The following is a 288358-nucleotide window of genomic DNA, read 5'->3' as shown; positions in this document are numbered from 1 at the left end:
AATAAACTATAGAAACAATAAACTAAATTTATGTAGCACCTTTCAAAACACAGTTACACGGTGCTTTACAAGTTCAAAATGAAAAATTTAAAGCAAACAATAGGAAACAGTTATAGGAATAAAGGAAAAGTACATTATCTCCCATTTGAAATTATTGTTTTTAAGTATTTTTGTAGATCAAACTGACCTTTACATTTTTTGAAATTAAAACCATAATCATTTCCATCAGGGAGTCGCGCACTTAAATGTGAGGGGAAAAACTGTTCAACCTAAATCTTAACATCCAACATCTCACTTTTTTCTAGATTAACATACAGAAAGGAGCACTTCTCATCCGATATCTCGGGAGCGTTTTTATATTTGGAGATGACACGCTGACTTATCTTATTACCCCAGATTCCAGCTGTTTAAGTATTGAGCCAATTCAAACAGAGGCAGCTGTTAATGACCATCTAACCCCATGTCATCTGCTGGCTGCAAACTCACTGAAGTGCACAGCGGACACAGATTAAATTGTCCACCACCTGTAATTTTCCCCGGAGTGAGGCACATGTTTCGTATCTCGTCTGGTTTTGTAGCGGTGAACCACAAATATGTTTAGCGGAGGTGGCACAGTGGTTCTCTGTTGAAATTCCCTGTGTAACGTAGAGCACGGTTCTCTTTCTAACTTTTTCCTGACTTCTGTATTTTCCTTTCTGTCCGTTGTTTTTTTTTTCTAAATAGCAGTGGCGAACAAAAGGCCCATGCACGCTCCAAGTTTAGCACCACTCGGTAGCTTTGGTTAGCGACTCACTGATTCGCTTTGAAATGCTCCAATTAAAAAAAGGGGCTAATTGTTAGTTTAGCTTCACAGCTTTTCCGTATTTGTGCCGTCGCCTTTCCCATCAGAAGAAAAAAAACAATCCTCTCTTCTTCATCCATAGGCCGTCGCTGCTAAAATTACACGTGTGACTGAATGCATGGGCTACGTATGTTTATCCTCTCACTAGAGTTGTCATTAGGAAGTATGCAGTGCATGTGAGGTCTTGCATGATAACAGGGTTAGTTGTTGTGCTGTCTGCGTAGCGCACTCTATATAGATCATGTCTCTGTGTGTGTGTGTGTGTGTGTATGTGTGTGCATTCTCCTGTGATTGTGCCTGAGCGCTGCAGCGAAGCGGGCGCACGTCTCCAGCAGCCGCCGCCAAACGGCTCCTGAAGGGGCCGGTCAGGCAGCAGCTGTTTGTTTATTTAGATCTAACTTGTAATTACGTCTGCGAGAGTCTGCACCACGTAGAAGAGACGTATTTGGCTCCGTTCAGCAGCCAATCGTCAAAGGCCGCTCGCTGTCCCCCTTGATTACAGCTGTGCACTGCGGCCGTGCCATCCCAATGAAGTGAGCCACCAGGATCTCACTTTAGAGGCAATTGTAAGTGACTCAACTGTTTGTGTATTTCTACATGACAGAGGAGCACTTTTATATTTCTGACCGTTGAATAACGAGGCTGTTTGTTAGCCGAAACGAAGCAGCAGGAAGAAACTGGAGCGAGTCGGCACACGGCGCTAAGACTTGTCCCCAAAATGGCAGAAGAGTCCGGTGATGTAACAACTCTTTGTCCAGGTCGAGGAGGATTTTTTTGCTTGTGATACAAACTGTATGTAAATGTCCCTTTTCTTGCTGCGGATGCTCGCTGTGTTCCCTCATTTGGCATTCATAAGCAGTTGTGACGACCTCATCAGTTAGATAGAGCTGACTCCAAGACAGACACGACAAAACCACAGACCTCAAAATGAGAGGAGCGGGAAGACAGAGACTCCACTTCACAGGAAGCATGAAAAACTCAACCAAATTCTGCCTCTCTCTCTCTCCCTCTCTTCACCCCGTCTCGCTTTTCTTCCCTCGCTAGTTTAAAGTTGTCCTGGCTTTTATTTTGAGAAATATTAATTTGGTAGAAGAGTGGTGTCGTATCTGAAACACAACACAAAGGAAGAAAAAAGAGAGAGGGAGAGTGAGAAAAGGGGGGGGGAGAGCGAGCAGAGGGGGGGAAAAAAGAGGCGCAATGCGTGCACATTTCTCTCGCTTGACGTTTTGCTGAAGTTTGTACGCCACTTGAGCCCGCCGTTTCCCTCGCTAATGATACCAGCGGAGCCTCTCTGGGGAATGGCGTCCGTCGTGCGCCTGGCTTTCACATTTCCAGCACCAGGTATTTTGGGATACGCAAGCGGGGACTATGAGGCACATCATTCCAAGAGCTCATCTGGTTCTTTCTCTCTCTCCCTCTCTCTTGCTTCCCCTCTCCTCTCCAATCGGCTTCACTCCTCTCCTCTTTCTTGTTGTTGTTGTACTTCTGCATACGCAGACATTCTCTGTCTCACTCTAGTTCTTTCTCTTTCTTTCTTCCTCCCTCCCTTCTTTTTTTTTCTCTCTCTCTCTTACTTTTTGATTTGGTGAGGATGAGTTCAAGTGTGGAGGGGAAAAAAAAACGCGTGCACAGGAGAGGGGAAAAATCTTTTTATTAACTTATTCATTGTATGTGAAATCAAGAGGTTTTTTCCTTTCTAGCCTCCGCTCCCTCTCCCCCCCCTTCCTCTTGGTTAAGGCAAATGAATGTTTAAAGAGGTAATTTACTGGGCCCTGGCAGGATCCACATTGTGTATTACACAAACAGGCGGCAACAAAAGGAAATTCTAATCTAGACAGTAACACGACTGCACAGAGGATTCTCAGCGGGGGGTCCAGATGAATTATACAACAATCTGTGTTCTCCCTCGTTTAATTTAAAGGTCTGTTTTCAAGGCTATTGCCAGCTCCCACTTCAGAGGAGAGACTTGGCCTGCTTAGGTCAAGCCCATATTGACAAATATCAAGAGGCAAGAAAGGAGCGCCCAAAACGCAGATATGAATAAGTAAAGGCAAACTGATAAGCAAACATAAAGCAATAAGGGAGAGGGGAGGCAGGCAGACCCAAGCGTACACACAACATCTCATCGGCCATGGAACGTCGGGGCCCAGACGAGGTTTTTAAAGGAAAACATGAAAACTAAGCATGTGGAGGCGCTTGTTTAAAAAAATAAAAAAGAAGGGAAATAAGCGTTTGTTTGATGGTGCCTGCGTTGGCTGTCAGGGTCTCGCTTTTCACACAGATATCACAGCGGAGAAGTCGTCGTCACTGACACTCCACCGTGCTCCTTGCACTTTGCCCCCGAGGTTTCGTCAGCAGAGGTGGAAACAGCGCTCGTGCATAAATTTGGTGAGACGGCGCTTCCAGAAACGGTCCGAGGCGTTTAATGATTTATTTTCTGTGTGTGTGTGTGTGTGTTACATAACGGATACGTGATTGTGCCAGGTACCTCACTGGGCTTTTATTTTTAACTTCCACTGATGTGTTTTCAAATAGCTCTGAATGATGTCTGACTAAGTCTTTGAACTGAAATATTCCTGGAAGAACGGCCCCCTGCTGGACACATTTCCCCCCTCCTCTCCGCTTTTCAACCTTCTAGTTTCAGAGAGAAACGTCAGGTGGCGATGGAAGCGCGCCGCCCCGAGTCACCTCGTGTCGCCACTGATTTCCTTTATAGTTCATGTTAGCCACACACTGCAGCCTCCCAGCCCCCTCCCCCTCCTCACAGTTCATAATACTTTGGTCAATCAACAGGTCACAGCCCCCTAACCCCTCCCTGCGGCTCAGCACCAGGCTGCTTCTGACAGGATGGGTTTGACCTCTGACCCCTCGAGCAGACAGCTCAATCAGCTTTTTACGGAGGAGTCATAGCGGAGAAAGAGCGAGCGCGGCCGCATCGCGCGGCTCTGAGGGAAAAGGACACCGGCTGCCTCTTTGGAGTTTCCTTTTCTCATCTCAAGTCTCTGCACTCAGTCACGCAGCGGCTGTTACTGTGACACGGCAAATCACTTTGGGCATTTACACCGTTCCTCGCCTGTTACTCACTTCCTTTATTTTCCCGATTTCGTAATCAGTGTTCTTTAATAATCTGAGGCCGCTGCAGCTTTTATTACCCCTGCTCACGCCTCAAAAGTCATAGCACGGTGTCGAAGAATAACAATTTGATTGAGTGCGTGTTTTTTTATTAAATCACAAAAAGGGAGAACTCTGACGCAAATCTGGCCCCTCGTTCACAGCGGAACCTGCCAGTGATGTTTTGCTCCCTTACGTCCTCTTGAGCTCCACCACTGATTTAACCTCCAGAGATGAGCAGCCAGTGATCACAACGCTCAGAGGAAGTTAGCGGCCTCCACTCTCCAGAGGCCAGCACTTCCTCTTGATTTCGCCTGTTCTGTCAAGAAAGAAAAGGAAGGTAAAGATAAAAAAAAACACCCCTGCTATGCTGTGTGTGTGGGCTTCACACAACTGTAAAACTGCGTCATCAGCACAAAGATGAAACTCTGAGTGTGTGTGTGTGCGTGTGCGCGCGTGTGTGTGTGAGCGTGTGTGTATTTTAGGCAAGGTGCCTGCCCTGGAGCTAGATAATGTGAACAGAAGCAGATGGGGAAACTTAAACGCACACCCACTAGGGTATAGCAGAGCTGGCACAAAGTAAGAAGAGGTCTTAGAACATCTCCCAGCCGGAGTGGATGCCAGCACTCTTGCTAGCACTGAGACTGGATGACAAAGAGAGTGAAAAAGAGAGAGCGAGAAAGAGAAAATCTGTGTCGATGCTACTGTGTGTGTGTGTGTGTCTGTCTCTGCGTGTGTGTGTGTGTTTTGTACAGTACCTCCACTGTTTTGTTCTTTTTTGCATATTTATTCTTTCACGGAACTGTCGGCCTTCTGTTTTGTATCTCATCTGTTGTGCGCCGGTACCGAGCTTGTCTGAGTTTGAGAAACACCATTCCAGTCAACATAAAAACACTCGGTGGGTATTTGTTTAAAACCGTAAAGAATGTTGGATGAAATGAAAACATGATGAAGTTCGATTCAGATTTTCACCCAAATATAACAAAGTATTTATCTAAAGGCCATTTTCCATTATACCGCGCAGTTCATTATGACAAAACCAAAGAGAGACATGACTTTCCTGCACTGTACATGTTTGTCCCACGAAAGTCTGGATCAAATGCATTTCCACTTTTAATACTCACTTGCAGAAAACTAACAACATTTCAAATCGTCTCCAACATGCAAACAAAAAATAAAGGACAACACATTTAAGCCTCACTGTCTTGTCATTTTTCACAATTAATATGCTTTAAAAATATTTCCTTACACACCAAATGAGGGAAGAAAATGAAGATTTTATAAGGGAATTCACAGGTCTGGTTATATTTTTTGCACATTGCAACTTTCCAAAAGCTTAAACTTTTACTACTCCAGGGTTCACTGAAAATGTCTTGTTCCTGCAGAAAATGGCAAGAGTAATATTTTTATACACTGTTTAGTTAAACTATGTCAAATGATTTGTGTGTCCAATAAAGGTGATGATGTCTGAGGGTCTTTTTTTTTATTTAAGAATTTCAGCTGCTGCTTCACTTGGGACATAAAACACGACTCAACATTGAATTTTTCACATTTTCTAGAATGGTGACATCCCCGGTCTGAATAAAAACACAGGAGGCGTAAATCACTCCGACTCTGCCTCCTCAGCAAATCATGCAAAAAGCACTTGTGCCAGCCCTTGTTCATGTGTCACATTTTGCAAAGCATCCGGAGCCACTGGGGACCCATCTGTTAGGCCCATAAATCAGCACTGGATCTCCACGCGAGCCAGCCGAGGCAGGCCGGGGGTAAGAGGGGGCCAATGAGTCCTCCCACAATGAGATGCACATGTTGCTGCCTGGTGGGTGGGTGCTGGAGAGGTCAGAGGGGGTGTGTAGGTTAATAATGAGGTGAACTTGATCTTCTCCAGTCCCGGAGAAGACGGGTCGCTCTTCTCTCGCTCCCCCAGAGGGGATGAGACCATTATCTGAACAATGTAAGCAGAGGAAAGTGATGAGGGAGAGATTGGTGGTTGTTCTGGGCTATTGGGTCAGATAATGGCCGTGAGATTCTAGACAAATGGATTATTAGTGACGGTAGAAATAACAACAGTAGTGAAAACAGTCGTTGAACTAATAATAATCAGAAGGAGAAAACAGGCTGTGAGTTATTGCAAATGTTTTGATACTGAAAATATTTAATTTTGTGACACAAGCATAATAATTAAATTCAACTTGAACAATAAAGCTGCTCCAAACTGCACAAACTCAGATATCAGTCCTTTGAATTTGCCTGATTTTACTCATCAAGATCCATTAAATGTTCCCTGGGAAATCTCAGTACCTCACAGTGTTAAAGAAAGTGACAAAGAAAATATTGTACCCACCCCCTGATCCAGATCTGCACCCAAATTGAATGGGTTCCTCCCTGATCCATATCGTGTTCTTCCACCAAGTTCTGTTGTAATCCGTCCAATAGTTTTTCTGGTACTATGACATGCACGTTTTTGTATGTAATCATAAGAAAAAGTTATTTACAGTAAAAGTCCATTGTCAGTGATTGTACTTGGCAAATCAAACTGAAGCAATTCTAATTCAAATATCAAGTAAAAGTTAAGTAAACGTTTTCCTCTGTGATTTCATTCCACCTGCCGCTCTTTCTGTTGTCTGCTGAGATTCCCAGCGGCGTCTCTCTGCCGTGATCAGCGTGGTTCCGTTGTGAGCCACCGGGCAAAGGTTGATCCCGGTGCCGGGGATGCTTTTGGGGAGAGCTCACCCCCGATCTCCTCAGGCACATTGTTCCAAAGCTTAAGGGTCCTGACAGAAGTGACTCCTGACACCCCTGACCTCCAAGTCTAGACTCCGGAATGACCAAAAGGGTCTTAGACTGAGGTTTGTATTCACGCATAGGAAAAAGTCTTCCTGCATTTCTCAGATCAAATATGTAATCTGTGATCTAGGGAGAAAAAAACACAGTTGCTGTAAACCACATGTCTGGCTTAATACATAAAATATTAAATGTTCAAATTATTATCAAACACTTCATATCTTCGGGAATTTCCATTTGGCAGAAGTTCCGTTTTTCCAATATCTGCTTCCTCCGATAAGACTGAAAATGTGCTGAGAATTATACTGAATCCAACAGAGAAATATTGTTAATCAGCAATTTCCGCGATCAGACAGGGAGAAATCCTCCAGCACCGTTTATGAAGTGATTACTTATCACCTGTTTTTTCTTTCTCCAGAATGTTTCCACTGAAGTTACTGAAGTTAGTTTCATGATAAGCAATCCCTCTAAAATCTTATATTTCAAAATTGAAGCTTGTACTTACTGAGACTAACAGGATTCAGTCCAAATACTGCGTTTTTTGAACGGGAATGCAAATGTGCCAGCCGCTAAATAGCTGTTGATAATTGATTTTTAAAAGTTGGGATTAAAAGTATTTAAGGAAGTCTTAGCAGGCATAATATGTAGTGGTCAGTTACAGGATGTTATATGAGATATAAGTATTTTAAAAGAGCTGAAGGCACATTGAATCTAAAGCAGCTCTGGAGTTACTGAGAGAGAGGAGGCTCCATGTAGGAAGTTTTGAAAAAAGATAAAAAACCAAAAGTATTAGGGACACAAAATAGAAAGAAAAAATCTGAGTTTACGAGAATAAAATTGGAATTTAAGCTACGTGTCATTTGGCTCATCAGTACCACACTATCATACATATCAGGACTTTGAAAAGAAAGTACAAAAACTGTGACTATTCTGTAGAAAGATCCACAGTTGCCTCTTGAAGGAAATGTTTAGTACACTCTTAGAAATAAAAGTGATCAGTAGAACCATAATATAAATACAATAATAATAAAATAATAATAATAAAAAGGTTCTTAGTGACACCCTTAGTTTTAAAAAGGAACCCTTGCAAAATGATTCTTTGCAAAAAAGGTTTCTTCAGAAGCAAATGGTTCTGGATAGAACCCATGTCCTCCAGGAACCCTTTTGTGACCCTTATTTCTAAGAGTGTTGTGGTTGACTCTGGTTACATCTGAGTGACATTTAAAGGGGTTTCGTAAGTTCCTGAAGAAACAGTGGGATTGGTTCAAGATGTTTAATGCAGGGGTCCTCTTGCTGGTTATTCCTTAAAAAAAAAAAATGTTCTTCTTTATTCTTGTAATGACTTTTTTCTAGTTAAATTACAACTTTATTCTCGAATATTATGACTTTCTTCTCTATAAGTTTACAGCTTTATTCTTGTAATATTACAAAACTATCCTCAATCTCAGAATTTTTTCTAACGTCTGGCCCCAATACTCAATTGTATCTTCTGACTTCTTCAGGAAGGTTTAAATTTAAGTACAGTGTTTAGTATATCAGGGGGAAAAAACTCAGCATTATATACATAAAAAGTAATTCAAAAGTAACACATAGTGAATCTCTCTCATGGATAAAGGAGTAAGTCGGGTGAAGCCACTTAATGCTCTGCAGGTAAGAGCCAAACGTCGCTGTCTCCAGAAGACACACATACATAAACATGTCCCACCCCCTTGTACGAATGCTCAAGTTTGATTGATGAGGAAATAGATGGCAAATTGCAGTGTCCGTCCTGATGGATGACATCATTTGGCCCGATGTGCTGATGGTGTATGCCAAACCGAACCCCCCCCCCTTCTCCTTCATTTACAATTGATCAGTGGTAGTTTTTGTACACCAGCCTCGTTTGAATTTAATGCATGAGGAGGGAGAGCAGTTGACGCGGCTCTTTGCTGCCTGTCCCGGTCTATCTGCCCCCCCCCCCTTTTCTGCCGACCCATCCGTCTTTATCTCGAGGGGTCAGAGCCCTGACAGATCCGGTGGAGCTCCTGTTTGTTTACCCTCATGCGCAGACAATCACTCTGTGTTAAACGGCCCTTCTGCTCCTAAATGGATTATTGTTTACACAAGCTCAATTATAGAGGCTGTCTGAGTGGAGAGTTATCGAAGGGGAGACTAAGAAAGATGGGCAGTGATTGTCAGGCCTTGATATTTTCTGTCAGTGTTTGTTCTCATCATCAAAACCAGAGCAAACATCGTGGAGGCTTTCATCCTGAGCCACCGTGTTTGCCAAGGAATTTTGTAAAAGCCCTTTCAAACGAACGGAGTCAACAATAGAGACTGAAATTCATATTCAACCTTGACTTTTTGCCACAGGTTGACGCGCGGTACCTATAATTTGTAAATAAGACTGAAGAGGCTGGGGCGAGAGGGGTCGTCCCATCCACTGGCACAGGAGAGCTCCTCGGATTCCTCAATCAAATCTCCTACATGTGTAAACAGCTTTGCCAGGCCTTGTTCTCCCAGAGGCGGATTTTTTTCACGGAAGCCATCCAAGCGCCACCTCGTATTCAAATGGGGTGACAGGTGAAGAAGAGTCGGAGGGGACGGGGGAGGGGGTGGAGATGTCTTGATTGATGGGCCGACGGCACGGTGGCAGCCGGGTTTATGAGCCAGAGCAAATCTGAATATTGAGAATGCGGCCATCGTGTCACACTCGCCATATTAAGAATTATTTGACAATGCGTTATGTTGGAGATCTGTCAGGCAAAAAAGATGAGCCTGCCCTCCCCCGGGGCTGAAATTACAACCTGTGGTGGCGAGAGGAGTCGCTCCCGGCTCCATTTGGTGAATTCTCTGTGGACCCACTGACAGAGGCCCTGCTTTACTTACTCAAGAGTTACTGGCTGACAAAATAAATCATAAAAAGCATCAGCATGCATGGATGCAACTGTTGTTTTGGGTCTTATTCTTGACCATCTACCCACTAATTCCACAAATCTGTGTGTATGTGGAACGCATATCTATCTTCACACTAAACTGGCAATAATATCTGACCCGTCTAATCATTTAAAACATTTTATTATTTTTATTTCATCGTATCAGACATTCACCAGAGTCCTGATCTCCGTCATGGCAGCAACATTCATAGATTCACTTCCTCTTTAGCAATTTATCTTTAAAGTAAAATCTCAATGTTTGTTTTGTTGCTGCACTGCTTTTTATTGGGCTGAATCACAGAGCGTTTATTTTGAAAAGCTCTTGTGAACTTTGTCCTGAAGATTGTGCCGACTGTGTGACTTCTGCGATGTATTAAAAAACAGGTAATTAAATCTTTCAAGAATAGTATCAAGAATACATAAAGAATAAATAAATAAAGTATAAAGAATAAAGCCAATTCCATTTTATTTTATGAAATCTGGTTGTTCGTGGACTGCAAAAAAAAACAGGTAGGATGAATGCAAAGTGTTCAAGTCTTCACTTTGCCCCATAGACGTTATGTTAAAAGCTCTGCACACAACGTCCAGCACAAAACCAATAAAAAGTGACAGTATATTGTAGAACATCCCATGATTGTTCGCCGAGTGGCCGCAGAAAAACTGTTGTGAACTCTGAATCTGAGAGGAAACTCTCGTCTTGTGCCTGCTGATCTTTTAAAGAGTTCACAGCTCTGTCCCATGCTGCGGTTTACTATTCCATGGAAATGATTTGGCCTGTAAACATGCCACCACGGGTCCATCACCAGGCTATTTTACGCTGTAAACGACATGGTGCTAACAAATGGCTTCCACCTGGGCCTGCTGCGTCAGACTCGTCCTCCTTGGCTTTCCGCTGCGGCTAATCTTAGCTTCTCGAAGCAGCATGTGACCGTTTTTGTGACCATTAAAAGAAGCTTCATCTGGTTACAAGAGGCCCGGCTACACTGCTGAAATGTGACTGATGCCCAGGCTGGTGTGTGTGTCTGTGTGTGTTTATCAAATTACAAGGTGTCAACCTGTTTTGTATTTGGACATTTTAACGAGGGAATCGAACCCCGGGGCTGTTTGTCCTCGGTCCAACAGACACACACATGAAAGAAACATCTTCTGTTTTTTTATGAGTAACTCACCTCGCGGTGCGTGAACTGAACATGACAAAATCAAGAGGGCGCGCCGTAATGACTTCAAGGTGTTAATCTGATATTCATTCAGATGTGAGCCGCGTTCCTCCAAACGGTGGAGGAAACAAATCATTGGCCCTTTAATGATAATCAATGCCTGATCCCCCACCACCAGCTCCACCAGCACCACCCTCCTGCTTTCCCCGCGCATCATCTGGTGTGCTGTCTGTGTGCGTACGTGTATGCGGTGCGGTGTGTGGTGTTTGTAGGTGTACTCTGTGAGCCGTGTTTTTTCCTCTGGGGGTCTCTTTGGCTGACCCCCCGACCCCGCTTTCTCTGAGGACAGCCAGCTAAGAACCAAGCAACATATCAAAGAGTGGGGGGGCACAGCCAGGCCACTGGGTTTCTGGCAAAATCATCTCAATAAATAAATATCACAAGACACCGCTGGAGGGGAGAGCTTTGATGTGGGGGGGTTGAGCCCCATTCTCTCTTTTCTCGCTCACTCTTTCTCAACCTCAACGCAGGCGCTGCTCCTCTAGTGTCTTCGCTCAGCACCAAACCTTCACCGCTTGCTCTGACAAAATGGCTCATGTGTGCGCCGCGATGCACATCTCAGCAGCACCAAACGTTCAGGGGCTCGTAGTTTTCCTCTCTGAGGAGGTGAGTCGGAGAAGCACAGGAGCTGTTATCAATAGATCCAGGGCGCTGGATTGGTTGGTGAGCAGTTGGTGCTAAAAGAGTTGGAGTGAAGCTTTTTCTTTTCTTCCCCAACGCAGAGAAGCTCGGGTGAAAAAACAAGTGTTTTCACTTTGAAGGGATATTTACCGATGTCTGCTTCAATTCAGTTTTAATCGTTTCCACAAAGCAAAACTAGAATAGCACTCGTATCCTCCGCCAATGCCCGACAGTCCCCTTGAATTAAAACAAATCTTCTAGCTGAGGCCACATTATGTTTCTCAGCTATACTTTGGTGGTTACAGGTTTTTAGCTCTATCTGTTATACAGCGGCTGAAAAAAAAATCCACTACGTATTTGGAGCTGCAGGAAAGTGCGCACACTCGTCAAAATGAATCTTTAAATGAAAAGTAGCGAGAAACGGTAAAGCCACGTCCTTATATCGACAAACATCCTCCACAATATAATAATCTTCATTATGTTATGATCCATATGAATTAAGTGTAATCTGCTTTTACATTTGACACACGCCTTTGTCACCGGGATCATTTCAGTCTTGGGGAAGATAATAGCTGAAGAAAATGTCCTGATGTAAGCGTCCCAAATTTGTTCAAGGGGATTGCAACACTTTAACTGGCGGTTGCCTCAGTCTGTCACTAGACGGAGATGTGTGTGTTTTTTAGGGTGACCCTTAGGGGTGAATCACAATGTCTACTTCATGGAGGAGTAAATACACACACTGGACAGCATATATACGCTATTGTGTTCTTCCTCGGCAGAATTGCCTCATCCCCGTGTCTGCAAACACTGAACTTGAGCACTGAAAATAGCTGACTACCACTAAAACATCTCTGGGTGCACTTTCCAAAAAGAGATGTAGGGGGGGGAATTCTGTAATGTCAAACGCTGTCTGCAGTGAACGGTGGAATACAAAGCTGACAGCAGCATTGTCAGGTACATTGTGTGATGTAAAATGAACATACAGCAGTATAACAAGTGGTCGTCAGGACTTTGGGTCAGTGCACTGTTACTTTTCTCTACTTTTTATTTCTGTAAGGATGAATCCTCCTCAACAAAACTACTACCAATTACACGCATCATTTAAAAGACAATAAATGAAATGATGATAATAATATCTCACGTTGAAGACATTTAAAAAGGTTAAGAACAACACTTTAAGACAAAAATTCATTGTAATGATTTATCTACTTTAAGTGGATTTAAATTATGATGGTTTGGTCACAATGTGCAATTATTCACAAAAATCCTGTTGTTTAAATCCATGTTTGTGAGTTTGTTAGAATGAAACAAAAACCGAATAACTATTGTACGCAACAGAGATTTATCTGATGTTAGACTGTGGCACACGGCATCAAACATTAATGTTACTGTACAACACTGAACCCTGCTCTGAAGGAACTCGAATGATAGGGTCAGAAATTATATCAAGTTAAAAAGAATTACAAATTTCACATCGGTCAATATTAATATTTACACTGAAAAATATAAAAATGTGTCAACTTTAAACAAAAAATTACATTGATTTGTTCAGATTAAAGTTAAATTGTATTAAGATAATTGCTAACTTTCATTTCACAAAAATGTTATCCATTTCTATGCCACCAATTGAAGTATTTTCTATGTCGGTGAACTGTTTTATTTTTTCAGTGTGTCTCATTATTATTTATTTTACTATTTAAAGAGAAAAGTTTACAAATCTGAGATAGATTAATAATGTGTTATACCATTCATATGTTTACACAAGCATTATATACATATATATTTAAATTTTGTTATATTGCTAATAATGAAAATGATATTGTGATAATCATTGATTTTCTCTCTCAGCCCTACGTGATATAAACCCATTATTCACATGTTAGTATCTCACTCTCCCATCATGTCGGTCTCATAACTTTCCTGCCACCGTCCTCATCATTGTCTCGTGTAAAAACGGGACGTGAATAAAAGACGTCATTTCAACCCGATGAAAGCCGAGTGGAGGAGGTGAGAGCCGATCGCCTGAAGGGTGAAACCAAGCAACATTAACCCCAGAAATTGGTCAATAATAATTTCCTTTTAGTATTGAGAGGCGGCTGAGTGGAATGTGTGTGTGTGTGTGTGTGTGTGTGTGTGTGTGTGTGTGTGGGCTCTGATACACTGAGCTGTATGGGGGTTAAACTGTGTCTCTCTGGGGAACATGTTATTGACTGTTGACCAGCCCAAATTAATTTTCAACAAGCCTCTTCAGGGGAAGAATGGAGATGGATTATCATTGCAAAAGGACGGCCTCACGTGCTTTATACTCCAAGGTCCTCTGAGTGGGTGACTGGCCTCTTAATAAGCCTCCATCTTAACTGAACCCCACTGCCTCTGTTACCAACATCCACTTTATATTTTAGCATTGGCGGCGTGTTGACAGAAAGATGCTTTTGTCACCTCCGTTTCCTTCCAAACGCTTTTTTTCCCCCGATGACACTGAGTGCAGTCATTATTTCCAAAGTCTGGTCCTCGCACGGATTTAAATGTGCCTGTGTAGTCGCTGTGCCTCTGCTGAGGAAGTCAAGCAGCCGAGTTAAACAAGAGGCCTCATTGTTAATTTGAGCATCCTGGCTTATTAGTTTGGTTTTGATCTGTCGGAGGCGTCTGGGTGTCATCCCATCGCTTGTTTTCCCTCTCCCACTTTGAATGGTACAAGTGACAAAAGGCCTCCCACACACAGTAGCTGGCGCAGTGTGATCACTGCACGCTGAGACACAGGGAGGTGTCAGCACTAATCTCCTTTAAAATGGCTCTCTTGTCTTACATCCGATGCTCGCAGCGTATCCTCTGCACTGTAATTGCGTCTCCTCGATGAGACTTTGCCGTCCCACTTTTACACCACTTTTCTTTCATACGGTGAGTGCGCGCCACTGAAGTTATATATGATACATTGCACTTGACTGAGGAGCTGAAAATCTTTTTTTTTTTTTTTTACCTGCTATTCTCAGCCACATCTTTTTAATCTCCCATCACTAACAGAGGTAATAAGAAGTAATCTGCAGTACAAACACACAGCCTGCTCCCATTGTCAGCCCTACCATGAAACCAACTTGTTAAGTGTATACTCAGGCAAAGTGATTGAGACTTGAGTTCCACGCAGGAATACTAGCTGACGACTGTTTGTCTCCAGGGTTTATATATTCGGCACCTTAGAGGGAAATTGGAGCAGGATCTGTGGCTTTATCTAAAGGGCAAGTTCCGCAAGTGATTAAAGTGATATTTTAAATCCAGGTCTCTACTCTGTTCCAATACAAGCATCAGAAATACTTCGAGCCTGCCGAAAATGACGGGTTGAGCATCGCCAAGTACGTGGATCTATGTAACGATCCGATACCGTGTGTAAAGTGAAGTATATCATAACTCTTTTACTGCAAACTTAGCATGTGGACGCCGTTTTAAAAAATGTGGATAAACCTGCTAAAAAAGACAGATTTTGTGTTTCTCTTTTTTTTTCTTTTTTCTGATGCGCCATGTTCAACATCACAAATGCCAAATGACTGCAGTTACCCAGGGAAACAAATCGGTGTCTACTGCGGAGTCAGTGGGTGTTGGTGGGTTTTTTTGACCAGAGGAATTGGGGCTTTAGTTTCACCCCGGATAAAACCGCAATTTTCTTTTTCTATAAAATCTTCTTCTTTTCTTCGTTGTCTCCAAAAACAGCAGTTTCGCTGAACCGCCACTGGTAAGTTCTGCTTTTAGAGCAGCGAGGGAGAAGGGATCTCTGGTAACTGCAGCTTTAGCCTGAAATGGCTTCAGTTTTTGCACTTTGGCAAAATGTCACACTGAAAAGTCTCACAAGTACGAGTGAATGGACAAAAGGACGAAAACACTGTAAACCACATTCAAACTAAGCAACAAGTTCGACAAAGAAGGATAAATAACAAACTGTTGAATTCATTGTTGATCCTAGATATATTCACGTGTGATCTTTGTCAGTTATGACTATAAAACTAGATAATAAAAGAACTTCTATGACATTAGTCCTCTGTAGGTATTTGTTTTTCTAAGGGTTTAACCTGAGCCAGACTATTTAACAATGATATCACTCATCACTTCCATACAGGGTTAGTAACACACAGCTGTTCAAATATGTTATATAAGTTGTTATTGAACTGCAACGGTGTTGGATCGGTACTCGGAATCGTTCAGTAAGTCCAGGTATCAGAGTCGTTATGGGAAAAATGGCTTCAGCATATTTCTAGTCCTCGTATCACTGTTTTATCTGCTGTGGTCTCTTTCCTTCCTCCAGTTCAATGGCAAGTGGTTTTGTGTGAGGCCATTGGTTCCACTCAGCATGTTTGGAATCAGTGTTCATAATATAATCTCATTTCTATTTAATGTTGAATCGTGGTCCTGCTCTGTCTCAGTGGAGCTGTCTGGTTAAATACAGGTGATTAGAAAAGATACATTTTTTTGTCCCCTCGCAACCGAGCGCACACAAAGTGGATCTTTGTGTGTCGCCTTCCTGGTGTGTTGTTACACAAGACGGTTCAGGGCCGGCTCGACAGCGGCGCGTCTCATGCAGGAAGGAGACTGTTAGAGAGAGGAGGACAGACGCCACGCCATTAATTCAACAGTGGACAGAGCTGCAGCCATTTGACGTTTGGAGAAGACCTTTCTCTGGAATTTGTCTGCTCCTAATCCCCTGGCTGTGAGCTTTGGGTTGCTGTGTCTCTGCACTAATATGAGAAAGAGGCTCATGCACAGCTGAGGTATAGTTTTCCCAAGGTCACAGCCAGTGATGATGAGGAGCAGAGCTGACTTTCTGCATCTGGACTTCATTACAGGAGGCTGGAACGCACCTCGCTATCATTCCTGCTATCTGCTGAGGGAGATGGAAGACAGGATCCAACTTAGCAGGGGTTGTCTTCCATCTTTCCTCGTGTTCGGGGGGGTTTTTCGCCTTCCACCCTCCTCTCGTTTCCCCCCCTTTTGTTATTTCGAATAACTTCATCTTCATCTCCACGTCTGCCTCTTGAAGTGCTTGTGTGCTTATGCAAAAACCCATGTTTGGCGCACTTGTCGAGACTGAAGTGAATATTGAAGTGCTTGTCAGTGCTTTCACTTCAAGTCTGCCTCGCTTGGATGATCCCCCTCCCCCCCCCTGCCTTTCACTTTGCCGAGAAAGTTTCCTCTTCCTCTCCCGTGCCTCGGTGGTGCCCCGGAAAAGTCAGAGCGAAGTCAGAGCTCTCCCTGTCTCGCCCCCAGGACAGAGAGCACCTAGCCACATGCCTCGTAGGCTCGCCAGGAGCTCAGCGCCTCTGAACTGACTGATTGCCTCTCAGAAAAAAAAGAAAGAAAAACCTCCCACACTGTTGCCGATCTGCCATTTGCTGCCATGTGAGCAAAACATGAAGCGCATCAAACGAGCATATTCACTTACCCTCATCAAGACACAATACACCCCGATCCCTGGATTTCCCCCATCGCACGCCACCGTCTCCTCCTGACTTCCTACCCACAATGCCTCTGTCTTTGCCTGTTTTAAATTTTGCAGAAATCAAATCAAACTGACTAATCTTCATTTGGGTTTCGGCGGCGGTGAACTGGACGATGTGGCTGAGAGGGAAAATCAATGCGGCCATAAGTGGGAGATCAAACTCAATATGTGGGTTTGGATTGAGCCGTGTTGTGTCGTCATTACACCAAATAAATCTATCATTGTGTGTGTGTGTGTGTGCGTCCACGTGTTATTTACGTCCATTAGTTTGTGTTTCGTACAGAATGAAATGTCCTCGTCCTGAAATGGCGAGACTTTTATTTACTCTTGAGCCACTTCCTCTGGACACCTTGCCAGAAAGGTGAAGGCTCTGGTTATTGTGTTATTGTGGGGACATAAATAATAGATAAATATATGCAGCCATGACAGCAAACTCATAAACACACCTTGCTTTTTAAAATGTTTGTGATTTAATTAATGTGAAGACGCGTAATCGAGCCGACGCTTCGTCCCCCGTCCTTGTCACATTGTCTCCCCCGTCGGCCGTAATGTACCGAAACGGTGAAAGCAGCGATTTCTCCAATGAGAGTGACACAAGTAACCGCGTCTCTGTCATTTCATTTGATATGTCATTGCTGGACCTTGTTCCACATCAAGAAACAACAGGGATCCATTATTGATATCTGGCAGCTAAAGTTGCGTCACCTTGAGAGTTCCGAAGGTGAAAAGCAACACAGCACAACTGGGTGTTCTTTTTTTTATTTCTTTATTTCTTTCTGTTTCCCTCTAGTGAGATGTCACATCAAAAAGAGCCCCGACCAAGGAATGTTATTATGCTGAGAGAATGTCAGCCGGTTACAATAGGCTGCTTAATGAGGTAGTGTGGCAAACTTTCAGGCCGGCCATAATATGAATTATTTGTCATTGACTCCGTGTGTGTGTGTGTGTGTGTGTGTGTGTGTCTTTGGAAGGGGCCAGTGTAAAGCAGGATGAAGGCAGGCCTTGATGGAGAGATGTGGCACTAGCCTGGGGGCTCGCTCCACTGTGAGGGTAGTTAGCTCGCTGCACACCGCCATCATTAGGGACTAGGGCACTTGTGCTGGGAAGGTGACACACAAGCCCACATACCAGACAGTGGCACACACACATAACACCTGTATATGTGCAGCACTTCTTCTCTCTCTCTCTCTGTGTGTGTCTGTGTGTGTCTGTGTGTGTGTGTTGGCCTCACACCGGGTCTCAAGGTAGTTTGGTTTTATTGTGACTGAGTCGCCACATGACTATTTAGCTGACGTGCAAATCTTAACGACACATTTGACGAGAATCGGGCTGTAAGTGAACTTTAAAAGTGAAATGACTGATATGATGAACGTCCGAGCAAAGAAGAGCAGCACAGTTCTAAATACCAGAGACCTAATGGCAGGGGCGGATACAGGGGCGAGGCCAAGGGGGGCACTGGCCCCTTTGCTGAAATGCGATTGGGCCCTGAATTGCCCCCGTCCTGTCAGGAATCATTTCTTTTAAATAAACCAATCAAATACTAACAATAAATATGACAAAGACCCCTGGTTTATACAAATCCTCGCTCCGCCACTGGCCACTGATGGTGCCTTTAAGAGCTTTCTGGATTTTCAAACACATTTCTCAGGCTCACACTTTGCAGGCTGATTGTTTCATGCTGAGTCGTCAGTATTGATTGTTGGGAGGAGGTCGACTGAATCGGCAACAGGGGTGAGCTGAGACAAGCTGGAAACACCAACATGAACATATGATTACAGAGTTCAGTTGATCTGATGAAGTCCAGTATTTACTTTGTCTCTTCAGCTGCTGAAAGCTTCATGGTGTTCAGCAGCTAAACTTTTTTCTCTCCGTTGTTTGGCTCAGTGACTTCAAGGTGATGATTACTATTTAAATAAGAGACCATGATCTTATTCGGGGTTTCAACTTATGAATATTTTCATTATTGATTCATCTTGATTATTTCATTCTGTTTTTTCACCCCTGTCCATTTGTTTGTTGCTCTGTTTGTTTGTAAGCAAGATTACACAAAAAAACTACTACACTGATTATCAAGAAACTTGGTGGAACAATGCGGTTTGGGTCAGGGAAGACCACATGAAATGTTGGTATGGATCCAAATCAGGGGGTGGATCCAGGAATCATTTTTGGGGAGGGGGTGGGGGGGGTTTTGGACATTTTCGCTGATTTCCCAGAGAATAATTCACGGATCTATATTTTTCAAAAAATCGGACCTATTTATGTCACTAATATCTATAAGTGTGTGAAATTCCTTGTGTTGTCCAAATCCATATTTAAAATGACTTAAAACACACTGTTTACCTCAGCAGTCGTGCGAGCTGATTGGATGGCTGCTGTTTGAGTAGATGCGGCTGAACTAACACTTTAGAGTCTTTTGTACTTTATTCTAGTTATTGGTGTCGTTGTCCCGTTGGCTCACGAAGATCCGTCTCTTCTCTCAGTTCTCGGCGTCGTGGCCCAGCTGTTGCCTTTCCTCGTCCGTTTGGTTTCATCCATCAGACGCGGTGACGTTCATTCCGAAGGCGGAGCGCAGGTTGATGACTCTGTTCTGGATGTTCTCTCTCTCTGATGGAGCATCCCCGCGCTCCCTGTCGCTCGTCCCTCCCGTCTGTGCACTTGATCGCTGCTTTCATTGTCCCTCTCATCAGAATCTATTGTAGTGCAATACACACAATATGGCCTCAATGGGTCCAAAATCGTTCTGATTAAAGATGGCCTTGTTACTGGCACACCGTGGGATCGTCCTTTAGGGAACGCATTGTGGAACCAAATTGTACCAAATATTTTTTCCTTGTGTTGTCGCCCCTATTATTTATTTCTCAGATAAAAGAGGCACTTTCATGTCACCAGGAAGAGAAGAATCTCCTGAAATACCCACCTTTCATGTGCATCATTCTGTTCTTCAAGGTTAGAGGACAATTGTTACTGAATAAAGAGAGGGAGGGTTCTTTTAAAATTAGTTTAGAGAAGAAGCGGATATTTACAAGTTACTCAGTATTATGTATTGAAATGAATGAAAACGGGGGTCGGGAGCATTAACAAGCTGCTGACCTATGAGAAGAAATTTACAATTCTAAAAGGAAAAACACTCTCCTGGCTCCTGCCTCACTGTTTTATCATCAAGTGAATTTGATTTGCAGAGCAACATATGGCAAACATATAGCAACAGATAATCCTGCATGTAATTTCCCTGACAAAGAAAATTGGATTTGCAAAATTCATTTAAATGAGAATCTCAATCTTTAAAATGTTCTCATGTTTATTTGAACTGAACTGATGAAAGCCAAACAAGAGGTTCTTATCAAAGTGAAGTGGCACTGTACATTCTTCATTTGGGTTAATGGAGAATTTGGCGAGATCCTGGACTCTCTCTCTCTGTCAGATGTTTCCTGATAAGTTTCTCCCAAAAGCACTTTTTAAAATATTTCCAAAAGGCCTTTTTACCTGAACTCTGGATTATGTTTTTTAACGATGTTGGAACCTCTCTGTTCTGTCTGTTTTTTACAATCTCCTTCTTTCTCACCCTCTTCACCTACGCTGCTGTGTAACAAGTGTTGATGTGACCTCACAATCCTTTACCTCTGTGGTTTCTTTCTCCTGCAACCCTGTAAAAAAAATTCCATTTGACTCCAGTTCATACTTACGACACGTGACTCAAATTTTGAGCCGATGAGATACGGCCAACAACGGCACACACGGGGCAGTGGCTCGCTTTTCCAACTTCTTAAACAATTACTGAAGTGCTTTCTGAGCTTATGGATTTTGTCGGCCGAGCAGATCTCGTGTTCAGGGGAGAAACGTGCCAAAGTGCACGAGGAGTGACGACATCGGGGCTGAACAGCATTGGAGTTAGTTTCAACATGTTCTTTTCAGCTCTCTACGTTTTTTAGGCTTCAAAAGCTCCGTCCATCCGCTCTACTTTTAACTTTGTATTAAACCTAACTGGGGTGAAATGGTGAGTATCAAACTAGAAGATGAAGTAAATCTGTAAATATGAAGCTGTACGTGGCATTGAAGATGTTTATGTTGGACTATCCTTCAGCTTTTCAATCCGCTGTGATCAGGACGTTACACGTGGTTACACGTGGTTACACGTCTCTTTTTTATTTAACAACGTCCAAAACAATATATTTTTGTGTTTTGTTTGTTGCAACCTAGGGGACATATTTAACGTTTGGCATTGTTTTCGGATTTGTATGCTCGCCTGCAGCTATGGCCTTCAACATTGTTCCTCCATGCCACAGCGACATAAAAAACGTAATTTCTTTACTCAGGTATACAAAGACTTTCCTCCTTCTTGAAATGTAATAGAACCGTCACGGACGCTTCCGCGCTATACGTCGCCAGTCGGTTTATAGTTCAAGGGTATAGCCCACACAAATGCATTAAGTCTGCACACTGTACACATTCAAAGGGAACAAAAAAAAAAGAGGCCCGCATTTGCTTGATCACAACTGAACCCATCCCCCCCGTTTCAGTTCTTCTTCACTCGGCATTCATTGAAGGACGATCTGTACATTACGACCGTGTTCAAATGCACCTTGATACTTTTTTTCTTTTTCCTTGTTTGCTCGGCTATTTTGTAGATTTTAAAGCAGGATAAGAAATCAATGCTGCTGTCCTCAGAGCACAGAGCCAATCCATAAAAATGTCACTTGCGAGCGCGTCCACGCACCGAGAATGTTTTTTTTCTTCTTTTTTAAGCAAAGCTGTTGTTGATCCATTGAGAACATCACGCGAGTGGAGACCGAAACAACACAGCCGGCTTTGACTGCAGTGTAACGTCTCCGATGCAGAACATTTGTGCACAAAACACCTCAACTGCTGATGGAGCAAAACACCTTTACAACCTCCACGCAAAATTAAATCATGGCTATGAAAAGACATTTTTTCAACAGTGCTGAGGTGCTCCGTGTGCTGAAGGCCGCTTTATGTTAAAATACTCGGGCATGAGGACAAACACATAGTAACGCACAATGCCCCAGTGACCTTTTTATCTTAACTTCAGCTCGTCTCTGAGCGTCTAACGGATCCAGAACTCAACTCTGTCCTGCACGTAGACAGAAGCAGGGGGATGGAGACTTTCCTCATGAGGATTGTTAAAGTTACACATTATTATTGTCTCAGCATGAAGGGTCCATCGGCAGGAGACATGGCCCAGTGTGAGGATTTGTCTGATTAGGTGTTAGAAATCTGCACATGAAGAACTTTGTCCTCCAGTTTCCATCATGTCTCTTGTATTCTTCTCTACACAGTTTGTATTGTTTCGTATTTTCCACTTTTTCAAAAAAAAAAAAAAAATGTAAATTTAGTCTTTCTTGGAACTTGACACTTAAAATAAATTTTGGAGATTCATCCGAGTGAAAATATATTAAGACGAGGTGAAACTATGATTAGGGATGAGTGTATATACGTCATGTTCTGCAGCGTGAACAGAGCTGAATCCTGGAAAACACAGACAAAGTACAGTAAAGCTCCCAAATACAGTTGAGTTGCCTTCCAGCAGGTTTAACACATACATGACCGAACACTGACCACGATCCTTCGTTCTGTTTATGGTGCTGGTGTTTTTTTTCTCATTTTAATTATCTCCGCCAACGAGGTTATGTTTTCATCACTGATTGTCTGTGCCTTCGTTTGTCTGTCTGTCTGTCTGTCTGTCTGTCAAATAGCAGGATTAAGCCAAAGAAACCCAACTGAACTGATTTTATTGAAACTCGGTGGAGCGGTGGGGGGGTATAGGCCAAGGAAGAACTTTTGGAGCAGTTTCCAGTAAGGGGGCGGATTGCAGATTGTTTTTTTTAGATTTGTTTTATTTCACATTGTGAGAAAGGACATTTTTGAGAATTTCTCGAGAAATAAGGACGAGCTCGTGATGGAATAAACTAGTCGTACTGAGGGGACTGATTTGTATGAGCGTGTTGCAGTCTGGGGCACTTAGAGTGTAACGCTAGGCCTTGGTGGACGTCTGTGCTCCTCTGAGTGAAATTCTAGTTATTAAATAAAATCCTAACTGAGCAGAGATTTTAATCACAAGTGGCCTCTCATGATGCTCCTTGATACCTGGTGTGAGGACGTGTGTGTCTGATTACACACATTCTGCTCAGTGTTAATATCTGGACACACAACAGGTCCCTTCTAAACACAGTTTTCTAACATAAAGCTTAAAACAATGTGACAAAACCACTTTTCTCCTTTTTTTTTTTTTATGATGGCCGAGCATTATAAGGACGTCAATAAAATGTGATACTTCGAGGGGTCTAAATACTCACAGGTTTACTCTTATGGTGATAAAATATTGCACTACTACGACACTATAGATAAATATCTTGACTATGTATATAATTAGATATTTATGGTATGTTCTCTGTCTCTCTAAAACAAAGCCCCTCACTCTGTTTGAGCGGATGAACTGTTTTACACGATTTCTGACTTTTAACTGCTGTAAATGCAGATCCAATGATAAACTAAATATCAGTAAATCCCAATTTGGTGAACATTAAAAACAACATCCACCTACACAACTGCTGTTTTGAGGTGATTTACTCAATGTTATTTATTCCTAATGGGATAATTTGAAAAATAATCTGTAAATATATGATGTTTCAAAGGCAGATAACTGTATATTATGTAACTGACCTCATTGTATTTAAGCATTGTGTTAGTCTGAGTTTCTCAAAGTGAACTAAAGGGTTGGGAAACTTCATTTTCTCAAAACAAACCGTGTGTATTGGAATTTACAAGGTGAGGATAAATTTAATCTCAGATAAGATATGTTGTTTTATGCTACAATTTACAATTTTACCGTAATTTGCACTTAACGAAACTTTAAACTATATTTAATTTTTTTTCAATTACATTACTGTGATCATAGACAACTGCTTTTCTTAAAACCGGTTCCTAGAAATCTAAATTACATGTGTTTATGAACCGTGCTCAAGAGGAGCCACTTGCCGAGACGCTGGTTCGACATGTTTCTGAAGCCGCTGCACCTGCCAGCGGAATAAAGGGAAGACGCAGATGTGCACATACTAAGTTGCTTTTATTAATACAGAACTGCATGCTACAGAGACTGTACAGCATAAACATTTATTCATTACAAAAAAACATGGTTTTGGAACCATTTAAAATAACAGGAAAAAAACAAACAAACAAAAAGATAAGAGCATAAAATAGAACAGGAACATCACAGCCGTTAAGGAAACATTCAAACTATTTATCATTAGCATCTTAATAAACCAGAGAAGAAATCGACAGATTACAGTCGCGTCATGTCAACTACAATGGCACCGAGTGGATGATTCTCTTGTAGCTTTTTTTACAGCCTCTTGCAACATCAACATGCCTATTTTTTCTATCTACCTATATGTAGTAGTGTACTTAAAAGTGGCAGTTTGTGTATTTTTTTGTATTTAATAGTTTTTTTATGAACCTCCTAATATACATAATTTGGCCCTTGTGGGTTTATACAGTATGATGTCCGTCTTTTTAAGTTTAAATTTTAATATTTGACAGTTTGCTACCAAACACATTTGTTATAGCAACATTTATACTACATACATAGCAATCTATGTAACGTCACAGCAAAGAATGGTATCGAAATAAAAAAAAAACAAACAACAACAAAACAAAAACGAAAAAAAAACGAAAAAAAGAGAGATCCCTACAGCATGGTTGGAGGGGCAGAGAAAATTATCACAAAAATTTGGCACGGAAAAATCTGTACACGAATCTACAGTCGGAGAGATGTGACTGTGCAATAAAAAAGAAGGGCATCGGACACGTTTCCAACTACTGAAGACATGGTACCCACCGTCTCCTGGTTCAAGTTTTCTATTCTTCTTTTTTGTAAAATGGCTTATAGACGCATTTCTTGAAATGAAGTTGTGCATACTTCTGTTCATGAGATCTACACAGTACACTGAGTGGAATCCAGGTTTTCAGCAAGGAAAGAAATCAAAGAAATCAAAGAAAACAAAAACAAAAAAAAGAAAAGATTTTTGCCTTTTTAAAACCTCCTTGTAAAAATGGATCATTCATATATAAGTCGCTTACCTTAAGAAAAAATATTTGTACAATGTATTAAGAAAAAAAAAAAAGTCCAAAAGAGACACGTACAAGATACAACAAGCAATCTCTAAAGCAATAAATACTACTGGTCCTAGCGTTGTGACATTTTGACTTTAATAACCCTCGACCCCCGCCCCACCCCCACCGCCCCTCAAGCCCACCCAACTTGCCTGACTCTGCCCCAAAGGTAAACAACAACAAAAAAAAAAAATAGACAACGCAGTGGAAGAATGCATATTTAACACAGTAATCCCATCCCCCCCATTATTCTGTACATTTAAACAAGAACAAGTAACATCACAATTAAAGTTGTTCCTCAGAGAGGTGTCGCCGCTAGCCTCATGCCCTCCTAGATTTTGAACAGATGTCAAATGATTGGTTCGCAAGCTCGTATTTAATACAAATAAAGAAGTAGAACCAACTCTTTCAAGAAAAGGGCTCATTGAACAATCTACCTACCTTTTTATATCCGTCTTTTTAAACATATCGAAGTGGAACTAGATAATTTTTTCTGTTTGCACTGTTTAACGTTACAAAAAAGACAAAAACGAAAATCCATAAAAATTTTGGCAGATTCACAAAGCTATACTACAGCTCATTGTATCATTTCTTTATAATAATTAGATTTTTTTTGTTGATAATGACGGGTCAAATATTGACCAATGAACCTCGATAAAACCAAAACTAAAAATTTCAACGCCTTATGGCACAGGAACAGAAAAAAGAAAAGAACCGACGGCAAGTGAGATATAGCAGAGAGAGGGCCTAGAAAGGTTTTGTCTGTTTGTGTGAGTGTGTGTGTGCGGAGCTAGAAAAGAGGAGAAGAAGAATAGGATAGACTATTCTATAGACTTGGTCACTAGCGACAGAGGCTGGGGGTTCGTGGAGGAGAGGAGCGAGTGGGAATGACACAGCGATGCCGAGGGCCGGGCCATTGAGGACGCCACAGAGGAGCCCGGCTGCCGCGAGGACGAGACGTCGCCGTGCTCCAGGGCTCCGTTGTGGGAGGAGGCGCCGGGCCTTTTGCGAGATGCAGCAGAGTTTTCCAGCGGAACCAAAGATGGCGGTGGAGGCCCAGCCAGGAGGTGCGGGTGGTGGAGTGGCTGGTGGGCCGGTTTCATAGTCAGTGAGAGAGGTTGCATTTGTTCAGTCTGAGGTTTGGACTCTTTTGAGGAGGGGGAGGGGACCACCGAGGAGGGGGAGGATGGGGGGGAGTCTAGTAAGCTTCCGTCCGTAGAGGGAGGACTGGCACAGCTGCCTTCACCTTGGATGTAGCGAATGCACTTTTTTTTTCTCCTGGGGGACAAGGCGAGAGACAGAGAAGGAGTTTTAGTGTCACATCTTCGAGCTGCATCGTCCTCTTAGCACTGCCGCTGACTTAAATGCACCTTTTGCCTTCCGAATTGAGGAGATCCACTATATCACAGTGGTCTTCACGCGACAGATTAAAATTCTGCAGGTGCATTTAAGTAGCTTCATAAACCTCGTGCTCAGAGGAAAGGTTGTAGAAGGGACAGATTCCAAAGACTAAACCATCAGACAGGACAGACATGGAGGAAAGATCACAGGTGAAGCACCTGGAGAGGAAGCAGCGGGGAAATGAGAAGCACACACATAGAGATGATGAAGATGATGATGATGAGGAGAGGATTAGATGTGGTGGTGGTTGCTCTCTGGATGTAAACTCAGCCTTTCTTACAGGCAGAGCTACAGCTGGGGGATCAGCCTGTTACTGGACCGGCCTCTGCCTCTATCTGGCTCTACTCTCTCTTCTCCTGAGGGGACAAAGTTTGGATACGAGGCGCAAAAGTCAACAAGACCCACACTACGCTGCTTCTGCCCCACAGACACAAGTGAGTGTATGCGTGTGTGTGTGCGAGGGGTCAAGGCATCATGTTTGCATTCCTGCCTGGGGTCAAGACCCTCCCCCTGCCTGCCCGAGTCCCGGGGCCAGGCCCGTTGCGCTCAGTGGAACCCAATGTGCGCACACAGGAGGGGAGGGAGAGGGGGGGAGTTAGGGAGTGCAGGGGGATTGTTGCATTTATCTGTGGTGACTCTTCAGCGAAGCCTACGTTCAGATTTGGTTAAGGGGGAATCTCTGCCCACCTCATCTTTACTCTGACCCTGGCAGTGACCCCTCTCTCTCAGCTCTCCATTCTATCACAAGGATGCCTGAAGGCCACGGAGCATCAGTATTAAAGACTCACAGGGACAGGGAGTAGGTAAAAAAAAAAGTAGCTTTTTAAAAAATATATAAAAGATGGAGGCTCTTGGAACATGTGAGGCTGATCCAATGTTTTAAGTTAAGCTGTCAAATCAATCACTTCCCTGTAAATCTGAGGGGGAAAAAATTCTACATAAACACAAATGGAGAGAGCAGATTACTGAGGATGAAAAAAAAAAAAAGAGGGACAGCAACAAATCATATAGACAGGCTCATGAAGTCATGATCGCATGCTGGGCTGAGAGACAGGCATGCATTTCCAATAAGCTCAACAGAACAAGCACACAACACCAGACGGAATAGAAGACTAGAAAAGTCTAGGAGAGAGAGTGGGGGTGGGGGGGGGGAATACGGCTTTTAAAGTGTACGCTGCACCGATAGTGTGGCTTTGGGTGGTGCGTGGAGCATCGACCGGCCGTAAAAAGGTTCCATTTTGCCGCGACGTGCACATCTCGCTCTCGATAACTGTCTGTCAAACCGCAACAAATGAGCTAATATCCATTTTTTTAACAGACATATCGATTCATAGAATGTGCCTGTGTACGTTATTGATTTCTCCGTCTCGGGGGAAATTACGACCAGATGCATCTTTTAGGAAGCGGAGCCCAGAGAGAACTTTTAACCTCTCGGCTCCTGAAACAAAGGCTGAGTTATCGTCCTTTCCTGTCTCCTGATGTCACCATGTGTTTTTTTTTTTATTGTTTAAGGAAAAAACACATTATTTTTGATAACGTGTTTGGCAGGAAGGGCGATAAAAGAGCCAAGTGGAAACAATGGCAGACTGTGTGGAGCTCGGTGAGTGTGATGTCCGACAAGTTTCAGTGAAGATAATATAATAAAACTATTTGTAATTGGTTAAATTGTCGCGGTAAATTCAATTAATTTGAGATTGTGACATTGATTTTTAATTGTCATCCTAAAATCATTTGACTAAACATTGATTTCCAGCCCGTCTGTAAAAACGGTATAAAAACAATGCAAATGAGACGTGTGGCGGCGGCGGCAGCGATGTGTTGTGATGGTTGGCGCCAAAGAGTTGTGTGGGGGTGGTGGGGGGGGGCAGGGTGTGGGTGCAAGCCAGACACAGAGAAGGGTATTACTTAGCAGAAACAAATACCTACCATGAAAATATTCCCAATTCAAAGACTGCTTGTGTCAGAACAGAAAGACAACAGGTAGGGACTAAGTAAGGGTTATTGAAGAGGAGTTTGGAGGAAGAAGAGGTGGAGAAAGAGGAGGAAGAGGGCACAGAAAAGAGTGTCACTGAGCAGGCCCTCAGAGAAAGCAGGGCTAAATTTGTAAGCATTACATTGTTATTCAAAGGGCGCCAATTAGAACATACACGACAGTTAAGATGGGAGGGAATTATCCAGTGCCCCGGAGAGAAAATGGATTTCAGCCATGACAAGTCCAGATTGTAAGATTTTTTTTTTTTCCAAATTGCATTAGGAAGCCATGATCTTGCTGCGAGATATTTCTTCCAGATAAATTTCGCTAATCTTATTTAGAAATCCATTTTCTGCCACTGGGCTTGAACCAAGTTGAATGAAGAAAAAGAACTGTGAGGGAATTTATAGCAGGAAGCTCCTCGAAGTGAGGAGGGGAGGAGACAAGAGAAGTTTTCCATTTTTTAGCGCACCGATGGAAAAATGTTTTTAGAGGGATATCTGAGCAAATCATCAAGGAGAAGAAGCTGCTCATTGTGGATGTCTTCCTCCCATTGCTACTACAGCAGTTATACCTGCATGGTTTGCACCATAAACTCAGCTGGTCAAGCCCGAACAAGGCACGACACTTCTTTGGGGTATTTGCATCTGTTAGCCAAAGAGGTAGACACAAACATACACACAGAGACAAAAAAAGGAAAAAAGAAAGAAACAAAAGAAAAATGGACACGTCATTGCACGGACAACAACATATAGCCAGGGCTTAGGTTCAGGCTGGCAACACTGGGATGTCCTCCATATTGACCAAACCATCAGGCTCCAGATCCTTCAAGCCCCGACCTGCCAGTTCTCTGACCAATCTCAGTGAGGCTTTTTTTGTACTGTACATCCTGCAATGAAACCCCTGTAGCCCCCAGAAATGAGTCTTTATCAACACATACGCACAGACGCCATTCATACAAACACTCTGGCATATGCTGTTAAAAAACCTTTCTTCCCAAACAGGAGGTAAAAAATCAAATAGTGGGACCCTACAGATAGACCGGCAGGGCGTGGGCTGGAGGGAGCTGAGAGGTCACGATAGCTTGGCGGGAGAGACTACGTGAGGGGAAGGGAAGAGAAGAGGAAGAAAAGGCAGCAGCACAGAGCGGAGGAGGAAGTCCCAGCGTACGGTTACCCAGCCTTCACCTGGCCCCGGCCAGTGCAAGCACACACCATACACACCTGCACGGGCCACACCAGTTATTCTGTTGATCAAGCCCAAAGCGCGCTCGACACTTCTTAGGAGCGCTCAGGTCTGATGCCGCAACAGGGAAGGGAAGCCAGCAGAGAGGAGGAATAGTACCCAAAATAAAATAAATCAAAAAACAAGGAAATCAAAAAAGGAGGAGAGAAACGAGGAGAAAAAACAGATTACAGTGAATCTATGAAGCTTGGCAGTGGCTCATTGTGCAAGAAACCCCCTAAAACCCCCTTAAAGCCATTCCCAAGTGTGCCTTTAAAGACAGGCCTGAACACAATTAGTGCGTTTCAGATATTAGTCAAAATCAAAATGCATGCAATGATTAAAATTATGGTATTAATATGGAAAGAAATGCTTTCAGTCGTGTGATCTGAATTCTGATTATTTAGATATAAGTGGAGCAAATGCAGATTGGGTTAATTTGCCGCTAGATGTTATCAGTGCACTACGATAAAAAAAAAAAAAGACAAGGTCAAGGTGGTGGAGCTCTGAGGCAGCGGCAGCAGATTGCTAAAACAGCACGGTGGTGAGTTAGGCCGAGCCAGGGGAAGCATTAAAAAAAAAAAGAGGCTGGAACCCGGAGAGGGGAACTACTCCTGAGACCTGGCTTCAAACAGCTGACTGTTCTCCGTCAGTGGCAGAAAAGCTGCCAGTCAACTCGCTCGCTCCACACAATAATCATGTCGTCATTAGAGGTGGAGCGGCGTGACCGCGGCGCAGCGTTTGAGTCCAGGCCTGGAGTGAATAGAGAGATTTTAAAAGGAGGAGGAGGCCTAACTCATGCTGGCCTGTAGGAAAGGCACAGGCGCGGCTACTGAGGCGTATAGATTAAGGAGGTTTACCCTGACATCATCTTTCAGGTCATACTCCACAGTGATAATCTACCTTTAAATAATCACTTCCTCAAGTATAATAACTTTACCAAAATACGGGGAAAAATGCTCCAAACTAAAGCAGCAAGATGAGATGGAGGTAAATTAAATGAAATATAATCTAGGCTTGAAGTCAAATAAACAATAGCAACAGTTTAAAGAAAGAAAGCAGCAAACAAAGCAAAAAAAAAAAAGAGCATATTTCAATAAATTTAACTTTAAAACCTGCCTAATATTGCACATTCATGGATGAATAAAATATACATTAATTTAAAAAATAAAGAAGAAGGAAACAAGTTAGTAATTTAATATACTCAAAATGACATTAGCACCTGTAATCGGAGGGAGTGAAAGGCAAGGGTTTGGAAAATATTCTCTGTGTTCTGAAAAAAAAGAACAGATAGAGAGGCCTTCAAGAAGAGATCCGTCACCAAACGAGCGCAAAATACACAAGTCACAAGTCGGCATTGCTGCTCACAATATGATCAGAAGAATATGAATCATGGGAATAAAAAAAAAAAAAGAAAATCATAGAATTAGCAAACCTCCTTAATTTTAAGATATAAGTGATTTTTTTTTGGGGGTTTATGTTGGTATAAAAGCATGCACGGAAGCAAGCAAAGGGGCAGCCCAACGAGCACGCACACACACACATGCACAGTCACCCGCACACGGTACAGTAGTGCAAGTCTATCTGCAGGGCACAGGCATTATAAAACAGGGCCACATACACAATACTGGCAAAGTTAATGGCTCTCACAATGCTTCAACTTCACATTCTCAAAAAAAACACACACACACACATATCACAATACGAGAACGCTAAGGGGCAAAGTGGGGAGGGGAGGGTGGGTGTCAAGAGGGGAGGTGAGGAGGAGTGTGGGGGGGTCATGCATATTCAGTTGTTATTAGCTGGGGAAAATGGGAAAAGGGGGCATTACAAGCAACTCTACTATTTAAATATTGCATCGGGTAGCAAACTATACCAAAAAAAAAATAGCCAGGCACAATAACACACACACACACACACACACACACACACACACACACACACACACACACACACACACACACACACACAAATAAAACACAAACAAACTAGCTTGACTTTTATCTTGCAACATGTCACATCTGCCTGACACATGATGGGGCTCTTCTAATATGGGAGATAATTGCAGCTCACTTACCATTGCTCTCTGCTTGCTGCTTTTCCCTTTTTCTCTTCTTCCTTTTCCCCTGTTGGTTAGCCGCCAAAAAAATAGAAAGAAAAAAATAGACACAGACAGGAACCTTAGTTATTATATAGCAAAATGCCCAAAACATGAAACGGAGAATAGGACTCATCTTTGTGTTTACTTATTTATTCATTCATTCTTTCTCTGCCTTTTTTTTTTTCTGCCTCTCTCTCTCTTCTCTACTGTCTCTGCCCTCCGGTTTGTAACAGCCACTGCAGGCCAGACCCGAATTCTCCCTCCTTCTGCTCGTTTCTTCTTGTTTCTGTAATCTTTTGTCTTATTTTCCTCTTTACTGTGAGAACATCTAGACGTCTTGACATGGGGCTTCTTGCTTTGGAAGGCAGATTTCTCTGAGGCGGCTGCTCGTGGTCAACTTGATCCCAAAAACTGGATCAGATTGATGAGAATGCGGCGCGCGCTTGTGTGTCAGAACAAAGCGTCGACAGGGCGCAGAACATTCACAGAGGATTCCTCTAATCAACATCATGTTCTGGCCTTTGTTGCAAATATTCCTTCATGTCATTACACGATGTAGCTTGGGTCAAGGCAATTTGTCCAGTCTCAAATATACATCAAAAGAGCATTACAGGAAAAGAGAGAGATCCCTCAGGCTAGGTAAGGAAAGAAAAGAACTCATCCTGGTCATGTAACCTAGTGAAGGGGTGGGGGGGAAGATCAGTCCGTTACGACTTGTAAACTTAAAAACTTACATAGTTGTCACGTGCTGACCAGCCGGGGTACAGCTGCATGTGGAGCTGTCGTTCTTTCCTGGCCAGCTCGTAGTACTTGGCCTGCTCCTCCCGCGATAGGGCGTGCCACTGTGCAAGAGAGACAGAACCAAGGCTTTTACCATGAACACAGAAAACAAGGCCATACAGGTTGTGAAATGGACGTCAATCTGTAATACTGGGCTATTATCAGGTCGTCTTTATGTCTCAGTCCAAATCGTGGTCCTAATTTCAGACTGTTAAATGCTTTCACCTTGAATCCCAGGTACCACAAAACAATGAAATCTGGTACAAGCAGGCGACTGATATCTACAATTGTGTTCATTTAGGTTCAGATCCACAGAGATGGAGGTATGTGCTCACTGAGTGTGGTACCTGAGCACTGGGATTCAGAACCACAGTGACAAGCCCTTGAATCTGAGTGTGTATCTGGGACTTACCCTCCGCCCCAGGATCTGGTTTATGGCGGCACTTTCCTTCAGTGTGCACTCAGCCACCACCTTAGCCCGCATCTCCTTCATGTAGAGCATGAAGGCATTCAGAGGCTTCTTTATGTGGACCTGTTTCTTTTTCTCCTCTTCCTTTTTAGCTTCTGACTGTTTCCTGTGGGGTGGGGGGGGGGCACAAGACAGGAAGGTGAGCACTATCAGACAAAAGTTGCTTCTCTGGTAGAAATGATTACAGGCCATGGAAAGTCTACTCACGAGTTGAGGGAGCTGATGTCACTGTGGGAGGATTCCTGCTTGACGTTGGTTGTGACGATGGCCGGGTGTGGGATGCCCGTGGTGTGCAAACTGTGGTGGGGGGGCACCATGTGTGGGGGGAACCTAGAGGACAGAAGACTGTGTAAATCGTCAGAATGGACACGGGTGAAATGAGAAGATGGAAAACATTTATACACAAGACTGTACAGCTGTGGCTGAATCCCATTCCCTTCTTTCAATGACATGTCAAAGTGCTTTCTCAATTTTCTCTAAGGGGGGAACGGAATAAAGCCACAAGAAATAAATGCATATACGCAAACATCCACATACAAAATATCCAGGGTTGATTCTACTTTATCATTATTATTATTAGCAACCAATTAAACTCAATGTAACACAAGTAAATCTGCACACAGAACCAAGCCTGGACAACAAAACACTTCACAGATATGTTACACATCAAATCATGACAAACCATCAGTAAAACATTTAAAAATCTATATTGTGTGGGAATAGGAATGTACCAAGTGCCTTTTTTTATATTTCTATTTAATCACAGCCTCATTGAGTGTCCTCTAATATGGGCAACAATCTGGATTTAAGGGTTTTTTGCACCTTGAACTTTTCTACACATTGTGATGGAGCCCTAAATAAGAGGTTGGAAAAATTGAGAAGATCCACATTTTACTGACCATTTAATTTTCTGTGCTTCAGCTGTAGATCTCAAATGTGAAATAAAAATGTCAGGTTTTGATCGGTAAAGCTTGAGCCATTATCTCCAAATAAGGACCATTGAAACTAGATCAAAAATGTTCCATCAAAGTCCAGAGTCACTTCAGGTTCTTGGTCTCTTATTTGCTTCCTCTTGTTCTTTTCTGCCAATTCAGCAGTGTCAGCAGCTCTGACAGTTTTATCTCCATCCCTCCACAGTGCTCTCATCATTTCATCATCACAGCTCCACAGAAACCCAGAAAGAACCTTATTTATGAAATTTGTTCCACTGGCAGAAGACACCGCTGCTCCGTATGTATGACACTGATTATTTAGTTTGAGATTATTCGAACATCCGTGTGTGTTTACAGCGCGGTGCCTCGGCTCCACGTGACCACACAAATTTAAGAGAAGAGAGGAGGATGAAGGAGAAGGGGAAAAAAGAGGAATAATGCTCCTTCTTTTTTTTATTTTTTTAAAGCAGCTCATTATCCGGCTGTGTCTGGCTGCATGGCTCCGAGCCAGAATATAATGATGAGGATAAACTTGCCAGGAACAACTAGTTTCTGTTGGAGGCCATCTCAGGGGAGTGCCAGTGCGCTCCCCCCTCAAACTCTTTCCCTCTTTTTCTCCTTTCCCCTCTTCTCCCTTCATCACTGACACATTGGTGTTTGTGCCATGTCATCCGTTGATGGGGAGCTCGGCAGCAGTGGCTGCATATCGCCCATCATTAGGGCTGCCGCATTTTCTTCACTCACTCCGTTTCCTCTCTCCCTGTTCACCTTCCCTCCTCTCTCTGTGCACTTGTTAAAATTTCCTCTGTTCTGAGATCTATTTTTTTTTCTTCTCCTCTCCTCCTTCTTCTTCTCTACTCCTCCTTGTCCCCTCGCCACCTCTGCGCTCCTCCGCTTCCTCTCTCTCTCTCTCTCTCCCCCTCCCTCTCCTCTTCCCGCTGCCACTGCATGGCCCAGGTTATGGTTTAAACATGACGGCCATCCCTTTGAAGCGCAGGGGCATCATCATCATCATCCGCGCTCATCAGTAGCGAGCGGCGCCTTGGACCAATTTAACCAACACAGAGACTGAGACGTGGAGGAGACCCCCAACCCCGGGGCTCCTACGTCTCAATCTGAAAGGTAAGAATAGCTGGCGGTGTTGGGGTAGGCGTGCGGGGGGGGTCACTGGCGCAGCAAGCCCAGTGTCAGCCAGTGCCATTTAATTGCCAGTGCGAAGCAGTAGCCCCCGTGCCTGTTTAATGTATAATGATCCGGCCAGTGCACTTCTCCTGTTCCCCAGGAAAAGAGAGGGAGCAGGATGATGGGGGAACATATCAAAGGGCAGGCTTAAGCATGAGGGGCAAAGGGGGCCTTCAAATCCTCCCACCTGTCACACATACATGCACACACACACACACACACACACACACACAATATAAGGGGACCTGCACTGGCTCCAACCCCATTATCAAAATAATGTCTTTCATTTGCTCCGATCACTGTCTCTCTTCTCTCCTTGGCTCTTCTTCCCTCCCGTCCTAAAACAATGTATTTTAAACAGGACCTGGGTGTAAGGTGTTCATCGCAGGACGACGAGCTACCAGACTCACTCCCTGCATCCTAATTCAGCTCAGGCTTCGGCACAGGGGACTGATACCGAGGCGGCGCTCGCCTGCAAAGACCTGGCTGCCGACAAGAGTACAAGGCCAGGATGTCTTACTCTCTCCGGTTTCTTCCAGGCAGCGCGGCACTTGACAAATGGTTTGAGCCATCACAACACTCTGGTCCTTTCTTTTGAACAAAACCAGCTAGCTGAAGGCTATGTGTGAAGGGACTCTGCCGTTCTGCTGACACAATTAGACAAATTAGGACTGGATTACATTTTTTTTCCTCTGCCCTGTCAAAGTCAGAATTTTGCTGTTTTTTTTGGTGAGGAGGTGGGAGTGGGGGGGGATAAACCCTCCCGTTCTCCAGAGAGCTCCCAGAGCCCTCCATCTATTCAGTTATACTAATTCAATTAGGGGCCTCATCACAGGGCATTAGCTCTTCCCCATGGCCAGTCCCCCCCTACACACACACACACCCCCGCCTGTATATTCAATTAGCAGCACTGGAAATAAGATGATCACAATGTAGAGGCTGCCATTAAGGGACCAAATTAGCAGTCACTTGAAGTCCAGGTCTGCCGGGTTACTGCTGCCAGATGCCGATGTCTGGACAGACCCAGCGTCTGACCCTTTGCACCTGAGACTTCCTCTGGGTTTTGGGGGCGTCTGGCTCTTATCCAGACACCACTTTCCAGAATAACTTTGAAAGAAGATGCAGGACGGTATTTAAAACCTAAACTAAACTGTCTGGGTGAGTTTACAAACTCTTTTCTCTTATTCTCTAAGCTTTAAAAAAACAAGAAACGCCACTACCCCCCTTGTGACTCCTGCCTGCCTCAACATGATCCATCAATGTCACAGAGGTGTAAGCACGCAGCCCTCAGGAGCTGCTTTTCCAATCAGGCTGTATTTAAACTGAAGCTCGGCCTCCTCCCAAGACTCTAAACCCGGCCACGTCCAAAAATCCCCTGCTGCAAGTGCACATGGGGGGGGGGGGGGCGGGCGGTGGAGGAGGTAGGAGGTGGAGTGGGGAGAGTGGGAGGGTTGGTTTTTGTTTTGTTGTCAGCCATCTAAAATGAATTATTTTCACTTCCCACACAATATAGAGGACATTACTCCCTCAAGGGAGAATCAAATAGTTTAACACCGACTGACAAACACACAGACATGTATACAAGATGGCAACGAACACACATACCCCCCATGGGTGCATTAATGTCCACAGCAGCACTTGAGCTGGACCCTAATGGGCTGGACCAAAGAGGCAGACAAGTGCCAGGGCCCCCCCGACTTCTATCTAGTCCCCTTCAAAGTGTTGCTGTGTTTGTTTATCTGTCTGGCAACTGAAACTCACAGCAAGGACATGCCCCAGCTCATTTCAGATCTGCCTGACATGCAGTGGGGGTAAATGTTCTTCAGGGGCCTCATTAGAAAATGATAAATATAATTAATATTTGAGTACGCTAGCTAGAGCCCCCACGCTGGAGAATTGGCCTTTTGAACACGGGGATGGGGAGTGAGAGCTCTCCTTAAGGGAGAAGTTGCTGCTCCCTGTCTCTGCATGCGAGTGTGCGTGTGTGTTGCTTGCGAATTGCCCTCACAGCCAACACAAACACACACAACTGAATGAATGAGTGAGTGTGTGTGTGTGTGTGTGTTTTAAGCTCCTAGGGCTCAACTCACCTTGACATGGATGCGTTGACAGTGAGCGCAGTTGGGTAGGGGTGTCTGAAACCCCCTGTTGTGATTGGATAAACAGGTTGACCTTGCCTGGGAAGGGGGAAGAAAAGAAGAAAGAGGAGAAGGTAAAGGAACCGGGTTGATGGAGGAGGAGAAGGTAAAGCCCTCTGTCTCTCTCTCTCTCCCTCCCCACCGTGGGCCTCTTTATTCTCATTTGATCAGGACAAAAATCTGGGGGATTGCAGAGCGCGGATCAAAGGGAGGAAAACTCTGAACAATTTGAATGCCACAAATCTTGATAGCAATGGCTAATTAAATTTCATAACCCTTCGCTCTGTGTCGACAGAGTGGGGCCCTGTTCCTCCCCAAGCTGGAACTAGGTGTTTTGTTGTGATAATTAAAGACGAAGCGCGGGTCTCTTTAATGGAGCCATCACGCTAATTGAGGTCTACACATCCAAAGACAAACAATAATGAATGTAAATTTATACCAAAATAAAGTGCAGCAAATCAAAGGGCGCCATGGCTGCGCTTGGGGCCTCTCTCGCTATTTAGATCGCGGTGAGAAAACATTAAATTAACAGAGCTTAATTTGTAGCCTTTTGTCATATTAACAAGTGTTGACAAGAGTTACCAGGGGAGAGCCCCCGTGTGGAATTGTGGGTAAAATACAGGCAATCACGGTTCATTACTCTAATTGGACCATACAGACACATGCAAAATAGGATTTGCCACAAAGTAGCGAGTTGAGGTTGGTGAGGGCCCGAGGACGCTGCGATGAGCGGCTGTGGTCCAGGAGTGAGTGTGTTGGAGAGTTCAGGGATCAAGTTTAAGTTTGTGAGAGGCACCTAACTCAGAGAGAGGGGCCCACGCCGGGGACCAACAGGAGACAATGACAGCTTCTGTAATTGACTGTGTCTACATAAAGACCAACATCCTGCTGCTACAGTGTTACACAGCAGTAAGGTAATATCTGCTACAGTTGTATATTGTTTTATTCAATAACAATTTGCATTCATATACAATTTCTGCTAATTAGTCATTACAATATGTGGGTGTTGCTAAGCTTTTCACACAACTCACATGACAATATAGAAAGAGTAATAAAAAAGGTTTCACTTACTGTGGTACTAACCATCCTAGCGGATGGGGGATCTGGCCGACAGCGCCGGGGGACAGTGGGTAATAAGGAGATATATCTGGAGGATGTGGAGGCCTTGGGATTCCTGCGGAAGAAAGAGGAAGACGGGAGCAGAGAGGAGGTGGTCAGACGAGGAGATGATGACAACGAGAGAACCAAATCTTTGTCGGTGATGAATTCACTCTTTGTTGAGAGTTTCACATCTGAACAGGGCAGACATCACAGGAGTGCAGATGGGAGGAAGAAGGGCTCGTTGCTCGCATGTACACAGTGCTAAATCACACTCCCTGATCAAAGGCCTTTGAGGCAGCGGCGGCGGCGGTGGCGGCACAATGTGTTGGAAGAGGCAGAGGGGAGAGAGGTGAGGAGAAAACACCAACACGATTCTTGTCACATTTGTCTACTGAATCAGAAGATTAATGATATAAAATGACTGAGGTTTAGAAGTTAACGGAACACAACAATATAATTAAAAGGCGTCTCTGTGATCACAGAGCTTTCAATACCAGGCTACAGTTTGAGGCTGCCGGCTAATTTACACTGGCAAACCGGCTGGATGCATATGCATTTCACCTCAAGCTATTTTAGAAATAAGAGCTGCAAGTTGGGACCAATTAAACTATGAGGTCTTTGTGCTTTTGACTGAGATAAATAAGAAACAAGGAGTAAATCTCCATTTGTCCAAGTGATCTTCATGTTAAACATAAAAACAGCAGCGAATTCAGTTTGTTATCCGCTTCAGACAAACGGCGACTAAGACGTCCAATTTAAGGACAGCTCTCGTCGGGGGCAGCGCCGAGCAATTGCGGCGTCTGCGGTGTTGCCTTTACAATCTGTGGCAGCTGACAGGCGATTGCATCAACAAGCTGCCCTGAATGAACGCCTTGAAAAGGTCTCGCACGCAGCCGGGTGTAAAAATAACTTTCTCTCTCATGATAAACTTGAAACAGGGAACACTAGACGTGTGTAAAAGCGCAGCAGGGAGGTGTGTGTGTGTGTGTGCATGCTCCGTAGATGAGGAACTGAGGGACTTTTAATTTTGGCTGTTGTGTGTTTCTTCCACACAGCTGGCTCACACAGCGCAGCTGTCATCGCAGATACATTATCTAAGTCGGTGCCAGCACATGTATGAGCCAGTTCAATCTCCACAGATCAGAACTTGGCCCATGGTTGTGGTTACACCCCGAGTTCACGGCTGATCCAGGTTATCCAGGAACGGACCCTTGAGACGGATCCTGTTACTGATGGACAATGTGCTGTGCAGCAGTTTGTCTCGAAACCGAAAAACATAAATTTTCTTGGAAACACAGCAAGTTCTATTAAAAAGGGAAAACATTATCCAATCGCCACCCAGTGCTCAAGACCTAATATAGCTCATTAATTAATACATTAATTTAACACTGAGCCCAATTAAGCAGCCCCATTAAGCACTACATTAAACAGCAGCTGGCATATTATTTCCCCCTTTGTACGGACCATCATAATAAGGGAACATTATTACCTAAAACATTGACTGAAGCCTCCGGAGAGCCTTGAAAAGCCTGAAATAATTCGCTGCGCCGAGAATGCATTAACCTGAAAGGACGGCGCTGAATGACAGTTAAACAGAATGAAGCGTTCGGTCAAAGATGCTCACGGAAAATGAATAGAATCGTCTTAAAATGTCTGCTGAGCGGTTGCGGGAGTGGGAACGCGTGGGCAGACTCTGACTGCTAAACCTGGACACCCTGAGTCTGCAGGATCAACAGGCTGTGAAGACATAACTGCAGATCTGATAGATGATTGAAAGAATCACAACAAAAAACCCAACCGCAGAGCCAACCTGGCAGATTCAGATCCAACTGCTCCACAAACAGGATGCACAAATCCAACTACAGTGGTCTTGTCTGGCTTTCAAGATAATCATCTGAACATCCATGTCTTACAGGGACCATCAACTAAGTTTCCAGTTCTCTAACGCCACCAAGAACCAGAACAAACAATAAGTAACAGATGATATTCACTCACTACACGTTAACACACATCAAACACAAGCGTTATATATTTAAACAATCAGTCACAGTTTACAAGAGTTAACAATAACCAACTGTAAACATGATGTCGGAGTTAAACATATGGATTATTTCACAAGAATGTACACATTAACTTCACAGAACAATAAATCAAACACTGCAAATACAATCAATCAAAGTGCCTTAACTGAGAGACTGCTATTTGCAGTTCCACTAATTGTTTTGTCCTCTGCAGAAGATAAACGTTTGCACATCAACCAATGCAGGGGGTGGTTTTCTATTCACCTTCTTCAACATTGTGAGATCCAACTATTTATTGAATTCTCCCATTTTACCATGTAATCATTCATGGATTCTGATAAAATAGTGAAGTTGAGTGTGTGAAGGTGCAGATGGGAGGGGACCTTCCTTCGTGTATCCCACCTACATGAAGGATATTTATAATGTCCACAGGCCTTTCAAAGATGTAAAAGAAACTTATTTTTTACCTGTTTTGGGATCCACGTCTGTCTGTAGGTGAGGTGGGGGGTTCCCCGGTGTGAAGTGCTCATTGCTGTAGGTGATCAGAGGTGTGAGAGGGTGCACATGATGAGGGTGCTGTACCACTGGAACCTTATTAGACTGTGGAAAAGAAGAAGGATACAGATGGACAGGGAGAAAGAGAGAGAGAGGGGGAGAGGAAAAAAAAGGAGGTCAGGGTGTTAATATTTGGGTTAGGGTTTGGAGAATGCAGGCGTCTGCCACAGAATTATAACTTGGGTTTTTCGAAAGCCCTCGAAAGAAGAGCTCGAATGCTGGATACTCCCGAGGCGCCAAACCACCAAGCCACAGTGAAAATAGTGTGGTTTGTAATTAAAAACACTTCTGCGGTGTCACCCTTGAATTCGGTAACACAATCTGCGAGGCTTGGGGGGTTGCCAGTTCGCATTTGGGCCTGACGTGTGATGAGGCACTTTTAACCACGGTTGCAGTGAAGTAATCGATCATCTGTAAACCACGAAATCAAGGCAGCGCGTGTAAATCCACAGTCATTAGCAGCTCCAGTCAGCACTGCGCTCAACTCTCCTCCTCCTGGTCTCCCCTCTTCCTCGCTCCCCTTCCCTCCTCTATTCCCCAGGGGCCCGGTTCATAGAGGGTCGGGATGTATTGTAATAAAAGGGTTAGGAGAGAGGAGGTGGGGCTGAAAATCCATTTCTGCATTTTTGCCAAATTAGTTTTAGCTATGTAATCTTCTCTTTGTGCTCCTAAGTGGCGCAGGCCCCCTTTTTTCAATTACCCAAAGATTACAGTGGAGCTTTAGGGGTGTGCTGCCGTGGGCCCCTGTGTTAACCGGCGCTCAGCCCCTCTCATCAGGCCAAGCAGGGACAGACACTAATACACACAGTCCCAGACCACGAGATAACCAGATTAGAGCTCTGCTGTAGATTAGGCTGGTGGCAGAGGCTGCTCCTCGCCTCTTTAACCACACAATCTTATCCTGCCCTCAGCAGTCAAAGAAGCAGCACTAATCAGGCTTATCATAACATGGATGATATGTTCAGGGGGAGAGGAGTGAGAGACCAAGCCGCTTGTGTGTGTGTGTGTGTGTGTGTGTGTGTGTGTGTGTGTGTGTGTGTGTGTGTGTGTGTGTGTGTGTGTGTGTGTGTGTGTGTGTGTGTGTGTGTGTGTGTGTGTGTGTGTGTGTGTGTGTGTGTGTGTGTGTGTGTGTGTGTGTGTGTTCAGTCTCCTCTCTCATAGGCCACACACCCTCATTAGTGACTTTAGCCCATGCAAGAAAGAAAAAAAAAAACAGCTCCACTGTGGCACATTTCCAACAGACTTTGAAAAACATTAATAGGACAAGATGTTGGCAGGAGGGGGCATACATACATAAGATGCTCGGCTGCCCGATGCTCATTGACAATACAAATGCAAAGCTGTGGGCCCAGGGCGAGACTGACGTGAGAGGAGCTTAATGCTGCAAACTAATCATCTGTGTGAGTCTGAAGTTAATATCAGGCCCGTGTGAGAGTCAAATACAGCAACAGCTCATTCAGGAGCCCGGCGCTAAAATTTCCAGTACGTAGTTGTCCATGTGTACGGCCCGTGCAGATCTCTATTTTACAGTGACGGTGGTAAGGGAGCGGGATTGGGGGCTGGGAGATGGGAGCGGAGTGGGGGCATTCCCTATTGCCATGGTCCCAATGAAAGATTAATGAACCCCAGCAGAACTCCAGGGAGGCAGAGAGACTCCTGGGACTCATTCACAGCCCTGAGCTGAAAAGGCTGGGGAGGGGAGGAGAGGAGGAGAGAGGGGCTGGGGGTTTGTGTGTCGGAGGTGGAGGGGGGTAGGTGGAATGGGATTCGTTAAAAAGAAACACAAACCAAGACACTTCTTGTTGCATAGGGGCTCCCGATCTGATCTGCACATCGAGAATAGAGGGATGAAAAAGAAACTGGTAGAAACACTACCAGGGTGGGGGGGGTGGGGGGGTTATGACAGCTGCCAAACGCAGCCTGATGAGTCGGCAGCTGAACGCGAGAAGATGGCCTCTGCTTTCCCTCCCTCTTTTTCTCTCTCTCGCCACCCCTCCTATCTCTCACCTCCTAACCTCTCCCCGCTCCTCCCTCGGGTAATGATGTGAAAGAATGTTGTCAATTCTTCATCTCTCTGTGCTGAAAAGCTTTAGTGGCCATTTAAATGAGTTCTTTTGTGAAGGGGCCCCGGCCATTGAGAAGACAGTTCAAAATGCCCATCCACTGAGTCCACATTTAGACGAAGGGTGTTAGAGAGGGTGTGTATGGGACTGAGAGAGAGAGGGAGAGAGAGGGAGAGGGAGAGAGAGGGAGAGGGAACTAGAAGCCAGCCGATTTACATCATAGTCACTTGTGGTCTTAGAGGGTTTGCTTTTTTCCCCTGAAAAGCCCCAAAGTGAGGCAAATAGCAACAGGCCGGCCTGAGAGACTGCTGCCGCCACAGTCCACTCTGTCCTCTTCAGTCTATGAAGGCCAGAAAGGAACGCAATAACAGAAAGTTGAGTTTTGGTTCATATGTTGCAGTAGATTTCTTAACCCTCTTTTATATTTCTTGCCAAAAACTCAAGGAATCCACTTTGCCATCAGTCAAATCGCTGAATGCATATATATGGTCAGTCAGCTGCTGTGGACTTCCTGTGGTCTGATGTCTTCAATCAGCACACACGCTCGCTCTACATGCCGTGTGATCATCGCACACGCTCTAGCCTCGACTTGGCCTCGCCGCTGACGTCAATGGCGGCAGCGCTCGGTGGTCCCAGGGGAAAGGAGGCCCCGCACCTGCCCTGTGGCCACTGCGGGACAATGCGTGCCCGGGAATCGTCTGGCAGGCTGCTGGGTGCTCCAGCCGCACAGAGAACCGCAGAGCGCAGCGAAAACAAAAGCAGTCGACGTGGGAGGCTTCGCTCTCCCCGCTCCACAAAAGCCAGGGGAAAAGAAAGAACATTTCCTGCCCCTACACCCCCGCTGACTTGCATCCTTCCCACCACCTCCACCATTACAACAAACAAATATAGCAGGAGAGAATCAGGCACACAGCTCTCTAGTCATGATCACCAGATTTCCAAGCCTTTAGAAAAGAAAGAGAGATTTCGCATTCAAAAGACCCTGAAGAAGAATTTAAGAGCGCACTCTTGTACGAACATCAATGAACACATTGACTCCTTCCACATCCAGGACACATACGGCGCCTGCTGCTGAGGAAGGGCCAGTGCTGTGAAGTGCAGGCAGCACACTTTAACACAGCAGACACAAACAGAGGCAGTAGCTGCTGCCTCTGGTTATGTTATTGATATTGCCTCTATTCTATTCTATTCTTTTCTATTCTCAGTTTCCAGCTGTGAGGCTCATGTGCTCAAAGAAGAGAAGGTCCATGTGACTGATTGTATTTCATTTTTTATTTCTTTATGATAACCATCTTCTCACAATGGGGCAAATCTACAATACCTGTTAAGTACTAACCACCATCACTGTTTTTGGTCTCAAATCTTCCAACAATTCAACTCTGCAGGTGTTAAACTGCTGCCACCTGCTGCGATGCTGCCATGACCAGAAAATGATCTCAAGTGCAAATATATTTCCTGTTCTAGCTGGTGACTAACGCTGTTCTGCCACTGTCTGAAAAGAGCCTTGTGGAAGAAGACAAGTCAGACCTCTGGGGAGGGAGGGGGCACAGGAGAAGGCAGAAGGGGGTGAGAAAGTGACAGCAGGACGGAGTGAGACAAAGAGAGGGAGACAGAGAGGTGGAAGCCGGACAGGAAAAAGCTGTTGGCCTTGCATTTCCGCCTGGTGGCACCTCGCTGGGGCAATTTGAGCCCTAAATGTGAATGTGGTGACCTTGCTGGCCGGGGGCCGGTGGGGGGAGAGGGTGTAGCCTCTGTCTTTCTGCTTTATGTCATGATATGATGAGTTGTCACAACAGCTTGCTGGGCGCTAATGAGCTGTACTGAGGCCGGGGCAGGGAAGGGAGGCCAGGCAGGAGAGGAGAGGGATGCAGTGGCGTGATGGATGGGGGTCCTCTCAGGCCTCCACATTCCAAAGCAAGCAGAAAAAAGCTGCCAGAGCCTCTCCCAGAACGTGCAAGTGGCCCACGTCCAGAGGCACATGGAGTGACACCACACGACAGTGATGCAGAGGGGGAAAGGTAATTTGTTTAAGTGTGTGTGTTGTGAGAGAAAGTGCGCGCGAAAAACAAAAAGTTTCAAACTGCGTTGCCACCGATGGAATTAATCGTTGAGTATCGGTGTCGTCCCGCTGCAATTTGTTTACGTACAGGACGGCTGCTGTTTTCCTCTGGGAGGAATAGAGTGCCCCCTCCAGGCTAAAGATCTTCATCTCCAAGCAAACCTCATATCATACCAACGCACACACACACAAGCCCTGTTAGCAGCCAGTCAAATCAATCCTCAAGATTCAAGCAGACAATCTAAGGGAATACTTAGAGATTAACGGGAATGGAATATGAAATGTTCGACAAATTAAAGGCTTATCAGAGCCACGATCCTCCACAGCACAGCACACTGATTAAAAAAAATATTTCTTGGTTAATCATTGGAGAGAGAGAAAACCCTCACAATATTAAGAACCTGGGAATTGTAAGGGGGGGAAATGGAGAGGGGGTGTTAAAAAGCAGATATGGAGGTGTTGATCAGTTTTCTCTTGCAGAGAAGATGCGTCTCTGAGGGCAGGAGGCTCCTGAGACCACAGTATATTTAAAAGTTAATCTATTCACTTTGCTGCAGTGACATGCCGACTGCTTGATCAGAGCGCTGAACAAAAATATTATGTGGGCCAGAGCCTTTGCTCCCCTTCCTCCTGCTCTCTTCGCTAGCGCTCAAGTCGTTCGTCACCATTTATTTTTGCTTCCCATCTTTGATAGTCGGCACATCAAATGGAATCGCAGAAAGGACGTGTTCTGATATGTCACGGATAAATAAAACTGTGCACAAATAGCTTAAATATGAAGTGGTATTTGGCAGAACTGTTGTATTCTGTGAAGACAAATCGCCTCTTAGACACACACGTGCGTTTAAAGCTTTTCCCTTTCAATGTAAACAGCCTCTTGAGCTCTCGTACCTGAGTTAAAGGGGCTTCGCTGAGAGGTGATATTGTGTCGCAGTGTTAAGAGCCAGAGTGAATTCTGCCTTTTGAAATGCAATCAGCCCCTCAGAATTTCGTTTGAAAGCCGGGCAATTAAGAATTTGAATTGGATGGCAACATTAACAAAGGGATATGTTAATCGTGAAATCTTATTTTACATTTCACGGTTAAGAGTTTGCTATATCAACTAATGTTTTGTCAAATAAATAATATTCCTCTTGACACAATAATGTATTTTTTTCTAAGTTGAATTAAGTTGTTTTAAATTAATTTAGATTTGTTTAATATTTATTATATAGGCCAATTCAAAAGTATTTAAAACAACACATTTTAAAGTGTGTGACAATAAGGAGTCTATAGATATAGCATGTGTGTATAATACATTTAGCATGAATGTACATGAACACACACAAGAAAGTTTCTAAAGTGGCCGATTACAGACTTCAGAAATCCGATGACCACGACTCCCTCAGCCCAAATGCCAGCCCGCCCCTCCCTCCCCGTCACCAACCTACGACCAACCTGCACCACAACGCCATCAACAACCTGTCAGAGTGAAGCTACGAGGCCGTCGGGGGTAAGAAACAAAGCGAGAGAAAGAGAGAGAGAGAGAGAGAAAGAGAAGAAGCAGGGGAGCAGTGCTGCGTTACTCACCCAGCTGCTTAGATTGAGGGGCCAGCAGCCCACCTGCTGGAGGAGCGAGAGCCCGGGGCCCAGGACTCCTGCCTTGGCTCCCGTCTCCTCCGGCCCGGCTGGAGCTCCATCCCGCGGGTACATGACCCCCTCCGTCCCACCCCCACCCTTGTCTTCTCCTCCTCGCTCCACCTGGCCCCCCCAGCTCCTCCTTCCTGCTCTATGCCGGGGAGAAGCTCCCTCGCTTGTCTTGGCCGCTTGTCTCCTTCACTTCTCCTCCTTCTTTGTCTGTTTCTGCCTTGGCTCCTTCCTCCACTGTGCACGGGTGTGTTGCTGGGCATGTGTGGTGTGGCTGCATGTGTGTTTATCGTCCCCCCTCTCTTTGCACTTGGCGCGGTGGCCGGCTGACCGTCGCTCCCTTAGGTTTTGTCATGAGAGTGTGTGTATCTCTTGAGGCGTCTAGAACAGGCTCAGGGTCTGAGGCCTAGTTTCACACACACACAAACTCACCACAATCCCCTCCACCCACCCACATGCATCCCTAAAAGTAAAATCCCCCAAATCTTTCACTCTAACCACAGACGCGCTCGCTCTTAGCCAGTTGCAGTCTCCTCTTCTCTGCTCAGTGAAAGTTTTGATGCTGGTGACAAGATGTAGAAGAAGTGAGAGCCAGAATATGGACAGAGAGAAGGAAAAATTACTGTGAGCAGCTTTTCAGCACTGCAGCTTCCCACTAGCAATACTGGAGAAAAAAAATATATACTCGCAAACACACACACACACACACACACAAAACAGTTATTACCCAAATCCCTGCTGTACTTTGGGCCTGTGTGTGTGTTTCTTAAGAGTATGTGTGTGTATGTGTGTGGGCTCTGCTGTGCCTCCAGGATGCCCAGAGACGAACTGGCAGCTTGAAAAGCTTTGGCTACAAGGTAAAGCGAGCAAGGCAAGAGATGGAGACAAAGAGGAGAGAGCAGGAGAGGGAGAGAGCGAGCGAGAGAGAAAGGGAGAATAAAAAAAAAGGAACAAGACAACAACATCCACAAAGGGAGGGCAGGCTCAGCAAAGTGTGGCCAACAGTCACTTTATCTGTGTGATGCTGACAGTCCCCTCTTCATGCCCACTTTCCGGAGGGGGGCAAACCGAGGAGAGGGAGAGAAAGTCTTCACTCTGACGTGGATGTGCCACCTTTCTTCGCGATCCTTTTTAAAATATTTTTATTTTTCCTCCTCTCTCGCACCCTTTTTTCCAAACAATACCTTAGAGTGCAGAACAATTCCTTTCTTAACCCCCTCCTCCTCAGGTCTCTCAGGTCTGTCTCCATTCAAGGTTCATGTGAACAAGGCCTCGACGAGCCCCTCCTCTTCCTCGCCGCCTCTTCTCTCCATTCTCTTTTTCTCCGCAACTATTTCACCTTCAAATCCATTATACTGCTGAATACTGAAGTCAAATGATAAGCTTCACGTGGTCAAGACTTTTTTTTTTTTTTTTTACAACAGGCACAAAGAAATTCAATAGATCTGTTGTGAATACGCAATAAGGAGGAATTCCGTCAAACACAACTTCTAATTTGTTATTTTGTATCACTTAACATTTTAAAATTAAATAATATGCAATAATTAAATCATTAAAAAATAAAAGATGTTTATCATTTTTCCGGAAATTGCTTAGAGAATTTATTTTTTCCCACATTAAATAATTAATATTAGGGGATAGTTATACATAAAAAAAAAAAAGGAGCAAGAAGAAAATATTAAACTGAGAAAATCATCTCAGATTAAAAAAAACACCAAATTTTTATTTTTGTATCTATTTTATTTTATTTTTCATTGCAAAAAAATAATCAGCTTCCAAATCTAAGGATATTTTTCATTTTTACATTCTATAATTAACTGGACTTGTCATCCTTTAATTACCTTTTATAACCTCTAACAACCTGAACCTGACTAATGACCATGACAAATTAAATATTTATAGAATAAATTACCTCCATCCAAGCGCAGTAATATTTAATATATTTTTTATATAATCTGGTGTAGGTTATTGAGGAAGAAAATTATCTTTAAAAAAAGCAAAGGAATTTAGAAATGTTGGATATAAATCAGAGGAAAATATCTATATATTCTTTTTTCTCTCAGCTGTATTAAGGCATTTTCAAACTTGGCAACAGAAACAACTAGAAAAAAAAAACTGAACATCGGCTTTTCTCTTAATGCGCTGTTCCTTTCTTTTTTCTCCTGTTGTCGTTCAGCCTCTCCGTCACTGTTAGGACCCTGCTCTTCCCCTGGCCTGCAGCAGGCAGTCCTGAGGCCCTTAAAGCCAAAACAAAGCCCTGGGAATGTCCTTTACACAGCGTGGACAATAGCGCCGGGGCTCCAGCTTGACAAGTAAAAGAGCCCCGACAAGGCGGTGGCTAATTGCCTGCCCTCCCTCCATTCAGCCGGCCTGCCACACTCCTGCCATCTCCCTTTGTCCCACGTGCACTTTCTTAAGTAAACTGCCAGTTCGCCAGCGAGTGATGGACAGCTCCCAATCACCCGGCCACAATGGCATCAACGCCACAACACAAGAGAGCAGAGGGGGAAGAAGAGAATACTCTATTCCACTCCACTGTCCGAGATGTTCGCACGAGACCCAATAGTGTGCGTGAAAAGAAAAAAAAAGAATGAAAAGAAAACAGAAAAGTTTGACAAAACAACGTAGAGAAAGAAAACAACCTATGACCTTTATACAGTCATTGTTTTGTCAGATAACTTTTAACAGTGTCAAATAAAAAGGCAAATAGAAAATACTATCAACATGGGAGTCTTACTTCAAAGTCCTGGATGCCTTCTTTCAGCATTTACTGTGATAATTACAGTATAGTGAAATTATCTACAATATTATAATTGATTGGAAATAAGAGATACTTAAATATTTTAGACATTAATAAAAAAATACTAACCCCGCTTTATTAAAGGTAACAGAATCACAGTCATAGCAGACGTGACGTATGATAAAAATTACTTAAATGCTAAAACAATATATAAAATTTAAATTCCACCAGTGTGAAAAATGGCATTTGTCAATTTGATTTTATATAACTGTGCTTTACAATACAATAAACAATAATCGTATTTAGTTTGATGTCGTAGAATAATACACCCCTGTCAGGCTGTCAAGACAAAGCAATCAAACACTGCCTTTCATTATCCAAATTGTCAATCTGTCACTTAGCAACATAAGTGTTATAAATTGCCAAACAGAAACCAGAAAAAATATCTATGAATAAATTCAATCAAAACATTATATACAAAGCCAAACAAGCAGTAGAAAATAAAGCACAGCTGTAATTAAAATGTTGAAAAGTCTTACCATTTAAAAGAGCTGTATTTGTGATGCTGCTCGGTTCCTGGTTAAAACAAGCATGCTGGCACTCGTGGTAGTGCACAGACTCCAAGCAGACTCCCACCACCATGTCAGCCACTAATCCACTGGGGGGCAGCACCTCATCTACGGCAGCCCCTCACTAACGCCCGATGGGTTAAGCCGATAAGATAGCGGCCGGAGGACCGGGCGAGAGCCAAGGTACGCTGGAGCGACTTAGGACGGTAGCCCCCCAGGTCCCTGAGCGGGGAGGACCGCGAGCCGGCGGCCGGAGCTGGCTGCTCACTCTCAGCCCCCTCATGCATTCATACGCACTCTCAGGCTGCGCTGCTCTCCTTCGAATCTGACCGAGACTCCCTCTTTCCCCCGTGCCCATCTTCATATCCCCCCTAATAAGCCCTTTTGTGTCCATCTCTCTTTCTTTGATAAGTTGAAAGAACAACAAAAAGAGGCAGAGAAAGAGAGAGGCTTTCATTCAGCGGCTTGGCAGACATAAAGGTAGTGGAGTGCCGTCTATAGGAGTTGCCCTAACTTGGCTAAACTCAAGCAGCGGGGTGTCTCTCGTCATGTCATTAATCCCCAAAACTAGCCACGCTCCATTCACCACTAGTCACACTAAATTAAATACAAAATCAAAAAACACAAACGACAGGCAGAAAAAGTGTCAGGAGAAAAAAGCCCATAGAAAAGCATTCCGATCCGGGGCGAAGGGTGTGTGGCGCTGCAACCGCGCCGCACCGCAGTCCTGCCCGTCGGTAGCCCCAATTTTTAACGTAGCGAGCCCCGGAAAAAACAGCCACACAAAAGACCAAAAAAAAAAGCCCCAGACATTTATCACCGAAAGAGCCTGTCATTGTAGAGCAGCTTTTTGCACCTCCAGCTCTCCCGCCTGAACTCTACTTCAGACTACTGCGGGGGGGAAAAGGAGCACCCCAACTCCAAAGTCAAACCTGCCACAACAAGCCAACAACAGCAGTTAAAACAATACCAAAAATACCAATAAATGGATACAAGCCTCCGCACGGTTTTCAGGAGCGCTGGCAATAGAAAATTCAACCCGGCCAAGTGGTGGCTTGACGAGAGGAAGCCCACTCTTAAAGCCGTGATCCGACCATCCACCATACCACCGCTGTGAGCCTTTTAACCACAGCGGAAAAAAATGACTATTGATCTTCAAATGGCGATAATTGAAAAGATCAAAACGATTAAACAAAAAATTGAGAAAGTGCTGACTTACCATGTTGTGATCCTTTTTTGTTGCGAGTTTTTGTTTAAGTAGAAAAAAAAGAAATCGGCTCAAAGATGCAGCACTGGAGGTGTCAAATTTTTGTAGCCGTCTCTTGATCGTATTACTTCCACAGTCCTGGTTTCCAATGCGTCTGAACTTTTTCCCTTTCTCTTTTATTTTGTTTGTGGTACCTAGCCTTTTTTTCCCCTGCTTAAGACTTTAAAAGCCTTCAGCTCAGTAAAGCAGCACAAATTATCTTGCCACCTTGCTCAGCTCTGATGCTTTGGCCGCTAACTTTGGAAGGCCCTTTACTACTGCATCAAAATTAGCATTGTCAAAGCAGTTAATGAATATTAATATTGTATTTGTCATTGGAGCTGGCCCATTGCTGAACTCCAAGTCATCCATCAGGGACAAGATTAAGCACACAATTATTTCTGACTGACAGGGACCAAATCTGGAAGATTTTTTTTTTTTTCTTCCAACAATTTAAAGAAAAAGACACAACATCATCTTAAGGTACCTCCCATGAGACGAGGCGAGATTAATACACTTTTAATGAAGCAAGATTTCATGGTGCACGAACAGCAGGAACCTCGAGAAAAAAAGGAGAGGAATAGAGAAATATTTCGAATCTTAATTTTAATCTTTTTTTAAGGATTGGGAATCATAAATTAGAAATCATTTTGATCACGGCAGACAAAATTTAAATCCAAAGAACATCCCTTTTTCCCCCTTTCTGACGACTTACAACAGATTTATTCTCCTTGATTTGACATTTTTACAAGATCTTGCATTTTTCTTTTTCACCTTTCTTGGAACATTAGGAGAAATAAGATGTGTATGAGCGCAGCACCGCGAACAATGCCGCTGCTAAATTTAACATGAAACATTCATTAAAACGCGTGGACCTCCGGCGCTCGCGGCAGAGCCTGGCGGAGCACCGACCGCTGAGGACCACACAGGCAGCCTCCATCAGCACCACCCGCTGCAGCGTTTCAGCTCCATCCAGGAGCTCTCGCCTCGTCTCCTCCGCCACCCGCTTCACACAGTAACAACTTCACACCAAGACGCACAGCGATGTCAAACGCGGCTCTCTGCACAATTTCCAGCCATCATCGGATATGTCACAATGCACAATATCCGCTATTTTCTAAATTATAACGCCATTCCAAAATAATTTCTGGTTTTGATAAATATTACGGTATCACTTGTCTGAAATATTTGCCTGATCCAAAAGCATCCCACCCGGCACCTGTCTTGAAAAATTAAGCCGACGACGCAACACATTCTTCAGACTCCTCTGCGCCCAAAGCTTCATAATATCGTTTGCAAACACTTTTCTCTCATATTCTAAATTCCAAGCAACACAACGTCAAGGCTTTCCCAGGCAGCATCCATCCTTTTTTAAAAACATTTTTATAACATTGATCTGATTCATTATCTCACTTCAATTATTTTCGGGCGGACTAACGGCCGAATGCGAGATCTTATTCGGGTCGAATTAAAACTTATTTTATGCTTGCGGACCCCTCGAAGAATACACTATCAAATAAAGTGAAAGGCTTTGAGGGGGTTGCACAAAAAAAAATGGCAGATGTGGGGCACTAATGCCAGCAGCCCAGTGAATTGGTGTGAGTGCGGGGGTCAAGCTGCGGGCTCACCTTGGAGCGCCGGGCCCCTGCTGACCACCCTGCCGGCTTCCTAATACCATTAGCAACCCTTAGATGAACATACTAAATTGCCCTTTTGTTCTCCAGGTGCCGATCCGACCTCACCAACTCGCTCTTATCCCGGCACCAAATACAGATGGTGCTGCTTTTTTCTTTTACTGAAATGAATAGCGCGCATAAGAAAGTGCTCCGATTTCCTGATTTTCCCGATCTCAGAAAGCCGTCGGCTTTGCCGTATTTATTTTTTCCTTGAGCCGCATTCACATTTAAATCTAAAACTCCATCAATTTGATTACTTATATTAAAATGTTACCTAGATGTTCATTAATATACACATTATTTATTATTATATTTTAGAAGATCTCACAACGAGACGTCTAATGAATGAGATTTTATCCAATTCAGTAGAAATAATAAATATTGATAAATATCATGTTAATAAAATTTGAAAGACAAACTGGAATAAATCCAAATTACATCTTATATTAATTTAAGTCTTTCAGTAATTGTTTTTGAGCCAGATCAAATAATTTATTGCACAGAATAAAATATCTACATTGCAGCTCAGGCAGCATTATTTCACATAATAGATATTTTTTCTATATCATAAAAAATGTAATATTATGGATGTAAAATATAGATCTCAGATTTCTAATGGCGTGCATAAGAATGCTGTAAATACAATTCTAATGAAACAAATGATCTTTTAATTGTTGTGACACAAGCACAGACACTGATTAAGTGTTCACGCAAGGCTTCCGATGAAAACAGGCACCAAACACAGAATCCCATCGTGGCTTAATTCAAGTTGAGAGCCTAATACAGGTCCAATCTAGGTGAGGGGGAGAGAAGGGAAGGGAGAGACGAGAGGGAGCAGAGCAGGCGGCTCTGTGGCCCAGCGTGATCACATCAGCGCTACTATCAAATTAACTCTCCGACTTTGAAACTTATTGATCTGCTATTAAGACACTAGTGAACTTGATGAAGTGAGTGCTGTAGGTGACTCTGGGACTTCAAAGTCTCGCGCCAGCCACATAAAACAAGCCACTTTGATCCCCGCTCCGTTCCTCGGATCTGGAGAGGGGGCTTCAGAGGAACCCCCCAATTCTGCTCTCCTCTCTTCTCCCACTCACCCCAGGCCCGGGCTCCGTCTCTCCCTTTTTTCAGCTTCCCATGTCTGCTGACGCCCCGAGAACCGGCAAAGCAACGGTGCCGCGCATTGTTCAATCACACTATATTTTACAGAACAGTCAGCAAGTTGAGAGCACAGTAGTGTACAGTGGTGCAGACAGATCTCCTTTCTGATTCACACAGGAAAAGAAACAAACCAACACACACACACACACACACACATAGAAAATGCAATATGATGTCAAAACAACTACTAGAATAAGGCGGCCATGTACACGTATTGGCATTAAAATTCAGTGCCGATAAGAAGGGGATTCTTCATGCCAAATACGGCATGTAATAAGGTCGGCGATGAGCGAGACAATGCAGAGAGGGAGATAGCGGTACTATTGTGTTGTGAATACATCCCCCTCTTCGCTTACGGCAAGTCTTCCCACTACATTAAATACTGTGTGCTGCCAATCACACCTGCCTTTTTTTTTCATTTTGTGCCACTGGGTGGAGGTAGTAGTTAATGTTTTCAACATGCACCGCATCACTATAATATACTGAAGCAGACGCGAATCACCAACAGCCCACAGAATACCTCTCCTGTCTTCTGACTGAAACCATAATAAGAAAAATGGAAAAAAGATATTGAATAAAAAAAATAAATAAAGCAAAACAAGAATTTTTTTTCCACTGCTAATTTTGCAACATGACAAACTGAGAAACCAGATCTCAGGTTCACCCACCACTGAGCTGCTAACTTCGCGGGACGTAGCAAAATAAATATTAACGACTAAATTAATCATCGGCAGGACACAGGGTTTGCGCTCAGGCTCCAGTGCTCACAGGCAGGGTGTGTGTGTGTATATGTGTGTGTGTGTGTGTGCACTTGGAGTGCCGGGGCTAAGCTGTGTCTGTTTAATTAAGAGGGGTAAAACAGATGACAAATGCGAGACAGTTAAACATTTAATGTGTGCTTATCTCCCCCCTCATTTACTTAGTTGGGAGAGATTCAGAGTGGGTGGTGTTGAAGAGTGATGCGCCGGCGAAACGCTGGCGGAATTAGAACGCAGCCTTGTGTGCCGTGACAAGTCAGCAGGCAACGCGCAGCCATTTCCTGACAATTGTTTTGACATTCTGCAACTTAATTCCGTTTGATGAGAAAGAAAGGGATTACGTGATAAATCAAATAAACACAAATACGGATTCTGCTACACAGCTGTCTGTGAAAGGCAACAAATAAAAATAAATAAATGAGTTTCAACGTAAATGACACTTAATTATGGACGGGGTATTTTTAGCAGCAATGCCTAAATTATCAAAATAAAGCATGCAATTAAAAATGTAGCCGTATCAAAGGCCTAGTTTCTCCTTCATTTCACCTGACAAAGATTTCATGTTTTTTTTCTGAGTGATCCCCCCATTGTGTATCTGCTGCTGATGCACATTGCCTAGAGTCAATGTCAAATCTCACCTCCAATAGTCCCACAAAAAAATACAGAACGAACAGCGCCCACGGCACACACGCACACGCACACACACACACACACACACACACACCCCTTTACTCAACCCACTTGCAATATCTCACCCAAAGTTATCGCTTCCAGTGTGACAATGTTAAAATGAAAAACAAAAAATTGCATTTTATATATATATGTATATACATAAGGATATATAGGGGGGAGGGAGCGAGAGAGAGAGAAAGAGAGATGGTGAGAAAAAGATAAAAAAAATGGGTGGCATGGGTGGGTGGGTGGGGGGGTGGATTGGGGTAAAGAGAAGCTGAAACTAAAAAAGTAAAAGGAGGGAGAGGGAGAAAAAGAAGAAAAGGAGGAGGAGGAGGTGGAGGGGAGAGGAAAAAAAGCCCTGTGCCACGAGCATATATAAGAGAAACCTTCACCAATTAGTGGGGAGAAACGGGAGAGGGAGCTGCCGCGGCGTCGGCACTCAAAGAGCCAGGCCTCGCGGCGAAGCTGTCATGTCGGCAGGATTGATCAACAGGCCTGCTATTTCTAATGGCATGTTGTCATGAAGCTGCAGCCATGGGGAGCCACCTGCCTCAGTCCTCGCACAGCGCTGTGTGTGTGTGTGTGTGTGTGTGTGTGTGTGTGTGTGTGTGTGTGTGTGTGTGTGTGTGTGTGTGTGTGTGTGTGTGTGTGTGTGTGTGTGTGTGTGTGTGTGTGTTTGTGTGCATGAAAGATGGGGTTGGGGGTACTGCAGCAGCCATACCTATTCTGTGCCCATATATCTTTTACTAACAATTTGAAAACAGCCTGGAATCCTCCTCCCACTCTCTGGCAGTCTACCTTGCCTATCCCTGAAGGTGGAAGAAATGTGCCATCCTGGATTCTTCTTTATTCTCACAGCAGAGCCAAGCTATTGTAAAACCCAACACAATAGATACAAATGCACACTGTGTTGTAAAGAGGGACAGAGTAAACGAACGATAAAGCGTATATATAGGTTTAGAATAATTATATTAATTCAGTACGAATATAAAATCCTGGCTTTATTTCTTCTATTTCAATCAATTTCATCGTCTTCATGAGGAATATTTTCAGCGTACAACTAATTAATTCCTTTGTCACACTGTATGAAACAGTACATTACACGGCCAAAACTATCCTGAGTTATCATCTAAAAGGCATTGCATTTGATTACAGCCCAGTTCCTTTTTATGAAAGAAGCTGTCAAATAATCTGCGACAATTGAAACTCGTCTGCAAAATGCCATCGCAGGAAAAAGCACAATCAAAAACAAGGAAATTGCTTTATGAAAAAAAACTAAAAAACTGTCATGCTATCCCCATTTTTCGGCGATACTGCAAAAATAAAATGGCTTCGTTTTGTTTTTTTAAGCTACGGCAGCCAAACAAGCTCGGCCTCGCTAACAATAAAAAGTCAAATAAAAGTTACAGAACTTGAGAGTTCAAGGTAGCGCGGGCTACTTGGAGTGCGTGTCACGTACAGTTAACCTTTTTATCGAGCATGCCTGTGGTCTCATCAGTCGATGAAATTCTTTGCCCGCGGCGGTGGCTTAGCCGAGGGACACGGACCAATAGAAAAATATTTCATTGTGTTAGCATTTCAAATGGCGAGTGGAGGGCGGAGAGGAGGGCATTTGGAGGGGCGGTGGGGGAAGAAGCTCTAACCGATCGTTGCCAGCGGAATTAATTGCCTATTCTGAGAATAATGTCCCTTATCCACGATCCTCGGAGGGCCGAACGCTAGCTGAGGCCACTTTTTTTTTGTTTTGTTTGGTGTCTTCAAAAAGAAGAGCGCTTAGGGGTACTGGCCGTATTAGGGGTTTAGCTCAGTCCCCTTTAGGCCGGGAAAAAATAATCAGAAGCACTGAACCAGACTCGACTAATCCGCGCCCCAATTAAAATCGCGAAAAACCAAAACACCTAGCGCTAATGTGAATCAACAAATAAATACGTTTTTTAAAAATTATACTTTTATAAAAAATTGCTAATTCTGTCCAATAATTTAATTATTTAATGAAATTTACTTTAAGAGAAAGAACACGAGAGCTAAAGCGGCTACGTTTGGCTTTCAGCCAGCATTCGATAAATGGCTCAAGATGGAGCGACCCCGGTGGTGCTTCTATCCTTTTATTTAAGGGGATTTAAGTTCAGGCTCTGTTACACATTGGCCAAGCATATGCAATGACCCTAACTGATATTGGTGCATCTTTAAGCCACATCTTAATCTAACCTTTATAAAGCTCTGTGGCTTTTCAGACTCAAAACAGCATTAAGAACGAGTATTGTTTGGAGCGAGGAAGGAGGCAGCCCTGGGAGACGACTCGACTGAATAGCTGGGCCCGGGCCGGGGCAGGAGCCCTCTGGAAAAACAGCTGCTTATGCACTCCAATCAGTGGGAAAACAAAATCAAAACCCAACTGCGAAGAATGGAGGAGGGAAAATAAATTCACGATTTTTTTTTTTGAGGTGGAGGGGGCATCCAAAATGCTCCATCCCTCCATATCGACCTCTACGGGCCCATTCGTGCTAGGTGTCGATTTCATCCCTCGGCAGATGGACGGGCGAATTCGCAGCAGTCCCCATTACACGCCTCTCCGTCGCTCATTGTGAATTCAGTCAACGAAGTCAATCTTATTAACTTCCGCGCCGGTTCACACATGACATTTTCTTCAATTTTCTCGCCGACATCAAAAACATCAATTAGCAGCTCGAAAATGGGAAGGAGCGAATGACAGAGTCCGATAACGCCGACTTATTTGAAGCCGAGGGTAAATCTATTCTCCAGTTTTGAATGTGTTCATTACAATTGCATTTTCAAAGAAGACCTCCAAATAGCAAAGAAATTAAATTTATCTCCTAGAAATGTCCAGAAATTGTTTTTCCCCCCCTCTTTCTTTCTTTTCTTTTTTTTTAATCCTGTGTCTATCTCTCAGCCTCAGTGGGTGACACAAAGTGTTGTGGTGCTGCATTTTCTTTTACTTATTAGAACAGATCACAACTCCCACAGAAGTTGAAACCCTATACTGTAACCTCTGGTGTAACCCCGTAAAAAATTATTTAAAAAAGGAGTCCAATGTTTCTTCGGGATGAAAAGGAGGTGATAACGTACACTGCCAGTAACCTAGAGTTTTAACAAAAATACCAGATGATAATAAATGCAGTTTCTATTTTTAACCAACGAGGGGAGCCATTACCAGATTATATATTTATTTATCCATCTTCAAATTCAATCTTCACATGATGATCGATCATTTAATTTTCAGAGGTTTAAAAAGTTATTACTTTTTTTGTGTTGCGCCAATATTGTCAGAATTATAATCGTCTATGTAAATAAAAGAAATCTTTTGTTCAATTATTTTAAAGACAATATTTCAGTTAAGGTTTTTCTATCGATACTGTTTTTCTATCAACACATTTAGCAGTGCATCGTCTAAAATAATAAACATTTAATAACAATGAAAAACTATTCATTTTATTTTTGTGTCTAACATATTTTAATGTAGTTTTATTTGCATCTTATTGCATAGACTAGATTTCAAAAAACATCCATCTAAAACTACAATTTTATCCACAGCCTCATTGATCATTTCCTGCTGCTCCACATCACCATTACATCAAAATGTGAAATATAAACCTGCACATTAACGAAGCTCGCTCATGGCTCAACTCTTCTGCCTCCCATCACCGATGATGAACGTGTAACTCAATAAACCTCGGCCCGTAACCTTTAAGTAAAAAGCTATTTTTTGCCGATATCCAAACATTGTCAGACGGCTTCCTCATGCTTGAGTTACATCTCCGAGGGGGTGCACAAAAGCAACTTTAGTGGCTGTGGAAAGGCACTCGTAATGCGGGACGGGGGGGTAGAGCGGTCGCACACGGAGCCGTGAGGATCACGTTCCTCCGGCCCATTGATTTCTGATCTTTTGACATTATTTAGTTGCTTTATATTTTCTTGCCCGTCTTTTCTTCCATGTCACAAAAGACAGAAATGTCCAAACAAGTGATATTGGGAATATCTACTATCTGTCAAAAGAGCAGGCCTTTCCCGGCATTAAAGCGACCAAATGCTCTGACCCAGTGCCGAGAATCGGCGGGATGAAAATATCACTCTTTATAATGGAGGCTAATCAGATTTCGAATGTCGTTTGCCTTCTAGCTAAAAGGAGATTGAAACGCGCTGAGCAAAAGGCCTGTAACCAATACACTCCGAGTTCATCGGCATCCTGATCTCAAGACAAAAGCACTTTTATTTCACACACGTGATCTCATTGTATATACAGCCAAGAAAAAAAGGGCAAATTCTACATTAATAGTAAAAGTAATTTTTGTTTTAAATTGGACCGACAGAAAGGAGAATGCAGGAATGCTAAGTGCAGAGAAGAGAAGAGATGCGGCTGTCGGCTGGATTTTGAACACACAGTAGTGATCAGTTCCATTAAGCAGGGATTTGATCATCTCCCTCATGCGCTTACACAGCCCGGCTTCAGATTAGATCTCTGTGAAAATGGTCAAATGGTGTGTTTATCTCTCTATAATTATTTCGATGCAGATGACAGAGATTGGTTGTTTGCATGTGGCTTGATGAGTGTGCACAGTGTGAGCCAAGACACGCACACACGCGCGAGCAGACGCATGCTGGCGTGGTAAAGAGCTGAATGGTTCCTCTCAGTGCCATTAACCCATTAGATAGCTGCAACAAAGGCCTGAAAATATTAATTTTTTTTATGTGCAGGAAAAAAAATACAGTGCACGTGCAATTACTGCACCACAATCCTTCAGTTATGACTAATATTAATGTTCTTGTTGGGTGATGCAAATGGACTTTCAATGAGACCGACACAGAAAACAATGGAACACTACTCCACACATCTTACTTTATAAAGCTTTGGTCGCACTATAATAAAAAAAAACTATTGTCGCAACCAGACAAAGAGATTTGAGAAGAAGTGACCTGAAATTATTTGCAGGAACAACTCTCCTTGTCTGCGTCATTGAGACACAGAGTGAACTGACCTCTCCTGTGTGAAGCAGATGTTTCTGTATTTCCAGCTTTGGCGACCTTGAGTGAAATTGTCTCAATCCTGACAGCTAAGATCTACTGCTCACTATTCCCCCTCCGGAGCCGATAATATGATCAGGGGTTTTTACGAGGTCATCTGCGTGATGGATCCTTTTCTCTTCGACTGTCCTCCTGTTCTCGGTAATCACCTCTGTTTTCTAACTTCACTCGAGTTAGGCTGTGTCACTAGATTACTGGCCCTTCGTATCTACCTTTCCAATTACTTTCAAGAGTTTTGGATGGACAAATTTGCCCTTTCATGTCCCGTGTTAGCGGATGAGTCGTTGCTTCTGGCCATGAAAGGGGAGTTTTTAATGAGCCGAGGTGAGGTTAATTGGTTCCCTAAGATCCTCCGAGTCATGTGCCTCAATATAAAATTAAGTCCATTTCCTGGAGTTTCCGCGGACGTGTTTAATAACAAACACTTCAGCCCAATTTTCATTTCCCACCAAGAGCAGGGGAGATGGACGTGTTGGTTGAGAGAGGGGAGGAGAGTTTGCTTGTTTGTGTTACTTGCCTTCACCGCCCCACACTGCAAACGCTATCTGTGTTTTTGTGTTTTCTTCAAAGACCAAATGTGTAACGTCAGATCCCATTATCCTGTTGTTTATAACACGTACCTGAAAACTAATTACAAACCCCTTTTTTTAAAGGTTTGTTTTTAAAATGGACATATTGCACGAAGCCGGACACTGTATTGACGGTAAGTTACTCTAAGTTACACATAACAGACTTTACCTCACTTTGGATTGAAGTTCTTCATCTGTGCAGAGGAAAGATTTGTCCCTCACTGCACTGCATAATATCTTTTTACAACTTCAAGTTTCCCTTAATCAATTCTACCAATTGATCATTATAACAAAATAAAACTGGTTTCTTACAGATATGTATTCTGCAGCCATTGCCGTCTGCAAAATACATAATCATAGAGCATAAACAGCTTTTTTTCAAATTACTTCAACTTAATTTACATGTTTTTTATCTGAGTTGAAAAACTAAAAATAGAATGAAACAATTGTGTATCCCTAGCTCTTTAGTTTATATTTAAATCAGCAGCTGAGCGCTGTGGTTCAGATGAGTCTTCCCCTTCTCTCTGTAAATGCTAACAATGTAGTATAAAGGCTAGTTTAAAAAACATGATTGCTCCAATGTATTTTTTTCTTGACAAAGCTTTTGCTATTGTTGTATATTTGCTACACAATCAGGGTTCGCTTGCAGCAGGGTCGGCAGATTTGATCGCTGCTGTTCATTTAATGTTCGGGAACCGCAGCGTACACGCCACGCTAATCCTCCACAGATCACCGGGCCTTTCACTTGCCATTAGGAACTACATGATGTGAATCTGCCCAGACTAAAAGACCTTGTAATCAACACTGGTGCAAATGTGTTAAGTTCAGTGTCTCGTTGAGGGGGCGGGTGGGGTTCAATGGTCCTGACAGTGTAATTACGGGTTGCCACCACAATGCAACGGCCAGCGCACTCAGCGCTAATTCAATCCATCTTCATTTCCAAGAGCAACGCCCCTGCCATTGATGGATAGTTATCATTAGAGTGTGACAAAGCACTGAAACAACTGAGGTGTGAGCAGAGGGGGTGTAGTGTGTGTGCACACACTGGGTGTTAAGTCATGGAGCAGGATGTGGATGTGTCCTCAGATACACACAACTACCCTAGACAGCGGGATTATATATTATGACAGGGATGAATACAGAGAGATGGGATGGGTAAAGAGTGGAGTTGCGTCTTCCAACAACACACACATACTCACAACAAACACATAGAATACCCACATAGAATATGTGTACGTGTTCACATTCACGCACGCACACACACTTTGGCTCACCGTGACCCTGACACACAGAGAGGCGATGGCTCAACTCACCAGCCTGTTATAGCATGCTGCTCAGAGTGCTGACACACACACACACACAGTGAGTGAGAGAGATATGCACACACAGACACACACACACACTCTTGCACAGGTCTGGGCACTGTCTGCAGCCAAACACTTAACCACAGGCTGTGATTGAGGCCGACTGGTCTGCTCCTCTATACTTTCAGTCTATATATTCAGTCCACCCTGGGCTGTATATCTTAATTATGTGCTCTGCCTCCTTTCCTAAAAGACCTGACAGAGTCTGCGAGTCAGGCACTGGAGCAGCAGCAGGCCACTGAAATGAGGCCCTTTCAGTCTTTATGGGGCCTCCAGCTCAGCCACTGCATCATTACATGACTTTTAAGCTCGCAGCAAATACCTCGTTCCCCCCATGTCTCTCCTGGCATCGCGCTCCCGCACGCTGCACACAATAGATATGATCCTGTTTGTGGCATTTTACGCATCGAGCTGTATGCCTTCAAAACAAACCGGAGTTCCAGAACTTTTCGGGATGACTAACAAGCTGTGAAAGGCTGTAATGAGTAAACAACTCAAAGGGTAGAAGTGTGGGGACAAATGGCCAGGAGAAATTTAGCACAGCGCTGTGCTCAGTGTGATTATCTCTCCTTTTTCCTTGCGGGTCGCAGCTTTAGGGGTCAGCATTGTTTCACACACACACACACACACACACACACACACACACACACACACACACACACACACACACACACACACACACACACACACACACACACACACACACACACACACACACACACACACACACACACACACACACACACAGGTTAGGCTTTGCCATTTCAATGACTCAATCGCGTCTGCAGCCCTCCATCGATTGTGCTCAGTGACCCAGCAAAGGCCCAGGTGGCGAGCGTCTGCCCCACCTCACTGAATAAGACCGCGTTCGAACGGGAGCCGCGGTGTCATGGTCGTCCCCGTCCATTAACCAGGAGGTGGTGCTACTGGGATGTGGAGCACTGCTTCATCTTTTTTCGCTTATACCGCTGGAAGGCAGGTGGGGATTTGTTTGGTCGGGGCTTTTCATAATAGTGGGGATTTAAAAGGCTTTTCTGACACATGGAGTTGTAGACATTTCCTCAAAGACAGAGACGTATTCTGTTTTACAGTCGGTGTCGGTTTAGCGGCGGAGAGAGCGCACAGAGGTTCACAGTCGGGTGATGCTGCCTGCGTGAATGCATAAGATTCTCAGACTTGTGAGCTCTTGTTGAGTTGGCTCCCTGTGAGGAATGAATGGTTTGCTACATCCCTCCAACCTCACTGCACATACACCCACATGATTAAATTCGATGCTTACTCATGCACATTCCTAATGCGCTATTATACACTCCCGCATTTGCCGTACGTACAACGGCGCTGGAGATTTGCACGCATGCATGCAGGCATGAGCTCAGCGCCCGCGATGTGCTGCCGTAGACTGGCTGGCCTGCTCGCAGACCCTGCAGTTTGTTTAGCAACACTCCTTTTGACGACGCCCGAAGGGTGCAATTAAGCCCAATTAGAGCCTGTCGGTTTTATTAAGAGCCACAGACTGGCCAGGCTCGGGGGCAGTGAGGGGTAGAGGAGGGAGAAGAAGGAGGAGAGGGAGGAGGAGGCTCTGCAGCACCATGCTATTGCTACTCGTGAGAAACTGGGCAAGAACCACAGAGAGGAAACTGGTGTAAATACAATGAACTAAACGGATGTAAAACTGAAATGACAGCTGTGACAGACAAAATGAAGAACTGGCGTGACCAGTTGTGGACGAGGGCCTCGTCAGGTCTTCATAAGCAGGTTGGGTTCAGAAGATAACTTCAGGTGCCCGGTTCAAGTACATAGAGATGACGCTTACGATGCCACATAAACACAACTTAAAAGTACAGTTTTGAGATCAGAGAACTTGAAGGCGTCAATGTGTTGCAAAACCAAGTCGTCTATAAATACTCACTGGCTACAGTGAATGCAGACATGTGTGGATGCAGATGTCACAAAGCATTTTCGGAAGGGGGTTAGGGGGTGGTGGCTGTGTAGTTATGTGAGCCAGCCCTGATATATTAGTGTGGTTGTGAATAGAGCAATACAGCTGGCTTGGAACAAAAACTGCAGCATCTCTTTCATCATCAAATCAAAAAAAAAAAAAAAATAGAACGCAAATGAATGTATCATTTTCCCCCCTCACAATTCCTTTTCCGTCGACCCCTCGACAGAGATGTTTACAGATAGCTATCATTCCCCCTCTTTTTCACATTTGCGCTTGGACATGTTTCAAAAGACTGGGCCTTTTCATCTCCCCTCTCGCTGTGAGGAAATTTGCTCCTTAATGGCTTTCAAAACAGGAAGCACAGACAATAAAAAAAGGAGAAGTGAGAAGAACGCTTCGCTCCCCCCAGTCCCCTCCCTTCAGTCGACGCATCCTTTGCGGGGCTGAGTGCTGCAGCACGCTGCTACTGTGCCAAGGTGCCAACTGTGCCAGTCACACTGACCTCCATCTGCAGGCAACTTGATACCATCTCTCCAACCGCCGCGTACTCCCACTGAATGGGTACGCTCAGTCACAGTGAAGCCTGAATGCCATTCAAGGCTCAGGCTTGGAATTGTGTTTCGAGTTTGTGTGCTATTGTATTCTTTGTTCACAGCTGTTGTGTAAAAAAATCCTTTATCACTAAGCTGAATACTAAAAGGGTTGTATTGGAGGAATGCACACGGGAATACATTACTACCAATGTGCAAATCATTCCACTATCAGGCAAATTAGAGCCGATTTTTCACAAGTCTTTATCAATGACCCTCAGAAGAGGAAGGTTGAACGGCTACGGACCAGCTCAAATTACTACTTAGAATGGTCTCTTGCCAAGTACCGAGCTTACTATTTTAATAGTATATGTAGGTGTCTGTTTACTCATGTTGTATTCATAATTCCGCCTCCTGCAGGGCATTCGTGTCCACTGAGTGCCCTTGAACATGCCATGAGTAGTCTTTCTGCGCCTCAACTAAAAAGAGACCTGAAAGACAGCTACACACGCTTCCGCACAGTTGGATAAAACAAACCTTAACCACACAACTCAACCTCACCAAAGAACTCGCTTTTTTTCAAAAGATGTTCAGAAGAGTGTTTTTCTCTCTCCTCGTCTTTGCCGTTTCTCTCCCTGGGTAAGACAAATGCATAATTTTTCAGTAAAAAAATAAAAATAAAATAACTACTCCCCTCCCTCCCTCCCTCCCTCTCTCCCTCCCATTGTGCCATTTCCGTGTATGTAAGTGTTCCCTCCCATTGATTTTTCTCCCAGCCAGGGCTCTACCTAACGCGAGCTGCTTCCTTGCTGGTGTCATATCCTCCTTCCTTTTTTTTTGTTTTACTGTGTTTTACTCTTGTGGCTTAATGTACAACTGCCAAACAGGAAGTGGGTCGGAAAAACTGATACATGCGCTCCAAAGTTTCAGCTATTGATTCTTTTTTTGATGCAGATGTGGGAAAAAAAAGAATCGTTCAAAGCGCCGGAGAGCCATTTAGTAATGTTGTTGGTACTAAGGATTGTGAGTGTTTGTCTGCTTTGTGTCCTGGTTCAGCCTGGGATCCTGAGCGGTCAGAAGACTTATCAAATGTGGTGACCAACTCGAAGTCTCGTCAAGGCTTGCCGGTGTGCTTGCATCATTAATATGCGCAATCGCCTGGAGACAGTGTCAGTTCCGATGGAGAATGTCAAAGGGGGCAGATAAGGCGTGCAGCTCCCGTCTCATAAAAATACAAGAAAAAAAAGAAAAAAAAAAGAAAATGAAGTCTTGTGGAAAAATAAAACACAAGTATGGGCAGGAAGACTCATGGGAGTTGCCAGTTTTACAGAGCTAAGGAAGAGAAACCGTGTGCATGTGCAGCACGATGAACGAGGGAACAGTGGAGAAAAAGAGAAACAGGATAGTGGAATCAAAAGGCAAAGAGAGAGAGCTATGTGCAAAGATCCAGAGATGGAGGGAAGAACTAACAGGAGTATTTTCCCAGCCACCGCAGCTCCTCATCCGCAGCTTCAGCTCCCCGCTCTGCCGGCCCTCTGTGATGTGTGGCTGTGTCCACTGGGGGCTACAATTAGCCCATCAAACTCATTCCAGCCGGGAATCCATGCTGCCTCTCCAATCCCCTTTTCTGGCTCTGCGAAGCCCGGGTTCCTCCAAAGAGACAGGCAACTTGTAAGACGAGGGGAGGTAGTCTTTGATGTGCCAGGTTCTGTCGAGGCCTCCCCTTTTTTGCACATATCAAGACTGAGGAGATATAACAATTAAAATGGCGGGAGAGGCAGGCCGACGCCGCAGTATGCAGCTCACGTGCCACGCGCACGCCTGCGCACCCGGGACGCTGGCCTTTACAGGTAGGGGGTGCACCTCAGTATTACAGCATATTCCCCAGTGACTGGTGAAGCAATAACGGGTCACATGCCAGTTTATGCTGGTGCTATGAATCCATCTTGTGGTTTCTCATGGCTTCTGATTGGCTGGCTCTGTTTCCGTGTCAGTTAAGTGTGTTCTACCCTCCAGCATTAGTGCAGCATTTCACAACTGTTTTCTGGCCAGTAGCCCTACATTTACTTGTGTGTTCAAAAATTTGCATTTAAATCAATTTGCCAACATAAAACTAAGAAACTAACAGTTCTAATTATTTAATTACAACTTGTGAAAACGGTTTCCCCTTATTTGCTGAACATAATCACAATTTTTTCCCCTAATTATTACCAAAGTTATCATAACCCTTTATTTTTTTATGAGTTTGAAGCTCACCTGAAAACCTGAGTGTGTGCATACACTTTAAATATTTTTTTCTTTTTATAAGATAGATTTAAATGTATTCATTTTAATACGCAAGTCATTAGAATCTTCCACGACCTTCCACATTCCCAGAGTTCCCATGTCTTGTCCAGACCCCAAGCTGAACAAACTCGTAGGTTGTGTAAGACACAGCTCCACTTCTGTCTCTGCTCCAGTGGCAGACCGCCAGGTCATTTCGCAGCACTGACTACCAGCCTACTACCACACACACATACACAGGAACACGTATTTGCATTCACAGGGTACAATAATCACACAACCCCACCTGCACATACACACTATCTTCCTCCCATTCTATCCTCCTCCTCCTCCTCCTCCTCCTTTTAAACAAGCCCAGCCAAACACGAGGAGTCCATTATGTCAAGGAGGATCACAATGACTCCAACCTGACCCCGTCTGCCGCTGGCGTGACTGCGCCTGAATTTACTGTTTGAGGTTAAAGATTGTCCACAGTCTAAACAGGTGTGTACTTATGCAGATGCGCAGCTCAAACATTTGGTTTGCATTAGTTGCTGCAGTGGAGCCAAAGTGAGCTTTGCCTAGAGCAGTCACGTCTAACATGTCATTTGGGGACGGTGATCAACTCGCTTTCAGTTCCTTGAATTCTGGAAGTGGCTATTTCCTCAAAAATCCAAAGGTTGAATACATGAATATCATATTTAGTATTTTTTAGTGGTGCATATATGAAACATATGGAATTGTGAGTATGATGCTCTACTCTCTCAAACATTTAGCCATTTTCTTCTGTCTGAAGGAACTAACCAAAATTTGCAGGATCTATTTACACGATTGAGTAATAAGCAGGTTTGCCAATTAACCAAAAAAGAATACAAAATACAAATGCATTATTTTGAGTGTTTCGCCTGTTCAGTCCACCACATCACATTTAAACATTTGTTTAATTCATTTGCTTTCGTCCTGATGCTCGAACGTGAAGGTTCACAGAGACGCTTGTATGACGTCATTTCTTTACCCCCCTTGAAACAGCTTAACATATCCAAACACAATGGTGCCTAACAGAGTCATGACTGCCACATCGTCTGAAGACACTTCAAAAAGTCACTTCAAAAAGCAGATATTTTAAATTATCTTTGGGGCTGATTCCAATCTGCTTTTGTTATTCTTCACTAATCCCATCAGGCTTATTTGCTTTGATTGAGTAGAATGTAAAATGAATAAATTAGAAAATCAAGGGTGCAACGATAATTCATTATGTTAACGTGATTATTTCCATTCTCACGAGCACATTAACGTTTCAAAACCAATAGTTGACGTTGTGAAGTGTTGATTCTATGAACAACAACATGGGTTAGTGGTTTCATTCTGACATAACCAAAACCCCCCGAAAAGTGAGTTGGCAAAAACAGGACCAACAAAAACAAATGGGAACTCATGCTGGAGGGAGGCTGGAGGTAGAATCTCTCTCCCCTCTCGGTTATCCCGAAGAAAGAATCCTGTTTTTAAAAAAATGTCATGGATTCCAGTGAACGCCAGTGAGAATCAAGCGAGCTATTCATGCTGCCAGTTGATTTAGGCATGCCTCACTACACACCAATCAGCCCGGCCCCGGCCTCGCCAGCCACTCACTTGTCTGCCATTCCAACACAAGATGGAGACAGTGCCAAAAGTTCCAATTAAAATATCCATTTGTGATGTCTGTGCAGAAAAAAAAAAAGAACAAAAAAATAAACAAGCACCAGGCTTTTTCGATAGCGTAGGAGAAAATACAACAAAAGCTGCCAAAATTCTGTGGACAATCCACATACTTAAGAGTTTTTCTGTCTACACAAACTAAATAAGTGCGAGGAGTGTGTATGTGGGCAGAATGTCTGTGCACGAGGTAGAGAGACAGACAGAGCGTGTGCGTGCATGGGAGTGGGAGCGCCTTGTTATGGAGGAACAGAGCATGTTGCAGATAAGAGGGCGACGCTGTTCAAAGAAAAAGGCAGGCCGGTAAAGTGTGCGCCGATTCGACATCATTGCCTTACTGTCCCTTAATGAGTCTGGAGAGGAAGTCTGGTGTCCATGGAATCCGCTCCTGTCTCGCTCCAATCACACTGCCGGGCTTCTTATTCAAATCTCACACCCAACTGTCACGCAGCCAGTCTGGCCGCGCTGTTTATCTTACTCCAGGAGGATGTTAACAAGACAAATGAATGAATAAATACACAAATAATGCGTTTAGGTAATGTTAATAATGTATGAAATGGAAGCTGCGTTTTGACAGAAGCGCTGCACTAAGGATTCTTCCACAACTTCGGTGACAGGCTTGTTTATTCTTTTCCCAGCATGCAATTCTCTGCATCTTTCCGAGGCGATGTCTGGCCAGTGCTGAGCGTCTGTGGCACATCTCGCTGATGAGGAAAAGTGGTGTGACACATTAGTTTAGACTCCTCTTCCATGAAAAACAGCCGATACGCCGGGAAGACTGAGCCATCTCATCTCTGCCTTCATCCAAAAGCTCTAGTATGATGATCCTCCTTAATCTCATGGAATCCAGGTCTTCTTTTCACCCCATCACACTTCCCTCCTGCTATGACCTGACTGATGCCAGTGACGGTTTAACAGGCCATTCAATTAAAGGAGTCTTTCCTCTTTTTTTAAAGGCTGGATTATACATAAATACGAAAGCATGTTCACACCTGCACAGGGATGCAAGAGCAATTCACACCACAGTCATCTGCCTCGAGGAAGTGTCCAAAAACTTCCAGGGGTATTAGGAGGGAAGAAAGCAATAAAAATAGAATAAATAAAGAGGAGCAGGGAATAAATGCTCAAAGAAACTGACTGGGTAAGAAAATAAGTCTCGCATCAAATTCCTTCCCCGGGCCGAGACAAAAGCAGGGTCTGGCACTCAGACACCGTCGACTACACAAGACTTAGAAGACGGAGAAGAAGAAAAAAAATAATAACAACACGCACATCAAAACCGGAGCCAAACAAATCCAAGAAAAGTTCAGATAGGTCTTCATTGGAACTGCCGAGAGGGAAAGAAATCAAATAAATTGGGGGGTGTTAGTCTCGTTCGGGCTGGCCCGACAAACCTGAAAACACTGTTTAGAATATACGAGGAAGGTGACGGAGGACGATGCTAAATGACTCAGAAAGCAGATACCCCGTGTTTACCCCAGCGAGCTCCAGAAGAAAAGCCCCTCTCCTGTTATAAGGTGGGTGGGAACAGAAAACCGAATTCAAGGCAGCTTAAGTGCTCGCCGGAATCACTCAGCATTCCACCGTGTCTCCGCACACACACATCTACAGAGTTCAGATTTGTCTGTGACAGTGTATTCATCCATAACTGTAAATTGTTCTTTGGGGAATTTGGCGGGGGCTTCGTTTTCCACCCCATTTTTCCCTTACTCTAGTCCCCTTCTTCCCTCCCTCTCCAAAAAGCTGTCTCCATCACTCTCATTCACAAGCTGCTCCAACATACTGTACGTCGCTCCAGCAATTGTGGGATCGCTCAACAACCGAGTCATGACGAAACCCGATAGATTCACGAGGCCACATAGTGATGTGGAGCGTATACTGAAGGATGCAACAATTACTTGTTTGGGGCATCCATGACAGACTGATTATTTATCCCTCTTTTGATTTTTACATCCGCCAAGGAGGTTAAGATTTCACCCGTCCATCGGTTTGATTGTTCGTTAGCAAGATTACAAAAAATCTACAAGACGGATTACCACGAAACTTGGTGGAAGAATGCGGTATGGGTCAGGGAGAACCCCAGTGAATTTAGGTGCAGATCCATTTATTTTTTGGGTTTTAATGTTTGTTAAACATTGCATGATTGGGTGTTTTTCAACATTTTCCTTCATTTCTCAGAGAATATTGAATGGATCTTGATAAAAAAAATCTGTGTTTAAGGGATTGATATTAATGAGCATGTGTAATTTTGATGCATATCCAAATAAAAATCCAGATCTAGTGAATTAAAATGTGGTTTCATACCGGGATTAGCGGATGTACTGCATGTACTCTACTGAATGGCATTCCAGTTGATTGTGTTTTTAAAATGTTTTAAGTGCTCCTTGAATTCTTTATAGGTGATGTGGTAGAAGGTGTAATTATTAGGGCTACGGTTGTTTAAATATTTTGTAACAGGATTCCTGCTTGGTGACAATACAGTAGTGTTTGGAAACCTTCCGACTGACTGAAGTGTTCCAGCTCACATGTACAGCGCATGTTCCTAAAAGCCTAATTACCTCAAGACCAACATCTTCAAGTCAAAAGTCGTGCTGGAGGAAGCATCCTCGCTCCTCTCAGTTTTGCAAGGTGCATTAAGCATCTACTGTCTTGGAACAGCATGTCACCAGTTTATCTGTTGTGAACATTACTTATGCTCAAGTCCCTGATATTAAACAGCTCAAACAAGACATCCAGAGCGCTGCTAACACACTAAGAAGATCAGACGAACCGTTATCCCTCAACTTCCCCACTGCTACTTTCCTCACTTTAACTCTTGTTGTTGTTGTTGTGTCGTAAACTGACAGCTTCCTACATATAGAGAAAGCCAGACTTTTATTTGTTGGCTCAAATACACACAAAAACATGCATGCTCCTCTAGAAAGTAAAACTTTCTTCTACTTCAGAAAGGCTGTCAGATTTAAAGAAGCACAATATTGCAAATACGACCTCACAAGTTCAATATTTTCAACCCACTTTTTTTCGGGGACACTGATTCCATGGTGTTCCACGTGTCTACAGAACATGCATGCAACAATGCCGGTGTGTGCACATGTGCGAGTGTCATAACACTCAGGAGAGTACTCCAAATTCTGCAGGCCACCCCTGGGATATTTACTAAGTCACTTCACCCTGTTCTCACAAGTTCACTTCCAAACTTCCTGGAAAAGAAAGAGCAGATATTTCTGAGGAATAACAAAGAGGGTTAGTGCGAGCAATAACATTGTGTTTAATCCCACACAAATTCTGCCTCGTACCGGAGTGAGAACAGCGAGCCAAAAGGGACTTGCAGCAAAAACAAATTAGCTCTCCCGCAGACGGATGTGTGTTAGCAACGCATAACAACAGAACCCAGAGTCAGAAGTTTGTCTAGTAGGTGGAAAGAAATGCCACAAATTATCTAAACCATGCCTCATCATCCTAAATGTGGGTTAGGTACAAAATAAATAAGTTATCATGTGTTTTTATTCTGCCCCCTTCTTTTTGCTGCGTAGTTCCCCTCCCCTCTGCAGCTTGGTTCAAACTTCCATGCTGCTGCTGAAAAAAAAAAGAGAAAGAGAAACGAGGTCACGGATCGCCTTACTCCAGCCTCCCTCCGTATGGTCAAATCCCCCTCCCCTCCCTCACCTTCCCCTCTCACTCAAAACCTCATTCCTTCACTGTAGCCAAACCCCCCCCACCACCACCACCACCACCACTGCCTCACTCCACGGTTTAGTTTCTTCCCTCCCCACTTCTCCACTTCTCCACACCCACCCCCCACCCTTCCCGTGCCCTCGGCCCAGTGCTAATTGGTAAATCTGTTGAACCATGCCAGCCCCAACAATAAGACACCTGGAGTTCTGTCAAAACAAGTTTCTCAGTGAAACGGCCGTCAGTGTTAATACAGTAGCGCGGGGAGCTGCCGAGTGTGTCGTCGCTCGCTAGGCTGGAGGAAACTTCCCCGTCGGGAGGCGATTTGTCATAAATTTGATTATTTGTCAATATCGTTTCTGAACCTTCGCCCTGGTTCTTTGTGCGAAATGAACTATGATCAAATCACGATTGCCACATCTCTCTAAAGCCTGCCGGGTTAAATTGTTCAAATCCTTTGGCTCAGCGCTCGCCCCGCTGCACGTGCACCGCCGTAAGTCAGATCTAATAAGTTCACATCATCGTATGTAAAGATTTAACCCGACCTGACCTGGCTCTGACTGCCTGTCATCTAAAACTCAGGTCACACCTACGGTACAAGGACACTACATATGTACTATTGTAGACAAAGGTGTGTTTGTATGACACACACACACACACACAGAGATACACACACAGAGAAAGACAGACAGGCACACCCAACAATGATCCTGCCAGACCTTGTCAAACAAGTTCTAGCAAAGGCGCTTGTATAAGAACGAGAGGGGAGGGAGGGAGGGAGGGAGGCAGAAGTTAACACAGGGAGAGGAATGTTTTTGTTATTCTTTTTTTTTTTCACTCCGCCATCATATCATTAGCTGTTTGCACAATCAAGCATGGTTTACCTTCCTTATTTCCCTCTCTTTCTTTTTTTTTTGAAGGACTCGTGTTATTTACCGACAACAAAGGCCCAGCAGAGAGTGAAAAAATCAACAAGCAATTGATTAGTCAAACAATTCAAGTAGGCAAATCCACAGAGCCACAGTCGCCACCTAGGAGATTAATAAGTTCCCCTCTGGGCAGCGTGAAACCAGCCTCTTTCTAGCTTCACAGAGCCTGAACTGACACAAACCTGAAACAAGGCCTGTTGATGGCATCAGCTCCCCAGTAACAATCGAGACTCATTCTACATTCATGTTTCTTTAAATGACAGCTAGCGTTCGAGGGATTTATTAAGAAGTTGCGGCGCTTCTGGACCGTAACTCCGCTCTGAATCAGAAGGGGGCACGAGAAGTGTGTTACCAAGAGACATAAACCGTGTGTGTTATTGCTCCATCTATTTCTTTGTTCTAATATTCAGAGCCAGATGTTGTGGATAAAGAGAACTCTTCAAAACAGCTGCGCAAAGAGACACAAACTCCTGCTGGTGGATTGTCAGTTTATCCAAGCCAAAGTGCATCCACATTTCTGAGACAATGGCACCCCAAACTAAAAAAGGGATGTTTCCATTAAACCAGAACTGTGCAGAAGCCAAGACCCCGTAAGGGAAAAGGACGAACAGAGAAGGGAAAACAGCAGTGGAGAATTGTGTTGAAAGCTGAACAAGAAAACAACATGACTCTGGACTGTGGCCCGGTTCAGACCTGGTGTTAACATCCATCCTGAGATCCGATCACAAGGGGACAACGGTAAGTTCATCTGTTCATACTTGGCACTAAAACGTGTCCTGAATTTGTCTCCTGTCTTCACTTACGATTGGGTCTCACTTCCCTGCTCTATATGCAAATAATCACGGCCGTCATTTGTATTTGCGAAGATCGAATCAAACTTAGCAGGTGTACATGGGTTTTTCAAACTGATTAAAAAGGGGGATTAACTAATTTTCCGTTGCCAGTAGAGGAGTTTGCGTCTGTTTTTTTTTTTCTCCCCCCGCTGCGTCATGTTCGATGTCACAAATGCACAGGAAACGGAGAAGCTCTCTCACCTCGCTGTCTTGCCAATTTGGCACGTTCATCCGGGCGTCACGTTTCCATCGCTGCCAACTGGAGTCAATTAAAACCCATGTCTACTGCTAAATCACTTGACCCGGGAGTGAATGCCAATTGTATCCATTCCCATTGCAGGCCAGATGTGTGAGCGGGTGTTAGTGTGTTTGTTTACCAGCGGAGAAGGGACTTAAGTCAACAGATCCCAGGACGCATGTATGACCTCAACTTAGCGCAGCTCACTTGTGACCGGATCAGTCAGGACAGATGTTAACAGCAGGTCTGAAAGGGGTCCATCTTTGTTTAGCGTTTACAAAACTCCATTAAGCACTTTGGTTCACCACTCTGACACGAATATCCCATCACCTGCATTGTCATTTCATAAATTAAAAAGCACATCAGCATCAAAGCAGCAGCACGGAATCAGCACAAAGCACAACACAGCATGATTATCATCAGCAACAGCAGGATTTAGTTTATTTTTTTTTTTCATTCATTATTTTCTTTGTTTCAAATCATCAATTATCAGTGGTTAATTTGTGTGTGGAATCAATCAAAAAGAAATAAGATGTAAGATATTTTTGGAATTCAAAGGTCTCTCACCAAATGAAATTGGTGAAGGCTCAGATCTGACTGTCCGGGGAATTCCCAGCAGAAGGGCCCCTGAAAGGCAAAGATGGACGGTCCCAAGTCACACAATTATATCAGCTCTCCATCTCTCACACATCTGCACACAATCCCAGCCAACCAGGTTCTATGCAAAAGCAACATGCTCTCTCAGGAAATAATGCATCCCCTGGCTTTTAAGTTATTTAAACTACCACCTCATCTCTGCTGGCTCAGCTCTCCCCCAGGTGCATGTTCGGCCCCATTATTACTAATTTTACACAGAGAGAATAGGAGAACACCAGCTCTGAACTGGTGGACGTGGCTGCTGGTACTGGCTGGCTGGTTGTTAGAACAGTATTTCACTTTAGTACAACAGTTAACCTCCTTAGCATCCAAACCTTCACAGATGTTCGGGAGCAATCAGCTGCTCTGGGGATCCTCCGTCACTAGCAAGGAAGTGAGATCAAGCAACAGAGAGGGTGAGTGCCAGGGTCATGTTCTGGATATTAGTGCTGTTAAAAGACATGTTATAAAATAGGTTTTAAATAAAAGCAAGAAAGTGTGATGGCTACAGGTCCCCAGAGCAGTCATTTCTTATATCACTACAGTTGTAATTGAGAACTGCCTCGTCTCGTCTTTCCTCCCTGTTTAAAAAAGTATCTTGGGCATTCAGAGGTTTACCCGATCCAGATTTGTATCTACTGCCCTAACAGCAAAAATAAATAAATAAATCTGATCTCTTTGATAGATGCCTGGACATGACAGAGGACAGGAAAGGAAGAAGGTAGAGGGAGATATAGATTTCCTAAGGAAGCAAGGACACGGTAGCAGAAGTCTCAGAACATGCAGAGAAAAGCAACAAGGCCTTTAGTTCACTGAAGGGCACCAGTGCATAAAAAGCTACTGTGCAGATCGCTTTCTCTGCACCAAGATCACTGGGTTCTATTTGTACTTGTGCTTGAACCTGGGGCGAGCGAGATAACTTTTCATAACACTGTGGTTATTGGTGAAACACACCAACCACACACACACACACACACACACACACACACACTTACAGATACAAATATGTATTATCCTTTTAAATGTGCGTGTCCAACACAGAGTCACACATTCCCTGGGGTAGCTCAAGTTCACAGGGGTTATGCATCGGTCAAATACCACAGCAAGGAAAAAAAGACGACAATGCCCCTCCAGCTATTCACACGCACAGAAACACAGAGGGACAATACAAAAAGCTGCCATTCACATCCCCTACAATCAGATGTTGTAATGCTCCTTTACAACGATCTTCACAAATTCAATATACACATGCGACGGAGAAATGTGCAACGTTCGGCATTCTGAATTCTGGTCGGTTTGCCCTCACCATTAGAATCGTCATTAAACTCAACTGGGGGTTTTAACTTTAAAATGTTACGGTTCTTCTGTTGAGTTCATAAAGGAGTGTGAAGACTCTTCAGTCACTGCTGTGGTATTGTTGCTAACTGAGTCAACACTGAGTGGATTGTCTGCGGGAACGAGCGGCCGCCCAGACTGCCGGACAGATAGAATGACTGAGGTGCTCTCATTTTCATTGTCACGGTTCCCGGGGCCTGACGCCACGTCTCGACGGCCTCGGATTTTGGCCAGAGCGGATGATGTAAGTTTGAACCCTTGAACAAACGTCTTGTCTGGGGAGGACTGCGAGAGACAGCTGACAGGCACGGCGGTCGCTAACTGTGGCTATCTGAGGTTTGGATCACGCGCCTAAGAGAGCCCGGGCGAAAGAGATAAAATCTTCAATTGTGGTAGATGCAAATTTAAATTTACATACCAATACAAATCACGATAAGGGGCGAATGTCTGTTATGTTACACAATCCTAAATGCAAATAGCGTTTTGCAACTCTAGATCCGAAAGTAATAAATGTGAGATATATGAGATATGAGCTTCGTCTTGCAGCAGAGGTGACGGATGGCTGGAGGGATGGATGCACAGAAAGAAGACAAAAAGGAGGGGGAGAGGTTATTTGGAAAAAGGCTTGAAATGCAGAGGGAATGAGCAGCTTAAGGTCGGCGGGATAGAAAGAGCCCTCTAGGTAAAGCCGATGGACGGTGTGTGGGTGGTGCTTGCTGACCATGGGGTCGCTCATTAACAGCTGAGGAGGCCAGGCCTCCCAGAGTCCTGAGCAATTGTTTGGCCAGCCCAGGTGCACAGCCCATTCAGACCACAGGAAGCCCCTTTTATCCCTGTTCCTCCAAAATGGACAGAGAAGCAGTCAAGGAGGGTGAATGTGATCCGGGCTCTGTCTTTTTCTAACACTGACCTAGAGTAGCAGTCGCATGTGGGGATCCGCAGAGTTATTGTGGCATGTCTTTTCTGAACGCTCGGCTAAAATGCTGAAAAATGTTCCGTTTTTAACTTTGTATCAAAAACATATTGGCCCTTTCACACAGCCCCTTCCCAGTGCACATTCTTCAGGAGGAACAAGTGAGAGTGAATGGGAATAAAATCAGCATGTTCAGTCGTTGTAAAGGCTCAGGTGGGAGGTCTTCAGGCCGTAAAAATGGCCAGATTCCATCACTTCCTCCACACTAATTACCATACACTTGGAGCAAGTGCCCTCCCTCTCTTCATCCCTGAGCCCATGCTTCACTACCTCTGACACACACACACACACGCACGCACGCACACACAGGCACACACAATAACAACACAGTGAGCCACAGTTGGGAAATGGTTAACACTCCAGCCGTCCCCTGCTGCCAGTGAAAGCCCACAAAACAATGGAGACATTGTTCGGCCAGGGCTCTGCTCTAGACTCTGAGGCTGTGTGTGTGTCTGTGTGTGTGCGTGTGTATTTACTTGAATGTCAGTAAAGTAATTTTTGTGTGTAGGCTCTTCACATGTGCATGTTTCTGCCCCAGTTCCCAGAATGGCCAATTCAGCAAAAAAAATGAATTGCTTTTATATCTCATTCTGGAGTTTCTGTTCTTTTTATGAAATTGAAAAAAAGAAAAAGGTTGATCAAATAAGATGAGACACCTTTCAGCCAAATTATGTCATGACATTACCAACACGAGCCTGGACTCCTGCTGAGTCCTTTGCTGCACCGCTGTTGATGCTATCGCACATAAAGTGGTGGTTTTACAAAACAATCGGGTGTGTTATGTTGTGGGGTTAATGCAATAACCACAGTCTAAATTACAGTCAAAAACACACACATCACTTCGGAAATTCATCCACCAGCTGCAAAGTATCCGCAGACGCTCCTCGAGTCTAACACGTCAAATTAAACCATCACAACAAAATGCAAGTTGACAAAGTGCGAACTGCTTATGATCTTTCCCTCAGGAGCTTTGTGAGGCATACGAGTGTTTGTGGGAGTCTGTCCCTCAAAAAAAATATACATCAATAGGTGGATAAATATTGAATAACTTTCAGCCAATGGCATAAAAGTTCAGCAGCGGCAGGTTTCCAGGCTGCCTGCGGGGCGGTCAGCAACTTCAAAAGGTCCAGCGTGGCCCCCTTTGAGGGCATGATAAACAGGGGCATTCAGCGTGCCCTCAGAAAAACCAGCCTGCGCGAGGTCACTTCCTCTTTTCTCGGGCCGATCCTCTAGTATATTCCACCTCGGCTGAGCCCTGCAGCCAGAACTGCCTGTCTGTATCTACGTCCCTGTCTGTCTGTCTCCTCTCCTCCGTCCTTCTCCTCCTTGGCCACAACTTTCTAACAGACTGTATCTGCAGCCATCTATCTCCCTCCCTCTATCTCTCACTGCCTTTCTATTGTTGTTTCAACGGCGTCAGGGTCACTCAGGGCCCAGATCGCCGTTATCTGGCAGGCCAATCGACGGCGTCTTATCGGCGCCTATGCAGACTGCTCGCGCTGCAGACGGGGAGAGGTCAAGGTGCCTGAGTGTTTCGTCGCATTTGTAAACAAAAAGAAACCAGCGTTTACAGCCCAATTTATTGATAAGGGGATCACGTACTGGAACACGCAGGCAGACATCTTGTAGTAAAAAAGAAAAAAGCTTGAGTGATTGAGTGACACCGGCGGGAGTCCGTGTGGGGTTATCATTGGCATTCACAATGCTGTCCAGAGTAATCTGTCTTTTCTATATGTACGACAGCCGGTATGATGCAAACCAGGGAAACATTCAATCGCACTTCCTTCTCAGTCAGAGGTGGATGCCGGAGCAGGATGGAAGGAGCGCCAACAATACAAGCTGCATTTCACATTCAATTTCATCACTTGTGCTAACAGCGAATTGTGTGCCTATGCAGTGATGCTGCAATGCCTCTGATCTTAGCAGCCTGTGTACTCTATCAAACAGATCACACTAGGGCTGGGCAATATGACCACAAATATTACAATATATTCCCTCATATTGATCAGTGTCAGTGCTAATCACGATGCACGTTTAACAGCGCTCCCACTGCTGCGCTCGGCTGTTTGCCTCCTCTCTCTGCTCAGAACGCAGAGGGTTTAAGTTTCAGATCCTGAGATATTCATCGCCACATCCAACTGTTTTCTTGACCTCACAAAGACGTCTTTAAGTCTCTTAACTTCATTAGTTTCTTAGGTTTTGCTGAAATTGCCTCATCGTCTGTGGTCAGGAACTTGAAATCCCAATCATGACCAAATCAAGTACGTCATTCCCCTACCCGTCTGTGCAGAAATCCAATAATGGATTAAGTAAAATTGTGTTTCAGTTTAACCTTACCATTAATGTAATATAGATATTTCATATTCATATTAACGAAAACATAAAAGCATCAGCATCGTCCACTTACTGTTAACCACTGTAGCATTAAACTGAGCCTTAGGTTTATCTTGCCTCACAAACTTGTACTTTTCCATTTGAGGGAAGTCAATTTTGTATGTTGCCATTTTTTAAACAAACATGTTCACTTTAACATCTCACTAATCTGCCATAATTCACCAGATTTTGTTTTATCTCATGTAACTCAATAACTACAGCCACATCATTTTCTAATACTGGATGGGTATATATACACTTCAGCCAAGCAAGCCTATTTTTTTCAATTTGACTGCTTGTCCATCTTTGTTGTTTCAAGTCTGTTTTTCGCCCCGTAGCCAGTTTTTCTGTTTTGTGTTGAGTTGAGCTGGTGCAGCCTGTTTGTTCCGAGCCTGTGAGGCTGTGAACCTCACTGTTTGCACTGCAACTGTCTGTGTACATTGTGACGAACACGTCCTTACGTTTTCTGTCTCAAATATAACATTCAAGAGTATGTTGTTTTAGTTACAGTTCATTTACCACCCAAGGCACCATTAAGTAATCAAAACAAATGTGTCTATAACAACAGAGATGAATATAAAAATGGGTTATGCCATTACTCGTGCGTTCTAGAGTTGCAGCTGCAGCCATTACACTTAACTTATGCTCCAAAACTTCCTTTAAGACTCAATCGTGTAACAGGAGTTTCGATGGAGTATTTACAGCCACATGACTCATAGCAGGATAAAACCTCAAGTATTTACCTGCAGCTTTTGCTTCCTACAACCAGTTTAATGACTTCATAGGAGCTGGGACTCTTTCAGCGTCTCCTAAAATAACAGAGTACGAAGAGGCCCCTGAACTCTTCGGTATAAAAATAACAGCAGCATCACAGGGGAAGATAAGGAGGGCTTTAGCTGGGCTTGTTTTGTTCAGAATAACACTTGTCAACGCTCGTGCTTTGTCTTAAATACAACTTTTGACAAGGTTTCTGTTTGGTATAAACAACCTTGTCGACTCCTGCTATTTTGAGATGTGCTTAAATTAAATGGACAAAATAGCAAGGAGGCTTTGGCTCGCCAACTGTTTTTTTTTGTTTCATTTTGTCAGACCATAAAAGCATCTGAGATGATCAAATGTCAAATGGGACTCAGGGATATGCTGTTTCTTGATAGAGTAATTTTTCGCTGTAAAAATCGTAACTACTTTCTGTGAGAGCTCTGGAGCCATGATGTCAATTAACCGCAGTGTGCCCATGTACCGAGTACATAAACAAAAAAGGGTCAGCTGTGTATTATCATCTCCAGCACTGCACTTTCACCACTGGAGTTACAGTATTCATGAGCACACAAACTCGGAAGGCTCCTCCATCTAAAATCGTTACATGTTCTACAAATTTTCATTTTCAGAACAATATGTAGAAGATGCACGACTCCAAGACAAAAGTAGCAACTGTGCCAATAATGGCCGAGGGCATTCGTGGTCACCTCATTAATTCTGCTCAGTCCCCACTCTCATTGATTTTCCTGCGCTCGCTAACCCCGTGACCACATACGCACACCTCCCTATGTTCAACCTTTCCGCTGACCTTGTGAAAACTTTATGCCTGTGGCTAACTGCTAAGTTCATATTCAAGTGTTCCTTCTAGAGCTGCTGCTATCCTCTTAGATATTGACATGCCTGGGGTGGACGCTCCGTTACGTGCATGCGCTGCGTATGCCCCTATGGCTGTCCAGCCGACTCTCCTGGCAGAGTACTCCTCCAACTCCATGGATAGGCTAATCAATGCTGAAGGAACACCCACACTTTCCTCAAAGACAATACCGTGGCATTCCAGCATTAGCTCTGAGCTGGGAGTTATCATTGACTCTGGGATTAGCGGCGACGTGGCCGTCCAAAGAATAACTGCTCCACCTGCCACAATGGCAGCCCCCTGCACCATTGACCTCCGGATCATTAACAGACAAAGACTCTACTTTCTGCAATATACAAAACTTTCATTCTCAAAATTTGCCCGTCTAAAGCAAGAAGTTTACATAAAACTTGACTGGAGCTTGTTAGTGACTGTGATTTAAGGGTAAATGCAAACAAATGTGCATTTTTCCTATTAAAACATCCATTCACGGGGAAAAGGGAAGGGCCTTAACCCTGAAGACGTTTTCAGGATGGATGAAAGAAGCAGAGAAGGGTTTGTTTGTTTTCTCTCTGTCATGAACAAGGGAAGAAGAGCTGGTGAAAGAGGAAAAGTACCGAGCAGAGTGTTACTTACAACGATGTGTGCCGGTGACGGGGACCTGGCATCTTTAAGTGCTTGTCTACTTTGAAGACCTCCTTGTTGAACATCTAGCAGGGGCCATTTCATCTGTAGGTACTGAATGGTAGAAAGGAAACAGAATGGAAAGAAAGAAAAGAAAACATGTTAACAATGCAGAAAGCAAAAACCAAAAGAACAAATTAAAAGTAAGACAAAAAAAGGGAGACGACATTTCTTGACGGGGTGTATGGGTGTGGAGACTCAAAAACATGGAAAAGCAAAGAAAAGATCTTAAGGCGGGTGGTGGATGGGATGAAGATCGCCTCAAGAATGCATCTGCGAGTCCAGCAGGAGGACACACAATGGTTGTGTAAATGACACATTATTTCCACAGAAATATACAACAAGCTGTTTAAGGAACCAGGCTCATTCACAGTGAAGGAAAAAACTATTTTAGTTTTTCTAAAGTGGCTGGGGAGTGGATTTCATTAGGTCACTGATTCAGAGCTGGGGGAGGGCAGTGGCTTGGGGAAGTACTGTAGAGAGCTTACGGCTTTAAGATGACCTAATGTCATGAATATGACTGTTGTCACAGTTTTATTGGAGCCCATAAAGAGGTTAAAGCGTGGCGTCTCACCACGCTTCTCTGAGGCTAAACCTCCTGACTGCCCCATAAATGATTGACTTGGCCCCTATCAGAAGTCTCTCTTTTTCTTTTTCTCCACCCTCTCTCTCTCCGTGTATCTCTCTCACTCACACACATAAGCACAGGAGAACAGATAAGCAGAAAACAAGGGTCATGAGAAACATCTGTCTGTTATAAACTGGGTGGAGTCTTTTTTAATTTGATGACATGTGCTGTGTTGACTGTTCTACAAAAAAGGATTTACTTTGTACCTGCTTAAAAGGAGCAGAAAAGGCTCTTGAATTCTTCTTTGAGTATTCAACCATAATAAAACATGACAAATAATAATAAGAAAAATACTTTGCCCACATTCTAATGGAAAATACTCAGTGGCCATCGAGCAAATTCTCTGTGGGTTTTAGCCACTGACAGCCAAGTGTTGACCTTCATACAGTATGTGGTCCAAACTCTGCTTATCAATGTCACAGCCACCCAGTTTGAGGGGAGAGAGGTCACAGCAGCTGTTTCAACTCGGAGGCCTTTGGAATAGCTTCGGCTCTAAGAGGTGAAGGGTCTAGAAAAATGTGGAAAGGACAAACTTGTGTGGAACTTAATATCAGGGGCAACTGCTATAAATGGTGTAAAACCAAAAGACCTTTGGAAAAACCATTTGCTCCACGCCTCCAGCTTGGGAGTACAACACGTGGATAGCAGTTTAAAAAATGCATGAATCCTAATGAAATCCTAATTTTGACAATAAAAGGTGTGGATGATTTCAAACAAAAGAAGAGGAACACAGATAGGATCAAGCATTGGTTCTGGCTAGTTAACACAGAGGAAGCTAACCCTTGTTGCCACATATATCTCCAAAGCAAATTCAGTGTTTTTAAAAAAGGGTAAAGGGGGTAAATCCAGTATTAATGTACTTGGACTTGGATCTATGCATGTGATGCCTTTGTTGTTTCACTTCAAGATGCTGTCTGACTAGTAATAAACTGTATTTCATGACATAAAACCAAAGAGTTTGATGCAATCCTGTAACATTTCATAATCATCTCACCATAACTATTGGCCCAGAGCCCAGGATCCCACTAACCCTAACCCCCACAATTTTGGCACTGGGTGTGTTATGAATTACAACCACTCGGTGCAACCATGGTCCAGTCCTCTAACCCTGTCTATGAAGTGCTGAGGGAAATTTAAAAAATCTTCTATATAGAGGTGCAGGTACATTTATTTGTATGAATGTCCAAAGTGTGTGTTTGTGTAGTGCTTGTCAGAGAGTGTGTCGTGACCCTTCCTGATACCATGTCTAATTCAGCGGCTTTGTCCCTCCCTCTCAAATCACACACACGTAAGCAGAGTAAAAACAGATAAGCAGAAACAAGGGTCATGAGAAACATCTGTCTGCTATAAACTGGGTGGAGTACTTTTTTAATTTAATGACATGTGCCGTGTGGACTGTTTTACCTCAAATGGCCAGCGTTATACCTTTTGAGATGAGCAGGGAAAAGCTCTCATCGTCTTCCATTAATTCAACCATAACAAAACATGACAAATAATCAAAAATTTTGCGAAAATACTGCGAATAATATCCTGCCCGATGTTGACCTTCATGCAGTATGTGGTCCAAACTCTGCTTATCAATGGCACAGCCACCCAGTTTGAGGGGAGAGAGGTCACAGCAGCTGTTTCAACTCGGAGGCCTTTGGAATAGCTTCGGCTCTAAGAGGTGAAGGGTCTAGAAACATTTGGAAAGGACCTTAAAACTAACAAAAGTTTTGCTGTGTTATAAATAACAACCACTCAATGCAACCATGGTCCAGTCCTATAACACAGTCTATACATCTCCCTATGAAGACATCCCCTGTATGGAGATGCAGGTCCATTAATTCAATTTCTTTGTGCTGCCATCCAGCAAGGGTGACCACTAGTTTGTATGCATGTCTGAGTGTGTGTGTGTGTGTGTGTGTGTGTGTGTGTGTGTGTGTGTGTGTGTGTGTGTGTGTGTGTGTGTGTGTGTCAGTGCTGGTCAGAGAGTGAGTGTGTCGCGACCCTTCCTGAGACTGTGTCTAAATCAGTGGTAATTAGCGAAAAGTTCACTGTGGGGTGCCTGCCAGTGGTAGACGCTGGAGGGAGTTATTGACTCCTTGTCCTCGGTTACAGCCCCTGCAAGGAAAAAAAATCTGCTTGCTGCCTGGTCTTTCTCCACCGCTACCACTCATTTATGACCCCAAGACGACTTTTACTGCTAAAAAAACTGGGTTTGTTTATGCTTGTTTGTATGTCCTGAGAGTGGAAAAGGGAAAGGTTGTAAAAACTCCAGAGTTGAGGTCTTGTGGGTTTTTTATGGACCCCCCACACTGGTTATTAATTGCCATGAAGGGGCGCGAGGAGGAGGAGGAGAGGGGGGCCGTGTTGTAACAGTAAAAGAGGAGGACGAGGGTGACAGTGCCGCTGTCATGTATGAGCTAGTAATTTAAGACGGTGTTCATTGACACCAGAGGAACCAGTGCTGAAGACAAGTGGGGGTTGGGGGGGTTGTGAATGTAGTCCATGAGAAAGTCCTGCCATTGCATGTGCACACATGCTCACAAATGCAAATATTCAGACACAGCTGCAGCTGGCAGAGGGGTCGAGAGGACATTCTGAGGAGGTGGGTAAGGAGCGTGAAGGTGACACCCCTGACTGTGGCAGTGGGGTAGAGAGACTTTTGAAAGACTGCGGAGCGAAGGAGGGTGCCGGAGCGCATGCCCTGACAAGTGGCTCCTCTTCAGCCCTGCTATTGCAAATGTTCTCACACACTAATCTCTCCAGCAGGTTTTACAAGCATGCCAAGGAAAACGGAGCCCTGGCAAGCTCTGGGCTTTCCGACCACCCCCTTCTTGGCCTCCTTCCTCTTTCTGGTTCTCGCGTTCCCTCCACCCTCCCGTCTGCCCTGCTAACGGACACACCGCCTGGGCTTGAGTAGGCCCATGGCCTCTGACCCCTCTCCACTGCTCAAAGCCCCTCCCTCTTCCCCACTCTGCGACCTGAAAACTCTCCTGCTATGAGGGGGCCCCCCGGGTAACTCAAGAGCCATTCCAATGTGACAAATTGCTCTGGAGTTCCAGGATAACTCTCTCTTCCCCTCCGTAACTCTTCCTGCCCCCCCTCCCACACACAAACACTAACCAGCCCCCCTTGACAGACCCACCCTGGAAGAGCCACCCAGCGGTTGAGCTCCGACACCCGGTTGTGTGGCAGACTTCTCCTTCTCCCCCCTGCTCCGTTCTCTTCCCCAACCCTGCGCCCCTCCTCGCCTGGCCAGTCCCACAATGGGAGCTGAATGACTCAATTGTCTCTGATGAAGTGAAAGACAAGGGAGTCCTCTAAATCCTTACAGAGGGATGAACTCACTCTCACTGTCCTGATTTCCCTGTCAACTACTGCGTTCCCAAGCACAACGAGGGGGTTGGTGGTGGGGGCTGTTTGCAAGGGCTTAAACAATTATTAGTTTCATTATTGATTATTTTGTCCCATTTGATTTGTCTATAAAATCAGTAGGCCTATGCAAATAAAAAGAGCCCAACGTCCCGAGGTGATGTCTTTAAATTATTTGTGATCCAAAACCCAAATATAATCCATTGCCAACATTCATGATTTAATACATTTATTGATGATTAATTATCCATTGATTCATTAATATCTAAGCTGTTTAATCATGGTTTTGCTATTATACTATTTTTGAGCATGGCACTTCCTTCTTGCATGCTGGACCACTCAGCCCATACATGAGTGACTCCTGCTGCACCAGGGTTTGGCATGTTATGAGCTACATGTTAACCCAGATCCACACCGACTGTCATTGCAGTTAAAAAAAAAAGAAGCTGGGGCCCGGGTCCAGGTGTCACTCCTCGTGGCACAGGAGAAGCAGGTTGAAGACAAATGGAAGGGCAATCCCAAGCACTCACACATCATCCTCACACGTCCACACACCAGCTTTCCACCACTGTTGTTACTAATTCAACAAGCAGCAACAGAAGCAATTTGACCTAAAACACTACTTCCTGGTACTGCTGCTAGACTCTGATCTTCCAAAATAAACCATTTTTTCCACATCCCATCAAACATTAACCAAACGTCAATACATGCCATTGACAAAAAAACTGGGAGAAGTCTTGCTCATACATTTTTTAGTGTGAACGACGGACACGGAAAGTGCAGCATTGTTCTGCTTGTTTCTGGTCAACAACCAGCTCCTCCTTCCATCAATCCCCCATCTGATGTATTTATCACATGCGGCCTGGCGGCTGGAGCAGCAGCCACAACACAGCTTGTTCATTTTGTTTTGGATTAAGAGCAGAGGGCTTCGCACCAATCAAACAAACAGAGCTCCTTATGTGCCAATATGGCTCCCAAACACTGGTCCCCTTTCCAGCAAGGGACCAGGGACCACAGATGATGAGGACCACTGGGGCTCCATCAAGCATCCCAGCCATGTGAGGCAGTTCAGGCAAGGAGGGGAGACAGACAGATAGCAGCTTGGGTTTAAAGTCAGCATATGGATGCTGGGTGCTGTTCTACAGAGTCCAGCAGATCTTTAGCCCATCTGTGGCCTCCTCATATCACAGATATGACATAGCTTTACTTGCATATTATCCTCGGTGTGTACATTCACAGAGATCCCCCTCCCCCCAAACATACTGTACATGTACTTACATATGCACACCTGAACAACAATGCTAACCGATATTTGTACATCCTGTGGTCGACAGGCCCGGCAGCTCCTCTGGGAGTGCGCTCAGAGATGGGATTGACAGCTTGCAGATTAAACCAATCAGACTGCTACTATAAAGAGCTTTATTTAAGGCTGAAATGATCAAGGCTAGTAAGAGGAGCCCATTCAAAGCTCTGCGAGTAAACTGCACAGAGCTTAAAAGATTAGTTCATCCAGTTTGACTACAATTTTATCCCTTTAAAAAACGAGAGCCGAGCATATTGTCTTGATCTGTTGCGGATATTGCCTGCAGTCTTTGTCCTCACTCACAGGTGCAAGAGAAGAAGCCAACACGTGGTTGTACAAGCACGTAATTTGTTGAGGAGGGGACGGTAATTTTCTGTAATTGAGGGAGGGAGAAGCTTAATGCAACACAGACCCTTTGAAATCCCCTTGGTTAAAAAACATACTAATAATAAAAGCCACCAGCCCACTCAGACATGTGATACGTTGTTGTGTCTGTTGAAAGAGTTCAGTGTAAACAAATGGATTTGTTTGTTTACCGGCAAGTGAATGGAAGTAGCCCAAAAGAATTTCTCGACAAAACTGGGAGAAAGTTAGCAGACACAAGAGGGCCCATCATGGCAGCTTTGATTCTACTAATGCACATTTTATGAGTAAATATAAAAAAGAAGAAAAAAAACACCCCACCTGCTCTGATAGCCAGAGGCATTTTGCAACCAGGAAAATAAAAGTGGAATGTGGGAAGGCCTGGGGTTTGTGTGCCCTGGGGCGGGAAGGGGTCCGCTGGGCCCAGATTTACTCTAAAGCCAGAACACCTAGGGGGTTCCACTGGCCCTGACAGCACTGAGGCAGCCGACCTGATCCAAAACCTCCCCTCCGCACCTCCTACCCTTACCCCGTTTGCCAACAATCTCCACCTCCACCTCAAACTCCCCTTCTCACTCTTTCTTGCTGAAAAACTCACCCTGACACTCTCATGTAAGCCTTTTTTCCCACATGGAGCATGTTCACGTGACCTCTTCATCCTCTCCACGAAACTCAGACTTTACTCGCCCTTAAAAAGGAGGCTGAAGAAACAGGCTTATGAAATACTGATGTTGAAGACATCTCAGAAAGTGATTATTAAAAAGAGAGAGAATTGCTTGGTTTGGAAAAAGATGTGGTTTGGTGTCTTATTTCCATGAACACTTGACTTTTATCTGGCCTGTTCTGGAAGTTAGTTCCGCTCTTTTAAACACCGGTTCATGAGTGTGGCTTTGCTCTGACACTGTTTGCATAGCAGGTGTGGACAAATGTGCTGTTCAAACACCAGCTGATTGACCGGAAAGTTTTAAACGGTTGCGCAACACATAGCCGACACAAGTTTTTTTGACAACAATCACAGAGCCAAAATTGCTCACTAGACCTAAGTTTAGCAAAAACACAGCTCACTACCTATAATTAAAGTGATTGGATGATGACAGACTCTGGCAGCGATTACACCTGAATGCGCATACACGACAGCATTCTCAAAGGAAGTGTGAGGGTGACATGATTGCAGTCCAAAACACACCAGCTCCTAAACAAGGCTCAGAAAGTAAACACCATTCAATTCTGACTTTTGCACCCCCTCCCCCCGTACCCACTGTCCCTCTCCCTGTGTCATTAAGAGTATCTCTTGGCTGCTCTATAAATAGTGGCAGGGAGGGTGAAGGCCAGCAGGGGCTGGCTAGTCTTCCATCAGCCTCGCTAATGAACAGGCGCTCTGGCACCTTTAGCATCAAGCTCTGCTGCAGAATGCCTCTGCTTTAAGGTGGTTCTCCTGCTTCACAGAGCTGCACTGGCTGCTCTTCTCTGTGCATGATTGTCCCTCTTTCCTTCTCTTCCCTTACTCAGTCACAAATATAATTTGGACTCTTAGGCGGTTTCTTTCACTTCCATAATAAACAAGGTGGGTTAATTGTTATGCAGCTGGAAGCTAGGATTATTGCAATGGTAATATTTACATCCTAATCAATGCATCTTAGATACTCACATTAAGACGACAATTAGAGTTAATTTAAGTGGGATTACAAGTCAATACTCCCTAGTGTGGTTATTATTCTTTGATTTTGTGCTCAAGCTGCAAAGGCTACAAGAATACCGCCTTGTGGTTGTATGCCTACGCCAATCAGTGGTGAACTTGACTTGAGACATGCGATCACCACAGTCTTATCAGGTCATCCTTGAATCCGAGCGAATATTTATGCCAAATTTAAAGACCTTTCCTCAAAGCAATTCTAAGATATCAAATTCAAGAGGCCAAAAAAGTTTGTGAACTTTGACCACCGAAATCTAATCAGTTCATCCTCCAGTCCAAGCAGTGTTCCTGACATATTACGTTCACGAGACTGAAAATAAGTTTTGTGAGTTCACACTGACCTTAAACCACAAAAGTTCATCTGTCAGTCAAAGTGAACATGTTTCGCTCAAGACATTCGCACTTTTTGTTCATGTGTTAATGCTGCTAAATAATGCATGTTTGTATTATGGTGCTGCTTGCCATGAATACTTTCAGTCACCCAAGTAACAGGATATATGTGCTGAGTCAAAGGCAACTGGATTTACTGGTTTTGTCACACGGATGTTTTGCCACTTACCAGTTAAATGAAGGGTGAAACATCGTAAAGGTTAAAACAACAAATCAAGTATTTGTCTACACACTCTACTTGCCTGTTCGTTTTCTTTGTGTTAATGTGTAGGCTACCACACATTTCCCCCCCCCCCCAATGTGTCAACGAGTATGAAACATCATCTTGTGACATTAGATGATTAAACTCTTACTTTACAGTATCTATTATTTGTGTGCATTCTGATATTCTGTGCATTACTGATGGTAATCAGTAGATGAGCCGCATCTAATCGGAAGTAGGCTGCTGGATTGACAGGGCAAAGATCAGGTCCTGGACTTCCCTGGCTAGAGACTCGTACACCCTGACCTACTTAGAGGCTACATGGGGGTGAACAGGCATGTCTGCGGGCCTAGGTGTGTCTGAGCCCCTTATGCAAGGCTAGACCAGAGGCTGGGAGGAGAAGAGGTTGGGCAACTCATACTCTCACAACACGCTTACCGTTGCTTGCAGGAAGCAGGGTTAGGGGTGTGGAGGGCAGAGTTAAAAAGGTGAAAGGCAGATGAGCTTTGCTGAGGGAGAAAAGTAGGCTGATTGCAGCGCCCACGTTCTGCCGGTGAATGCTGTATTTGGTATTGTGCTGGAGGAGAGCTGAACGCTGCCCTTGATGTTGGGCGTCTGGTTTTGTTCTGCGAGAGTTCACTATGAATTAGTTAAACGGTAGACTGGATATAAGGAAGCTATGAAACATGCCTCAGAGGGAGAGAGTGTGTACACTCACAGGCTTCACAGAGACTTCCGATATTCTGAAATCACTACGCGCTATCACACAATTCCACCTACACATATTCATCAATCAGAAAGCATTAAGTCGAAGGCATCACACACAAATACCAACAGGCAATTAATCTTCACAAAAGCATCACATGAATGCAACAAACACTCAGTCTGTTTGGTTTCTCTTTCGTACTTGCACATACACCTTGAAGCAGTTCGACCTCTATATTCATGAGGCCTTCTCCCTCAGCAAGCCTAAAGCCCAGAATTTTAAAGCTTTCAAAACAAATCTCAAATATTGTTTCAGGTGATAGATTTGTAACCCATCCAAGCAGGCTCATCTGTATTAGGTTGAATTTGCTTTTACCTAACCAATGATTGCTGTTACGAAACAGTCTTTGCTATGATATCAAGCAAGGAAGAAGGAAAGAATAAATCTCACACGAGCAATTACATGCACACTCACACAGCAGGGTACTGCCGCTTTGCCACGGTAGCTTAATGAATAAATAAGTAATAAGGGCTTGGTTATTGGAGCTCATTAAAATTGGAGATGCTTCCATGACAATAAGACCTGAGGAAGGTCAGGGGAGGCATCTTTGTGGTTCGGGCCAGAGTGGGTGCCAACACCCCCACCACTCCTGTCCCACCCTAATCTGACCACATTACCGTAAGCGGCTTCATGCTTGTACGCATACAACTGCAAGCACAGGCTTAAAAAAAAAGACACACACACACCTCTCTCATGGTTAATTACCACTTAGCTCAATCGCACAGTGATCCATCCATAAGAGGCACACCCCACACACTCACCCCCGCAACACAAACAGCAGCACACATGCCAATTATTGATGAATCTTTAATACGCCGTTTTACAAAGTCTCCATCTCATTTCCTACCACTGAGCAGATGATCACTCTTCCAATAAGACAAGCAATTTAAATAGAGCTTTTGTCTCTAAAATATTGCATGCACGGGACTGAGAAAGTTATCTTAGCGCAATATCATTGCAAAATTGAAATAAAGTGGCCTGAGCGATTTGGCTAACTTTTTATTTTTTAGTTTGCTCCTCCTGCCTTGCATCCAGCTCTCTATAAAACCCCTGGACAAAAATCCCACACTGCAATAACATGTCAATAATGAGCTGAGGCCATCTATTGATCAGCTTAATTTTGCATCTATTAGCTAGGGAACGGCTTGCTCCGGGGGCGAAGGAAGCCAGGCGCTAACACGCACCGACAGGCTGGATGGAGATCATTACAACTGATGTTCACACACACGCTGTGATTGACATGGAGATAAGGCAGGAGAGAGCCCGGGCTCGCACGCCTCCCCGCACACTAAGCTAATGATACACCAAACGTGAAACGTGTGCTTGGTGTGTGTACTGCCGTGTGTGCCTGTGTGTGTGTGTGCGGTGCAAGCGTCTATCTAGAAACAGAGTTGGAGCAAGAAAAAAAAAAGAGGAGAAGAAAAAGCAGGCCACACGCCTTTGCTAATTGGCACAGTCAGACAGGGAAGCTCATAAAAGACGAAAAAGCATTTAGTGGAGCACCTCAGCTTTCTGCATCGCAGAAGTCTGTGTCATTTAAATACGGTTGACTATACCACAGAAAAACCTGGCTTTGACCTGGAATGACCAATTTCATCTGATACTTCCTTAATTTCGAGAGTTTGCATAATAAACTCAGTTGAGACGCTCATTATGAGAATTGTTTGTTTTCCTGAGAACAAATGAATGCGTACTTTATGTTCCCCGTGTCAACACAGCAACCAAAGCAGCTGAAAAAAGCAAGGAGAAGGTCGTTCTGCCTTTGTGAGCGTTTCCTCTCATTTTCTCACATTCAGAAGAAGTGATGTTGAGAGGATGGATGGATTATTCAAACACAGAGAGAGAGCGTGCAGAAAACAATATGGTGTGTTGCCCTTTTCCTCCAGCTAACCTATCTAGCACCGCTGCGGCAACAGGGCCTGGCTTGGCATTGATGCAACCAGCTGCAATATAGGATGCTGCTGCATGGTATCCACACAGAGGGAAAAGGGATGGAAAGGGCTGGGCACTGGAACTGCACCTATTACCACACCGTCAAAAAGAAACGACTGAATCTTTGTGTACGCCATCTGTATATCTGAGTTTTTACGGGGAGGAGGTCTTGTTTTATGCCAGATAGGTTATATGGAGGTGAGGTCAAAGGCGCTCACACACACACACACACACACACACACACAAAAACACCCTTGGCTGCAAACTGTGTGTTTTTGTCAGCTGAGGGATGCAGCGAAGGGATCGAGGGAGCAGCGGGAGGAGGGAGGGAGGTGAGGGAAGAGGGGGGAGGGGAAAAAAAGCCCTCAGCCAAGCCATCAAGTTGAACATTGAACTTCACAGTAGTAGCTGCCTTTCTATGCCTCTCCTTTTGATGTTACCTCCAAAGCAAAGGATCAAAGGCTTGGAGTGTGGCGTGGGGAAGTCCCAAGCTCTTAGCCTGCCAGCCTGTGATATATGCAAAAGTCTACGCCAAAAGAGAGAGAGTGGGGCCGAGAGAGAGACAGGAAGAAGGAGAGAGCGTGCTCGAGAGGGGTGGGGGGGGGAGAGGAAGCTTGCATGGAATGTGGCTAAACAGTATGTTTTTTGTCTAATGAATGACAAGGGGATGACGCAACCAGCCCCTTGGTTACAGGGTGACGTAGCGCAGGATGAAATGCACACACGTGAGTTTTGGAGAGCAGGCGTTTGACACTGAGAGAGGGCTGGGCATGGAGACAGGGGATGGGACTGAATGGGGCGGAGGTGGGGGGGGATACTGGCGGTGTTTGTTGCCCTCACAACTTCCCCCCCCCCTATCCTCAACCGGCAACGGGGGACAGCCCTCACCCCCATCACGGACCACTTTCGCCTCACACCAACCCCAGGCACCCCCTCCAACATCAAGGGCGCGAGAGGCTGTGTCGTCTCGACATGAATATACAGTGTGCCGTTAAAGCGAGGACAACAGTAAACACAGTGCACATGAAATCCTGGTTGTGTCTCACTGGAGCACAAACACACACACACACTGTGGGCTCAGCTGGGCCAACGAGTGGAGCAGAGGTGTGCTAAAATTGACAAATCTCTGAGAATAACACACACACACACACACACACACACACACACACACACACACACACACACACACACACACACACACACACACACACACACACACACACACACACACACACACACACACACACACACACACACACACACACACACACACACACACACACACACACACACACACACACACACCCTTTCCCCAAGGCTGTAGGATTAAGAGGTCCAGCTGGCTGACAAGCAAGCCCTTCCTTCCCACGTATCCCTTCGACCCCCTCCTCCCCCAACACACACACGTTTGTACTTCTATCTTAGTGAGGACACTCATTGACATTATACATAGCCCCTTACCCTAACCTTAACCATTCAAACTAAATGCCTAACCCTAACCATAAACCTTAGTCTTACCCCAACCTTAAAACCCATTGAAAAAGTGAGGTATGGTCCTCACAAAGATATAAGTACAGGGACACACACCCCAACCTGAGGTCTGCCAGCCATCCAGCTCACCGAGCATGCCAGGAGGATGCACCTGAATTTGACATGGATCAACCCTGAACCCGTCTCACCCCCTCCCCCCTACGCAAAATGTAACCATGGCTCGGCTAGTCTGGACTTTTGGATATGAGAGCATCCTTAGGAAGAGACAGCGTGCAAGCAAAACATTGGCTGACATAGGCAAATCATGGTGGCACTGGTTGCATTCTTCAAGACAGACATTCCTTGAAAGTCATGGCATTCAGAGATGGAGAAAGAGTTGGGGAAAATGAGTAGTTGAGGAGGGTGCTGGAGGTAACATATAATGACCCCTGTTGATGAAGAAACTGGAGAAAGTGTTACCGAAAGAGAGAACTGGAGTAGACCGAACTATATAAGCCTGGCCAAGCTCTTTGCCCCGCTCCCTCACTTCTCAACAGCTGCCAGGTCGCTTTACGAATGTCTAGAAGAGTATATGCGGAAGGGTGTTGCTTGAGTGTTATATCATTTTGTTGACAGCGAAGTATGTGCACTCCAATGTGCAAGAAAAGAAGCGTTCAATATTCCAATATGGGAGATAACCGAAATCTCAGATTATGTCATTGGAATCGGTTTAACACATGTTTCGAGATTTAGAGATCCCAATATGACATGTCTTTTCCTGTTCTGTACGATAATTTCTTGTTACACATCGGCTCATATCTCTGCGATGAGCTAAAATCTGCCAATAGTGTCGCCCATGTCCGTGTATCAGTTCTATAAACATCTCACTCTACCCGAAACAAAGAGCACGGATTTTAAAAGCCTCATGTCATCAGAAGGTGAAATTCGAGGCTGCTCTGTTGATTTAGAGGAACCACAAAATGTAAATGAGCTTCAACCAAGAAAAGGGGCTATAATGTCAGAACCAGAAAAAAAAGAAGCCATATCACATGAACATCCCCAAGGGTTCTGTCATACTCACTTTCCCCAGCAAGGCCCTGTCATTTGTGTTCACCAATATTTACTGGAAAGTGAGAAAAAGCATGTGAATTCTTAAATGTCCTCCTTATCAAGTGCTAGAGGCCAGTGGAAGTTCTAATGTGGAGAGAAGACGGGGCCCGATTTCAGCAAAGTTTGGACAAAGACAAAACAAGAGTGGCAGCGGTGGGGTCTTATTTCGGTTATGATCACGACCAGCGGATACTAAAGCCAGGCTTGGGGCAGACTGGTCCCGATGGATAACTAATGAGAACAGAGAAAAATCTATCTGGCAATTGACCATGATACCATCGACAGGGGATAAATAGCTCCCACAGATTGTGTTGGGTGGGTTGTGCAAGGAGAAAGAAATGAGAAAAAATATAAAGACAGACAAGTCAATGGTGTAAGGAAGGAATAAGAAGCGAGTGAGAAGTGGAGAAAGGACAGAGCAAGAGATAGACGGGAGGAAAATAAATTCACAATGATGACACGTAAGTGCAAAGGGCGATTAAGGATTTACTTTCAAAAGGACTCGCATTGATCTTTTTTGATAGACCTGCAATAAATCAAACTGGATTGACTCGCATGAGAACCAAGCCTAATCCTTTAGTCAGATCCAGAAGAACTCCAACCAAACCAGCTGTTAATTTAGGCTTTACAAGATAAAGCGGGAGAAATCCAACCTGATGTACCCTAGGGCAGCGGCTTACATCATCTCTGTAAAGCAATCAACTTATTGCCAGTTTGGAGAGGTAATCAGAGCACATACTGAGAGAGGAGAGGCTGCGCAGGGAGGGATTTCTGGGTGGAGAGAGGGAGGTGGAAACAAGGCTGAAGAGGTTAAAGAGAGAGCAGATGAATACGAATGTAAGAAACAACAGAAAATGAAACTTAAGAATATTTCAAAAGTGGACTGATTCAAAAAAGAATTAAAAAAAATTTTTTTCTACATGCTGGGTGGATACACAGGCCTTCTGACTGAAACAATGAAACGTAACGGTGAAACAAAAAACATGTTTACACACACTACATTCCCAATTATCCCCAGAGGGCAAAGATGAAACAGTGAGGAGCTAGCTCGTTGCAAACAGTAGCTCTCTGGACTGACAGCAGGGAGTGGAAGGCAGGCTTCATCCCCAGCCCTCTTCCTCCTCCTCCACACCACCCTGTAATTTCCCTGGAGGCCGGCCCGGGCCTCGTCCCCATCCCCAGTGGCCGGTGCCACCTCAGCCGGGTCCTGCCAGCCATGCTGTGGCTGCAACATAGCACAACCATAGTGATTAAAATGGTTATTTTTGTTTTGGGGGGGGACAAGAAGGATTTCTTTTCCAAGCTCTGGACGGAAGTATTATAAGACACCATCCTGCCCACACGGATGTATTTTTCAGTTGCATACTCTGTATTTATGTACGTGTTTGTACTGTATGTCATCAGAGTTCTGCAGAGATTTTGGTTTCTCTTCTTGATCAGGAGTGTGAGACCACAACAGAGGAAGATAAAGCCTGAAAAATCACATAACCACCCTCACCGACACAAAAACTCATTAGCTCACCGTCTCCCCTGTCTTTAAGACCTTGTTTACAACGCCAAACAACCAGATCAGGACTGAAATCCAATCACAGAGCTTTGCAGGGCTCCTCACAACGGCCTCGCAGGAGAGCTGAAGAGAAGCAGGCCTTGTAGTCTCTGGACACTGTCCAAGAGAAACCAAACCTCAGGAGTCCAAACAAAACCACACATAAAATCGGAGTTAAAACAGCAGCCCTCCATTCAGCCCGTCGTGACCCCACCGGCTCAAACACACGCGCACTCTCATTGGCCACAGCGTCTCCATCCTCTCCTGGTTACACTGTGTGCACACAGGGATCACTCAGACTTCAGCTGGGCTCCTCTCATATCACCAAATTGACTGAGGCTTGGCTACTTGGGCTTTGACAAGGGTTCGTTGGTGTGAGATACACACACACACACACAAACACAAAACACACACACACACACACAGTACACATCCATGTAAAGGAGACTGCCACTTAAGCTCAACTCACATCAGCCTGTGCTATCTTTAGTAGCTGGGGTAAACTGTTTAAACCGCACAACAACTCTCCCCCGTCCCAGCCAGCATCCCCCCCGACTTCAAATAAGACGGCCTGGCTCTTTGGCGGAGGCTGCCCACTGGCACCTCCCTCCACGGCCGCAAGGTCACATGTTTAATTACACAGAATGTAGTAATCTCACTAGACAGATGGCAAGCAGGACGCTTCTCAATTACTTTATGCCCAATTGAATCATTATTGATGTTATTTGCTAAATTATGCCACAGAGAAAAAAAACACCACAGAAGCTGGATTTGTGCTACAAGTGTGTGTGTGTGTGTTTGTGCGTGTGTGTGGGTTGGATGATGGAGGTTACAGGGTCGGGGCACTGTTAGGACAGAGGCAGATGTGCCGCTTGCCAAGCAACTGTGACAGAGATCAAAAAGGCGTGAAGAATACAAGCGCATGACTGTGTTAGCTTTTGGAAAAAATTGGAAGTTTAATACCACAGTGATCAATGCCAGAAAAAACAGACCCTTATTTTTCTCAAAACCCAAACTGGTACAGAACATTGGCCTATGTGGAAACAGTCGGCTCCCGGCAGCCCAGTTGAGGAAACCGCATGACAAGGCCAATTTAAAACGTGAAGAAAGTGTCTGTATCTTAAAAGTGAGCCAGGGAAGAAGAAAAAAAAAAGTTTGGTTTTGCGGAGTTATTTCTCTTTTTAGGACAACCAGTTTGGGAGCATCCCATGAGCTTGACTTCTCTCCTGAAAAAACCTGAACGGCAAGTGTGAGCAGTCTCGTCTCTGTTGTTGCCTCACTCATCATTTCTCAGCCCCCCCCTGCCAATGGCTTCTGTGAACAATTAGAGGTCGACTTTCCCAGAGTCTCAAGACCACAGCATCTCAATCTCTGGCCAGGGAGCTCCAGCAGTCAAGCTTGCCAGCAGAGGAACACGATTCTCCTCAAATTCAGGACTGAGTTTTTGCTATTTATTCATCATTGGCTGTTGGTGAGGCATCTTCTCTCTCAGCCTGTTTATGATTTAACACAACCGCAGAGCTAAATAACAGCAAAATAACTGGGCTGACTGGCCTCATTAATATCAAATGAATTGAGTGAGATCACTTCTAAATGTGGGTCTAACAATAATGTTAACTCAATTACCATAATTTGGAACTTGGACATAACATTAAAACCATAATGCTTTGGTCTGCATGACTATAAACAACTTGGGCCTACGTCATATTAAACTTAAACTTAATGTCCCATGCCAGGACCATGCTACGTTTACTTCTAAATTTACCAAAGCACAAGAGGAGGATGATTAACACGTTGGTTCAAATGCTTCATTAACTTTACAACTAAGCCACGGTGTATGAAACTAAACGTAGTGGTAGTGAAAAACATTTGTCACACCAGTTACCATAATAAGACTGGCAGCTCACCACTAACTGGGAACAGTTGTGCGGGGAGGCACGTCTACTGATGTAAAACGATCTGTGGGAGCATATAGAAAACTTCCATTTTCTTTTTTCTCCCGTCAGGGTGAGGAATTTACTGGCCTATAGACGGCAGGCAGCAGTTGTTCTCCCATGAGGGTGGGCAAGCATCTGGGAAGAAGTGAGCAGGCGGATCAGAAGATGATGACGGGATCTGCATATGTACAGTTCGGGATTTTCAGATTGCAGGACTTAAAAGTGATCCCAAAGGCAAGTGTAGAAAGTGAGAAGAGTGGGTCCATGGAAGTTCCCCTGAAGGCTCAGAGGACTTACAGTAATGGCTCCCAGGCACATCCACAGCCCCACTATCCTGGGAGAACGGGGGAGGTTTCCTGTTCATCCTTCCAGTTGTGCCATTGCTCAGCTCGTGAGAGAAGCTGCACTGCTGCTTAATACCTCAATGTTCTCAGTACTGTAGGAGGTTTGAGACATAAAAACCCATCCAGAGGAGGATTGAAGGGGGATTTTCACACGATGATTCAGTTACCAGTTAGTCTGCAGTCCTAACACTGTTCTGTTCTGGGTAAATTAACTTCAGAGTTCAGATGAAACTGCAACAAGGAAAATATGAATCTGATAATTACACACTGAGGGAGGATCAAACCATAACTGAATTAAATCTTTAGAAAACATTTAATTAAAAAAATTAATTAATAAAAAAATAAGGTCTTTGTAATACTCTGCAACAGTGAACACTACAGTGAACTTGTGGTTGCTAGTGTTCACTGGTAGATGACCTGATGTCATTCTAGTATGTGTGCATATCTGTTGCCCATCTCTCCAAATTCAAAACACTTTCCAGATTAAAACATAATTCCATGTTCATCACACTAAAACATAAGCAAAGTCAAAGTTCATTTCAGAGCACAACCATCATGTAGCCCTATGGAAGTGCAAAGACAAGAGCACAGAATGTATGGTATTCCAAGTGGCTAAAGAAGGTGCATGCCACAGGCGCATATAGCATGTTGGCTCCTTATGCCAGAGGCCTGCCTACTTTCCCTCAAGCAGTGAATTCAAGCTGATGCCATGTCCCAAAGGGCCCACACTGGACTTGACCGTGTGCCTTGCACTCTTCCCCCAGCTGCTATACGGCAGGAATGGGCGGCAGAGCTGGCACCTGTCTTTGACAAGCCTCGGCATTCACACTGACTCTGGTTTCCTGAGGGCGGCTGCCTGCCAGTCAGGTGACAAATGCTAACACACACCGTCTCTGACACAGACTGTAAACATGCGTGCAACACTGGCAATCCACATCTACTGAACCGAGAGGCACTCAAGTATGATCCCGACCACTTTCAAAGAATCAGCATCATAGTGAGAGAGGTCTTAGCCTCTCATGTCTCTCTGTCTGATAGCAAACCCTGCCCTGATTTAGGCTGTGGCTTGGAGCTGTAAACCAAAGCTTCCCACAACGCCTCTCACCAGCCTGGCTGTGCTCTAACCACTGTTTTTGCATACCGCTCAGCTTGTGTAACCGTTGAGTGGTTTTTGCTCCAGCGAAACAATGGCTGTGTAACAGACTAAGCAGAGTGAGGCCATCTAATGTCAGTGCCTTTCAAGAGAAGATAAACACAGAATATAAAAAAAAATTACTTGGAGCATCAAGCAAGCAAGGAGCTTTCATAAAAAACTAACTAACAACAACATAGGTGAGACTGCTAGCGGCTGGGATAAGATTTCCCAGGTGAGCCTGAGTCATTGTGCTTAATACCTTCAACCGTCAACCACTGGCATCCACTACTTTATTACTCAATTTTGAAACTCTGAGTTCATAGAGAGCATTGAAGTCAAACAGGGTCAGAGTAACTTGTAATGATTAATCAACATTAATAAACACCCTATTGCTCCTATGCATTATGTTCCACTCATTTCTAATTACATAATTACATAGAAATTACGATGTTTGTAAAAAAAAAAAAACACTTCTTGACAGATTGACACCAGAACCAGAAATTAGGTTACGGATCTTTTCTTGTACACCATTTAATTACTATGACTGGTATCAGCGTGGCCACGACTGCTGCTTAAAAATGGCATTTATTTAACTCGCAGGATGTGGCGGTGCCGACAGGAACCGGATTGAGCTCTCAGTACGGCAAAACATGCTGGAGCCCAGCGGACCACAGCCACATTTTCCCCACATCATTTGCAAAGCAATCCCGCTTCCCTCCAACTCAGTGCATCTTTTTGTCATTTCCACGTCCAGGCTCCATTTGTTTTGTCCACTGAGACAGCAAAGGGGGGGAAGTGAAGAAAACTTAAGTAAGCACCCATAGGTCTCAAGGAGACTGCACTGCAACCAAAGAGCATCTTCACATGTGGTCCCCCAACTCCCCCCCCAAAAAATACACACCCACATCTACCCAACCCATTGAGCCAACACACCCACCTCCCCCGCGCCTGACTAATGTGCCCTGACACTCGTACATCACCCGTAAATTGGCCAAATGAATTAACCACGGCCCCTGCTTAGCTTTACGGGCTTTAAATGGATTTTCTCCTCTCCAGGTCTGCCCAATAATTGCATTTATCCATCTTGTTGAAGCCAGGTTTACACACTCCCGATGATCATGCCAATCCCCGGATGCATTTTCCGCTCTGGTGGCAAGAGTGTGAGAGATTTGTCATCGAATCATAACAGGTAATTCAAACAACAATTAGCTTGACGACTCCGCCGTATGTCAATGTCTGGCTGCTTGTTGGAAGGGACCTTGGTTAGAGCAATGAGGTGCCTTTTATCGCTTCATATGTCCGTATCTCTCTTGCCCTTCCCTCAGTGTGATAAATTGAGCCTTGTTACACTTTTTTATCTATCATCCAAGCCTCCAGGTTAAAGCAGCAAACACCCACAGTAGGGTAGAAAGTAGAGGCTACGAGTCTTCATTGTTCACACACGCTTTCAGACAGAGAGCAGACGCACGGTGAAGGCAGAGCCGTGAACGTCGGCATCAGTGGGGGTCATCTCCACACTTGTGAATGTTTGAACAGAAGTGCATTAGACACTGGGGGGGCCCAAAGGACAATTCAGCTAAGTAAACATGCAGCAACTTCCTTCCCTCCGCTCCTCCAGGCCCTGCACTGAGACAAGCCACTGTTTAAACAGCACACACAGCATTCCTGTGCCGGGGCCTCAGCCAGCTGCTGCATCCTCACTGCAGGCCTGCCCGCCCGCCCGCCGGAGCAGAGACAGATACAGGCCTTACAACAGCAAGGGTCATCCACAACAGACAAAGGGCTTTTATAGACATGCAAAACTGGACTCGTCGACTAGAAATGCTCCTCACCCTTTACTCTGGCTACTGAAATGCTGACAGCCAGAGTTTACAATGACCTGCCACGGAAGGAAGATTAGCCAAACTGATCACGTCGCTGAGAGATCCACTGTGAAACCACCTGTTGGGATATAGCTGGAAGTTTATCTTTATTGATATTTGAAATATGTTAAGTGTGGTGGTCAATAAAGATACAAGAGGCAGTAAAGAGGAGATAAATAGCCTCCTGGTTCCAAAGGGCACAATGACGAGCATCACATGTCACAAAGGCCAACCCTGCTTCATGATGCCAGCCGGTTATCTCGACTTTCATTATGACTGAACAGGTTTCAGACACACAGTACCTGACATCAACCTTTCGCTTACATGCAAAGAGGTGGTAAATGAAAGTGACCACCTCAGGATTATGTTTTTAAATTCCCAGCATGCGTTTTTCATACATGCCATCACCTCAGCAATTATACTCCTGTTAAAAGATGTTATGGAAGTTACAGGCCAGCGGTTCCTTACTCGTTTACCCACCAAAGACAAACGTTGGTATTTTGTGGTGTTAATATTAGACTTTGACTTAAACAGCTTCCAAACCAAATATGAAATTCAAGCTCTCACTCCAACAGTTTTGAAAAGAGACTCCCACAGGGGAACCTGCTGGAAGAAAACCATTCTGGGTCAAGACCCGTCATTAGAAAAACCAGGATGTAGAACAATCGTCCTGTGAGCCTTCCTGTGCCAAAGTATGTAAACGGTAAGTGCAGAAACATCAGCAGGACTGATCCACATTTAATATTTAACACAGAGATCTACTAAACCAGCTGTCATTCAGGACAAGTTTTATTATAGGAAAACTGCAACAGTCATTGCTTCCTCTTGGTGTCAATGCCTCAGCGGTGGACACCATCAGCGCGGCCAATGACAGTGAACTGCAGGTCGTTATGTCAATCAAGCAGTCATTTCAGGGTGACTAGATTTCATTGTTTTCCGCCTCAACAGTGCCACATTCTCTCTTGCCTATCTGTTTGTCTGCCAGTTCATTTGGTTTCTCTGTCTGTCCGTCAGCTCGTACCCCCCTGGCTTAATGGTAAAGGCCACTCATCGCACTCCGGGACAGTTGTCCAAACAAGACACTCCATTCACTCTGACCCCTCGAGGGAGGGAGGCAATTGACGGTTCACTCAGTGCTGTGAGTCAATTTGTTCACTTTTGGAATTGACCCCGAACACTGCTGACACACCGGCCTCTCACTGGGCTGGAATGAATACGTAATGCTGAGGACGTGGTGGAGGGTGTGGGAGGTATGTGTTTTAAGTTGAACACATGCTTAAACAATGTTCAGACATGTGTTTTGAGTTTTCAGGGCAACGCAACATGAGTGCAGTTAAAAATACCAAGATTCATTCTAGGGGTATAAAGGAGGAATGTAAGTATTTTTTTTGTCTGGGTTTGTTTGTTAAGTCTGTCTGTTAGTTAGCAGGATTACACAAAAACTACTGGATGGATTAACACAGAACTTGGTGGAAGGATGCGGTATGGGTCAGCGAAGAAACTCATTACATTTAGGTGCAGATTGGGATCAGAGGGTGGAACCAGGACTTTGCGAAGTAGGGCAGAATTTCAATTGATTTCTCATGAGATTAATTCATGGATCTTGATGGAGAAAAAGCTAGCATGCTGAGAGGACTGATATTTACGAGTGTGTAAAATTTGGTGTAGATCCTATTAAAATCTCTGACTGTTCAGCCTTGGCGGAGGTAAACACTCTTCTAGAACCCTTCTAGTTTAAAAAGTATAAAGTCCGTAGAATAGAAATTAAATTGTTATCTTTTTAAATTTACACAACCAATCATATCCCCAAACACTTAGTGCACCCCATGCAGTATTACCTGCACAATAGTAGGCAGCTCTGTGCTCATGCGCTAGGCGTAGACCATGTGTGGATGTGACAAGCTGTTCACATGAAATGTTATCTCGTGCTGTACACAAGTTGACAGCTGTCTCTTTACAAAAGGCGCATTATTACTGTGTGTAAATAGGTTTCTAACAGCTGGTTAAAGAGCTAAAACAGGAATTTACTCTTAATCTGTTTTCCACTGGAATTGGTTCATCAGCGAGAGAAAAAAAAAAGAAGAATCTAACACAGCTCCACGCCGCAAGTCAGGGTAAAGGGGTTACATTTTATTAGCCTTGTGCATTTCTAAGTAATCTCGCCAACATTTCTCTTTTTCCGCCAAATCCGCCCATAATCCGCAGATTAGTAGATGATTTTATTTCTGCTTGCACTCTTAAAACCTCCCTCACCTTTTTGCAGGCGGGTATGAATCCACCACCTTTAACGACAAACAAGCAGACGATCACCTCATTAGCCGACTCGCTCCGCTTCCCATACACACACACACACACACACACACACACACACACACACACACACACACACACACACACACACACACACACACAATCACGCACACTCCTTGGAGATTATCCTGCTACAATTAAAAGTTTAATTAGTAGATTAAAAATACACGGACTGGAGTTTTATCACCTTAAACTCCTCCATTATGTGTTTAGCACACACAAAGTGCCTCCGTCCCATCTGAGCCATTTTGAACAGATTATCTGCATACAGATTTTCCCTTGACTACATTAAGACTGGAGAAACAGGCCGAGTAACACAACAAGACTGCTGAATAACAACTTCTGCATAATGGGCTGTATGTAGCTGCACACATTTTGATGCTGCATATAGAGTTTGACATTATTTATGTTTATCAAAATGTTGCAGAGCATCACAGACTACACGTAGGAAGAGATATCTCCTTTTCTCCTTTTATTTTAAAAACATTTTCGGACGAATGAGATTTTTCTTCTTCTGTGGTGCGTCCCAGAGCATTCTACCACATCCATGCAGAGGCTGGTGTACCACAGGTGTTCACTGCACACTGGCACGGCTAGTCATTATCTAGCTGGACATGATCATTAAGAGCTGTGATGGCAGTGTGGCACCTCCTTCCTGCATGCACACATACACACAAGCTTGGGAAAAAGACTCCAATGGAGACTCAAGCCCTTCCTATCAGTTGTTGTAAAAAAAAAAAAAAGAAAAGAGGGTGGGGGGGCTAAGAGGGGAATCTCCTTTCTCAACGAAAAGCATGTCAGCGCCGGTGCACTTTGACCCTTCCCAAACACACTCCACAATCCAAACAGAAGGCCGGCACCACTAGAATTCCTCCAGCGTCACAGCGGCCCTCTCACCCAGAGCTTTTAAGGCATTTTTTTTTTTGATAGCGACGAGGGTGGGAAGCACTGAGAAGCAACGTGGAGGACTGGATGAAGAGGGGAAGGGGGTTCAGAAGCAGAAACCACATACATGAACATATGCGTGCTCGTCAAGCGTGGCTGGAAACAGCAAAACGTGCCTGCTTCAATCTGTGTTCCTCTCTGCTTGGGCCCTGCTGCTGTCCTTCTTTCTTTTAAACGGGAAGATAAATGTGAAGCCCAGGGGCACTATTGTTTGGACATCTAACCAGGAACTGTCGCTGCTCTCATTGCCCTGGCATTAACAGCAATTATGCGCTCTATTCAGAAGGCTTTTGTGCGTCCGACCCCCAGCTCCCTTGCCGTCGCCCCTCCGTCCCCCTCCACTCACTCACTCTCACACACACACACACTGAGTCCTAACACACGTTTCCCGCTTTTCTCTGCCCCCTCCCACCCCGTCATTTCCCTCCCACTCAGCTACTGGTGAACTCATTTGGCTACTGGAGCACTCTGGTCCCATTATGAATGAAGTTACAGAAATATGCACATTCAGGCAAGGAAACGAGAAAAAAAGTTAAACTCACATACCAGAAGTGTTTCTGGGATATTACCTGAGCTCTGTTTGTCCAGCTCAATTCTTCACATAATTTCTTTTCCTCAATCAAAAATTAACTTATATTTTTTTTATTAAATGCACATTTACAGGAGGACATATTTGAGAAATTATTCAAAACTCAATAAATGTACTATAGTTTTTAGTCGCTTTTATAAAAATATAGATTCTAAGCAATCATATCTTGAAACTAGCTAATCCTAACCACAGCCTTCATATCTAAAAAGATGCGATCAATAGTCATTTTAACCTTATCTTCTCAGCAGGCGCAGCACAGCAACACTGCCAAGAAAATCCCAAATCTCCAGCAACCACTTAGAATTATCACCATTTTCAGTAAATCTTTATTTGAAACGGTTCAATGAGAGTTCACGCTATTGGCTGCAAAGTGAGAGGAAGCTTCGCGTTCGACCAACCAACGCTGTCAACATGTGTATTTGGCACCCGGGGCCACTTAACATGCAGGGATGAATGGGTCAGTTAAACAAGGCCCCTTAAATTTTGGAGTATATTCAAGTGACAGTTTGGAAAACTGCAGACTTTTTTACTTTAGAACGAGAAAATGCTTAAAAAAACAAAAAGTATAATCTGGTTCTGTGCATTCGCTGCTTTTGAAATTAAAAGGGAACTTGCCAACAATTCTGGTGGCTTTAAAATGTGCTGTCTACCATGGAAAAAAAACATAGCAAATACAAATAAAGCAATACGTTCTGTATGCTGACAAAAATTTAACTGGTGGCTACATGCACGTACACACACACAATAATTCAATTTCCATGTTTCAGGGAGCCCCAAGCCCTGTGGGCCAGGAGCAGAGCTATAGCCTATATTTAACAGATGACAAAAGTTGCATTCCAGATGTACAGTACTATCTTTGTGTTGAGCTCTATAGAAATGCATGGGAGAAAGACGGAGAGAGAGAGAGAGAGGCGGGAGGTGGGGGGGGGGGTGTCTGGGAGAGGAGGGGTTACACTGGGGGCTGGGAGGTGGGGGGCACCAGTGCACAGCTGCTAAACTAATGCCTTTTTTTTTTTTCTTTGCTCAGACACAGAAAAGCAGAGTGCGGTGGCTCACTGACAGAAACAGGGAGGGATACAGGAGGCAACAGTGGATGTACCCATACGGAGAATAATGTACTTAAATAAAAAATCCAGGGCTGTGCAGTGACTTAATGAGTAACAGGCATAATCTGTCACATTGAAGTCCAAATTAGGCATCAGATTAGCCGTTATTACATTAAAAACACAATGAATGCAATGATTTAATTAAAAAATGTGTTCAACTCCGAACCAGCTGAATGTCAGCTACACCCAAACGCAGCTCGCACCGCCACCAGGGAACCACGACTCCCTTTGCACGAGTTAAAAATCTGATTAGAAACACACCCACAAACTGACTTGATTTTTTTTTTTCTTCCTCTTCTTCTTCTTCTTCTCCCCTCTGTGGTGTTTCAAGCAGAGGGACAGATCGACGGGCGCGTCTATAAGCTCTCGCACGGCTCAGCCTGCCAACATCATCAGCATTAGACAATTAAGACCCACAAACTAAGCGAGAGAAAACAACATCTCCTTCGTAAATATTTACTGCACAAATCTTTTCCATTTATTCGCCAGGCACTAACAAAACCTTACTGTACTCCTGCTCCCTTCTCTCTCTCCCAGTCCCCCTCCACTACACACACCCCCCCTCTCCCTACATCTGCGATTCATTGACTTTACAATTTACCACATGTCGAGATGGGAGAGGTCGAGCCTCCATCTGAATCACGGCACAAATATGCAAGTGATTTATTGTTTTAAAAACCCGGGGCCGATTTAGTGCAACTCCACTTTTCCTGAGCATTACTCCTATTGGCAGACCATGAACAATTACAGTTCGTACTAATTAAGCTCCGAGAATGTGCTGCGCACCGCTAATGTCTAGCAGGCCTCAATTTTAGTTTAATGGTGCCAAACTTTGCTTTCCAGCCCCCCTCCCCACCTCCCCCCACCCCCAACTTAACTCCTCAAATCCAAAGCAGATTGTACTTTTTATGACTGTTTATTGAGTCGAAGAAAAAAATAAAAAAATAAGGACCGTTTCTTTCCCCTTCTCCTAGCATAGGATGAGAGAAACAGCAGAGAGAGAGGAGCACAAAAAGGACTAGTGGGAGGGAGAGAGAGAGAGAGAGAGAGAGAGAGAGAACGCAAGAGCCGCTTCCGCCATACTTTGTAAACAAAAGTGATTTGCAAGACAAAAGGAGCGCAACCTTCCGACTAAATTCAGAGTCCATTTTGCGGCTGGAGGCACAAAATGCACTCGCGTCGTGCCACGAAACCCCCCGCGGACACCAATTAGGCCCCATTAACATGTAAAGCCAATTTGATAAGGTGTGGGCCCTATCCCATAAATCCGTATTAAACTATCTTTCCTCTTGTCACAGCCAAAAATCCATTTACAGCAGCCGAACACACATAATCCATATGATATACCATTGTTATGCTTATGCTGCTGCCACGTTCAGGAAAGATACTGTCTGTCTGTGTCAATTACAACAGATAAGGCCACAGCGATGTGTGTGTGTGTGTGCACGTGAGCACAAAGGAGCTAGTGTTGCATTCATTTCTGCATGTTCATTATAGTAATCTGACCAGAAAATCCCCCATTATTTCTTCCCTGAAATAAAAAAGGGAAGGAGTCTGAATGAAAGTGGATTTATTTTGGGGTTGGTTTTTTTTGTTGAGAAGGTGAATCTGCGGCAACATGAGCACGACAACATGACTGAAACAATAGAGGAAGAAGGGGAGAAACGCTATTGTTTCAACTACACAAAGCCTTTCCACCCTCTTTTAGTAGAATCGCCACAGGTTCTGAGAGCATCTTTTTTCACTCTAAACACAGCAGTAGACGCTCGGTGTTGTGCTTTCGCCCACCCCCACCACACACACACACATACACACTTTTCTTGTTCTTTTTTAAACTACTCGTAATTATAGGTCGAAACTCAAAACCTCCGCCAAAAGTCTCCAGGCCTGGAGAATTATGGGGCCAGGGGTGGCGTCAAATATCTTAACATTCATAAGTCCGAGAGGCAGTAAATAAAGCCAGTGGATTTACGGCCCTACAGCCCCGATGCAGGAGAGCTGGACGCCCAGATCCCGTCCACCCTCCCTCAGCCTCCGCGTCTCCAGACCTGTTGAGGTGTGATGTTAGCCCACAGCACCGGAGTTAACCCATCGCCTTTTTTCACAAGCCCCGTGTTAGCATCGGCAGGAAACAAAAGGCAGACAGAGAGAGGAAGGGAGGCAGAGAGAGCAAAGGGAACAGAGGGGGGAAAAGTGAAAGGAGACAGAAAAACTGGGGTGAACTGGCCAGGCCACTTCTCCAATTCAACCTACACCCGGTGATCCAGCAGGCCTTTGTGTGTGGGGTTTGAGGAGGAGGGAGACGGCAGGGAGAAGGAGAAGAGGAGACGGGGGCAAGAAGGCTTTTAAAGCCCGGGCACAGCGTCATGTCAAATTGCTAAATGATACTAAATTGTGAGCCTCCTTGGACGTAGGTGGTTGGAAAAACAAATTCTTACAGGTTATTGCTCCCAAAGGTTCAACAAATTATAGTAACTGCCACATGCTGGAAATTTTTCTTTTCCCCTCAAGTCATGCAAAAACAGAAATTACAGAAACAAGGTAATATGTGCAAACAGAGCAGGATGACTAACACTAAATCAAAATCCATCACAATTTTCCAGATAAATACTTAATAATTTTGCCACTAAATCTAAATTTAAAAATCATTAATAATGAATAGAAAAATGCACAGAGTTAAAAGGCCTAAATCCATATCTTGAAAATAATATCACAGCATCATCCCAGGCGAGAGGAGCAGGAGGAGAGAAATGGAGGGAAAAGCAGCGAGAATCAAAGCCTTTCATGACAAGACAGAGAAAGTCTCATTCCAATAATACTAGCAGTCATATTCAGTGCCTCTCATGACATGTTAGGGAGCAAGACAGCTAATCAATGTCCAGGTGAATTATTTATGCCAGCTTTAAGTCTAATACATTTATATTACAGCGACCGCCGACTTCAAAGCTCTAATGGCTGGACACACAGGGTGCTGCAGACAGTGGGGGCCGAGGCTGTACAGTAAGACGACCACTGCAAACTGAAAACCATGTTCATCTCCAGTCGCTGCGCAGGTACATCTGCGAATCAAGCTGCAGTCTTGTCTAATGAAAGTCACCAGTGGGTTTTTGATATTTCTAATGAGAAGATACGTGGCATTTTAAAGGCAACCATACAGATAATTTTTTTTTTTTTTAAATGAGGGAACATGCATTTAAAAAAATAAAAATAAAAGATCCTTCCGTTTGGTCTGGAAATAGTATTTCAGGGGTGGAATTAAGAGAGCAAAGGTCAGCAGCGTCTCGCCGCAGCATCCTCCGGCCACACTACACAATTTACTGCTTTTTCTAAATGCTGCATAAGCACAATGAAACGAGCGCTGCGTGGACGAGTACAGGACACAGTGCTGTGACAGTCACAAAGAAGTCTACAACCCTCCGCCACTGACACAAGGAACTGCTTCATTTTCAAATCATGTGTGTGTGTGTGTGTGTTTGTGTCAAGTGATGATGAGCGACTAATTCCACAATACCAGCCCCAGTAGCGTTAACAAGGCTGAGTAAGGAGGAAAGAATGGCAAAATGTTCTCATGTGTGCATATGCTGGGAATGATAGTAAAATCTTTTTTTTTTAAACTATAAAATACACACACACACACACACACACGTAGGGAGAATTGTGTAAGCAGCTAAAATTATTTCAAGTGAAACCCTGGGTGATCATGTTGAACTCAGAAGCAGAAATTGTGTCAAACACAAAAGAAGGCATTATGTGTCAGATGTGCATTTATTTTTCAAGGTGTGCACAGCGCACGAAAAAAAAAATGGAGGTAACAAATATCAGTTTCGTTAGGCAGAGCTGAGGTGGTGGTGGTGGTGGTGGAGGGGGTCATATTTCCTAATGCCTGGTCTTTGCCTTAACCTTGTAAAATGAGATGACAGGTCCTAAAGCGCAGACTTGTAATTGCAACCGTTTAAAATAGGGGGGCAGAAAGACACCCATGGTTTGGGAAAAAAAAAAAAAATTATGCTGCTTAAGGATTGCAATTGCCCAGTGGGACCAGTGAGGTGCTGAGCAAATGAGTAAGTGAGCATAATTATAGCACGGCTGATTGTGTCTAAATAAATAACATGAATTTATTTATAACTATGGGTTTGCATGGCTTTATTTATATTTTTAAAAGGCAATGATGCACATGCAGAGCTTCCATTCAATAGATCGCACTCCTAAAATAAAAAACATATATACATAAATAAAAATTAAAGGATATTTATAATAATTTAATGCTTTTTTTAGGAGGGGGGGGGAGAACACCCGTCAAATTTGAATGCATGCGCCACTTTTCCCCTAATGTCTTTACACGTTTTGACACATGCAAATCACTTTGAAAAGCACATCTGCATATTGATTTCATTTGTGTGGATTTACATTGCTTCACAGTGCTGTACAGCGCGTGTCAGGGAGCCGGTGGTGTGAAGGTCTGGGTGCTGGGTGCAGTTTGTGTTAGAAAAAAGGGCATTTTTGATGAGGCTGTGCAAACACCAGCCAGCTGCATTATTCAGGGAGGGGTGGGGGGGGGGGGCCTTAAAAAACATGCACTTGTAGGCTGGAACCCAGCAGAGTCTGCACAACAATAAACTGCAACTGCTACTAATAATAATTATTATAATTATAAGAATAACAATAATAACTTTGTTATGCATTTAATTTAAAAGTTGTACAATTTAAATTCATAATGCATCGTTTCAGTAAAAAACAAAACAAAAAAAACATTGTCACGTGCACATGACCTGCCATAAAACCATTATGTCCTTTTTCATTGCATTGACTCCTAGCCCTGTTAGCATGCTAGCTGCTGCACATGACACACACACACACACAGACACACACACACACACGCTGGACATGCACAACATGGCACAGTAACACACTTCATGGGCAGTTGCAAAACTTGCCTCTGCATTATTATTATTATTTTCTGATCGCCTGCACTTCTGGGTGACAACACGGCAGGCTGTCTCATGTGTGTGTGTGTGGGGAGTGTGTGAGAGAGTGTGAGAGTGTGTGTGCACATAACAGTTGTAAATAAATGCAACTTACTGTGCGTGCTGTTGGAGAAAGTGATCCATTGGGGAGGTAGGGGCTTGTGAGATCGGGGATCATTATAAACGGATAGCCCGGGTACGGTGGGCTCTTGAACAGCCCTCCATCTTGCCTTTTCGCAGCTAACATGGCGGGGGGGGTGGGGGGAGAGAGAGTAGCAGTGAGAGTTGAAGAGGAAGAAGGAGAAAAAGGGAGAAAAAGTTTTTTAATAAACGTGAGGAATAAAGCGGGGAGGGGGGGCACATTCCCTCCGCCACACTCACAGTAATGTCACGGTGCAGAAAACAGAGGCGGACACACTCACCCTCCTCTAAACTTTCTCTTGTTTTGTCCCTGAAAGTTTCGGATCTAGGCGGAGGCCGTCTTTCCGCCTTCAAAATGCAATGAAACACAGGGATTGCGTTAACAATTTAAAAAGGTGCAGGAGCGTTTGCGTGCACCGCGAAACACACGCGGGGCCTCTTTTTTTTTTAAAAACTTTAAACTTTACACGAAGCCCCCTCGCCGGGGGCTCGAGTCCGGAGCGTGCGCCGTCTCTCCGGAACTTACCTCCGAGTCCGACGAGCTGTTCTGGTTCGTCTCCGACTCGTTCACCAGCGACGATTTGACATCTGCTAAATCCCTTTCTGCCGACGAGTTGTCCGAAATCTTCTCCTCCTGCTCGCCTTCGTCTTTGAACGCGATCATTTCATCGTTTGCGCCGAGATCGTCCCCTCCACCGCCGTTCAGCTGCGGCATTTTTCCCCGAGCGAAAAATATCTGTCTTCTGTCTCTTTGCCCCTTTTTTTTTTTGTTTGTTTCTTTTTGTAGAAAAACGCGAGCAGCAAAAAAAAAACAAAAGGACACAAAAGTTTTTTTTTTAAAAAAGAAGAAGAAGAAGAAGAAGAAGAAGGAGGACGAGAGAGAGAGAGAGAACCCCCTCTTGGTGGATCGAGAAAAGTCCGAGTTTTAAGTTGCTTTTTCTTGTCTCTTTCTTTTTTTAAAGAGGGGGGTCTGCAACTGGCGTTTTCCAAAAAAGCTCTGGCGGGGTTGTCGGTGTATAAAAACTCAAAAAGAAAAAGGGGGGATCTTGGCAGGAAAAGGAAGCCGGAGAAGGAGGCGAGCCGCTCGGATTGAGTGAGTTGAAGTTGGTCGGAGTGGTTTTCAGTTCAAAGGCGGCGCTGATTGACAGATAGAGAGGGATGGAAATAGAGAGAGTCTGGATTCAGGATTATTGACAGGGAGAAACACACAAGAAACTAATGAGATTCAAACAGGGAGGGACTTGAAGTGACGTTTTCATAACTAGGAGGGAAAAAGAAGGGGAGAGAGAGAGAGAGAGAGAGGGAGAGGGAGGGAGGAGGAGGAAGAAGAGGGAGGGAGGGAGAGAGAGAGAGACTGGAGGAAGACGGCTGCGGTGGAAAAGCGACGCGAGGAGGAAGAAGAGGAGGAAAAAGGCAGTGTTTTCGCAGCAGGACAGTGATGGTGAAATAGGAGGAAGATAGGAGTTGCTTGCAAATGTGCATGAAACGCGCACATGGGCGGTCTCTCAGTAAAGAGGAGGAAAAGAGAGAGAGAGAGAGAGAGGGAGAGAGAGAGAGAGAGAAAGAAAGAGAGGAAAAGAGGGTACTTCCTCTGGCTGTTTGACTCCACAGCTCCACAGCCACACATTCAATTCATATAATATCTTACATTTCACTTTTATTTTGATTCCACACATCTGCTATAACCTAGTTTATTCCTGCTTACTAAATACCAGAGGCCTGTTCTTCTTTTCTTTTTTTATCACCTTCAGTGGGGTTTTTTTTAGATCTATTTTTTATTTTTTTATTAGATAATGTTTCCTCAGATCTATTTTATTTTTTTGTTTTTTTTTTATTTTGGGATGGAGTGTGTTATTGCATCCTGCTTTCTTGACAGGTGTGTTGTCCTTTGGGAGGAACCTGGATTACACACACTTACACACACACACACACTTACACACACACACACACACACTGGGCTGTTTTCATTCCTCTCTTCTCCCTCAGCAGCAGCACTGGACACAAATAACTCGTGCTGCACATTTGGACGCCCCAATTCTCTGTCTTGTTTTGTAATATATATAAATTCAACCTTTTCCTGAAGACATAAAAAGATAATTTGCTCTGTGTTGCTGTTGCAGTTAATAGAAACAAAATTATATAATTTAACCACATGAAATTATAATGTGTCAACAAAACCATATTCTGCTATGTTTTAAGTCAATGGGACATATTGGATTGTGTGTTCCATATATTTAACAATTAATTATTTAAACAACATATCAAAAGAAAATATATATTTTTTAATATTTGATAATGACCTCTTAATAAAAATATATTTTAGGAATGAATTCATTTTTCTTTTTCTTTTTAAATGGACATTGTCTATAGCTAGAATGTATTTAGGAGCAATAATTGGGGGGTTGGGGGGGGGGGGCTGTGCCCTGCTGAACAAGGGGGTCGTGCACGTGTGTGTGTGCATTTGTTGCGCGTGCATGTGGGTGATGAGCTCAGCACCGGTGGATTCTGTAACCTTATCTCATCAGCTCAGGGGGAAATGCAGTTCCCATTATATGTGATGGAGCAATCACAAAAATCAACAATGAATTTCAGATGTAACTGCAAGAAACAGAACTGACATACACACACTAACACACACACACACACACACACACATCCACACACACATCCAGGTGACACTTACACTCTGTTGCAACATGGTTGGCTCCTCTCAAGCAAAATAAATCAGTGCAAGATCAAAACGAGACACAGAATGGCTGATTAAAAAATATTGTTTCATGTCATCACGCTGTTAGACGCATGAAAACAAACATTATGACACTAATTCCTCTGTATCTGCTCCCAGCAGTGTTGTCAGACAGCAGTGACGAGGAAATGTGCTGTGAATCTGCCTTTAACGCACCTAGAACCAGGCAGCACCATGAAAGCCGACTATTCCGCTCGATGATCACTGATGTGCTTTATCTGGATGAGGTAAAGGCTGTGCTTGCGCTCGCTGGCTGGGCTGCAGCCAGCAGTGTGAGGGAGCGGGGAGGAAGGGAAAGGGCTCGCCGCCTCTTGTTCTCATCCAGTGTGTCTGTGTTTAGGCAGTCAGTGGAAGAAGAGACGCCCCGCCGCTCGGGGCCCTTCAAACCTGAGCCCACACAGACCAGACCAAAGCAGGGAAGCTCCAAGCCGGCCTCTCCCCGGATTGCCTCAGCAGGTACCTGAGAGTTTACTGGGGGCTGGCAGCGTGTTATCATGCCTGCCACGGGGACACCTGCCTCTGATGCCGCCCCGGTGATTCTAATCTACAGGACCCTTTAATAAAATGATGATAGGCTGCGCTGCCATCGCTGCTCTGAATGACGGAGCAGGCGCACGTACAGGCTCCTGTTGGTGATATTTATCCTGTTGTAGGGTTTTGCATGTTCACCTCTGCTCCGTGTGCAGCGGTGGTTCGGTGCAACGTGGGGATATGTCTCATCCGTGCACTACCACGTCTCAGAGCACGGGGGAAGGCCGAGGCATCGCCAGTCTGTGATCACCAGACTTCAGCCCTCCACTGCAGTCTTCATCAGCCTTGATGATAAATCCATACTCTAAACTCAGCATGTCTGACCTGCTTACATCACATTTCAACAATCGCACTGGAGCAGATGGAACCGCGACTCTGTCTCCATATCCAGTTCAAGGCAAAGAAAAAGGCAAAAAAGACAAATACTGTGAATTATTCAAGGAGTCACACTGTCATATTTCATGATGTTGTGTCACCTTGCTGATCGCTTTACTGTGATTCCTGTGCTCTTTGTGGCTCCCACTAACTTTGAAAACAAATTATTGTCAGTGCTCAGCACATTTACAGCTGCTGGATACTCAAGGTACGAGGGCTTTTGTGCTATGCTTCTTTTTTCAGGCCACTCCTACTGTATATGTGATATTAACAAAACATGGCAATGATGATAAACCACCACTTTCTTGTTAAAATCCAGATAAAAAAAAATACACTATGAACTACAACATACAGAAATTATTGTTGTTTTATATAATATTTAAAATGGCAGAATTGTCAGTATCCGGAAGATTTTTACACATTTTAGCTTTAATATTCTTTTAATTTACAGGGAAATAATTTGAATAATTAAAGAGTTGATCTATAACCGATAAGAGTGAATAGAGCTTTTAAATCTCACAACTCTTCTAAATCCAACTGAGCAAATGTTTTGTTGTTTGCACAGTGAAATTAACATAAATTTAATCTGCACAGCAACATAGAAAAATTTCCTCAGGGTCAATATTTTTAGATTCATTTGTTCTTGTTTGTAAAATTTAAATTTTTTTTGTCACAGAATTCTTGGTGAATGGGATTTAACAGCTTTTAATGTATTTTTGTTCTGAGAGAACGTGGCCAGATTTGTCTGCTTCTATTCCCAGGCAGAAAAAAGAAGCACAACACCTGGTTAAATAAAGTCTACACAACAAACTCAAAGAAACTGATTTTAAAAAATCCTCACACTCACACACACACACACAGCCCCAAACTACTTTGAGAAATCACCTACTTTTCTGTGAACACCCTCCCCTGTTTCATCTTACACAGAGAAGGCAGCAGCAGCGCACAGTGCACATCCTCTACGTTTGCACACAGTTAATTACCCATCATGCATCCATGTTGCCAGCCATGCCAGCTAAAAGGTCCCTCATTGCTGATTAACATATTACCGCTGGACATTTTCTCTTTTCTCCTCGCAAAAAAATAAGCTTGTTTGGTGGTGTACCTGTGGGTTGATTTATTCTGGCGATGAAGTTTGTTCACTTGATAATAAGAGGGACTAAACATTTAACTTTGGTTTTTTCCTCTATTGTTGGGAGAGACGCTGTTGTTTTTGTATTTTTAGGGCTTTTATTGTGAGTAGCTGATATAAATTCTATCACCATGATAATACTGTGGTGTGCCATAATTACATGTATGCTAATGGTGGTGGTGGTGGTGTGGTGGTGTGTGTGTGTGGGGGATGGTGGACAGGATGGAGAAATCCATTACCTGATTATGAGAAGACTGTTTCATGCTGTATATTACATTTATGTTTCAGCGATTAATTCTTCAATCTTGTTCTTCTTATCATTTACTGTATTTAATGTACTTAAATTCAACAATGAACATTTCTGTATGTGCTTTTTATTCAAATTGCTCAGAGTAAATCTTTGCTGTCTGGATTCGTATTTGTCACATCAAAACATGGGGAATGAAGTAAGGAGTCGCTCTCTTGAAACCCCTGTCCAATTTATATATATATATATATATATATATATATATATATATATATGCCTCGGACCTCATATATATATATATATATATATATATATATAAGGAAAAATAAACATACATTTCCTTTATTGTACTTGTATAAAAGGATCCTCTCTGCTCCCTAGCCCCTCAGCGCTCTAATCATTTGACACAATGGGACAATTCACTGGAAAATAAGAGCTTTGTATGCAGGAGTTGCATTCACAAGTCCTTCAGAAATTAATGTAAAAGGCAGAAGTGTGTTGTGTTATGTTGAGCAAAGCTTTAAGGGTGGAGGCTGAAATATTTTCACCTAAAGAAACTGCTGGAGTTGTTATCAGTGAGGTATGTGCACATATAAATACAGTGTATCTGCTCACTGGGAGTCAACAACGTCTGAGCGAGCATAGGGAAAATATGGCGAACTTATATTTCAAATTGATGTATTTCATAAATGTATGTTTGTAATCCACAACACAAATCACCAAGAAGACACCCGAGGAAGAGAATAATTGTGTAATGAAGAGAGTGTGTGACTCTGCACTGATCTAGAATCAATATTACCCCCCTGAGATGTTTCTTCTAATATAACAAACAGCTCAACAAGCGTTTCATTAGGTTAAAAGTTTATGAATCAATCATCAAATTACATCAAACCTCTGAATCCTCAATTTCTTTCCCTCCAGAAAAAAAATCCCAGGAGTGGGATCAGGGGTTTTCCTGTGAACAGCCCAGACGCTCATGATTAATGTAGCTCCACTGCTTTTCATATCACTGTAGGTATTGGACTCAAGCAGGAGCCGGGTGTCTCCAGAACCCATCCCCGGCTCGGGCACAGCATCGTGGGAACCGTACCAGGCCGGCTACGTGAGCTGTCTCCCGTCGCCTCCAAAACAAACAGCCCAGCGTTTTTCAGAAACGGTCGTGATAGTCATTAATCAAGGTCCGAGGCAGGTCCTGAACTCTCTAAACATGGAATCCACCTGAGAGACAAGCTAACCTATGTACTCGGCTGCTGCAGGTCTGCACACACCGTCCACCTGTCCGTCACGGCAGCATCTCGCAGGGAGACGAGCCAAGCCGCCGCTGGCTGGTGAATGTTACTTAAAGGTCAATGGTATACATGCCAGCGGGTTGGTGGTGTGAGTCATATTTTCACACTGGCTTTACAGTGAACGCATCAGGCGTCAGGTAGCCAACGGACATATTTATACGCTGATTCATGTCTTGATTGGGAGAGAAGATAGAGTGTTACTCTCTGGTCCAGCTGCAGTCGGTGCAGTTATCCTCCTGTACACGGCCACATGACTGAGCCTAAAGTTGATGTTATCAGAGTATCGCTGACAGACGGCGTGATTAAACCAGAGGAGGAATCATGGCTGGAATAGAAAACCCCCGCGGGTGTTCTTCTTACGAGCACGGACCCATGTAAAGAGATGGATATAAGCTCTTATCTCAGTGTTTGTTTCAGTTATGATTGCAAGAGCGTATGAGAAATGTGAGGTGTGCAGTTTATCAGCTGAGGATCCGCTAAAGCAAAAGTCGCACAACAAATTGAATCCCTGAACCAAAGCAAAAGCCAAAAAGCTGATGCACTATAGGCAATAGAAAGTGGCTTCCTGTTGACCCCTGCTTTTTTTTTGTGTGTCAGAGGAGCACATTGGAACCTTCCCTTTCTCCGGTGGTCTTGTGTGCAGGACCCTCCACGTCTTTAGGCTTTTGATAGAGAGCAAACCCTTCTCTGATTGTTTGTTAAGAGACTGGGAGCATCTTGTAGAAGGTGCTTCCTCAAACAGGAAGCAGGAGGCCTCATTGTGCGAGAAGAAGAAAAGGGAAGGAGCAGTGTCTTCTCCACGTTCCTGCTGATGACGGGGGGGCATAATTAAAACTGCGGCGAGGGCATGTTGACCTCTCGAGGGCATGAATGAAGAGTCATTGTGTGCACGACGGAGGCAGGTTGTCTTTGTGCGACTGTGTGTGTGACTTTTGAGCGAAGGCTTCTGTGCACGTCTTGACTGTTTTGTGTCTAAATTGGCACGTTCGTTCATTCTTCACCTATTCATTTCTATTTCTCCATGTTAATACGATTAATTAAAATCATGTTGATATTTGAATAAAACAATTGAGAGTCATATTCATAGATGTGATCACTGAAGGCACGTTGCTCGTTGAACTTGACACTACTGCTCATGTGCTGAGTTATAAAATAGCGGCTGTTTCCATTTCAGCGCGATACAATTCTTGGGAAAGCTTTGGTACAGAGAAACAATTTCCTCTTTAACGCTCTACGCGCACACATATTAACGAGTGGCACAATGGCGACGCGACCTTGAGTCAAACGAGTCGCCTGGCTTCACCAATTCAGAGCGACGTTGTGTTCATTTGGCCACGTTTTCATTAACGGAACGGAAGAGCCCGTTAATGAGACATCAGTCCGTGCTCTTTTGTACAGTGCGAGTCAAAAGAAAGCTAAACATCGTCCAAGGTTAAGCTGTGAGCAGGTTATAGTTGATGCGAAGGCTCATATCCCCGCTGTCACATATTGCTCCCATTATCTCCTGACAAAGACAACAGGAAAACAGCATGGAGAGCTAAACTAAAATCTATTCATCCAACTCTGAACTGCAGACACATGTGTGTAACTCTTTTTTTCTGTTAGCTCGTCTCCTCTGCGTAAAGCTGAGGTGATAAAATTCAACCTTTATTAGCTAGTTTACATTTGATAATAAGCAAAAGGGAAAGGAGCATAAATTATCAACCTGCACGTACCAAACCTTTTCTTTTTAATCTACTCTGTATACAGTCACGCTGAGCTACTGTCAACACCTGTGAAAACGTACATATTCAACATCAGTACATACATATTTGACATCTGTATGAGACGATACATATCAGATATCATTATTCTACTATAGAATTTCTTTATTCATCTGCATGTGCATTACACATCTGTTTGCACCCCATGCCATGGTAAAAAAAACAACTCCATTATAGGTCAAAATCATTTGTAATCTTATACAAAATATTGTGAGTAAAATTAAAATATCGACAAAATGTCCAATTAAAGGATTATTAAATTATTATATCAGATTATTATTACTGATGTATTAAAACACAAACAGTAATCAATGTTGTAGCGGGTGGAGATGGAGCTAAAATTAACTGCTTCAATGATGGTCATTAAAAATGATGTCTATAAATAAATGTAGGAAACATTAAATTATATTAAAATGTTATATAATTATGTTATGTTACGGATGGATGTTAAAATCTTAATCTGCAAAGTGTGTTCTGGATTAGGAGTATAAAGTATAAAATTATGTAAATTAAGTAAAAGTGTTTATAATACTTACACACTCTTCCCTATTTTTATATTTTCATCTTTATGCTTATACACAAACATCAAATTCCTTGTATGTGTAAACCCCAAATCTGATTCTGACACAACAACAATCGTCAACAGGCAAAGTAAGAAACCTGTGGATCAAAGATTTAAATGCACAAAAAATGTTACGTGAAATCTCAAAATTTTGAAAAATAAACCGAACAATTTAAATGCATATCGAGCAACATTCACATTCTCCATCACTGCTTTTTGTGAATAAGCCTTAAATTACTGTACTGATGCTTCAAAAGTCCATTGTCAAGTTGAAATGGAGGCTGGAGACGTGATAGTTCAACAGTTGTGATTTTGTACAAACGCAGAGGATGAAAAACAACAAGAAGAACAAAATACACCAAACTGCACATTTAGAGGTGTAATTCCTCTCTTTGTTGAAATGCTCTTTGTTGTCAGTATGACACACACTGTACGCGCACACACACACACACACACACACACACACACACACACACACACACACACACACACACACACACACACACACACACACACACAGCTGCTCTTAAAGGTCTGTCGGCCTTTTGTTTTAATGTTCACTCTGATGCAGGGATGAGAGTGTATGAAGTTTAAGGGCACAGTTGGTTCAAATATTGATCAGCTCTCAGGTACTCCTTTTTCCTGAAAATTGATCCCAAAATCGTTCGTAATCATACAGATGGTTCTGCGTTAGGTAGATCAGATACAGCACGGATACATAATGTAGACACACACTAGCAGAGAAGCACACACCCACACACACTCACCGCAAACAAGGCCCCAAAGCTTCGCGTCCATGCCTCAACTGAAGTTTTTTTAGCTGCAGCCCTCATGGTCTTCTTTGCGGATCCTAATTGAGAAATTAATGCAGAAAAATCAATTGGCCTCAAGTTTTGTGTCCAATAGGCTCCTGAAGGCTTCAAGCAGGCAGCAATCAATGCTTTCCACATGGGTGACTCCAAAGCCCCATCACTCTTTTGTTTATGTGTTCATAGCTGGAGGATTTCAATATGTGAATTTCAATGAAATAAACACTAATGAATTTTCCACCTTTCGCAATCCCCATATGATGCACAATGTATATTCCGGGGCATGAAATTACATCTCTGGTCGCCACTTAATCATCACTTAACGCAAAAAAAATAAAGCTTTCCAAGAATTGAGATACACGGTGTAGAAATTGTGCCCTTTCTGGCAACACTTTGAGCCTGCCTTATTTACACTTCAAAATGAGGATCTTTTAACATTCTGTGATCATCCGCGGCATTGTTAGAGGATGAATTGCCATTTTGTGTGTGTATCCCTCTTGCCTAGAGGACATCAGCTTATTTAGGGCCATTTTAAAGCTCTGCACATCATCATCAGGTCAATGAAAAAGCAACCTTGAATTCCCTTTGACGCAACTGTTTCTTTTTTTCTTCTTCCCGGCACTCAAACAGCATGAATGTGCATCACCTTGTTACGACTCAAGGCAGAAAAGCAAAACGGAGAAAAATGTCCATAAGAGAAAGATGTGATGCTAAAAATCTTTAACTATTGAAACAGCTTCACCTCAAACGTGGCTGCAGATCTTTTTTACTCGCTCTCTCTCTTTAATGGTCAAAAACCTCAACAAGAAGAAAAATGGACATTTTCTCGTGGTTGTGTTGCACGGGGGAAAACGAGTGCCATGTTCTTCTTTGTGCTCGTTAACCACCTTCCAAATTCATCATAAGCCCAGAGATCAGATCACAGCAATATTTGATCAATATTAATAAGGATAGGCAAACTCCTCCAGTAATTACCACAGTCTCTGGGCTTTGATTTCGACCATTACTAACGCCTCTGCATCTTTAGATTAAAAAAAGCGACCCCCTTTTATTTCATAACATTAAATCCCGACATGCATCTTCTAAAAGCTCTAATAAGACAAAGATAAGATTTGCATCCCCATACAAGTGTCTTTTTCAATTGATTATGAAGCCGCCATTGATGTGCGAGAAATTGATGTTTTCCTCTGTTCTTAAGGGCGGCTAATAGAAGGGGCGGGCTTTGAGGAGGAGACTTTGCCACTTTGATCTTCAATCAGTAAAAAATCCCACTTCTTCTTTGTCAGACTATATTTGGTAAATAACAGTGACAATCTGCGGGGCCGGGAGATGGAGGGAGGGAGAGGAGAGGGAGAGGGAGAGATGTGTTGAGGCGATGGAGGAGAAAGGGGGAGGACAGTGGGAGAAAGGAGTAAAAGGAGGTAAAGATCTCACTTGATAAATGTAGGGTGTCGAAAAGTGAGACGATAACCAAACGCACCGGAGGTACAGTGTTGTGTTGTGATGTGGTGTCGAGATGCCAAAATGGCTAAAGCCGTCTGGCGCTGTCACACGGACGATAACGGGAAACGTTTCTCGCCTTGTTTATTTTGGGATAATCAAATTTTACACGACTGCCCGGTGTTTGTGTGCGTTACATTATGACACACACAGTAGGCCTCTAATTAGGCCCCATGAAAAACAACAGGTGGATGTGAGAAAAGTGATAAATCATTCAGCCAACATGGCTGCCAACAGGCTCGTTTCCCTTCCCCTCGCCTTTTTATTCCTCCCTCTCAATGAGTGTGCGAAGAGGAATTGTTGGCGGACATGCTCTCTGAACAGATGCACAAGATGTTGTGTGCATCCCACGCACGTTTGTGCAGCACATCATCTCTGTCTGACATTTTTGTAATCAAATTCTCGGCGATGTCTAAGTACAGGAACCTTTGGCATGAGAAAACTAGTCTCCTGCTGATATGCTATGGGATATATGAACACGGATGAAAAAGAAACACGCGGCCTTTAAATTTCACAGGCTGAGAGGATGAGGAATTGTTTATGTGCACTTATAAACCTCACAGTGGTTCAATTCCCATTAAGAGATTTAAACATTTTCAAAATGTTCTCGTTCGCATTCTTGTAAAGACGAGAACCACTCCTGCATCTGTGTGCTAATTATGAAGCCGATGCTAGCAACTGTTTAGCTTAGTTTAGCATAGAGACTGGAAACAGCTAGCTTAGCCTGCTTCAACTACATCTGAACTATCTAACTAGCTAACTAACTAACTAGTGCGTTGTTTCTTTTCTTTTGCTACGTTTATGCCCGGTGTCCACACTGCTCTGGCGTTTCACGTTTGCTAGCCCTGTTTTAGCATTCTACGTTCGCACTTGCTTCCTGGTTTGGTTTTATCCGTCTCGTAAAATAAAGATGTACCTTGGTAATTATCAAGTAAAATATACTGTTACTGTTAATTATCAAGTAAAAAGTACTGTGTTAATTAGTATAGGCCGCAGTATAGGTCATAAATCCTTCCTCCTCCATGTTAATGGATATGACATGGATCAAACTTAAAAGTTAAAGTACACATCACATGAATGTTATTTTTCAGTAAGTTTGGTTTGAATGAGTTATTTGATGCTATAAAACTATGGTGAAACGTGCAAAAGTGCATTCCCCCATGACAAATGATTTCTTCTAAACTTTATTGCACTTTTAGCCAAATTAAAGATCATTAATATGTATAAACAAATGACTATATTCATATCTCCATTCCACTTTTCTTTTTAAAAATGGAATTAATGCAAAATGTGACACCTCAAAACTGAATGTAGATGAACTTAATTTGCATTGATGCCTGTCTCCAATTTAATGCAACAGCTGTTTTGTATACGAAGAACAAAACCAGGATTTAAGCATCTTATTGGTTGTTCTATATTGAGACCCAGGCAGGTTTAGTGTAGACACAGGCAGACAGAAGGGGAGAAACACCCATGAGAGTTATGAAGGGACCAGCTATGGATGTCAACATGTGAAGTTGACACTTACACAATGGAAACTGCTTTAACTGTATGTTTAATACATAGAAATGAGCAATAAGAGAAGGATGAATAACAAAAGGCTTGAATAGAATACTGATATCTAAAAAAAAAACCCACAGAGTTTAGTTAAAAGGGACATGAGACAGGAGGCGGGAGCTGAGGTGGATGGAGCTGCAGATGAAGCCAGAGACAGAGGGAGCTCAGTGGGAGGTGGTGGAGTGACTGAGGGCAGGCTCCAGGCAGAGGAGAGGGCAGGGAAGGATCCACGGCCCAGGATCCACAGCAGCACACTCGATAAACCCCCCACAGACACCAGGGAGAAAACCTAATATGCCTTCAACACATGCAAGCACTCATTTACAAATGTTTACAACCTTTAAGGAACAAAAAAAAAGGTGATTCGATGCCGTTCAATATCAACCCCTTAACAGCCAAACGGCAAACTGGGGATAGACCTGAAACAGAGGGCAAACACAGCAGACGTTTCGGTCTTTAATATTCTGTCTTTCTGGTTTTTTTCCACACCTTTTGTCGATGTAGTGAGAAACGTAGAAAGGCTTGGTTCAGCTTTCAAAACCACTCGTGCATCTTTTGCAACAAAAACCTTTTTCCTCCGGGCCTCCCGTTCACAAGCTAACACCGTTTTAAGTCACTAAAATGGAGTTCTTTACAAAAGTCTTCCAAAGTGCACGATTTTCCCGATTCAGATTTGGGAAACAATGACGTCACAGTTTACTCTGCACCAGACACAACAACAATGGCGGCTATATACTGGTTTCTCTACGTTTTGGTTTCCAAAGCTAGATCTCATTCATTTGTCGCTAAATTTAGCCTCACCCAGTGTTAATCGGACCATATCGTTTTTCTCCAATGGTATTTGATGGATCGTAAATGTAGATGTCGCCACCTACTGGCCTGGCGTACTTGTTTGACCATTTGAAGTTATGTTCGTGTTCTCGTCTGGACGGAGATATGTTGAAAATGTCTGTGTAAATATGAAAAATATGTGTAGACGAGGGTAGACAAGGCCTGAAGAAAAAAAATCGTTGCAAATGTTGGCCTGTATTTTATAGGAAGTAAATAACTACAGATTAGCAGGTGAGAAAGTAGGATTTTCTTTAAAAATCTAATTCTATCGTCATGTTAAACTTTATACACATTAAACACATGAATTTGAGTTTACATTCAACTGTGATTTATTGATTTATTTTTGGTGCATATGTGTATTGTTCATGTACAATTTCCAAATAACACTGTATGAACTCTCCATAGTGTAATTGTTGTGCGATATTGATTTTCTGGTTTAGAAGTGCATCATAAATATCGACCGGAAAAGAAAAGGAGAAGAAAAATGAACATTATTTCTGACCAGAGTCCACTCTTACTCATCAGCCTGACTTCTTCCTCTCCCTAAAACGAGAGGACATGAGGTTGTGAATGTGGCGAGGCGCTGCCGCTCCAGCTGCTGAGGGGCTCCGGTGAGGACTGAGGGCTTCGTGTAGTGGTTACCGGCTCAGTGAAGCCTCTGACCCCGCGACCACCAGCCTCTCAAAAGTAACTCAAGCCAAAAGTGAACATAAGAGGCTCTTTCTTCCAGCCCTGTTAGAGCCCGCATCCATAATAAGATACGCAGGCTCACTCGGTCTAAAGATGGCCTTCCAAACATCTCCGACCAAAACTATTAAAACTCCTCAGAAACATCCACACAAGCACTCGCTGAATTAAAGAAAATGTCTCATACGGAGTAATGAGGGCTTTATAGATGTGCACTCTGGCTTATACGGCAGAAATAATTAGGTTTTAATAAGCTTCTCTGTGCCTTTGCTCTAAAAGCATCGCGCCGGAGAATCTGTCTTTCGGTGCCGTCTTCCCCGCGTGGCTCCAACTCAAACAGCCGCATTTAAACAAAGACGGAGACACGGAAGGAAAAAGTTTGTCGTCGTTCTCGGGGAATGAAAATTTCACAAGGGGCTGTTGCTCTCCGATCCCTGCAGGTCCATTAGTGGCCCCCACAGCCCACCGCGACGGGGGAGAAAAACCTGTGTCAAAAAGTCTGTTTTCTAACAGAGCCTCATCTGCATATTTGAATAATACATAGTGCTTATAAGCATATTAAATGGAATGTGGCCACGCGTCATTTGAAGGCAGAGATTAGACCTTCCCAGTTAATTATAAAGATGTCAAATGTCAGCGGGTGAACTCACGCCCTGGGGTCAGCGCCTTTAGTTTGGTGATTATATGCACAAACTATAGATAAAGTGTCATCATACAGGCTATTAAGGTGCTGAGGCTTAAAGAGAGGCTTCCCCATCGCCTTTATTACTATGCAGAATCTGTCAGGGGAAGAAAACGAGACCACGCACTCTTAATGGTTTCTCAAACAGCGGCTACACGCGGCCTCATATTTCCCCTCACATACTTTGAAACAAAGATTAATGGGGGAGGCTCGACTGATGTTAACTCGCTAAATTAGCCGGCTCGGACCTTCAAGTTTACTGAAAATCTTTGGAGATAACGTGCCCTTGGCTGAGACAATAGTGAGGCTGTGTGTGTGTGTGTGTGTGTGTGTGTGTGTGTGTGTGTGTGTGTGTGTGTGTGTGTGTGTGTGTGTGAGCTTGTTTTGGTCATTACTGTACCATTAAGAGCCAATCAGCTCAGCGGGGGCAGCCTTGTGGAAAGCAGCGCGGGCCTGAGAGAGCACCTTGGGTTCACCTTGACAGGACCGCCAGTCAAACGGCACAGCCCGCTCTGTGTTCCTGTCAATCTGACTCCCCCTCTGAAGTTCATTTAGAGGGAGGAGCAGCGGCTCACTAGCTCCTAACAGGTGAGAGGGGCCCATATTATCAGCCCTCAGAGAGAGCAGGGCAGAAGTCTGATGTGCTCTTTCAACTGTACTAAACTGTCTGTACTGTAGCTCAGCTCGCTGGCTGACTGGACGCGCACACAGACACACACTAACACACACACACACACACACACACACACTTGCACAGACACAGCAGCAGGTCTGTGGGTTGATTGGAAAACAGAGAGAAAGAGAAAGAGCAGAAAGTGACGGAGAATAGTCAGAAAGATGAGAGGAGCTGATTTGCATGGGGAAATGGAGATGTAAAGAAATGAAAAGATTAAGGGGACAGGAATAAGGATGAGATTAAATCTAGAGAGCCCGACTGCTGTGTGTGTGTGAGTGTTTGTCTTTTTCTGTGTGTGTGTGTGTGTGAGACAGGGAGGAGGGAGGGATGGGAGGGAGGGGTGGAGGGAGGGGTGGAACAGGCTGTGAAAAACAAGAGAGAGAATGGTATATTTTCAATGGAAGGTATATTGCAATCCACTTTAGGAGTACACTAGGGGGCTGAGGAGTTTGTTTTGGTTTGGGGGAGCTGACACAACATCCACCGCTTCTACCGTCAGGCAATCCCCACCACACACACACACACACACACACACACACACACACACACACACACACACACACACACACACACACACACACACACACACACACACACACACACACACACACACACACACACACACACACACACACACACACCTTCACGAGGCCCCAGCCCTTCCAGCTTCCTCAATATTTCATGGGATGAGCCCGTGCTGACTAACTCAAGGCCATGCAAGCAAGGCTCCCTAACCGACCAAAGCGCTCGCAGTCTACCGAGGTTCCCGGTTGCCAATATCAACGCTCATGGAAACATTTAAGTGCGGTTCCCAGGAATCAGATAAATGAGACAAAGAAAAACACGATGAATCCGAGATTGACTTTCATAAATGTAGATTATATTAGGTTATTTTTTCCTGGTGCGCGTGGCTCCAAAAATCGGACGTGAAGGTCGAGGCGTTAACCGGCATCACGAGGAAAACCTCTTTTGTGAGGTGGATTTAAAAAACGCCAAACGGCCCTCATCCTGATTCTCATTTTGAACGGCTGAACCCAAACACAATTACTCATCTTCGATATCATCCTGTGGGTCTGGAACAGGTGAAAAGCTCCTGAGCTCAAACTTGTTTTTTTTGGATGATTGCATGAAGTTACCTCATGCAACTTTCTTTTTTCTTCAACATCTCCACTTTGGCCGGCTGCTTCTCCTTGACAGTCCCAGCAGACAACTTTCTGTCCAAACACATGTGAAATGAAAACATCTAACATGTCAACCAATGAATAGTTTTAACATGTTTAAACAAAAGCTGCTCTTGCATGTTTTCGATTCTGGGTGAGCTGCCGGACACATGATGGCGCTGGGTCTGATTTGTAGTTTGATCTCAACTGGCATCACCAAGCGGCACATCCTGTTTCATACGTAAGGCTGCTGATGTTCTTATATTTTGTGTAATTGTCAACAAATTCCACATTAGCTCTCGAATCCAAGTTCAACGGTTCCTCCAATAATGTTCCTCTTTAAAAACGGGTGAAAACATATTCTTTAACTTTTTAGAAATCCCGAATTATTTCCTTGAAAACTTGTGCAAGGTCGATTTTAGAAAAAGGTCAACACAACTACTCGCTCACAGTGAATCCCCCGGACAATATCCTGCAGTTTTCTCACTGTTCTCTGGACATTTTACTCGGGATCTGGCTGGAGAAGTTCTGGAAAATGTGTAAAGCAATTGACTCGGAAAGCTGCGTTCTCACATGCATCCTCTCTGGATAAGCTGTGGCTCACTAATGTGCGTTTCCAAATAGAAAATATGGGATGTTTGGCAGCATAAAAGTTCCTGTTGAGAGCGATTCATTGTTGCTTTTCATGGATTCTGTTGCCAGGATAAAAATGTAGAATATCACTAGATATATAAATAAGTCATTTAAAGGAAGTTTTAAGTGTTATAGCGCTGCACAGATGTGTTTCATTGATGAAAACCACAGCTGGCTCTGGTGTGTGAAGGGGACTCACAGCATCACCTGAGGATGAAGATCATTGTTTGTAGATTTCACGAAAATAAAAAACAACTGTATCCAGTTTTGGCTCCATCTTTTGTTTGGGAGCCTCTTCAGCGTGAATATCGAACCATCAAATGCTCCAATTTTCTCCACTCTGCCTTGTTTTGTCTAGATTTTCTTCAAGCCGAGTGTCATTGGAGAGTAAACTATGTGTATGCTTTCAGTCCTTTGTATTTTTTCCCTCCACCTCCCTCTCTCTCTCTCTCGTCGGATGTGTGCGAGAGAGCCAGTGAGTGCTTGTGTGTGTGTTTGCAAACGAACGTGTGCAGGCTTTGTTTTTCTTTTGAACATCCCTTTGATGTTGCTGTTTATTTATTTATTTCCCTGCCTGCGAAGGCCCTTTCTCGGCGGTTAGGGCTACGGTGGATTGGGCGCGCGTTGCTCTGAGTGCCATCCATCAGCGCGGAGCCTCTCTGACGGATGATCCGGTGACCTCGGCTCCCTATAGCACATCAGCTCCGAGCTGGAGCCGCGCTGGGGGAGTTTTGTTTTTAAGGAGATGTAGTGTAACCAGGAGGGCCTCTGCTTCATCACCACCCTGTCTGGCTGAGGATCCGTGTGCGTCACATGTAAAACAACTATTTCATCTCTGGCCAGGAGGTATTGCTTTACTTTGGTTTCCCGATGATAATGGAGCTCTTGTAGTTGTGGGTGTACTTTTTTTTTTTTTTACTGCTGATTTGATACCTGTGCCTCCTCTGCTCAGACTACAGGTTTCAATATGGTGGTGTTATGGCTGGGTTAGCACCGGCGCCTCACAGCAACAAGGTACCGGGCCTTTCTGTTTGTGTGTTCTTATTGTACCTGTGTGGCTTTTCCAGCTTCCTCCCACAGTCCAATAACATGCAGGTTAGGTTAATTGGAGACGTGAATGTGAGTGTGAATGGTGGTTTGTCTCTAACCCTTCCATCGAATTTCATGGTAATCTTTTGTGTAGTTTTTGCGTAATCCTGCTAACATACAAACAAACACGGACGAAAACGTAACCTCCTCTGCGGAGGTAACTCCAGCAGCTGGAATAATCTGAGTAAAGTTTCTCCTCCAGTTCTCATCAGTGAATCTTATTCCTGCATCAAAAGTTAAACTCAACAGTTGAGTAACTCTGTGAAATTTGCTGAATCTGTCCATGGTGCTGAAACGACCTTGTGTCAGACGGGGGTGCATATCCCAGCATGCATCGGTCGACCACTGGGACATAATGAAAAACAAAGTCAGACCAACTAACGTATTATTAGTCCCTCTGCCCTCTAATGGTTCATGTGTGTGTAAGAGAAAACCAACCTAGTGAGCGTTACACTGCAAAAATTAAAAAAGTTAGGCAAACTCAAATGTCATAATTGTTAAACTATGTTCAATAAAAACACTCACATTTCTTTTGAAGGGAGATGAGAGGTGGTGTTATATGTTGACACAAACCCCTACAAACATGATCAGTAAACCCCGTATTTAACCTGCTTCGCCTCATCTCCGGTTAAAACTTAAAATGTTGTGTTTTTCCAACATAAATTAAGTATTAAGCTCAAATTTGAATTGACCAGTTAAAATTCGTTTTAGTTTTACAGTGTATGGCCCACTCATTCACATTTGTTAAGGACATTTATTTCAATTCACTAAGAAAACTCATTTGCAAACTGAAAAACTAAGTGAGTTCAGTTGCATTTCATTTTCATTTCGTACCAGCAACATATTGATCAGCATAATAAATGTGTTCAAAGCAAATTAAAGTACAAAAATGTAAGTTTTCTTCAAAGCTAAATGTAAGATGAAGACTCTGCAGATAAATTACAACTGATTAACTTCAACGACGCTTCAAAGACTGAGATATAAATTACATGTTTATACATTAAAGTGTAAATTGTGTCTTTACCTTCTCTTGTCCGAGTTCGGCTCATTTCCTGGCTCTGAGTTGATTTCTTGTTTCTTCCGGACCACGACTTGTTCGGCTCCGTGCGCATGTCGGCCGGTCCTCAGAGTGCGTGCTCTCCAGCGGTTTTACCCGTCATCCATCACTTCTGTAAGTCTTAACCTATGGAGTTAAACCTCTGACAGACTGAGACCCACTGGCAGCTGAAATAAATCCAGGTCCTCGTCCTCATGTCTTTGTTCACTCACACATTAAATTGCCCTTTGCACACTGTTATATACACGTACAGTGCATTTCAATCTCCTGAACTCTTTAGGATTATTTCAGAATTCAAATAGATGGACGGGTGAATTGTCTTTATTATCACCTGGGATACAGGAAAAAAGACAAAGTAATAAATACAGGACATAAAAACACAGACAGTCAGCGGGAGTTACCACTCGCACTGTAATTCAGATTGTAATGAAATATAATAATAATGTACATGTGATATCTCCAGCAGCTTGTTGATGATGGGACAATAGAGCGTCTGCCAGAATGACACATGCCCTCCGAGTGGCTCAGACTTCACAAGGTTATTCATATTAGTGCCGATGGGTATTTAATTTAATTTGCAGTGTCAATCCCTGTATGTACATTAAACTTTACTTTTCTTCACAGTGACAAAACAATGATGTGAACTCCAAATGACACTTGAGCAGAATGTTTAATGGATTTGCTGCTCTCGTACATCTGGCAACCCATCCATCCATCCATCCATTCATCATCCATTCCACTTATCTTTTGAGGGTCGGGGGGGCGTGCTTGAGCCGATCCCAGCTGACATTGGGGGGGGGACAGGGTACCTGCCCCCTAGACAAGTCGCCATCGTCCACACAGAGGAAAACAATCATCCATTCTCACATTCATGGTCAATTTTGAGTCTCCAATTAACCGAACTCCAATCTACGTGTCTTTAGATTATATAAACTCCACACAGCATTTAGTTTGAATCCTGGCTGATTCCCTCCAGAGTATTTTAATTTGATTTACATGTTCTATGTGAGACTATTAAAGCAGAACGATTCACATGTATTAGGACCTGAGGGCCTCTCAGAGTTTCCATCTACTCATCCATGGAAAATGAAGCCATTCAGCGCTCCAGGCCTTTTTCACAGCGGCAGTTCTGAAACGTCACAGTCGGAACATTTTCAGGTGTAAATAATAAACCGAGCCACGGCTGAGTTCCATTTCGCTGCCTCGGTCTCAGGGTCCTGGTTTTTGTTCAGGCTGGTTTCGTAATGGCTCACTTGAACTGAACTCAGCCACTTGAACTCTGTCAGTAACATTTGTGCTTTTCCTACGATGACGAGGTTTTTGAAGTTTTTTTGGAGAACATGCTGTTTTGTTTACAATACCTCAGACCATCTGACTACTTGTGTTTGCTTTGAGTGACGGTGAATACTACAGCGAGTGCGGTGCTTTCGTAACCACAGTAAATAAAGTACGTATAAGGTTGTTGTAAATTGTTTTTTCCTCAATTTTCAAAAGTAATGATACCACATTATGGAGTTGCATGTAATCAGAACTTTCCATTTGCAAAAGTGGGGTCGTGCTCTTTCCAAATTGTCGTATAATTACAAATCTAATATCAATGAAACTTCTTTCAACTGTAACCTCAGTGGGATCCATTGTGCAGACGTTCACGCTGCACCAATAGGAGCCCAAGGCCGCGGCACAATCGCACGGCACTACACTTGGATGAAGATAAGTGCTCCTGCGACTGAGCCTCCCCCCACTGCGCTCTGTATGCACTGGCAGATACTCACCGTACAAAGTTCTTCGTTACACCATCTTCTGCTTTCTTTTACTTACATTTTTCCATCCCATTGTCCCGTTCGGAGAGAAAAAAGACCACCACTCCAGGAAGCATCCCCGAATGAGCGTCCATTGAACAGCACTGGATGTGTGCGGCTATAAGATCTTTCCCTTTTTCCAAGCGGCTCGTCCTTCAACCGCTGCCATCAACTCAGCATACAAGGAGATTACATTTGATTTCAATGGGCACAAACAGAGGCCGGGTTGAATAAGCAGCTTGCCTTGTTTTTTTTTGTGTTTTTGTCCATCAGCATTATTCCTACGAGCGGCTCGCATTCAGTATGTTTTTCCCAAAAATACTGAATGCTTTTGTATTGACCACAGCACCCCCGCTGCTATCATGTCCACATAGAGTTGAATACCCCGGCCCACCCTTTGTAAACCCCCCCTTCCGTAGTCCTTGACAAAACCTCCAGATAGATCCAAGATTAAAGATTTATCAGCCCGAGTGAAAAGCATTGCTCTCGTGTCTGTGAACTCAACGCTGTACCAGTAAATATCCTTAGCGTCCTAAACGTGGAGAAATGAAACAGTCGGCGTTTGGTTTATCGGGAAATCGAAATGTAAATAAATTCTTACTTGATAACATTGAGCGAGTGTGTGACTTGGTTCAAATGTTGTTTTTTTTTGTTCTTGCAGTGGTCGAGTCTTTCACAACTCTGTGAATCAAACATGGAAATAAAAGGCAAATCCTAAACAAACAAGTGTGGTTTCAAAATCTGGCCAAATATTTGACTGATCTTTGGATCGTGTTTAAAAAGCAGCTATGACACAGGACCTGTAGCACTGAGAGACAGAACTTACAGAAATGTGTTTGAAATCAGGAGAAAGTTGTAGATGCCGGCCACCCATTGCCAGCTGGGATTGGCTGAAGCCCCAACCGCAAACCTTCCAGGATAACTGGGACAGATAATGGATGGGAGGACAGTTGATAAGAGAGGTCAGAGGAGCGTCACCATGGCTACAAGAGCAGGAGACCACATCTGGTTCCAGTTCAAGGCTGCAGTGGAAACGGGATCTAACGAAGCTGGATTTCTGCTTTGGCTGCAGATGTTAGAATCTGGAGTCAACAGCATGAGTTACTTCACTATACTTTACTTTACAGTACTTTTGTACATTTTTCATGTATCTGTACTTTCCTTAAATATATTTATTTTCAGGTACTTTTACTCCACTACAAACATCTGTACTTTCTACTGCACTACATTTTTACAATGCATTACGTTACATGTTCACGTTGTTTTTTTAAAAGCAGTAAGTGACGAGAGGAGAACTGGACCATTGAGCCAATCAGAGCGGGCAGGTAACATTAGACCCCGCCTCCTGCAGCTGTAGCATTGCTGGTCAGGAAACAGAGTTTGCCACTGACACTCAGCCATGATACTGTAGTGGAACTTAGTACTTTTACTTCTTTTTAACCCATATACCTTCTTTTACTTGTAGTAGAGAAGTTAATGAGGTACTTTTACCCGAGTACTTTTCTGTCCATTTATTTGTACATTTACTTCAGTGAAATGTTGGTGTACTTCCTCCTCCACACAGTCCAACAGACCGATGCTGGTGGTGAATGCTGTCTTCACACACTTTATACTCATCAGTCAATCAACTGGTTTAATCCAGTAGAACACGTTGTGACGCAATCACATCAACACGAAGCAGAATCTCAAAGGAATGTTCCAAACCTCTTGAACTGAGGCCTTACCCAGTGTTGGTATGGTGTTCCTAATAAAGAGCACAGTGAGTGTTTGTGTAGCCTGTGTTTTTACAGTATCTGTGTAAGTGTAGTGAAAGGTTGCGGATGTTTTTCGATTCCTGCACCAGTAACATCCAGAAAAAGAAGTGGTTTCCTCAGTCGTGTTTACCTTGAACCACCTGGGCTTCACCTGGACGTGGTCAGCTCTCTGCTGCACAGATGACGAAGCGTTTCTTTATCTCTGTAAACACACTCGACCACGAGGAGGGGAGACGCTCATTTACATTTGTTTTTAGCGAACAGAGGAAAAAGACCAGCAGGCTTTGTTGTTGATTTTGTTCCTGCTCACACATGAATGAAGGGGAGAGACAGAAACACAAAGTCATGAGAACCAGCAGAATCTGTCTGGTGAAGGTCTCCGGACAGTTTCTCTCTCTCTCTGGAGGGGAGTGTGTGTGTGTGTGTGTGTGTGAATTCAGCATTTTGATCCCGAAGTGTAATCGAGCGTCTCGTTGTCTGGAGAAACCACTGAGGGATTGAAGCGCGATCAATCACCCCTCTCTGGACTGTCCGGCCCGGGTTTTTTTTACATGTGGCTGAGTCCGAGCTGCGGCGGAGAAAGGAGGCGTGAAAAACTTCTCATGACACGCTGGTGTTCTAAAGGCAAGTTGATGATTTTCTGATGGCACCAATGTAGCATGACGTTCGCTTTCATTAAGGGGAATATTTATTTTACTCCATGAAACTTAAATCTTTCATTTTCTAGAAGCTGTTTTTGGTGGATCTGTTTTTTTTTCCTTCGCTCTGTTGGAAAATTTAACAAAATCGAATAATCTGAAGCAGCTTTGTCCCAAGTTTCTCAGCTGGTTCAACCTTTGTGGCCGTTTTTTAACAAGCGTGGCAACAGGATAATTAATATGTTTTGACCCCCCCTCCCACGCCAGTCACAGGATGGCCTATAGGCCAAAAGTGTTGTTGGCCTGTTTAGCATAAAGTGAGCGCATTAGTACCTGGAGACTCAATTATTCCACAAATAGTTTGGTCGTCACTACAGGAAACGAGAAGCTGCCGACATTGAAGACCTTTAGCTGGAGACGGGGCTGGATTTTGCACTAATTATGGATCAGTACAACTCGGATTACTTGAAATTATGCGTTTCCATTCAAAGCTCCGTCTTTGTGGTGGCATCAAAACCCACAAATAGAATTCATGTCGTATGCAAATTCATGGATCGTGTATTTCGTGTCTGGATATTTTTAAATTTGTGAATCAAAAAGACGCCCTAAAAATAACTCTGCATGTTGATACAGCTCGAAAAGAATAAAAGAAAGAAGTCTTCCACCGCGCCTCATGACGCAGCATGACGATCGCTATGATTTGGCTTCAATCCCATCTCTATGTCAGCGTCTCACTCTTGCCTAATGGAGCCAGACAATTTTCTTTAGCCCCTAATCCCCCCGCTGACTCCTTCCCCTTCCTCTCACCTGATTAGAATTTCAGCCGTGGCCTCTGGGATTGGACGATTTCAACATATTTTATTTAACTGCTTTTGTAAGACCTAATATTCAGCAGCTGTAATCTATGGTTGAATTACAATTTTCAGGGTCAAGGAGGGACTTGACTGCGTATGGGGTGGGGTGGGGGGGTGCATACAACTGCTGTGCTGGTGTGTGTATCTGTTGGTCGGCGGCAATGGAAAAAGGAAAAAACAGAGAGAAAAAGGGGAAGTGAGAATCTCACGAGTTGTCTTTAAAAATGAATGAGAAAATGGGTAATCCCAGAGTCACAGCATGAAAAGAGGGAAAATCAATATGGCCTCTCAGTTCACTGGGGCCCTCGCAAGTCCTTGAGATGAACAAAAAGTTGTGTATTTTGTTGCCACATCCATACGTCTCAATAGAGAGGTGTGTGTACTTGGTGTGTGTACTTGGTGTGTGTGTGTGTGAGCCTGAGCGAGTGTGTGCGTGGCGAAGCTCTGCTCGTCTTTAGGAGATGCAGCTTTTTTTGCTTGCAAGGCTGCGGAAGAGAGTGCGTTTCTGGGAAAGTTTGGTTCATAATTTGGAGTTTGGGTAATTTATGTGAGGACTCGAGTGACATGTATTAACCTTGATGGCTGGAATAGAAGTTTTTAATGATTGAGGAGGATTTCCCGCCTTGTTTGGTCTGGACCTTCGGACTTTTCATCTCAGTTTGAAAACAAAACAACAGGAGTGAAAGATGCCACAGACCAAATTTAGCCTGACCCAAAGACCGGATCAAACTGAGACAGGGTTTGGATCCTTTGCAGAGTGAAAGTATTTGTCTGTTTTATGGAAAGTTTTATTGAAAGTTAACAATGGAAGAAGAAAGAAAGAAGCGGAAGTGGCAGGATTGTTTGCAGTTAACGACCAGGACGTTCATTTTACCACGATGATGTAAGTGTGGCAACAAAACTAACACAGTGAACCGGTTCATTTAGAAAGTCTGCTTTTCTCTGTGCACCTCATAAGTTAGTGAATATGTGATGACGACAGGACGTACATATGTCGTATAAAAGTCTTTTGTGCGATCCCTTAATTGCAGCGTGAAAATTTACCGGATCAAACGTGAACAATGTAACAAAGACCTGAACCTTGATATGGTCCAGACTGTCAGATGTGAAAACGTCAGATTCCACCAGGATTCTTTTATACTGTGCACGGTGAGTGTGTCACAGTATTCAGAGAAGCGCGTGGGGGGGGAATATAAGAGGACATCCTACAGGGTCTGCGACCTTTGGACCCATCCACTACAGACCCCCCTCATAAGAATCCATTTCCACTTCCTGGCCAGCACGGAGCAAACTGGCCAGCAGGCCGAGGGATTGGCCGCCCTCTCATGAATCTTTAATTGCCACCAACCATCTGAGGTTTTGTAAAGGTGGGTGGGGGGTGGGGGTAACAGGCTGCTGGAGGGCTGTGTGTGATTGGATGGGGGGGGACGTCCTTTTATGAAAGACAATGCAAACACTCGTCCTCGTCTCCCTCTCATCCAGGCATCCCTACATCCACCTGCGACCTGAGGCAGCTCCACGGCGAACATCCATCCATCATCCACCTTCTCCATCCACCCATCTGTCCATCCATCCATCCATCCATCCCCCCCCTCTCTCCTCTGGGCTGTCATGCTAAGCGTGGCAGCCCCCCCTCCTTCATTAACGAGCTCTTCAGTAGCCTGTCATGGCGGATGTGCTCCATCAAAGCTGATCGACTCCCCGTTTTTCCAGAAAGATGTCGCGGGTTATCACCGCGCGCTCAGATCTCCGGCTACGAGAGGAGCGTGACTGGCAGGCCGTCTTTTGAAGACAGTGATTCCTCCACTGATGCCTCCCAGTTGGAAATTTAGAATCGTGTCTGCTAAGACACCATATGCAAAGTAAATTACTGTACAGGGGCGAGTCTGACTAAAGCCTCTCTCTCTCTGAACGTCCTGGCCGCTAAATGCCTCGCAGGCAACCTGAGCTCGTTCTCTCTCTACACCTCGTTTCTCTCTTTCCATCTTCTGTCCACTTTTAAAACAGACAGCAGCATAAAGAAAAAATCTAATAAACTTCAATAAAACACATTCGCTTCTTGAATTTTTCCAAAACCGGAAACACGTGGTCAACGAGAGGCATAAAGTCCTCTTACATTCAATCAACCTGCACCAAATTACACACACTCATATATATCTGTTTACTAAATGTGATCCATAAATTATAAAATGTTGAGAACTGAATCTGACAATGTTAACAAAAGGGAAAAAACATGTCTGGGTCCTCCCAAAAATTGAATCTGTCCTTGCCTGACCCATACTGCATCCTTCCACCAAGTTTCAAAGTAACCTGTTCTGTAGTTTCTGTGTAATCTTGTTCACAAACAAACGGACAGGGGTGGAAATATAACCTCCTTTGCAGAGGTAAAAAAAATCATAAATGACTACCTCTAATGTACAAACAGGAAGTCACGGCAAGGAGTTTCATTGAAAGGGCAAAGGTCACACAAATACCGGCAAATAAAATACAGTTTAAGAAACGGCCTCAGCGAACTAAAAGCAACTCGGTTTCTCCTACTCCCCGTCATCCTGCAAATGACAGTGCTGGTTACAATCGTTTGCCTTTGTAGTGGTAAAGTGTTAATTTCAGATCAAAGGCTGTGGCAGTATTCTACAGGGAGAGAGAGAGAGAGAGAGAGTGAAGGTAAAATGGAGATTGGAGGAGGGAGGTGGTGCTAAGTGGTTTAGCCCGGCTCAGTGCAGCTCTGACCCAGCTCTCCGTGATTCTATTGTCTGCACGGGGAAGTGTTATTAGAGAGTCTTCTGCGAAAGGATGTTTAAAATCAAAAATGAGTCAGACAACTCGGCTTTAGGTTCACAAATGTCAGCTCACCGTTTTACCTTCTTATTTGTTCCTAGGGAGTCAGCTAGGAGTGTGTGTGTGTGTGTGTGTGTGGGGGGGGCGTCCAGAGGAAGGCGGATGACACAGCGTCTTTGGTTTAAGAGATTCAGAACTGCTTTAATGACAAACACTGACACTGACAGAAAATCACATCTTTATAGATTTAGGAGCAGCTCAGACTCCGATTGGTGGAACAAGATGTACCGCAGATCCTGGTCGACAGGAAAAATGAGTCCGAGCGGACATTACAGACAAATATGTACACAGGCGGTTCAACGCAGCCTCCGGCTCCGTCCCGCACACGCATGCACTCGAACATCCATGTTGTGTATGCACGGCTGCAGCCCCTGTGTGACTTCCTCAAATAATGGGGGGCATTGTCATTTCTTTGTGAGGCGCAGGCACGAGTAAAATGGTCGACGGCGCTGATGGGTGCGAAAGAAAAGACGAGATAAAAAAAATAAAAAAAAACGAGGAGAGAAAGAAAGCCATTCTACCAGGACTGGTGGTTTGTACAAAAGGAGAACATGGCTCCTCTTTAACAGCCGTACACTGGAGCATGTGTATGTATGTGGGGAGGGTGGTTGCTGAATCAAACAGTAGAAGATTCATTGTAGTTCTCAAACAGTGGCATTGTGGGTTTTTCTTGGGTAGCTGTTGTTGCAGGGGGCTCATTTATGTGTGTGTGTGTGTGTGTGTGTGTGTGTAAGCATCATGGACACTCCTGGAGATGAAGTGCCCACCCTCCTGTCGTGATCCCACCACTGGAGCTGTTTATCCCGTTTAAGGCCCGCCCTGCACCGGGGGGACCGACAGCTCAAACGACGCTTGTCACAATCCCTTGTCGTCCTAAATGGCTGACAAACATCCGGCTTTGTGTAATGGAGGTGCATCACAGTGGTTCCTCGTGGAAGAACCCCCTTCTTTACTTTTATGTTCTAGAAAGAACCAGGGAGAACGGGGACGACTGCACAGGGGACGCCACGGCGAGACGGGCTGATGCAAGTTGGCGCTGTAAAGAGATAATTCCTCTGGAAAATAAGTTCCGCGGATCAGACCAAAACCATTTCTATACGATCACTCGCTGTATCAAGTTGAGGCGCAGCGGAGCGAGGATCTAAACGCGAGCGCAGATGTTTGACTCCTCGCGAGGCGGCCAGGCTGAGGACGTGGTTGGCGTAGGAGATGAACAGGGACACCCAAAGACTCCATCCTTTCTCCGGCAAACAGGAGGAGGCAGGGAGGGCTTCACAATCACTTTTCAGACATCAAATAATTAATTGCTCTCCCCCTCCCTCCTTCCAGAGTCTCTCTCCCGGTGTCTGCATGGAAGACACAGCTCCAGTCACTTAAGGAGGGTTAACACCCGTCTAAATTAAATATTAAAGGTGTCTGTACCTGCTGCTATTGTTGCCCCTTGGAATAAGATATAACCTATTTTTGACAAGTTTTCATCCTCAGCCTTCTGCGGCGAGACGCTTGTCGAAAACCAAATCAGCAAATGGGGGTGGGGGTGGGGGCACTGATGAATAATCTAGTTCATATTCCGACGACACCCGCCGCTCAGAGGGAGAGAAAGAAAGGGATGAGGCGAGGGAGGTGGATGGGGAGGTGGAGAAAGAGAAAGGTGGACAGAGGATGGGGAAGATAAAAGCTGGGGGAGTGAGGGATGAGTAAAAGGGGGGAAAAAGGGAGGAGAGGCAGATGATAGCCGATGTCTGCCAAGGTATCACATGACAGTGCTCCTGTTTAAATAATAAAACAGGACGGGGGCTCTAAACAAATCGTTATCTCTCCACCTCCATGCATCCTGCCTCCCCCTCAGCCCCTCCCTCCCCTCTCCTCGCTTTTTATAAACTTGTTTTAATGCCATTTCTTAATGAACATAATAGCTCGGCGCTAATAATGAAAAGAAAATAAAAACATCTAAAAACGCGGAGGGGCCCCCGAGTTGTCGCCGGCGCTCAATTATTTCCTTGTCAAGTGGGTCTGTTTTTAATGAGGCCCTGTGGGACTGACGTCTGTCAGTCAGCCCTGACTTTTTGACACCATTACAACTTCAAATAGAAGCCGCCGCCACGCTGCTTTCCACCGCTCACTCGCTACCTACCGCTCCGCTCATCTGACAGGCTGGGAGGTAGGGAGGGGAGGGGAGGACAGGGAGGAGGAGAAAAGGTGGCAGGAGAGGTAGAGAGAAGAGGGGGGGAGAAAGAGGGATGGGGAGGGAGAGGAAGACAGAGGGATGGAGAGAGAGAGAGCGGATGAGAAGACAGCACATCGGCACATAGGTAGCCTGCACACGCACACACACGTGCACGCGCTCTGTGCACGGGGTGAAAAAACAATCACTGAGGGTCATTACCAGATGAGGTTTGTCAAACTGCCAGGGATTTCACCCCCCCCCCACCTCCACACTTCCTTCTTCACTTCCTTCCTCTTCCCCTTTTTATTTTTTTTTCCTCCTTCCTTTTTTCATCATTCCTTGACTTTAATGATAACTCTTGGTGGGTCGGCCCCGCATGGGACGGTCAGAGGCACACTATTTTGTCGGCCATTAATTTGAGGCTTTGATGCAGACTGTGGCGCTGCGGCTGGTGAGGGCCTGTGAAATGGTGGTCGGTGGGAGGGAGGGAGGGGGGGGGGGAGGCAGCGCACGTTGGGGGTGGGGGACCCTCGCTTCCCCCCAGACGCCCCTGCATCTTTCGAAAAATGAAGACCGTGGCCCTAAAACAGAATAGCAAATGTCCTCGCTGGGAACCACCACGCCGACCAAAGGAGACACGTGCGCGCTCCAACGCTCCTCCCTGTGTGTGTGTAAGTGTGGGTGTGTTTGCAGGGTGCACGCCGTTACCTTCCCGCGTCTCGACTTCAGAAAAAAATCTCCTAATATGCTCTTAAATTTAGATTTTTCCAAGACCCCCTGAAGAATGGCTTTCCCCTGAAGAATTAAACAGCGGTAAACCCGCACATGTTTTTCAAACACCTGCAAATGTATCACATCATCAGTGAGGATACAGATAAACAGAGAAACAAGGACCGCGACACAGTCGTCAGAAGTTGACAAGAAAAATATGGAACACAAAAAAAAGTACAAGTTCTAAAACAAGTTAGATCCATTTATCAGAACAGATGAAAAATGGAAAAAAAAAAAAGTTAAGACAGAAAACTAGAAATCCAAACATTTCTGTTGGTCCTGGTGTGAAGTCTGAATTTTGTCTAATCAGGAAAAAACAAAATGTGATTAATATTAATTGTGAAAACCTACAGATCTGATCAAATATACAGTTCTAGCACAGAGACTTAATTGTAAACTCATTTATAAATAAATAGTAACAGAATCACTTGTATTTAGAGCGAAACACTATACATGTGTGTTTTAAACGTTAGTACAAACATCATAATGCATATAATTCTCCCCAATCATAGTTATGTCATAAAGTCTGCGGGGATGAGAGTGGAAATCTGTGTTTGGGACGTTCGGGGGAATCATGGATATTAAACCTTAATCTGAATCGTACGTCTCAAGACTGGAGTGAGTTCGATCTTCTATTAAAACTTCATAAATTATCATTTTACTATTTTAAACTCTTGAAATCTTCATGTATCTTTCCTTGAAAGTAAGAATTCTAAACAAACCGTTCACTTATTAATAAAAATTAACCTTCACCTCAACTGAGCAAAGTGAACTGACCTCCACCTTTTCACGAGCATCGTCTTTTTCAAAGCAGCGCCACTCGTCTATTTTGGGCTCGGCCGGGCGTTTTGAAGGAGGAGTGTGAGAAGTAAATCTGTATCTGAAGGCAGCGTCCTCTGTGCTGGGGCCACATGAAGAACAGCTGAATCATGTGTGTCTGCTGTTGGTGTTCGTAACAAACACATTGTTCTACCTCTCTCTCTCTGTGTCTGTACACATGCACCCTGAATAACACTTGACCCACCACTCATCACAGAAAAAAACCCCAAAACATCTAAATATCTGAATCTGTTTCGAGTTACAAAACCTCCCCCGGGCCTCGTTCAGCTCGGGACACGACGAGCTGCAGGATGACGGCGTGAAAAATATGAACCGTCATAAAAACATCTCGCCACCTCCCCAAAATTCTTGTCCCTGGAAATGTATGAGAACGCCCGACAGAGAGAGGACAAAGCTGAAGAGGAGAAAAGACAGAGAGAAAAAAAGAAAAAAAGGTAAGAGAGGGAAAGAAAGAGAGGAGGGGACATCGAACGGGAAAGAGATGGAAAAAAAAAGCTCCCTGTCAGGCTTTGGAAACAGTGATTCATGGGGACCATTTGTCCTAATTACAGCAGAACAACGCTTTTGTCGCTATTAATCACGCGTGTGTGTGTTTGTATTTGTGTCGGGAAGGGGGGGTGTGTGTTTGTGTGTGTAGAGATCAGTGGCCTCGCAGATTGAAATAGATGGCCAGGATGATGGTGAGAAGGATGATGGATCCGAGGATGAAGATCAGGACACGGTTCTGGATGATCCTGCAGAGAGGGAAGGGAGAGAGAAAGAAAAGAGGGAGACACGCATCAGGAACGGGTTCACAGGAGTCACATTGTGTCTACGAGGAAAAATAAGTCAAAACACGTTAAACAGTCACATGTTTATGTGCAAACTAAATGACCGGCCATCAACTGCAGGTTTATCATGTTTAATAGCTACCATGAGGTCTGAGTACATGGTATTTACAAGTACACAAGCATCGGCAGGGGAGTGTTAAACACACACACACACACACACGCACACACACGCACACAAACTATACGAAACTACTTTCGAGTGTTTGCACAGGGCTGTTGAAAACGTCTCACAACTCGGACTTGCGCACACACTTGTAGCCGGAGCAGTAAAATTTCATACCGACGTTCGCACACATATGAACATGGCAAAACACTTCCAAACAAGTATGATAGACACACACACACACACACACACACACATACATACACACATACACACTCACACACACACACCCACTGCAGACAGGCTCTAAAATTTTATTTGCACAATAAAGTGGAAAAAGTGGCTCAGTAGTTTCCTGGAGGTAATAAAATCACTGAATTACTGATGGAATTTGCCATAAAACGACTCACTCTTTTGCACATTTAAATTTTCCCACTGTGACCTAAGTAAACTTGACAAGAGGGGGGCTTTGAACAAAAAAAAAAAACACAAAGCTGGGAGCAGAGGAGGGAACTGGGTGCTCGAGCAACTCATTTCACGTACGCCAACCCCCCCCCCACCACCACCCACAATCCTCCAGAGTTTGTGTCCTCGCACACACACACAGACAGACACACACACCAACTCACGAACCCTCCGCTGCTCCTGACAAATGAGAGAATTATCACATTTGCTGACATGTGGAGGGGTGGAGGAGAGGCCGAGGAGGTGGCGGGGGGGCACTGTCCACCTCTCTAAGCAGGAGATGAATAGCCCATGCTGTGGCCATTTATCACTGGGGAGGAGGTGTGTGTGTGTGTGTGTGTGTGTGTGGGGGGGGGGAACTGGCTGGTTGCTCAGTCACCCTGCTACCCTCTAAAGTCTGACACACCAGTACAGCTCCCAGCCGCGTCCAGGCCACCAACCCACACCTGCAGTGGACTCAACTGGCCACTGAGTTTGAAGCCCACTGCAAGGGAAGAAAGAACGACAAAATAAAACACCCGGCTCAGTCGATCAATGTATCACAGAAGTGCTGTAATGCACCGTATTTTGTTTGCTTACTGCAGAGACATACGACTTTTATACTTTGCACAACAGATTCTCCAGCCACCGACAAACCAACACACTTTTCAGAGTAATTTGACCTGGGAGGGAACGGCGATTGAATCCATTCCCATTGGAGACAAAAGTGTGATGTTGGCGGAAAAGGAGCTATACTTATACCCACTGCTCAATATCACTTTCAGACCATAATGTTAAAAACTCAGAATAACTGTCAACAATCACTTGTTTCACACAGAGATGAAACAGTTTCACGGTACATTGTGGTAAGATTCCTGACGGCTAGTTGAACCGTTTCCATCTTCAGTTACTGAGGTTACCACGGTGATTTGGTTGGTGCTGTAAAAGCATGAGCTGCTCCTGCTCTGTCCATTGCAAGCAAGTGATAGCATCAACTGGCTTCCACTTAACACTGGTATTTTCCCAGCTTCTGACATTCAAGGTCGACGTATCTTAACGTAACCAGTTGTCAACCTTCTTTCCTCCACTGTGCTTATTTTATGTCGACCGTGTACGTCATCCACATCTGACATGGGGTTTGTTTAAATATGGTTGTATTGTTGCACATTTGATATTGTGTTTTGTAATTCTATATTAATTTGTAATGCTATATTATTGACATACTTGTTTTTAATTATTTCAATTAAAAACAAGTATGTTACTTAATTATAAAACTTGGTGAAATTACTTCAGTTTGTACTTTTTGTACTAGAATACATGAACTTGATTTTGGTCACTGTATAAAACTTTCACACCAGTTTCATCCCCAGTCTCACATGAGACGTCTTCTCAGGAACACCACGCTGTCGTTACCCTGACGCGCGGTGACGCTCTCACTGGATGACACCAGAGAGCTAATCACAGCTACTGTTTGTGTGCAGTGCTGCTTTGTAAGTCGACAGTTTATCCTTGAATAAATGCATACATTACCATGAAAGTGTCATACGTGTATACAGTGAGTGCCTTGTACGACACGTGCACCGGTTATGGTATTTTAATACTGTGTTGCTACAGGTCCTGCCTTCACCCCGGCGGATGTCATTAAAAAAACAACAACAATAAAACAGTAATACAAATAAGCTGCAGAATGCCCTCATGTCTATGTTACGGTAAGAGCTGGGGATGCTACGATAGGCCGGGATGATCCCGCTGTTGGGATGAGGCTGTGATGATTGGCTGGAGCCAGCTGGGGAGGAGATCCCTCTGAAACACTAATCAGAGCGTACTTAGCAAGGCCACATCTCCCCCTATTAATTGACATTCATTATTTAGAATGATTATTTATCCCAGCCAAATACCCAGAGGAGGTGTCTAAGTGTGTTGGGAGAATCCAGATCGCCTTGTGTTGTTTGTTAATTTTACAGCTGGGGAAAAGAGGGGAGGGGGACTAGAGGCCTGCGTGTGTGTGTGTGTGTGTGTGTGTGTGTGTGTGTGTGTGTGTGTCTGTGTCAGGGGGGGTGAACAGGAAGTTAGTTTAGCCTCTTGGATGAGGAGCTGGGGTGCGAACAGAGAGAGAGAGAGGGGGTTCAGTGCTGTAATAATAGCATTCATTAAAGGAGTCTGATTCGGTTGCAAACGACGCTGAGTGACTTCAAACAATTAAATGTTGAAAGCAGTGAGGAACACGACAGTCCAGCTATTTAAGAACTATTCCCTCAGGGGACACTTGATTTCAAACAGACTCTTTTTGACCTAAACTGTTATTTGTGGCAACTTCAGGAAACTTGATGCAAATTTAACTCTGGCCACTCGAGGTGAGACAATAATAGGAGACCTAGTTTGACGATGCCGCGAAGCACCATGGGATCATGGGAGTTGTTGTCTTCTCCAACGCTGCAGATGAAAATCTCCCTGACGCCACTCGGGCGCAAATCAAGTTCACGGATGAGGAGGTATTGTATTAAAGTTTTATTCATGTTACGCAGCAAATGGCAATGATTCATCATGATCCATTACAGTTAGTCACCAATACAAACACGGCTATACAGCCAAACGGCTAATTGGCTTTCAGTGCGTTTGCCCCGGACATTTTAGCAGAGACGGGCGAAGCCACAGGTGAATCAGATGTGATTAAAAGGCGACCAAAATGAAACACCTTGAATTAAATCGGGGACTGTTAGAAACCTTCTGGATATTGTAAGTTCACAAGTCAACAAAACATTTAACATTGGTCTAGTTGTTTTTTTAGACATTTTAATGAAGAGTTGTTTCATATTATATCTTTAAGCTGCCAAAGTAACTAACCTCTGTAAAATAAATTAAGGTCGAACTCAATCTCGCCACAACTCAAACTTTAAGTAGGTCTTTCACTCCACCAGCTGTGTGATTTAACTCACTGTGAGAAACCGAGTGTCGAGACTAAGCCAATAATCACAACCTCGCACAACTCCTTTCTATTGCTCGTAATAATTCAAGTCCAACCGCAGCTTGATCTTGAGAAGTTCATGAACTACCTTTGACCACAGGACCTGCAGACCTGTAGTGGGAGGGGAGGGGAGGGGGGGTACAGTCATAATTCACTGCAGCAATGCAAAAATCCATTAAAGAATATTGTGTCTGTGACACTGTAAACAGCCAAAGTCTTTTCCTCTGACAGTTTGAGGAGGATAGAGTGATGATTAATGATTAACCTTATTAACCTTTAACCACCGCAGAGGTGAGGAGGCTGCACAGTCACTACTTGTGTTACATCACAGGTTGGCTGGGAAATTATTCTTTTTCTCGTTTAAAGACATTCTTGGAGGCCTTTTGCCTTGATTGACAGGACAGATAGCGTGAGATTTGTGTGATATTAGAATCCCAATCACACAAAGTTATACCCAAACAGTTATTTTGCTCATTGTCAATTTAATATATTTGTTCTATTTGGTCACTTGTAACAACTAGTGTTTATAAAGAGAAAAGTAAAATAAATCTCACAGAGGACGGATCATTTTAATAATCCTCATCTACATCCGGACACTTGTAGATTTAATCTTTATCAGCAAAGCACTTCACTATGACTTTACTAGCTTCTAAACTCTAAGTCTTCTTAGCCTCCATTTAAATTTCTAAAAACAGAAGCAGCTGCGCAAATATAGAACACCCCCCTCCCCGAAAAAACCAAAAAAATCCCAAAATTGGGAGGTAGGAGAGTGAAGAACATGGTTTTCCTCTGCCGTATGGTTGATCCCGTCCTGACACGTGGCCAGACAGAACAGAACTTATCAAACCGGATCCATCCTCCAGCTTTGACACTTGACATAGAGGTGGGGGGGTGAGGCGTGTGTGTGTGTGTGTGTGTAAGTGATGCACACAGCGCACGTACAAGGGTGCACACATACATGCTGACCCACATATACACACTCGTACACACACTGAGTTTGAGAAGGCTTACCTTTACCCCGCTTCCAACCATGATACTATTATCAAGTATTTTCTGTCTTTGCCCCCCCCAACTAAAAAAACCTCTAAAACATGAAGACAGACCAAGTGTATCTGTAACTAAGACGCCAGCCAATAACAGCACATAATACTGGTCATTCCATTGGCTCCTGATATTCCTGCATTGCACGCAGCCAGTCAGCTCGCACCTTACTCGATGGAAATACACAGATATACAGCATTAATGTTAGAGAGAGAGCGAGAGAGAGAGACGGAGGGAGGGAGTGTGTCAAAATGACGAGTGCAAAAGGAGAGCAAAACAATAAAGCACACAGGAAGGACGGAAATGGACAATAAAGCAGCTGAGAGTGAAAAACAAGAGAGAAAGAGTGGAGGGACAGAAATAGAGAGGTGGAGAGAAACAGAGGGAAAGTGAGGAAAGGAGAGAGAAGTCCATTTACCACGGGGAGGCAGAGCTGGAGGAGAGGCTCCTTGGAGACAGATGAAAATAATGAGGACTTTTCTGTCAGGAAAGATTTACAAAATCGTACCAGTGTTATTAAAATTTAAAATCTCCCATTTTTTTTTCTCTTTTTCTCCCTTCCCACCCTCTTCCTCCCTCCCTCGCTCTCTTCCTCTCCCTGTTTTTTCCCTCCTCTTCCAGCAGCACAGCCTTATTACCAGCTCTAATGAGCACCGGGATACACCTCAGCTGTGTGTGTGTGTGTGTGTGTGTGTGTGTGTGTGTGTGTGTGTGTGTGTGTGTTGGGGTCCAGGTCCCTAGTGCCAGTTCCATCAGCGTCCCAGATTCCCCAGTCCTTTCAATGATACACACGTCTGTGCCCACACAAAACTCAAGAGGGTGGGCACGCACACACACACACACACACACACACACACACACACACACACACACACACACACACACACACACACACACACACACACACACACACACACACACACACACACACACACACACACACACACACACACCACAGCTTTTGATGCTTCTCAGAGGTGGCTGGACATGCACACACAGACATATAGACACACCTTTCAGACAGACAGATAACACCCCCTACCCCAAAACAAAAACAGTCTCAGTCAGACAGACATAGGCAGATAGGCCCAACCCACACACACAAACACACACACTCACTCCACAAAGAACAAACTTAGCAGCAGAGTTGCATCTCCCAGGCCCTCCCCTATTCCTCTTCTTTTCACTAGTAGACCAATAAAATAAAAATCAATGGCTGTCTGAGCCATTCTGGCTCTCCTCCCTCCAAACCCTGGGAATATACAGCATGGGAGGGGAGGAGGAGAGGAGGGGGAGGAGGAGGGAGGGAAGGATCAATGTGTTCACAAATGGTTTGAGTGATGGACAAGAAGGCGGAACGCTGGTGGGGGTAAGTTCTAACTAATGCATGGACGTGTTATCACAAACTAATACAAATAAATGTTTAATTGTGGAAGCACATGTGCGCACCCCCACACACACACACAGGTATTGTCTGGGTTCGCACAGACATGACAAATAAAGGGAGGAGATGTGCCTGTGATCAATCCATCCTGAGTGAAGAAAGGTGAGAAACGTGCGACGCTTCAGTCAAGTGAACGAAACAAGGAAGAACAATCCACAACAATCAGACGGGTTCATGTTGCGCCGCAGACATAATGAATTGACCTGTTTGTTGGAGAGATGATGCCTATTGCCCCCAAGGGTGTGTTCAAGATAAATTATGACTTCTTTTAAAACACACAGACACAGACACACACACACACACACACACACACACGGAGCGGGGCTATAATTGCAAGCCGTTAACTGTAATTATTTAAAGAAGTCCCCAACATCATGTAATTCCCCAAAGAAAAACAATATTTAAGAGCGCACTCACATACTCACTGTGCACTTAAGATAAATAGCCCATTACTAACCACATACAATAGCATGACATTATACAGATTATATAGATTAATGTTAGAGATCTAATTGTAAAGTTTGACACAAAAACCAAAACAAAAGACAGGAGCCTTCCAAAACACTGACTGACAGGTCTTTTTAATAAACAGACCAAAAAATCTGAGACAATGTTTCTTGATATTTGTTGCTGGTGTAAAATGTTTTTTTTTACATGCAATTGACAATTAGGGATTTCAAATGTCAGACATTCTCACGTTGAATTGGTGAATTGGCTATTTAAATCAACTTTCTGTCAAATCGATTAATTGATTTATCAGTTTGGCTTTAAAAACCTTTCATTTAGGTATGAAAATTAACCTTTAATCAAAAAAAAACGTGGGCTTTTAATCTATTAAAAGTCATTTCACTATGGAGCTACTAAAATGTGCTGTACATTCATACAACATATAACTCACACTGAACAAATTCTATTTTTTCATTTCTATCAAAAATATAAAACTTATTTCTAAATTGAATGTTTTTTTTTAAATCTTGTAATCGACCAAGCTTCTTTGATACTTTCTCTTGTCGAGATTATTGATCCCCGAAACGAGTCACGGACATTTTTAAAAAATGCGTATTGACGGAAACGATTTTTTCACAAGTGAGAAAACTGACATAAAAGATGGACAGGTTTTTATTTGGAGGACGTGGTCTGAGCACGGTATTTCATGTCCGCCTGATTCTCCTTCTACCAACTTGATGCGGGAGCAGAGCGCCGGGGCTCTACGAGTTCATCCATTTTTTATTTGGCGGCCAACAACCCTGGCCAGCTGCAGCCTAGACTGGGACCCAGTTCTTTCCCGGAAAAGTATTGAAGGAGGAAGGAAGGGAGGGCAGAGGAAGAGTGAGAGGAGAGAGAATAGAAAAGAGAGGGAGGTAGGAAGGAGCGTGGGAGGAGAGGAGGGTGTCTATGCAACACTATGTGAGGGATGAAAAGAAGGATGGAGAGAGAAAATGAGATGTAGAGGGAAATGGAAAATAGGCCGAGTGGGTGAAGGAGAAAGAGAAAGAGAGAACACATTGCAACTGTGTGTGGAATTTTTAAGAACTTTTTTTTTTTCTCTTTGCCGGCAGCAATTTTCAGGTAGCTGCTGCAGCTTCTCCTCATCGCGGTGTGATGTACAGGTGGCTCTGTGAGCTCCATACATACACAGATCATTCCCCTGCCTGAACCCTCCCCTCCGCTCACCTCCCTCTCTGTCTCTATCCTCCTGTGTGTCCACTTTTTGTCCCCGTATTCATACATTCTGGTCGTGCATTGCTTATATTCCACTCACCTTTTCTACCTTTTTTTTTTTCTCAACTCCAATTTCTCCCTCTCTTGCTCTCGGTGGAGAGATGTGGTTATACAAAACATTTTCTTCCCCCGAATGTTTGGCCCATGTGCTTTGTCGTAACAGTTTATACAGAAGAACGTCAACATCCCTTATTTATAATCACAGAAGAACGTGAGTTCATTCGAGGCTTCTGTGACCACGTCAGGTTCTTGTTTTCTGGATCTCAAGGTTTAGAATCCTACAATGAAAAATTTGATGATTTAAATATTTGACCAATCACGAATAATTGCTTGTCATTGCAATTGCAGCACAAATTAGTTTACTTAGAAATTAGAAATTGGTAAAATCCCCCAAAAATCCAAACCTCGCAATGTTTAAGAAATCTAATCCTAATCCCGGTCTGCAACAAAATGTATTGTCCCCCCCCCCACCAAATTTTGTGGTAATCTAATCCAATATTCTTTGTGTGAGGTAGTAACGCTTAAAGAACTACAAGTGTTCTGTGAAGGATTATTTTGTAGTTGCAGTGTTAGAATAAAAACTGAACTCCCTGGCCTCAGCACAAAAGGAGCAGGATTTTGTCATGTGAGCTAAACGACAGCGGGATGAAGATCCCTTTGCAACTGTGTTATGGTCATTGTCAAGCTTGCCTGGGATGGAAAGGAAATCCATATCCATTACTGGTGTGAACAAACCAGTGTTTGTGTGCTCGGTGTTTGCTGCTGGGTTTGCAGACGACTTACAGTGTATTTGGACTCTAATGGTGAAAACATTAAAGTGTAACTGACAGGTTCTCTATTCAACAACAACTTGACTTGGGGATTACAGAATGTACAGATGCAATACTCCTGTAACATAGCTGACATTCCTCACAATTTCTCCTTTCTGCTAAGATTTTCCCAAAACACAAAATCCCCCTTGTTATGCATTCTGCGAGGGCCAGGGGCCAGCTGCAGATCCGATTACTGGCCCTGGTGAAAAAGGGCGGAACATTAGCCATTAGAGCCGCAGGACTCCAAAACTATGATGTCCATAAATTTTTATTGTTTGTTCAGTATTGAAATCTCATTAAAGCACATAAATCACTTGTGTGCACTGGTGCTTGTACTTTCGAGAGAGAAAGAAAAGGAAAGAATAGTGGACTGAGGTGCTTAGGGAGCATTTGACACCTGAAGCAAGGGTTGATAGCCTGTGCATGATTTGTTACTGACGCAACATAGTAACACAGTAGAGTAGAAAAATACATTACAATACACACAGTTTGTTTTAACTTAAAGCTGTTTTTTTTGCTGAATTCCTGTCAAGGAAGCCGGGAGTAAAACATCCACAGTCTGACACCAAACACCAACTCGTGTTATTGTGAAATTTGAACGTTTTTACGCTCACTGATGAAATGTTTACCCTCAAAATATAAAGGTATCAAACAGTAAAAAGTCATTTTTTTAGTTTAACAGTAATTAAAAAAGCTCTAATAATTGTGAAAAGACTCATCAAATATAGGTAAATTAGTTAAAAGTTGGAACTTTGTTTCTGCTCAGATTCAAAACATTCATGAGATGGATGCTTTAAAAAAAACCTTTGTTTAGGATTCCACGACAAAGAAGCAAGGAGGATATTAGTGTTTATGTCTGACTCTTTATATTAACTGCTCGGGAAGCTCCTCCACATGGTGTTTGTTTGCCATTTTAAGTCGCCTCTCCAAATATTTGCTTCAAGTCCCGTGTGGTTTGAGTTTTTGCATCCTGTGTGTATTCAGAAACAGATGATGTTGTGATATCGGCCTTTCATGAAGAACAAATCTCAACTTTTTTAATCTTCCAGGCTGCTTATAAGAACCTGGATTTCAAATAATGAGAAGCTGTGTAAAATAATGTCTGGACAAGTGAATGCTATGCTGGGTCAAAATAAGGTCGATTTTGCAAACACACAAAGGTGTCTGTGTGGTCCATGCGGAACAAGCAGCTTGATTGATGACCAGATTCTTTCAGTGTGTAGTGTAGAAAACCTTTAACAGCGAGGTAATCCCATCAGACACATGACAGCAACCGATTTCTAAAGATAGAGAAATTAGGATTTAAGTGAGGGAGCTAAACTCTTTTCATCTGGACATTTTTGGGACGGCAGCGGGTCCAAAATTAGAGGAAGTCACTCACACTTGTTTCCTTTGTTGGTATCCAAAGGTTAAAGGTTGTGTTTACATGTCAGTGTGGACAGGCTGCAGACCCTGGTTTCAGTGTCAGGGCTACAGGCGAGCAGAGAGAGGAAGCTGTTTCATGAACTTGACCGTAAGACACTCTTGCACCTTGCTCTGTCCTGCAGGTATGAAGCGACTATCCAAGCAAGTGTTGAGTAAAATGTGTGATAGCTACAAGAGTGTCTGGCAGTCTGCTGTGAAATAACATACAAGACAATCACGGATCATGTAAACCATCAGGTGCGCCAGCAGAGCAGAAGGAAAGAGAAAGAGCGGGAGACTGGGAGAGGGAGAGAATGTAGGGGTATAATGTCATCCCACAACCCCCCATTTGACACTACAAGGGAGGCTTTAGTCAGTCTAAATAATCCATGCTGTTCCATTAAATTTGCAGACTAGCTTCCCTAGAACCTATGTCTATGCCGAGGCAGTCTGAGAGAGACAAGAAACGAGGGCTCAAGCTGGGGAAGCAGAGAAGAGGAAGTTGGATACTGGTTTAGAATAAACTTCTCCTTTTGAGAAATTGCCCAATAAATCACATAAAAGCCAAAATATGATGATTTATGAGGAGACTGAGACGGAAAAAGAAAGAGAAAAAGATTCACAGCCAGTCCTCGTGAGTGACATTATCATGATTACCTTTCTCACTCCCAAATCTCCCCCATTTCCACAGCCCATATAAAATAACCATTGGGAATGTGTGGGGGTGAGGCCACCAGTGTGACTGTGATTGTTGCAGTAACAGCGTTATTGACTTGTTGCTCCCGCTACATTTGCTTAGTTCTCTGGAGGCCCAATCAATAGACTCTGGGCTCTGAAGCCTTGCTAATCAGGGCCTGCAGCCATGCAGGGTCAGCATTCTGCAAAAACTCAGAAAACGGGAAAAAAAAAAAGGGTGAAGGTGAAGAAGCAAGAAAATGGGATAGGGGGCAACAGACGGAGAAGAAGAGGAACTTTGAGGGCTGACGATGACAGCCCGAGTTAATCGACTCAGAATTCTCCTTCAATTTATTTTTTTCCCTTCCACTGCTAGACGTAAACTCATGTGGCATTCTCTCTCTCTTTTCCCGGCAGCGGCGTGGGCGTGAGGCACCATGAGAGATGCAGATTGCTGCTTCACCTCTGCTTTTCGTGTGAACCGCGGTTCAAAAGTCAAGGGGCACCGTGGCTGCTGTGGGACTTCTCGAAATGCAAGAGCCAATCCATATTTGCAGAATCCAGTTGTGAGATTCTCGGGAGGATCCACAGTGCTTGACACAGATATAGGAGGAGGGAGTTAATCTGGAGCGTGTTAACATAATTAATCAGAGGGGAATTTGAAGGTAAACCTATTTCAAAAACGGTCAAATGTGCTTAATGACACAATGAAACGCTCCCTGTTGTAAACCTCGAAGGACTTTTGACTCTGGACGCCCCATAAACATACACATCTTGTTGTTTCTGTTGTCAAACTGATGCACCTGGTCACAGTGGTGCTGATGCTACATCGAGTCCTTTGAATCCTGTCTTTCTGTATCCTTGCGTTCTGTACATCGCAGGCCCCCCAATGGAAGGCTATGGGAAATTCATGGGGGAACTGCCCATTAAATATTAATGACCTAGTGGAGCGAAGTGGGTTTTCTTACTGTTTTCTTCCCCCTGGTGTCTGTGGTCACTGCTGCTCTGAGAGACTTCCACAAGAAAAAGAACCAAAGAGGAAAGGAGAGGATGCAAACAGAAGAAAAGGCCACAGAAGGGTAAGGAAAGGGCTAGAGGGGTGTATGGGTGTTCAATATTTTCCTTTTGAGGGGCCAGAGTCAGGTTAGCTTCAGCACAAGCAGGGTCTTGGTACACATGTCCCTCGGCTTAAAGACAAACGTGTACACTGTTTGTATCATTGTTTTTCCTCTTTCTCAACACTCCTTTCTTTTGTGCTGTCAGCGAGTAAAGTGGGATTCCTGTGCCCAGTGACACAGATGAGAAGGAGAGGTGTTTTTTTTTTTATCAGCTTTCAGGTAGCTTCTTCCAGTCTTTGTGGCAAACTAGGGACAAGAACCAACTATAGGATTGAACTGATATCTGACTGCAAAAGTCAATAGCTGAAACTCTGCGCAAATAACTTTTTGAGAAGAAAATTAACCAAACTTTAGGCCTTAGATGTTGTAAAACAGGAGGATAAACAACAATAAACGTGACACCACAGAACAAGGCCTGAGACAAATGGACGAACTTCAATGCAAATATTCAAACCTTATTAAAAAAAAAACACACTGTGATGGAAATATTCTCATCAATGGAGCCCTGTTCTCCCCCCCTGAAATACCAACACCCACCATCACAGCACAAGTGGAAGTGCAGGGTCAGCAGTGTCCCCTCCGGCCTTGCTGACCAACAGTCTAATAATCACCTTCCTTCTGTGCTGTCAGGCCTACAACCAATGGATCCCTCGTCCTGCCTTTGCCCTCCATCTCCACTTATACTGGGGGCTTTACGGAGCGGCGCTGCTTCGATACATTAAAACTGCTGCCCCATGATCAAACGAGCAAATACCTCCCGGGTCAGCAAAGGGCTACCCCACGTCAGTTAACAATGCAGCATTTAAACATCAGTCGTATGCAAAGCGGCTGGTACACAGGGGAGGAGATGGGCGGCAGGAGAAAGCTGAGACGCAAGGCCTGGACTGGAGAGATAATGAGCGCGGGAGCACACAGGAGAACATCAGCAGCTATTTAACGCTACTGTGTCAGCTCCTACACAGCTTTATGATGAAAATATAAGATGTGAGGCTCCATCAACATCATAACAAGGATAAGCTAATGGTTGAGCGTGTATTCATCTTGCAGACTCAATATTAATGCGTTAAGATTCCGGACAACACCGAAAGATTTGCTTCGTAAATCTCAAACCACCAATTGTGGCCAAAGATAATACTGCCACAGAATACAAACACTTTAATTTAATCATACGGGTGCAATTTTGATTAAGTCGCCTCTATTAGCTAATTACCTTTAAATACAAGTCATGGAATAATAACAAATCAATGTCAGTTCAAGGAAGTGATCATTTTACATAAGTGAGGCCCATTTCTGCCAGAACTGGATGTCCACACGAGGCCATAAGGAAGTAGGCCCACACATAAAACAAACAACCCAAGGTCATATTTACTCACGAGCTGATGCTCCGACGAGGCCGTTATACGTACATTTACCTTCACTACTTTCCACCACTGTGTCTTCTACCCTAAAACAAAACTCATAGATGCAAATCAAATATTTCACCAACAAAAAAGTGTGTCTTTTTTATTGCGAAGAACCTCTTTAATAATGAAGCTCAGGGGTGAAGAGGTGAAGAAGAGTTTTTTTTTTCTGGCTTACCCCTCTCTCCCTCTGCCTACTGCTTGGTTAACCGACTGACCTGCTGTCAAAGGAGCCTTTGTGAGTGCGCTTTGGCGGAAGGCCAATCAGATCCTCCGGCTTGTCTGTCTCAGAGAGGAAAATGGCGCCCCTGGTATGCCATCAGCGGCAGAAATGTGCAGACAGTCTGACTGCTGAGGCAGGCTTGGCTTGCTGTGGCCCTTCCAAAGCTATGCTGGAGGAATTACCTGTCTGGCCCACGGCCAGCGAGGCTCGTTCCATGAGGGCCGCTGGTTATTTATCTGTTTATTCACTTACACCTTGTGCACACTGGCACTTTCAAAAACATTTAAACTCCTTAAAATCCACTTCCACAGGTTCTGACAAACATTCTCCAGTGAACTACACAGGTACATGGGATATAAGCCTGTTCGAGGGTTAAAGTTTGCAGTAGAGAGTTATGACATGACGGTTCCTATTTCAGATTTCAAAACCGGCAGGAAAACATTTGCTGAACAGCTACAAGGTGAACTAATACCAATATCTCCTTTCTAACTACAGTAAAGGAAGAAAACTTTATTTTAACCACACCCACGTCAATCGTCCAATGCCTGTCAGACCTGTATTTCTGCAACAGTGACAATGACATTGCAAATTATCAATTGTGAATTTCATTTGCAGTAGAGGAATGACTATGACAGAGTTTCAGCCAGTTGACTTTAAGACCGATAAGAAATAAATTGAGATCTATGTCAAACAAAGGAAAACCGTTGAGGCCTCAAATTATTAACATCTCCCAATAATTGAATAACCCTTGAGATGCATTCTCTTAAAAAATACATTCTAAAGCAAGATGGAAGTAGTGTTGAATGAATGTCGATATAATTAAGACCTGCCTGAACATATTTAAGACCTAGAACATAATACTTTAACACATTTAAGACTTTTTAAAGCTTAAAAATCAAATAATGACTTGATGATTTTTAAGACCCAGAGGAAACCCTGTGATGAGTCACCATTAAAAAAAATGACAAGAATGCATACAATTCCCTGTCATGTTATATAGAATACAGTAGCTGTGAATATTCCATGGGTGGGTGAGACTGCAGAAACTCCCAAATGTGAAAACAAATCAAACAGTGAAACGAACACAAACACTACACACAACAAGAATACAAGTTCTGACAAAGCCCTGGTTTACACTAAACAGAGATCACAACTAGCTCACTGTACGATCCCTGTTTACTTCCACTATGCACAACCTGCCAGAGTAAAATGCAACTGCTCGACAAAGTGTCACTTGTGACACATCATCTGAGGAAGCAAGTTTTTAAGCTCCTGCTTCAGAAACAAACTTCCGACAGCAAGGGATGATGAAACAGAGCAGATCCAAAATTATTCTCGCGCTCCTCAGAACCTGTTAAACCCGCTGCAGCCTGGAGCATGCCCCTCACCCTCCCCGCAGAGTAAGAGAAGGAAAGAAAGTAAGAAAAAGGAAAGGGCAAGAGAAACTTGAGAAAAGAACATGAAGAAGGATTTGAGGGTGATGTAGGAACGCTAAACTATTTAATATTATTTAGAATTGTGAATTTCGACCAAGCATACAGGCCCTTCGATAATGTACCTGCTAATGTGTAAGCATGCAGACAAAAAGACCACCCCCTCCACAACAATTTATAAAACACACATCTAAATGTACGCACTGAGACATATTTCGAATGACACACTTGACGGATCATAAACCTCCGCGTGTTTAGACGCAAACAGAAACGCCACTCTTGGCAGCGCTCACATGTGCCTGTGAGCTCATGGGGTGGGGTGAGGAGGGTAGTCGAGACTTGCTCATTTCACACGACGAGGCGAGCCAGGGAGCAGTAACAGAATCCAGCCATAAAACATGGAGGGAGTGGAAAAGGGGGGAACGGAGGACGGTATAGTGTGCGTCCAACTGCCACCTCCTCTATAGACTCGCTCTCTCCGAGCCGTTCTCACAGTCACCTATTATTATAACCCCCGTCTCTGTAGGCATGTCTGACACACAGGCCAAAAACAGGTGGGAATGTAGCTTGATCATTACTCTGCTGTCTTGAAACATAAAGATTATAATTTAGATATTTGATGAATTTTGTTATCGTCACTTTAAAGTCATTAAAAGCTCCCTTGGCCCGTTGGTTAAAGGCCACTTGACAACTACAAACAAAACTAAAATAAAAATGCTCACATAAAAAAAAAAAAAAGGCTTGTTGGTTTAAATGTGGCTGCACCGATCGCTTCATATTTTTCCTCCAGAAGTCGAGGCCTTTTCAAATTTAACCCTTTCAGCTATAAAATCTTATCAAAGTCTCAGGTTCTCAGGAGGGGGTCCGCACCTCAAACGGTGCCACTGTCGACAGGAATAACCCTTATCCCCCCCATCTTCTCCTTCATTTGGGTTAAGTACATCAGCTCGAGCATCCCATGCAATGAGCAATGAGAGGCAGTTTGACGGGGGGGGGGGAGGAGAGTGGGATCTTATGGGAGTGAAGGAGTGAGGAGTGAGGAGAGAGAGGGAGATTTGACTTGAGAGTTAAAGAGAGTCAAATTCTTTCATTGCCGGACGGTCCCGTCGGTGATCCAAAGTTACACAGCATACCTAAATTCGGTAGATTAAATAAGGCTTTGAGAAAAGATCCTTCTGTGAAAAATAATTGGGTCATCACAGAGATCCAGAGGGCACTTGTTTGTCAAGCGTTCCAGCGACTGTGCCGTTCTGAATGTGAGGCGGATTTCACGGGTTGTTCTATTCCTGTCTGCGGGCCACAGTGGTGTGTAAAATGAGAGGGAATGCTATGTTTTGGGAAATCTAATTTGAGGCCCGTGTTTGTTTTCCTGGCCTTATTTTGCAACCAGGAGGCTGGCTCCACAGCAGCACAACTCTCTCTTTTCCTCCAGTTTCACAACAACAATGTCCAACACCAACATCCAACAAAAATCCTCATTCTCAACCGAGGCGAGGACATTAAACTGACATGGGCCTCAATTTGCTCTTCTCCTTCAGCAAGTCTGTCTCAGTTTCACCACAGAATTAAGCAGACAGTTAATTGGAAGGTTATTCACCGTGTCACGGGAACATATGTGCATGCACATACATATAGTTATATTTAAAATACACAAATATTAGCAGCCATCTTTTGGCGGCTAATTGCCACGTGCTCCCTGTGGGAGGAGAGAGGGGTGCTCGTTCGATAATTAATCCTCGTTTGGAAAAGTAAATGACATTCATTAGCGGGGAATCGAGCCAAGTGCCATTATTTACATGGCAATAATCTGGAGCGCGCTGGTGGTGCTCTTTTAATGTTACAGAAATAACTCTGGGACAGGGGACGGGTACAGTTGCTTTCCTCCCTTTTTTCCCATGTCTTCGCACCCAGGAACAATTAGGCCCAGGCGAACAGATGGGGACGCCTCTGAGTGAGAAAGCTCCTCTGAACGACTCTTCATCTCCTTCTTATCTCATTCCCTCATCCGCATGCACTCAGGCATGTGCACACTCACACAAACGCACAGCAGAAATAAAGACTAATACACAAAACAGAGCACTCACACACAAATGTGCCACAGAAATACATGTGCACACGCGCGCACACACTCGAGCACACAAGAGAGCAAACAAAGTACTAAAAATACTGAGCTAACTTTTAACATTAACTGTCGAAAGACGAGCCGCTTACACAAGGCTACACCAGAACCTGTGGGCACTTTGAAAACACTGGAGTGAAATGGTAAAAACACAAAGCTTATTGTTGAAAAAAAAAAAAAAAGGATACTGGCTTTCAATATTGATGAAAAGCAAAGGTTTACATGGCAAATGTCAGCTGTTTTCTCCCAAGATGTCTGTGTTTTTCTTACCATGTGTATTATTTTTGTGTTGAGTGTATATTTTGAAGTCATAATTGAGAAACTCTCTTGTTCTTTGGTTACTAAAGTAGGTCGCAATGATCAAAATGTTACATAATGGGCCATTTGTTGCACAACCCTGAGTTTTTCCACAATGGTACTGCCTGCTGCACAATGTACAACTACTGCTGAATGGAAATCTACGAAAGTAAAGACAAAGCAGACCTATGATCTGCAACAACTACAAAACCTCCACAACTGTAGGCTTGTACTTTATAAATGAGAAAAGCCAAGATGAGAGGATGCACAGAAGAGAAAAGTGGCTCAGCTTTACTTACTTTGTATATTATATAATCACCTTTGGCTTGTATGACTAATTCTAAAATAAATAAAAATCTAATTTAATTCAAGTCATTTTTTCCTAGTTTACAATGACGTAGTGTATGTTTAATATGGACCTCATGAGGAGAAGTTGATGCCAGGAGTAATGACAACAAGAAATGGAGATTCAAATAAACAAACGAGGTGCGCTAATTATTGAACACTTAAACCCAAATTTAACAAAAACTCTTTGTGTCTGACGATGGTTCATAAAGCAATGGGGGCACATTTTCATGTACGTTTGGATTATGGACTGGATGAAGAGACAGGGCCTTTTGCTGCTCTCTTTCATGTCTTCACTCTGTGATTTATAAAGAACAGGTGGTTGGAATAATTGATTGGTGGAATTTGGGCGAGATTTGGGACCATTATCCCTACTGACCTGGATCCTGCCAGGTTTTTAACTCTGTCCAACATCAGGCAGCAAGTCACAGGCATGAAAAGTGACACACCTGTTATTGTGCGACCTGTTAACCATCTTTGTCCCGCTAAGTACAATGATTAACGTATCAGTCCTTGGGGAACAAAAAAGAGAGGAGACAGAATTGAGCTTTTGCATCACCGTCTCACAGTTTCAGCCTTTGGCCTCCATGGTCATAGGGGATATTCCCCGCTCCCTCTGGTGACGCTGCCTCACAGGGAGTGTCTTCAGACAGTCTACCACCCTTCTTTACCTATAAGATTAGGTGACATTATCTTGTGTTTGCTGACACTGAGGAGGCAGCCCTGAACCCGTAGGGCTTCTTCCTTCGTCATATTCTGTTACGTCTCCCAAACAATGGAGGCTATCAAATAGACACAGACTAAATATCTCTTCGTTCATTCCTCTTCTAACTGCTACATCTAAATCCACTCCTAAACTGTATATATGGAGAAAAATATAAATGTGAAGTTACAAAAACAAAACAAGAGCATTGGTCAAGGTTAACTTGAACGTTTTTTGCTTTTCAGTGAAATAAAGACTGCATAATAGCGTCTAGTGTGTTGACATAATGTTTGTCTCCTATATGGGACCAAACTTGAAATTTCGCCAACTTGCCCTATTTACTCCCTTGATTCTGACCAGATGCGGTGTTGTTGATTTAGCTACTGGGAGGACTTCAGCCTAGTATGACCTTTCCTGAGCTGAAGGAAAACTTCCCCGAGAAATCCGATAAAATCCAGGGCGCGGGCCTTGGTAATTCGTCCGTCCACCTCACCACACTTCCGCGACCTCTTTTCCTTCAGCCACCCCCCACCAACCCCCGATCGATCTGCTTATCTCTCGAGATCAAAGGCTTGCACCGCCGTTGTACATTTAGCCTTGGCTGGGTCCTCCCACATCATGTCTAAATATTAATGATAATAAAGTCTCACACTCATCCCTGTGTCAGGCAATTACAGCCAACATTGATCCTCAGCTCTCTGCTCCAATTAGAACTCAACCCTCATAATGCGTCCTGGCACATCAAAGAGTAACAGCCATTGATCCACTCCTGGATCTTAACGTTTACCGTTAGGAGAGCAGGTGGGGGGATGTGGTGGGGAGGAAGCAATATTCTGACTAGAGAAGAAGAGGGGAGAGAAGAAATCATTTTATCCAGCCAGTCAGGTGAAGGAAGTACTGAAACTCAGAGGGTGAGGCACGGCAGAGGGGGCTCAATAATAACGGACATTCTGACAGTTCAGAAGGCAACTAGCATCCGGAACCCTGGAAAGACTCCTTCACAGCAGGGTGGCTACACTAAACACTGGAAACTCTCATTTCTTTTAATTCTTATAGTTCAAAACAGAAGACAGAGTAAAAAAGCCACATTTAACAAGCAAAGGTTTTCTTAAATGCCCGGGTGCTGAGGTAACTGCAGACACCAGATCCCCAAGAAGCCACTGAAAAATCAATTTGTGAGTTCAGCTTAGGGACAATAAATCCTACACTGCTGCCCATCAATTAAGTCTCACTGCCAGGTTTTCAGGATAACACCTACTTCTTAATAGTGAAGAATGAACTACAACCAAGCTTAATAAACAGAAAGCAGAAATAAACTCTGGGAGTTTCTGATCAGGCTTATACAATACAGGTCTCACTGGGAGGCAAGAAAAGATTCAGCGAAACATGAGCTATCATGTCACCTCCCACATCTATGTCTTTAGGCCAACTTTCCTTGACAACTGACCTTTCTGACATCTTAAAGTTTGAGGAAAGAGAGATATTTTAAATAGACTACAACATACCATTCTACAACTCCACATGGAGAGAGATACAGAAACAACAACAGGGTAAAAATCTGACCCAATGAGTCAATACTCAGCGACACGTTACCATTAAACCAGGGACATTCCTTGTACAAATGAAGCTAAACAATCTCACTGTTGACACCATTATTAGACAGGGCTTGTTGTTATGTTCTCTCTCGGCTGGACTGATAGCTCTGATAGTCCTGGCCTGGGGCACGACCTCACAGCCGCCTTTGTCACAGAGCTGGAGGAAGGCTTGTCCATCGCTCGGGGCTACAATGATTCTCTTCATGGCACCATAATACGCTGAAACGCTGTGCAACCGGAATGCAACCCAGTGGTTTGTGTATCTACAATTAATTGACTGACTGTGGCTGGCTTTTTGAGGCTTGGCTGAAATATGTTGAGCATTAAGGTAACAGCGCAAAAAAATTTAAAAACAGGCAAACAAAACTGCACCAATTTAATTAGTAACAACCTAATTATATTACTGGCATTAATCGTGACTTCTGGAATCCATACGGAATGACTATAAATCCTTGGATAGGGAATGGGGACTGTTGTCTTCATGGGTTCATTCAAAGGTCATGATAGAAACATTGTGTCAACTACACAGTTATTGTGTTATTACTATAGATATGTTGAAAATGACAATTCCTCAGTTGAAATCTGTCCATAAGCAACACAGAACAGATGTTCAATCACAAATCGAAAGGTTTTAAAATCTACAACTCAATCCAGTCATCTTCTAGGCCATAAGCAATTAATCTAAACCTTTTCTAAATGTTTCTGTAAAGCCTTAACACCTTCAGTTTTGAAAACAGTACTTGTTTGTGTACAATATTCTTCCCTTTTCTCGACCCACTGTCCTCTGACTGTGGTATCCCTCAGTATTATACGCTTTGCTAACATGGTGCTTTGCTTCGACTCTGTACTTCAGTCCTCACCAAACGATGTAATTAAAGATTGGTGAAATGAAACCAGTGTTTAGAAATGGTTTATGTCAAGTCTGTTCTGAAACGCTACACCACAGGGAAACTTTTAGATGGGATGGGTGTGCATCAACGTCTTGTTAAATAAAACAGAGTCTTGGCCTGTAGAGAAAAACATCTAACCGACAGAGCCTCAGTGTGAGCCAGGTCAAAGGACGAAGGCTGTGTACAATAGTAATGCGACGGTAACTGTTGGAAAACATTTGTTGTTGGCTGGGATATCAGGCTCCTCACTCATGTGTGATACTCGGTGATGCATTCAGGTCAGCTGAGGAGAATGAGGGGAACGGCGGGCTCCACAAACAGGGCGGGAAGGTGACACCAGGATGTTAGGCCAAGACATCAATGTCCTCACAACTTCCCTTTAACACTGAAGCAATGTTAGCCCTGGCGCCATCAGAATATGGGGATGGGGTTAAAGTTTACACGATGGCTGACAGGATGTACCCATGTGACCCAGCAAACATTTGGACAATAAACAAAGCAGCTCTAAATTTGAAATGCAATAGTTTTCAGGGCTTTCAGTGATCGTTTAGAAATAATTAGATATTTGTGTCGGGGTTATCTTTGTTGCTACCAGGATAAGATACAGATAGTTGCTGTGATGCTTCAAATAAACCGTGTAATTCTTAAACTAGTGTGAATTAAGGTAAATCACTATGATAGACTTAATTCTGGTCATAAAGGAACACAAAGGTCGGGGGTGAGAGAACATGACCTGTTGTTGAAAGTTATCATCACAAGACCTTTTCATGACTTTTTGCTGATATCTTAGTGTACATGAATTTTTGTAAATTCAGATTTAGCATTTATTTTCTGCTGTTACCAGTAGCATAGGAAATAATCCTCAAAATAACACTCCGGTGAAGAGCACGTTATGTTGTCAGCATTTTCATTTTCACAGCCCTGCAAGAACTCTGGCAGATGGAAGATGGGCAACTTAAATGTGGAGGTAAAGTGCATATATTTATGTGTAAATAGCACTAACATTGACATTACACTACAGGGTTATTCAGAGATGCAATAAAACTTTAACAGAATAAAAAGGGGTCAGTTGTCTTAAATCCAGGCTTGTGTTACTGTCTGCAAAGGCTGTTCTGTGAGCAAGGCTGTTCAAGCTGAGACAGATCACGATGGGATGATGTTGACCCTCGAGGTGCAAACTAAGATCCCTGTCGCCACAGGGACGTGAGGATCGTGGTGTGAGCAGGGAAGTCTTCTCTCCAACTGGCAGCACGCCTGGCCTAGCACCAGGGTGCTCAGCCAACAGCTCCTTTCCTCTGTCAGACCCCCTCCCTCCTCCACCTCTTCCTCCACAGCCTCCTGGATGCCAGTCTGCCTGGCTGGTGTGGGCCAAACAAGCCCCATCCATAGGGCCAAAGGGGCAACGGAACTCCTGCCAGCTGGGCCAGCACTTCACGGCCGAGCACCACTCTCCAAACAAACAGTGCAGTGGGCCACAAGCCACGGGCAACATGGAACCTGTCATTACCAGCCGTGCATGGCTGGTTCACTCCCCAAAACCCAAGCCAGGCCAAGGGCTTGAATGTGTACTGCACTTGACTCTAGCAAATTTCTCAGCCAGGGGATGTCACAAAGTAAGAGAATCCCATTTCAGAATTAATATTAATATATTGTGGTATGTGTGTCTTTTTACCAGTGGCAAATTGTTGAATTTGATTTCCAACACTTTTTTAAACAATAAGAAGAAGAATTTTTAAGTCATGAATGATGAGTTCAAGACGTTTACACGAGTGGAAAGACAACGCTGGCCAAACAGTCTCTTGGGATTAACTGCATACCGTCTAATTATAAAACATCTAGAAAACTTCCTATGGTCCCTGGGCTAAAATTGAATGCAACGGACATTGGAGTTCACTGGGGTTTTCTCCACTGATCAAGGCAGGATTTTGTGGCATAACTCTGCTTTGTCCTTACGATTTTGGCTCCAACACATGATGATTTGAGGAATCCATCATAAAAACAGTCTTTTTAACATCACTACATATGAATCAGTCAGAGGGAGGACCCTCTTAATTCAGTGTCCAACCATTGCTTCCAGTGAAATGCACCACTGAGACGAATGCATCTAAGCAGCCTCTCAGAGTAACTGAAGACCAATGATATTTGTTGTTTTGGGGTTTTACTTATTGGATTTATATTAATTTACATAAATTGTATATACATTTATATAATTAATTAACCTATGGTCTGTAAGTTAAGTGACATATGCAATATGAGCAGTAATTTATAAGTTATGCTGCTTAAAGATGCAACATTTCCATCATAATTTAATAAAATTATCTGCATGTCTGAAACTCCAGACATGAGGTTAGGTGAGGCTAAAGAAAACAAACAATCGCTACTCTCACCACACTTTTACTACTATTTAAGTTTAAGGCATTGAAAGACTCGCATTGCATTGGTGACATTCAGTATATAGCTTGCTGGAGATGCTGTTTACAAGGATCTTGTATTTGTTTGAACATTAGTCATATTCTAAAAGGTTAATGACTAACCTGAATTGAGTAAACAATGTCCAACTACAGCTCCAATTGATTTGCACTCAGGTCCACTCACTGGGACAAATACACTATGATACTAGACCACAGATCCTTTTGAGATGATAAGATTTAAACTCGTCTATAGTATTGTACACTATCAACTAAAGACGGTGCATCATGACAGTGGATTCATGGATATAAAATACAGTACAGATAAGTATTGTTGTTTCAAAAAATATGAAGGATTTTCACCATTTACTGCTATTGACTAATAACATTTAGAAATAAAATCCAATATGATAGATTGGATTTGGCAAGATATTTTCAAAGCTTTGTCTTCTACAGTGCAGCACTTGTCTTAACTTATTTACACATCCTGTAATGCCCTTCACAGCAAGCACCACCAAAGCAAAGCAAAGTGGGGGTGGGTGATGGGGTCTGTCCCTTTGCCTTCCAGCCTTTGGGACAGGAAAAAATAAAGAACCACAGAAATTCTATTTTTGTGTTGAGTGTAAAAGCCCCCAAGGTTAGAAGATCTTTGTTTCGAAGAGGGACCAATCTGCTGTTGGAGTTTTCTGACAGGAGCTCCTCTTGAATCCTGATGTCTACAAATGCCTCGGCTTTCAACCTTTTATGCTTTCTTAAAAAAAAAAAAAGTGGTCCTCTTTTTATTGTTTTGCCCATTGTGATAAAGGGGATCTTTTATGCCATCAACAACATGGCAACACTGTACTGCCTTTGTTTGATTGCACCATCCTGGGGGTCTGTTAGGATGAGATACAGACAAACATAGGCACAGTAAATGATTGATGGGTTAGAAGAAAATATTAAAAAAGGAGGGAAAAAAGCAGTCAAAACTCAGCATTTGTAAATATTTCAAGCTCTTGCACCCTGCCAAAGAGAGATCTGAGCGGCAAACAATAACAGCAAAAACTATACTTAACCATCCATCCTGACGCAAACCCGAACTAGATAGCTGACTTGTTTTGTTGAGACTATCGCTGTTTTCAAAAACAACTGAGATATCTTTCAGAGGATGAAACCTATACACCGAAGCAATGTAACCTCTAGACATGCATGGTTATCAGCTGTAAAAATGTGAATTCTGGTATTTAAGAACACATGGGGTCTGAGGTTTTCCCTTTCCACTGTTGAATGCTTGCGTATGGTCTCAACAAAGATGTTGAGTGGAAGAATTAAATGAGAGTTGACTGAAAGAGAAGGGAAGGTATGTATAGTACAAGTGTTTGGGCAGAAGCCACTTTATCCTGGCAAGCAATGAAGCCCAAGAGCTACTTATCATTGCAAAGGGATCCCGTGACCACGCAGGGTTCAAGATGGAATAGATGACATGCACGCATCGGTACGGAGCCTATTTAAAAGATATAAGTTACAGACTTGCCCCTTTTCTTCCTTGACACAAATAGTGGCACCCAGCAATACAGTGGCATTCCACAATATACCAGGCAGCTGTTGCATAGTGTGCCAAGAAGTATGCACAATGGCTTGCTGGGAGGGAACAACAGTCAGAGAAGAGACAATATGATAGATTCTAATTGCTTCAAAATGTCCTGAAGAAGGCCCCCTATTATCTATTTAAATCGGCTGATAATGGGAGGCTAGGAGGAGGAGGAGATGGAGAAGGGAGGAGGAGGAGAAGGAAGAGGAGGGGGGCAACCTAGGCAGAGGGAGAAAGCTATCCTCTGCGCTGCTGTCGCCTCATTATTTTCCGTCTTGACGGACGCCCGCGCTCAACCCCTGGATGAATGGCCCTGTGCTGAATAAGTTATCGCCAGACACACAAAGGGAAGAGTGCGCACCACAAACAACACAGCAGTACTGCAAAGCATGAATCTCCTTTTCCTCTCCTCAGTCTTTTCTGCCCCCTCAAATCCCCCACCCTTCCCCCTGCTCCCTCTAGACGAAAGGCAGGCCCTGCCACAGACTGAGATCTCACCTGTAATTTCTACAGAAGCTCACAGTAGGTGGGGGAAAATGTAAGGGAGGAAGGATACAGGCATCTATGTTTGCTGAAAAGATATATACTTCCATTCCTCCATTTTGTTTCATCTGTCCTTTTTGTTTGTGCAGCTCTTCAGTGAAGACAGGGACCTCCTTTGGACAGCATCTGAAGATGTCTGAGAGGATGTCCCTTTGTTCTTCTTAAGACAAGGCCCACAGCATGATCAGTTAAAATGGTTTTGGTTACATCTGATGTTTATTTTTGCTTTCTTTTCTGTGTTCTTTGGACTGCTGGGGCTTGGCATATCAAATCAAGATAACCTCTATACAATGCTCCCATGAGGGGGTGCATGAGAGGGTTCCCTATAGCTGCTAAACGGGAGCGGGGGAATAATGACAACAGGAACATGTCCATTCCTCAGTGGTTATGGCGATGGTTTGCTCCATGGCCGCCAATCCCTCTCGCTTGCTGTCACTCAAAAGTAGCAGTGGAACTTTTGGACAGGAGAGCCTCTTTCCCCTCTGACGGCGAAATCAGAGGGTGCCGTGGCCCGACAGGCGCTCGACGGCAGATCAAACAGGGCGGGTACCCTTGGAGTGACACCTGGAGCCACTTCAAGGGATGAGAGCGCCACTGATCTCCAGTCATCTCGTCAGAACGACAGTCTGTCAGGGTTAAAGGAGGGGGGGAAAAAAGAAGCTCCATCAACCAGGATGGGATGAACGAGGTCGAACGAAGCATCACCTCAATGTCGTGGCTGGTTGACCCCAGAGCATTTGGAGAAGTGATGGTATAAAAAAAGCGTTTTGTTGGAATGCTGAAGATCAGCATTGATGCACAGTTCTGGGGACAACGTGATGGAGTAGAATAATTGTGCTGATTTAGAAGATTCACTCAAAATAGGACTACAGTTTTTGCTTGTTATTCTTTGATGGTGAATGCCAGCTACCATAAAATAGTTTAAAAAGAATATAAGACTATGTACGTGGTTTTTAAACAATCTTAAGAATTTCTTCAGGCCACATTTGAAATAATCACAATTCAACTATGTCTTGACCTATTGAAAAACCGAAGCTGCTGTGGGCTGGATAACAGAGTGAGGGAGAAATGTAGGGAGGAAAAAGGGGCTTTGGCAGCCAGTTAAGCGAGTCAGTCCTCAACAGACAAATGCATCCCTTATATAAAACAACAACACGTCTTTGCCCTTGTCAACAATCCTTTCCTCTGCAGCCCAGGCTCGTGTGCGTGTGTGTGTGTGTATATATTTTCCTTTCTGCAAAAAACGTCCCATCAGCACTCTCTAATGGGCGAGGTGGAGGAAGAGAGAAAAAGACGGAGATAAAGCAGGAGGGAGAGCGAAAGAGAGTGAGAGAGGTGGCAGTGGTGCTTGTTTGGCTCAGGAGCAGTGAGTAATGAGGCTGAGGCGCACCCTGTCATTGTCCCAGCAGCAGCCTGTAGCCACACACACACACACACACACACACACACACACACACACACACACACACACACACACACACACACACACACACACACACACACACACACACACACACACACACACACACACACACACACACACACACACACCAAAAAGTATCTTCTATCCCCAAACTTGGGAAAACTACAGATTTTAAACAGTCATCTGACATTCAAAAGAAAAAAGTTAAATAGCTTGATATAGGATTGTTTAATATCAAAGCAAATTATTCGTGATTATCTGATACGAGAGCCTCCATTATATGAGATAATCCAATGTTAAGACAATTTTGTGGGTAAGACTAACAGCTTCAATCTCCAACATGGTATAAAATGTCTTATAACAACCAGAGTCATCAGCTCTCTCAAACTTGACATGATGTTTCAAGAATGATTTGTGGTAGAGTGTACTTATGTCCATGGATCCATGGATTTAGACAACAGAATGGATAATATATGGGTTTGCTGCTGTTCCCATACTACATAGGGTGTCTGCGTAGGTGGTTGTAAACATACAGTGCCCATGGTGACAAGTATAAACGGTATACATTGTCCTGAAGAAACCTATATTTGCTTTCCTTACATAACAAATGGGCCTCAAAGCCAAGCAAGGTACCATTTGCATGTCCACCAGAAGTAAGAACTACCATCATTAACATCTTTAACACTAAAGGCCAACAATACACCCATAATGTGCACGCATGAAAGTGCACACAACACCTGCGCACATGTTGTTATAAATAAAGTTTAGTTAGCGGCTGCAGTCGGAACAAATACAATTTATGCTTTGGCACTTGGCTCCTTTGCCCGAATTAAAAAGCAGGCTGGACATAAAAAGCACAGAATGCCTCCATGGAGGGGGCAGAAAAGGCCAGGGGTAGGACTGACCCACAGGGAGGCAGCAAAATGGGGGTAGGGGGGGTCGAGTGGGGTGGTAATGATGCCAGGCTGAACAAATTGCAAAGCAAAGGGAACGTGTTTAAATGTAGAACATGGAATTATCGTGGCAGCAACACGGAGGGGAGATCAGAGAGAGTGAGATCCACTGGGAGTGAACCGCCACTCTCGGGACAGAAAATGCAAAGCTCGGCTATGGCTACTGTGATGAGTTCAGCTCTAATACGAAGTAAATGACATGAAAAATAGGGCAAAGATGTCTTCCACAACGTCACAGACATGAAGTATACACCAACCACGAGGAAGCAGAATAAGAGAAAAGGTAGAATACAGAGGCAGAAAGCCTGCCACTGTGTCACTGTTCCAGTGAGCTGACCCCTCCACAGCCCAGTGTGGCCCTAAACCCGCTCCCCTGCTCCTTTTGCCCTCAAATTGCCCCTCCAAATAAATAAATGAAAAGACAAAAAAAAATATGAAATAGGGGGCAGAAGAAAAACATCTCAACTTCAATCTGTCCCATCTTTCAGCTTCAATTTGAAAAAATCTAATTTTTTGTTCAACTTCATAAGAAGACTTCAAGAGGGCCCCAAGACTCCGATCCCACCACTGCTCACTGGTAGAGTTGAATTCCATTAATTATGTGACCTACATAATCTAGTTAATATTCCAGACAGACGGATAAAGAGACAGTGTATATATTTGCCAATAGTACAAAATGAGGCAAAACTTATAAATTGTAAGGAATCAAAAAATTCCTCTTTCTGTTGCTTTTCTGGGACCGTGCTTTTTGTTCTCTTGACTCGTGACACTGTTTGCATGTTGGTTTATTGAGCCAAGTAAACAGGGAAAAAACTCCCCGCGAATAACATGGGCAGCAAACTTTTGATTTACCCACAGGCAAGAATGACTTGTACCTATTCTTTCTCTGCCAAATAGTCAAATGAGTAGGTCTCATTTCCATTTCAGGATTCAGACAGTTGGACTCGGTTCACTGTGCTATATCTGCGTCAAACTTGTCACAAGAAACTATTGTGAAAGATCAGAGCAATGAACTCAGCCACACATTAAGACAGCTTGTCAAAACAAATCTCAAGAAAGGAAGTTGGGGTCTTGGTAACAGTGTGGCTGCATTAGCCTTTGAGCTACAGCGTCATCCTCACCACAGCTCCTGGGCTGATCTCTTAATCAGTGTCCAGAGTGTGCATGAGTCCTCTTCTGAAGGCTGAGGCTCTGTCCATCCCGCCTGCCCATCGCTACTGCCAGTTCCAGCCATGAATATGGAGCTGTTCTGTGGCTGGGAGCTTGCTTATGTTTTCTGTCTGATATCTAGGCCCCATTCCCATTTCAAAGGGAGGTCCACCCGGGGCCTTGACTTTTTGATCTGCCTGGCGACTGAGTCGACCACCTGCATGTGGGATCAGCTGCCAGTGAGAGCAGACAACCCCTCTGCTTCAAAATATACATCCTCCCCCATTTCGTCCTCCCTGCTTCATTGCCCTTCACTCTGCCCCCTCCTTCCGTGAAGCTGCCAGGAACCCCAGTGGTCCTAACTGGGTCTGGAGCTGCATCCCATTCCCAACTGTTCTGACTGTGGTGGGCGAGACGCTTGAGATGTTCAGTATAGCAGCAGGAAGGCTCACAGTACAGTCACAGGGTAATTTTGTATTTACGAGGAGCCATAGTGTCAATGTGCCATGGAAACAACAGAGACCTTGTAAAAGAAACAGCCCATGGCTTCTCTAATCAGGGATTGTGATCCACATTGTGAGCTGTAATGCCTGTTAACATGTCAATTAGACTCGATAAAATGTTGGATTACCTCTGCCCAGGCCCAATCGTCCCCCTTAAATTCAATCAAGTTGCACCAAATTGCAAACAGTCATAGATATCAGTCCCCTGATGGATTTATATTCATCAAGATCCATAAATTATTCCCTGGGAAATTGGTGAAAATGTCGAAAAACGCCCTATCTCACAACGCTTGTTCCTAAGGCCACTACTTCAAATGTACGAATGGGATTAATGTGCTCTTTATACTTCGCATTTCCCTTTAACTCAAAATGAGTACTCATGTAACCTACACTATATATCAGCTTATTTTTAACTAAGGAGTCAAACAGGTCAAATTTGCTAAAACTCCTGCAAGGCAACTTTTCTTTGTGGTCCAAAGAGCTGGTACTAACCAGCCACTATAAAAAGGATATTAGATTGACGATCATAGATATAAATATAATATCAGGATTTCCTTTCTGCCTCATCTGGGATCACGGTGCCTGTCATGGTATAATTAAAACCCAAAGGATTCCAGATGATTGAATTAAAAATTAAATGAGTGGATGCCCTGGATGCCAACCACTAGACCACTGACATCCACTATGTATGACTGGAGCTGACATGAGACTGCAGAGGCCTCGTTTGTGAAGCTAGTTATCAACCTGCAACCACATCAAATCAATAGCACCTACAAACACTATTTATACTAATTACCCTCATTGGCATGTGATGAGTTTCACAGGCAGAACATTTGTGAGGATGAAATTTCAAACAAAGCAACAGCTATTTAGGATGTGTGTGTTTCTGAACGTTTCTTACAATAAGTGATATTCACAGAGTCTTTAAGTTAATTGGCTTTCTTGAACCCTGACAGCTCCATTAATAGGTGTCTAATTGTTTCTCAGCTGGGGTGATAGCCCCGAGACCACAAAGACACTTCAAGAAGAGGTGCGAGTTTAAAACGAACTACGTCAACAATGAAGAAACCATTTATCCTGTGCATCACAAGAAACACCTCCAATACTACACTTACACACTCAAGGCCATGAGTGTTAGCTGTTCATGATCAACTTAAAAATTGTTGCTCAGTGGTAAAGACAAAAAGATATATCACTGATAACAATGTAAAACACTTCCCCAAAAACCCAAAATATCTGCTTTCAAATTCCACTAATTGCTGCATTCCAACAAAAGGAGAACCCCCAAAATGATGAAACAAAAAATGCAAACATTCATTAACCTGAGAATCTGGTTTGTGTAACAAGTGCAGAGATACAAAATAAAACATTAGGGGTTAAAACTCCGCCTATCTGCAAGTTATTTTCATAATATATCGGTGCAATACTTGTATGCATAGACGTTAAAGAGAACGACAGAGCAGCCACCTCCCCAAATGAAATCACAATTGCTCTGACATCGCACACAAATAAACAATTAATCAAAAGGCAGAAAACCAGGGGGACAAATAATTAAATGAGTAGGAGATGAGGGGGCGGAGGAGGGATACCAGTGAACCGTTCTGAACCTACTTTTTTTTGCTCTCAGTTCTCTGTCTGTGGTTATAAATGACTTCAGATTTGACGTTTCCAGCCCGCAACCTTACAACAAAACACTCGCTTTTATTCAAACAGTGACGGAAATAAAAGAAAACAAAAAAATGACTTTTTTGATAAAGAAAGGCTGTGGGGGGTGTGTGTGTTGTGCTGCTCCCATCAAGCAGAAAGGCGGGTGGTAGTCGGAAGGGGCTCGCAGCCGGGCCCCACTTTGGAAAGCCCTCATAAATCCTGATTTGAGCGGGGCGGCTAACCAGAGGAGGTAAGGCACGTCAAGAGGGGGGGGGGCTGGAGTGTTGGGAGGGGGTGGTGGCAGCTTGCCTCTTAAAATGCTACGTCTGATTAAGTCTTTCCATTAGGTGACAGCTGAACTTTAACATTAATATGATAATATTGAAATAAGTGTGTGTTATTTACTTCAGCTCCGGAGGTGGGGACGGGGGGGGAGAAGAGAGGGAAGGAGGAGGGAATGATGAATGATTTCTGGACAGCTTTGGGTGACATGCCAGGCGAGCTGACCCCCCTCGCAATTCTCCTCCTCCTCACATAATCAGACTTGACAAAATGGAGACATATGCAGAAATATTGGTTACAGTCGGCATCACAGCCCTTCTCAGGCCTTCCCTCTCTAGTAACTGCCGGCCGCCCTGCGAGCCGCCCTCCAAATTGTCTGTGGGCATTGAAGCATCTATTTCAATTGGCACTTCCTTCCGGGCCCCGGGATTTTACATTTAGTCTGTGTCATTTACATATTACTCTTAATCAAAATCCACAGTGGGCGACAAGGGGAGGAAAAAAAAGAAAAAAAACAAGAAAGAGGGAGCGAGAAACAAAACCGTGGCGTCACGGTTCAGGAGTAGGCACAGAGCACTTTATGAAATGGAGATGTGACAAGACATTACGGTGTGTGTGTGTTTGTGTGTGTGTGCGCGCGCCAGTTTGTGTGACTTGTGTGCATGTGTGTGTGTGTATTAGGAGGCAGTGCATTAGATAATGCAAGGCCTATTGAAATATTTGCGTGTGAATGCTTGTGTTTGTGCGATTGTCGGGGGCTGCGTTGTGCACGAAGCAGCCAGCAAGGGAGACAAAGGCTGCAAGTTGAATATGGGTTGTAATAAGCCTTGAAAAACAAAGGCAAAGAGAAGTCAAGAATGGAGACGTGTACAGTGTGCACCGTCTTTTTCAGCTAGTTTCTGCAGGGTGCTGTGCAGGGCGACCCTTTTCTCAGTCCAACCAGACACTTAACAACAATGCATGTCACAGAGCACACATTCACACGGATAGATGAGTTTGTTTGTTCGCTGAAACGTACGTAAATGTCATATTGATGAAATATAAAAGACCCTGAAAATGACATTAGCTAATTATACAGGAGAAAAAGTACAAATGCTGCATCTATAGAAGTTGAACCTTGATGAATAGTAAAAATGGACAAAATCAGCTAGACACAGGTTGTGGATTCTAATGCTTTGCCAATATTTTCTATAAATTCATCCACACATTCATTCATCTATATATTTAAGTGCTCTTTAGTGTATTTATCCATCCCGACCTGTGTTCTCTGGAAAACCAATGCTACACAGTGTTTGAGACCCTTTACAAATGGTACAAAATATAATTTAATTTCAGACTTTATGGAACGGTGACGACTCAGAGCAAACTCACAACACTGTTAAGAGCACAACACGTACAGAGAGGTGCAGAAACAATGTCCCTACCTTCCTCTTACCTTCTCAGCATGCCGGTAAGGATGCGAGAACTCTTGCCCAGGTTGGCGTCTGTTTCTCTCAGCTGGGGAGACAGAACGGGTGAAAGACAGGTCTTAGTTTTCATTCTGATCCGACAGCTCTCAAGGTTATTAAACTCAGGCTATGTCTAGAGCGGTCAAAATTAAAAGGAATATCACTCCTCTTCTGACAAGCTGACTTTTTATGTCTCCATGCCAACGACAGCCGTAGCAGGAGATAATGGGTTTATCAGGTTGTCCGTCCAAATGTCCTTTGTGAATATGATATTCTATCTCTTCAAATTTCTTCAAATTTGCCAAAAAACGTTAACTTGGACTCAAGGATGGACCGATTAGATTATTATAGTTAATGGTAAAAGTTTAAGGTCACTAGGACTTCACAAAATATCTTTCTGGCAGTAACTTTTAATTTATGCACTAATTATGACATAATTTCACACAAATGTCTAATAAAAGTGCTGATACTTAATTTTGGGCACCCACTTTGAAAATGTGGTGACTCTACATTTTAGAATTTGTACTCTTTGCTGCAACATCTATATTTGAAACATTGTCTTGCTGACATGGCGACAACTTTGTCCTTAAGAATCAACTGTGAACACATACAAGGAATTTGCCTCAGTATTTTGTCAAAATATGTTTTATATATAATATATTTTCACCACATGAGTCTTGCTTATAACTTTTTAGATCCCAAAGTCTATTAACTAGAGCCTTCAAGAGCTGTTTTGTTCAGACAGGGAGAAAACATCTGTAACTGTAACTAATGGCCTTCTCCTCATGTTGCCGTGGATCAACATTAAAATATATAAAATAAGAATAGAAAAAGTGATAAGGACAATTTTGACTTCCATTGAAAGCATAGCGACTCCTTGTAGAAAACAGTTAAAATAATGATCACGGCCATCCAGTATATGCACTACAATATTTTCCTTTTCCTTGCTCCATCTTCTCTCTTTTCTTTCTCTTTGCCTTTTTTTTTCTCCTCGGGGGTCATATGAATGTTTCCTTCGCACTTTCTTTATCTGGAGTAGGGACTTTCACAGGGAGGGGGATTGGCGGAGATGTTGCCAGCGAGATGCGAGTGTGACTGCGGTAAAAACGCTGACACTGCACCGAGCGAGCTGCCACTAACGTCCACCTGTAGTCGCATTCCTAGAGGATGATGTGGGGGGAGTGTGGGAAAGAGTCGCTGCTGAGAGTTTCTCTCTGGAGTCAGCAGGGAGTCATTCATCTTCTTCTCCCTCTGAGACAATAACCGCATTCCCAACAAAGCCATGCTCAGTCGGTTGCTTTTCATCAGCATATTAATTTGCGCTTTTAATTCCTAATTTTCACATCTCTTCTTCCAACCATCATCCGGTTCCAGCATCACTCTTTTTCTTGTTTGTTCTGGCTCATCTTGCAGTCATGTCTCTTGCCTGCGATGCGCCCTCTCTTCCCACTCCTCCTTTGCTGCTACTTTCTTCCTCTCCTTCCATCTTTCCTTCGTACCCTCTGGCAGCCTGGGCTGGTGCGATGCAGGTTGCCAGAGCCGAGGATACATGTGGTACAGTGTAGGAAGTCGGGGACCTGGGGTTTGGGCCCTCTGGCAAAGACAACAAGTCCTGCAGTAGCCTGATGTCTGCCTCTACCCGCAGATCTGTGCCCCCCCTAGACACTTCACACTTTCTCCCAAAATACACCTCTCTCTGAATCATTCCTTCTTTCCATTCCTCTCCCTCTCTCCAAAACCTCTCACCAAATCACGTGCTTTCCTCCTTAACCTAAAATGGAATGCAAGTGAAATTTCAGTGCAGCTGACTGTCTAAAATTAACTGTGCTTATCTGTATGGGGAGAAAGAGAGGAAGGTGTTTCTCACTCTTATTTTTCATGTATTTGTATCCATGTCCTTTCAATCATTAATTGCCAAAATAAGGTATTTAACAAAAAAGCCTTGAGGATGGAGATGTAATTCTTTTTTCTGTTTGTGACTCTAAAAGGTTCTGAGCAAGATAAAGGCAAATAAATTACTTCTTTATTACCACTAATCCTAAAATATTAATAATCTCAGATGACTAAACCATCCCCTCACCGCACTTGAACCCCTTAAAAGAACAGTACAAAATAATGCTAACAGTTAACATTAAAGTTGTAGCTTGTTGTGGCCATAGGCAGCAGGCTAGCAAGCAATGTTTCAATTTGAGGCTACAGATGGACGTTGGGATACAGAGAGAAGATGTGCACCTGATCAAGAAAACGATGAGTGGACAAATTGAATAAGGAGATAGTATGATTAAGTAATTCAAGGAGTAGAATTATTTATTTGGTGGAACAAATTAATAATTTGTGCAGACAAATTGCTTATTTTGTTTCTTGAAATTACCCTTAAATGAATCATTTTATACACTTAAATTATTGATTCAAATATATATATAAATTACTCATTTTAGGGAGTGACTATTAAAACACCCCCCCTTGCTTGCTGTCTGACTCTCTATGAATGAGCCTGGAGAAGGTTTAAAGCACTTTCTTCAATCCACTCCGGGTTTCAGAGTTGGGAGCAAAGCGCTTTGACCCGGTGTTGAAACCTTCCACTGACTTCAATTTGTACCATAAAAGCTAAAAAAAAGGCCACACCTCCTGCTGCGCACAGGGGTTTGTCTGTAGGTGTGAGTGTGTGTATTTGTGTGTGTACATTTGTGTGTGTGCATGTCTGTGTCCATGTGTTGGAATTTATGCTAAATAAATTTGTAACTACTTTTAATACAAAAGAGCCGCTAACTGTCCCTGTGTCTTTATATCTTTGCATCTTTTTACTTTAGCCCCACAAACTGCCTTTAAAGCCCTCCGAGTGTGTGTGTGTGTGTGTGTGTGTGTGTGTGTGTGTTTGGGGGGTTGAGCAAAGAAGACTCATGGGAAGAAGGGAGAGAGAGACAGAAAGCAAAAGAAAGAGAGAGCAGGTACTCTCAGTAGACACTGTCGACCGTTTTGAAAGGAAATGTTTGATTTCCTTTGAAATCGCCTGTGCGAGGCCCACTGCCATGTTGTGATCTTTAAGCATTCTGCGTTGAGGGGGCCGACAGGGTTGGGCCCCCTTCCTGTGTTTGGTCTTTTCTGTCTCTGCCTACCTGTCTGTTCGGCTGGCTGGCTGGATGTAAGGAGGGGCAGCGCTCAGGATAAAGACAAGGGGGGCTCTCTGAGGGAAAGCGAGAAGGAGAGAGGAAAACCGGAAAGGAATGCTGAGGAGTGTAGGTGAAGAAGGACGGCAGCTGGCAGCATTCAGGTGAGGGAGGAGTGCAGGTTCCAACAATATTTACAAGCATGGCGGGAAAAGATGCTTGACATTTTATTATTCCAACATTCACACCGAGGTGATACCAATCACTGAACATACTTGAATACAATACAGTGCAATCAATAAATAAGCACATTAACTAGCTTGTCAAAACCACGGCGCTGACACTCTGTGTGAACAAGTGTAAGCATACCCACGACAGTGTGCGCGCCGTGTTTGTGTGCAGACTCGCATTTGTGTGTTTACTGAGCAAACCCAGCAGAAAGGGGTGAAGGCTGTCAATGTTGTTAACCAGTTGTAACGCCTCTACAGCCTCGCAAACACGTGTTAGAATAGACAGATGAGTGTGTGCAGGTGGCGTGTGTGTACTCACCCTTTCTCTGGCTCGCTGGATCTTCTCACGGTCGGTGTGCAGGTTGGCAAGAATCTCCTGGCCCACTTGTTCTGCAGGGGAAGAAGACCAAGTGTGAGGAAGATGGAATTTCCACCATTTTACAAAAAAAAAACGTGAAACAAATGAGCCAAAAAGAACAGGAAAAATGTTTACATTTACATGTCATATTGTTGGAATGCCCACAATGGCCTCAAATGATTTCATGTTATTCATCCATGTTTCAACTATATGAAACACTTGATTCTCCATGTTTCTGTCTCAATTATCTCCCACCATCATGAACAAGTTAGAAATAATATGACATCTTTCAGTTGGAGTGAGCATTTTTAATTACAAGACCATAATATTCCGAATAAAGTGATCGTGTGGTATTTTGCACACTAACTAAGTAGCAACAACACTGTCTAGAGGGAGCGTGAGGCAGGCAGATATGAGAATATTGTAGCTATGGGAAATGTTTTTTAAAACCCTCTTAAAAACTGAAGTAAACAGACATTAAGTTCTGGGCAACAATAACCCAGCATCCACCCTGCCAGTGGGGTCTACTCAGCCAATGCAATATTCATTGAGGCATTCCTTTTTTTTCTTTCCCCAGTCGTAAACACATTAACGCACAGTTATAAAACATCTCTGACAAGGCACCCGACAAGCTCGTCAGTGGTCAATGTCATTTTCCTGTCCCATAGGTCGGGGACGAAAAAGGAACCAAAAGAATAACATAAACAAAATAAGACCCCCCCCCACACCCCTCCAAAAAAAGACCCCTTACTGCTGCAGTCAATGTAACCACACTGCTACAGCATTAGCGCCTAAAAATGAGGGAGGCACAGGATGAATCAGGAAAAAAAGGAAAAGGAGTGAAGAATCTTTGCATGGATCAAAGACGGGCTTTCAAGCACACCAAACAAATCCGGAATAAACAACGCAGTCGCTGACTGTATTACACTACACAGGTGCCGCACACCAAAGGGCCCACGTGCTGAGCGCCTGTTTAGGGGGAGCAGTGCAAAAAAATGGGCTACATCTGGCAGCTAAACAAGAGAAGAGAGAGAGAGAGAGAGAGAGAGAGAGAGAGAGAGAGAGAGAGAGAGAGAGAGAGAGAGAGAGAGAGAGAGAGGGATAAATTGAGAGACAGAGAGAGAAAGAGGGAGAGAGAGAAAGGGGATCAGGGAAAAGTAGGAGTAAAAAAAGAAAGAAAAGAAAGCACTGTCAAATGAACGACATTCGTCTCCCATTCATCCCATTCCTCCCCCCCCCCCTTACACTGTAACTGACTCAAATGTGCCTCTTCCTGCCTTCATTAATTTCTAATCTGGGACGAGACAGATTGAAGGATACCCAGATTAAACAGTGCAGTCAGACAGTCACATGTGACAAATAGGGCAGATTAAAAGGCTGAGTGCAGGTATTAATAACCATAAAAATACAAGCCCTCCCCCGTCGCCCATTGGAGAAGAACAAGGGATAAACAGGAAGGGAGTAGCAGCGGAAGTATTCTGTTAAAGAGCCAAATAAGCATGTCTATCCATCTCTGTCAGGGCTGTGGCTTCTTTTTTAAATAAATGAGTGTGACAAGTACTGCAGCAGCAGAGTGTTTTTTGGCAACTGCATTATTGGAAAGGTTTGCAAAACCTAAAAAGATGGATGAGCTCGTGGGAGAAAAGGCCTCCAAAGATTTTTTTAGCACTGAGCAATCATTACACACATCCTGCTGAGGTGTGTGCTGCAAGACAGTCGTGGTTTTGTTGAGATTAAGATAAAGAATAAAAACTATTTTAAAAGAAGAGGATAAATGATGAAAAAGCTTTTTTCAATGAGCTACTTTTCAACGGTCAAGAGTGGGAATGCATTGGATTCAGGTTTCTGCCTCTTGTAGGCGCTGTAGAGCACAGAATGATATAAAACAGAAGTAATACAACCCTCAGTTTATATGTGAAATTAGTCTGAATACTTCTGGATAGTTTACTTGGGAGCTGGCAGCAGAAGTTCTGGAAAAGATCCCGGAGCAGCTGACTCTGACATTTGGGAAAACTTCAGGAAAATGTCGACACTTCATTGCATAACCCTGAAAGTAGCTGTTGTTGTAGAGAGAGAACGAGAAGTGTCATTATGCAAGATGATGAGCGAGCTTTTAGCCATTAAAAGTTATTATAAGGTAACGGAAAGAAAAACATATCTTGTGACGTTGAGGAAACCAAACCCCCTTAACGGTGGGATTTACTGGATACCCATAACTCCCCAGGGAAACCATGGTGCTCATTGTCTTTACCATGCATCTTTCCCTTGCATTACTCATTCTCTGACATGTATCTACATTTCCATTCATCGTATTTAAGTCCTGCTGGCCAGCAGTGTGTGAAAGAAACCTGTTAGATACTGGGGACGAGATCTTATTGGCAGCAAATGATGAAAAAAGGGGTGAGAACAGCCTCTGTGAAAATACAATAGTGGGTCTATACAGTCATATTATAGGTTAATGTTGATGTGGGTGTTTTTGGTAATAACCGACTTCACATTGCATTTTTGGTTCGTAATATTAACATGTTACATATTTGTATTTTTAACAGCAAGGAATTTTAAGAAATACAGAATTTATTACGAAGACAAAAACATGGCCTATTAAAATGTTCAGTTGATGAAAACAATGCATGAGAGGAGAAATAATTTTCTATTAAAGCCCTCGACTTGTTGCTCGTTAGCGTGTAAAATATTCCCGTCCTGTTTAAACAGCTATTAACAATTTAAATAACCCTGGCCCAGAGGCCTTGTTCTGACTCACTTGTTAAAGATCTCCATCCCCAAAGGTCCATTTAACAAGCCCATTATTCCATTACATTACACTCACACCAGCACCACAGAGTCTTGATTTAACTCATTCCTCCGATGCAACTGTAGAAAAGAATGAGCACAGTAAAAGTTGAAGGTACAAGAAGGAGATGATGTCTGGATAAGAATTCTTCCCTATAAACCCACGGTCACGCTATTGGCAAAGCACAATCCAGATCTCATTTATCTCAGCTCAACACATCACCATCTTGTAAATAATGATAAGGTAGTCAGAAAATATACTGTATTTACTGGACAATTAACTTCATTCATTCAAATCCCTGCTAAGTATATGTTATATAGTTGTATAGTGTTTGGGAAAATAGGTCGTACATATAAGAAAAGTAATGTTATACGATTTTAAAGTTTTTCTCCACTATCACAAAAATAATTAACTGAAAATGTTATTGTTTGGTGTCACTTTCCAACAACAGAAAACTTTCTCCTCGTTTTCTCTTCTTGTCGGCTCAAAATATCATTTATGAATTTGTATATAAATGTAAATATCATTAAGTGCCCGTGTCCACGCAGTTTGAGTCACGAAAACACACAGCTCAGAAACATTTCTGGTACGAGCCAAACTTCCCGAAGGCTTCAACTTTCTCCACAGACACAGTTTAATTGGAGGCATCATTTATTTTACAGGAGCTGTTTCAGAGCAGTTACACACTGTCTCAGAATCCCTGTCTCTCTTTCTGTGTTGCCTTTTCTTTTTCTTTTTTTTTGCCTTGCTCCCTCTGTCCCCAGAGCTGAAAGGGTACAAGACCTGACAGTGGTGAGCTGTGAGGCTCAGCACAGCTCCTTTTCATTAAGCAGTTGAGACCACTTTTTGAAGGTTACCACACACACTTATATCCGGACACAAGCCACACACTCCAACAAACGGGGTATGGAAGCCCACGGGAGGGTCGAGGGGGAGGTGAGGAGGAGCCAGAGAAATGTTGAACCATAAATTTCTCTCCCTCTCTCTTAACCTCTCTCTATTTCACACACACACACACACACACACACACACACACACACACACACACACACACACACACACACACACACACACACACACACACACACACACACACACACACACACACACACACACACACACATACATACTGTGCACTCAGTAACTTATATACCTGTGATTCCCAGGTGAATAAAGTTACCTGTCTCGGTACACTTCCCAGAGAAGCTTTTTTATTTTTTTTATTTTTTACTTCTCTAGTCTACAACTGCCTGGTGACACACTTTCATCACCTCCATCAAAGTTGTACCCACACTGGGATGTATTTATAATGCTGAGCCCACAGGCCATGAAGCTCACACCTTCTCACTAAGCTCCAGCTCAAAATAAAGAGGTGCACAATGCTATGTCACGGGGGCATCGAGCATCTCGGGACTTGTGATGCTATGACATCGTAGCAATAACAACAAATTCTATTTCACGTTAAGTAACGTTTATTTCTCCATAGAGAGCAATGACGGATTTTAAAAACAGTCCGAATGATTAGTAGTGTTTCAGAAGAAGGGCATCGTCTTCAACCTTTCAGGAGAGGAACTGGTCTGATCTTGCAGGAGTCTAAGCTCTTAAAAGGCCCAGACCAAGTAATACACTGGGCAGGGTAAGGCTGGGCCAACCGAGTCCATCCTGACTTAGCCCATGCATCAGCCCTTCCCCTTACATGAGTAGGAGTGGTGGTGGGCAGTCAGGGTGGATTTCTGGGGCCTTTCTTCACTCCGCCAGGCTCTGTTTTATTCATCGCCTGCGCCCTGACCCCGCAGAGCTCCTGTTCTGACAAATCACTTCTGATTAAGACAGATCTCTGTTAGTCAGCCACTCAACTTGGCCTATTCATCATTCCACAGAAAATATTCCTCTCTCCTCCCCCATTCCTCCCCCTCCCGGCTCGTTTGCCTGTCCGTCAGACCGAAGCAAGGCGCAAAAGAAATTTCCGCTGCTGTTTTAAGTGGCTGATTATAGACAATTGGTGGATGGAGAGACGCAAGAGCGTCTTATGGGTGATAAGACGCAAGTTTAATGGGTATAAATGACCAGGCCTGTAGGAGACCAGCTGGTAATAGAACCATTTGTTTAAAGCTGAACCAGCGTGGAGAGAACTGAAAGCTGCACTTTCCCTCTATTTGAGCTCCCCCTCCTCTTTTCCCTTCACCTCAGCCTCAAAGTCAAATTCTCAGATCACCAGATTTACATTTTCTTTTAAACAGCAAAGTCCCCTTCACCCTCATTCAATGAGAATTGATGAGGCTCAGAGAGGAATGGCTTGTTTTACATTTATGAAATTACCTATACCTTCATGTCCCTGTGGACACGGCGGCAGACACTCTGCCACTCATGTATTAAACTGCTTTTCATAGGTTAGTAACAATGGAAACAAAATATTTACTGTGAGTGCACTAATACTGTCAGATGTCTGAGAGCATTCATATGCAAAGTTCTACCATAATAAACTACGGCTAAAAATGTCTAACAAGCCAGATTAAATTAACCTCAACAACAACCCTGCTGGTGGCAGAGGGCTGAGAGGCGGGCGGGGTGAGGAGAGAACGAGCGCTCCTACAAGCAAATTGCCTGGACTTAATCAACCAGTCTTACTGAACCATCCAAATGAAAACTAATGGACTCGGTGCTTGCTGTGATTGCCCCGCATGCAACAATGTGCAGGCAGGAGCATTGCTTTCTGAGGTCTTCATTAAAAAAACAGGGAATTTCTACAGACCGCTGGTCATCCGACACACAAATGGTTCCTGACTGGTCAATTGTGAAGCTCAAACACGGCGGACTCATTAATTCCCCGTTTCCAGTGCTGGGGACATTATTTTTTTATGTGTTGATTAAACTTGGTCAAAATCGTAAAAAATGCATGAAGTGTAGAATTAAAACTCGTCTCTGAATGAGCTAATTTGTGAATGCATTATTCATAATGCTGACATTTGTGTCACACAATTGTGTCGGCCACATTGAAAGTAAAATAGAAAAAAATAAATAGTACATGAATGGAAAAAATACAGAAACAAATATTAAAAAACAGGAGAGCGCATCAAACTTTATTCAACCACAGGCAGCATAAATAATTAGAGTTTAAGTGTTTTACTCCGCAACTTAAATAATTAGATTTTACTATCAGTTGAATAGCCTCACAAATGATGGGGCCTTAGCATATGAATATTGTAAAAACCTTATGACAATATCTAAGCTGAAGGTCAAAGCTATTTGAAGAATTAAATAGAAGCACAACACAACACATTGAGTAAATATGAGTAAATGATGGCAGAATCAGGGAGACATATATGCAGGAGAAAAACAAACAAACATGTCAGTTGGTCCTAATCATACAAAACATCTGATTCAATAACCCGTGGTTGAACTGACAGAGGAGAAAAGTTTGCCGTTTTTTGAGAAATGGACGTGGGGGGAGACGTGTGCGGAGGCAGACGGGAAGAAGAAAGGGGAAAACTTGACGTCGCTCTGGTTCATTTTCAACAGTTTAGGCGCGTTAATCATCGCATTACCGCTGATTAAAAGCTTTCGCGTCTCTAATCAGAAAGTTGACAGGCAGATCAAAGAGCAATGCACAAATTTCTTGCCTTTTAATTATCTGTACAACACCACACCTCGGGCAGCTCTTCCCTGCCTATCTCCTCAAACTCGGTGAAAGACGGAAAGGAGATCTAACACTTACAACAGTTCATTATCCAATAAAAATTGGAGATTGGGAGAGGGAGGGGGGGATACACATGCTGACACACACAGTCGTGCCCACACACACACACAAGGCTAGGAGGCGTCAGGAGTTTTGAAGACCTGGGAGAGGCCTGCAGTCTTCTTTATTAACATGTTCTGAATTGGATGATCTTAATAACGTTTGTCAAAATCAGACTCGGCTCATTTGCATGTTTTGACAATGCCAGTAGGGAGCCTCCCTCCATTCTTCCTCAGGATGCTCGGAGTGAGTATTTAACACGTTTCAACACCCACTGATAATAGCTTCTCGTTGCTAAACGAACAAAATAACTTGCTAAATGGGCTTTGTTAGATTCGCCCACTCGGCCCCTCTGTTTGGGAGTGAAAGTTAGAACGGATGCAAACGCCGTCAGGTAGACACAAAGAAGCTTCTAGACCGTCTTGATCAACGTTTGATCACCACTCCTGTTCAAACCGACGAGGATGTGACGCCTTCTGCAGCCCGACTGTTCCTGCCCAGCTGTTACCTGTCAAGTGGGTTTGGACATGAAAAGTCCATCCTACTTCAGGAGAAGATTTGGCATCGCTTTGGAGGTTCTCAAAAGTCCTCCACGCGCCTCAGTCTCTTCAGTGCTGGAACAGATTGCTTGCCTGACTCATGATCACATCCTATTTTTTGAATAAAAGAAAGCAGTGGATCACTCTCTCCCTTCCCCCCCATTAACAGCTCACTAAATGAACCCTCGTTACGTCAATGATATGTAAAACAAGCATGGTCGAAAACAAACAAACAATCTGTGGGGACACAGGACTGTCGGCAGCAATTTAGAGATGGAGGAAAAGGAGGGCATGAAAGCGAGACATCAAACATTAGCCTGAATGGGAGGCGCAGGCCATTAGAAGTGGTTGCTCTGACAGGATCTGACAGTTGGAAACACTTAAAGATTATTTTCCTCAAACTTTGAATTCATTAATACTCATGAGCTGATGAAGGGCTCCCAAAACACAGCGAAAAAAGAGAGGGCTGGGTGCTGAAGCTAGCTGGAGAGTGATGGGATACATCAAGGAGGCCGGTTCACTTTTCTTGGTACCAGTTAGAACTTAAACTACAACTTTAAACAAATCTGACCCACCATGTTCACCACTGGTGGCACATTCCATCACTTCCAATGTAAAAATGTAGAAGAAATTTTTTTCCGGGATTACCACGTCCAATTAAGAGATTCAGAGAATAGGTCTATACTGAAAATTTGTTTAGAATAACTCTGAACACTATAAAGGACATATTGTTTCCATAACCCCAGATGTCAGGCATTAAGTTGTTAACCACAACTGATTGAAATAATGGCCACAGCCACACATTAAAGACTGAGATTGTAAAAACTTCCCTTTCAAGTTAAAGGAAGAAAGGCTTGTTAAACTTCACTGCGTATGTATGAAAATAAAATATTCATCCTATGTTTGTCTCATGTTGAGGAGCTGAATATAAAATACTTCTTTCTTGTATTTCTGCATAACTTTAACATTTCCCGTCTGCATTGCTGGCATGCATCAAATTGCTTGAGCGATTCACTGCAACAGGCACAGTTGCCCTCTTCTGTGCAGACGATGCATCAAATTGTCTTTGGCGAATCTAAGGTGCTATGACAATTTCATTTGAGTGAGCAACAGTGCAGCCTGTTAACAGAACAGTGTGTCATTGTGGCTGCTCTGACAGCACAAACACAAGTTTGTGTTTAACTTTGGGGTAATACCATTGCACTTCCCCGCCCTGGTAAAAGGAAAATAATACTTCTATTATAGGGGGAATACGAGGCACAGAGGGGACTCACAAAAGAGAGACACATCATGTGCATCATTTAACAATGAGCGGGGCCACGGAGCTGAAGACAGATTACTGTCAGCTGTCACTATGAATACGCACAACATGGCACGACATGCGAGGGCATGTCAAAGCTCCTGTGTACAGTGAACATTGTTGGTTTGTTTTCTGCTCACTTTACATTGCTCCTTTAAATCATCGAGCCACTTCCGAGCATTTCAGACATGCACAGAAGTCCAGACGTTTTCCAGAAATATTCTAGAGGGGCTGCATGTGAGAACGCAAAAGTCTGTGTCAGGGCCTTTTTTCACAAGTTTTCCTTCCAACCAACTAGTTAAATGTCATGAGAGCTCACGTGAGAGTACAGCTGGAAAATTCACAGTGAGCGAGTAGGCGTGTTGATGATGTTTCCAACACCCAACTGACGTAAAAATATCTCAGGATAAAAAAAGAGATGACGACGAAGAGATGGAGATGATTGTAGGAGACAAACACTAATTATTAAAGATCTATACCTAAACCTGAACTACAGATTTTTAGGCTTAAGTTAACTTGAAGCTGTTTATTTAATACTCAGGTTCAGTCCTGCACATTGCATTACACAAATGCGGGAAGCGACACATGGGATTTTTCTGTTAAGTGACATAAATGTAGTAGAACACTGTGCATCACTGCTGGGGTGACAGCGTATCTCCTTTTCCTCCTCATTAACTAAAACAGGCCTAAGTGAATACCCAACCCACCTGCCACCGTCTTACACACTAATGAAGCATGTCTAAGTTTTCAGACATGGCAGAACTAATTTAATCTACCTTCTAAGGGGCCTGAGCACCATCAAATTAATTATTCATAAAGGACATGATATTGTAACTCAACTGTCAACTCAGTGGCTGGCCCCCTTTTTTCTAACCTCACTCTGCCTGTCGCTCTCTTTTGTCTGGGACCGTCTTTTCTTTGAAAGAAAGTCCTTCGCTTTTAATCTATAACTAAGAAATACACATTGTCATTAGCTGCTGAACAAAATCATTTCTTTCTTTGTTTTTTTGAAGTTGCCAACGAAGGTGACAATAGGGTAGGGGAGAGTTTCTGCGATTGGTGCGGCTCCCTGCGGGTTTTACAGTATGCTGATGAGGCCAACTCCACCGCAGAGAAAAAAGAAAGACACAAAGAGAGAGAGTCATCAAATCTGTAATAACACAACCTTAGATACCTTTTATTTCCCCCTCATGAATAATGTATGCCATCTGGCAAAGCTAATCTTACCAGAATGTTGCTTAGACAGGTTGGCCACCAGGAGGTGGGGCAGAATTTCCTTTACACACAGTGATTCTGTTGGCCAGGTGTCATTTTCTCCTCAGGGGTAGGACGATGGTATGTGACCCTGTCGTGACTGACAGGAACAGCAGCAGCCTGGCATTGCTACAACACCCTATAGTGAGAAACTAATACTAATATGCTGATTCCTCATACAAGCATGTGGATCCTGAGTGCAAATCAGCATGAGGTCCACGCAGACAGGCAACCAAAAGAAAAATATGAATGCTTTCAGTGGATCTATTTTGCCGGAGTATCCATGCACAAGTTGAAACTTTGAACACAAGGTGCTACATGATCAAGCAACGACCACAGAACATGAAGCACTTGCACCGACTCTGTGACTCTCTGCAACTGGAGTTGTAAATGAGCAGATGTTTTTTTTTAGTTTTTTTTATATCTGTCCAGAAAAACTACATGTAAGTAATTTCACAAACAAAGGATTAGGATTTTTAGGTGAAGATGTAAGAATGCTTAGGGTTTTTAATGATAGAAAAGTGCAAAAAGAAAGACAAAATCAATTGGCAGTGCATCTGCAGCAAACACCATCTGCATGGGAGATGGGCTCAGATACAGTGCAGCCATTAGCGCTGCAATATGAGCAGCGACAGTGGGCAGCCTTTGCATGCTCCATTCCCTGATTGTAATTGAGGCCGACGTGTGACAGCCCCCCATGTGCCCTCTCTGCAGTGGCCCGGGGCATAGGGCGTGCTGACAGAAGAGGAAACGGAGACGGTGGCACAGGGTCCTGGCCTGGCACGGCCATGGCATGGTACCCTTAGGGGCACTGACCCTCCCCCTATCAACCCGCCGCAACTTTTGCTGCCTCACCTCTGTCACCAGGCATCTCGGAGGCTAACGAGAGGGCACCCGAGACTGCTTAACAATTCTACCACATCCGTTGGCTGGGTATGCAAGCAGCTCCTTTTCCCTCTCTTCCGTCAGTGTTCCTCTCCCCCTGCTCTGAGACCTTTAGTGAAATAAGTGTCAGCCTGAGGAGACAGGCACTCATCAACACTTTATACCTGGGAGGTATATTAATGCTGTGATGGTTTCCTGGAGGAGGGAAAGAAAAAAAAGCTTTGTCCTCATAGAGCGAGATAAAGGACGAAGGCTTGGACAACTTTTGAGGATGTTAACTTTGGCAGTGTTTATGTGAATATAATGTGAAAGGTATGAAAACACAAGACAGAAGCACAGACGGAAAATGATCTCAAGTATAGTAGTATCCCCGACGACACTGGAAATACTGATAGTTGGCCAATGCGTTTCCAAAAGACGCTATATTTATCTAAAGTTTCTCTTGATCAATAACAGATAGATAGGAATAACATGATGTTGGAGAGAGAGCAAGGGGATTTCAGGGAGAGAACAAGCGTGAGAGAAGAAGAAAAAAAAAAGAAAGAGAAAAAGCATTAGTTTCTTTGTACAGATCCTCCCCACCAGGATCCGAGTTACAAATGAAACTTCACTTCCACAACAAGTGGAGCTGGAAGCCTACAGGGGCCCTCTGGTATCCAGTCGGAGATACATAATTAAAGGAACACGGAGAGGGAGCATGTTATTACCAATGTTTTCATTAGGCCAAGTTAACACATTGGTCTCCCACAAGGCCTACAGACAACAGACAAGGAAGTGGATGCAATGGGATGCTGCCCATTGGGATCTCAAACTCTGTTCAAGAACAGTTCACATTAGCACTGGTTCTGCATCATCCCACCCTGGCCATACCACTACTCTACAAAAACATTTAATTTTGATCAGAAATATGAAAAAGCATGCACGGGCCTGCCTTTTTTTTTCCTCTTCATGATATTTTCACTCTTCTCCCCAACATCCAGGCTTAAATTAGCCAGGATTTTTAAGATCAGGGACTGTTTTTTAGGCTATGAAAAATGGATTAAATGAAGAGGAAGTCTGGCCTAATGAGCTCCCTGGGCTACGGAGCAGCAGGGACCATGAGGGGAAAGAAGGGAGACGAGGCAAGCCTTTGAGGAAGAGGGGGCCGCAGCCATGCCCAAAGTGTGCCAGCTTCTCCTCGCTTTAGCGCCAATGGCACAGACGGCACCTGGGCAAGGCTCGGCCACCCTTGTCTGGTGCCAAAGGAGAAGAGAGGCAGAACAGCAAGTTTGTGTTGAACCTAAAAAGTTCTACTGGCCATTTTTAGTTTTATATTTTTATTTTTTTGCTGATGGCTCAGTCCTTGCGTGAGGAAATGAAAATATCTTTATTGTGTTTGAGCCTACACAGTATGTACATTAATTGGCACACACTGTAAAAAAAAGAGTTCGAATCTTTAAAACAAAAAACATCTGATTCTGATGCACTTTCACTCAACTGGCTCAACAGCGTGGTGTCCACTGGGGCAAATGCATCTGTTAAGAATAGAGTGGCCCAGAGAGCATGTTTTCAGCCTCCTCTTTCTCACTTTCCTTCAAGTTTGATTTCCTCCCTGATTAGATACACAATGTGGAATTTGGGTTCCACTCCAGTCGTGAGTCATCCTCGGTCTAGACACAACTACTTCTGGAATATTATCATTAACTGCAGCCAAAATATGTCTTGAAATGAGTTAAACGTTAAGCAGCATGAGCAGAGACAGAATTTCTGATTAATACTAGTGACAAATAGAGTTTTGATATTATTTTTCAATGCAGCTCTAGATTTAGCTTTGCTTTAACTATTTCTGTGTATTACTTCTAAGTATACATTATATATATTATATTATTGTCCAATGGCTACTGTCATTTTGTGGCAAAGTATTTTTGAATAGTGAAAAACAATCAAAATTCAATTCCCTTTTGATTACCTTTATTATTCATCAGACAACACAATGATTTCAAAACAGTGTGCCTCCAGAGATTTGATCATAATAATAATTTAAATACTTGAGCAGGAGAATAAAGAAAACAAAGTAAAAGTAGATGTATGGTTACTAGGCAAGTGATAATTTCACACTAATAAAACCCTTTCTTCCTTCCATTCATCTCACATAAACCAATTAGCTCCAGCAAAGACACTAAACCGGGCAGACTGCCAATGGCCATAGGACATACAGGGACGGGTTGAGTCTTTATGTCTTAGGAATGTCAACAACTGTCCACAGCCACAGAAAGAAGGAGGTGGAGTTCATGGACCGGGGGCCGGGGAGGAGAAGAAGAGGAAGGAGGAAGGGATTACTCTGGCAGGTAGTGGCTTCTGGATGCCGGCCAAAATAAAGACAGAGGGGAAGAGAAAACAAAATAGCGGAAGACAAAGCTCCTTCACTCAACTTGGAGTAATACAGGTCAAGAGGAACACGGAGAAAGACAGAGAGAGGCCGGCAGACAACGGAGAACAACAGCAACGAGAGAGGACAGGAAAGGGGTGGGGGGGGGAGGTGGCTGCATTCTTCAGCTACTTTTCCTGACAGCGATTAGAACCTGTCAGAGCCTCTCAACCTGCCACTCCTCTGCACTCATAGGAGGCCTGTCATTACAAATAGCCCAGATTAAAATACCACACTCCTGGGACACAGGCCTTGACCCCCACCAACCCCACATTGCCAAATGTCTACCCACACAGTCGCCCACCCTGTCAAGTGGGAGGGAGGAGGTAGAGGGTGAGGGGAGGCTGGCAACGGTGAGTAAGCAGGAGGGCCATTAGGTTTAGAGATGTTAAAAAAACAAAATGGATGGGAGGGTAATGGGTCTTTTGGTTAGGAATACAGACGTTGACCTTAAAACACAAAGCATCGGAGAAGAGAGAATTTAAGACGTGCAAAGAGGAGCTAGAAAGAAACACAAAGTGAGAGAAATAAATAAATAAGATAAAATGCGCACAAATACAGACAAAAATGAACGCAAAGTAGGGACAGAGGGCTCCGTCCATTTCCATATATGTATCTTACATTGAGCAAAAATGAGCCTTAAATCTCCTTTACTGCTAATAAAAAAAAACATTAGAAAAAAAAGCACAATATATTAGTTTTTTGGTTGTGTTTTTTTTGCGTGAATTGCTGGACAGTTTTTTCCCCACTTGTCCTGAACCTGAGATAACTAGCGATGCAGTTTAATTAGGCTAATAGCAGCAAAGCACTGAGAAATATTATGGGCTTTCAGCTCAGGCCTTTTGTAAACGTCAACATGTATTTCTGTACGACGCGGACGCATGCAAAGAGAGAATAATGAGTCCAACGTGTCCTGACTCTATCTGGTGCCAACACGAATCGTCTGTCCTGACACTGAAAAATGACCTATCTCAGCAAGATTTGGAGAGAGGGTGTGTGGGGGGGGAGACGTGTGTGACAGTCGCCAGCACCATGCTGACAGCCCAATAGAGTTGAGGAGGAAGGCATCATTAGGATCACACACACAAATGTGGGAATGCACACATCGACGCGCAAATATTTATGTACAGAATACTCAAATGCACTCCATCAGACAAGAGAAAATGTGTGCATGCCTGCCTGCACAGAAAAAGAGAGCGAAACATCTCTCGACTAATATTTTGTACCTCAGACAGAGCGTGACGTCGTGGCCGCTGTCATGTCACAGTGGCAGGCACACTGTGGCAGAGCCAGGCGAGGCTAAACACGACCATAACAGACAGGAGATACAGATTATGTGACACACCACATCTTAGTTATGCATAGCCTTAACACAAGCATAAACACATGGCTGAGCACAACTCCACCGGGCATCGTGTGATATGACACACACATAACTGTCACTAAATGTAATTAAAATAGATAAGCTTGAAATTACCTGACAGCCTTACGAGCTACAAATCAACATCCGTGGGGTGTCATGAAAAAAGAAGTACACACGGCGCGTGAGAAACCGATTCAAATCAGTGTGGATACCTTTCATTTGGTGGCTCGAAAAACAAAAGAGAGAAAACGAAAAATTAACCCACAGAGACTGATGTCAAATTCATCAAATCAGACCCCGACCTGAAGCGCCTCTTTTGTTTTTCTCTCAAAATAGCAGTGAAATACTCTTTGATACGTGGACAGCACGTGAGAAGGCCGGCCTGAAGACAGCATTAGCTCCCCGCGATGAATTTAAATGAGCAAACTTGGCGAGTTGACGGACTTGTCTTCCTTGTGAGCCCCGTCTCCTGAGAGGAGATGACAACTGAATGATGTGCAATTAGGCCCATCACTTGCTTAATTGTGCAAACAAGGGCTGGGGGGGAAGCAAACAACAGGGATAACAGCGAGACTACATGCAAACCTTTTACATAAATACCTCAACTAAATCGCTAATAAAAGACATTGTCTGCAAAATCCACCAGTAAAACATAAAAGACTGGTCAAAGATCAACTGCTGCTCAACCAAACCTTTTCTGAGACATGTCGAAACCCAACAAGCACCTAATTAGTTCCAAATATGGAGTCAATAATAATTTTTGCTGGGCTGCAGTTTGTGTTTTCATTCTTGCCAGCAAAAGCGAGAAACTTGCATTTGTACTGTATTGTGTGTTTTTTTTTTCTTTAAAAAGCTTGGGTTCCTATTCTCTTGGCTCGTTCTGTATTCCTCTCATTACAGAGGAGGAAGCAAGGGGGCGAACAGAGGGAAGCAGGGATACGAGGAGGTGACAGAGAAAGACAGAGATCTCCAGTGACATGTTGAGACATAAGCAGCTGATAGTTATCTGTGCACCGAGCCCAGGTTGTGCTGCTGCGAGTTAGGCTTACACCAATAATGTCTGAAACGGGAAAAACAAAATCCAATGACGTTTCATGACAGACAACCTTCTCTTCGCTGCTGCAGAGCTATCAAGTGGCCACCGTTAAGGAGTGGGTCATTATGATTGCGGACTTTTTGCACCACTAAATTGAAAACATATCCAGAAATGTTTACCACTTGATAGGACGACTAAATTAGCTTAAAGCCTTCGCTGAGAGTTTCTTTACCACCGCGGAGCTGACAATGTCCCAAAAAGACTCGTATAGCGGAGTTACAAAATCCAAAAGTGGCACGACCTGCACAGAGGCGTGCCTCGGTTTGCAAGTCAGATTACCTCAAGACCGCACGTTAAGGTTCCGCCAAGAAGTGGGAACAACGCAACGCATCCTACACCCTCTTTTCTCCTCGCAGGTCATGCTCTCCGAAAAGTATGAAGAAAAAAAAAGAGCCCCTCACCTAATTAAAATAACAAACAAAAACCCTGGCTGCCAGCTGCACAGTATTCCTACAGTATATCATACCTAGACAGTACAAGCATATAATGTATAATGTATAGCCCGCTCGCCCACCACATGTGAAAAATATGTACATATTCCAAAACAATGAGGTGGTACACAAGTGCAAGTGGCAAGAGGGAGAGGGAAGGAGTGTGTGCGCGTGTGTGTGCGTGTGTGTGTGTGCGTGTGTGCGTGTGTGTGTATGTGTGCGTGTGTGTGCGTGTGTGTGTGTGTGTGTGCGTGTGTGTGCGTGTGTGTGTGAGCGTGCACACGCAACTCCTGATAGTGACCCCGTACCTCATCTCCAGGGCATAAATAAACATGTGTGTGAGCGAGCCTGTGGATTATAATCAGAGAGAAAAGGGAATCAAATTTATTCTGCAGCTGTCATTAATATTTCAGGGCTGTTACTGTAGCCCATGTGAGAGAGCATGAATGATTAATTTAGACATCACCTCTGTCACAATCCCTTACCAGGCCTGGCCCGTGATCCACCTTTGAGAATAGTAAACAAAAGGTGGGTTCTCCCTCGCTTTTTGTTGTGGTCTGGTTTGGGCTGTTCCTGTCTGGCAAGCAGGGGGGGGGGTGGATAAGGTGCCGCCTGGTGTTGTCAGACAAGTTGGCTGTCTCTGTGGTTTGCCTGTGACATTTAGGGGTTGTGAGAACAGCAGTGGCTGGGTGCGAGGGACCATATCCACAACTGCAGGTGAAACTTATTGCAAGATCACGCGTGAGTAAGAAGTTTTACGTGGCGTTGGTGGGAGGGACGGCTGAGCTGAGCCGCTCACCCCGACACGTGTGCTCATCCACAGAAAGACAGGCAACTATGTTTGGGCAAAATTAAAAAATACCGGAGCATCTTTTTCTTTTTTTCATTTTTGCAACACGGCAAACTGGCAAAACAAAACAGAGCAGAGGCCGCTACAAAAGCACCGCTAATACCCCGTCTGTGTTTCTCATCAACAACAAAGCTGAAGATAACAGCACTGGCAGCATACACCAAACACAACTGTTCAACCCACATACATCAATAGCCCAAACACTCTGACAGGCACATGTTAACACACTCATTCCAAGTCGATGGATGAGCATCTTAGCAGGTGATGGATGGGAAAGGCTTCCGCGAGGTCCTATCAAACTGACATGTGCCCCATACCTGTGTTTTTGATTTGTGTTTGGGCTTCGTGTGACGCTTGTCTGACAAGTGGAGATCACAAGGAGACAGGATCCATGTATCAGACCGCTGATGCCACTGCTGCCGTCTCAAGGGCCTGAGGGCGTGGTGCATGCGTGTGTGTGTACGTGTGTGTATATATAATGGAGAGAAACTAAGTTTATGTAGAGTCTATAAATGTCTCTCAGAACACCATTGACTATGTGCGTTTGTGTACGAGAGCAAATTCATATGTTTATGTATGTTTTAGATTATTATATAGTAAGTCATAATGTGTGTGTGTGTGTTGTGTGGGGCTACCTGCTGTGCACTGAGCCCACAGGGGCAAAGCGAGGAGGGATGACACTGATGCGATGTGTTGGCATGTGCCCTCGGGTGTTTTTGGTGTGGTTGTCATTTTGTTGTTTTCGTGCGGCTCCCCCTTCGTCATACCCCGCATTATTCAAATAACGCGCCCCAAAGTTCCATAAATAAATAATGAATTCAGAACTCGATGGATTGATGAACAGTGATGGAGAAGTATTTGTTTTTTAGGGGTTTTTTTTCCCACAGATTTCTCATTGTTTGGACAAAGTCTTTGACAGGCACTTTTCTCTTGGGAGACTGAGCTTATCAGAAAGAGAAGTGCTGGGTTAGAAAGATGCTGTCTCGCTGAGCTTTGTGTGTGTGTGTGTGTGTGTGTGTGTGTGTGTGTGTGTGTGTGTGTGTGTGTGTGTGTGTGTGTGTGTGTGTGTGTGTGTGTGTGTGTGTGTGTGTGTGTGTGTGTGTGTGTAGATTTATTAAAATTCAAACCATGGCTTAGCTTTTTAAAAAATAAAGAAGTTCCACTCTAAAATAGTTATCTGGATAAACTGGCTGTGTCGGTCAATAACTTGAAAGCCACAACCAAGTGTGTCAGGAGGTCAGACTCGAAAAGAAGAGCACAAATGCACTATACATAATCCAAAACATACACTCTCTCCCTCTCCGTCTCAAACACGTACACACAAAAATCACACACGTATACAACAAAAATTAACATGATAGAAGATTACATATGGGATCACAGACTCCTGAACTTTTTTCTCACACATAAACATGTTACAACACCCCGATCCTTTCTCTAAACAAATCTCCATAGCTTATGAGACCTATGGAGGTCAACATGCATCTGAAGGCATCCTTGTCTTTCCCCAGAAAAAAAATGTGTGGGACTTGAAAGCAGCGGCAACTCGCTGACTCTCTTCTCTATAGTTCCTAAAGCCAATGCAGATCAATACGCAGCCATACATACCACAACTGGAATAACTCCAGTCAAAGGTTACTTCTTTTTCACTGTCTCTTCATTTTAGCAGGGTGGAGGAGGATGAGGAGATAGAGGAAGAGAGGAGACGGCTATGGAGAAGTAAGAGGAGAGCAAGAAAGATAAAACTAAAATGATCCCTTCTCTATAGTTGCGGAACTATGTGCTAATGGGTTTTGACACATCGCCAGCAGGCCAAAGAAAGAGGGGGCTGGGGGTGAGTCGATAGTGGTGCGCGACGGTGGCCAGAGGCGAGCAGCAGCGGCTAGGCCAAACCCCTGGTACTAGCATTGGCTGGGGGCCTGACCACTAATCATTAGAAAGCCAATGAGTCCTCTAGTGCTTGCAGCTACCCTAGCCTTCCCAGGGAGCCACACCACCTAGTGAGGGCCCTAGTGTGAACATTCATGAACACACACACACACATATATACATATATATGAGTGTGTGCATGTGTGTCCAGCATACATGCCATGCCTTGATACAGAGGCATATACAACCACTAGGCTATAGGTCCACAAAACTGGACACCTATCTGCATGTAATAGATGTGCATGATACAACTCAGTGCAAACTTACATAGAAATACAGAGCGCTGACAAAAAGCTTGACACACACACACACACACACACACACACACACACACACACACACACACACACACACACACAGTTTTATGATGTATGCCGTGTCAGCCAGCAGTAGTCTACAGCCTTTGATGCGGTGGCTCTATTATTAAGTGCGGTCCCTTGTCCTGCCCCTGCACTGGAAACAGCCTCTCTGGAGACGCCACACAAACTACTCCCAGGTCACACCGGGGCTCGGGCACCTCACCTGGACACCATGCATTTTTAAATGCCTCAAACTGATCCTGACACGCGGCTTCAGACTAGACTACCAAATGAGATGGAGCTTCTGTAATTGGCAGAGACAATTTAAAGGAAAGCTTAGTGTAATAATACCACTGGTCTTGAGCTTCTAGTGTTTTCTATGAATGCAGCCTCACAGCTAATGAAGTTGATTAAGCAGTGTCCTGTTTGTATCATCCATGGATGTACTGACAGGTGGATGGAAGAGCTGTTGAAGTTAATGAGTCATAACTGATTTGTTTTGTTAAAAAAAAGGTGTTTAAGTATCGAGTATATGGATTTATACCTGTAACTTAATGATGAATGCAGGGGATGGTTGATTGATGGTTATTATTTGACTTGTTCTCATTGGATCACATGTCCACACGGGCTGCTGCTGGGATACTTTCCTTGCATACTGCATTTTTAAATTGACGGCATGTTTGGATACCAGTTAATGCCATTTCACTGTGCTGGTGAAATGGCATTTCCAAAGTAATTATACCAAGAAATTGGGAGAACAGATTGGGTTTTCTCTCGTAGTTAACTGTTGGTAGTGGTGCATTAAAACCAGCTTGATTCAACTATCTGAGTTCGTACCTGTTGATTGGTCATGCTGCTGTGCGCGCGTGCGTGTGTGTGTGTGTGTGCACGCGTGTTGTCTGCATGTGTACATACGCCCACACTCCAATCAAACTGGTAGACAAAATGAAATGAGCTAAAACAGTACAAATCCAAAATAAAATCAATTGCCTTACAGCCTCTTATCCTCGCTCTGATCAATATGCATGCAATCAAACTTTTTGCCAGCATTACCTCAACCACTATACCCATCGATTGAGTCCATTGATTCTAACGTTCAGCCTCCTTTTAGGAGCAGAGGGTATGGATATTTAGCGCTAGAGACCCCATCTGGCCATCTTTGTGAACTTTGACCTTTGTGTTAATCCTAAAACAAAAGATAGAACCAATACGATCAGACCTGGAATCGTCCCCAGGGGTTAGACACAAACAGCAGGGTGCCAACAGACTCAGAAACTTAGGCAAATAGACTCGTCTATTTGGGTGATTTGGAAATTAGAAGATTCAGTTTCATATGCAACTTTGGCACAAAGTTTTTATAGACACAGTCAACAGAAACACTGGTTTGAAATGAGAGAGATTAGATCAAGAGCAGGAGACATGAAGACAGAGCCGGACAGGGAGAAAAACAGAGTGACGGAGGGGTCAATTAGCGCAGGGCAGCCAGGACCGGGGTCTAGTGGGGGATTGGCGTTCAGTGAGGCTGCTCACTGATGTGCCGCCAGGCCCTTTGAAGGGATTATTAACACATTTTGATTACTCTGGTCCAGTTGTCACAAAAAATATAACCTCCATCAGGACTATAAAAACTGGGCGGCCCTTTTCTTCTCTAGCCTCCCTCGTGTTGCTGCTCCCCTCACTCCCCACAGTTCCTCCCATCGCCCTGGGCTGGTCTGACTCAAAGCAATCCACTAATTACAGCCTCAGACATCTTGACGAATGGACTAACACACTATTAGTCCAATAGAGAATAGACAGACTCTTCGACACACACAAACCTCTGTACTGGCAGTGTGCATGAAGTTTAAGAACATACAGTAATTGCCTGTGCCAATATTTATTAACAAAACTAGCTTTACTGGAATTGACAAACCAGTTTTTACATTTTGATCCAGGTTTCAGGATCTTTGACTGTAAGAGTCCAGGGAGATCGATGGCTCAATCACCACAAAGCTGCAGTGTGAGGGTGGAACTTTCTTTTCATACCACTGTATCTGACATATCCACCAATTCCCATTAATTGCCAGGTTTATCAAGCTACTTGTAACAATGCTGGGACACATTCTGCTTTGCCTATTGATACAATATTGGATTGAGAACTAATACAGGAAGCATTTTTTATCGATATATATTTTTGTACACAGAAAGTGGTTAGGACGAGAATTAGAAACCTCATGCCGGAAGTGAGCACTTAAGTCCTTTAGTGGCCGTCTTATAATTTCATACTTAGACATAGAAACTGCCATAATACAAACTTAACATGAGAAACCTGAGGTGAGTTCACAGAGGGTGCTCCCCTCACACCGTGATGATCATGTAGCACAGCTTTGGTGGCTGCAAATGGCCAAAAATAAAAAGGCCAGTAAATATGTCAGTTGCATCTATATTGAGCGAGCAATGCACTTTAGCAAAACAGGTTTCAGACTTGGGGAAACGCTAACTGTGTTCCAGGACTGTAGTAATTACAACTACAGCCGTGGCTAAAGATTAAGGGAGATATTATTTAAAACTTCACCACTGTCATATCTTTCAATTTATAATATAAACTATTGGTTATATGGACCTAAATAAAATTACATGTAAAAAATACAAGTCAAATGTCAGTCAAATGGTACAATCGAGCCAATTATGTCTACAGCACCAAGAAATATAGAATTATCTATTTTCGGGTATAAGAGGTCAGGTGGCAAGTTTACACTAAAAGCCTTCAGACCAGTCCTTCAATCTAAACCAGTGTGGATGCAAAAGGATTATCACGTTCTGTTATATCTGTTCCACCAAAATTATCTGGTATGATACTAAACTGACCGGAGAAACAGGAATCCTGTTGATTTCCAGTTTATTTTACCTAGGAAAAAAATGGAGCAGCCGACTCTGTGTCTCGTTAGCGTTTGTGCTTTTGACTTCTGAGATGCGCACGCTTACCCAGCTTCACACCCTGTCACCTCAAGACTAAATGAAAACGATGCTAGCAGACAAGCAAACACACATTCCCTCCGTGAATAAAGCTCCTTTTCCAGGAATTGAGTTGAAAGATTTGGATAGGGAAACAAAACACATCAACAACACAGAAATGAAAATAAACTCAGCGGCGTCTGGAAAAGAAAGGACAGAATCAAGTAAACGGAGGAGTGACTTTCAATTCGAACCTTAGCATCATTTACTGTGATAAGCACAGCTAATACATTAGAGGGAATGCTTCTCTTTGTAGACCCTTAACTACATATCCTGTTTGTGAAATGTATATTCATAAACAGACTGAGGACTGAGCAAAGGGGCCATTTCCAAATACACACATGATCTGTGGAAAGGGCCAACATAGTTGACATCAAAGCGTCCAGAGTGTGAGAGGTAAAAGTAGGCCAGGCCACGGCCTGGGAGAGAAATGGAGAGGATACAGAGGGTAGGGAAAGAAAGAGAGAGGAGACCATGTACGGATGAAGAGAGGGAAAGAGGGATAGAGAGATAGAGAGCTTGGTCCCAGGCTGGGAGGAGCTCAGGTGCGAGTTGTGAGGAGGCACCTTCTGTTCGTGGCTCTGAGGCCCCAGTGCGGACAGAAGAGGGGCCCAGACAGACATAGGCCCCTCTTGTTTGGCCCAAATAAATCCAGGTGGCTCAAGACGCGTGCCCTCGTCACTCAATGCAACTTTGCCCCTTCTCGCTCTCTCTCACACGCACACACACAAGCATACGCACACTCACACAAGCATACGCACACTCACACTTGATCAAACAATTCGAAATTATTCTACTGAGTCACAAATAGTAGATTAGTAAACAAATCTATCTCTTACCTGAGTTGTTTAACATATAAACCAGTTTAATGCACTTCTTTTGTTTTTGTATATTGCACTGATGTTCTCATTTTACTGCAGTAAAGTGGTTCCTTGCTATTTTATGGAACAGATGTATCATCCAAGCTTATGGTGTTGCAAAAAAAATTTTCTAAAATCAAAGAGGAGCAAACACAATAACATTCATTGTACTTGAATCTCACCAACAAAAAACGTTTCTCATCAGTGAAACCCAGCCCACGAAAGGTAACTCGAAGAGATTAAACATGGCAAAGAACAAGATTCGCTTGAGAAGTGACCACTTTCCCAACAGTTTAGGATCAGAGGGCTCTTTGATTTCTGTTCTGCTGTTGACATTTATGATCATTGTACAACCAGCAGGCATAGTGAGATGCACTTGCTGCCGCTCCTCTCCAGTTTAGGATTGCACTGTGGCCACACATGTCTGTCCCGACTGTGGGATTTGGTTTTTCTGAAGGGCTTCACTGCAGCTGACACAAAGAGGCAAAGGGAGCTGCTTCTTATGACGGACATTCAAGCACTAACAATACAGCGCAGATTATGTGAAATATGATGAAAGATAATGACTTTTTTTTTTTTTTTTTAGCTTAGACTGTGACAGAAATGACCTGCATCCCTCTGAAGATCATCTTGACAGATGCACCAAAAATCTCAACTTCTCCATAACAAAAGATGCTCAAAGCGCTCAAATCAATTACATCAAAGCCGGAGCTCACATATCGAGACTTGTTAAGTTAACTGTAGTCATATCACAAAGGTAGGGTGCCGGAGCCATTGCTGTCACTTGACGACGCTTGCGTCTAAATTGGGAGTGAAGGCCTCCCCAGGAGAGATGGGCGAACCTGTCACAGAAGACTGAGGGAGCAGAAGTGGTGAAATATCACCAGAGCCCCCCCCCGCACGCACACACACGCACACGCACACACACACACACACACACACACACACTAAATCAACACAGTATCTCCATATGCTTAAGATCTTAATCATCATCACCATCATCTGTTCTGTCCCTTCAGTGTGTGTGTGCCTGTGTGTGTGTGGTTCACATGAAAGATGGACATCTGGAATACAATTATTTCAAGTCATCCTCTCACACACACACACACACACACAAACAAACAAACACAAACAGACACACACATATTTCCCTTTGCTCTAAATTTGCATGTATTCCATACATCTGGCCTTTAAGAGCCAATAACAATTATTCATTGAGCTGGTTGTTACAGCCCAAATGCGACCGGCCACTAGTCTAAACAGCTCATTAAAACAGCACAATACCTCACTTCAAGCACACAGGGAAATTGGCATGCAACTCCATCACTGCAATATCGTATGGTTCTGAATGTCCATTCTGGATAATATAATGAATTCAGAGCAGCTTTGTGGGTAATGTGAATGAACTTTATATTTCTTTTCTTTTTTTTGATTCTCTGGCACTGTTTTGTTGCACTGCTTTCTTTGTCTGCTCCCTCTGCCCAGATTGTCTGAAATTTAGGCTTTACATTCTTCAGGTAAGCCCGATTCTGAATGGGGTAAATGAGGCAAGGACATGTTTGGCAAAAGACTTTGCATGTTATTTCTCTTTTATATTAATGAACACAATTATTTAAAATATTGTGTGGTATGAGGTGACAGAGCAGTTGCACTTTTAATGTTTCTTTAAATATATATATTTAAGAAAATTCACTATGTAGCATTTAAAAATATGTCCACAATATTAGGCATATAATCGTCTATTTTTACTTTACAAAATTAAGGTTTTCATCTTCTATTCCTGTTTGTTTACCAAAAACATCCAGCAAAAATCTTTTTTAAAAAAAAATACGTATAAGCAGATCTCTACTATCAGGTGGCCTTCACCAAACATTAAAAAAAGTCTACATCAATGCCTCAACTCTCCTCTGTGTGTAGTCATAACTACGCACATATTCACATCAAACCTGAGATGGGTCAGACCAAGGAAAGTGTCCCTTAGGCCATCTTAGCCAGTCCTTCACAAGTGAGCTCTAAAAGATGGGCGACAGTACAGTACGCTGCAGTTGGCCTTGATTGATGATTGAGTAACCCAAGATCATAGATGTGCTCAGGGAGGACTTGCCGGTGCAGAGCTGTGCATACATCAGCCCTTCAGGACTACCACTACATACATCATGCGGTGAGACTTGACTGATGTGAGCAAGGGGACTATGTAGACCACTTAAGGGAAGCTTTCTACATGGCAGTCAACAGTCAAAGTTGACTAAAAATGATTACAGCACAGGAAAGGGATGACTTTGTTGTTATAAATCACATTTTATCCGAGCCAACATGCACGTATTGCAAAGAGACACACGCATGCAGATGCGCACAAAAGCACACATATTAACTTGTGCTGATATCCTTGACAGGCACAACTACAAAAGCGTAACTCGGTGGTAAATAAATAAGTTCACGCTGTCTATGTGCATTCTCTTTTTAGGAACTCTCGGGCTCGCATAGACCCATCCAAAGGATTATGTGCGAGCATCCGTGTGTGCACAGAGGCCCCCCTTTCAGCACCTTCTCATAGACCTTCTTACGGTGCCTCCCTCCTAAAGCAGCTCAAGGGCGCGGCCTATCTACCAAACGATAGAATGCAGAAGAGGATTTGTGCTTCCATTCAACCAGCCGGCCAGCCTCTCTCCAGTCAGAGCCTTGGTTCATTTATATGGGAGTCAAACTGTTTGTACTGTCAAGGTTATATTATTTAAAAGAGAAGCCGGGAAAGGGGACGAGTCGTAGGCAATTTAAAATTCTGACGAGTATTCCACCAATTGTTTTTCTTCCATAGGAAGTGAGCAGATGTGAAATAAGACCAATCAACTTCAATCCAGTTGAGAACAATTCTTTGAAACCTACACATTTCATTCCCTTGAAATGCCTGCCATTCAAAAATGTTGTGGCAAACACAGCAGCTAATTTGCCCCGATCTAAGAGAAAGAGGAACCAAATTTAAATGTTGGTCAAAATCCTCTACGTGTGCACAAGTCACACATAAAGGACGATATCAGCATGTTGTTTGTGGCGAGCTCTCCTCAGAACTGCGATACAGACTCTCCTGTCCCAAAGCAACTCGCACATGTGTGCATACACAAACACGCTTGAGCAGCACGCAGAGCACTCCTAAGGTTACCCCCCAGGACAAAAGCTTTACCATCCCACTGACTGGCAGATGGGACAACCAGCTGACATCTCGGCCCGGCTCCGTTTCATGTTCCCTGGGTGTCTTAAACGGGCGGGCACCCTGTCTGATGGGCACAGGACGGCCAAGAAGGAAGATCCTTTGACAGGGGTGGGAGGGTGTGCTCCTTGGGGCTGCCGTTGAGCACAAGAGGAGCGAGGACAGACAGACGTGGCTCATGTGCTTAACTGCGTTTGTACAGTATATTTCTGTATCTTGCAGGGTGGGAGGCTCGGAAAACGTCTACATTACATGCAGATCAATAAAGAGGTAATGACTGCATTTAGTCTCGCGGCTAGAGGCAACATTTATAGTTGGAGGGATCATGAGCAGTTGTACTTTATTTAAGATTTAGATCAATAAATTAAAATCTAATCTTGCCCCAGCTACGCCATCTTACGCTAAAAGGGAGTCATTGTTGTGGTTTAGGTTGTTACACAGACCTTTGGATGCAGTCCCATCTGGGAGAATTACTATAATCTACTAATAAAACTATCAAAAGCATTAAAATGTTCTACATTACTCAAATCCAGGAATATTATGACCTTAAACTTTTACCTACAAGTGAATTATGTTAAAGTATTACGATAAGTACCGACTGTTTTGTTTTCAAGGACCTATTACATTGAACATCTAATTATTTCATTACAATATATAAATAATTACTCTTGAGTCTGTATTACAAATACTTTTATAAGAATGATGGGAAAATGAGAAACACAGACACATAGACATGCTGCTATAGCACAAAATGTAGTTTATTGTATGATGAGGTAATGATTTGAAGTATTAGCTTTTTAGGGGACTAAATAAATATATTCAATAAATATTGTAGGAATTGAATCTAAAGCTTTAAAAACTGTGCACTAGATTTACTGGTAATGTATGAACTAAAAGTTATATTTATTGTGAAAATGTTTTAAACCTTAATTATTCTATGTGTTGTTAAAATATAACTTATTGTTACAAGCATATTCCCATGTATTAAGTATTTTTATTTTCTTATTACAGTAAGGCAGATAACTAAAAATACATTTTACTTAACTTCTAGACAACTGTACAGGAAGTGAATCATGACAGACTATTTACATTAAAATGACACCAGCAGTCACCTGGGTGGTAAAATACTATCAATGATTATTAGCCTTAAACTGTCTATTTATTACTGTTAAATCTGACATACAATTTCAACTGCACTGTGAATGCTATTCAAATTATTAGTGGCAATATGAGGCAAATATTCCCAATCTGAAAAAAGTTTATTTTGGTTGAAAAGTCATGGATGAATTAATCATTACCTTCTGTCTGGTTTAAAAGTTGTTATTAAAATGCTTAATTATTTCACTCTCTCAAAATATGCTCTGTGTAATAAATGTTTTTTTTATTTTTACTACAATGCCTACAAATAAAACAAAATAGCAGATGATATAATTTAATAAATACTGTTGTAGATGATAAATCTATCAAAACCTACGTGTGGGAAAGGTATGACTTCTGACGTCATGAAACATCACAGGTGGCTGAAACAAGCACATTTTTTATTTTTGAAACAACTAACAAAACTGTCATTTTACATGAGCACATCAGCAAAAAAGGGAAAATACTGAGAAGCAGTAATAATACTAGTTTCCCCTTAACAATTTTCTTCCTTAAAACTGTATGAATCTGCATCAAAAAAAGAATTGCCCATTTATGTCTGCCAGCTTGACAGAAGACTCACTGTGAAGATACGATGCTAATGGTAGTTTGACTCAGTTGTCATTACTCAAGTGCTTTGTAGTAGCGCGCCTCTTGCCTCTTTTTAAATAAGAAAGGTTGTCACTTTACTACATCGTAAATGAGATCACATCTAAGCGAGGTTACTGGTCAAATAAAAGCTACGGGGATTTTTTTTCTCCATATTTCTTGAATTGGTAAACAAGCGAGAAAACACATTTCATTCAGCTGTTGTCTTCCTATGTCTTACTCGCATATACAGACGCGTATCTACACTCACTCTGATAAACGTCTCCTCTGGTTTTCCCTTTTCTCTTTACTCCTTTTTCCGGGTTTTTAACTGTCATCAATCCTCTTGTCATCCGGTGCGTCATTCTCATCACTGAATTAATATTTCTGATATACGTCCTCGGGTGACAAGGTGGCACAATTCTCTCTCACTGCCACTCCTTTACTTTATTTCACCATTTCATTTTTCTTTTTTCTTTTTTTGTTCTCCCTTTCCATTTTTAATATTTCAGCGCCTCAGATGTAGCGGCTCTTTAAAGCGCCCATGGGGGCTCTGAGTCCTCGCTTTTGTCTCCCATTTCCTTCTGAAACAGTTTTTCTTTAACCCTGTGCGGCTCTTCACAGTTGTTGTCTTAGCTCTCTCCTCTCTGTCGCTCTTTCTGCTGCTTTCTTTTTTCTCCATCTCCCCCTCCCTCACTCAGCTCTCTCTGTGTCAGCCAGAGGTCAATGCTACACTTTTTTCTTCTGCATGCAAGAAGGAAGGGGGTGTCTTTTTAGTTATTGTAACCTAAAAATAGAAAAAAAAAATCTGATTTAAGGTTGGGACAAAGGTGTCTTCTTAGACATGGTGGCACACCACTATCTAGCAACTGGGGGATGTTTCATATCTGGAGATAAGGATTAGATTATATCAATAAATGGTTTGGATGAGGTCTGATCGAGAATATGGACCAATTTACCAACTGTGCCTAAACGACTTAATTCAAGGTTATTACTAAGGGACACTGTAGATTATTTAAAGCTGAAATGAACTATGTTTTTGTGATATACAAAGACGTGTCGCATTTACCGTGGATATGTATCATCATGGTCTCTTATTGCCAAATGTTGATCAAGTTATGATACCACTTTCTCAGTACTTCAGTAAATACTATATTTTAATCTGGGATATTTGCACTGCAGCCAAGGAAGATGAAGCAGTAATTTAAATACGCACAAAGTTACGTATTAAGGTGGAACACCTGCATCTTAAAAATCTGAAAATTTGTACGAAACTCTTGTTTGTCATTTAAATCAATTTTACAAAGTTAAGGTTTCATTTAAAAATGTACATTTCTCTCTGAAATCCTGTCTCATGTTTGAACTCCCTATAATCGGATCATTATTTCCTAGAGACTCATTATGTTGAGAGCCTTGTTGAAGCTAATAAATGACTAAAGGTCTAATTATTAGATTTTCACATAATTGTATCAATGCTAGCTAACGTATTGTGCAGAGCTAATTATGGGGAAGACTCGCAGTATCTGTCATAGTTGGTGGCCGCAACCGAAGCATTGTTATTCAGTGCGGACATTTTCACAGACATGTAGCTTTGGCCTATAAGGTTAATTTAATTTTACAGAAAATCGTTACTCACTACAATCCGTGTAGCTCCACTTAACTTAAGCTAATATTTGGATGTTCGCGTAAAAACCTGTCGCTACACACCGGGACTTGCTCACACACAGGGAAACGGGCGGGCACACACAAACACATACTCAAGTCTGTTGGTTCAGCTCTTCCATTGAGAGTCCGTATGCTAGCTGGCCATTGTGCGCGCAAGGCCTTTTGTCTGTGCAGCCTGAAACTGGTGATTGCACCTTAGCTACCGCAGTTCAAGCGTAAACAGTGTTTTCATGCCCTACGATATTCACTGTTGCCAGTGGACCCCTAAATCCCTGGAACAGCTGAGTCCTAGGGTGTCAAAGATAATGGCGATTTATTGCAGTGCGTGGCTTTCTCATTGCCCCTCCCGCACCCCTTTCCAATCGTCCCTCCACCCCTCCTCCTCCCTCAAACAGATTAAAATTAAGCCGTAAACATGTGAGGATGGAATTAACACATTTAGCGAGTCTCCTCTTCCCACATCCCATTTTCGCTCCAGAGCGGCTGATCCCCGCTGCCGAACGTGGGTGCAATTTTAATGACTCGCAACGTTTTTGAAGTCCACATGAAAAAAGTGCCGCTCGCCGTTTGTGGCGGCGCTAGATATGGCTGGGCCATGGCCAACCATGATTGGGGGGACACGTGCCGCCGACTCGGACTCCAGGCTCTTCGATAGGATCGGTGTCATTTTCCTCTCCACGATAAGACGCCTTGCTGACAAGGTCCGATTAGGAGAGAAAAAATCATTATTGCTACGCCTTTCATCCACCGGGGGTTTACCGATAAACAGCTCACCCACGGCTAGATTTTCTGAGAGCAAGATGTTAGGCATTGAAGCATATATATTTAGGAAATGTGGTTTCAGGCAGAATTTGGGGGCATTTTTTAATAATTATTTTCCTTTAAAAGAAGAAAAAAACATACTTTTCCTTTAAAATGTATTTTTAAGAAAGGCCTTCTTTCTCCACAGCAAAAAACTCAAGCTGTGAAATATTTAAGTCCAAGATCTCGGCTCCATTAATCAAACAATTATCAAAAAACTTTATATTCTTTTTGAACACAATGCAACATGCCGATTGTATCAGCCTACAAAAAAGTGATTTATTATGCTATACCTCAAGGAAATCCACTTTAGCAAACTGTCCTTTAAAAGAGAGAAATAAAAAGAGATGCTTAAAATATTCAAACTACATTGTAGAACAGAGGGAATAAACTAAAAATAAAGAAGCGAGAAAAGATTCAGCTACGTTTTAATAGGAAAAGATTTACACTGCATATATACTGTATATATTTCTAAACATTGTTCATATGTGACTGAAATAAATACTTAACTTCCAACTGGTGTATTACCAGTGATACAAGACATAAAACTAATGATTAAAAACATGAGAAAACGGCTTTGTTAAAAAGTATGAGAATTAACCAAAAAGTTCAAATTACTTTAAAATTTCTTAAATGAGTAACAAAGACTGTATTTACTTTTGTTGTTTTCAAAAAATTATCATTCCAAAAGAATCTAAAATATATTTTAAAGGATTTATTTATCTTGATTATTTTATTTTATAAACGAAATTATAATAGTATTATAATGTTAAAATACTTATTAAGATTAACTAAAAAAAATCAAATCCATCAAGAGCTATTTATAGATTCTGCTTAAAATAACACTTGGGCTCCATAAATGTGACTGATTATGTAATTTAAGTGTTAGCGTATGGATTTGAGGAGCGAGCTCCACTTTGGTGGTCCAGCACCAAAAGAATGATGGAGTCTGATCTTTAGAGGTAACAGGGAGAAAGAAAGCGAGTGGGAGAGAAACAGAGAAAGATGCAGGGGGAGAGATAGAGAGTCGGGACAAACGTGTGTTACTGGGCCACTCCAGCGCCCATGGACTCTCAGCAAGACTCAAAGCCACGCTCGGCTTCAAAAGGGAGCCATGAAGATTTTTTTTTTTTTTTATGTTTACAAAAACATATTTATTTATTTCTCGTCACTCTGTCATTTATCTATTTATTTCTTGCTGTCCCAGAATCCCTTGCTCTGCCACTGGAATCATGTTCGATGACGCCGGCGTACTCGCCCTCCCTCTTTTACCCCCCCTTCCCTTTTAATACCACTGCAGTTGAAAATCAAACTGCTCTAAAACAAACTGATGTACTCTTTAATACAGTCGTCACATCATCACAGGGTCCTCACGTGTCTGCCTTGGTGACAACTGCAGGGCTGCTTAGCTTAGCCCAGCGATCGCTGCCACTTTGTTGGTCGAGGGGGGAGACCGTGAGAGTGGGACGGGAGTGAAAAGGGAAGAGACTGAAAGAAAAGTCCCCTGGATCATGGTTGAGTCAGCAGCACCTTTGATTGACAAGGTCTAATCAGCTTATCTCCATCCTAATAAAGTTGATAGCCTGCGGTGTTGCTCTCTACCTGGCATGGTGTGAACTTTGGGCTCGGCTGGGGCCCCCGAGGGCCCGGCTCAGACCCTCTCTGCTTATCTAAACGGGACTGAAATCAATCCCTAATGAGCTGTTTTCATTTTGCAGGATTGATTTCAGGCCCCTAAACACCAAGAACACTTGCCTAAGAAGTCTTCTCAGCCTCTTGCTGGCCACCTTTAAAATGCAGAGCAGCAACGCTTTTGTCTGTCTCCGGCTTTGTTTCATTTTGCTACCATTGCTAAAATATTTGTGTCGGCTGAACAAATATAAATGGGGATGAATTTTCAAAGTAAACTCACTCCACATTCCCACTTAATTTAGTGAGTTGTAATATGTAAAAACATTGCCAATGAGATGCATTTGTAGAAACTGGCGATTGTCATAGTTCTATCAAAATAAAAGCCTTTATATTTTAGGTTAAAATGATTTAAAAATAAATGTATCAAACGTGAATTTGTCAAAACTGCAGTGGTTTCCAGCAGACATAAAGCTATTGACCTATAATTTAAGTTTAAAGTTCACAATGACAATTGCGTCCTAGAACAATTGCACATTTATAGAACCATCTGCAAACAGCTGCTCTATGCTGACACAACAAAGCAAATGTAATATAAAGCTGTTCAGTCATCAGATTTATGCTGGTAAACAACAAAAAAAATTAATTACCATAACTCGGAAATTTAGCACGAGTTTGATGGAACAATTTTTAGCCATGTTCCGTGTGAACTCAACTCAACTCTCTCTCCTTCCATGAATAATAATCAAAAAGGTGGAACAGCCAATCATTGCGACTCAGATGTCTTATCTGTCATGCAATCTATTTCTAAACAAGCAATCATAAATCATTCAAAATCTTTTCAACTGCGGAGGGAAGGACTCAAATCTGGCATGTCTTTGATTTAACATCAGTCAAGTCTCCACATTTGGGCATTTCAAATGCCCCTGACTCAAATGTCTTTAAATTGGCTAACTGCATGCCCTCCCTTTTTATTTAGGGCCCTCTTTAACTGGGCTAGCCCCCATGTCTGCTTGTTGCTATGTCTGGGGCTTTTAAGTCGGTGCTCCTCACTAATGAAGTTCTATACTTTATTTATGAGACAAACAGAGGACCCTGGTTCTTGAGGAGTGCATGTGGTAAAAAGCTCTGCATGTCCAGAGTCTCATCAATGCCCCCCTGAGGGCTTTCACAGCTTTTGGCAAGCTTTTGTTTTTAGTAAAAACAATGGGAACATTGAGAATGGTAGAAAAAAAGAAATGCTAAATTTGATAAAAAAAAAGGTACGATGTGAAGATTTATCTTTTCTTAGAGCTAAAAACTCGTCTTTTTCCCCTTAAGTAGGACCTAGAAGCATCCTGGCTTTTTTGTTCCTGGTCATTAAGAGATATATTGTCAGCGCTGCAGAGAAAAGGAGCAAAACTGAGTTTCTACGCCATTTCTTTGTTCAGGATCTATCTCTTTGAAATAAAAAATGTCTTTTAGTTCCACTTCCCCCATTGGTCAATTACAGTTCTTAAGGGCTGCTGTGTCATTTTGGATAAAAGATGCAACTTTGAATTACTGCAAAAATAATGACGCTAAACTGCTCTTCGTGGAAAAAGTGCAGCTTAGATGTCTGAGGAGAGTTGAGGTTTGTGGCGAGGAAAGCATTACCAGTTTTACTATAGAGGGTCTGATTGGAGAAACACTTAACACTCTAATTATTCTTGTTTAACGGCTATGGATGCCACACCTCTGTGTTAGGAAACTCAAAGCCTATTCCTCGAACTGCCAGTGCCATTTTCATAATGTGCATGAATAAAGCGCAGTGCACTTCTTAGACTTTTGTTTTATTATTTTGCATTTGTTTGGTGTGAAAGAGAAGCAACGACAATAAATGCAGCCTTTGTTGGACGATGAAAGTAAACAATTTAGCTTCTGCAAACACACAAATCCCAGCCCTGGCTGCGCTGCATCTGAATATTATAAAAACGACGGCAAGACTAGGATCTGAATGGTGCAGGATTTACCAACGATGTCTGAGAAGTGTTGTGACGAGCCGCCGCGGAACCACAGGAGTAAATATATAGTTTGAGATGACTGAACAACACTAAATTAAAGAGCAAACTGAATCTGGGATTGGATGGCAAACCCCAACAAACTTTGTAAAACCCAGTGGATAAATATGGCTACCGAATGTTTGTGCCCAGTGTGTTTGTTAAATTTGAGTTTGGCATATATAGTAATTAGTCTGGTGGAGGAGAGCATATGCGTGGCTTATCTATGCTCTTTGTGCAGACGTATTCTCGGGTTTTAACCCAGAGACATTGCCATTTCAGGTTGTGCATCTGAGCGGAGGGTTGGTATCGACAGCAGAGTAAAGGAAGGGGTCATGGATTAAAGACGCAGGGGCGAAGCTTCCCCACCAAACCACAAACACACCCCACAGCTGGTGTGGACCAAGCCAAGTGTGTGGGACCAAGGCAGGATAAACGAGTATTGTTCTTAGCTCGCCGCACACACGGGTGGATGAGACAGCAACCGGTGACACCGGGTCAAGGGGCATGTGGCCGACTATGGCGGGAGAAACTGCCGGGCCCAGGAGGTACTGAACACTGCTAAGCCATGGCCCACATCTTAAACACCAATGCGTGCTGAGAGGAAAAACATCAAAATGAGCCCGCTCTAGTGGAAGATTCGACTGGATAGAATTAAAAATGTGTCGGCTGTCGCAGAATTTGACACAGTCGAGAAACTCGGATACCGGCAGGGATCATCTGAGACATTTGAACCAACATTTTTAAGCAGAGAATGCAGATTGTATTTATGAATTTGTGAATGCAAGTTACAGAGAACATCAAAAGCTGGTGGTCTGCGTGCGAACCTTCCTTGACTTGAATTATTAAATCTGTCGATGTCGCACATGCCAGCCACCCCGCGATTATAGTGTAAATTGACAAACTTTTTCAAAACTACAACGGAAGCCACAGAAAGCTGGTTGATACTTCAAGAATGAGCTTTGATACATCTCTGAGGAATACACTGTGCCTCGATAATGTGGTGACTGTCAGCGAGGAAGACAGGAAGGGAAGAAAATATGCTAACTGGTTAAATCTATTTAAGATCCCAATGAGTCTTTTTTTCCTATTTTGAGATAATAAAAAAAAACGTCCTTGATAATGAAGAAAATTGAGTTTGTGTGTGTTTTTGGATGGTTTATTTAGAAAGTGATATTACGGTTTTTTTCTTCCTCCTGCACCCCTGAATTAAGAACTTCAGGAGGAACGCTGACGTTTATTTTCATAGACCCCCTGTCTGTTTATCTTTAAAAAAAAAAAAAAAACACCACCCACCCATAACACATGCATACACAACACACACAGACGCACACAGCTATATAGCAATGCATGAATTTTCTTCGGAAGCAGAGGAAGTAGAAGCGGAGCCCGATCTGTCGCCTCTACACCTCTCTTTCTCTCTCTCTCTCTCTCCCTGGCTTGTCTTTTGATGTTCTCCCGAAAATGTCATCAGGCGTCAAGGAAAGAGGTTGTTTTTTTTACACACACACACCCCCCACCAAACACACACACAAACACATATCAACCTACCTCGCATATGAGCAAGACAATTTGCTGTCTTTCACTCATCCTCACCACTATCTTGAACCCCCCCCGCCCAACACCACCCCACTCCTTCCCGACCCAATCCAAAACAGAATACGCACCAGTTTCTACTGCTATCTGGTAGCCGGCCTCCAGTCTCCGCGATGACCTTTCTATCTTCTCTGTGTTGTCCAACAGATGCGCTCTCTGCAACAAATAAGAGAAAAAAATAAATAAAGCCAGAGAAACAAACAAGGAAAAAAAAATAAAAAATTGATTGAGAGGGCTGGGAACCATTTCAAAGAAACACATCAACACTGTCACCTAAACAGACAGACCACATCCACAGCGACAACATAATGCAGCCAGGTTGGCAATAACCTTCATGGATGACAATGTGTTATATGCTGATGGAATATCAAGCATATGCATGTTGAGGCTGACAATATCAGATGTGTTGCTGCCTTATCTTGGACATGAAAACAAGAACAACTTTGAGGTTGGTTGCCTCCTTGTATTGTTTCACAACAGAGCCTTCTGCTGCGCGTGGGGAAAAGTTAAGGCAGGAGGGTGCAAATCAAGATGAAATCACATTTAATTTGCAGCTTTCGCAGCGAGAGAAAAATCCTGTTCAGGGGAAAAAGCTTTCACCTGGAGAAGGAATATAAACAAAATCAACCGTAACCCCCTCGACTGTAGACAGTAATGCAACATATAAAGTTAAATAAATAAGTAGAATGGCACCAGTAGAGCGCATTCCTCCGCCAAGGCCCAACAGTCCCATTAGATTCATTTAAGCTGCACTAAAATTCACACACTCATATATATCACTCTCAGAGTTTTTTATTAAATCAAGACCCATGAATAATTCCCCGGGAAAATTGTAAAATATATATTAATAACTGTCTTGCAATAATAAAGACAGTGAAAATAATTGATCTGGATACACACCAAAATTTAATGAGTTCTTCCTTGACCCTTCTACCAAGTTTCGGGAGAAATCAGTTCAGGTTTTTTTTGGTGTAATCTTGCTTACAACCAAACAAACATAGAAATCAAACAACAACCAACAGACGGGTGAAAACAGAACCTAGTTGGCAGAGGTGATCATTTTTGAATAACAAAAAATAATGATGAACGTTGGCTTGAGTCGTCCTGCAACGGCCTCGGTTTGAGTTCCGACCCGGCGCCTTGCTGCGTGTATTTCCCCATTCTCTCTCCCCGCTTCTCTTCCACGCTAGTTAAACGTGAAAATACCTGAAAAATAGTAGCTTCAAAAAGTAATAATAATGATATCTAAGCCTTTCCAAACTAATTAATGTCCTAAAAGTTTATAAAATGATCATCATATCGGAGGTGTGAAATGTAATATTAAAAAACGTAAGCCCAAACAAAACCAGTGAATTCCCTTCCCGCTTCTTGTTTATCCACATTAGTGGACAAAAACAGTCATTCATGATGTACGAGTTACCACATCCCCCCTTGGTTTACTCACAGCGATCGACAATTGACAAGCCTGCCCGCTGAAAGCACAGAGTTCACAGAGCAGAGGTGTTCAAGAAAAGATGTGTTTCATAAAATATTAAATCAGCAACTTGATCATTTTTTTCAAAGTGGATGTTTGTGAGTATCAAGGTGTTAGCTCGGGCTCTAATATCAAGTGTATACATATCAAGTGATAGCGCTTCTTTAGATACCAAGAGAGGGGGGGTGGGGGGGAGAGGGTTTTGGTTCTTTCTCTACAGCAAAACAATTCATGTCTGACAAGCAAGGCGAGAACAGATCTGATCTGTTGACTGATGGCCTTGGGTTCCATCTCGGGGCTCTCAAATATAGAAATCTTCCATTATGGGTTTATTTCATTGTGTTCACGTATCCAATTACTGCACCGTATATTACAAAAACATACAGACAGTATCTCTGGAAAATCATTTAATATTCTATTATCTCTGTACTTTGAACGGGTCAGGTCAGGTCAGTGTTCTCACACCTAAATAAAAATGTATAAAGAGACTTATTTTATTAGAAAATGCCACATTTATACAAAAGCCTAAATTCCCACAAATGTATGTTTATCTATACCTGACAATTTATATTGTTAGATGTAATGCATGTTTTATTATCCAGATTTCAGTGGAATATGTATTGTTGACTATACAGAGAGGTTTCAGGAATAAGTTGAGTCTTCTTTACACATGTAGTCAGTGATTTGGTTACTTGACAATGTTTTCCTGTTTGGTTTAAACATAATTCTTTCCACTGTCACCATCAGGGGACCCGGAGTTTCATCTCAACTAACAGCTACAGTTATACTCAATTTGTCACTGAGTAGTGGCAACCGTTTCACTGAGGAAACCAGCAGGGAATACTGACTTATATATTTTTTTCAACGTTATATTTTTCATGACACTGCACAAAAGAGGCTCGCCAACTATCACTGATCACACATGCTTTGGTAAAGTTGCATTAAACTGCATGAAAATGTGAGTTGTGGCATTTTTTTCCGCACATTTTTCCCCATTAAGATTATTTATGTTTTAGACATTTATGTTCGATTTTCTTTAACAGAAAGTGTCAATTACCCATGACCTGCAACTGACGACTCACAAATGCCATTGAGCTTAATGTAGTTATTCTGACCTTATATGTTTTTACCATAATTTCACAGATCTAATAAACTCAGCCTCTTATTACAGGATTCCTGCGCACTGTATAACAAGAGAGTTAATCATTAAGGGCTGTTTGATCTACTTTGATATTTCAAGTAGTGCCTGGATATGAAACTTTACATTAAAGTCCTTTCATTACCTCCACTGAGGAAGTTGTTTTTTCAGCCCTCGGCCATTTGGCTTTTTTTAAGGGGACTATAGGGCCTTAAATAGGTGGCTGGTTAAAATTACCTTTCACCAAAAGACCAAAAGACTGTCTAAACTCAATAACATCTGTTGTCAATCTATGTAACACACAAGCATAGATTCAAACAAACCTACACAGCCCCATATTGTCCAATGTAGTGACTTCATGTGCGAGTTCAAACTGAAATCCAGCTTTTCATTAAATCCATACTGCCTTCAGAGGAGAGGATCACAAACACTTGTGAACATGCAAGACTTAAATGTTTACTCAAATGTTGTTGGTTTTGATGGCCGTTCTAATACGTTATGTTAAGAAGCCGATCAGATGTAACACATGTGACACTCAAAAAAACAACCCGATGAATGGCAACCGCCTCTTTGACAAGGGGTTTATGCCCATCAAATGAGCGAGGGGGACAGGGGGAGAAGTGAAATCTCCAGTTTTTGTCGGGGCTGTCAAAACATGTAGCAGCTAATCACTCAGAGGAAATGAAAAATGTGGAGAAAAAAAAAAAAAAAAGAAGAGAAGTCAATGACACGCTTTTCAAAGTTTGACAATAAGAGGGATGGGAAAAGAGCAGGGAGGAGGAAAACTCCCTCTGAACTCTTTCCTTTCCCCTCGCTTCCTCTTTCTTCGCGCCGCTGACAGATGTCATTTAAAATTGCAGAGATACTTTTTAATAGTTAAAGGGAGGGCAGGGGGATGATGGAGGAATATGGGTGGTAAAGTGGGGCGGTTCGTGAGAGAAAAAAAGATGAGGAGATGGCGAGCGGGGCATGGGATGCAAGGTGTGGTGTGTTTTTTTGGTGCCGGGGTGTGGCAGAGGGTGTTCGGGGAGGGGTTACACGGGCGTGGATGTGGAGACGGTGGCGGCGTGCACGTGGGAGAAAAATGGATACCAAGCTTGGTCTATAATGAGCCCCTATGGATCAGCTGTGATGGGGGCACGTATTGACATGCAACGCTTAAGCTAATACACCTAGACCATGGCTGCAGTGCCTGTGTGTGCCTGGGAGCATGAGGCAGCCGGGGATACTGACAGAGTAGCGCACTCCCCGGGTTCTTCAAAGAGCTCAAGTGATTAGTATGTTATCATTACCATTCGAAACGTGATTTTCCTATTCCCTCTCGGCAAAGGTGACACGTCTTGGGGAGACGGCCGGCAGACTCACTGCGATGGAAAGCCACTTCAAAGCTTTCTCCTCCTGAATTTCTCTCTCTCCCTCTCTCCCTCTCTCTCGTTCTGTCTTCTTTTAGGGCCGGGGGGAGGGAAGGGTGTGTGGGTGGGTGTGTGTGTGTGTGTGTGTGTGTGTGTGTGTGTGTGTGTGTGTGTGTGTGTGTGTGTGTGTGTGTGTGTGTAGGGCGTTCGGGGGTGGTGGCAGTGGTGGTGTATTTATATATATGTGTGTGTGTGTGATCATTAGAATAATGCGCCCCGAGTTTGACGGTGACAGAACCTGAAGGAAAGGGTGAGAGTTCAGCCGCTAAGAATCCAGTAATGGCACACTGTGATGGACCCAATAATGAAACAATCCAGCCAGGAACACAGGATGACACAGTGCAAAATAATGAAAAGGAACATGGTACAATTAAAACTAAACATCCCGCCATGCGTAGTCACAGTCGAGGCTGATATAGAGATTATGCCCACAAACTTAATCTAAAGTGAGGAGCCTTAACTCTCCAGGAAAAAGCAATTTTGCTCCGATATACGAATGTCACACACCGACCAAATAAAAAAGGTGGATGTGTAGAAATGTTTAGCAAAGATGCTTTTTCTGCAGTTAGCCAGCAAAATGCCAGACATCCGTGTCAGCGTTTTTAATCGAGGGGAATGCAAAGTGGTTGGCAGCCCCGACTGTGCTACAACGTCCCATATCAAGGGTTGACCCCTGTGGTTCTGATATACGTCACCACTGGGATACCTGCAGGATAAGACACACCAGCGCCTTTTCAAGCTCAAATACAGGCTTCCCATTAAGACCTGCTATTTATTGACTGAAAAAAAAAAAACTAAGGATGCCATTAAAAAACACATCTGATTGTGTCATGGAGCCTTTTAGCAAAGGATTTAAAGACAATATATAATAAATATTGTGCATCTGCGAATGCACTCGTGGATCCCCCCCACCACCACCACAACCACTTCTGCCTATACATGTCTGCCGTTTCATCTGACACCTACATTTTGAACAAAGATCTTCTTAGGAACCACGAAAATGGTGTTTTTTTGTTGTGCTTTTTTGCGTCAAGAAACACTCTTCAGTTGTGAGTTATTAACAGGGAGCCCCAGAACAATGCAGCTGTAGCTCAAAAGAAATCTCTCCCCTCTTCTTTCGCTCTCCTGCCTTTTTTCAATATCAAACACAGACGGTTACTATCACCACTTTCCAAAGTTCAGATGATTTCCTTATTATTTCAATAAGGGTGGGGGAGAGTCAAAGTGAATAATGATGACAGCTGTGATTCAGACTGACTGTGTGATCTTCTGTGCCGTTTGTTTGGGACTTGTAAGACGAGGAATTACAAGTGTCAAACAGCTGTGAATATGGGTGCTAAATATTTAAACATGTTTTTCAGCAGAAGATAAAAAAAAAAGTATAGTTTTTTTAAAAGCAAGGCTTAAGTGTGTATAAGCTGTGCCAGCCTTTGATTTGAATGCAGGAAGAGCAGAAGGGTAAAAGACTGCGGTGGAGGAGTGCATTGGCGAAGAGGGTGTACACAAAAAAAAAATCCCCCTAAAAATCCAGCCCGATTACACAGATCGGACCACTGGTAAAGGGGGGAGACAGGTGAGGTAACTCGTGATGTCTTCTGACCCTCAGGCTAAGAGGAAATGCCCCAAAAATAGAGGGGAAGAAAAGGGGGAAACAACGGTGCAGCTAAATAAAAGAAAGCAGCGTGATAACATGGCACCTGGGCCAGTTGGCGTTTTGAATTATGGATAGGTGTGAATGGTGAGGCTCTGATAACAATTGAATCACTCGGCTTCAGCAGATGCTCCTTTGAACATAGAGTCACTCAGAGGCACGTTTAACAACAAGTTCAGCCAAGGACAAGAATATAATGTGATGTGATAGAAACTGAAAAAAATCTTCCTCAATAGAGGGAAAAAAAAAGTCTAAAGCATCATTTGCACGAGTAATAATCAAATATACCAATATAACAACTACTGAGTGTTCAATAATGTAATAGTTAAATACATTACATAGCAAATCAGTGTTAGCAGAAATCCACTTTACAGTTAAAGATTCATGACTTTTAATAAAAAAACAATGATATACCAAACAGTTCAACAACAAATGTTTAAAACCAAAAAGTCAACATACATATTCAAAAGATTACATGTGTTTTAAAGTGCACTTTACATATCAGTACCTTACCTTATATTTTACCCATTTGTATTGTTGGTTTTGCACCATCAACCTTTTCATATGACTTCATGATGAGTATTAGAAATTGTGATGGCCGCCCAATAATACAATTACTACAATGAGCTTCTTCAAATGACAGAGTAAATGAATTTGTACAATCAAAGTGAAGAATACAAAAACAACTGTTGCTAATGGAGCTAGACGCAGGAAATATATATAAAAACTCACAGTACTTGCAGAGTAAAACAGTCGCTATTGCCAATTGGCTTGAGGTTTTAATGTCATGATTAACTTAGCGTTATGGTAGCATTTTGAGTTTGGTTAGCTCATGTGCTAAGGAGAAAGCTAACTGTGACGCTCATTAAGCTGGCTGTGTATGGTGGCAAACAGAATCAAATATTTTAGGTGTTACTTGTTCTTAAATCAAAACGATTCAACAACAGCTTCAGGAATTTCTTTTGGAAAACATGTTGGCAATACTGATGATGTTTTACGCAATGCTAAGTGACAACACAACAGAAACAACCCTACAGTCTTGCATATATCCCCAAAAACGAGTTTTTCCAGGGCCCCTGCAGAGTATATCTCTGCTGCTAGTTGCAGTCCACCTTAAAAAGAATAAATATTTAAAGAGAAGCAACACATTTAGCCTCATTGAAGGGTCGGACAATGGTGCAGCAGCCATTCCCTCTTGAAACGAAGATGTTGAACTGCGTTGGGCCCAATAACCGAAGCTGCTCTAAGCCCTGCTTCGTTCCACGATATTCGTCTTCAAACAGGCGTATCGGAAATAATATCTTATCTTTACTTTCGGATATTTGAGGTAAGGGAACCTGGAGAAACTGGTCTTCAGTGAATTCATTATCTCCGGCTTGGCCTTTAAGCTGTTCAATCAGACATGTAAAATAGTGTACAAATGAGCTGATTTTCATTTTCTACGGGGAGAGAGAAGGGCAAATGGAAATTTCAGTGGGAAAGCATAATTTAAATTGTTAAGAGCAGAGAAGCACTTACCTCTTCGCGTAACTTTATCAACTGCATCACGAGAGCAAAAGAGAGAAGGATGGAGAGAGAGTGAAGAAGAGATGTTTAAAAAAGCAGGAACGTGGCAGGAAGAAGATCAGTTATGTGGCTGGGTACAAAATTAACCTTGACGATTTATCTGTTTGCATGTTTAGCATTTGGAAATCACAAGACAAACACATTAAACGGAGCTAAACACGCCGCTCGCGCCGACTTTTTTGAACAAACAAAGATCAAGTCCTGGCGCTGTCACATTAAACACGGAGGGGGAATGGATCGCTCCACTCGCAATATCAACTAAGATTATCAAGGAAGTCACATCACAGAAGTTGATATAGCAGGAGAAAAAGAAAGAAAATGAGTCAAATATAGTGTGCGCAGGTACAGTGTGTTTAAAAGATTTTGTATCTGTCAGGGTTTTTTTTGCTGAATTCTCTGGAAGGAAAGATGGAAAGAAGAACGTGCCCAGTGGAGGAGAGGTGAAGAAATGCTGAGCCACTCCATTCGTGCCACTGTTTTATCAGTGCTGATGTCAATATTTCCCTATATGCATCTCCGTGAAGGTGTTTGCTGTTCAGACTGTGCAAGGGGAGTCATGTGAGGCTACCTTACATACAGTGCACTTTACAGCCACAGATCATGAAAAATGGATCTTAGCACAGCTATACATTTTTGATTAAACAGAATAGCATATTTAAAGTGGAGTAAATAAGAAATGTTATTCCTATTCCCAGTCCTGGAAAAATCTTGAATCTCTAATAATGAATTACACATTTGAGGGAGGGCAATAATTTGATTTGCTATTAATTATGACTGATTACAATTAAAAAGGTTGTTTTCTGTTGGCCTGTTATTAACAGGGGGCTGTGGAGGAGGAGGAGAACATTGGGGCTTATTGAGGGAATTCAACACATTTGCCTGAAAAGAGGGAAGAGGAACTTTTGATTTTTGTTTTTAAATACATTTGGCTAACATTAAAGGTTAGCAGATCCAAAGGGAGGCTCGGGAATATTTTGACTTTTGCCTGTTTATTTAGAATTTTTGGTGTCTGGAATAATTTTATAATATAATATAAGATGAGTGGTCTGGGATCTTGAATTACAAACTTGATTTCTAACTTTGAGGTCTAAAAAAACCACTGGGAGAGCATCCAAAAAATTATCTCTCGGTTAAAATAATTAAAAGCTCCTTCTACACGCGATAACGGGAATAAATGCAGAATTTACATTTAACATTTGCATTTATTTTATACTGAAATCCTAAACAACAAAATAAAAAAACAATACTGTACTGCATCGTGTCATCTATTTATATTACACCACCAGTAAACGCACTCAAAGAAACGTGTCGTATAATAACAGACCCAGGATAAAACTATGCTGTATAAAAAAAACACAAAAAAATATCTACAATCTTGCACAGATTTCTCTTGTAATTTTAGAAGCATCTCAAAAATAGTTCCTGCATCATTTGTGTTTTATTTTCTCTCAATTATAAAATATATCTATGACAGTTCAGTGTTGTATTGCAAATAAAAAAATGTAATATGCCAATATCTGTAAAGTGGGAAGTAAACAAGTATATCTGTTGTTTTTCTCGAGAGCTCTTACCCTTGAAAATGTCGGCAGTAACAAGACGCACTTTAGAGTGGAATCTGTCTTTTCTAACTTAAGTAACAGCTCCCCACTAGGAATGCATTATTGAACAGGCCAAAGTTTAAAACTACACCGTGAATGTGGTTATTTAGGGCTTGAACAAACCCAGCAGATCCTGCGATCCCTCACCCCGGCTCTGCCATCAGTCAATGGATACCAAACAAAACTTGTTCTAGCTCATCTGTGCCGCCTGAGTGACTGCAAGTCCTCGAGGAGGATTTGTTAAAACTATATGAGGGGCATGTTGAGCCGTTTCTCGTTTCTTCCTGTTTAGCTTTATTTTTTCTTTGGCAGCCATTCTTCAGTGCAGCCAACGATGCTCGCGTCGTTCAAGAGACACAGAGCAGCAAATACCGAATATTGTAAATCTCATAATTACTCCTGCACGAGCGCCTTTCCCTGTGTTTTTGTGATGCCAGCCAGTATTCAAAATTGCACTGCTGCAATTTTTCTGTTATGATAATCAGCATTTTTTTTTCAAACAAAAGATTTTTTTTTTTATCCAATACGGAATTCGATACAAGTGGTAATCTGCTTCCTTTGTAGCCTCTAAAATCTGGTCCATGCCGGCTCAAACCAGCACAATCTCTTGTGGCCAAACCTTCTGCTGCGACTGAAATCGAAACTATTCCGTATAGTGTTCGTGTGTGAAAAATGTGTGTGCATTCGCTGCTTTGTGTGTGGCGCGTCGTGTGTGTGTGCGTGTGTGCCATCGAAGTGTTTGTGCGTGTACTGCATGCAGAGGAAACAGAAAGGGGAAAAAAATGTGCAATGGCAGCCTACCACATTATTAAAAAAACGAGTTGATAGTGCCAATTCAGTCTCTGTCCGTGCACAGATAACGAATAAATGCCGAACTCTATTAAATCGTCCTTTAGCCATTATCGCAGGGCCAACACGCCATTTTCAGAACTTATGACGGTTCCCTATTTACTTAGCTATAAATCCTTGCCATGTAACCAACAGATTTGTGACTGGTAATGATCTGCTCAGCCAGGGCTATATGAAATGATCCTGACCTCTTTCAGATCGTCAGGAATTAAATTGACCGATTTGCCCCGGCCCCCACCATCTTTTCCCCTCTCCTATCACCGTGGTCTCGTTAGATAAAAAAAACCCTGAAGTTCCGAGTACTCCACTCACAGCAAGACCAAGACGAGTATTATCTCCACAAGTTTTAAAATGAAAATGAGGTAAATACGGCACCTGGGAGAAAAAGGGGGAATATATATCATCTATTTACTTTGCTTTTGCCCCCAGCATGAACTCTTTCTGTGCATGTGTGTGTTTGTGTTTTAGACATAAAATTATAATTTTTAAGTTTCATACTCTTATTGCTGTGTTATCACACGTAAATGATTTGTAGTACACGTCTTGAACATATTTAAGTATTTTGGTATGTATGTAATGTTTCAGCAAAACAAAACAAAAATAAAATAAATGCTAGTATAGAAAATGTGTCACTCACTATGGCTTTAATTTTTTTGGTGTACTGCAGAACCTTAATTCACAAAGAGAAATAAGTTTTAAAGTTAATATAATTGATATCTCTTAGGATGTACAATAGCATTAGGTAACTATTTAATTTGGGATTTTATTAATATTATTTTACACTTCATTATTTACATTATTATGTTTATATAAATTTAGAATCAAGAATAAAGCTGTGGATATTTTTCTGAGCTGCAGATGTCACATACAACTACCAGTAATTTACCTTTCGTGTGTAGGCATGGATTTAATAATTTGTTTTTCATACAATCATATTATAAAATATATATTATATAAAAAATATATAAAATAAATTCAGTAATTATTGGAGCATAATAATACATTTAAAAAACAATAGGTACAACAATATAACAGTGAATTCCAAATTGTATAAAAATGTCTTTGCAAAGTATTCACTGCACAAATATAGGTTTATTTTTCAAATAATTTCCTTTGTGATAAAAATTCCTCTTAAATATTTTTGGGATGATTTTTTAATGAATAAGGAAATAGGATTTGACATGAAAATGAAAAGATTTGAAAATATGATACTTTCTTATCCAGATTTCCCTTTGACAATATTTTGATAGAAGCCATCAGTGTCTCAGACCTGACATTTCTGACAGCAAGTCTCCTTCCAACTTCTGCATGAAATGTCAGTCACTTTTGTGTCTCGCTAATTTGCCAGGAATATGCATATCAATTACACATCCTGGCTTGAGATACATATGTTTCTAAGATGTGCAGTTCATGGGTCGTCATTGAAATGGTAATCGTGAAACGTTAAAAAAAAAAATAACAGACAACTTTATTTAGCTTTGCTGAGAATCATCTAAATATACACACATAAAGCACCGTGGGACTAAATGTGCAAATATGCATTGAGTATTTATCTTTGTCTTTTCTGAGTGTGCACGTTTGCAGACTCAAAGTGTTTATCTGCATGTGAGAGTGTGTGATTATGTGTGCCTTGAGACACAGTAACCCCTGCAAGTTGACAGCCGATTCTAAAGGCAATATATAATTAGTCAAAAGACGTTTGGTCAAAGTTGAGAGTGGCTGCGTATGAGTGGCAGCTGTGTAGGTGAGGAATTGTACGTCTTAAATGTTAAAATGCTGTTTTCTGAATCCGTTGATGTACCACTGTTTTGATGCAGCTCTACATTTATTCAAAACATCTTTGGTTTAAAGGAACACGTGGCATATTTTGGCCAATTAAGATCACATTTCATGATTTTTAATTTTCTTCTTCCTCGTTGCCACTTAAAACCCGTAAGTGATGAGAATGAATTTTTTTTCCCCAGACATTGCTGACAATGAATGGAATCTGCTAATGTGGTCTTTATCTGTGTTTGTATTCCTCGAATTCAACAGGCTGAGCTGATATTCAAACAAAATGACGCTCACCATCTTTAAACAATAAATCAATTGTGAATGTTGACAGATAATAGATTTAAATGCCTAAGATGTCAAAATACGATTTAGGATTTTTAATCAAAGGCTACAATTCTTTAATAAATAATATTTAGGGGCTAAATTATAATTCGAAGCACCAAAATATTTCAGTGCTTTTATTATGTCACTTGTGAAACTTATGAGAACCTGTGTCCTTATTCTTTTTGAGTATCTGCATTGTGCCGGTTCACCACCCTCGGAGTTTCATGAAAGACGAGAGAACATTTACATTCTGCGTGCATGCGTGTGTGCGTACATTTGTGGAGGATGGAGGATCTATTATAGGCCTAAGTCCACAGCCGGCTGGAAAACAGCTGTGGGGTAGTTGGAGTGGAGAGGCCGGGGTTTCTGGAATTAAATTTGTACGAGATTGAGCGTTTGTGTTTCGGTGTGTGTGTCTCAGTCACAATCTGGGCTGCCACACTGGTCCCATTCCCTGAGCTCACTCACTGGCGGTCCAGCTTTGCATTAAACAGTGTTCCTTCCGCATGACTTGGTGACAATACTGTGGTCTCAGCCCTCGATGGCCCCTATGAGGGGCCCACCTCCTCACCCTGGGGGCCAGTCAGCCACCCACACTGGTGTCGGCTGGGGCCCCTGATTAGCACCTCACCTGGTTCTCGGAGGAGCCGGCGTCGTCCCCCAGGAGATCGTTGCGCACCTCATCACTGTAGGCAATGCGTGACCTTTTCTGCAGAGGGAGGAGGACGAGGAAGGACAAAAAGAAGAAGAGAGAGGAGAAACAGAGGAGAGAAAAAAGAGAAAACAAGTGGGGGAAATATGGTTTAGTACCGTTGTTGATGCAAAAACACAACAGGCATTCCTTAAGCACGAGAGCCCCCTAATGGAACTTGGTGACAAACTGAGTCATACACATGCAGTGTGTGTGTGTGTGTGTGTATGTGTGTGAGCTAGTGCGCCTCTATGTGTGTGTGTGTGTGTGTGTGTGTGTGTGTGTGTGTGTGTGTGTGTGTGTGTGTGTGTGTGTGTGTGTGTGTGAACCCTTAAAATACAAGTACTGACAACAAGCACGTCTAGGTTTGTGCCCATGCCTTCGTATCTTCTTCGAGGTGATCTACTGTACCTGATGCACTTGTGCCACAGAAGTGGTGGCAAAAGCCCCCCACCCCCACCCCCGCCACCCTGCCCACTTAAACAAATACAAGTCGAGGGATGAAAAACCTCATCTCGTGTGCACGGGGAGGCTGTGGAACAGGGGGGACAGGGGAGAGGGCCAGGGAGATGTATTATGAGGAAGTATCACTTGTCAGCGCTAAATCTTTTCTGGGGGCTGTCACTGCTGTCATCCCAGTGCAGTGGCAGGCTCTGTGATAACACCAATGCTGAGACTCAGACAGGGAATAATTCATCACCCATTGGCGGCCCATCGGATTTGGGGTTGCCTCTCCTCTCTCACGCACACACACACATATATATATATACACACACAAACTCTCTCTCTCACTCTCTCGCTTTCTCTGTCTCCAGATAGGCTCGAATAAGAGGGAATGCCATGTCCAAAAAAAAAAAAAAACACACCCAAAAAGACAAACACGCAGACACACACTTTTCATACACACTTCAGAGTGTGCCACCTCCGATTGTGGAAGAGTGGGCTGCCACTGTACCGCTTGTTTACAGGCGCCCGACCCATGGAAAAACAGCCTCTTGGCATGCCCTCTAAACTAAATACACACCAGCAGCAGACACAGAAAGTGTTTACTAAGCCTCCTTCGCTTTCTCTCCCTGCCTTGACAGGGTTTCTAGGTGGGCTGCAGGAGGTGGGCAAAAATCAAAGACAAATACCAGCATAGGAATGAAAATATCACATTTTCTCAACACAAAATTGTTTCTATTTTTTCATATTTACTTAGTCCTCGACTCTAAATAAATAACACATGGAATCAGTGAAGGAACACCAATTACCTGGTAGAGGACTTTTTTCCCCTTAAAATACAGTATCCTTTCCCCCCTATCTTTCTATTATCAGTAAAAGTTTGAAGAAGCTATTGCATGAAGTGCTTTGATGCTTCCTTCCAAACCAAACTTGAAAAAGCCAATTCTAACCTCAAGAGCGATGATATCAAGTTCCTTGATTGAAACAACTTTGGAGCCAATCACAATTGAGCTTGTGGATTTTTTCTTTTTTTTTTTATTTGTCTCTCCACATAATCTGGAGCACTGAGTGGAAAGTCATGGCTGATGTGATTTGGGTGTTATTATCGTGATGGTGAGGGCCACAGTTCTCTGGAGTAATTACTGACTAGACGGAGGGCCTGATTGACCCAGACCACAAAACCCATTAGATAAAGAGTGCACCCAAACAATGCTCAACCACGGGGACCTAAGCTCACCACAGAACGCCTACTGTGTGTAAAAGAGAAAATCCGCAGCACAGACCCAAATATAACACAACATCGCCCCCCAACAACACACACATCACACAAAGGCACTGTGTCAAAATGTTCAAGATGTTTTTACAACTGTTGTGTGTTAGTGTCATTCAACGCTGGACTCAATTATTTAAGTCATTTGATTCTGATTTGATATTTTGAATCAGCTTCTTTAACAGTTCATAATTAAAATAAAAAACAGATATGGTGCCATGTGAAGATATAAATGTATGTAATATATAATTTCACCCTTTTCTCTGTTCTGACATACATCTTTAAATAAAATGTCCAAAGTATATTATAAATCATTTTTAAAAAATAGTCACATTTAGTCATTCTTAGGTTTAAATGTTTAAATTCTAATGTCAGCATTTCTTTAAAGCCCCATCCTCTGCACATGGGTAAATCAGTGGTCACTGTGCTGCTGACAGAACATTAAAAGGAATTTCATATTTGAGTAAAACCAGAAAGACAATAAGCATCAGTCTGAAGACAACATGTTCACAAGCACGAGGCACACACACTTATTTTTTTTGTTTGCCAAGAGAACACCCACATATTTCATTTAAGTCAAGTTGCATCTTAAAGAGCTGCAGTGCAACTTAGGGGGGAAAACGACTTGAGCAGTAATTGAAACGAGGAAGCCTGGGAGAAGCACTGATTCGAATGTTAAGGCTTACGTCGCCTTCAAACCCTACGCAGGTTGTTTTTTTTTAGGTTTTCTAAATAGCTGTTTGTTACAGATGAATGTATGAAGCGTATCTGCAATGAGAACAGAGTAGATAACAAAGAACGCATAAAGAACGGAGAATGTCACTGAAATGAAAGTGTTGCCGCTTCTTCCCCCGTACAGTACACACTCCAGTTTTCGGATTTCCCCTCTGGAAAACAACTGATTCCTGAATGATTACTGCCTCCCCACTTGATATAGAACATAAACATCTGTGACTACCTTCAATATTGACTGCTTAATACAGTGACAGCTTTTGATTGTAAGTTAGGATGTCAAGGAAAAAAATGGTTCAGTGCCAACAGGATCATTCTTGAGGTCAGGAACGCAGATGTCAGATGTTCTATATCAAATTATATATCGAAGAAAATGCACTGAATCTGCTTCATTTCTTACAGCACGTGGAGACTGAGCTCCGCATCTTAACAGGAAACCAGCTAATCAGGCTTTGTAATATTAAAAAAAGAATGAGCGCTTTTAGAAGATACCTTATTTCTCAGAAGAGGAAAAAGAGTTTTTTTTTTTTAATCCCTTTTGAAAGGTCTGTCTTTTGTCACTTTTCTAATCTTGGGTGAGAATTTGCTTCTATTCCCGGAAGCACGCATGAGAAGTACAAAGGTACATCTTAACTTTATGCAAAGTGGCCTGCCTTTAAAACTCACGCGCATGCCGTCAAACGCAGCGATGGAGGTGCTGGTGTCCTGTCAAAAACACACGTTTTACCTCTGTTGACATGGACAGCAGACAGAGAAAACAATTCTTCTTTACCCATCAAAATGTAATTACATATGCATGCATAACAATTCATATCAGATATGCTAATCAGTTTGGCATAATCCTCTGAACAGCAAATGATATTTATTTAATTATAGCAGATATATGGATATGTCCTTTTGTATGCAACTTATCTCTGGAATGGCTATGTAAGGATATATACTTTCTAAATAAACATGATTTTTCCATTGTCCCGAATAAAAGAAAATAAATCTTAGAGACATCCACTTACAGAAAATGTGTTAACATTTTAAAACACTTAAATTTCCTCATTCAATTTTATTTTTAATTTAAAGTAAAAGTTCCCTGTTTGCAAAAGAAAATGTTAAAATCAAATAAAATGAAATCCATATTGCTCTCCTCCTTTTTGCCCGGTGCAACGAGTGACACAAGGACCAAAGCAAATAATTGTGGCGCCTGGAAAGCTGAGAAATGTAAACAGTTCATTAGATGGGAAATAAAAGGCAGAAAAATACCCAGGGGCAGAGTGTAATGAGGGGCCCTGAAGTTCCTCTGCAGACACATTTTCCCTCCACTTTCCCAAGCTTTTCCCTCTCGCCCTGCGTACTCGGCTGGTGGCATAGCATTGAGAGTAATTAACTATATTCAATTTACAACTCCACGTTCCATTACAGGCTTTTTCACCAGTAGGAGAGCAGCTGGGCACATCCAGAGTTGAACTTAATAACTCTTATGTTCAGCTCCATGTGCTTGCCTGAAACAACCTTTTTTGAATTTTATTTCTGTTTAAAACTGTCAGCAGCCTTGTAAAAACTGAGAAATACCAAAGCCTACAGCAGGGAAATGACAATAAAGTGGGTTAATAAAATGTCTCAGAGTTCACAAGAATGTGAGCTAAACTCAAAGGTTATCTATATCACTGCCTTTCCTCCTCCTGCTGCGATATTTTCCCAGGTGATGCGTGGACCAGTGCCAGCAGGTCCCACTCTGGTTCCCCGAGTGGGGGCAGAGGTGGACTGATGCGGCATGCCGTTAAAGGGAAGCTGAGACCTTTAAGCCGGCACAAGTATCACAACAGCATCTTAAATAATGCAGCCGTGCTTAGCAGGGGTCTAACGTGCACACGGGCGCACGCACGCAGCTGACACAAAGGAAAACACACAAACTGTTGTCTGGCTTCTTCTTCTCTTTAACACAAACAAATGAGAAGAGGTTGTTCAATTAAGTAAGTGCCCTTTTTTAAAAAATGCATTTGATATATTATCAGACAAAGGAAAGCAGCTACAATTGGGATTGTCACAGGAGGGTGTCATTTGTGCCTTTGTTTCACTCTGGTCTTTGGTGCAATCGAATCCTCCACTTCTGTCTGTTGTGTGAGTGTGAGTGTGTGTGTGTGTTTGTGTGTGTTTGTGTGAGAGCACACGTGTGCACAAGGGTTACTGTATGTACGGCGGAGGCTTCTACGAGCCTTTGCATCCCGGGGACGCCTCCTTTAGAGAGCGTACACGCGCGACATATGTGAACGGTAGCCTGGTGTGTGTTCTTTCCCCTAATAAAAGTGCAGCCGCGGTAGAGAAGCTGGAGCCTCAGATAACAGCATGGGGCCTCTCATTAGCTCACAGGTTGGTGCTTTGGTGGCTTCTACGCAAACAGCATTGTGTTCCGCTTCCATGGAAAAACCTGAAGCAGTCTCGCCGAAGCGGTTGTGAAAAAGCACAAATAAAAAAGGTAAAAGATCAACCACGGTGAGGTAATAAATAAGCCCAAACAGGTATGAGGTGAGGAGACTGTTTTTTTTAGGGTGACGGTTTATCAAAAAGAATGATCAGGAACAACTGTGGGGGAACTTCTTAATTCAATAGAAAACTTAAATCCTAAATCCAACTTTAACACTGAATCACTGAAGCTGTACATTTATAAATATTAGACGACAAGTAAACATGATTTTATCTCTGGGGGAAAATACCTACGGTGGTTTTCTGGGAGAAGGGTAACACTTTTCTGATAGGGGCCTTTCATGCTTGTAGCTCTGTGATAGCGGTGGTGTATTTCCCTGTCAAAGTCATTTCTATTGCTAAGTACAGCCAAGATCAGTCAATAAGCCTAACGACTGTACCCACATCGTGAGAGGCCAAGAGACGAGAAGGAAGAAGAGGGGGGGCGGGTTGTAAGTGAACTCCAAACAAAAGAGCAAATTCGAGGAGGGCTTTGATTGAAGAAGCACCGTATACTTTTTGAAGGCCAAGGGATCATCTCTCAGTGGTTATTTCTTTAAGGCATGAGGGCCCGATTAAACCCAATATTAAAATATGGAGGCTCTTCTAATGAAAAATCAAAGGCCCTGTATCCCCTACCACACCCCCATCCTTCTCTCATTTTCTGTCAGGTTTTCTCCCCTGGCCCACGGTTGTGCAGGAAGGGCCAGAAAGAAAGACGGAAAGGAAAGAAAGTATGAGAAAGAAAGAGAGAAGAGGGCAAGAGAGGGAAGAGGGAGAAAATGGGGAAAGAGGGAGGGTTATAGAGATGAGGGACCTAGGTGCTGGTGGTGCAAAACAGAGACAGACAGCATTGGTTGGAGGAGTAAATCAATAGAGCAGAGCCGTCGGGGAGGCGGGCAGCCAGGGCAAGGAGAGAGTAGAGGAGAGGGGGAACCAGCACAGGGGCCCGGCTCCGATCACAACGCTGGCTTCTGGCATGCAGTGGGGAATAAAGTGGGCCTCCCCGGGTCAGCACCAGAGAAAAAGGTGAGATTAGAGGAAAGTGGAGGAGGGATTTTCACAGAGTGAAGATAGGAGGGGTGGGTGTTGGAGGATGACGAGGAGTGAGTGTGTGTGGAGGGGTGGTGGTGGTAGGAGGGGGGGCGGCGTAGCAGGATACCTGGCAAGCCAGGGACCAACCGGCCCATTAGCCTGTGGCTACCTACATATGGTTCACTGAACCCTCTGCTGAGAAGAGCTCCTCTCCTATCAGTCTTCCCATCCTTTTTTAAAGAAAGAAATACCTTCACTTTTAACCCTTTCTCTGCTTTGGAAAGAGGCTCACTCCTGACCTCGATTTATGATTCATTTTTGTTTGATGTCTATTCTTGGAGTGTTATCTAAAATTGAAAAATGTAATAAAAAATAAAAAAAACTAGACACAAAGGGAGAGAAGTCGGGCCTGCTGAGCATGTGCGTGTTCGCATCCATCAGTGGACATGCACGTAGAAGACTATCTTCTTCAGTGCTTTGCCTTTTCTTGTAATGTGACCATTGTGGGTGCTGAATAGCTAGCTCATTAGCATAAGAATACAGCAGCACACACAGGGACTTAGCCAGATCATTATCTCTATATATTTATGTATACTTTGTTATTTCACTAGCCAGAACACATTCAAATGCTGATGAGGCCAGTCAGGCCCCTTTCCAAAGCCCTTCCAACATGTGCCCTCCTGAACTTCCCAATACACTCACTCGTTTCCTGGGAGTCTGCAGGTTTTGTACAGGAATTTACAACAGTCACGTAAGAATTATAAGAAATAGCAGTAATAGTTATGAGTGGTTTAAAAATTATACGAGAAATACCCAATAGAGGAGTTGCTTGCACCTCTTAAGTGGTTTCAAATGACAGAAAAGAAAGTTTACACAAACAATTAATTTTAACCTCAGAATAAACAGCAGAGTTTATTACTAATAAATAATAATTTGCTGTTCATTCTTCAAAAGCTAAATCAAGCACTACACAAATAAATGAATTTAATCAGCAATTTCATAATTTGATTGTTTTTTCTTAAATAGGCAACAGATTTTTTTCTACCAGGATTTATTGGTCATTTGATAGTAGAGAATGTGTTGAATGAAACGGATCATTTCTGAGTAAAAACACACAAAGACAATAATGCACAAAAAAGCTTGACAATGCAGAACAAACAAATGCTCTGTGGTGATGAGGGGAACAAAACTAAAGAGTTTAGTCTCACTGCAGGAGTAGGCTGAGGATCTAATGGTGGCCAACCTCTGGGATAATTGAAAAAAATCCCTAATTCATCTTCTACAATGTAATTCTGATCAAGGCCACAGCCAGATTCCACTGCAGGCTTCAAAAACACAGAGAAAAGGCAAAATCGTCGGTCGCTGAGAGCAAAGACACTTTCCCTTTCTTTCTGGCACGCTCGCTCATTAGAAACACTTAGGATGAGAGAAAGAAACTAAGTTTAATTGTGTGTCTGCATGCGAGCGCGTGTTTGTGTGAAGGCGGTGCAAACAGGGGCTAAAACATGTGTAAACACGGAGATTTAACCATTAAGCAACACCAGTTAAGATGCAGTGTAAAGAGTTCTCCCTCTGTTCTCTGAGACTTTCTTATTAAAAAGCAAGCGCTGCAGACGAAAAACACAGACCCCAGGATTCATAATATATTTCATAAATACTTCATGAATCCCCCTCACCATATTTAAGCCAGTCTGGCAAAAAAAAAGAAAACATTGTCACCTATTCTAGTACCCGCTTGTCAGCACATCACTGGGGAGTGGGTGTCACATGTCACTTCTGGTTTACACCACTGTGTGGGACAGGCTCGGTGCAAGGAAATCGGGGGGTAGGACAGAAAGATGAACAGAAGGAAAAGTGATGGGGAGGTGGAAAGGGGAGTGAAAGAGAGGGAGGGTGGGGGGGGGGGAAGGGGGGTGTTATCATATCATCGCCCCATGTCTTTATATTTTTCCCCCTTATTATCTTTGGCCCCCACTCACTCCAGTCACTCAATCACACAAGCCCCGAGGACAGCGAGGGGACCTGGGAGGGCCTTCGCTTCATGGCAGACTCAGCCAGACAAGCGTCTGAAAGCTATACTGATCGCTGTCAGTGTGTGTGGAAGTACAGCGACTTCGGAGGGGCCAGGAGAGATAAGCGAGAGAGGAAACGATTGCGTGGAAGGATAACGGCCAAATTTGCACACAACCCCCCCCCCAAAAAAAAAACCTGTGCTCCAGGCATAATGCAGATACCCCATCCATACAGACAAGTGTTAACATAAAGAGACGGAGGGTTGATCCGCTTTCAAATCATAGGCTACGGGATTTCTACGAGTCGACCGCTGATAGGAAGTCATCACATTAATGACAAAGGGATGACGGACCTGAATGTCGGTCTGGGACACTCATCTTACCCCTTATTATATTATGTAGGTAAATATAATACAAGTGTAATTTCTGGTTTTGTAAAAGTTAGGGTAACATCATTGACTTGCTGCCTTTGCACCACAGTTTTAGTTTCAGTGGGAATAACTTGAAATTCCTTTAAACTGTTGGGTTGAATATGCACAACTAACTTACTTACTTACTAGAAAATAAGGTAGACGGGATTTCTAGACACTCATCAATGCTTAACACCCATATAAACTGATTGACACCACTGCTGTTCTGTTAAAGTCATAAATTGACTATTACTTTCAAAAACTGGCATTTTAAGCTTGAAAGACACATGGAATCAAAATGTTTACTGTAATTACAGTTTAATTATTATTCACTATTATATCCATACATTTCAGCACAGTTATCAGTGCCTTATATATCAGTTAAACATTATCAATACATAAAAACTGAATAAAGCTATTGCACATGCAGTATTCTGGTTTTTGTTTCTATTCTTTCTCATTTGTTCCTGAATATCAAATATGAACATGGCACTTCTTCTAGAAAACAAATTAATTTGTCCTTCTTGTGAACTGTCCTTCAACCCCGACCCACCGCCGCCTTTACGCCATCAAAACCATAGAAAAATGGTTTCAACATTAGTGACAAAAGGCTAATCCTAGAACGAATCCCATCTTAGTGTCCATAAAGGAGACATGGAAAAGCCTCCAACGCCCAAAGAATCCACAAAGGGCTTGAGGAAGACATACTATGCACAACAACTTTCAAATGAAAGATGCGATTCATAAGTAGAGAGGAAGATCTGTTTGTTTACATCTTAAATCTGCACTCGGCTCAGAGGAAATATAGGAGAAAAAAAAAAAATCCCCGTCCGATTGAGCGACTTCTTTTATGACTTTTTATGAGTGATTAGACTTTGGTGTCATTGATGGGTTGTTAAGCAACAAACCATGAAAAGAGTCAATCTGCCTTTACGCTGCTGTGTTAAATAAGAACAAGTAAGCCAAGGCAACCTAAGGCGATTTAAAGTGTCTAACATCCGACTAATGTTGGTCTGTCATGTTGTTGCTTGCAGGAGTCACTGTAATGAGGACAAGGGCCAAACAACCAGAACCCTTCAAGATGGATTACAACAAGGCAAATTCATAATCACTTCTATAGTGCGGAAGCACAGTGGTCCTAAAATCTCCCATCAAAACCTAGACGTCAACATAATTATCAGTGTTTAGTTTAGTTTTTTTAATGACATTTATTAGCTTCTTAAGGCAAATAAACAACTTTCTGATATATGACTTTGCAAACTCTTATGTGTCTTTTTAGGTTGTTGAATGAGCCAAAAATAATGAGTTTATGACCATTGTCTGCTAAAGTTGGAGAGTCCCCACAACCTTGAATCGTCCATGACCGCTAATTAAAAAAATTTTCAACATAAAAACTCATAACACTCATGCAGGGAACTGAAGAGCCTCATCTTCCACTGTTCAGCTTGGGTGTATTTGGGGGGCGCTCTCCAAAAACATAACAAGATACTTTGAGTGAGGAGAAAAATCACAGTTCAATCACGGACCTCTGACCTGGAGCTGAAAGCGTTCGCATGGAGACGATACCCTTTTCTTTATACTGCGTTTCCAAAACACAAAAAAATGTTAATTCATTGCCAATGATGAACACATTACGCGTGACCCTCAGATGCGGAGGCAACAAATAGCTCTGGGGTTTGGAAACAGACAAAAGTGGCTTGAGGAAAACTTCTTAGAATATCCGTACTGGTAACTCAAACATGTAGCCCGAGCTGTGTATATAAAGTCAAGAGTCATCTACTGCTTATTCTACAGTAAGTCAGTTTATTCTAATCGGGGACCAAATAAAAATCTGATTTACATTGGTCTGCTTTAGTTAATTAATAAAGAAACAAAGAAGAATGCTCCCATTTGATAAAAATCCAATTTGATCACTATCCATTGACAGGTTTTGCTTGAAAAAGTCCCATTCATTAAATAGAGCACTCAATGTCTGCCACGATTGGAAACTAAATCTCCAGAAGGTCACTTGATAAGCACTTATGAAACTGATATATCAAGGTAAAAAGAAGAAAATGAAATCAGCACCAATGGCCTTTTCATTCCTTTCACCTCAGTGTACCTGGCAAATAAATTGTTCAATATTTCAAGGCTGGCTGAGTCTTTGGAAATGCATTCATTATCTCTCTGGGCAGACAGTAGGAGGCATTGCATCCAAAGGTTTTCACTAAAAGGAAAAGGCAGTCCTACTTGACCGTGACGGCAACTCCAAACAACACCCCGACGGACAATCAGAAATTAGAAAGGGAGAGTTGTATCCCTGTGACAGTTGGCCTCGCGTCTGAATATCAGAAAACACAAGTGGAATGAAAGTCCATCATAATCTCAATGCTAACTGAATAGGCCTATTTTGAAGTTAAGTGTAATTCAGGTGAATAAAAATTTGTCGCCATCACATATTCCACATCTCGTCGTAAGTTGAATAATACAACCTAACATCATATTTACATATCTCATATAAAGACGGATTAATTACACCGTTATGTGTTTTCAAAAGGAGCAAAAAGGTGATGAAGGACATCTTCATGGTCCTTGATGAAACGGTAATACAGCACATTACAACAAATTAACAAAACATTTCCTTTCAGTCAATATTAGAGTTGGTTTTAGGAAATGAATCCTTCTACACAGTACCGACAACAGTGACTTAAAGAATCCACAAAACTGCCTTGACCATTACTGGCATGCATTCCCACTTAATGACAGAAAAATGTATTCTGCTATAAAGCTTGATATTTCATTTCCACAAATTAACCTTAATCGGAGTCAAGGATCCTCGAACACAAAGAGCCTAACATTTCGAGCTCGAGTGCTTTATAGCTACTGAACAGACAACAAAAAGTGAACTCACCTCAAAAAACAAAAGATAACAATTTCATTCACATTTTGTTTTGCTTTCTTAATTAACTTTCATTGGAAGAGACCAACTAAAGAAAATACACAATTCAGGAAAGCAGTCCATGAGGCACTTTGTGTGAAATGGATTTTTAACCACAAGGACATTTTGGTAACATTATTTCCAGTCTCAATTACACAGCATAAAGGATGAGGTCAGGCAAAGCAATAAGTGGAAGGATTTATCATAGCGAGTCCACTCATACATTAGAAAGGCAAAGTAATTGGTAAATGTGCCCAATATTGTCCTTGTCATGTACCTTAGGTCGAGGAAAATTCTTAGGGCAACACCGCCATCTGCTGCAAAAAGAGATGAACAGCCACACCAACGAACAAGCAGGAGGGATACTGACCCCTTAAAAGATAATGCAGCATACTTTGAATCATCTGAGTTCAAATTAAAAGTGCAGGCTTTAATACAGGCATAGGAAAATATAAAGCAGATTTCAATTTCAGTTAATTAGGACTCAAGACAACTCAAAACTGAGCTACTGTAGAATGATTACATCAAATTCAGTTATCTCAGCTCTGTTTTATCAATGACACAATGATATAAGGGCTGCAACTTAATGATCATTGTCATTTTTTATTATTATCCTGATCATTCCCTTGTTAGAACATAAACCCCAAGGAGATGTCAGAAGGATTCCCCCGTTTTGGCCAAACAACACTTTCAATTACTATCACATGAGACTTATAGAAGCAGCAAATATTCACAAATGACAAGCTGGAACTATGAAAGGTTGACATTTGTTATTAAAAACTAAAAAACATTCAACTATCAAAATAGTTGCCAATATTTTTCTGTTGATCAACTGAGGCATTTACTGATTTAGTATAATAGTTCTACAACTTTAAATCCACGTAGATCAGATTAACTGCAGGTTCACTGAAGAGTGAAAACGTTCCTATTCATTCCAATCTACTGAGAATATTCAACCAAACCATATTAAATCAAGCAATATGACAAACTAGAATGGCAGCTTATAGAGTTCATAACTTTCAATCAATCAAGCAGCACCTAATTGTACACACTCTTAGATACGAGTCCCCTTTTGTCCTTTCTGGATCCATTCATTATTCCCTAAGGAAATTGGTGAAAACATAAAAAAAACACCCTATCTCACAATGTGACAGCATGTGAAAACATTTCTGGAACCAAACCCAGATTTATCGGGTCCTTCCCTGATCCATTCGTCTTCCTTCCACTCAGTTTCGTGATAATCTGAAAACACAACCTCTTCGATGGAGGTGAAAACACCACTTAGAAAGGCCAAGAAAATACTTTTATATTTCAAAAATATTTACAGACAATAGAAAAACACCAGGACAAACAAAAACACCTTCATCTCTGAGCCAATGCTGCTTTGAAAGCCCAAAGCTGACATTACATCATGCCCATGTCACCACACATCACACATTTACAACGAGCGTGGGGCAGACTTTGAGTCACATTGTCAAAATGGGATTGTATTTTGTGCGACACAGCAGACATCTGTGGACCCCCGCCTTCCCCACTGGGACAGACCAAGCGTGGTCCTTTGAAGGCGGTGGCTCTGTTTACGCGATAGATTTCATTAAATTAAGCTTACGTGCGGCCTCTTCTCTGCCTGATCAAAGGCACGGCTAAGAGCCATGCCACTCTGCTTCCCCCCCAACTTGAACAAGCTGAGGCCATCAAATGGGATTTCCATTGTCCTTTCTAATTTTTTGACACTCTGACTGAAACTTTTTCTCTGGTCAGACTGACATCCCCTTTGGCTGCGACGCTGCCTGTTTGTCATGGCCCAGCACCGTTTAGAGTCCCACTGTCCCCTCCATTATCGCAATGAAGCTCTCCGCCAATCCAGCAAAGCAACGTCTCACATGTACACCTTCGGGATGCCTGTGTGATAAGTTGTCTTCCTGGATGAAATGGCTGGGGTTGCCGAGGTCGACTCGGGCCCTGTCTGGAAAGGATCAGAAATGAGGTCTCAAGCTGGCACACCGGTGGTAGGAAGACTTCAAACCACGGGGTGAATGGGAGGATGAGAGAGCAGGTTAAGGGGGGAGACACCCGTGGGAGGCCAGTAGGGGGTGGGGTTGGGTAGTGAGGGAGTGGAAAGACCTTGATATCCACGGAAAGCACAACAAAGCCGGAGCTTTTTACATTAAAAAGAAAGGAGATTGCCTTTTTTCCACTCGGCGCCTTTCGAGCCGAGTGTCATGTCCTCCCTAGGCCTGCAGGAAGTGAGAGGCTGAGCTCGGCTATAGCATTTGGCACATCTGAGGCACATCTGAGGGGGCTGAAGTTCCTGCCGTCTGAACACTTGCCTCAGATTTGCAGGAGACCAGACGTACTAGATGTTACTGTGCGAAGTGGATGATCCTAGTTTAAATGTACACTGATCTGACCGTACCACACATGGAGGTGTAAAAATGGAAAATTACAGTCAAACTGAGCAGTCACAGTGTGAAGCAGGCCAATATTCTTTTATTCTTCACGCGGTAAGACAATGCTGCTGCTCCTTCCTGCTGCAGCCCCTGTATTTTTAAGGCCTGACACATACAACTTGTATTCAGTCTGTCAAGTATGCAGTGATATAGGAATAGGAATGGGGACGCAATCGTGTTTAGCTTAACGGAGCGAGCAGATGAATGCCAAGTTTTTCAACGTTAAAGAAATACTTTTGCCCTCAAGACGGGAATAAAAATGAAAAGTACGGAAAATTAGCGGCAGTATCAGCCACAGCAGGTGTTAAGTGCTTGATGATTACGCGCGGTAAGTGCAGGGAGAAGAAAAGTTAAAGATTAATCACCAGCCAATTAAATGCCCATGGTGAGGAAAGCAAACTGTCTTGGCACGGAGATCTCCTCTGTGATCTCAGCTAGCACATCTCAGTGGTGTGCTCGCAGATCACTAGCACGATATCTCCATCCACACAGCTTGTTTGTGCACGTCTGCTTGTTTGTTCTGCTTTTGGAATAGTGAGGGACCGGGGGGGTGTTATATTTCTAAATTTAATTCAATACAGGTTTTCAAAAGCATATAGCGGTTAATGATATTCGATACTGATCAAATGTTTGAGATAACGATAAGGGTGAAATATGGGCGACAGCAGTATGAGACTCATGGAGCCTATTTAACATAATGTCTAGAAGAATATTCAGGTTAGTCACATATTGGTGATTCCATTATGTGTGTATCTGAACAAAGAATTCTGATTATAATGTCTTTACTTTGAAAATTGTGCATTTTTAATAATCACTGTTACCGTTATTTCTTCTAATATTTAGCTATGTGAGAAAAAAGTTGCAGAGCAAAAGTTTAAATTGGAGACGGAACCTACACCTTCGATGCATTTCAAGGTTTTTGAGTAAATTAGATCATAAGAAAACCACATTGAAACACCAAGGTTAAATTCTGCTCCTGTCCCAGGTCAGGCTTTAGTAAATCTATTTAAAAGTTCTTTCAACATCCAACTCCGTATATTTACTTCTATAACCCTGTCTGAGGTTGTGTGGAATGACTGGTCTGCTCTCGAGCTCAAGGTCAACAGCTTTCACACTGTGGATTTACTATCATGTGAGCGCCAGCACAACAAAACTGACAACAGAAAACCAGAGCAGATGAGAGACGAAAATAAAGATATCATTAAAGATACCTGCTGCAAGGTAAAGATCTGAAAACAGAGAAAATATTTTAAAGATATTTACATCAGGGTAACGAGAAAAGACAAAAAAAAATAAAAAAAAGATCCATTTGCAATGAATAATTTCTGCTTTTCAACACGTTATTGATTAAGTGGAGTACCTTGAGATGTTGGTAGCCAACATTGTGAACTATAGCAAGTGACCCAGAAGACTGTTGTGTTCATTAAGCTTTGATATAGGCTAGAGATCAAGTCAAGACATACAGCGATTTATGAATTACTAAACAAGGCCAGAGACTGCAGCAACAACACAAACACAACCTGTTCTCGATAGGCAGCGCTTTCAAGTTCAAATACAAACAGTGAATTAACCTCGGTGGATGCGCCACTGAGCTTCAGCATTGGTCTGCTCGTGTGTGTGCGTGTGTGTGTGTTTGTGTGCGTGTGTGTGCGTAGAGTCCAAACAATGGATGTAGATACAGACAAGTGACACCTTGAAACTATGTATGTAAGGGCAGTATGTTATGTTAAATAAATGTATATACTGCAAGTCACACTTTATCCTAGATTTCATATGATAATTTAAGATTTAATGAAGTGTTGAAATACTTACAAAGTCTTTCTCCAGCTTCTCCATTTCCTGCTTGTAGCTCTTCAGTCTGCTGTTGAACATGGCTCGACTCTGGACGGGAATCTCCCGCACCTCCAGGTCCATCTGCTCCAGCTGAAACCCACAGTTTATCCACTTAATTTAACAAACATTTCAAAACATTTTTACTAGTGAACACTTAAGCATATGATGTACGCTATAGGGATACAAAACATTACTAAATGTACAGGGTTTGAGTTCATTCTGATGCAAATTTACATCCTGAATGTGAAAGAAACAGGCGAAAATGCATTTTTATGAGAATCATTGTCAAAGCACTCGGTGATAAGATGCTAAAACAATCTAGGTCTCATTAGTCTCTTTCCATCCACACAATAATGTAAATGTTGCATTGCTGTGTCTTGCAAAAAAGTTTCCAATCTATGATAAGAAAAAGATGCTCAGGACAACTCTAAAACATAAAACTTTTTTTAAATAAGTTTGTTCGACAGCATTAATTTCAATTTGATCCAGTGCTGAAGTAAAAAGAAAAATGCCTCCTGCTCGCGTCACTCAGCTGCGATAAAAGTTGCGACAGTGGAAGTCTGTTCTGTAAATAAATTCCCAATCAAATATGAGGGCGTCTTCAATGCAGCGACGTGTACGGGCGCAACAATGTCACAGTGAATGAAGTAAAAGTACATTTGATTCATGGCTAGACAGGTCTCTCCGTGGAGGGTTTGGAGGAAACTAATCACCGTGACATAACAAGACAACTGCGACAACAATTTGTCTCTGTCAGGTGACTTTGCTCATTTTTAAACAGCAACATGAAGACTCCCACCTCAAGATAATGGCTTGAAATGTGTCATAGGGGTGTCACTTAAAAGCAGATTACGGGAAAGCAATCGTGTGAGGAGGAAGCCTCCGTTCTGCCATGTGAAGGGTGTGTGTGTGTGTGTGTGTGTGTGTGTGTGTGTGTGTGTGTGTGTGTGTGTGTGGGTGTGTGTGTGCACGCGTCTGCATGTCATGTCACCACGATACAGGTGCTGTTGTCTGGTGCCAGTGAAAATTGTCTCCTCCCTCTTTTCACAAATTCATTATTTAGGAAATGGGAAGAGGAGAAAATTACTGATCAAAGACGTACCAACTCTCTGACTTCTTCAAGCTGTTTGTCGACATTTAGAACCAGCTGCGTCTTCTCCTCTGAAAGGGAAAAAAAACAGCAACATATTGATCAGCCGACAGAGGAACAGCGATTCATGACAACAACCCAACTCCCCCACAACAGGGGAAGAGACGGGGGAGAAGGAAAGAAAGAGGCTGGGAGAAAACAACACACGAGGACACATTTGAAGATATATTTACACATTCTCTCCACACGACAAGCCAACATTTGATGTCTCTTAGTTATTGGCGTCTATGAGGCCTTTGTTGGTTTCTGTTGAGGAGCGGTGAGACACCTCGTGCCAACTCAAAGGGAAGGGAGGTGTCAGCTTTGCTCACTTGCCAGAAGTATGAGTCCCACTCAGAATGACTAACGCGCCGTTCCGCACCTCACCCCGTGGCTGCTCTTGCACATTACCCATTGAAACTCATTAGGACTGGCGAGAGTTCCAAAGGAGCGTGTAGACTACAGTTCATCCCACTGTTATTTAAGGCAGCAACATCACCGCTTCATTTCTGTACATACAAGAGGCTTTGTTCTGAAATTAGCTCTTTGCCATGAAAGTAAACCCCATGAAACGTAAAGGTTTGGTTGTACAACAATCGAGCGTCGACCTATTTGGAAATGATTAAAAGGACAGAAAATGTATTAAAATGTGTGAAATACACCAAAAAAAATAGCTTGAACCTACAATTAAGATATTTCAGTGAGGCACTCACTATATTTACATGGACACCAATATTCCAATATCAACCCAATTAAGACAATAGTCTGATTTTCTGATTATCTTAACCCAATGTTCATACTCTAGAGAAGGAATAATCAAATTAAGAAATGCAGTCTTCTTAACTCAGTCACATTTTTGTAGACATGTAGGCTATAGATCTTTATCACATTATTACCTCCTAGTTTTTGCATCATTTTGTAACAGTGACAGTTTACAACAGTTATCAAAGTCAACAAAGCTAAGAGCTTCAAAGGAAGTCACAAAGAAATATAATTTTTACAAGAAAATCAAAGCTAAAATCTTAATTTTCTCCGGCCCCACAGTCCAGGATTACCTTTGGCCAGCCCGAAAATTCATTTTTAAAACCCATGTCCAACCTCACAACCTACACAGTAAACAGCCAGAGGCGATTCACACAAGGGTGAGATGGTGCTTCCTCGCTCAAACTCGGGCCCAGGCCAGAGGGCTGTGAAATATATATGGGTTATTACCAAGACTACAACTTGCAGAAATATGGCAAATAACAAGAAAGGAGTGCTTGGCAAAAAAAAAGATTTGAGTTGCAATGATTGACATGCAGACTCATGGCATGAGCTCAGAAAGGTGAAAAAAAGGACATTCGTGTTTCATGGAACGAGGCCTATTTCAGTGTATTCTTATTCAAATATTCCTTGAACCTCAGTTTTTGGTGAATGGTAACAAATAAATATATAAGTACACAATCATTTGACTGTTATATGAATGAAGACGGTCATGGACATTTTTTCCCACACGCCACGGCCATTATCAGCAATTGTGCACATGTGAAGTAAAGGCATACAACAACAGCAATGACAAAAGCCTTTTGTCTGGAGCAATATTAACGTATTAAAACGAGGGGCTGTAAAACCCCAGGCAAAATTCGGCTACTTCAGGAAGAAAAAGCCAGAGGGACTTAAGAAAGGAAGAAAAGAAAAACGTTAACGAGGAGGAAGGGAATTGAAATTCAACTATAAACTATTCTGTTGGTGGCAGAAAACGTAGAACGGGCACTTATGGTTTCTGGCTTTGTACATATTCATACCGGCTTACTCCGACACAGTTAACAGATGGTGAGAGGAAGCAATGTGGAATTACTCGGTGGAATGGGCTGCCATGAATCTTCAAAGATGCCAATTGCACACCAGAAATATTCAGTCAGCCGAGGTTTTTGTGAGAGCAAGTGGCCTTTGAAAAACCAATGTGCAAGTGTGAGCCTTGAGTAGAAGATTAGCATCCTCAGTAGGGGTTAGATGCAGATTTTAGCAATCAAAACTAAACTAGTAGAGTCAACTAGATGTAGACATTACAGTTACAATCACAAGTACAGTGGCTGATGTGCAAAATGTCAATGATGGATGGATATCTTACACATATTTCGAAAATATGCAGCTACGCATTTCTCTCTGGAAAATCCCAGTGGAATTTCAACAAAAAAAAAAAGTTCAAAATGGGAATTGAAAAATGACTAGGGGGTTATATTTTTACATAATTAGATCAATATAAGCTTGTTGACCATTTTACCACCACTTCTAACTGGGATAAGTATTCAGCGCAAACTCAAAGTTATGAGGTTGTCTGTGAATTGAAAAACTGTGTTTCATCTGGATACAGAATGACAGAAACCCAAATAGGCCGATGAGCCCGGATGAATTTTGGCGTGAAGTGATGATGTCTTTTAACGGCTCTTTAAAACATCATCAGTATCTGAAAGTCCCCTGATGGCGTTCTGAAAGAACATTAAAAATTAAAGTTTTAGAGGATCAAGAAAACCTTTTGACAAGAAACTGACAGTGAAATAAGTGCATCAGCTCAACTAGACAGAATTTGTCTGAGGAAAGCTATTGGAGTCTTTGCTATACCAGCAATACTGTGAATAATTTAGCTTTCAGTGAACTATTACTGTTATAAACTGCTTTTTCCGTAATATCATTTTTCAAATTTGAGGCTTACATATGAAGGTATAGCTGGATGGAAGGTAAATTATAATGTAAAGTAAAATAAAAAGGACATATACTCAGCCCTACATCCGTCTTGCTTTGTGGAAGACTGAATGTGCAGCAGCCACACGTGGATGTGTAATCTATCACATCCTCTTTGCCCTTTATACAGAGAGCTGTGCCTGCTACCACCCATACTGGTGCTGGTGGCTCCACCTTTTTATCATCATTGATTGCTGTTGTGGTTTTCCCTTTGTGTAGTTGTGTCACAATGTGAAAGAGATCCACCCTTTTAATGATTAAAGGGATTCTGAGTGGGACTCCATAACTGTCATCTCATTAAAATCACATTGATCATACATGTTCATTGTCATCCCGATGTTCTCTCCCTGTTTTGATGTCTTTCTTCAAAGTATATTGACTCTGGTTTATTTGTGATGGACATAAATTTGAAGAAGTTGCGTCAATATAAGATCAATGCTTAACATAATGTTGACTACATTCATGGCAACAAAGCATCCACATCAAACCTGAAATATTTATGAATCACCTCTACGTGACAACCACTATGGACTAAATTATTTACAAGAGGACATGCTATGCTCTTTACATTTTTGCAATGTTCGCCACCCCCAGCTATGTGAACTCAGACACCGAATCAACAACACGATACAAACACAAATCCCTGAATTCAAATATAATCTGACAAAACAGAGCATGTGGCCGCCCGGTAACTAGGCTGACATACAAGGTGTCTCATCATTCTTCTTTCCATCTATTGTTTAAACCCACATATTAGATTTCACAGTAACTGGGGTAGAACCTGTTCAAACATTTATTGGCCAGAGGGGAGTTGAACAACAAGCTCTGTCACACCTTTGGCCATTTTATCATTCACCGATATACCAGACACGTAGTGCTACAAGAAACCATGTCATCAGACCTTTTGCAAAGCAGACAATTTACATGTCGTGAGCAGGAAAAGCACACGTGTATAGAATAACATTAACAATGGCTTTAGTCTGTGTACGTGTCCCTTTGAGACATCATGCACAATACAAGATCCCTGAGACTCGCATAGAACTGAAATACAGGCACGATTAATGTTATTAATTACAGTTTCCTGTTATTATATAGAGTCAGTGTGTGTTTTTTTTTCCATACAGGTCTGACCTCTTGTTATGAAGTGACAGTACCTAGTACTCTATGTTAGATGTGCTTCACTTCTCATTTTAACACTTCCATTATTAAAGGTAGTAGCTTGGGAAAGCAGGTGCACCTTAACTAAAGGGAAACACATTAGGTCATGTGTCATTAAAATCAGTGTTTGCCATTATCACACTGAATTACATCAATTTCAGACAAACCCAGACAGCAACAGGTGATGTGGTTGTTCCACACACAACCATAAGAACACTGTAGATTAAGTAAAGCATTTTAAACCATTAGATAAAATGCTGTATTGCTGAAATGTCACAGGTAAGCTACACCTGCTACCGTTAGCTTCCTAGCTAAACAGCTAGCCAGCCGCAGCTAAGCGGTTCCAGCTAATAAGCTCAACCCGTCTTACCCCCGCTCAGTTTGGGAACTCTGCCGATTTTGTTGGTTATCTCTGCCGTGGCGGTCCCGAAGTCCTGCTCGTAGGCTTCAAAGTCTGAAGACATGTTGGCGTGTGAACAGGCCGAGGTTGACAGTTAGCTCCGGATGATAATAACAACACGGCTCGAATGGAGTCCCCTTCCTTGAGTCGCAGTGAAATGTGCCCGGCGAGGACCTGAACTTTGTTTTTTGTTTTATTTTATTCCGACACCTGCAAACGGTCCCAAGCAAGCGGATGGAAAACACCGCTCGGCTCTTATGTTTGTTTGTTTGTTTCTGTTTTGTTTTTTAAATTAAATAGATTCACATTTCTGTTAATAAATAAATAGTTAAAAGTAAAAACAATGTGTCCGCTTCGGGGAGGAAGTTTCTGAAGCACCATGACCAACGATCCCCCTCATACTCAGAAGAAATTGGAGAAAAACAACAAGGAAGTGAGCAGGTTAGTCTTTTACATTTCGTTTGTCTTCCTCCATTTAAACCTTTCGCGAATACACCAGTAAACATTTGTTTTACTGTCAATATTCTGTATAAACCGTGTTTGTGTTTTTTTTCATCTTGTGGCCACAGCCCCAGCCTGATACGTTAGTCTTGACTAGCTGGTGAACAGGCTAGCGAAGTAGCTAGCTGCTAGCCCTGTTGCTAAAAATCAATAGAACACGTTTAGCCAAATGTGTCGTCCCTTATTATTCTTAAGCCCCACTTGTCTGGCGCGTGATTGACACAGACTGGGCTCAGGATATAACGTGTTGCATGCGAGGGTTTCACCGTGTTGCTGTGTTTTCTTCCGGATGTGGAATTAGCTAGCTTGGTGTCATGAGCTAATTATACTCATGACATCAAGTGATTTAATCTGCAACACTGGTGTGTAGTGTGTTTATCAGTGTGTTGTTGTGTCTCTACCTTTTAGTTCCTGGTGGTAAAATACAGTTTTGATCAATAAGATCATGTGAAATGCAAAAAACAAAAATTACAATAGAAACAAGAGATGGTGAAATGCTGTAAACATGCAGATGTTACGCTAACCTCATTATTAAGGGCTGGGCAACGAAAACAATCATTTTCAATCAATAGCAATATAGCAAAACATCAATATATATGTACATGATGCTTATGCATTATGAAAGCACAAGGAGGAGGTAGAACACACCATTGGTTATAATGTTCTAGCTCAGATTTGTGAGTGTTTGTCATTCTCCGTCCATAAAGAAGGGTTTTAAACCACAGTCCTCACACAGGAGCCAAAATCAGTCTTAAAAAGAAATAAGAATGTAATATTAACATTCATCGTAATAGTCTCAGCATAGGGTTAGGGGTTAGCTTTTGGCACTGAAAGCAGTTAAAAAACTGAAACCAGATACATTGCAAAAAATGGATCGAATGATCAATGGTTCTGATGTTTGTTTGTTTGTTTTTTTATTTCACTCTAGATGGGGAATCTGAGTTTGTCACAAGGATAGTGTGCTCCGACAATTGGCTGGAGAGGATGCTGCTCTTTGCCACGGCAAAGAACAATGGGACACGGAGAGCCCCAGTGATACAAGACCAGGACAGTTGCCGGCTACTCAGAAGACGAGAAAAAATATGTGCATCGTCCCCACCTCTGTCATTGCAAGATAGCAGAGGAACAAATTAACACATTGTTGAAACTTGGTCAATACATTTCAGGACTCAACTGACCAACATATTGGGTCTAAACGTGTGGCAACAAAATGAACTTCCTGTCAACTTTTGTGACATTTGAGAACCTCCATGAGGTTCGGAGATTGTGCCACTGGGGACCGGTCATAGCCCTGTCCGTCATTGCTATATGCTCCACCATGGCAATTGTGGACTCCATTATCTGGTACTGGCCCCTAGACACTACAGGAGGAAGCATTAACTTCATCATGCTCCTCAACTGGACGGTCCTCATCCTCTACAACTACTTCAACGCTATGTTTGTTGGACCTGGAAACATCCCTCTTGGATGGATACCAGTAAGGACAATGCTCTATTGCCTTTTTTACTCAAAGAACAGTTCGGTACCATTTACTGCAGAGTGAAACTATTATATATTTGGAAAGTTGCTTCTGATATTTTTGTCATTTGTTTATCCCAAAACAGGAGAATCAACTGGAAAGCCAGTACCTACAATACTGCAGAGTGTGCCATGGGTACAAGGCCCCCAGATCCCACCACTGTCGCAAGTGTAACAGGTAGTTGCATTTATTACCAAAGTAACAGAGGATCTTATCTCACATATGAGATGTACTTGAAAAAAATAAGATCACAGAGATGGAGCCATGACCGCGAATAGATGAGTTTTCTAGAGCAAGAAACTACAGCGGAGTCATGGTTGTGCATCTTTTGGTCATGCAGTGCTGTAACGTATCTTTGTGATTTTTAACTGCAAACTTGAATTCTCCTAATCACTGCACATTGCAAAAGACAAGAGCTGACAAACGTACACAACCCTCACAGGCCTGTCAAGGTAAAACAAGCCTCTGATTTCAATCAGTTTTTGTCTTTTTAATAAAATTTATAGACATATTCACATCGACACCGAGCTGTTACACATTTGCAGTCTTATTCTGAAAAAAAAGATGAACTTTTCGCTCTATGTTCTCCCAAACAACCAGTGGATTCCCCCAGCATTCCTCTTCTCCTCTGCCTCCCCTCCCACAGGTGTGTGATGAAGATGGACCACCACTGCCCTTGGATCAATAACTGCTGCGGCCACCTTAACCACGGCTACTTCACCAGCTTCCTGCTGCTGGCTCCTCTGGGCTGCTCGCACGCTGCCTTCATCTTTATTATGACCATGTACACGCAGCTTTATGAGAGGGTGAGTAGTCTCCTTACCCCACTACACCGTGCTATTGATGGCTTACCATCATCACAGCTTTTCTCAAGCCAAAGTTAAGCAGTTTATTTTCCCAATTGATACAGAAATTGCCACACACATCAAGATCTGTACTTTGTCCTCACTGTAGATTTCATTTGGCTGGAGCACTGTGAAGATTGACATGAGTGCCGTTCGGCAGTTTCAGCCCCTCATGCCCTTCAGCGTTCCTGCCTTTGCTGCCACACTCTTTGCCTTAGGCTTGGCACTGGGTACCACTATTGCGGTCGGCATGCTTTTCTTCATACAGGTAAAGTTTGTATCTGTGTTTTTTAATTTACACAGGGCTGTTGGCTACATCTTCTGAGCTCACTTTGGAAAACTCTGGTAAAAATCTACATATTATGGCAGATTATGATGATGTCATTTGATGTCTTTCAAAGAAAAAGAGAAGTAAAAAGTTTGGGGTTTATTTTTGACCTATCCTAAATACCAGAGTTATTTTTAAAAGAAAGTATTAGTTTTCTCTGATAATCAAAACAGTCTTTCCTTTTCAGATAAAAGTCATCTTTCGAAATAAGACCTCGATCGAGTCGTGGATCGAGGAAAAGGTCAGAATCTCTCAGTGACTTTGCTTTATGTAGACATTTTGACTCTTTTTTAGTGTTTGATCTAGAAAAAAATACTCTAGTGCTTTTTTATCCTCACAGTATTTCAGGATTATAATTAACATCGTTTAATCTTTTGTCAAAGTTCTTTTCAGAATCAGCCGTCAGTACAATGTGGTTCACTGATAACAGAAACATGAAACCACCACACCCACCTGATCCTATTCACTGTATTTTCTCCACTAGGCCAAAGACAGAATACAGCACTACCAAACAGGGGAGGAGTTCATCTTCCCCTACGACCTCGGCAGCCGCTGGCTGAACTTCAAGCAAGTGATCACATGGACAGGGATGCCCAAGGGTGACGGTATTGAATGGCCAGTCCATCCCAAGTGTCACCAGCACACCTTAACTGTAGGTTTGGGTTTTTGTTTGGTCTGTTACTCCCCTTATGTGATAGTGGAAAATATTTTGTGTAAATGATAAGTTATCATAAATCTGTCAGACCCTTTATACATTTCATGTTAAGCAGTGAGATTAATAGTGTTCTTCCTTTCTGAACAGATTGAGCAACTGAAGCAGAAAGCTGATAAACGAGTGAGAAGTGTAAGTACCTGCCAGATCTGTATTGTGACACCGATGTGGTGTTGATTTACACAAAGCACAGACACACAGGAGTAGAATCTAGGCTGGAATGGCGAGGCCCTGTGACTTGCACCTCCCCATTTATGTCATCTAATAAGAACCTGTGCCATTTCATGCAAGTATGACCAGTTTTTAGTGCATCAGAAATGTCATAACAGCTTGTCCATTCTGATGATGCTGATGTATCATAGATGTATAGTCCTATCGAATCGATGCTTAATCAATTCTCTGTGCATCTTTTCCGAATATAATCCTGCAGCAAAAACTGAGCCTGTAAAATGCAGTTTATGCTCCAAAGCTCGATGATCAAGTTACAATTAACTTAACTTGTGATTAATGAGCATGACTCATAAACACACATCCTGTATCTATCTTGTATGAATTAAGTTGTTGTTCGGGCTTTAGAATAACCACATATCCTGTTCGACTCGGCCAGCAGGTCCAGTACCAGGCGGTGGAACACTATAACGGAGCTTGCTGCCCTCTCAGCAAGGGGATCCAAACATTTTTCCGAACCCCGTGCACCGAGGAGCCCAGGATCCCGCTCAACAAGGGGGACACCATCCTTGCCACCCGTGGCACCAAGTAAGTTCATTCATTTATTGACCAAAACTATTATTTTTGGTCTATCTGTGAATTCTGTGCCTAAATTTGTTTTAATTCTCTTTAGATGGTGGATGTACGGAGACAAAGTTCTGAATGAGGAGCAAATGACAGGTAAAAATGACGGCATTACAGCTGCTTTTGCTGTTATTTGATTAATATTTGATTTATGTTTTTAAATTCACACTAAAAATTGCCATTTCGTTCTGTTTTGACGTTCCAGGGGGGGAGCGTGTAAGGGGATGGTTCCCAAGGCGATGTGTGGAGAAGTGCCATTATGACACAGCTGCCAGCGATAGCACCAGCGAAAAGAAAGTAAATTAATGTATTTCAACTGGCTTTATGTAGAGCAGGGGAGTTCAACTGAACAGAAGGCGTCAATGTTCATTATCATGCATCCACTGAAGATGTCATGCCTCATGCTGCAGGCTCACCATCAAGAATTGCATACTTTGATTTAAAGTTTCGCCCACATTTCAAGCCCAACTTTAATTTGTTTTAAAGGTTCATCGTTCCCTAAATCTTAACGAGCACTTTGCTGTCAATTCACGTCTTAAAGAGAAGGACTCGTCCCCCCGGGTTCAGTTTGACTCCTCTGACCAAAAAGTGAAACCCAGCAAGAGTCTTAATTTTTCAATAATTGCCACCAGGCTTTAATGTGACTTCATTGTGATGACTTTTTACTTGAATATGTTGTGTTTACTGGTTGATGTCCTTTTTTGCTATATATGCAAATGCCTCTGCCCAGCTAACCCCAGGGCTCCGTCATGCAACTCTTTCTACAGTATGGAGATAACACGGAATTTCTTTTTATTATTTTTGTAAAAACGAAATGTTGGCCTCAAAGTATAAATTAAAAAAAAGAAATCTTGTTCAGGAGTTGTTTTGTTTTATGTCTCCTTTGATAATAGGTACAAAAGTGTCTGTACAATGGGGCTTGTTACCAAATATTTGCACAACATGAGTCATATTTATTTTCAAATTAGTCTGCATCCGTAGAACTTAGTAGTGCACACACCCTGAGGATATCAAACTGGAACTTGCAAGAGTTCAGGCTTGAAGGCGTGGTTGGTTTGCTTGGTTTGCATACATGTGTTTCCCTTTTGGCTTTTCTGTTTAAATTCAAATGATATTATCTTTTATAATCAGGCTTTTGACAATATGTCTCTGATCTAAATATTTTTATTGCATTAACTTTTAGTCATGGTTCTGTGTCTGTTATTATGATTTATCTGCATATTTATTAACTACACGCACCCATTATGAACCGCACTTTAACTATGGTTTAACTCTCTTAACTGCAATATTCTCACACTGCAATACTTATTTTGACACTGTATATATTAGTTTTTATTCCATTCATAAGTATTATTATCCCTACACTTAAGTATTGCACGTGACTTACTCTCGCTGCTGTAATATTGCAAGTTTCCCCATTGTGGGACTAAAAGAGGATTATCATACCTTTTTATACATAGATAGATTATTGTGATATATTTGACATATATGTATTGTTTTATTTACATTTAACGTGTGTGTGTTTACGGGCTGTGAATAAGAAAAGGTTGGAAACTACAACCCCCGGAAATGTGTGACACGGCCAAACGTCACACACCCTTCAGCCAATCGGGGGGCAGGGTGGACAGTGACCACCCAGTTTAGTTGATGTGTGGGCGACTTCCACCAGTGTCAGTCTGGTTACTCTGACTGTGGTGGACTGAAGTGACCCGGCCCCTCGTTGAAGACCAGCAGGAGACCTGTCGTCCGTCGGGACCGATCTGCGGCTCCGCGACACGATTCATCCGCGAGTCTCGTCGCTGCAGCTCTGCTCGACACAGGTGAGCTCGTGCTAACGTGCAGAGGGCGATCACCGGCCAGATTGTCACTTTCAGAGCAGGACAACAAGCGAACTGTAACTTTGCAGGATCCAGAATAACACCGTCAACTTTAGCTCCTTTCCATCGTGCATGTCCACGTTAGAATGAAGGTTTGTGATGCTAGTTCTTGTACAGGCAGGGGTGCTACATAGCTAGCTAGCTAGCTAGCCACGACTTTGCTGACACTCTTGTAACCTGACCCTAACCCTTCACCTCGGGTCAACTTGCTAGCTGCTATTGTGACGATAACACGCGTTGTGTCTGTGGAACATCGCGTGAACAGCTGTGTGGACTGTAAGAAGACATGTTAGCTTCCATGCTAAAGTCCTTCCTGCTAATGACACTTGGTATAAACATGGACAACTCGTTTCTGATTAGTCGACGACTGGTTATGATTCGGGTTGTCCAATCAGGCTGCTTGTGGGCGGGATCAGGAAAGAGGAAGTACCATTTTTTTTTTTTTTCAATTCAAGTTAAATTAAAACTTATAATAATATAATTGAATATGATGTGATACAAACAAGACATGTCATACTTAAAATCATGAATGAAACAATGTCCACAAGACTGAGCCATGTTGAACAATAAGAAGATGCAGATAATATATAATAAAAAACTCCTCCCAAACACTGACACAATGAACTATACTGTCACTTATTGTTTACATATTATTGTGACAATGTAAAGTATGAGGAGACATTTTTAAATGGCGGTGCTGATGTCAGAGGTGGTGAATCATTCCATTGTTGCAACCCAGAGAGACTGCAAGTCTGTTGACTATATTATCTCTAATTCCTAAAGCCTCTTAGCTTATCAGTAACTACACTGTGTGTAGCAATAGCATGTGAACAGCCCTGAGTGATGCAAGAGTCATAACCTAGATTGTTTTAAAGTATATATATACAAGTATACAAACCTACAACATAAGCTTAATATAACGTAATGTACATATTGTTTTACTTTTTCTTTCTCTTTCTTCCTCGTCAGTGTTTTCCATCCTCTGACAGAAACTGTGACGGCCGTGAGTTCCCTGTGTTACCGCAGTAACATGTCCATGTTCACCACGGGCATCCTTGTGCTGACGTCTCCTATCCACACTCTCCCGCTGCGCATCGCTCCAGTGCTCAGCTCAGCCGCTCAGCTCGTAGAGCGCACGCTGTACGTCCACCTCCACCCTGGGCTCAACTTGGGAAGTGGGAGTCAGCAGCGACCAGCTTTCATCCCGCCATTTGTGGACCTGTCAGCGGTCATCACCCGCCTTTACAGCAATGCGGCAGATATATGCGGGCACCTGGATATTCGGGTGTTGCTGACCAACGTCCGCGCTCAGTCCGGCAGTGTTACAAATGGCCCCTTCCCCACCCCACAGCCTCTGTCTCACTCCCCCGACGTGGTGCTCACAGACTTTCCCCTGCAGGACCCAGGTCAGTCGCATCAGGTGACCCAGTGTCTGCAGAAGTACACTGGCCGTTGCTATGTCTGTAGCCCCAGTCTGCCCTCGGTGCTGCTTCATCCACAGCTGATGAAGCTGCAGGAGAACGTGGAATGTGTGAAAGAGCCCGAGGGGAAAGCAGAACCTTTGGAAACGTATACTGATGTGGTGGTAGGGGGGACATTTGACCGGCTCCACGGGGCCCATAAGACGCTGCTCAACATCTCATGCCTGCTCGCCAACAGAAGGTTCCTCATTGGTGTGTGTGACCAAGCAATGCTGAAAAGTGAGTAGTTCAATGTCGGTATTCCCATTTAGGTAAACTTTCAGCGATCTCGTATTTTGGATTATCTGTGAAAACAACAATCACAAGGCAGTCTCACCCTCGTTATCCTTTTCCTCCTGTTCTCAGAAAAAGTGCTGAAGGAGCTGATTGAGCCCTACTCTCTGCGGGTTCAGATACTACAGGAGTTCCTGCAAGACATCAAACCGTCGCTGGAGGTTGAGATCGTGCCCCTCGACGACCCCTTTGGAGTGTCTGTGGTCGACCCCCTGCTGCAGTGCATTGTGGTTAGCGAGGAGACGAAAAAGGGAGGCGAGGCTGTGAACAAGAAACGCATTGAAAATGTAAGTTAACAGCACGCATGGAAAAAGGAGATTTAAACATTGCATAATTTATTCACCGTACATGCAACATTTTGGTATTGGCACATATTTGATGTTTTATGGTCTCTAAACCAGGGTCTTCCACCTCTCGTTCTTCACGAGATCCAGTTGCTGAAAGACGCCCACCACACTGAGACGGAGGAGGAGAAGATCAGCTCCTCTAGTCTCCGCTCTCGACTCCTGGGCACCCTCCTTACTCCGCCTAAAGTAGGTCCCGTTCAAGAACTGTTAAGATTTTGACAGTGCAGGTTAATGGACACCAGTATTAGTTATATGTTCAGTGTAACACATTGAGGGACTCGCAAGAAAAGCTCAGGAGCAGTAATATTTTTTTATCACAACTTTTCCGTACCCTATCTGGAGATTAGGAAATTGTTTTGATTTTCATTAACTCACTGAGTAAAAACGTTTTCATACAAGGGTCAAACAGGCTTTAATGTTTAACTGTTCTGAAAGGAGCTGTCTCATCCAGGTGAAAAAGTAACCGCTTTTCTTTTCAGCACATGACAAAGTACAGTCTCGGTTTTTTTTTACTGTGAAACAAGTGGAAACTGAAATGTCATTCATACCATTTTGTCATGTCAGGAGATTTGTCAAATTCCTGTCCATTATTTTAAAGGGTTACTGGAAAAGGATGGTGTGTTTTAAAAAAATTCGTTAAAGAAAAGGGACTATACAAATTTACAGCTTTGCCCATTCTTTGATTATTGATGGCCTTGTGTTTAGAGCTGTTGTATTGAAAATCCTAATTCTCAGCATTTGTGTTCTGTGTCTTGCCCTCTCGTGTGTCCCCTGCTTCCTGTGCCAGGACACATCCCATCTCCCTCCCCTCCCGTACGTGATCGGCCTGACGGGAGGCAGCGGCAGCGGGAAGAGCTCCATCGCCAGGAGGCTGGAGGCTCTGGGTGCCGTCCGGATTGACTGCGACAAAATGGGCCACGAGGTGTATGAGCCGGGCGCAGCAGCTCATCACATGGTGCTGGAAGAATTTGGCTCAGGTGAGAAAACAGGTGGTGGGACTGTGGTTATTTTGTGACAACCCCCCCCCCCCACACACAGTTTATTAATAAATATTTGCATCGTTTTGGTAAATGTTGCTGTGTGAACTCTAATGCATCTCCATACAATGACAATTAGTTTTTTTTCATTTGTAGATATTCTGAATGAAGACAAAACCATAAACAGACGGGCATTAGGAAAGAAAGTTTTTGGAAATCAGGTAATTCAACAGTATATTTAAAAAAAAAGAAAACGACATGTTACACTTCATCTCTGTGCATCGACAATTTACCAAAGATTCTGTTTTTCATGCAGGAGCGATTAAAAGTCCTGACAAATATTGTGTGGCCAGAGATAGCACGACTGGTGAAGAAGACAATCAGCCAAGCCAGAGAGGAAGGTAATGTAGGAACTTACATTTATTCATCTTAGTATTGAAGGACTCTCCCCTTTCTTTTCACAATCCCCTTCACTTAAAGCTAACCCACTGATCGCATTGACATATATACACAGATACAAATAAACAGTGCTTTCACTTTGTATTCATAGAGACTCGCCTCCTGCTCATGTAAACCTTTGCTCTCTGCAGGTAAACAGGTGTGTGTGGTGGACGCAGCAGTTCTCCTGGAGGCCGGCTGGACGGACATGGTCCACGAGGTCTGGGTCACCGTCATCCCAGAGGACGAGGTAACGCGTTATGTGCTGGGACAGAACATCAGGACATCAGCCTGAGTGACTGTGATGAAAATGTGTTGGTGTAAAGGTGATGACTGCTTCACGTGTTCACATTTACTGTAGATGCATACCTGCGAAAATCAGGCGTCCTCACTGAATGCAGGATGCAGAAAAATAAGTTTCTCAATAATGGGTGAAAAAGAGGCTTTTAAATTCGTTTTTTTTAAATAAAAAGACCAGAAACTCCTCGTTAACCTCATGGACCTGCCTCCCTCTTGATTCCCCTCCTCCCTCAGGCGGTGTTGAGGATAACGGAGCGAGACGGTGTGGCTGCAGAAGATGCCGTGCGCCGACTAAGCAGCCAGTGGTCTAACGCCAAACAAGTGGAACACGCCAACGTGGTGCTCAGCACGCTGTGGGAACCAGAGGTCACGCAGAGACAGGTCAGACGCACATCACCCTTCAGTGTCGGGTTCATATATTTGCATTACATTAAATGATTTAAATCTTGTATTTGTTTGTGATTTTCTTTCACTGGCTTTTATTTTTTTTAAAGGTGTTGAAAGCTTGGAATCTTCTTCAGAAGAGAATCCAACAGACACAGTAGGAGCATGTGTGGGTCCCTCCGTCGTCCTAATCAAGACCCGTGCTGTGCGAGTGAACCTCAGGCCTGGCGACACTTGCACAGAATCAACTGATCCACATGAGGAAACTTTGCCTTAGAAAGAAGCGCGAGCGGCCACGGTGCCTTTGCAGCGATCCCAGCATGCTTCCTCACATCTCTGACCAAGACTCGTCGACTTCCCACAGGTTTTTAAAGAGGTTTTGCTGAATGATGGCTGGATGAGGGAAAGAACTGACCTTGTGGCTGCCTTTAAACGGATACCGTTTCTAAATATCAGTCCCAACATTCAGTCCTGAATCATTCATGATTGAAGACCAAACGTTTCTGCAAAGCCAGTATTTTAGTCAGCTGACGACACTTTACACGCTCTGTCCTCTTTTCATGGCGTCTATAACTAATATGAATGTAGCTTAGAAAAGAAACTATTAAAGGGAAAGGGAATTAAATGATGCATCTTTGTGGTTTCAGGGTTTGAGAAATGAAGGTTAATTTCATTTTTAGTATATAATGAATGAATAACATGTGCGATAGATTTATATTACAGAATCTTAGTTTTCACGCTGAATGCAGGAAAATAAACTGGGCACTGGAGAAGATACAAATTTAGGTAAATCAAGCTCAGTCACTTGGATTGAATATGGAAATCCCCGCACTGCAGCAAGTCAGTAGACGTGGCCAGTAGACGAAACATGTCTCAATCAAATCTGCAGGAAATTGGTTAATTGCAATCCAAGAGAATGTACCGGTACGATTTTATTTTGTCTAAGAGCCAGTAGTCACATGACCAACCTTCTACTTTCAGATCATGAGTATTAGTGTCTACGCAGCGGCCGCAGAGTAAATCCCAAAGTCGTGATGTGTTTGGCTTACGCTGGCTTTACTGTTGCAATACATAACAGTAAAATACTGCTTTTTCAATATTAAAGGCTTCTTCAGTGATGTGCCAGGTTGGTCTAAATAGAGCGAGATGTTTTGTCTTTTAATTTAATTGTCTTGCATGTAACCTGCAAACTCAGAGGATTGCTTTATAAAAATGGAACAAGCAGAATAATAAATTACACGTTTAAGCCACGAGTGACTCCTTGAGTTTTCTAATCAATTTGATCTGTTTTTATGTGATGTTGAAGTTTATTCCAACCCCTGTGTTCTTTTGTCAAATAACATGGACAGTTTCATGGCAGTCGTTCATCTCGTCCGCAAAGGAGGTTGTGTTTTCGTTCCGTCTGTTATTTTGCAGGATTTAGAAGCTTCTGAACGGATTTCCACAGAACTTGGAAGGATTTGGTTTATGTCAAGAAAAACCCTATTAAATTGTGGTGCGGATCCGGTCACTTCTTTCCCCCGCTCTCTACTTTTTTTCAAAGTTTTCATTGACTTCTCAAAGAATAATTAATGGATCTCAATTAAAAAAGTTGCCGATCCAAATAGAAAACCAAATCTAGAATATTTCAATTTGGTGTCATAAAGGGAGGAGTTATGCAAGTTTGGATTTGAAAATAATAAATATGCCCATCACTGGTATATTTTTTAAAAAGTAGTTTTTTTATTTTTATTATAAATCATTCACATCTGAACAATATTTAAATGTGCAAAATGTACAATTTTCACGTGACTCGCTGTGTGAACAGAGTGAAGCTCAGCGCAGTAGCGTGATGTGACCTCAATAACTCACGAACCCTGTGCACTGGTGACTGAACATGGAAGGAAGCAGACTTAGAAAGTGCACGGATAACTGGTGCTGTGTGAAACAAAGGACTCTGGGTAATGCGTGTCCAAATCTCATTAATCCCTCTTGGGGAGCAACCACGTAGTCTTGAAATTACGAATGCAGCCAAACATTCAAATCTCTTCAGTCACTGATGTGGATCCTGTGGTTTGCTTCTCAGTCACATCTCCACTTGGAGTTTGGCGGAGCACATGGCCTCCCCCAGCTTGTTGCTGGCCCTGCACACATAAACCCCGGAGTCAGACGGCTCCAGATCGTCCAGAACCAGAGAACAGAGCCCGTCTTCGTTTTGCTCCATGGTCACTCTGCTGGACTCGCACACCGGCTTCTCATTCAGGAGCCACTTCACCTCCGGCTGTGGGTAACCTAAGAATGACACAATGAGCTGTAGAATCACAGACATAAGAACAGACCACTGGACAGGGAATAAAATAAAAATATACCAACATCAAACTACTGAACTGGTTGTATAAAAGGTAGAAGGTACCAAAACAACAAACAAGCAGTTTAGGTCTCGTTCCATTACAGTCAAAGCTTTTCAGAGGCATTGTTCTGTTTGCCGTTGGCACTTCTATAAAGTGGCAGGGCATGATTTAATGAAGTGCATCACTCTACCGTTGACGAGGCATCTCAGCTGAGCAGTTGCTCCTTTAGCAAGTGTGGTGTCCCTCAGGGCCTGCTGGAAGCAAGGTTCACTCTGAAGCTGCTTATCCAGCGACTGGATGGCCTCCTCAGCCTCCTGGCTCCATACTGGCTCTGGATGAGACGGAGGAGGATGATGAGGATGAATAAAACAGAAATTGATCACAAAAGGGTAAACTTGAAGTGACAATCTGAGACTGAGTCATCTGCCATATGTATGTAGCTCTAGGAAATTGGAGGGGGCAGTGTGTGTGTGAATCTATTTATCGGTCTCACCCTCAGAGGCGCTGCCAGGAGAGTCTGGCCTGTTGGAGAGGTTAGCCATCCGCTGCAGGGCCAAAACAGCCTTGCCAGTTTTCTAGAAGTTTTAAAGGACAAATCGCACTGGATGACAAACTACATTCACATCCCAGCTCCAGGCCTGTGCAGCACAATGGCTTTAAAAGGTCGTCATCAGGGAAGCTCTGATAAGAAAATTATACATCCGACCGACGCTGGACTAAAACCACTTTTTCTGTTACCTTCCACTTGCGCTTGGCCAGGAAACGTCTCATCTTTTCCTTCTTGAGGGATTTGGTGGGTCTGCAGCTCAGAGGGGTGAAAGAGACCATCCAGGGGTGGACGAGGGCCTCGGTACATGACAACCTACATCTGCAGAGCGAGAAGCACAGGCTGTCAAATTGCTGCCAGCAGCCTCCTGACTGTCCAGAACTTGGTTTGTAAATGTTCCTGCAAATGCTAGGAAATGTCACGAGGAGCAAAAAATGCTGAATGTCTGACAGAAGTAGAAAGTTTCGAACTGTCTGCGAACATCACGTGTACTTGTGGGACAGTTAAACACTGCTAGGATCAAATAGGAACCAGACCAACCTCCGGTCTTTCTTCAGCAGGGAGCTGATGAAGTCTTTGGCGTCGTCGGAGATGTCCTCAAAACTTTCCTGATCAAACTCGTAGCTGGCGGCAGCCACGAGGGAAAAGGTCTCGGCATCGCTGTTCCCCTGGAAGGGAGATTCTCCACTGAGCCTACCACACAAAACAGTGATGGTCTGTAAATAGGATGTTTCTAGCCTTGATGAAAACACACACCAAGGAAACTTCAGCACATGACATACATCTTATCTTATGGTGAAAAAGAAACTTCCTGGAAAGTGCCATGGTGTCTTCTTATGTTTATTTCTGGTACACACCAATACTGGAAATGTTCTTTGGTGAGAAATGCAGTGTTGCAATGAAATAAAAATAATTGTTGTCATGTTACTGCCAAGTTTGTTTGAGAATATGTACATTACTATGTTTAGCATTTTAATACCATGTGCAATATTACTTACGTATTACTTTCTCCCATTATCATTGCTTTTGCCACTAAATTTAGTATAAGTTATGTCTTTTATTTCTGTTGATATTTCAAAAAGGCACTGGTTCTGGTTTATATTTTCACTTATACACTTTATATTTACTTTACTTTTTATTCTTAATACTCTATCGACTCTATTGTACTGTTACTGTAATCTTGGAGCAAGTTTCTTATAAAAAGAACCATTATACTAATGTAATGTTATGGGCGACTTGGGAAATGCCAAAAAGTCACCAGGAGATGGCACCAAATCTGTGTTTGTAGAGATACAGTGTTTGAGATTTTTAATATTATTATATATACACACACACACCGGATTAAAAATGAAGGAATTCAAGTCAGTAATATATTTGTTACTTTTAACTACCTTCATCATTGTGACATATGAAGGCAAATTGTTGAATAAAGATCAAAGTATTAAGATGTATGGTGGGTTCTTGTTCCTCCTTCCATTCTTTCCTGAGCTGGTTACTGTGACTTTATGTCGAGTTATGTCAAAATAACACACGGTACAAGAACTGTCCGCCGCCGTTCAGCTTACAAGATGTAGCAGATGACTCCGATGCTCCACATGTCCGTCTCCAGGCCCACGGGCTCGTAGTTGATCACCTCTGGGGCCGCGAACTCGGGCGTGCCGTGCATCACCATCAGAGGTTTACCGTCCTCTAAAGAGCAGGAGGAGAGGGAAAAAACATGCTCACGTATACAGACTGTTGCCCTCGATGTTTTTGCATTGGCTTGTTTGCATTAGCCTATTTACAGTTGGCCCTAGCCTTCTCTAAATAGACCACCCAGTGTGGAGCTGTTGCATCTGGAATGTCACATTATTTCAGCCTGAATCAGCAGCACATGCTTTCAGCTGAGCTAATAGAGATATAGTTGCCCGTTTAAGGAGTTGTTATGATCTAATGGACATTGTAAAACAAGTAGGAATTCAGAAAACACCCCTCAATGTTATGTTTGCAAGGTTTAAATACGCTCAACTCTGCAGTTGGGACAATATAAAAAATATAATTGTAACAATTATAATATCATTAAGTATTTTATTACTCATTCTGCACACAGCTTATGGCTGCAGGTTTGGCTGCAAAAGCACCAACTGTTCCCAACACACAAACAGGCCTTATCAGGATCTTTGCCATTTCCTGATTCGTTGTATTCTTTTTCGAGATCACACAGCCATCAGATGACAAACACGTCCCCAGTGAGCAACTGCAAATCCTGTTTTCCAGAGAACTACCCCTCCTCCTAAAAAACAACAACGGTCCCGTCAAACTCACCCAGTTGACTTGCTAGGCCGAAGTCGATGATCTTGATCCGCGTGCCGCTGGTGTCCACGCACACGATGTTCTCCGGCTTGAGGTCGAGGTGCACGATGTTCTTCTTGTGCACGTACTGCATGCCCTCCAGGATCTGCTGCATGTAGCTGACGCTGGCCGGCTCCGTGTGCTCGAAGTTGTCGTCCACGATGCGTTCGAAGAGCTCGCCGCCTGCAATGCTGGGCAGAGGGATTATAACATGACATTCAGGTCTGCGCATCAAAGAAAAAAACAGTCAGCTCATTTGTAATGTGAACTTTCTTTATTAAAAATGTGTTATCTTATTTTTGTCCCAGTAAAAACAGCTTCAATCTTTTATCAAACCAGAATTGCCACCCTGCAGTTGGATGCCTGCCAGCCAGTAAAGTTTCAGTCTATATACTCCTATGAGGTCACTGTGACCTTTGACCGCCGAAATCAAAATCCGTTCATCTTTGAGTCCGAGTGAACATTTGCAGCAAGTTCAAAGAAATCCCCTCAAGGTGTTTTTTCAGAACTGTTGCCTTCACAAGATCAATAACGTGTTTTGTGGAGTCACAGCGACTCTGACCTTCGACCGCCAAATTCTAATCAGTCCTTGAGTTCGAGTGAACTTTGAAACAGATTTAAAGAAATTCCCACAAGACGTTCCTGAGCTGAAAAGATTCCCCATCAACTGAAAATCTTATTTCCATTAAATCATTCTGAAATGTAAATATAATCCTTAATCCAAATGTTAATCTAAAAAAATTAACGAATCCATCAAATTTGAATATGCTCTTTATACATCGTCCCATAGGTTTGCTGGGATGTTATGGTCCGACTGGTTTCAAGCGCAATCTTTTTTGTCCCAGTGAATCTCATGTTAACACCATAGAAACCTTAATGGCGTGATACCAGTGATTCCCCCCACGCTGCCTGCTTGCCTTCAGTAGAAGATACCGTGGTTGCATCTTTCTGTGTCACAACTTTTAGTGTTACTTACTACTCCAGGACCATGACCAGCTCGGAGCGCGTGTCGTACGCAGCCAGACACTGGACCAGCTTCGGGTGGTGGAGACAGTTCATCAGCTCAATTTCCTTGCGGGCCGCCGTCTTTTCCTTGGAAGTCCGCCCTCGGTAGAACTTCCCCGCAAACGCATCACCGGTCTCTTTATGGGACAACCGGAACACCTGGCCATACTTCCCACTGGATTTTGTTTTTACATCCAAAGCAAATAAGAGGAACAGTAAGTTGTTGTTTCAGTGGTTTTCAATCGGACAACTTGAAGGATTTTATCCATCTATGAATGCCATGGATCGGTGCTTACCATCCCAGGATTTCATGCACGTTGTAGTGGTCCCCGACCTTGTGTTTTGTGTCTACGGTCACTGTGACGTACGGCTTCGGCTCCTCCTCTTTCTTTTCCTCTTGAGACACAGAATAGAAAAAAAGTCAGCACATTTCTCATGACGCAGATCACAAAAATGTCTGCCTCCGAAAGGTCACCACTCACTCGCCGTCGCCATCTTGATACAGTCGGACTCCTGGCTCGGTTCACTCACTCCCGCCGAGTTGTAGGCCCGGACGCGGAAGCGGTACTGGCCCAGAGGCTCCAGGCCCGAGCGGATGTGGTAGGACGTGTTCTTGCAGCGGCTCCATGCTTCGGTCCAGCCGGCGGGCTTGTCCGGGCCCTCGTCTAGGACCTCCACGATGTAACCCAACACGGCCGTGCCGCCGTCGTAGCTGGGGCCAGTCCAGGACAGGACCAGGGACTGAGTGGACAGCTTGGAGGTGACAGGGTGGGATGCTGGTGGGTCGGGTCGGTCTGAGGGAACATGGACACAAGATATTAGATTTAGAAGTGGCTAATTCCCAATTCATAGTTCTCCTCTCTTATTTCAGTGATTTCTTGTTCAGATCATTTTACATAAGTGCAACAGGAAATATCAAAAAGCATCTTTCCTTCGTGTCCAGTATCTGAAGATGCATTTAGAGAAGATTAAATACCAGAGTTGCATCATTTGAAATCACAGAGGTAGACGTGAAAGACAACTCACCGACGACACCGAGGGAGACCGTGTGCTGTGCGGAGCCTTTTCGGTTTCGTACGATCACGGTGTACGAGCCTGAGTCGTCTGCACAGGCCTGAGAGATCTCCATACTGCTCTGGGTCTTATTGCTCCTGACAGACACCCTCGGCCCCCTGACTAGAACCTGAAGAACAAGATGAGTGGAAGATGGTGGTTTTCAAAGCCTGAAAGCAAACAAACTGATGTGAAGGTGCAGCCACTGGGACTCGTATCACTCTTACTTTGTCTCTGTTGTAAATCCAGCAGCAGGCCACAGGGACCGAGCAGCTCCTGAACTCACAGTGTAGCCGGGCCTGCTCTCCTAACCGAGTCTCCACCTGCTCAGGTGGGTCAAGAAACTCCACAGGAGGTCCTGAGGGGAATCAAAAGGCAGTAAACTGTTACTTGATTTGGTCTCTAACTGGACGTGTTGTCCTCTGCTCCCCTTTTCTCAGTGGAGACTTTTGTTTGAAGGTAGAAATCTCTGTGGAGACTGAAGGAGGAGGTGGATTTACAGGTGTGTGCTGTGGTAGGAGGGGGGGTTTAAGAAGAATCTAACCAATCACATGTGAGCAATCATGTTCGGTTGCAGCGGCAAATAATGCAATCAACTAAAGAGCCAGTTTCTCTGCCAAATAGTTGCTGCAATCCGAAATGTTTGTCTGTAGACTGTGACAGTAATGAGTTGAATTTAACATTTTATTCAGATTGCTGCTTCCCTTTTCTTTTTTAACAGCATACTTCATGTTAATTAAATTATTTTCACAGCTTAACAAGGTGTGACATCCTCTGCCCTAAACCCTCAACACGAGCAGTGGCTGCATCTACTCTCTGGAGCATCTTACCAAATCATATCAGAACCACTCAGACCCTAGAAACATTTAAATCATCGATTTAGACCAACTTCTTCTCACTTATTTTAAAGTTTGAGAAACTTGATTTCATTGGTTATCGTGCAATAGTTTCATTCTTACTTATCTATGATGTTTAACTTTTTATTTCTTAAATTTTCTGTTTATTCTCTGTTTTTAAATGTGCTTTTAGATTATTTTATTTATATTTTAGGCCTTTTCACCACATTGGTCAGCAGTGGTTGATTTAAACTATGCTATAAAAATAAACTCTGACAAAAGTTTACTAAATTGTAAGAGGAAAAGAAAAGAGAGTGAGTTTGTGGGTGTGTATCAATACAAAGATGTTTTTTTTTTTATCAAGCTCAACTAACTCTTGCTTTTTCTTTTCTCTGTGTTTTACCTTTTGAAGCTGGGACCGACTTGGTGTTTTCACGTGACGCGACCTTGACCTCACTGTGCAGCTTGTGGTTGCTTGTTCTGGGGATTTCCTTTGTCGTTGGTCCTGTATCAAACAGAGTGAAACGTGTTTTACTGCACGCAGATCGATTCAATGCGTTTCATTCACGTGCACGTATGTTGACTCCATGCTTTACCTGTGATGTGTAACGCAGCGCTGCTTGACCGTTTCCCAGCAGCGTTCTCCGCTGTGCACGTATATGTCCCAGCATTTCCACGTGAACACCGATTCAGAACCATAACGGCGACACTATTCTTGAAGGAAGTGCCACTTGAATGCATCTTCTCACCTACATGACAAGATGGATACACACATATTGTAACAGGGGTTGATTACAATCATTCATTTGCGGTTAATGGCCTTTTCTGGGTAGGATCATCAGTCACTTACCATTGTGTAGCCAGGAAATGCTCAGGGGCTGACTTCCTGTGATAACACCTTGAAATGTAGCATCGCTTCCTTCACAGACCGCACAGTCCTGGAGAGGCTCTTTGAAGTGAGGTGATGAGGGGGCCTGCACTCGAGTCTGTCTCGCATCTTAACAAGAGATTAGGAGTCAAGGACAATGGATTAGGTTTTCAAACATGCTTCACTTGATTGCAAACTGTGTCCGCCGGTGTTTCCTCTCAACCGGTGACCCATCAGGATGGGCCACGGATGAAAATCTTGAGCTGATGTTTCAATAGAAGGACATTAGGAGGTTTTCACTGATGTACGCTTGTTGCAAATGTTCACGTCGTCTGATATCAGCTCCGCCAAAAGAGGTTGTTTTCACCCGTCCCTTCGTCTGGTGGTTGGTTTGTTTGTGAACAAGATTACACGAAGATAATTGGACGGATTTCCATGGAACTTGGCGGAAGGATGCAGTGCGGGCCAGGAAAGAGCCCATTAAATTTCTATGCAGATCCGGATCAGGGGGCAGATCCAGGATTTTTTCACATTGCGAAATCGGGCGTTTGAATTTAAGGGAAGTGTCGGGCCTTGGTGGGGGGGTGCACTCTGCTGGCCAGTACAAATAGGAAACTCTAGACTGATGTGGATGTTTGATATTTGTCTGTTTTACCTTCAGGTTCTCTCGGCTCATTTGTCCCCTGTGGTTGTACAGTTAGGGGCAATGTGACATGTTTTCCCACCGCATGTGTGTTTGCACAGCAGGATAAGCAATGGGTGGTCCCCCCAGTGTGTGGTGGAATGTTGTGTGTGTGTGTGTGGGGGGGGGGGCAGTTGTTACTCATGTGTCGGGGACTTAAATCTATCTACATAGTCACATTATGGGGACTTGTCTTCCTTATAAGGACAAAAGACAAGTCCCTATGATGTAAATAAATTAATTTAAAGTGAAGACGTGTGTGTGTGTGTGTGTGTGTGTGTGTGTGTGTGTGTGTGTGTGTGTGTGTGTGTGTGTGTGTGTGTGTGTGTGTGGCAAGTTGCATGTCACCCCTACCACATTTACATAACTACAAAAACAGCCCATTTCACAATAACATGGTTATTTACAAATGCTGCACCCTTGGCTTTTACTTTAACAAGTCTTGAACTGGCCTCAGGTGAGTTAAGCTTGTTTCACATGTGCAATCAAACAGATTCCATTATTCCTGGATTTACCCAAAGGACTTTGCACTGTCTTCATGCAACAGGTTCAAGTTGAACGAGCTCAAAGTAAAACCCTGACACACCCACAGTGGATTGCATTGGGACAAATGTTTAAAATACTTTTCAAGTGTTTACCTGTTGCAGACGAGACTCCCAGTTTGTTGTTTCCCAGCAGCTTCTTGTGTGTGGTATCCAGTCCGTTCTCTTCCCCTTTCTTCTCCACGCACACGGGTCTGGCTTGAGGCTTGAGGGCCAGTCGGAAAGTGGACACATAGGTCTTTGGCTTCTGTCCGTCCTTGTCCATCCTGCAGCAGAAGTGATGAACAGACATGTGTTTCACTCTGTCACTCCTCACTCAGACCCCCTATCTCTCTGTTGGCTGTGGTTTCCTTTCACACTGCATGTAAGCATAGGGTGAAGCAAACATGTTGCATCGCTCGCCCCGTCTCTGTTCACACATCCTCTCAGACGTGAACAGGAGGAGCCTCTGCTTTCAGACGGCCCCTGGAATCCCTACCCACTCTTAGCCCCACAGTTTACAGGGGAAAAAAGACCATTTTATCAGAAAGGCAAATGAACAACACACATGTTCAGCCCCCACTGTTCCTCTGGACTGAGAACAGAGGGACAGACACACGCACACGAGATATATTAAGCAAGAGAAGGAAATGTGTGGGAAGACAAAACATTCAAGCTGAAGACAAAAGAAACAAACACTACAGAAGAATCGAAACGCATGTTTTACCTGAAGCCCCTCCTCATAAAGATTGTTTCCCTTTCTCAGAATGCAATCACAGTTTCCCTCCGTCAACTTCTTCTCAGCATTTTATTTCTCGTAAACAGCTCTTCCCTGTAAACACTTGGCACACTGCAGGTCCAGCCTCGGTGCTGCAGTCACCTCAGGAATCAAGAAGAGCCAGTAGGGCAGCTTTTTCATGTGAGCGTTTACTCTGCGGCGCGACTCTCAACAAGTAGATGGAGACGATAGAAGCTACTATTTTAAACCGTGGACATCCGGGGTGGTGTTTCTTTGAATGAAAGTGGAGAGGTGGGATCCTGTGACCACAAACAGTGAAGCTCCACCTGTAAACAAGACACCTTTTATTCTGTTGATATGGAAATGGATACAGCTACTGGTTGGGTGTGTCTCCGAGCTGTGCTTTCATTTGTCTTTTGTTGGATTGTTGCTGCAGACGGAGTGGTTTTTTATCTTGTACATATTCAAAGTCGATGAAGACAGTTAATTGGCCTTTAGGGGTTTTTTTCAACAGTTTCCGTGAAGATCTGGAACGATCTCAGATTCTCTCATTTCACTTGGAGCGCCTGAAGAAAAGATTTAGTCTCTATGTGCATTTTTTCTAAATGTTACTCCATGTACCTGCAAACTGTAAATGTACATTGATTTTGGCATAAACCATTACTCTACCCTAACCCTCTTACAAAAACACCAAATACCACAACGCTTCAACAACACCAATAATGATTTGATAATATTTATTTTCTAAATGGTTCCCCTCAAAGAAATGAGTGTTTTCGCTGTGGTTTCAAATGGACACGTGTCAGTGCAAGAATGTAAGGAAACTATTAGTCTACAGGGGCTGGTATCAATAAGCAGGACCATATGTGTGGGAGGCACATCATTTACTTTAGGCTGCAAACATGTCCCCTGGTACAAGCAGCACGCTGATTGATGGAGCAGACATGGACGAGAGCTTAACTCTTTACTGACGGACGGACTCACGCTGTCCCACTTCTGATGTTATGTTATGTCACAAATATTCCAATATTAACCTTATTAAGACAAAAGTCTGAATAAGACCATGTAAACAGAATTTTTCCTTTTTCATCATCTTATTCAGAATAAAGTCAACTATTGGTGTCCATATAGTCAATGTTTACATATATGTGAATTATTAAATGAATAAAAATGGTTTAACACCGATGAACGACAGTAACTACAGACAGTTTAAGTCTGTGTACAGCACTCTAAATCTATATATAGCCTATCTACGCACAATATCTGTTCCTGTTTATTCAGCGTTCTTATCTATTTAATCTACAATCTACAAAGTAATTCATCATTTCAAATACTTGATTATAGCATTTCTAAGGTTACCACACAAAATCTCATAGTTTCTCCTTCAGAATGATTAGATATTTTTACTGCTACATTTGTGTGATACAACCAATTCAATTCCTTTATTTAGGCTCCAAAACATCCCAGGAAACTTAAAAAGTGGGAAGCTAGCAGCTTTAGCTTTGGCTAGACTGTCTCGTCAGAGTGTCAACACTGCAGTTGATTTTATTTATTTACCTGGGAAATTTTATTGCACATTCTCATTGCTGAATCTGGTTTCAACTCTGAATCAGCCTGACTCACTGTTTTGCCCAAATACAAACTAATCTTAGTTTGTGATTATGACCAGCTGAGTTTCGTTGCTTTTTTCTCTAAAATGAAAAAATATATTTTTTCCCCTACCCTAATCGTGTGATATAACGTTGTAACTAAGCTGTTAACGTCAAAATGGATTTATCAATTACAGGAACCTCACCATAGCACCTTAGCTTGCACGACAGCGGTTGTTGCAGTTTGTTTTTCACAAACTCTTGGTCTTAATTAATTGTTTTTCCAAATATGTGGTTTGTGCCAATAGGATTTGACTGTTTCTTTTCTTTAACTGATATTCGTAGTTCTGAAATGTGTAAAGATAAATCAAAGTACATAAAAGCCCCCATGAGACATTCCCCATGGGAGACATTGACTGATAACCGAGATCCAGCTTTGGCAAATCCTCCTGAAAGAGTCATATAAGGAAAAGTAATATCACTGAAAATGCTTTAGTGCATTAGTTTGCCCTATATGGAGCTTCCAATATGGATCATGCATATTATACTAAGAGGTTTCATTTTAATGGTCTCAATGCCCCCCATCTTTCCTCAGAAATGATCCTTATCAGACGGAAAGCAACAGTACAGGCCTCAAGGAATTCAAAACAGGAAAAGCAAAGAGTGGGAAGGACAATGTTCTCCGTCTGTGACATAACACGCCAACTATGGTAATCGTTTTACTTCTGGTTCGCATTAAGTCTGTCAAAGCAAAGCTCTGTGTGAAGTCTTTTCCTGCCTGTTCCCACAAGCCCTTTCAAACAAATCCAGACGCCATCACTTCATGAAAACGACATGGACACGGGTCAAATATTTAAAAAAGCATGTTTTTAGCTTTAAAGTGATTGTGCAGTTTTCAGAAAGGATATTTCAAACTGGACCAACCTGCTGTTGAACACCTCACACTGCAGAAATGATACGTCCAGATTTGACGGCCGCAAAGGAGATGGTCCGATCAAGACTAGTGGAGTCCCCCAAATCCCTCTGGTGAACTGAATGTGAGAAGAGCACTTTTAAAATGGATGTTCTTCTTTATCTCCGCAGCCTGAATTTCGTTTCAGGCAAATGAGAACAAACAAATTAGAAGAGTCAGCAATGAGCAGAAGAAGGACAACCCCTTACATCTGTCATGTAAAAGTCTTCTCTGGTCATAGACACCTTTTGGGGGGGGATTCAAATCTGTTTTCTGTTTCCTTATCTTCCCTTTAAGTTTCCTTATCTTCCCTTTAAATGTCCAAAGAGCCCACTGTGATTCAGGGGTTTAGTGACGACAGACTAAATTAGAGAAAACAGTGTCTGAAATCAAAAAGAACGGTGGTTTCTTCTCAGCCTGGATTCTGGCTTAAGCTCCAAGAAAGCGGGGAGAAGAAAAACTCTGAGGAGATGGAAGCAGAAGCTGTGGTGCAGCTGGAGGCCTCGGCCCTTTTCCAGCCCGTGGAAGTGGCATCAGTTTTCCTGCAGCTGATTCTGATCCATATGTTGGTGGAGAAGCTCTTTGGGGAAGAGTTTGGTCTTCAAAAGGAGGGAAGAAGCCCCGAAGGAAGCTCCGGTGGTGAAACAGCTACCACCCATTCTGAGACTGAGACAGAGAAGCAATCTTTTATGAAAATTCTCTCATTATTTTGCAGTTTGTTTATAGAATATTTTAGAGAGACAGGCTAATGTGTGATTTAATGGTACTTCATCTGTTTGAATAGCAGTTCAGCACCTGTAAAGATACAGTAACGGCGACTTGAATAAAGTTAATCAGAATTAATTTGATAAAGTGTCAGCAAATTAGTTTGCTACCAACCTTTTTATCGAATGCTTACAGAAGAGGAGAAGTGCAAAAGAATAAACAGCACAGTTTTTAAGAACTAATTCAATCACTTGTTTTAGAAAAAAAGGAGTTTGGAGATTAATGTGTAAAAATATCCCACACATAAATGGTAATAACCTTAAAATCATGATGAGGCTAAACAAAGAGACATGTTGCAAAAGGTTGGATTAATCATTATTAATGGTTTTTGATTGATATCACACTTAGCCCAAAAAAATGTCAAACCTAAACCTAACTCTACATCCCTCCCACGGCACAGTTTGTTAAATAACTGCTCGGAGGAAGTACAGGAAGTCTGCTGTAACTGTAATCCTTCATTTGTCTGACACCGCGACTGCGAGTGAAGAAATAAAAGCAGAGACGGAGGCAGTGAAAGGAATTCATAGCCTAATTTGAAAGAGAATCCTTTTTTCTTTCAAACGGTATCAAACATATTCATATGAGACGGTCTCAGGGGTCTCGGTGGTTGGGCCGAGTAATGGGAGCAGTATCGAATATGGAAGAGGATCAAGTCTGACTCTCGGCCAAAGGAAACAGCGAGGGGTCCCGGGCGGTGAAAATGAATAATTGGAAAAGTCCCAATTACTAACTAGTGTGGATTTTTAAAAAAGGGTTACCCACCTGCACAGAATGAATGAATGTATAACCCAGACTTCTTTTTAGTTTGGAGAAAACTTTTTAGAAAACTGTGACTGGTATTGAGCAATATTTGTTTTGCTATAGTTCATCTTCAGGAGGATGCTCAGGATGTCAGTATTTTGATTCTGGAGATTGCGTCCTAGATATCTGTAAGGGTAATATTTTGTAACTCCAATTAAACTAATTAAAATGTGATTTTTTTTAATAGATGTTCGTATAATCAATGGTAATTCAGACATTTAAAAAGAGAGTAAGAAGAGGATGACATGAATGACAATGAGGTCTGTCTCGTCCTCTTTGCCCCAGGTTGTTAAATCCAGAATTAATTAGAATTTACTCAGAGGGAAAAAACCAAAGAACCTTTTGACCAGACTCCCTGTTCCTTTGCTGCCAGTAACTTACAACCTTTCCTTCCTGTTACAGGTTTCAGCCGAGGTTTGCTCGTGTCTGGACGAAACTAAAACTTGAACAAACATCAGAAGTACCTAAAATAACGAAACCACATACTTAAGAATGTGTACTTTGAATTTTTAGCTTGTTTCATGTCCCATCCACTAGATGGAGGAGGCAGGATTTATGACCTATACCACAACCAGCCACCAGGGGTTGATCAAGATGCTTTGGCTTCACTTTTGGGGAGCTGTCATGTCGTCCATCTTTATGCAACATTCCATTACGCCTCTTGAGTTTGGAAATTACAGACCCCCGAGTCAGAAGCTGAAACTGGAACGCCCCCTCACGTCGGAATGTGGACTTGGAACGTCGAATGGAACCTCATCACCCCCGACTCCCAAATCAACAATGGCCCCTGACACATTCTTACAGACTTGTTAAGATCATTGACATCTGAGCTCTTACACTTTGAATCTGATTCATTGAACATTGAACCGTGGAAGCTGCTCTTCCTGCAGCTAGTGGTTTTTTTTGTATTTGTTTGTTTTTTGCTTATTGTTTGTATTCCTGAGTTGTTTGAACATTTCAACCTGACTATGTTTATTCCCCCTGAGCCATTTGTACATTGCCGACAGAGCTCAACACACTGCAAATGAGGAAAACAAGTGCAAATAGACAAAACAACTTCATCAAATTGACAACACATGCGCTGCAAAACAGACACAACACATGCAAATACAGAAACACGCTACATATTGCAAAAACAACACCGGAAATGGGACCCAGAAAGGAGATGAACCTGGCTCTAGTTCAATGCTTTGTGAATTTATTGACGTCTGCTACTCGTCAGTGGTGATGGAACTTCACAAATCATTCAACTACAGCGAGGTGCATCACTTTTTTGGGTCCCCTGGAAACATTTCTGTTGTCGTTTCAGCAATTTATAGCGCGTTTCTGTGTTTGCATGAGTTGTGACTTTTTTTTGCAGCGCATGTGTCGTCTAATTGACTTTCACGTGTCCTTTCTATTTGCATGTGTTTTCTTCATTTGCAGTGCGTTGATCTCTCTCGGCCTGAAAATGGGAATTTATCAACTATTTTACATTTTAGAAAAACAAAATACAGATACTAGAGAACAACGGTAGAGATTTTGTATTAAAATGAGTCATACTCACACTGGATACTGTTCTAAACACGTCCTTTAAAGAGTGGCTCTCAAACACGGAGCTAATCACGCTCCACACGGCCATTTAAGTACCAAACTACATTTCCCAGCATTCCTTCACAGGAAGTGTGTCCGCTCCCAACACTGGTCCGACTGCAGCAAACCGGGCGACAGCACGAAGCAGCATGTGTGAGCTCACGTGAAGCAAGAAGCGCGTGAAGAGCAGAAGTTCATCATCACTGATCAACTCTGAAGTTACAGGTAAAGTGTCATGGCGTCAGAGTTCAGCACCAACAGCTGATGTGTAGCTTAGCACGCGAGCTAACAGGCTGTGTGTGGTGTTAGCATGTAGCCAGTAAGAGTAGCAAGGGATGAACTCCCACTAGCTTCCTGTGAGGATAAGAGTGAGTTAAAGGGTATAAAGAAGTAAATGTTGTTTTACTTAATTAACACTGAAGAAAAAGTAGTTGATAAACAAAGTATGCAGCTGAATAAGTGGAGTTTTCATTGTGTTAGCTAACAGGTGCTAATTGTGTGTAGGAGACACTTTGACACTTGAACTTACCACAATCTCTCCTCTGGTGCTTATAGTATTTCTGTATTTATACGTGCACAAATACACCACAGTAAATCCCTTATGTGTAAACCTGCTTGGCAATTTAACCAGATTCTGAATATTCAAGTGATCCTCTGTATATTTGTCTCATCCAGCAACATGTCGGAGGCACTGACCCGGCAGATAAAGGATCTGGAGGCAGAGCTGGAGGAGCTCAGGTCCCAGCTGAGGGAGAGGACTGCAGCCGGAGAGGACTTGGAGGTGACGTCCAGTGAAAACGCCGACCACAAGCCTCATGGGAAGTCCAGTGGCTGCAAGAAGGGTAAGAAAGCCCACAAGGAGCGTCCTTTTGACTTCTCCGCCCACCCTCGGCGCCACGCGGCCCTGCGGCTGGCGTACATGGGCTGGGCCTACCAGGGCTTTGCGGTGCAGGAGAACACCGACAACACGGTGGAGGCCCGACTCTTCGAGGCTTTGCTGAAGACGCGGCTGATCCAGGACCGACAGAGCTCCAACTATCACCGGTGTGGTCGCACCGATAAAGGAGTCAGCGCCTTTTCCCAAGTGAGTTCACAGAGATGAAGAACGTGCGCGGTTTTGTAGTTTTTCTCATGCAGGCGTCAAGTAAAGGTATCTCTTTCCCACAGGTCATTACAATTGATTTGAGGTCCACACAGTTTTCTGGAGGACTGGGTGTCACGCTCCCAGAGCATATCGACGCAAACACCAAGAGTAAAGCTGCCGCCTCGGAGGTTCCGTATGTGAAGATGCTGAACAGAGTCCTGCCCCAGGACATCAGGATCTTGGACTGGGCCCCCGTCGCAGAGGGGTTCAGTGCTCGCTTCGACTGCAAGTCCCGCACATATCGCTACTACTTCCCCCGAGGGTCTCTGGATGTGCCATTAATGGCAGATGCTGCAAAAAGGTGGGTGAAGACACTGAATCCTAAACACTGATGTCCCCCGTTGAGGACGCAGCTCTGATTCAGCGCTCTCTTGGCACCCGACAGGTACGAGGGGACTCACGACTTTCGCAACCTGTGCAAAATGGATGTGGGCAACGGCGTCCTGCAGTTCGAGAGGACCATCTTGTCAGCGTCAGTCAAACCAGCGTTGCCTGAACACACGTCCAGCACAGATCACTATGACATCTTCATCTTTGAGATTAAAGGATTAGCCTTCCTTTACCACCAGGTAAGAAAAGACAATAACTGTACAGTTGTTTGCAGTTTTCTTTTAAAATTTGAATATTTGATAACCTTTGCTGTGTTACATCACAGGTACGATGCATGATGGCGTTGCTTCTCCTGATTGGACAGAAACTGGAAGCCCCGGAGTTAATTCATCAGCTCCTGGATGTTCAGAGTAATCCCCGAAAGCCCCAGTACAGGTGAATTGATGACTAACGAACGCTTTTGACGTCATTTAGTGTTTGAAATTCCGTATAAATGATTATGGTGTAGAGGCAGGGTATAAAGGTCCTGCTGATACACCCGCCTGACTGTTTTTACAGCATCAAATAACTAATTAAGACCAAATTTACTTTATCAGTTTGATATGAACTTCCCAAAGAGACAGAAACCATACTGCAGCCAGCCACTAGGGTTTTTTGAAGATGTTTTGGCTTCCCTTCTGGGGAGCAGTCGTGTCGTCCGTCTTTATATTCAGTCTATGGTTGAACCACATCCCTCTGAGTCTTGAACGTTCTCCTTCTTGTCGTCAGCATGGCGGTGGACTTCCCTCTGGTGCTGTACGACTGCCACTTCGAGGGTTTGAGCTGGAAGCAGGAGGCTGAGGAGGTGAACTACGTCCTGTCAACACTGCAGCAGCACTGGACCCAGAGCGCAGTGAAGAGCCACGTCCTCCATGGGATGATCAAGGGTTTGGAAGCCTCAGGTTAGAGTTTATTAAGACTCTGTGAACCTCAACATTGAATACACTTGTAGCTTTGCATCCTTGTGAATCTTTTTGCTTATGCCTGAACTATCATGCACATCATTTTTCCACTGCTCTCTGTCCACAGGCGGAGTTTCCTCCAACCACTGCTGGTTAGTGGAAGGCAGCAGGCAGAGAAACTATCGGCCGTTGCTGGAGCGTCCGTGCTGCGAGAGCCTGGAGTCCAGGATAGACCACTTTGTCAAAAGAGGCAGACTGGAGCGGGAGGAGGGCGAGAACGGAGGGGACACTGTGCACAGAGGGAAAAGGTCCAAACATTCCCACAATTCCTCCACCGGGCCTGTTTCTTCAGAGCTGCCACCGGCGAAGAAAAGTGCAGATCGGAAAACAGAAGACTGATATTTTTCTGTTGGAGAAAGGACTTGACAACGTTTATTTTTTTTAATTTTCTTTCAAGAAAGAGCATTGTTTCATTCCATTTTTAATTCAGGACACAAAACAGGGGATTTACATTTTTATTTCACAAAACCTATTTTCTACCGAAGCTTATTGCATTCACTTGAGAAAAAAATTCTTCTGTATTAGATTATTATGTCAGAATTGTTTTTCCGAATCAACAATATAGCTTAACTCAAAATCCTAAATGATGTTCTTGTTTTGAGTCATTGGGAGAAACTATTTTGTCTTCTTAAGTATGACAGATGGCTTGGTTATCAGTGTATATGCTTTTACACAGGCCCCCTTAGCACTTGTTTAGACAGAAAGTTCAGATTTTGAGCTGTGTCGTTAATTCAGAACAAGCAGCAGGATTTGCTCATGGAAACTCAAGATTTACGACAATCTCTCCTGATGTCCCAAAAGATGGTATTTTTATGTTGTGCGCACAGAGTTAATATCTGCTTAGTAAAGACATGTCTGGCCGATGCTCAGAAGACAAAGCCAAGTTGGATTTATAGCTTTTATTATTAAGAGCGACGAGAACTTCATCGTGTGACATTCCCGGGTGAAAATAGAACTTCGGCTGTTTTGCATCTAAAACATCTTAAAATAAACATCTTGTGCGCACAGGTTATTATCTTGATAAGACAAATCATCAAGAAATGTTTTGGGACTTCAAGGGCGCCCTCGTTTTCAAGACATAATAATCTCTCATTTTCTTCCATGCCAAAAATTTATTTTGCACAAAAATAAAGCCGTTTTGGAGAAAGTGTCTGTCTGCTTGGTTTATCAGCGGGGCGGAACTAATGTGAAAGTAGGAAAGGGACGTGGGAGGATTTCTGATGTGGCGCTGGTCGAGCTAAGAGGCTAGGGGGTTAGCAGCCAGCAGAGAACAGCTCGGGGTTAAAGACAGTTTCCAGTGACTCGGACCTGAGCTGCTCTATCACCTGGCTGTTCACTAAGTGACGCACAGAGACAAACATGTCCGCTGCCTCGCGTGTTCGTGTCTTTTTCATCGCTCTCACGTGATAAAACACTCATGCTAACGTTAGCCTGTTAGCAGCTCTGGTTGTTTTTCTGCAGCTGTGGCTCTGCACGGATCCAAACTGTAGCTCCAGCTGATTTCAGGAGGCTGTCGTGTGTTCACAAAGGTAAAGAAACCGAAACAACAACAAACACTAGATACAAATACAACAGTAACAGAATAAGTACTTCTGTAAATCATATTGTTTATGTACTGGTTGATTCAGATTTCACTTCCTGTTAGAACTCGTTAGATTTGACAGGAGTTATTTAGTTATTAAGTTAGTTAGTGAGGAATAACTTCACAGTTCACTAATCAAACCAGTTTGACTCTTGACCCCTTATGTATTTTTTACATTAGTGCAGTTCATTACTTCCACAGCAGGGGGCGCGCTGTTAAACATAGGAGAGGTGTGACTGTAAACAACAACTCAAGACTTTTATTGTGAAAATATCCAGCTGTGGAAAGTAACTTTTACTCCACTTACTTGTACTTGTACTTTATCATTTCCATTGTACTCAGTCAATGAATACTTTAATTAATAAATAGAAAATGATACAGTATTGTAGGAGAAAGTAATAAAATTTAGCCCAATGTACTGAAACATTAAAAATGATTAATATTTATTCTGAATTGGACCATTTGAGAAGTACTTATATTTATTTTAATTATGCTGATAATACATTTGTACTGTTACATAAGTACTTCTTCTTAAACTTCCTTTATTCCAGTAAAGGTTCTGAGTACCACTGGAAATAACTTTTTTAATCTAATCCATCTACAGTGTTAATGTTAATTTGAGATTGTAATAATTTTGTCTCGACTATTTGTCTGATTGTAAAACTTTAGTTTATTAAAATTTGTAATGAGATGGGCCTTCACACAAGTTTTACCTTTCCTTTCTTTATTTATCTGTTTTGCACTAACCAGCACTGGCAGGACTGTGATGCAGCTCTCTCTGTCGTTGCTTTCAGATGTTCCTGGTTGGGCTGACGGGAGGAATCTCCTCAGGGAAAAGCACCGTGTCTTCCATGCTGCGGGAGCTCGGGTGCCCCATTATCGATGCCGACGTTGTGGCCAGGAAAGGTACGTGAATATTTTTCACCCGCAAACCTTTCAGCTGCACACAGTGAACACACATTCAGTTTGAATACCAAAAGAAATCTGTCCACCTCTTAGATAAGATATTAAAATTGACCTAAATGTCCTCTGATTTATGTAATGATAACATTTACTGTTCCTATCATTGTTATAGTTCTGGTTAAATGCTGTAATAGACATAAGGAGTTTAGCCCTGTAGGAGGTTGATTAAGACGAATGCTCGGAGAGTTTGCATGAATCATGAAGTCTGTCTCCGCTGACTGCAGGGATGATGTTTCAATTACGTGATGAAGATTAAAAAGGTCACAGAACTGGGTAGAGAGTGCACAGCTGCACGTCGGAGAGAATATGAGGAATTAGGATAAAAATTGAATTACAATCAGGTGGCTGATGAGTCTGTTAAAAATTGTTTTAGGTATTTCTCTTTCCTTCGTCCTACCTTCTATATTTCCTTTGCAGTTGTGCATTTTTTAACGTCTTTTACTGACTTGTTTTGTCACTTATCACTAGTCATGTTACACTGGTTAATCAAAACAATGATATAATGTTACCAAACAGTCGTGGAGCCCAACACTCGTGCCTACTCTCGCATCGTCTACCACTTCGGGCCAGAGATCCTGCTTGAGAACGGGGAGATCGACAGACAGAAGCTGGGTCAGCTCATCTTCGCCAACGAGGAGAAAAGGAAGCTGCTGAACTCCATCACCCACCCGGAAATCCACAAAGCGATGCTCAAAGAGATCCTCTTCTACTTTCTCAGAGGTGAGCGAGGAATTGGGTTGGGCTCAATTATAGGTTGACGCAGGGAAGGGAAAGGAGGACTAGTTAGTGAGAGTGAGCTAAAGATAAAAAATGACTTTTGACAACCTTAACCATAACTTAAAAAAAAGAAATACAACTTTCACTTGCTACAATACTCAACAAGAGAAAGAAGTTTCCTTAAAATTAGAGATGTTCCAATACCGATCCTAGCATCAGAAATGCCTCAAATACGACCGGAAATACTGGGTCGTGCATCGGGGAGTATGAGAATCAATGTACTGATCTGATACCACGTCTTCTAAGTGTATTAGTTTCAACCAGATAAAAACTGCAACATTCTTTTCTCGTAAATCACTTCCTCTTTGCTTTTAGAGTGCGAAGAAGAAGTGATTTCTGGAAGTGTAGTCAGCAAATTTCACACTTTAGTTAAACAGCAACATGCACCGTATGCAAGACTTGCGTTTCAAGCTGTTTAAAGGAAGTAATTCCAGGTATCGGACTCTGTTGCCAAAAAGGGGGAAATGATGTCAGAACCTACGTGTTGACACTAATTAATCCTGTTTCTCAATGCTCCTCCTCTTCTTCCGTCTCCTCAGGTTATCGTTATGTCGTGCTGGACGTGCCTCTTCTCTATGAAACCAGACGTCTCACTCAGTTTTTGAACCACACAGTTGTGGTTTACTGGTAAGACCATCACTCATCTTTCCCCAACCTGCACCCCCCCCCTTCATCGCTGTAGATCTTTACCTTTAGGATATATATTTTGAATCATTAAACTATTTGACGGTTTGTTTTTGACAGGCTCTGGCCATTAGGGGCAGTTCTTGTATTTATATTAGTTATCGGTTACCTGTCTTCCTCTCTCGCCACATTATTAGCATGACTCACTGCCTCTGGATTTTTTAACAAGGCGCCCTGGCTGCACCGTAAATAACCTCCTTTGTCTGTTCCTTTTCAGTGACCCTGCCACTCAGCTGTCCCGCCTGATGCAGAGGGACGGCCTGACCCAGGAGCAGGCCGAGCAGCGCGTGGCCGCCCAGATGCCGCTAAATGAAAAGCGCGGTCTGGCCAATCACGTTATCGAGAACTCGGGCAGCCGGGAGGACACCCACCGGCAGGTCCTGCGGCTGCACACAAAGCTGGAGGACTCCATGGACTTCCTTTTAGTGAGGGTCATTGCAATCGCTGCCACCACTGGTCTGAGTGGGATTCTGCTCTATGCTGCCAAGATCCTTTTATCCTAACAGAGGAAATTGGAGCTGTAAAAGTGTTCGCTCCCAGACGTGGTCAAAGACGGGGATGTGACCGGGAGCAGGCAGGTCGGAGGTAACGAAGCAAATTACTGTGAGATTAGTTTCACAGCACCCATCACTGCAGCTCGGTGGTGCGACGTGCACTGATTAACACGGACTCACACTGTTGACATAACATGTGATGACAAATTGTTGTTTGGTGTGAAGGGTTTCTATGTGCAATTTCTGTGGGGTTTTACTGTGAGACACTAAAACATGAACGTGATACTGTACAAGCTCCAATTTTCATCCTGTGCTCAGTTATATCAGTGATGCACTCAACAGTGACGTCAGATTGGAGCTTAATTATAATGCAGTGTTCCACAAGTAGCTTATATTTGTAAAACCGTGAACTATGATAGATTATAGAAAGGATGAGATTGTATTTGGTTACACCTATAGACTTTATATAAAGGTCGACGCCATGACAGCTCCCCAAAAGCGAAGCCAAATCACCTGGATCGCCCTCTGGTGGTTGGCTGCAGTATAGGACATAAGCCCTGCCTCCTCCATGCTAGCAGATGGAACGTAGGTCAAAATAAATAGTCAAAGTACATGTCAAATATTTTTTTTTCTGTCATTTTAGGTAGGTCTTAACAAACTGATGTTCGTTGAAGTGTGGATTTTTCAGTTAGTTTGGTTTCATTTAGTTATTTGTTGCTATAAAAACCGTGTGAAACGTGATGATCGACGGCTGAGACTGACTCCCTATTGGTCGAGAGCGTGTATCAGCAACACCTCGATACTGTGGCTACGCACCACGACAAAAGAAAGAAGGCGGCACCTGTCACCGGGTTAATTTAGTTAAATGTTTGTGGGGGAGGAGGTGAAGTCCATCTTTATACACTGCACCCTATGGTTACGCCTTTTGAAGCTGCTCAAATTAGACATTCTTGGTGATTTCATAGATTAAATACAAACTGATTGAGAGAAGATGGAAAAGGTAAAAGATTGTAGTCACTGATGTTTCTGTAGTTTTTATTCATTCTGCACCGACTTTCATTTAGTTTTTTTCGTGCAGGATCATATGATTTAAACTGGATGGAATACTCTCTCAGAAAATAAGTAAAATACTGAATATGAAGAATGTGATGATACAGAATATGTAATGATTGTATGTTAATGACGTTAATGTATAATGAAGATTGACAGAAGATATTTGACAATCCATTTTGAATGGGAGCCGAGCGACTTTACACAAGATAACAGACTATATTTATCACAGTATTTTCTTACACTTGAAGCTGTCCTCTGTAAATAACTCAACCTGTAATGTTTTTCTTTCAGTGCACACTCGCCTGTAACATTTGTAATGTGAGCTGCTTAATTTTAACATAAATGATCAAACACCACTGATTTAAAGGAACAACTATCAGATAGTGTCCGTGTGTTTTTCTGATTGTTGCCTCAAAGCAGACGTTCTGAATCCTGTGAACAAACATCTGGCTCCCCCGATAAGGCATTTTTAGTCTACAAAAATGGATTAAATACCATATATTATGACTTTCTTCTCATTAAATTAAAACTTTGTACTCATAATATTACGACTTTCCTCCCAATTAGGCCTTTAATCTCATAATTCTATGACCTCATTCTCATAATATAATGACATTATTTCTGAGATCTCAGAATTTTTTTCTTGTTTAAATAATATGGCCTGAAAACTCAATCAATAAAAACATTAGACATTTTACAGGGACTTAATGTTTGAACAAAATCTGTCATGTTTATTTTAGACCAAATGATTTTCTGTTTACCGTCATTCATGAAGATTTATGAAGAAAATAATCAAATTCTCACATCTGAGCAGAAAGAACCAGTGAGTGTCACAAAGAATAAAAATATTGAATTATTCGACTATTGTATTAATTGGCTAATTATCCCAGTTATTCCCTCGAATAATGAATTGCAGTGGCAGCCATGAAATGCAGCATGTACGATTTCTTCATGTAAACGGCTCCTACAGGAAATTGTGTGTGAGTGACAAGACTTGAGAAGATAATGATGAACTTATATTAATGGTCCGTGGTGATGTCCTTGCTCTTGTGCACATCAGAGCTTAGGCATGAAAATTCCGGCCCACGGGCAACGCGTGGTGACATCACCCTGGCACCGAGGGCCCACTAAGCCTGCGTGGCTCACTTGGCCCCTACTGGTCTGCTCTTTGTTTTTATCAAGCCACCGTGGAATTAATGCAAAGTGACTCCTGCTGCTGCGGTGAGTGGGTGGGTGGATTGGGGGTGAACCAGACCTTGCATGGCCACACATTTGGATACATATGTATTACACAAATCCACTGCTCCGAACACAATGGGGGTCTTTTAAACACATGCAAACAGCCCGTACGCAGCACAACCACCCACGGAACACACGATGATGAATATGCTATTCTTAGGCTGCTTTTTAAAAAAAACCATCCTCCACCGTGTTGCAGGGGGTAGCATGCTTCCCTGGCCATCCAGCTGTTCAGGAGAGATTTCCAAGTGGGCCGTCTCTCAGTCTCTGTCTCAGGCACAGACAGAGGCCAGATGCAGAGCGTGGAGGGGAGACTATATCTGTACCAGCGAGTGTGAACGCTCCAGGGCACAAAAGGGTGTCAAAGTCTCAGTCTGAATATAAAGTGGGTTTAATTCAGATTTAATTCTGCGATGAGCTGAAAGGTGAAAGTCTTAAGTTGCCTTGTTACACTTTGTAAAAGTCCATGGACGCAGGCACAACCCGCCGCTGCTTTATTGCGTGTTGTGGGTCCGCTCCGGGAGCAGAGCAAGTAATTTTCAGATGGCAGGGGGTAAAGACTTATATAATTTCACCATCATGTTCAGAGAGCCGGCCCCGGGCGCCGCAGTGTGTCAACATTTCGGAATCTCCTGTCTGAGTGGTTTTTCATCATTCCCCTTGCCCACCGCCCAAAGCAAAGGTAAAACCGTTTGGGCAGAAGCAAGCAGCTTTGCACCAAACACAACGGCAGCTCCAGATAACTGACAGTCCAAACACATTTTCAATAATGTCGTTTTGTGTGTGAACTGTTTGCTCCTCTGGGAAGAATCCACGCAGTCTGAGGATTACAGGTTGTGCCCATTTTAGAGGCTTATCATTTAATACAGTGTTTTCTTTATAGACACATTCTAGCTATTGTGTTTATGAGTGTAAAACTAGTGTTTATGTAAATGCAGCAGAGAGGTCCTAAACATATTTTTTGTTTCGAAACCTCAAAGATCCTTCCCACTTAAAGGACCAGTATGTAGGATTCAGGGGCATCTATTGGCGTAATTCCATAATTCTATTTTAATTGGTGTATAATCAGCTGAAACTTAGAATTAGTATGTTTCTGTTAGCTAAAATGAATCCCTATCAATTTGGGGAGCGACTCCTCTTCCATAGTGTCAGCCATGTTGCCCCACCATGTTTCTACAGTAGCCCAGAATGGCCAAACCACACAATCAGCCCTTTCACGTTTTTTACCTGGACTTAGGTGCTCGGCAACATTAAATGCTAAATACAATTCATTCAAGTCTTTAAGTCACACCACATATTTCTTCCATGTGAGATAGAAGTACTCTGACTCTCTGTATTTGCAAACATCAGTCAAGAATGTTTTCTATTTGACAACAGCCTGAAATTTTCCGTGTCAAAGTCAAATAAAATAACTCTTGAGATACTGTATAATCTGGTTGTTCTGTGGTAAACGTTACGTAGCATTGAATCACCCAATCGCAACCGACATGATATTCACGGTTGTGTTAAACAGTTGAGACGTTGCTATTGCACCTGATGATTGTGGGTAGTGTCATGTTTCTTCTTGACATCATGAATACACCATATCTTTCTTAAAAGACAATTATATCATACAGATTTGTGGCTTCTACAGGAGCATTTAACACTATCTCACATTGTCATAACTTAGTCCACCTTGGTTTTATTATAGCTGATAATCAAAATCTCTATTCAGAAAATGAATGGGATGTTTTACGTGCGGAACCAGGCGGTTGAGCTCTACTGGAGCAGCGATGAGAAACTCACGGTGATGTCACACATGCAGCTCCGCACCAGTGGGTAGAACAGACTGGCCTGGGCGACTGCAGTGCTCTTGAACTCTGGCATCTGGTGTCATGCTAAGGGAAGGGGCACTTGCAGCGCCTCCGCAGCCCCGTTGTCAGGCTGCATCCGCGAGACTGCGGTGAGGTGAAGAGACAGGCAACACGCCAGCGAAGCATCCCCAGCCACATGACTCAACCTGTCCCTGTGCGTTAGCCCCGGCTCGGTCAGGACCGTGAGGGAACAAGGCCGCTGGTATTGAGTCACTGACACACTGGACAGTTCCCAGCTGAAGCATTATGATGGGGAAGGGAGTGGGGGAATCACTGCATGTTGTATACTTGTATTTTATTTGGTGTTTAATCCGCTTATTGTAAGGTTTTATCAGTTCAATGTATCGACCACAGATTAATGACCTTTTAGCCACTCCTCACTCCAAAAAAAAGGATTCTGACAACTTAGCAAACTTGATATGAAATACAGTGTAAAGAGAGTTTATATGTATATGCTGTGTTTCAGATTGTAGCCAGAAGGCTGCAGCTCTAGTGGACACATAACACTGTTTATTTTTAACATCCAAGGTGATACACGGGCTTTGCGCTGACCCTTTAGATAACAGG

General features: G+C 43.1%; 7 protein-coding genes and 1 long non-coding RNA gene across 44 annotated transcripts; 5 read left to right on the top strand and 3 right to left on the bottom strand.

Annotated features, from left to right (window-relative positions):
• Positions 1–24033: 24033 nt before the first annotated feature.
• tcf7l2 (transcription factor 7 like 2) lies at positions 24034–113733 on the bottom strand. Of its 29 annotated transcripts, none has more exons than XM_035146187.2 (16): positions 112848–113731; positions 112603–112669; positions 112296–112420; positions 82181–82282; positions 75183–75242; positions 40887–41019; positions 38369–38471; positions 37250–37336; positions 33253–33390; positions 32989–33151; positions 32531–32638; positions 31773–31836; positions 30918–30968; positions 29695–29767; positions 28426–28486; positions 26241–26376 (listed from the first exon to the last, which is right to left on the bottom strand). In XM_035146187.2, the coding sequence occupies exons 1-15, from the start codon at positions 113034–113036 to the stop codon at positions 28444–28446; spliced, it is 1506 nt and encodes a 501-aa protein (XP_035002078.2). In that variant the 5' UTR covers positions 113037–113731; the 3' UTR covers positions 26241–26376; positions 28426–28443. The 29 variants fall into 29 exon arrangements, with proteins under 29 accessions (XP_035002065.2, XP_035002066.1, XP_035002062.2 ...); XM_035146189.2 differs by having other exon boundaries at positions 28426–28450; XM_035146174.2 differs by lacking the exon at positions 28426–28486 and having other exon boundaries at positions 24034–26376; positions 33253–33375.
• Positions 113290–117260, top strand: LOC118100788. Its single transcript, XR_004694475.2, has 3 exons — positions 113290–113414; positions 115167–115294; positions 115408–117260. It is a non-coding gene; the product is annotated as an uncharacterized LOC118100788 (long non-coding RNA).
• A 22385-nt stretch (positions 117261–139645) lies between these two features.
• Positions 139646–249508, bottom strand: vti1a (vesicle transport through interaction with t-SNAREs 1A). 4 transcript variants are annotated; one of them, XM_035144923.2, is made up of 9 exons: positions 249277–249508; positions 245001–245059; positions 243878–243988; positions 228282–228359; positions 223059–223079; positions 215937–216021; positions 180454–180524; positions 176774–176846; positions 139646–144042 (listed from the first exon to the last, which is right to left on the bottom strand). In XM_035144923.2, exons 1-8 carry the CDS (start codon positions 249368–249370, stop codon positions 176781–176783), a joined length of 585 nt encoding a protein of 194 aa, XP_035000814.1. In that variant the 5' UTR covers positions 249371–249508; the 3' UTR covers positions 139646–144042; positions 176774–176780. The 4 variants fall into 4 exon arrangements, with proteins under 4 accessions (XP_035000814.1, XP_035000811.1, XP_035000815.1 ...); XM_035144920.2 differs by having other exon boundaries at positions 176785–176846; XM_035144924.2 differs by lacking the exon at positions 223059–223079.
• A 96-nt stretch (positions 249509–249604) lies between these two features.
• On the top strand, positions 249605–254857 carry zdhhc6 (zinc finger DHHC-type palmitoyltransferase 6). Of its 3 annotated transcripts, none has more exons than XM_035144919.1 (11): positions 249605–249747; positions 250736–251284; positions 251412–251503; positions 251973–252132; positions 252281–252439; positions 252687–252740; positions 252984–253151; positions 253302–253343; positions 253822–253967; positions 254053–254099; positions 254209–254857. In XM_035144919.1, the coding sequence occupies exons 2-11, from the start codon at positions 251018–251020 to the stop codon at positions 254307–254309; spliced, it is 1236 nt and encodes a 411-aa protein (XP_035000810.1). In that variant the 5' UTR covers positions 249605–249747; positions 250736–251017; the 3' UTR covers positions 254310–254857. The 3 variants fall into 3 exon arrangements, with proteins under 3 accessions (XP_035000810.1, XP_035000807.1, XP_035000809.1); XM_035144916.1 differs by having other exon boundaries at positions 249606–249747; positions 253819–253967; XM_035144918.2 differs by having other exon boundaries at positions 249687–249739; positions 253819–253967.
• Positions 254858–255611: 754 nt separating this feature from the next.
• coasy (CoA synthase) lies at positions 255612–261330 on the top strand. Of its 2 annotated transcripts, XM_035145220.2 has the most exons (10): positions 255612–255823; positions 256850–257580; positions 257707–257921; positions 258036–258167; positions 258769–258958; positions 259115–259179; positions 259275–259359; positions 259549–259646; positions 259931–260077; positions 260191–261330. In XM_035145220.2, the coding sequence occupies exons 2-10, from the start codon at positions 256911–256913 to the stop codon at positions 260239–260241; spliced, it is 1653 nt and encodes a 550-aa protein (XP_035001111.1). In that variant the 5' UTR covers positions 255612–255823; positions 256850–256910; the 3' UTR covers positions 260242–261330. The 2 variants fall into 2 exon arrangements, with proteins under 2 accessions (XP_035001111.1, XP_035001112.1); XM_035145221.2 differs by lacking the exon at positions 260191–261330 and having other exon boundaries at positions 259549–259722; positions 259931–260062.
• Positions 261331–261809: 479 nt separating this feature from the next.
• LOC118100289 (myosin light chain kinase, smooth muscle) lies at positions 261810–276735 on the bottom strand. 3 transcript variants are annotated; one of them, XM_035145215.2, is made up of 18 exons: positions 276646–276735; positions 273506–273612; positions 270371–270540; positions 269033–269179; positions 268779–268931; positions 268586–268687; positions 267574–267704; positions 267320–267476; positions 266776–267087; positions 266590–266689; positions 266265–266468; positions 265262–265479; positions 264523–264646; positions 263498–263650; positions 263149–263278; positions 262904–262985; positions 262601–262741; positions 261810–262351 (listed from the first exon to the last, which is right to left on the bottom strand). In XM_035145215.2, the coding sequence occupies exons 1-18, from the start codon at positions 276718–276720 to the stop codon at positions 262146–262148; spliced, it is 2712 nt and encodes a 903-aa protein (XP_035001106.2). In that variant the 5' UTR covers positions 276721–276735; the 3' UTR covers positions 261810–262145. The 3 variants fall into 3 exon arrangements, with proteins under 3 accessions (XP_035001106.2, XP_035001109.2, XP_035001108.2); XM_035145218.2 differs by lacking the exon at positions 273506–273612 and having other exon boundaries at positions 261812–262351; positions 276646–276715; XM_035145217.2 differs by lacking the exons at positions 273506–273612; positions 276646–276735 and adding an exon at positions 270981–271187 and having other exon boundaries at positions 261812–262351.
• Positions 276736–276737: 2 nt separating this feature from the next.
• pus3 (pseudouridylate synthase 3) lies at positions 276738–280293 on the top strand. The gene is made up of 7 exons (XM_035145222.2): positions 276738–276896; positions 277347–277755; positions 277839–278116; positions 278201–278384; positions 278471–278580; positions 278914–279086; positions 279214–280293. Exons 2-7 carry the CDS (start codon positions 277351–277353, stop codon positions 279483–279485), a joined length of 1422 nt encoding a protein of 473 aa, XP_035001113.2. The 5' UTR covers positions 276738–276896; positions 277347–277350; the 3' UTR covers positions 279486–280293.
• Positions 280294–280352: 59 nt separating this feature from the next.
• Positions 280353–285078, top strand: dcakd (dephospho-CoA kinase domain containing). The gene is made up of 5 exons (XM_035145223.2): positions 280353–280675; positions 281523–281634; positions 282208–282411; positions 283008–283095; positions 283370–285078. Exons 2-5 carry the CDS (start codon positions 281523–281525, stop codon positions 283653–283655), a joined length of 690 nt encoding a protein of 229 aa, XP_035001114.1. The 5' UTR covers positions 280353–280675; the 3' UTR covers positions 283656–285078.
• Positions 285079–288358: the final 3280 nt, after the last annotated feature.

This window comes from Hippoglossus stenolepis, chromosome 21 (genome assembly GCF_022539355.2).
Source record: "Hippoglossus stenolepis isolate QCI-W04-F060 chromosome 21, HSTE1.2, whole genome shotgun sequence".
Taxonomy (NCBI): Eukaryota; Metazoa; Chordata; class Actinopteri; order Pleuronectiformes; family Pleuronectidae; genus Hippoglossus; species Hippoglossus stenolepis.
The sequence above is the reverse complement of the archived record's forward strand: the minus strand, read 5'-3'. Positions and strand labels throughout refer to the sequence as shown.

What these genes read in the sequence shown, in the direction of transcription:
- coasy (XM_035145220.2), top strand. Translation starts at nt 256,911, where the DNA reads ATGTCCATGTTCACCACGGGCATCCTTGTGCTGACGTCTCCTATCCAC. An exon ending in CAGCCAAGCCAGAGAGGAAG is followed by an intron (nt 259,360 to 259,548) that starts GTAATGTAGGAA and finishes TGCTCTCTGCAG; the next exon opens with GTAAACAGGTGTGTGTGGTG. An exon ending in CCGTCATCCCAGAGGACGAG is followed by an intron (nt 259,647 to 259,930) that starts GTAACGCGTTAT and finishes CTCCTCCCTCAG; the next exon opens with GCGGTGTTGAGGATAACGGA.
- zdhhc6 (XM_035144916.1), top strand. Translation starts at nt 251,018, where the DNA reads ATGAACTTCCTGTCAACTTTTGTGACATTTGAGAACCTCCATGAGGTT. An exon ending in GTCACCAGCACACCTTAACT is followed by an intron (nt 253,152 to 253,301) that starts GTAGGTTTGGGT and finishes CTTTCTGAACAG; the next exon opens with ATTGAGCAACTGAAGCAGAA. An exon ending in CTTGCCACCCGTGGCACCAA is followed by an intron (nt 253,968 to 254,052) that starts GTAAGTTCATTC and finishes AATTCTCTTTAG; the next exon opens with ATGGTGGATGTACGGAGACA.
- LOC118100289 (XM_035145215.2), bottom strand. Translation starts at nt 276,720, where the DNA reads ATGGCCGTGTGGAGCGTGATTAGCTCCGTGTTTGAGAGCCACTCTTTA. An exon ending in CATTTCCTGGCTACACAATG is followed by an intron (nt 268,932 to 269,032) that starts GTAAGTGACTGA and finishes CTTGTCATGTAG; the next exon opens with GTGAGAAGATGCATTCAAGT. An exon ending in GGAGTCATCTGCTACATCTT is followed by an intron (nt 263,651 to 264,522) that starts GTAAGCTGAACG and finishes TTTGTGTGGTAG; the next exon opens with GCTCAGTGGAGAATCTCCCT.
- vti1a (XM_035144920.2), bottom strand. Translation starts at nt 249,370, where the DNA reads ATGTCTTCAGACTTTGAAGCCTACGAGCAGGACTTCGGGACCGCCACG. An exon ending in TCCAGCGAGCCAGAGAAAGG is followed by an intron (nt 176,847 to 180,453) that starts GTGAGTACACAC and finishes CTGTCTCCCCAG; the next exon opens with CTGAGAGAAACAGACGCCAA. An exon ending in CTTACCGGCATGCTGAGAAG is followed by an intron (nt 144,043 to 176,784) that starts GTAAGAGGAAGG and finishes CCCTCTCTGCAG; the next exon opens with GATCATCCAGAACCGTGTCC.
- pus3 (XM_035145222.2), top strand. Translation starts at nt 277,351, where the DNA reads ATGTCGGAGGCACTGACCCGGCAGATAAAGGATCTGGAGGCAGAGCTG. An exon ending in GAGTCAGCGCCTTTTCCCAA is followed by an intron (nt 277,756 to 277,838) that starts GTGAGTTCACAG and finishes TCTTTCCCACAG; the next exon opens with GTCATTACAATTGATTTGAG. An exon ending in CAAGGGTTTGGAAGCCTCAG is followed by an intron (nt 279,087 to 279,213) that starts GTTAGAGTTTAT and finishes CTCTGTCCACAG; the next exon opens with GCGGAGTTTCCTCCAACCAC.
- tcf7l2 (XM_035146171.2), bottom strand. Translation starts at nt 113,036, where the DNA reads ATGCCGCAGCTGAACGGCGGTGGAGGGGACGATCTCGGCGCAAACGAT. An exon ending in AAGAGAAAGTTTAGAGGAGG is followed by an intron (nt 112,421 to 112,602) that starts GTGAGTGTGTCC and finishes CCGCCATGTTAG; the next exon opens with CTGCGAAAAGGCAAGATGGA. An exon ending in GCCTTCACCAATTTCATTTG is followed by an intron (nt 41,020 to 75,182) that starts GTGAGAGACCTT and finishes TCTTTTCCACAG; the next exon opens with TCTAATAAGGTTCCAGTGGT.
- dcakd (XM_035145223.2), top strand. Translation starts at nt 281,523, where the DNA reads ATGTTCCTGGTTGGGCTGACGGGAGGAATCTCCTCAGGGAAAAGCACC. An exon ending in CGACGTTGTGGCCAGGAAAG is followed by an intron (nt 281,635 to 282,207) that starts GTACGTGAATAT and finishes GTTACCAAACAG; the next exon opens with TCGTGGAGCCCAACACTCGT. An exon ending in CCTCTTCTACTTTCTCAGAG is followed by an intron (nt 282,412 to 283,007) that starts GTGAGCGAGGAA and finishes CCGTCTCCTCAG; the next exon opens with GTTATCGTTATGTCGTGCTG.